This window comes from Bombus pascuorum, chromosome 11 (assembly GCF_905332965.1).
Source record: "Bombus pascuorum chromosome 11, iyBomPasc1.1, whole genome shotgun sequence".
Taxonomy (NCBI): Eukaryota; Metazoa; Arthropoda; class Insecta; order Hymenoptera; family Apidae; genus Bombus; species Bombus pascuorum.
In genome coordinates, this window is record NC_083498.1 from 5,150,436 (window position 1) to 5,374,706 (window position 224,271).

General features: G+C 45.0%; 2 protein-coding genes and 2 long non-coding RNA genes across 17 annotated transcripts; 1 reads left to right on the plus strand and 3 right to left on the minus strand.

Moving 5' to 3' along the window:
• Positions 1-67,121: 67,121 nt before the first annotated feature.
• LOC132911592 (uncharacterized) lies at positions 67,122-158,352 on the minus strand. Of its 6 annotated transcripts, none has more exons than XR_009659046.1 (2): positions 158,197-158,352; positions 67,122-68,896 (listed from the first exon to the last, which is right to left on the minus strand). It is a non-coding gene; the product is annotated as an uncharacterized LOC132911592 (long non-coding RNA). The 6 variants fall into 6 exon arrangements; XR_009659043.1 differs by lacking the exon at positions 158,197-158,352 and adding an exon at positions 149,610-149,875; XR_009659044.1 differs by lacking the exon at positions 158,197-158,352 and adding an exon at positions 138,379-138,679.
• Positions 92,897-99,367, minus strand: LOC132911972 (uncharacterized). Its single transcript, XR_009659130.1, has 2 exons — positions 99,126-99,367; positions 92,897-93,046 (listed from the first exon to the last, which is right to left on the minus strand). It is a non-coding gene; the product is annotated as an uncharacterized LOC132911972 (long non-coding RNA).
• On the plus strand, positions 114,184-222,603 carry LOC132911573 (mushroom body large-type Kenyon cell-specific protein 1). 9 transcript variants are annotated; one of them, XM_060968264.1, is made up of 12 exons: positions 114,184-114,195; positions 151,546-151,757; positions 181,859-182,981; positions 201,848-202,764; positions 202,866-203,180; positions 203,769-204,008; positions 204,206-204,285; positions 208,905-209,337; positions 210,564-210,608; positions 211,686-211,926; positions 212,785-213,673; positions 214,692-222,603. In XM_060968264.1, the coding sequence occupies exons 3-12, from the start codon at positions 182,888-182,890 to the stop codon at positions 216,016-216,018; spliced, it is 4,581 nt and encodes a 1,526-aa protein (XP_060824247.1). In that variant the 5' UTR covers positions 114,184-114,195; positions 151,546-151,757; positions 181,859-182,887; the 3' UTR covers positions 216,019-222,603. The 9 variants fall into 9 exon arrangements, with proteins under 9 accessions (XP_060824247.1, XP_060824248.1, XP_060824251.1 ...); XM_060968265.1 differs by lacking the exons at positions 114,184-114,195; positions 151,546-151,757 and adding an exon at positions 131,229-132,196; XM_060968268.1 differs by lacking the exon at positions 114,184-114,195 and having other exon boundaries at positions 149,875-151,757; positions 201,831-202,764.
• On the minus strand, positions 174,307-178,537 carry LOC132912059 (uncharacterized). The gene is made up of 2 exons (XM_060969168.1): positions 178,145-178,537; positions 174,307-174,357 (listed from the first exon to the last, which is right to left on the minus strand). Exons 1-2 carry the CDS (start codon positions 178,535-178,537, stop codon positions 174,307-174,309), a joined length of 444 nt encoding a protein of 147 aa, XP_060825151.1.
• Positions 222,604-224,271: the final 1,668 nt, after the last annotated feature.

A 224,271-nucleotide genomic window follows, 5' to 3' on the forward strand; every position in this document is an offset into this window, starting at 1 on the left:
TAATTTATCACGAACCTTTTACGATACTAATTTCCGTAATATTAAGTTTCACTTTTGAAAATTTCTGGATTAGTCTACAGTAACACAAAATTCTGATCGATTAATAGTCTCCGTAAATCAATTTGAACCGATTATCTCGTCTTATGGAAGAGCGCATGGCGTTCTAATATTTATGGACAGTGGTGCATGTCTTGTTATCTTTCGAAGGGAGGGTGCGGAAAGTACAATAATTGGAGGAGTTTGATAGTTCCTGAACCTAGGACGCCGGACAAAGATCGAGGTCATTTTGGTTTGGTAAAAGTCGAAGCTGCGGGCTCTAGCCGGGAACTAGAAAGGGAGAAAAGAGTAACGTCCCCCTCGCGTAATTAAGGACCAAGAGGGTTGGAGCGCGGCTCTCCGGTGGATGGGGCAGACATCGATCGGATTCGTCGCGTATAAACGCGCAGCCGGCCAGTATCTCGTGTAACGCACGTTCGAGCGTGAACACATGTACGGCTGAACACGCGCGCACGTGGCTAGCCTTCGCGGGATAACGAGAGGGCAATGACAGAGAGGGGGCAAGAGGGTGGGAGAGAGGTCTCGCCAACCGAGTGGTGAAGAAAAAATAAGCGAAGGGAGGAACGAAGAGAAAAAGGATGATACACGAAGGCGCGAAATGCGAGAACCGAGCAGTATAGCGAGCAGACAGCAAAAAGGTTTGGTCAGTTCCGAACCTGTCCTAAATCGAAGAAGTACGAGGACACACCCTGAAAGAAAATGGAAAGCAGTTGGTTCGGTGGACCGCTGGCTGGGTAACACGGGATGCCGCTATCCTCTCTCAGGTTCTCGGCCGGTTCTCTCTTACCCAGTCCCACGTCTCGTCGCCCACCGGTGGCTCTTCTTCCGACTGCCACCTACACCCTCCGATATCTTATTTCGTTGCCTCGGTGTCGGAGTAAGCGCGAAACCTATCCTTCGTGCGGAGAAAGTAAGAAAAGGAGAGAAAGAGGAAGAATAAATAACGCGAGGGTCTTTACGCACTTCCGCTGCCCGTGCACCCTTTTTTGATAGCCTTGCAGGGCCATCGATACGCTCATCGGTGTCGTTCGGCGAGGCAACGAGGGTCACCCTGCGACGAGGCAGGTGTGTTCGGGCCACAATGGAAGGCGCGCGCGATCCGGAGGCGGACGAGGAGCAGAACCGTGGAGAAAGAGAAAGGGCCCTGGTCTCGAGAGGGAACGCGCGCACGGCTGCTACGTGAACGGAGAAAGCCGGAAAGAGAGGAGGCGAGAGAACGCGAGAACCGAGGAAACGACCGATGGAAACGAAGAAAGAGAAAAGTGGAGAGAAGGAGAGAGCACGCGTGCCGAGACCACGGGGAAGACGAAGTTGGCTCGTGATAGAGAACTAGACGGAGAGAGGGTGTCGGAAGGGAGAAAGGTGGAAGATGGTGGCGAGAGAAGGAGAACGAACGAGACAGTGAGAGGCGGCAACGCCCATTTTTTGATAAGCTAGTTACCCGCCGGCAGGCTAGCTCTCTCGCGAAGGGCGGGAGGGTGGCTCGGCAGAAGGCGGTAAGAGGCGCGGTGGCAGGAGGTTGAGGCCGAGGAGATGGCGTAGGAGGAGGAGGAGGAGGAGGAGGTGGAGAAAGAAGGGTGGGTACGGCGGGTGTCGGGTTCTACGGAGATCAATAACTGCATAAAAATAAAGTGAGGCTCTGGCCCGCTACCTTTAACCCACCGCCCCTTCCGAGTTCTCCACCTTCACCTTTTCCTCCGCCGCGCGGCCCCGTCCCTCGACACCGCCTCCGCGCGCCACCGCTCAGGCCGTCGCCGCGACTGCTTCGCCCGCTCTCTTTCCTTCGCTGCCCCTTCCAACCCCCTCCCCTCCTACCGCTCTGCAACCCACCGCCGCCCTCTGCGCTCCCGCAACACTCCGATCTCCTACGCAGCAACTTCTTTGCCGTGCCTTGCTGCCACCCCCCGAACCATCATCCCCCAACCCCCTCCGACACCACCTACCTCCTTGTCCTACCGACACATCCACCTTTGCCTTCGACTCCGTGCACACGCCGCCCCCTTGCCTTCTCTCATCCCATCCCTTCTTTCCCTTCGCCACCCCCTTCCTCCTCCGTGCGCCACCGATGAGGATCCGGAGGTTATTGCCTGTATTTTCTTAAGGGATGAATTTTCCGCGAGGACTGCCACGGCTATGCTGCCCGTTGCCATCAGCGCCACCGACCACCCCCGTCTCTCATCCATTCTCCCTCTGCCGCGCCGCGCTACGACTCGTTTTCTTTTCCCTTTTTCTCCTTCATTTTTCCCTTTTCTTTTTCTCTCTCTTTTTTTACCTCTCTCGATTTCCCTTCCTTTTCTCTTCGTCGTACTGTTCTCTGGAGATGAGGAAACGAAGAGGATAGTAGCCAGGATAGTTCGCTTCCGGAATACGCAAAGTTTCCGGGATGTCCTCCGGGGAACGCCGAAGAGGGGTTGATCAATTTCGCGATGGAGATGCGTCTAGGTGGCTGGTGTTGTTCGTGGGCGAGCAAATGCCCCGGACACGGGAATCCCTGTACCACTGGACGCATGGAAGAAGGAGGACGAGCCGGACGAACTTGGCAAGAAAGAGACCGAGAGAACTCGGTTCGGTTGTTCGACAACTTTTTGCCGGCTGTCTTTGAAGTGTAACGCATACGCGCCTCGCCACAGAGGCTAACACGAAGATGCATCTGTGGAACCGAAACATTTTTCATAAAGCTTCCCCAAGTCCTGCTCCTTCCCTGTCGACTGTTGTTTCGCAACGCGACATCGAGCCTCCGAAATTCACCTTAAAGCACGACAAAGTTCAAACTGGCAATATCGATCGATCGGTTGATCGATCATCGAACGTTAAAAGATTTTGTGTATTATAGTTGTGGTCGGCTGCAGGCCACGTTTCGAGGACTGCGTTCCTGTCGGCGAGAGGGACAGAGGCAAAGACGAGAGAGGGAATTACGATTCCGTGTATTTCGAGAGCAACAAGTACTTACAGTCCCTTTGTGAAGCACGTTACGGTTGGAGAGACATCGAAGGGAGCGGAGAACAAAGTTGCAACGAGCGCGCCAGCAACTCGCGATTGCGTATTATATAATTCACGAGTGGCGGTCGTTTAGGCGCGGATCGGACTGCGAGTCGTTTTTTGCCATCCGACGATTCGAAAAACAAAAACACGCGTATATAACCTGGCGAGCTTTTCGAACAAACTTACGGGGTGCGGTGCTGCGACGAGCGTCGTTGTCGTAACCCATTCCCTGAAGCGAATTTTCGCTAATGAGTTTTGTTAAGGGACTTTTAATGAGGACCGACGTCCTCGCGCTGCTCAAAAATGTATCTTGGTTTACGAGCCGCCGGAAAAATTCGCTAATCCCAAGTAATTCCAGGCTGGGCGAGATTGTCCGTGGCGGCTGCTGCTCTCGCGGTTCGCGCACGAGCGCGCGAGCGAACGACCGGGGATAATTAAAGCGGCGAACGGGTTCCGCCCGACCCTCCGCGTTACTTCTAACGATGCAATCGCGGTTAATGCCGATAGTACGTGAATCTGCCGCTAAACGATCCAACGTCCACTCTCTGTTCGCTTATCCCTAGGATCTCGTTTTCCTTCAAGGATGCTGCTCTTCCTTTTAGGCTGTGAACGCCAACTGTCGTTGTGCGCCGTTTATACGTCAAAGCAATCAGACATGAACGACGTAAGCCGTTCACAAGACACACGAATCAACTGTATAAATAGCAAAATAAGGTAGCGATGATGATATTATTTATTATTTTTGTGAAGATTTTTCAGAACTTGCAATTGTTTACAGCGATCTTCTTGCGATGTATCTGTTGAGGTTATTAGATGTATGTGAACAAAGGAACGCGTGGATAAATTGTAAGGTTGAAAATATATTTTAAATACTGAAGTGTAAATACAAGTCGGAATATAATTGAGATGGTCCAGATACGCACGCTAGCAGTGTTACCCTATGACTGAAAACCCTGAAGCCATCGTCACCTGTCTACAGTTTATGGTCTGTCTTCGTCCCAGTCTTTTGTCTATACGCTGTCGATGGCTTCAATGTTTGAGAAAACTAAAAGACCAGATGTAGAGTTTTCTTAGAAGTGGTGACCACTTCAACAGTATCAAATGGCAGAAATAGTTATTTGTTTTTCGGAATTCGTTAATTGCACGTCAATCTCGTATATGGATAATGAAATTAAGATATCTATGAAGAATGGAATTGATCAGCTTGGCTTCTGAAGGACTCACATATGTGTAGATTGTGTTGTATGTATGTATTGCGGTTTCCAGATGTTCCACTATTTACGCCACCTTATTCTACTGTAACGGACGGAAAAATTCGACGGAAGCTCACGCGCAGGTGACTCGACAACATCTTTTCCGACATTGGCTTTTAAAAAAGCGGACGCGGCTTCGTAAGTTGGCGCACGATGTGTAACGAACGAGCAACGAGGTGTACGTACGTAGACGCATGCGACCTTCTTTTTCGGCTCTGTATCGACCGTAAGGGCCGGACCACGGTTTTCTTTCACCAACGAAAGCAATTTCGCTGACTGTCGCTGGTAATTTAACGAGAGGAGACGGCGGGACGAATCCATCAATTTAGATATATCGATAGCAAACCAAATAGATATCGAATCGAAAAAATCAACACAGATACGAAGGTATTTTTATCAACGTGTAAAACAGTGAAATAACGCGATCATTGAGTGGACGGCGGTATCGAGTTGTCCATACTCTCGCCTTGATTCGAATTTAGCGGCACGTACGTTTCGAATTGAATGCGGATGCGCGCGTTGCTGTCTGACTATGTTCTCGCTATATTCTCGCTTCTCTCGAGATCCAAAAGTGTGCACGCTTTAAGAAAAAAGCACTCGATCGCGGTGCACTTTTTCAGTTGCACATCAGGGTTGAACGTCTGGCCGGGAAGAGGGTCGGTGCACGAACCCGGTGCACCCCAAAGGGGGATTCGATTTAGTTGACGTTGAGAAGAGAGGACGTCGGGGGAATTGATTACCTGGGACAATTGTACGGCAGGGTATCGCGTGCGCTGCAAGTTGAAATTTCGAGTAGATCGATCGTTCCGGGGGGAGGGTGGGAATACGAGTCCTTCGAAAGATTCTCCTTTCCGGCGCGCAACCTCGAGCTCGAAGGATGCCTCCTCTCCCTCTGGAGGGGCCAGGAGCCGCTCGATAGATTTCGGGGCGAACGCAGCGCGCGCCCAAGGACTCGTAAAAGTAATTTAAATTGGCTACTTTAAAGCGGAAGCCGCGTTCTTAATTAACTTCCGCGGAATTAAGTGGACCTAGCGGGAAAGTTAAGAGGAGGATATTTTAGATCACCTGGGATTGCTACGGCAGTGTCGGTAATTATACCGAAACTCTCGGGGAAAGGGGCGCAGCCGAGACACGGTGCCGTTGCGATCTCGACGTCGCAGCCCGCGAGTTTGCACGCCACGCCTGCGAAATGAAATTAATAGATTTCGTCGCGACGAAATGGCCCATCTCGCGGTAACGTCGACCTTCTTTGCTTTTTTTAATGAAGCTATAGACGCGTGGTATGCACGTCTTAGTCAGATGTGATTAGCGGGAATGTGCGTTCATAAATATTAGAACACCTAGTATTACGATTATATGGCTAAATTAATATTTAATATATTATATATGCATATTTTTGTTACACGTATTTAGTTAATGTACATTGCATTGAAAGGTACAATGGCTATACAAATATTTGCGCACCATGGTATTTATTATACCATTTACATATTAATTAATTAGTGGTACTTTCATATGATTGCAAAAATTTCATATCTACTATGTAAACGAAATCTAGAATCTGATAAAAAAAAACTCTGCCTCATTGGAGTAACCACTGCAGCTTTACCTTTGATTACCATAAAAGTGATTAAAATGCATAGGTATTTGATATTACCATCATTGTATAGTCAATCCTGTCATCGAAACGACGTAAGTGCGAAATGACATAAATCGAGGGACAACTCGTATACATATGTATAGATTCTTATGAGAGCATGCATTTTGATCTTTCGATGTTTTATTCGTCACACGCATCCACTCTAACCATACCTTTATAAGTATGTACATACATGTTGTGTTTCATTGATCGAAGAATGCAACGATTTTGGTTTTTCGTTAGATACGTATATATCGTCCTTTGTTTACGATACGATATAAAGAAGCGTGCAAAAGGAAAAGGAAAAATTAAGAAATACTCGGGAAGCAGTTGAGACGAAGGAAGATTCGCAGCCAAAAAATATGTGTCGTCGCGGCTTGGCTATAATCGCGGGAGAAATTTTTCAACCCTCTCTCCGGCGGGACAAGTGGTTCTCGAAAGGGCTAAGAAGGAAAGAGGGGTCTCGACGCCCCTACGTCTACGTACACCGCTCGTACATAAATCACGTAGTAGGGGTAGGTCAGTGCGGGTTATCCTCGGAGGGTTGAAAGTTTCAGGGGAGAAGGAGGCGACCCGCACCGCTCGAGACACGCAAATTTAGGGTGGGTCGTCCCTTCGTAAACCGCGCACGTTTCGCGTGAATTTCTCTGGCTTGTACGCGCCTTTAAAACGCGTCCGGCAGTGGTACGTACGACAAAAAAGAAAAAAAAGCGGGGGAAAAAATCATTATACGTATATTTAGCTAGATAGTTCTTCGTCACTCGTTTGTTCGCTTCACTGGCATCAATTTTATTTGAAAGATGATTTTATCGGTTCTATCAGTGTCAACTTTCGATCTCGCAAAAGTTGAAACGCCGGCGAGTTTAGATATCCTCGATGCCATCTTAACCCTCGCGTTTGCTTGTTTTCCCGGGCGAAAGGGGCGGAAACTTGGATTTTCGAGATCGTAATCAATTTTTAACCACCGGTTAGACCGTCACGCAGAACGCTCCTGATTCACGCTGTCGATGAAAACGAGGGCCGCCGCGGAGGGTGCATTCGAAATCGAATAACTTCCTTCCTTCGAACAAAAGTGTTTCGCGCGGAGATCGACATAGATAGTAGTTCGGCGTGTTTTCAGATCCCGAACAATCGAGCAACGGAGAACGCGACGAGGATAGCAATTTTGGCGTCGGGTTTTGTCCTCCAACGATGCAACGAGAGTGTGGTGGCTGCATTTTTTTTTTTTTATTTTTCGACACGGCGAAACGAGCGCGCGCGCCCGCCGGCTACGACGATTACGATGACGGCATAGAAAAATATGCACCTGGCGTGTGCCACCTGCAATCTCGAAGAGCCGGCTCGCTCCGGATGAGTTCTTGATTGCCGACGAAGAAAAAGAACGTCCCCGCTGCGCGTCGATGCCGTGGAGAAAAAAAGGTGTACCGATACAGGTCGTTGAACAACACCCTGCAGAGCCCTAACCCGGAAGTAAAAGCGCGCGTACGCATCCGCACGGTTGGATAACAAATCGGCCATGGCTCTAGACAATAAAACTTTTCCTCGCAACTTTTCTAGTACGTCATTGATAATCCTCTCTCCGTGAGCCGACCGCAGCACGCTTTGTTCATCGCCACCGACGCCGCCACCCGCGCCACGCCGCGCCGCGCGTTCTCATCAACGTCCACGACGCCTCCTCTTTCAAACGATAGCGGGAAATTCGATCGAAGATCGCCCTCTCCGCTCGCTCTCGATCACCGCGGCAAACTTTTGGACGAAAGACGGTTAACGCGTTCCGACAACTGAAAGAACGCGACTCGGGCTGCTTGGAGACACGACTTTTACGTTTGGGATCGATAGCGCGGCTAACGGCCGATGTTTAACGTTAATTTCGCTGATAGAAACCAACGATTTGTCACACGCGACGCTTCCATGTATCTGCAAATTGACCACGCACACGGTCATTCGTGAGTAAGAGAGGGAAGAAGATAGAAGGGAATAAAATGAAATGGAAGGAAATGGATGGGAAGGAAAACAGAAGGGAAATGATGAAAAAAGCGAAGTCGAAAGAAGATTTGCGACTGAACGCGACACTTTCCCACGGCTGGAAAGATTTTCTTCGCTTCCTGGTTATCTGGACAAAGCTTGGATCCGCGGTTTTACGAGCCGTGGCATCGCGCAAGATTTTTACGGGGTGAACGTAAATTCTCATTTTTTAAGGTTTCGAATAATACCCTCTTTTTTTTCAATACGTGGCCCGATGGTCATTGAATCGCTAGGTTTCACTTTATTACGCGACGTAAATGCACGCGCATCGACGAGCAACATTTTTTTCTCCCTGCAGCGGCGCTTCGCTCGTGAATTTTCGTAACGGCGTCCTTTGATATCGTTCATTCAACTTTTTCCGATCTCCCCATAAAAAATCCCGGACGCAGCGGCGTTTGTAGCCGCCGACATAAACTGTTGCGTTAATGGAGACTAGCAGGCTCCACGACACCCCCATAGCGTTCTGCCTCAGCGATAAATACCCGTTATACAGATAGATCGAACAAAGATTCTTCGTTTGTAGATGGAAAGCGGCGACCGAACAGTCACGCGTATTTCTTAACTTTCCAACTTACTTAACTCCTAAACCCCTTTAACCCGACGTGATCTCCGTCTGTCGTTTTAATTAACCCCAACTCTTTTTCAGTCATTTTCAATTCAGTTGCACTTTTTTAGCGTTAACAAATATCTCAAGTTTGAACAAGGTATGAAAAACTTGTTGATGGTACGTTTGCTGTTTCAATATCGCGTTAGATATCTTGGTACACCATCGCAATTCCTCGTTGAATGTTAAAATTAATTCAAGATCGAAATATAAAAATTGATCGATTGCTCGTCTCTATAGATTTATCCTGGATCCAAGTGGTTTCCTTTCCGCCCCACTTTACCAGCCAGGGATCGAAAAATCGATAGATCGATAAAGTTGTTCGTTTCCTGTGACTGACAAGTAAGAATGCATCGATGAAGATTCGGGGTGGACCTTGTCGAAGAAAGACCGAAAACGAGACACGTGAAACGGAGCAACGAAGGAGGGAAAATCCTGGCGATTCCCGTCAGAGAAAGGAGGATGCATGCAGGGGTAGGAACGAGCGAGAAGGAGAAAAAGAGGAAGAGGCGGAAAGAAGAACGGAGAAGGGCAACGGCAGATTGCGAGGAGACAGAGGGACTTTCTGAAAGGGGGGTGCAATGCGAGTGCAATACTTTTCCGTGAGACGGCACCAGTGTCGTCGGCCCTGAGGGGTGGGTTCGGGCTGGACTGGGGGTGTGCGTGGGGTCAACGACCGCAGTTGGGGTGGCTTCCCCCTACCTGCCACCCTGTACACCTCCTCCTCCCTCCTCCTCGGGCCGTTCCTCTTCCTGCAAGCCCCTCTCTTCCACCTTCTACACTCTGCCCTACGCGCTGTACGCCAGGCCACGTTGCGGTAGGCGAAGGTTGGGGCAGGTTAGGCTTAGCTTAGGGTTCAATATCGGGGAAAACACGGGCTTTTATTTGATCGTTCGCTACGTTCTCTGCCCTTTCCGCGCCTTTACCGGACAAAGAAAGATACTCGGGACGAGCGGGTGCGAGCGGGTGCGAGCAAGCGAGTCACCGGTTACAGATGAAGCGAGATGTTTATCGCGAGAAAGAGAAAGAAACAGAAAAAAGCAAGAAGAGCAGCGAGGAGAGGAGTGAAGAGAGAGGGAAAGAGTGAAAGAGTGCGTGCGTGCGTGAGTGCGTGCATGCACGCATTGGTTCCGTACTTTTATGGTCCTCTGAATACACCCTGGCCAGAAGGGGCTGCTTTCACGTCGACTACCCTATGAGAAAAGGACCGACATAATTCATTGGAAAATTTCAAATTCGGTTTTATCGCCGAGCGATCGAGTTGTCTGTGAAACGCGCGGCCGGGCGCCCCTTACACTTGAGCCCTTTCCCTTCCACCTTTCGTTCCTCGAGGAGCGCGTGTTTTTCTTCTTGAAGAGGTAGCGTTTGTAGGGTAAATAAATTCAAACGGGAATCGCGATTATCCATCCTCCTTTAGTTCCTGCTCTGAAACGTCCTTTTTTTCCCCAGACCGAGATCGTTGCTACGCCGAGGCAAGGGTTCATGCCCTTACCGACGCGCGCGTATCGTTACATTTTCTTCCTATTCAAACTGAACGAGAGAGAAGGAAAGAAAGAAAGAAAGTGAGAAAGAGAGGAAGAGAGAGACTGAGAGAGAGAGAGGGAGAAAGAGGAAGAGAGAGAGAGCGTTCATCGTCAACGGGGCAGCCGGATAACATTCAATTTTCTAAAACGGTCTAGAGAGAAGGTCGCCGTCACCGCCATTGCCGCGATCGCGAAACAAACGATCGGCCTGTTTGTTCTTTTTACTTCGGTAAAAAAATGTAGCGCGCCTCGATGAGACGAGATTTTTACGGACTGCTGACCACTAGCAGCGTTAATTACTTCCTCGAAGCGATCGTCGCCGCTATTTCTTTCGAGTCGCCGTACTAAAACGGTTATGGTACCTCGTTTGCACCGGTCGATCGTTGTATCGGTTGCTCCGTAACGAACGTGTCGATCGATCCACGAGAGAATTATTTATTAAATTAGCGAGCTCGAGTGTTTGCCAATGGTCGGACTGGGAAACCGACTCGACGATCTTTGGCGAGGACGTTGCATCTACAGGTTGCCGGTTTCACGGCATCTACCGGGAACGCAGAGTCCGTAGGGCGGCCCTTTGCGCAGTTACCGTTATCTTTAATTGACAGCCGAATAACAAACGACGCGGCTCGCACAATGTATTCGTTTATCGAGAGAGGCTGACGTTCCTCCGAGACGCGGTGTTGGAACGATCGACCGATGCCCTGCAACCACTTTGGGCGCAAGATTTGACCGCGACGTCGAAAGAAGAGGAGCAGGATGCGCCTGCTTGGAAACGGAACGAATGAATCGATGTCGAACGATGGGATCGCTGGTTGGCCGGGAGTGCTGAACGAAAAAAAAAGAGAGAATGGGGAAAAGGAGACGATCGGAGAAGTAAAGGGTGTCTAAGAAGAACGGAGAGGTGAGAAAAAGGAGGAAGAAGAGAGAAAGTTGGCGTGAAAGAATACGGGAGGCGAAGGGGAAGACTGATAGACGAAAAAGAGGCAGACGGATTTGAGGAACAAAAGGGGTTAAAAGGGAATTGTAGTTAGGGGAGAAGAACGCTGAGCTGCCAATCAGTCATTAATTAGAAACTACTCGAAAGTTACGCACCCCATGGATAGAGAGAAAGAGGAACGGAGAAAGAGAAACGAATCTGGGGAGGGGCAATCGGTCGAAGGGCGGCGAGGCAACGTCACCGTCAATTTTGGAACGATTTCCCAGAAATTCGGTATAATTAGAGAAGGTATGCTCGAGAGACGTTGTGAATGAAAGAAGACGTGAACGAGGTCAACCAATTTTTCTGCGGATTATCGCTCTCGCATCGAAATCTTCCCCGAGCAACGGATGAAATTTGACGGCTAATCTGATTAACGACGATGGCGACGAACGACTGCTATTTATTAATCGATGTTCGTGTCCGTTCTTTATTCCAGTATTTCGTTGCTAGCTTGGTCTTTGCATCTAAAACGGCTTTCTCTCGTTTACCAGGAACATCGTCGCTATACACAGGGACGCGTTTCCGCGAAATTTCGCACCGACTGAATGCGAATCGTTTTCATAACCAGGTTACGTAATTTGTTCTACGGGCGGACAATGAGATTGCGTAACGTCGCTTCGTCGAACGTTATCGATTGTAAAACGTTAATAACGGATGTATTTTCTTTCTTTTTTTTTGTCTCCTATTTCGACTCTCGTTGTTGAAATTTATGGAACTTGCTTTCTATCACGAACATGGGCTTGCACGAAATCTTGGCACGAGAACGACGAAAGCAGCGTGTCACGGTCGTGACGCGAAAACGTATTCGTTTTGTACCAGACCTGCGGAGGATTTCGCGTCGTGTTCAAGCCTCCACGTCGGATACCGCAACAGTTATGATCCGTCTCCGTTTTAGTAACGAAAATCCGTCGACCGAAACTCTTTGCGCGTTGATATTCTTTTTCCACGGCATTATCCATTTAATGCTCTTGGATCTTTAATTGTTTACGAATCATACAGCCCCAGACAGTATAAGGCTGTGTTAGTGAATGAAAAGTAAGGCAACGAATAATATTAGAGTACGATTTACATATATGTGTTATGTCGTCGACTAAGTTCGCGTCATTTGTTGCTCTGCCACTTGGACTAATATTCGATATCTTTAAATGCTCTGAAAAAGTGTGATCACACCTGGTTTCGCATTATTTCTCAGTAATTATGCAGGAACTTTTTTTAGTTTTATCTACTTGACGGCAGTTTCTTTTCTAAGCATCATTTTATCACTAAAACAAGAAATTAGTCGGGTTTATTGTCAATATTATTGATTGTGTGCAGACTGCCTTAATAGTTTCTCATCGTCAGATCGCGAAGAAAGATGACGAAGCAACGTCACGACGCCGACGCAACGTCTGCGTCGTTGAGGCGTTTAAAGGACGAAAAGAGAGAGGTTCGTCCGCGATGGAGATGTTTTGCGATCGTTTCTCGCGAAACGGCGCGCTGCATCGAACGCTGATTGGCCGGGAAAATCGTTTGAAACGGAATGGTGTTCGTCGATCGTTTTGAGAGACGATAAACGTTAGCAATTAAGCGTCGTCGCTAAGGAAAGCAACGAGGGTGAAAAAGGGGCTGGAAATGTCCGGACAAACGGTTACAAGTATTTCATTGAAGAACGTCGTTGCATCCCCTGCTCGTAGGTATACCAATTATTGAGTCGATGTCGATGTACAACAGAGGGTGAAGAAGGAGAAAAGGATAGGTAGCCGGGATGGAATCGGTAGGGCGAAGCTGACATTTTAAACGGCAGCTAGCTGGCTCGTGTTCCTCTTTTTCCGAGCACTTGGCAATCGTGATCATCTCTAATGGATGTGGTTATCGATTTTACTAGAGAATTCGACACCTCGTTTCTTTCTGACGTTAGCCGTTTCGAACGACCGCTTCAGCCAGGGTCGATGGACAGTCGTTGTTGCTAACCGCTAAGAGATCGTGGTGCTGATGTTTAGAAAAATGGCGCTTTTTATATATTTCTTTCGTTGAGAATTTTCGCATTGAAATTGTATTGCTTAAATGTTTTTCAAATCTGTCATTTTAAAATGGACAAATTTTTGTTCATCTACACGTTTTCTTTGTACATGGTAACATCTTTCCAGTATTTCTTTAAAATACTTTTTCCCGAAATAGAGGAAAGAAAAGCAAACGATGGAACACGATATAATAACATAATAATAGCAGCAACAAGGAGAGTAAAAGGTTAGAATGAAAACTCCAAATTATTGATAAGAAGCCACTATAAGAAACGTCGACATATCGTCGAGGAAGGATGTTGGAGTGTGTTGCCTAAGAAAGATGCTTTTAAATGAAAAGAGAGACAATCAGTGTTAATGCAACACTCAATTATTTTCCTTTTTATTCTGTACGCAAATGATATACAACATACTAAACAATGTCACATACAGTACTTAACTATAATAAACGATTAAATCCAAAATATACATATACCCATCAGGCTTATAAATGCAGAATCAATATTGAAGATTCTCGACAAAATCAATATCAAAGTTTCTCGACAAAATCGGTATTAAAGTTTCCCGACAAAATCAATAAGAAAGTTTCTCCACTCGATCCAAGATCCCAAATTGGCTAAAACCGTAATGTTCGCGAACCAAGGGTTATCCGAATAGCGTTTTTCGTTACCATACAAAAGCGTATTATGCGATGGTAATATTCATTCATCGTGTCAGTCCGATGGATTTGGTGCAGCCATGCCAGTAATCAGCTGATTGACCTACGGTCGCGTGGATCGCTTCCGAAAAATTCATTGGTCGAAGGGGTGTATAATGGATGCGCTGCTCGATTAGAAACAACGTCGGTCGGTCACGCTTTCTCCGCTTTGTCGATTCTCGGGCGGAACGTTTTCAGGGAAATTCGCGTGCGCGATGAAATTGGGATCGAATAAGAAACGCGAGGGCGACGTGGATTTTTTTGTCGGTCGTGTGCTAACTCGTGTTTTCTTGCTCGTGTGGTCTCTCTCTTTCTCTGCTTTTCGAATCAGACCGAAACAACCAGCGCAATCGTCGGTTCAGCGCAACCTGAATCTCCTTGCACATAGAAGAGAGCGCTAAGGAAAAACGGACAAGCTTGAACTGTTAACCCATTAAGGACAGACATTGCATTGACTCTATTAAAGTCATGTTTTAATCATGAGAAGAAATTCTAAGATTTTGCTTACTATTTCTTATCCTGCAAGAAAGATTTTAATTATTTTCTCAACCGTTTTTACTATCCTTTCTTCAAGAAATTGAAACATTCTATAACACCATAATAAAGTTTTTGTTTCGAATTGTATAACATTTTTTTGTGCTCCCAATTTGTACGATGATATTTTGTAATGTATTTCTTATTCAAGTATAGTTCCTGTACCTTGTTAAAACAATAACGTTTATACTTCGTTTCAACGTTTCGTTCCTGGTGGTTTAAATCGAATAGGGGGATTATGGGGAAGGTGCCGTACTTTGAAAAATTGATACTATACTTTATAACAGAAAGATGATTCAAGAATAAATATACCGAGTAAAATATCACGTATCGTTGTTTTTATCGAAAATAAATTTATGTTTCGATATACGTGGTGTTGAAAAAATTTAAATAAAAAAATCAATTTCTACAAAAAAATTGGTAAAATAATATAACATCACATATTTATATTTTCTAATTGACAAATGTACAACGGCATTCGAGCGGTTTCTTGTCATTGTTTCTCGATTACCTATATTTTCCCAGTCACGTCGCGCGCATTTAAAATAAAGAGAAGTGTGGGAAAGAAAAGACGGCGGGGGAGGGGTGAAAGTAGGAAAAGTCTAATCGAGGCTGCTTTGAGCGTCGACACCTCGAGACGGAAGGTCAGAGGTGGGCGCGAAGAGGAGAACTGGAATCGGGGTTGCCACTCGAGAAACGGGGTGCCGTTGCCGGCAATTATTATCGCCGGCTGACAGGTAAGAGGCGACTTGGTGCGCCGCTTGGGGAAGCTAATTGCCGGCAGCACCGAGACACGGGGCGTACACTCTTACGAAAAGCCGGCAGTTGGATCCCGGCGAGCTTTGACGAGTCTAATCGCTCGTGTAACGAACTGGACCGTACGATCGCAAATTGCCCGTTTGCTCTCCGAAGCTTGTTTGCACGCCGATGAGACACTCTCGACTACTCCGGTATTTCCAATATCGTGGTGCCGCGCACTGGTAAGAGAGTCCACTTCTCTGCTTGAAATCGCGGAAATAAAATCTTCGTCTCTGTTATCGCGTTACTCGTAAATTTCATCGAGGTGAGGAGTCGTTCGTCCAATCGTTCGTTCGTTCGTTCGTTCGTTCGTTCGTTTGTTCAGAATTGTTCGTTCTAACGCTCGTCGACATTTTCGTGCTTCTCTCCTGCACCTCCGAATTATTCCCCCTGACGGATTTCTGGAGCGGCCCGCGGAAATCTGTCTCGTAAGAAACTCCGGCGTTATTCTATTTCCGGTTTCGAGTCGCTCCCACTCGAGGGTGGTTTTTTCCCTTCCTCTCTCTCTCTTCTTCACCACCTTGCGTATCTCTTTTACCCCCGACTCACTCTCTTTTTCTGTCTCTCGGCGAGGTCTCTCGCGGACGCAGCCTGCTGTGAAATTGAAAAATTTTCGCGCGTTTTGCGGGCCTCCTGCAGACGAGTCACCCGGTGTGCACGCAGACTGGCTGGATTACCGGCTAGGCTTTGAGACCCACCAAACAGACCGGAAAATATGCAGGCTGCATAATTCAGCACGCTCGGTAAATGCGTGTGCGTAGACGAGATACACGCACACCTACACGCACACGCGCACTCGCGCTGCGCTCTGCGACCAGCGCGAAAACTTTGTCCGGTATCGAGTTCGAACGATACAACTCTTTCTCTCTTTTCTGCTTTCTCCGCCTCCTTTGGCTCTCTCCTTTTTCTTTCCGTCGCGTCACGTAGTGTCACATAGCGTCGCGTCGCCCGCGTCCCATTTCCGATGACAGCCACGCGATTTCGTGTAAACCGCTCTGCCTTTTTAATACCTCGCGTTTCACGTTTCATTTGGAATATTCACGCGCTTGTCTCATCGTTGATCTCCTCTGTCGTTTGCTCGCGAATTTTTATTTGTTCGATGTATTCCAGAACTTGATTTATCTGTACTCATTGGGGAATAAACAGTTCGTGTAACTGTAGTTGATACAATACACTGGTTCCCAACCTGTGGGTCATTAAGACTCTTCTGAAGGGTCGCCGCGGTTATTTTTAGCTGAAAATTTTTAGCACTTCTTTATTTTAACACTGTTATTAATACTTTTTTTAATTTCTGCAGTGGCGGACCTTGATTCACCCCCTAAAAGTAAAATATAGCAAAGTTGTGCGATTCATCTGCATTATTTTGTACAGAATAGCTTGTTGTCTAGATGCAAGTACAGCCATCGCGTTAAATAAGATAATTCAATACATTGAATATATCATTGAAAAGAGGTAATTAAAATATTATTAAGTTAAAATTATATTCTGAAATATTTCTAATATTTTCTTTTCATCTTATTGGAAAACGTTTCTCCTTTATATATCTGGCTGGTGATTGCATGCAAATTACGTGGTTGTTATGAAAGGCAATCGCGAAACAAGAAAAGATTCGAAAACATTAATACAATACATACAATAGTTCACTAACTTTCTCCACCACTTGCGATTTTTCACTTATATGGAGTAGTTTACGTTGAAATAATTAGATTCAGTCGATCGAACACTAATTAAAATTTCGTTCCAATGAATGAAGTTCCGGATGAATGGAATCTTCATGTATATACAACATACTCGAAAGGAGATTTTCGCTACGAATCGCTTCGGCTCACGAGCCGAAGAATCTGCAAGGAAATCAGTCTAAACGATCGAAGGGGAACAAAAATAATGGGACAAAGCATCGCTAATGACGCTCGGTGCTGCCATTCGCGTTGTCACGCGAGGAAAGTTCGTTGCATCGACTGCGCGCACCCTTTTCGCCATTGCAAGCGGCAAACTTTATCGCGTACAGCTGGCAACGCGCGCTTACCGATTCGGTCGAGGGGAGAACGGCAAAAATTGCGTTTTGTTGTCCATCGAAAGGGTCAGACTTGGCCTTGACGCTGTTCGTTGCCATCGTCGAATCGAACGCATCCACCAGCGAAGAGAGCATCGAAAACGCGGTTTCGTTTCACCGAATCGGTCTTCACGCGACGCGAGATCGATCCGGAGCAACAAGTACTCCTCGGTTCCTTGGGGCTAAAACCAAGGAAACCCAGTCAGCTTGGTCAGAAGCCGAGTTCAACGGAGAATTGCTGTTTAGAGAAGCGACTTTCCACGAAATACGCCTTTTGACGTTTCCCTTGCAACTTTATCTCAAACACAACGCTTCGAACTTGCTTTTATCGTCTCTAATCAACGAATTAGGATCACGTAGAGAAGGTTTACTTGAAAAGTATATTAAATATCTTATACGTATGTTGTGCGTTAGATAATTGTAAATTGTTTTCGATTGTTACGAAGTCAATTCTCTTTCCTGGAAACTCTAGAAACACGGTTTATATCGAATTGTATAGTAACGAAGAAGTGGACAAAATTTATGCAGCAATCTAATATTTGCATATAGAGAGCTGAAGATCATAGCGGTGTGGTTCAGTCTACTGCTAGTTTTCATTATTATAAAAAGTCGATTATGTTTATTCAACTGGTAGAAACGTATCTGCCTGTTGGAAATCATGGCAAAAGATAGAGCTATAGCTTAATTAATTATGAAACTGAAGAAATTTAAGAAGTAAATTCACGTTAATATCATATTTACTGCGTCAATATATCAATAGCGAAAAGACTTGTCGCTCATAGAAGCTAAATAATAATATCAAGCTAACATGGAGATATCGCAGCAATTCTCGCGAAATCGTGATCGCACGATACAATGTATGACGGTTGGCGTTGAATTGGCTTCGTTAAGAGCTACGCCGAATTTCGTCGGCGACGCAAGAACTGGCTCGTTAGGAAGGGTCAGGGCCCGCGCCTACTTGCCAAGCCAGATATATTCAGCACGGGCAGTAGACGAACAAACGTTTGGTGCTGCCGGTCGTCGAGACGCGGTTACAGGTCACTCACCGAATATGAGTAAACCGCCTGTCGCGTCCTCTTCTCAGCCCGGCCGAGTGGCTCGATTTCGAATTCGCGCCGCGTACAAACGCGTTCACTTGCGAATACCTCACTTGCACCGCGTCGAAGCGCCTTGTGAACGGTATTTCTCGAAATTTCCAACGCGCCTTCCACAGGATATCGCCAGCCGCTGCTTCGTTTCAAAATTGCGACCGATAGAAATATAAAATATCGAAAAGGCGAGAAGCTGTACGGATTTTGGCGAAGAATCCGTGTGTCAAAGGAAGCAACGAAACGAAAAGCGGGATTCAACCGCGTGGCAAACCACTCATCGTCGACCATACTTAACGATAAAAGTGTACCGCGTCAATGACCTTGCGTACACATGCGTGCGGGCTAAAAGTGCAGCCGGCGAATAAAATGCGTTTCCATGGCGTGGAAAGCGTCGAATTTCAACCGGTCGTTCCTCCTTCGCGTCACGCCTGTCGAATTACAAATTCCTCTCGTCCCTTGCGAACTTACTCCCTCACACTTGCCGATTCTCAAGATGGCATCCGATTTTAACGATCGTTTTGCAAATTTATTACTTCGTTTCTTATTATTTACCTTTAGTTTCTCTTTCTTACTGAAATCCCTTGAATTGTATTGACTTCGGGTAAAAATGAACGCGCGTGACAAGTAAGAATTTTTTCGGGTGTACTTGTTTCGATTTGAGACAGGCACACGGTGCTGGTCTTTCGTCGGCCATTAATAAGCCACGAGGCTTCTCCGTTTACAGCTCCGGGTCAGGTTAATCGGATTTGCGACGAGGCCAGCGACGAGGCCAGCGACGAACGTCGAAAAGTAACGTCGCCGTACGATCGATCGGACCGCCGCGAATCGCCGAACGACCAGGCGAATGCCAATTCCACCGACCTATTATCTTACTGCTCAGGTCATCGAGGAACAGAGCTTAAGTTTGGCCGGGAATATAGCGGAGCCTACGTTAACCGGTGTTCAGTTACTCCTGGTCTTGATTAATCCAGGTCTTACTTAGAACGACTGCGAATTTTTATCTATTTATAGAAAATCTAAGAACGTAGAAATATACGAAATACAGAAAATTTGCGAAGATATACAAGTATCTGAAGTATATGAATGATCGTCTTGACATAGCACACATATAGTTATGAGGAAAACGGTTTTTTTTTTTATTATTTTATTCTGGTTATTTTACAATTTGTCCTTATGGACATTTGGTAAAGTGTTATATCTTTTTGGTGAAGAGAAAAGAATAAAAATAAAAAATAAATATAGCATATGGGCGGCTACCCCCAGCGGGGTGCCAGCTTCATTTTTTTTCTAAGTTATATCTTTTATGTTGAGGAAAACGGTGTCGGTGTAATTATTAAAAGGCAGAAGATGTACCATACTCTGATCGTAACATTTAATAGTTGAAACAAATCACAGTTTAGGTTCGATTTACAGTAATTTACATATCGTTTTGACAAGGTACAAGACATGTTTGTATTAGAACGATAGACACCTTACGGAAGCCGGAGTCAAAGACGTACAGGAAATTTTCATCGTACGGAGCAAAATAAATTTCATAAAATTGTAAGGTTTAAATTAGAAGAAGAAGTAATAATTGGAATTCTGATCTACGATCAGAAAGTTAGAAAAACAGAATTCAATCATGTAAATTGACTGAAAGAAGATTCTATAATAAATGAAATACTGCGTTAACGCAACGTTGGCACTTAATGGATCGAACAAGGTCCCACTGTGCAAGTAACAACGACACTACACTATCGTCGTTTCGGAAAGTGTAGAAAGAGGAAGCGAAGAAGAGCGAGCATCAGAGACGAAAAGCAAAAAACGTGCTACGAGGAAATGGTAAAAAAAGTTTTAGGCCCGACTGTACACGAAACGACGGGACATTTGTTTCGCCGCGTGGCGAACGCAACGAGTTCCCCCGTGCGGAAGGTTAGGGCCGGATGTCGGTCGGGAAAGTTTTGACCGAGCACGCACGAGCACTCGCCGGCTGCCGAAAGGCCTAACGGGCGATTTGGGGTAGGTCCTGGTCGAGCCACGCCGACGGTCCCGCGTGCAGCCAGTCCCGGCGAAAAGAGGGAGACAGTCGGATCGAAGGGAGCCACGAGATTTGCTTGGAAAGTTTTGTCGGCCGCCACGCGCTCGTCCCCTGATCCTCGTCTTGTCATAGGCTCTCTGCCGTGTGTACTTTGAAAAAAAGTTTCTCTTTTCTCCTCTCTTGCTAAAGAAACTGCCGCATTCCGCTCGCTCGTTGTCGAACGCTCGCCAATTTTCGTGTTAATTTTAATTACCACTTCGCTTCTTTCCCTTCCTCAACCACTTCCTTTTCATCTTCCTAGCTGAACGAAACGGTAAATAAAGCGGTGAAGCGTTGAGAATGATTTAAAAAAAAAAAAAAAAAAAAAAAAAACAGTTTCGCGTCGGAAGTTTTAGATTTTTCCGTAAACTGCGAAACGCCGGGGTTTTTGTTCTAGCGAGGAGCGTGCCTGCTGTGTCAAGGACGGAAAAGGGGCCAAAATCGGGGGAGTACCGATGGGGTTGCTGAAAAACGAGCTCGGCGAATCGACGCATGGGTATCGATTCTTATGGTTTGTGTAATTTACGTGAGTCACTCGCGCTCGCAGACCCATACGCGTCGAGCGAGTTTTGCTCAAACAACGGTGAACGAGTAGCTGTCCGATAGGGGTTTCCGTTCAACTTTTGTTCTCAAAAGATCGAACGGCGCGCGCGCCGGTAAAAGCAACGGGCAAAGCTATTAACAAAAATAACGGAAGCAACATCATGCTACGTCGCGGTAGAACATACGTATGTTGGAACGAGAGCATGTGGCAAACACGAGATGTGTCAAAAGGAATGGAAAAGAGCCGAATCCTACGGTCAATTCGGCGAAGTGGACGAAAAGGAAAGAAATGGCCGGGTCGATCGTCGTTCGCGACGAACGCGGACAATGGGCTCGTTCGTTTCCGGGTTGAAAGGCAACGCGCGAGAAAAAGAATTCCTTTCGTGACGGATCGATAACCTGTCCGAGTCGCGTAGCTGGCCGACCCTTCCGTTTCCACCGTCGTTCTGTAAACTACCGGAACCCAAGGAGAATAGTTTGCGAGTTTGGTGCCGCGAAACTTTCTCGTCGCGCACCTACTTCTCGCACTTTTAGCCTATAACCATCTGACCCGACTCATACCCGCGTCTAATCGCGGTGAGCTGTTTCTTCGATTCGATTTGGTTTGTTTCGAATCGGTGTCAGTTGATTCCGATATCGTTCGTTAATGTCGTTCCGATCGAATCAGTGTTCCAAATCTAACATTCACTCCCATTCATACGTATTATGATACCTTCTGCTGTCATATAATACGTCACAATTGCTGTAAGTTGTCAAAGAAACGATTAATCGATCATGGCCCTGTTCGATCTTGGTTCACGTAAGCTAACGATGCAAGAATTTGCAAGAATTATTTGTATCAGTTCAAGAGGAGGAACATATTACACGTATTTAGGAATCATAGTCTCATCGAAGACGTTTTGTTTTAGATAAATGTAAAACTCGAAGAAGCTTGCCCAAAATTTGAATTGAAATTTGGAATTAATTAAGTACAATTAATGAAGGATTATGATTATGATTAATTGATTAAAGTAACGATCAAAGAGCGTAAGTATTTTATATATAAACGAGAGAAAACTGAATGTTATGAATTCTTGATTTATGTTAAGATTCTATAGTCTGTAATTCCTTCTAACCTGACTTTTTGTAAATGTACTGACGTTTACGAACGTGTGTACATTCGTTTCGATTCGATCGACCGTCCTACGCTCGTTTTCCGCGAGGAAACGCATGGTCTGCGAAGTAGCGGTGGCGCGTTTGTAAGAATCGCGATTACCTCGACGAACGTTGATCGGCCGGTGACATTCGGCCGTGTGCTTACTGTTGCTTACACTTGAGCCACCGACAGACCAAACGGGTGTGTCCATGGGCACAATGAGCACACGCGTTTCCTCGTAAAATACAGCGGAGAGCAAGAGAAAGGGAGGGAGAGGGAGAGAGAGAGAGAGAGCGCGCATAGCGCACACACGTAAACGACGGTCGTTACACACGGCCGTAATGCACACGGTATCGATCGGTGTTTTTGCGCCGTATGACAACTCGTTACGGAACGCTGATCGAAGCGCAAGCACAAAGTACACAATTACGGTATGTTGGCGGTGAGCGTATCGTATTCTGAAAGGAAGAAAATTGGCGGAGTTTCGCCTTTTCGCGCTTAATTCCTCCGCCTCCTCACCGAGCCTTTCTTCTCTTGCCTCTTTCCTTTTCTTCTTCCTTTCCATCGTTCCCTATCGTTCTCTTATCCCCTTGCCATTATCCTGGCTCTCGTCCTTTTCCTCTGTATCTCCCTATCGAAAGAAGAGCAAAAGCGAGGACGAGTATCTCCGAGAGAAGAGTGTACCTCCTCGTCGTCTAAGGGTTCGCCGACGAGAGAAATATTAGCCTGACGTTTTCCTGCTGATTTGACTTTAATATCGGCTGCGGAACGACATCCATTCACCGAGCTAGCCGCAGGCAAAGAACGCAATGAAAATATTTCGTTATATTGTAGGACGATGATATTAGCGCGGAAAGAGCTCAGCTAAGGGGAATGGATACAGATAGAAAGAGAAAGAAATGAAGAACGATAAGTAGAGAGATGTATGGCGACGACGACGACGACGACAACGACGATAGTCTTTCTGTCTTTGAAGGGGAAAAACTCATGACGAGGAAAAACTCATGACGAGTATTTGCAGTGTATTGTGTTACGGGCGTAGAACCGTAGAAGAAACGAAAAAACGAAGCGGTTCGATATCGGAGGCGGTGATAATAGAGAAGATAATACACGAGATGGAAAGTCGGCGAGTTTTCGTTACACTCGTTGCGAGGATAATAGGCTTCGTAGCGTGAACATTGGCGAGTTGAGAAAGCCAGACCCAGACCACCCTTCTCGTATGAACCGCTGGAGGACGAGGTGTTTTTAATTGACCTCTCCGAACGATGGACTCGATCTTTTCGTAAGCGTATCGTCTCCCCGAGGGACAAAAGGGTTTTTACTCGAGAGGGACGTTAAACAAACGTAGGTAGCAACACTGGTTCTATTTTTCATTGGACTATATTTTTCAAGAGCCTTCTTAGAGATGGCGGAACACTGTAAATGTGGGAAAGATGTTGCATATTTTAAAAAATTCCATATAGTGTTTCAATTTGACGGTGGCAAATTTTTTCTTTAAATTAACTCTGCTCCGTTGTTCCGGCCATTCTTGATACAATTATATTTTTCTAACGTTAAAAGATATCCTAAGTTTGATCAGAGTACGAAGAATTTGTTATCGGTATGCATGATTTTTCGCATCAATTTTATGTGAAACATTTTCTCAAATATTACAAACCTGCTTTGCTCGCTAACACCGGAGTAAGATCGAAAATTTACAAATTCGAGGATCGCAGCAGGGTTAAAGTTTCGAATCGAGGTTTCTTAAGAAAAGAGATATCAATGGTAGAAGGTAGTAGCTACTCCAAACAATCTTTGAAAATACTGAAAAAGGTAAAAAAGGTCTCGACTCTCTCAACAACAAAGATCTCTATTCGATAAACACAAATAAATAAACCATACTAATAATAAATTATAATTAACATACTGCATTTCTCACACATATACTCTAGACTGAAAACAGGAGGCAACTCAGAGTATCGATGTCGACGATGAAGGGCCGAGCCTATATAATAAGTAAACCGAATAGAATTAGTGGGTCGTGGAGGACGAATGGCACGCGCGATATCGATTCAGTTTCCTTGTAGTAGGATGACAGGCCTAGGGTAACCCGGGCCGCTTAATCGGCATCGTGTTATGTAGGGATAGGTTCGTAGGGCAGGTTATGGTGAATTGGAATGCAGGATTAGTCACGAGCAAGCTTGCCTCTGGGTAACGACAGCTGCTACCACCATGCACCGTTGCCGTCATCAACGGCGACTATCGACGCCATTAACCGACGGATATACCGGCACCGATGGTTAGTGTCATCTACATTCTACACGGAGATTCGCCCAGGTAACGTCGACGGGCCGGTGAATACGGGGGCTTCCTCTTGCGCTCGAGAGTGCCAGAGCTCCGACGTTTGCGAGGTTTCCGACCCCTTCCAATGAATCTTCGAAGAATCGAGTGAATGGCGTTCGACGTTATCACATACGCGCGCCCTCGCGAGCTTTTACCCTCGCGAAATTCTTCCCGGGATTTATCGCCCGTAAAGGGGATTACGCGGGAAACGGGCCACGCCAGCGACCCTATCGCTTTTTTTTTGAATAACGAGCCACCGACTACCGTCCACGATTCCTTCTTCCATTTACCAGACAGACAAGCTACAAATTTTCCCTTCGTTGCGCTAACATTTCCTTATCCGTTTGGACAACTCTCATCAAAACTGATGACATTTATTTCAAACATCTTTTTATTCCGCGTGGTTAGACAGTTATGGCGAAAAATAGCTTTCTGAAGAATAATATCGGGGGATCGAAAGATAAAGAAACAAATATTGTCTGTAATTGAAATTAATTTCGTTAAGCGTTGAAAGGAAGACCCGAAGAGGGAGATAAAAGAGCTTCGGAGGACTTGTGAGTCGATATCTCTGAGAAAGTTGTTAAAAATATGAGTATCTCGGTGTATAGACTCTCGTGATTAGAAAAGATTCCATAACCTGGAAGAAAATATGAATTTTACTCATAGCGCAGAGGTATCTAGTTCCGACAGCGACCAATTTTCGTTTAAAAATAGCTGCAACGTGTGTGAGCGCGTTTGCAAGAAGCACCGGTTGCGTAAAAAGAGCTCTTGCCATTTTTTCCCCTACCGCATCTTCTGTTCTGCTCCTCACTCCTGCAAGTGGTGGAGCAATTCTCCTTCGGTTTCGAGACTGTGTAATTTAGAGCCGTTTGGACGTCGCGTAATGGAAGACGTAGAATAAAAGAGAGAGAAAGACGGGCCCGTAACATACTTGTAAATTACGATGGCATGGGTAGCGAGACAAGGGAGGAGCAGGACGAGGGGGATGCTACCAAATTAGAGCCGGCGAGTTATAGTTACTCAGGAAAGAGATAGACCAACGAATAGCGAAGGTTAATCGTTGGACAAGTCCTGGTGCCGACAACCCTCGAGGCGCGAGAAAAAACAACGATATCGTATTCCTTCGTTCAGCGGATATGAATATTTCAAAAATTCCTTTTATCGGTCCAGATAAAAGCAAAGACCACGAATAACGGAGTTTTTCGTTTGATTGGTTTTACGGGGTCGAAAATCAGCTTGGCTGGACTTTGTCGATGAAAAGCCTAGAGAGCAACGCAGCGCAAACGGGAAATCATAGGCGCGGGAATTTGAAGGAACGTATGCAAATTAATTCCAAACTCGCCGAGAACGGCTGAGCGGGAGCAAATCGAGTCGCGGAATTTCATTAAAAAAAAAAAAAAGAAAAAAGTAGAAGGAAAAAGAAAAGAGACGTTATGCAAACTCATGCACACAAACTGGTTGACCGATAATTGCATGGAAAAAGAAAGGAAGATGGTGCAAGTTCGAAGAGGTTCAGGGTACACGAACGAAACCGAAAGTTTGGACGACTCGACGAGTTTGCTAGAGAGAAAAATGGCTGAGAGGGAAGACTAGGGGAAAGGGACAACAGGAGGGGGCGCCAGGTGGATGATCCTCCGAAGACGGTTCGGAGGACGTTGCCGATCGGGAGGGCCGAAGAAAGGGTCGTCGAGAGAGGGACCAAACCGGACCAGACCGGACCGGCCCGGCCGCTGGTGCTAGAAGACCGAACAGAGATACGAGGAGCGAAACGGGGGCAAGGTGGCAGAGGGGCAGGTTGGCCCAAAAAGTCGAGCAAGAGTCTAAGAACTCCAGGACGGACCAAGGACCGGCGGCGGTTTTCTTGCCCCTCCCTAAACCACTCGTTGCCTCTTGGATCTACCCGTCCTTTTTCTACTTCGGTTGGCCCTTTCGTTCTACCCAGTCCCTGCCTCTGTCGGTGTTTCTTTCCTACTTTCGTTCGCTTCGTCCTCCTCGTCCTTCTCGCGAACCACTGCCCGGCTCGCGTCTCGGTCTGGCCAAATGCCCGCACCTGCGTGCGACGAAGAGGACACGCGATGGTCCCGGAGCGTACCAGAGAGGGAACGGGAGAGGAAGACGGCACTGACCTAAAGCAACATGGTTGGCAAAGTCAGATCCCAAAGCGACAAGGAAAGAAAGAATGCGTCGGGTTGAAAAGAGAGCAAAGCGAAACAAGGGGGCAGAGGGGGAGTAATGGCGACGAGAGCGCGGGATTGTTTCGTTTTGCGACGGTTCGTTGGAGATTTCGAGCGAACGCGCTGTTTTGCCGGCGATGCTTCGCGTTTCCTTGGTCGTCTGACCTCTTTAGCTATATACGTACGTTTTGTGGAAATTGTTATTGGGTCGCAGAGGTTGGACAACCTCGAGAAGAAGAATCATCGAACGATTTTTTCTTTTCTTTCTATAATATCCTTGGCACGCATTCACGATCCACGAGGACAATATCGGCGAAGATAACGACAATTAACGACGGTGACAACGACAAGGAAGACTAAGAAGACGACGAGAAAACGTGTCAAGGAGACGCGGGACGATACTAAAGGGTGAAGTTTCGTTCGAAGGAGAGACTGGTCCCCTGTGGGAACGGAAGAGGCGACGACGAGGACGCACTGTTCCGGCGTGGTAGATGGCGCCACCTGCGCGGGCACGGCACGCAAAGGGCCGCAGCAGCAGCGGCACATCGCCGGTGCAAATAGAATTTCAAGAGTTGCACATTAAACGCTTTATGTCGCTGACGCGCAACCTTTTACGACCTCGCGGACCGTCTCTGTGGTAATACGACGAGGACCTTTTGAACACTGCTGCAAAGTAACGCGCCCCGCTATCCTCACGAAGCTTTAGCCCCCGGATAAATAAAGAATGTTTACGGATTTTTTTACGCCCGGCAGAGAGAGGAGCGGTTGAGCTTAATAAAATCGCGTCCCTCGTGGCCTCCGATTCAAGGGTTCGTCGATGGGCTCGCGGGAACCACCCTGAATCGCGCGCATACAAATTTCTACCCTTTGCGGAAACGCGAATACCCTGCTCGTTTGTTTATTACGGGATAATCGCTCGCGCGTAAGAAATGGAACGGCTCGAGCGCGGATCTCGCAGATATCGTTCGTCGTAGCGAATGGAAAAGGTAGAATACAAAGGCAAATAAAGGTGAGACAATCCCGGAGTCGCAAGATTCGACATTTGAAATTTCATCGACCGTTTTTACAACTAAATTGGGTATTCAAGATAGTAATTTCGGAAATGATCGTTTCTCGAAGTACACGAATTTCCGCATAAGTACTCGGGTATAATACTCGAAGGAGTGCCGGCCTGTAAGCACGTCGAAAAGTGGCGGGCCGACCGGTGCTGATAATTACCGCACGAGAAAGCACGCGGCGCGTCAGGTGGTTGCGGTTGATCCTATCGCGAAACGCGATTAACTCGAACCAACGGGCACAGAGATCGAGGAGTTTTCGACGTTGGCAAAGTCACTCCCCTCGTCCTTGGTAGATCGACGATTAACCGAAGGAAGAAGAATTCTCGCCCCCCCCCCTCTCTAAAAACGAAACGAACGAATTCGATCTTTCTCTTTCTGCCGGTAGATGAGATCTTTGGAGGATGCGGCGTCGCGACACTTGTAACGATTGCTGCGAGCGTTTGACGACGCGTCGGGGTCCAGTTTTGCGAGGAATCGCGCGGAAACGAAGCAAGAAGACACGCGCGTGGTAAGAAACCCAATATCCCGCGTGCACACCGCGTCCAGAGTCGACCGATCTACATTCAACCGGGCAAACGCTTGCTGTTCGAAAAGAGAGAAGAGCGAGGCATCGCACGCGGCGAACCGAAAGAAGAAGCGGCGAGGAAGGCAGAGCGAGAGAGAATCGGCGTGATGTGTACACGAACGGCGAACTACTTTTTGCCGATCTTCTCCTCTGCGTACGCCTTGACTCGTCGGTCGGGCCATCCTTCGCGCACAACCTCTCCTCTCCTTCCTCTCTCGGTCTTCTCTGCGCGTCTCTTCTTCCTCGAGTCGTTGCACTTCCCCAGCTGGCAGAGCCTCTGCACCCGATCCTGCCCGCCGCCGCCTGGCTTTGGTCTCTACTCTTCTATTTCTCTAGATTTCAAAGCGCTCAAACAGGTTTCAAAATCCCGCCCGCGGAAAAATCGCGTCCCTTCCCTTCCTTCCCCTTCTATGTACCCTTCCCAGGGAGCTTCTTCTTCATCGGTTCTTTTCTTCGTCCTGCTCGTCGTTTTCGTTGTCGTCGTCATCGTCGTCGTTGTCGTTGTCGTCAACGTTGTCGTCGTTGAAGCGTACGATAAAATACAACTACCGAAGCAAAATTTACACATTTTCACTTTGAATGATCATGACGGATGATTGATTGGTAGTGAACGCGAAGAATGACAGCCGGAGTATTTATATCGCTTGAATGAAATATTCGCTAAATTTACTAAGTCGATGGATCTTGAAACAGAGTAATGATATTCATTCTCCTCTCTTAAAGAATATATTTTATTGCTTGCATTCTTCGATTATTAAAGTTCTTAATGGAAGACTGCTCGGAAAAGAGTAAGAGTCGGCCACATCCATATCCATTTCGTGGTATATGTGTCATAGAAACGTGAAATATAACCATACTTGTAACAACATACGCGTAAATTATAATTTATAAATTTATACTTGCCAGTGTAAATGAATCATTCATTCAATTCGTCAAAAGTAAAGATTGATTCCATTCGGCCTACTTTGGATGAAACGCGGACGAAAACAATACTTTTTGATAAATCATCCGTGATGATCGTTAAATGTGAAAAGGCGTAAATTTGGCTTAAGACGGCGATCGTAAATCGCCGATTCGTCGCATGGCGTAAACCAACTTTTCGTCGTCGGCATTCTCGACCCTTCTCATGCTATCTCTTACGCACTCTTCTACGCCTTTCTCCTTTGCTCGAACACCTTCTCCAGAGCTGTGCTCGCCGCTGTCCATCGAATCGTCAACGCCTTCCGCATTGTTTGCTGGGAACGATAGAATGGACGGCGGCATCCTGGGAAGTTAGTCGCGGGTTTATTCTTTGATCGCCGCGGCGTCGTAAAAATCAACCACTAAAAATTGAAAAGAGGGTGAGCTTGTGTTAGGTGGTGGGGCAGACAGGAAACAATGCCAATTTAAGCCACATGCATCGCTCTGGCTTCGTATTTAGGTGGATAATCGGCTTACCGAGACGGTCTGCCGGGCAGCCCACTTTCAACGCATCGTCTTCAGGATGCAGTTATTCACGCGTCGATTTCGATATTTTCGCGTAGAAACCATAACTACATGTTATAAAGACTCATAAAGACGGCCACTTAATAAAGAAATATATCTTTTCGAAGATTTTTCCAGTTGAGGTGTTGGCAGCAAAAATGAACTCACTTCAACGAATACGTCGATTTAGCGGAAATAAAATAGCAGACATTCTAAATCAAACGAAAAATGATACATACTTGATATTTTCGTATAAAATGAACAAACAATACGTTTTAATTATTTGTTTAAATTATTGTTTGAACCAATTACAATATAAGCTTAGAAACATTTTTCTTATCTAGTCTCTGTTTTAAATACTACACAAATAGTCTAAAGACAAACAGTTTTTCCGGAATAAAGTAAAATAGTCGACAATACGCAAGTTCAATAACGAGTGGAGAAGGTAAAGAAGATGGATTTTGTAGTTTCGACAAGATTTTTGTGAATATGAATCTGAAACGCATTGGTAAAACCAAAGGGAACATTTGAAACGTGGTTAAAAATATTCGCGATACTACACGTGCGCGATTAATTGCCTTAGGTTTAGCGATTAACATAGCTTGTTGGAATGAATTAGTGTTACAAACTCGTACTTGGAAATAATGTAACTGCGAGTCGTCTATTTTTCTTCTCAATGTCTCGATCGTAAGTCGACCATCAAAGAATGAAAATTCGGAAACCTACCGTTGAAATTACGTTTCAATGTCGTCGACCAGGAAAAGTCGCAGCCGAGGAGAAAGTATTACCGATCACTTAATGCGATTTCCAGGTTAAGCCGCAAATTTAACTGGTTTCAAAATTCGATTCTGGATGAGTTGCGATAAGCGAGCCGTTCCGCAAAGCTGTTACTCGAAGCCGGAACGACGAAAAAGCTGGTCGGGCGGTGTTTCGTTGGATGTAACGCAAATGCGACAATTAATTTCCTCGACAATGTAGATTCGTGGTAGTCGAGCACGATCGATGCGATTTACTCGCTTCTATTTACTCACCGTCTATTTGTTAGCGATACTATTACCATTATTATTAAACAATTAAGCGGCTTATTCGACGCATGTAATGGCAAACAGGTTACACGATCTGTTAAACTATCGCGATCGGATTAGAATTTATTACGCGCATCCGCGCGTGTACCAAGGAAATATCACGATCTTTTTAGATAAAACACATAAAAAAAGGAGAAAAAAGAAGAAGAGAAAGAAAGAAAATGAACAACCAAAATGTTACCGAACGCGTCGAAAAATATGTACGGCCACAGCTTCTTCTCGATACATTGACGGAGAATAAAGGTTGGAGAGACGATCGTATTGGAGAGAGACGATCGGAAAGAGGGCTCAAGTATCGAGGACGATTCTCGAATGCAAATATCGACGGGTATTTTTATGCGTCTTGCCATGCCGTTGCTCGCAGTTAAGCTTTTGAGCTCAGTGTTGACTTGCAGATCGCGGGCCGAATTTGAAATTTTAAAGCGTCCACCTTGCGCGCCACTTCCCGCGATACCACGCCGTCGAAAATTGGCCCTTATGTTAGAGAAGCGTCGTCGCGAGCATCTCCGAGGGATTGCCGCGGAACAGAAGCTCGTTTCAGTCGTCGCGATTCGAATACAAAGTTGGGTTAATTTCGCGAGCCTGTCGAGCACCATCGAAGACGACAATGTCGAGAGAGCTTGTTGCGATCTTCTGTTAGAAAATGGAAGAGGGAAAGAACGACGCCGCGACGAGCACGCGAAATTATTTTGCGACGCACCATGATCGGCGATTGGCCGATCGCTCCAATTAACGCGAGAGTATTTGCGCTAAAATTACGGCCGTCCGACGCCGGGGCGAAACCTCGCCCAACCGATGGGTAATCGATACAAAAGTCCACAAGGGTTGGGCCGCCTTAGTGGCCCCGCTCTTTCTCTCTCTTTCGCGTACTCTGCTTTTTTTCCCCTCTTTACTTAGCGCACAGAGAGGCACAACCAACCGTACTCCACTCCACTCCACCGCGGCTGCACCGTTTCTGGAACCGACTTGCGAGCGACGCGGGCAAAAAAAACTACGAAAACTAAATAATCGGATCGTCTTTTTTTCCACTCGACGGGACATCGTAGAAAGTTTAACCCTTTATCGCGACACGCACCATTTGTCTCGTAACGGCCGGCATCGGATTCTTTGCCTCGCCTCGTCAAAGAGCCACGTACGCTTCGAGGCTGATTTTAAATATCGACTACGCGTTTGCCTTCTCCTTTTTTCCTCTCTTTATTTATTTTTTTTTTTTTTTTTTTATGGTGATACGGTTTTTTGATAAAAAGGAGAGCGGATGATGAAGTCAATCGACGATTCGGGGCAACGATAGCCGAAAGCGTAGCCAGCGTGACACGCAACCGCGCTCATTAATAATATTTTTACGCGTATTGGTACGTGTTTCCGGCCAAGAGGCCTCTCTGCCAGTCTGCAATTGGGCGCACGAGCGGCAATACGTTCTCGGTGACGTGCGTGCGTGGACTCGTGCTTTCCGGTCGTATATCGGGTGTCTCGCTTTCGACCGAACGTAGGTTCAAAAATCGAGGACGCGCAAGATTCAGAGAAACGAATTTTTTTCTCGAAACAGAGCCTCGCGTACCGATTATCAGAACCAACGAGACTATGGGAGATTTACATTGGCCGGATTCGAGTTGCAACGACCGCGTAATAAATCGAATCGAATCGAAGCCACGCTGCCTTGGAAGCCGCGTTATGTAGACACGACGAGCGCCGAAGAAACGGAGCGAAAGCGTGCTCGGAAGAACGGCGAGGGCCGATGGAGGAAAGAAGAGGACGTCGGTTGGGGGAAACGCGGGCTGGGGGAAGCGTCGATCCCAGGGAATGGAAGAGCGGCGAAATAAAGGCATCCTTTTAATGGGCAATACTAATCAATGAAATACGAAGCTACGGGGAGTAGGAGATATGCGTGCGGAGAGAGAAGCGTGGAAAGAAGAGAGAAGAAAAAAGAAGAAGCGAGAGAGAGACGGTCGAACGTGGCCGTGCAAACAAAGGGGATATGCGGCCGCTGCTTCTCTCTTCTCCTCTCCTCTCCTCTTCTCTGCTCTCCTCTCCTAGGCACATCGGTCCGCTCGCTCGCTCGCGTTCTCCTCGTTGCTCTTCGTGGTTCGCCGGTCTCCGTCCCTTTCGTGCCGGAACCTTCGTCCCCTCTCCGTCCCTCTCTTTATATACCCCGTTCGGCGTTTCCCTCTTTTTCCCTTTCCGCGTGTACACGTACGCGCGTGCACGCGTGTAGCCGCGTCTTCGTCGATCGGCGGGCGCGCGACGCAGAGGGCAGGATATTTTTCAGGATGGGATATTTAACGCGTTGGCCAGGTCAGTAACCCCGGGGAGCCGGGGCCCCGCGATTGGCCGGTCTGCTCGGCGTTCTGCCACGAATTCCCGGCCCCTCATTGGCCGAGCCGGGCCCTGGACCTACACCAACACCCTGCGTGCCACGCACGTCCTACGTACCGGACCATAGTACCTAAGTACGTCCGTTCGTCGTTTCTACGTTCTCCTCTACGTTCCTACGTTCGAGTATATGAGCGCACGCACGAATGCACGCACGTACGTACGCGCGGGTACGCTCGCCGTTTTCTGCGTCTCTGAGACGAACGTCCGGCTTCCATGTACCTCGCGATCGAGCCCAACCACCGCCAACTTGGCCCACCATCGCTGTGCGATCTACCAAGGATTTCATCCAACCTTTTCACAGTAGATCCTCGAGTTCGATGCTCTCTCTCTCTCTCTCTCTCTCTCTCTCTCGGGGACTTTCGCCGTTTGATCGATGCGCTTGACTTTGGACTTTGCGTCGCAGCCAAGCGAAAAAGCGAGGCTGCGATGGAGGACACAAGATTTTATAAGGGGAACCGTGAACGTTACATGACTTTCGAATATTTTGTACCGTCGTCTCTGGAATTACATCGCGGCAGGATACCGTGTTGTTATGGATCCGTGCGTAATTCACGTGCCGCTGCATTACCGAAATTACAACGGATGATAATATTACGATGCATTTCAATCGCGAAATCCCCCTGACACTTTTGCAGCTGAAATCCCGCCAATATTAAATTCGCATCGGACCTGCGGCCGTCTGTGTTTGCGCATTGTCGTGCCTGTATTAAATTGCAAGGAACATTGGTTCGTTCGCCATTCGACCAACCGTTCGTTTTCCATGGTCCGAGCAGGTCAAGGCTCGACTCGATTCGCCAGCCCCAGCTTTTCTTCTCATCAAACGTATTTCTGCCCCTTTTTACGAAGCAAAGAGAAACGAACGGACGCACGTAAAAAATTAGAAATCTCGCATGATGGAACGTTTACGCGTAGAATTATACGTTGTATCGATTCGAACGTAACGAGAGGGATACCCGCTGCACGGGACTGTACCGTTCCCAGCGATGCTTGCATGAATAATTGAGCGCGCGACGCGATATAACTCGGTATATAAGCTGAAATCGGTTAACATTTATTACATCTTCTTGACTTCCTTTTTCTCAGCGATCGATCGACCATCAATTTGGCAGAGATTTCTTCACGGTGACTCTAACCGGTCTAGGATCTCTGGTGTAAAATCAGGAAAGTCGAGTGGAGAAGCGAAAGGTCCGCCGCGAGTTCGCGGCGCTTTATCGCGATCGTCCCGGTGACGTTTCATCGGCGCGGCTAGACGATACGGTCGAGAAACGATGGACGACCGTTTAACGAAACTCGTATCGCCGGTTGGAGGGTTAAGGAAGGCCAAGCTGTATGGTTAAGGGCCGTTAACGTCGGCGTAACGGACAGGGAGCGAGAGAGAAGTTGCGTTTACACGCGCGCCGCCAAGGCATCAGGACATCGAGAGAGGGAACGAGATAACCGCGTTTGGATGTAGGCTACCAGAGTCACGACCTTCTTCCTCTTCCTCGCGCGATCGCCGCTTCTTCCTCTCCTGCTTCCCCTACTGCACCTCCTCCTTCTCCATCTCCGCTGCTACTTCTTCTGCTGCTGTTATTACCGCTGCCCTGCTACTGCTGCTGTTTCTCTCCTCGTTCCTCCTTTTTTCCAACCGCCTGTATTTCCGTTTTCTTTTCAGTTTCTCCGTTGCCTTGCCGGAAGTTTGAAGGTGGGATTTATATTAGTGTTAGATATATGCGTCTGGAGGTTCTCGGTTAAATACGCTACTGTTCGCGCACAGACATTTACTATCGGCGTAACATGTTTGTATGTATCGCTATAACGATACGTCGGTGGCGCGTTCTTCTAAACGTTTTTTTTTTTTAAGTCTGTTGTAGAATTTTTCGTGTCGTTTTTCAACGAATTCCAACGTTAACAATTTTCTTAAGCTCGAGGGAGATATTGATACATGTGATTTCGTTAAAAGTCTTGGTCGAAACGAGTAGGCAGATATAAAAATTGGAGAACTGGAAAAGTAACTGAGTGTCGCGTTTGTGTTAGAGAAATCTTATCGATTCTGTAAGTAAGAGAAAAAAGAATTTATGGTAACAATAGGTCTATAAAGAAACATTTTTATTGAACTCTCAGATGTTAATTATCTCTTAGATGCTATCTTAATCACTCCTTCACACGCACGTACTCGCACACACATTTTATGAAACGCGCCTAGTAATTGTCTGACCACCTAAGTGCAGTATCTACTTAATTCGTCTCCTTAGCGGAATGGTCGCCGACAAAATATGTGTTCGTGAAATTGCACATTGGTTCCAAGAACAGACTTCTATATTTAAAAAGATAATGATCTATTATTTCGTAGATTCCTTGCATTTCTTTCATTCTTATCGTTATTCGTTCGTACAGTAAGATTCCACGTTCAAGTAACTAGATTCGCTCGCTATAAATTCGATCGGGCACGACCAAAAATTTCGTCTCGATGAACGAACGACGAATATGCGATAAAAGAATATGACGATAAATAAACTAGTTCTACCTAATACATTATTATGTACGGCCAAACCAACAGGATTTACACGCTTAGAAGCTCGTATCAGTAGCGAAGAAGGAACGTTGATCGCTCAACTTCTCCTCGTCTTCGTTTTTAAGTGATTCGTTAATGTATGTGTTCAGGTGAAGCACGTACAAGGTATCAAAGGTGTTCGCAAACCGGTACGCTCCCTCCGTTATCATTTATCTACGAAATAAACTTTCTCGCAAATCGACTTACGGAGATCTTAATTTTCATGGCTCGCCCCTTGATTCGATACCTTCAACGGCAACAACCTGATTTCCCCCTCTAGAACCTGCGAATCCACTTCCTTTCTTCTCCAATCGAACACTCCAGCTTCGTGGAACAAGTCCAAGTGCAGCGATCGCTGCGTGCCACTGTCCAACTTATCCGTCGAACGAATTCGTTCTCGGTCAAAACCGTCACTTTGCCCTTCCTCGTTCTCCTCCCGACTCACTGCTCTTGCTCGTCGCTTTTCTCACTTTCGGTTTCACCGGAGAAAGCAACAAGACGGAGACCGATCAAGGTGAATTCTCTCGCGAAAGCGTCGATGCGAGAAAATTTCGCGGTGCAACGAACTCGTAAACCGCTGGGAACAACGAGCGTTTCGAGGCAAAGAGAAGCGACCTTTTTTCGTCAAAGAGTCAGTCCTTTTCCGTTCCCTTTCTCTCTCACGCTCTCTCTTTTTCTCTGTGGGCCCGCCGCTGGTTAAACCCGGTCTTTTGGATGCTGAAACACAGCCGGGCCGCTATCTATAGCCCGGCTGTTCACGCTTTTCGTCCAGCCGCGGATAGGTACGGTGCGACGTGGCTCCGCACTCCGGCCTGCCTCTCCTCTGAAGTGGCACTCTGGCCGAAATTCAGTTTATTCGAGTACCGCCGCTTTAAGCTCGTCAGCTGTAATTACGCGCGAATCTGCCTCAAAGGGTCATTCGCTTACTTCGCATCCGCGGAGAATGGACCGGCCGCAATTACAGGATCCAGGTTGACCTATCGATGAGGCTAATTCGTGGCCGGCTCGAAAAGTAGCGCGACCGGAATTTTAACAATCCTCTTGAACCTTCAAAGGCCACAGCACAGTGCGCAAAGAACCGTTCGTTAATGATCGTTTAGAATCTCTTTTCCTTTTTGTCTTTCTTCGCGGAGACGTTTATTCGATAATTAATTGGAACGAGGGGGACGATAACATACGTAGTAGTTCCCGAGGGTTTCATACTGCAGAGAAAGATGGAGAGGGATAGTATTCGGGGGAGAGGATGAAATAAGCGGAGGTGTCGTCGACCGTTAAACGGTGACATATTCGAGCGAAGCTTCTCCGAGAGGCGGGGGATTTGTTGGCGATGTTTATCGTGACCTAAAATCCTCGTCCTAAATATCCTCGTCTAGATCTCGGCTTTAGTCTGACGCGCTTTAGTCTGTCGGCAGGCGATGGAAACAGGGCGCCGGCTCGCGCTCTGTACGGCCACGTACGGCCTGAATTCTTTCTCGTTGACGGGTGCGCGAGTGCGCACATTCTCCCGTCTCGAGAGGTCCTAGAACAGAGCCGGCGATAGCTAGGGAAGAAGGTAGCTCGGTGGCTTGTTATCGCACCTTCCCTTACCCAGAGGGAGGATTAAGCAGCAAGGGAGACGAAGACAGTGCTTGCAGACGGGTCGAGACGAAGCCCATTACGATACACTGCCGCATACGTAGCTCTCTCTCTCTCTCTCTCTCAGTTTCTCTCTTGCTCTTCAAGTTCCTCTGTGCGCGGCGCCTCCAAACCTCGACATCGATAACGAGACAATGGGCTCGTTTGACCGCGCGCGTATGCTAATAACGCATCTCTTGCCGCATTTCGAGAAGTCCGTCTTGACGGCATACCTGCGATATCCCTTGCGTGACACAGGTGCAAGCGGTGGTGAAACGCAGAGGAGGGAAACCATAGGAATTGCATCCTGATCATTGGACGAAGTGGAATCGTTAAAAAGTCCACGATAATCGCGGAGAATGCTAATCGCTGGTAATCAGCATATTCGACGTTAGTTAATGACCGCGCGAGCAGTGAAATTAAACGACCGGTGACGGAACGACATCCACTCGTTCGGAGAAGTTGAACGAAGTTCTTCGATTCGAAGCGACTCGTTCAACACCGATTTAAACTTTCGTTCGAGTTCCTTTATTAATCGATCATCGAAACTACGGATTAAGGATGTTACCTAAATGTTTCTTACGTGCAATTTGTTGGCTGCTTTGCTATTTTCTGTGTCTTCGTTGTTGAATTGCTAAATGATCATTGACTCGTTAAATATAACCGAGTCGTTATGTCCACATACTTGAATTAATCTTACCCTCGTTTTTCAAAGTTCTAAATCTAGAGAAAGTTTAGTCAAGGGTCAGGGTGCAAATGTCAAACTTCATCCATCCCATATCTTCTGTCAAAATAGCACAAGTTTCCTCATCCCTCCTGTTCGTAAGTGTTAGGGCACTTATGAAAAGTCAACTAAACCCTAAATATCGTTAGAAAATTAAAATAAATAATAAGTTTGCACGGTATAATTAACGTTAATGTTCTTAATTAGAGTCGTCAGGATTTAAACACACTTTTGCTTTCGTACTATTGGCTCGGATCTAGGGTCTGCCTGTTTTTCAGTATCGCGGAAACCATCGAAGTAATTTTTCCGTTCATGGCGCGACGAACAATCGTTGTTGACGGACTAGAGAGCACGTGGTGAACGTGGAGGAGGTAGTGTGTTACGCGTTCATGGCACACGTTTATGAAAACTCACGTAATCTCCTTGCAACGCGATATGCGTTTCAATAATTTTCGTCAGTCGTTAGATTTCAAGCACCGATCGTTCGTTATTTAAAATCGAACGAGGCGTGTTCCGATTTCGAAATTGCTTGAAATTGTTCGAAATTTCCTACCTGACGGTAGATCGAACATTTCATATAAAAATATCCTTTTCGTTGGTACTTGGAGTATATAAATAACCTCTTTATCTGACGTGATTATCTTGAGAGGGATGAAGCTCTTGCCTGTAGTCGTGTTTCAGCGTTCCATTTCTAAACATTAAGTACGTCAACTTGGAGCTTTTAACTCTCCTACGGTCTTGAGATTTTTATATCCGGATTTTACTCTCATTTTCATAATTGAGATATTGTAACTATACTTCTGAGATCTGATGTCCATAAGCTACAAGTATCTACGTTTATTCTAAGAGAATCATAACTGTGCCATTACTCGATGATCTATATTCAGATATATTAAAAGTTAAATTTTAGATTTCGAATTTTTACGGTGATTAGATTAGAAATTTCGAGAAGAGAAGAGGCAGAAATGGATCGTAATGTTGACGAAACATGGAAACAAAACGGAACGTACTACGATAAAAACAGAATGATTGAAACTCGAAGACTCACGAATACGTCAATGATCTGTGACTTTATATTTCTATTCAAGCTATATATAATTATATATAATATGAATAATTTCGACGTAGGAAAGTATTCAAAGAAATAGGTTATCAGGGGTTCTCGCTGAAACGCGAAAATTCTGCAGCCGCAACGAGTTTTGATCAATTTCCCCTCGGGTTGTATACACCGGTGGCTGAATCTTCGGAAGCCTTCTTTCCGCGTTGTTTCCAGCGATTCCCATGGTTGCTTGATCCGAAAACAATCGAGAGCGAAACGGGGACGAAGGAAATCTCGGGAAGGGTGCAACCAGCGAGGAAAAAGGGAACGAAAGGGCGAGAGCAAGACAGAGGGCACACGGCACGACGTTCACAGGAGGAAGAGAGGGTTCGGTCGAGGCTGTTCTGGTTTTACGACTCGAAACCCGAAGCTCGTTTTGATCTCTCCTTCCTTCTCTCTCTTATTCTTCGTCGCTCGAAACCGTGGCCACGAGAGCACGCATAACCCGAGTACAATAACTTGACGTGTTTTTTTTTTTGCGACTGGATACCGCGTACGCGAGCCTAAACAAACAATACCGAACGCGACGCGTCGCGACAAGACGCTGCCAAACCGATCCTCCACGGTCAACAAAGCTTTTCGTAAGCTTCCGGTCGTAATTCACGGTATCATCGTGGTCGTATTCGTATCTATATTCGTAATCACTGTCACTATAATCGCGTTAATTCCGATAAGTATGGCGAAATTTTCATCTGGTCACCGTGACAAGTATGCACGTACAATGGAAAGTATAACTGAAGCTGTAACGATAATTTTGTACAAACGATGCTTGCCCAACAAGAAATATTCATCGAATCAATTTTGTTTCATATCGTCCTTGCGAGATTGCATTGGACCATTGAATAGACGATAATAATACAACGAACTAAAATACAAGTAGAAAAATGTTTCGCAGAAAAGTTGATCAGATACAGATACACGTTATCTTTAATCTTAACTGAATGTACTTCTTGTAGATCGTAATTTAATCTAAGATTCTTAACGTATTTCAATCGAGGTGTAATTTGATCGATCGTCACAATCGTGGGACATTCGACCAGATCGTTTCCGGCAGACTCCTCTATCGATCCTTACCATCTTCCTACGGTAAATATCGTCATGACGAAAAGCTCCAGCGGCACGCGTTACCGCGAACGCGCGTTGGTGGTTTAAAAAGCGACTTCTAATATTACATGGCAAGCAAGTAGGCAGGCAGGCAGGCAGGCAGGCTGGCTGGCTGGAAAGCAAGCAGGCAAGCAGGCAGGCAGGCAGGCAGCCCGGCCGTGAAAAAATTCCGAGGATAAAGGGTCAATTTATCGGCGATCGGGGAAGCCGTCGCTCTAAAAGGAGGATCCTTTTTTGACGCAACGATGAAAAAGAACCAATAACGTTCTTAGATGACGGGCAAACCCAGGAGCGAAGCGAGGCGAGGCGTGTACACGTTGCTCATCTCCGGGAGCCTCGGTTCTCCCGGCTATTATTAGCTGTTTTATTTATTAGACCGGAAGGAAATGGGTTTAATTTCATGTAAACTAATAAAAATACTTGGCGTGCGCGAGAAAAAGTTACGGCAAGACCGATATTCACGCAAAGGCCTCGTATGACGGAGAGACCGGTTGCGGTCTAATCCTGAAGCGCTCTGTGTTACACGCCTTTATAAACGGAAGCAAATTACCGTTCCTTCGGCAAAAACTCGAGCGCGTTGCCTGTCCGTAGTGCGTCCCCGGGCAAAAAGCCCTGGCAATCGGGCACAAACCATCCAGGACAGGTTTTCTTTACGTTTCGTTCGTGAAATTCGACTCGTAACCCATCATTTTTCCGTTTCTCGATGATAGAAGGCGATCGATCCTCGCGATCGACCTTCCGCGAATAAATCGTGCAAGATGAATCTCGATGTTATTCGTGCGCGACGGGGGCGCTCCGGCAGCGCGTCCAACACATTACGATCCAGCGAGTCGCGCGACGAGTCAGGCTCGAGCGGCGTTTACGAGCTATAACCGAGCAACGAGTTCTTATCGTCGCGAGATTACGTAATACGCGCGCGTCACGCGTGCGAGCATACTCATCGATGATCACGAACATGGTTGTTTCTTTCTCGCTGGTTAGACAAGGACGACAGACGTTTCGAAGGGTGAAAATGGTATTTCGGAAGGAATTTTACAACGGTAAAATTATTACGCTCAAGTGGATATTATAATTTTTATTATTTATGCCAGTTAGACGACACTTTCGGACAGTGATTTATCGACAGGCGCAGTACACACTTGAACAAATTTTCTAAGAAGCAAGATTTTCTTTCACACAGATACTTATCTTAAGGTACGATAAAAATAATTCTGTATTCAAGGCCTGGTCTCGCATATCAATAAAGGGTATCGATACTTATCCGATATAATTCTATTTATTTATTTCTCCAATTATTTATCCATTGATTATTTATTTTTTATTCATAACTAGCTTCAGTTCTGTTTTTCGCTATACGCGAGTAAAGTAGTGGCTCCTATTGCTTCTAACTTGTGATTCTAACTTTGTTCGCGTTACTTCTAGAGTTCTCGCCTGCCGGATTAAAAAATTAAATTAAATGAAAACTGACAGGTGCCCTAAAATTTTCGAGAGCCAATGTAATTCAATGGACTAGTTAAACCCTCGCGCGGGTGAATCTCGTTCGTCTGCATTTAGGGGCCAAAATGATTGCAAGATCGATATTTAAAAATAGCGCGGAACTGATCGCCTTGCAAACGCAAGGCTGGTCGCGTTCGCTCGCTCGCTCGTCGATTGTCCCGGTGTCGTCGCGTGCGAGACGCGCACGCACCCACGCCCGACGGCATACGGAATCGATCCTGAGAATCGAACTTCCGCCGGTGAGTTCTTCCGGCACGATGCCTATTCGAGGGTAGTCGGCCGAGTCGACGAGACACACTGACTTCGTAATTCCTATACGCCGTTTCCCGGCGTTTTCCACGGTTACGTGCTCGCGCGACGATGATTACAGGACGCAGCGACGCAAACTTTCCATGGATGTCTCGTCGATGGGATCGGAAGTCGCGGCACACTGCGACGTCTGTCTTTTGAAACGTCGCGCGCGACCGCGCGCGCGCGCATCGCAGGGCTCCTATTCGCTGGAAACGAGCGCGCCTCGATCGATTTCGCGATCGCTCGATCGCACCACTGCTCTTTTTAACAGAAAATAAGGCGACGTGCTTGCAGAGACATTCTTTGTTTCTCCGATTAATTTTTCCAACTTTCTACGGACGAGTGATTCTCGAAAACGATGGAGCGTTGAATGTTTCATCATTTCTTTCTTCCAGAACTCACGCTTAGCGAATATTTCGAAAAGAAAATCATCGATGAAGAGAAGATCGATAAGAAAGCAACGACCTTTGGTCTTGGTGATCCCGTTCGTCCTCCGATGGACCGGCGTTGTTGGAAAATCGTTCGACCGGCCGGTTTCGCGGTTATTGTGCATCCTGAGGTAAACAGCTCGAGTGGAGAAGACTCGTTCGGGGCGAGAAAGATGGAGAGGGAAGACGAAAAGCACCGACGGTGAAGGATGAAGAGGACCGAGGAGAATTGGACAGGAACTGAGTGAGCCAAAAAGGACGAAGGACGATCCAGAGAGAAGATGAAGATAAACAAGAGGATAGAGAAGAGGAAGTGGAAAAGGAAGAAAAGAATGAGAAGAAAGAAAAGGCGAATCTTCCCGCGGGTTCGGTCCGTGGCTTTCTTCATCCTTCGTGCCCGAGCTTCGGCTGTTTTCATGGCCGTCATTTAGTAGGTTCGTTCACCCCTGGGCGCAGGGCCGCGCGAGGGGAACAGCGAGGCCAGGGGAGGGAGAAATCGGCGGCGGGAAGAAGAGGAAGAGGAAGAGGAGGAGGAGGAGGAGGTGGTGGATGCGGCGGCGATGGTAAGGGCGAGGGAGGAGGAAAGGAGAAAACGTGTGGCACAGAGGAAGAAGGAGAAAGAGCAGGAGAAAGAAGAGAAGCAGAAGGAGAAAGAGAAGGAGTAGGAGGTGGCGGGTGGTAGAGACGGGTGGAGGAGTACGGGGAAAAGGGGCCAGACGGCACGTACGGCTCAGCTCAGCTCGGCGTGCAAGCAACGACTGAGATGACGCGACGAGGGCGAGGGGATCCCGCGAAGAACCCAGAGTCTGAGAGAGGCAGAGCGAGAAGGAAGGTAGAGACAGCGAGTCAGTGAGGAAGACGTAGAAGGGGGACGAGCAGAGTGCGCGAAGGGTCGACAAGGTGGATGAGGAGAGAGAGAAAGGTGGTGGCGGCGGCGGCGGCGGCGGCGGCGGTGGTGGCGGTGGCGATAGCGGCGTTGGTGGGTGGTGGTGGTGGTGGCGGTGGTGATGGTGGTGGTGGCGATGGTAGTAGTGGCGGCGGTGACGACGGCGATGACGGTGGTGGAAGCAGGCAAGCAAGCAAGCAAGCAGGCAGCCAGCCAGGGGCAGGCATGCAGGCGAGCAGGCAGCTCGGCTGCGCGGCGAGAGCTGCGAGCGGAAAGGGAGGAGGGTAAAGAAGGGACCAAGGGAAAAAGAGTTCAGGCAGGTCTGGGATCGGACGAGGGTGAATGCGTGACGGTGTGTGTCGTAGATACTCTTTAGCCTGGGGAGCGATGTGCCTCTCCTGCTTACTTGCTTGCCTGCTGCCTACCTTGCAATGCCTTGCCTTGCGTTGTCTTGCGTTGCCTTGCCTTGCCTCGCCTTTCCTTGCCTCGTCTTGCCTTACCTTCCTTGTAAACCTGCCAGCCGATCGGACGGCCGGACAGCCGGCCACCACGCGTATCTGTCCGTCTCTCCTTTTTCCCTCTTCTTCTTCTCCCTCCTTTTCCCACCAACCCTCTATACAGCTCTTTCACCTCGGTCTTCCCTTTTACGCTGCTCGTATTCGTCGCTGTCGCTCCTTATTCCCCTTTGACGATCGGACGATCGGCCACGCGGTGATAAAAACACGACGGCAAGGAGGAAGAGGCGCGCGGGTAGTCGGTCGAAGCTTTCAAGCCTAAATTTAGGCGTCCGCCGGAAGTACGCGTAGCGGAGGAAGTTCCGTGCACCGGGCCCGATCGCGGGGAGAGATAGGGACGCGGAGACACGGACCTTGGTGGGGAGACTCTCTCCTTCTCCTTCGTTCGCGTTCCCTAGCTCTCTCGATCTCCGTCTTGCTCTTCTCTCGGCACGGCCGACTAGTCTGCCGTGAATGGTAGTGCATGTTCTTTCAACTCGGCTCAGTCGTGACATTGAGTTCCCTTATGTGGGTAGACGTTACGTAATTCTGGCAACTTTGCGCGCCACTTTCCTCGCGATGCCATGCTCCGCTAAAATTCCTCGTTTCTCTTGTTTCGCGCACGCTTCAACCCTCGCTGGAACCAACCATGCGGAAGATCCTAAGGAGACGGTAAAACGATTTAACCGAGTTTCGGTATAGCGATCGAAGAGACGAAGGGGATGGCAGATCTATGTGCAGCGAGTTTAGCTACTTGTTGAAGTCGGAGAAGAGGGGAACGAAGGCAAAAATTCTTCCCCGATAAATCGTGAACCGAGTTTTTACAACACTTCACCAACGTACAATTCCACGTTGCCTGGATTCGAACGATTAAAAGAAACGACTGAAGCATACGGGTCGAATAATTTATGCGTTTTATCGATCGGTCTGTCGGTTGCCCGGTCAAAAGTAAGTTCACCGCTATCGTTCGATTAGTTCGTAAAGCCGGAGCAACGTTTACACGATCTTCCCTTAACTCGAATCTTACGACCAGTTACCGACACCGGCCACTCGCATTACGCTAATAGTTGGACTCGAGTCTCTTCGGAGCTAACTCGAGTCCAGAGTTGTTCCTTTCCGGTGTATCGCGGTGGTCGAAGAAAGATCGAACTATCTTGCGTTAGTTGTCTCTGAAGCTAACGTTGGCTTGGCGTTCGCTCTCTTCGTTCGTCGGTCAGATTAGAGGACGGTCGACGAATGCAACGATACCTCTATTATATTATCGTAGTCAAATTCTATTCCTAGGTATTTTTGTAACAGCGCAGAGTCTTTTCAGGCCGAGCATCATCTGCACTTACCCTTGACGAACGTTTCTTTGCAAGAATACGCGAAAAGGTGAATATCGAGCAAAGGTACGCGCGTCTTAGCCCTCTAGCGTTATCGGCGTAACCTGTATGCATCGGACATAAAACTGAATAGAGGGAGCATTTCGCGTGGCAGCTGCCACTCAAACGCGCCACCTCATCCCATTTATGGAAAAATACACGGAGATGTAGCCAGAAAACTTTGCTCTTCCTTTCTCGTAAACGGCAGAAAGAAACGTCTTCGACATTCAATTATCCGGCTCTTCTCTCGAGTGCGCGCGCTAAGCGTTACGGTGCTGCTTTTTAACCCCTCTCGCTCGTAATTTTCCCTCGCGGCTCGTCGAGCTTCATACAGAAATTTCTCTACACCGGCTTCGAGACACTTCTTCGCGTGACCAAACAACGTCGTCGACGCTTCTCCTGCTCCGCGACGCATTATATTCGTTCCTCTCTTATTTCAACGCGGTTTCTTCTGGAAATTTTTCTGTCGCCTCGATGACCGACAAAATTGGTTATCGTTGGTGGAAATCGATCGTTGAAGGAAATCGTAAAGATGGGAGGTTTCCGTGGCGAGGGAAAAAAAAAAAGAGAAATCCAGCGAAAGACTCGAAAAAGAAGAGCGTCCGTTGTAACGGCGTGAGGATCCCGCGCTATGGTGGCGCAGGGGGTGAAAAGGGGCTGAGGGTAGGGGAATGTAAAGAGGAAGGAGAGAGGGAGGGAAGACGATAAGGCGGAATCAGGGATTCGTAAAACGACGTAGCCGAGCACCGGAATGGGTCGTAATGCGCGGCGAACACATAACCTTAAAAACAAGTAAGGGGCGAGAGACGGGGGGTGGTGTGCGAGGTTGGGCGCAGAGAGAATGCGGAGGAGGAAACGGGGCAAGTCTCTGCCCGGTTTCTCGGTTGGCTTGCACGAGTTTGCGAGGGGCCGCGAGGGGCTGTGAGAAGCCGCGGGGGTAAAAGGGGGCATATATCCCGCGCGCTTCGCGGAGGGGTGAGCGAACGTGGGCTGAGTCGGTGTGCTCCGGCGAAGAGAAGGTGGATGTGCCGCACCGTAAACGAAACGATGCCGTTGACGACATTTGGAACAGATAATGGCGCGAATGTGCCGCGGGGGTGAACGAACCGAGGGTCGGATTGGGTTCGGTTGGGTCGGCTCGTCGTTGGCTTGTGTCGGGTTGAGTTGGGTCGGCTTGGCTTGGCTTGGCTTGGCTTGGCTTGGCTTGGCTTGGCTTGGCCTGGCTTGGCTTGCTATCACATCAACTATCGATCTTATAACGCTCTGTGACTCTCTGGCCCCCGTTGTCTCTTCGTTTCTACCTTTTTTTCTTTCCTTATTTTCATTCTTTCTCTTCCTCTAACTCGGTTCACTTGCCTATTTAAGCTTGTTTAGCGCGACCTTCCCTCCGATTATGCCCTCCTTATCTCTCGATTTACCTTTCATCTACCGTCAAACACGACGAACACAAGATGATTCGAATTTTCCGTACATTCTATCGACACGATCTAACGAGAGCGATATTAATCCTCCTTTTTTCTTTTTTCGTTGAGAGATCGAAAGCTGAAGTTTCAAAGACTCGAGAGCACCCATCCTCCTGTTACACCTCGATTCTTCGTCCCCTTTACTTCACAGTCAGTTCCGACATTTGCCACTAGGTCTCTGCTTCCTGACTTGGTTCCTCCGTTAGCTTCCGTCCGCGTCCTGTTTCTTTGCGCTTCCATACACACGTTTGCGCACGGTTTCTCGTCTGGTCTTCTTCCGCCACCCTTCTTCTTCCCTCGAACGTTTTTTTTTCCTTGCTGTTCTAGCGGCGGAGCGGCTGCACCAGCACCGCTCACCGCGATCTAGCTCACCCCCTACTTATCTACCGGTTTCTCTTCATGCGTGCCGGCCGCGGGGATACGTGTATACACGCGTGTACGCGCGTTACGCGTGCACGAGCCTGGAGACGTTAATTTTCCGGGAAATTATTTCGCTGAGAAAAGCTGTCTCGGTGCTTCGACTGACTGCCGCTGCGGAGAACTTCCTCGAGTCGCGACAATTGGACGAAGCGAAAGAACTTGAAGCCAGCGAAACGGCATTCATGCTCGTGACCCACATGTATCGGTGCCAACAACTTTGGCCCGAGGTATCGTATCGAACGATATATAGACCGATCTGGTTGATAGCTTATTCGTACAAAGAAATACTCGTTTGCTGAGAATACATATTCATATCACTATTGTATATGTATGTGTATCTAAAAAAAAAAAAAAAAAAGAAATAAAATAAAGTATGCAAGCTCGGCACATTTGCAGCTACTTGTCTTAACGTGATATTGACACAACTGCTGTGTCTTTGAAATTACGCATTTTCATAGGAAGCGAAATAAAATAATAACGAGGTTGACACTGACGTTATTGGCTAAAGGATATCTCGGATAACGAAGTGGATGGAATAATCATATTTTAGTAGCGACGAGTGTATTAATTGACTCGTGCAACTACGTAATTATTTTCTTTAATCGATAAACCAAGATAGAAGCCAAACATATCGACGCGGTACTAAAAGAAACGATTACTCGGACTTTATTAACTCTGCAGTAGTAGCGATTGATCTGACAGATATATTTTAAACTGACACGTCGTAAATCTTGTCGACGAAGACTACCTATTACATGATATACTGTATCTTTCTATGCTCACCGTTAGAGTATCGCTTATATTTCTCTGAATGAGAGGAACTCCTCGTACATTTCGAAGGAGAAACAAGAAGTGGAATAACGAAAGCGAAGGAAGAAAGGCAGGAAAAAGGAAAGAAGGAAACGACGCATGGAAGTAAAATACAAATGTTTTCGACCAATCGTGGTCCATAGATAAGAAGAAAGAGAAAGAAGAGAATAAGAAAAGGAAAAGAAGGAAAGGGAACTTTCATATTATTTTTATTTCTGTTAATTTCAGAATTCAACCAAAAATTACCCGATGCTTGTCTAATGCACGATTTCTATATTCTTCTCGCAAACCTTTTCATTACCTTATCCTGAATTTATCTTGCCAAAAGTTAATCACGACTTTTAAATAGGCTGCACGTGGTCCGAGCTTTTTACAAATTTCTAACAGGGTTAAGCGAGCAGTAGCGTGAATCGAACAAGAAGCGAGAACAGTACGTTGGCGACATATAGCGAGAGAAAGAGAAAGAGAGAGAGAGAAAGGCTGATAAGTAGAGGAGGACGGAAGGAACACAGAGAAAGAGAATCATATCCGTGGATGAAGCAGCGTGGAAGCCGGAAGCCAGTTTCTCGGTAGACAGCTTTGGCTTCGTTTTAAACAAGAGTGGAGATTGGTGTGCACGGGAACCGGTGGAGACGTGCCGATCAGAGCTGTCAGGTTATTGTCTCGGGTTTTAATGGAACATCACGAGGCGCGAAATACCGCCGTGCTGAACTGAATTAAATGTCGGTGCGGCTTGTATTGAGGACCTCGGCATCATCGCCGTCGTCGTCGTCGTCGTTGTCGTCGTAGTCGCTGTCGTCGTCGTAGTCGTCGTCGTAGTCGCCGCCGCCGTCGTCGTCGTCGTCGTCGTAGTCGTCGTCGTCGTCGTCGTAGTCGTCGTCGTCGCCGTAGTCGTCATCGTCGTTTGGCGGTGGCGGCGGCGGTGGTGGCGTCGTCGAGGCCGATGCATAATGGAGGTAGGCCATTGGGTAGGTGGTACTTCAATTCCGGGAGAAGAGGAGTTGACAGAGAAAGAGAGAAACGGCGTGGCTGAGAGAAACGAGCTGAGACAGACCGAGTGGTCGAGGTGAAGGGAAAGGAAGAACGGAATCCGGTGGAAAACGAGAAACGGGGGCAAGAAAGACAGGAAAAGAGAGACGACATTCGTGGTAGGAGAAACGGCGCTGAATAATTGAGGAGCGAGCAATTTAGGGATGGTGAGTCTCCCTATTACCGTCAACCCTGCTGAACGGACTCGCGATCTTCCCTTTCCATCCCGTTGTGGCCTTGTCATCGAAAACAGCTGCGATTTTCGTGGCGAAGAAGTATGCCTGCAATAATTAAAACCCCCTTACACTGTTAATCGCGTTAAGGGAGCATTTCGCTTAATTAACTCGCGTCTTCTACACTGCGGCGTTCGTCTGGTATTGCGAGAAAGGAGGAAGGGTGCGTACCAGTCAGCCTGTTCGCGCTCAGTTTCGATTAAAACCGAGGGATGACGCGCGGACGTCGCTTCTCCGCCAAAGATCTTTCATTGTCAAAGCTCCGAAACGACGTCTCCCCCCGATTTCGTTCGATTCTCACGACGATTATAAAGCAGCACGCAGCAGGATTTCGTTCGTGCAGCGGAAATTACAGAGTAGTAGTGGAATCGAAACGCTCGGAGATGAGTTAGACGAATAAAGAGTAGCGGTCGTAAAAAGCCGCATGTAGGTTGAAGACCGGAAAATGCATCGCGCGGATGAACCACGACACCTCGCGTGCCGTTTTCGATCTCCTATGAGACAAGATGTAACGTAAAATGATGTTACGGCTTCCACATCCCATTGAAAAGGAAGCGCAAATTCCATTTGTCGGCAGCACCGCGAATAAAGACGTAGACGAACCTGGGGGATAGCTTGCTATCGATTCGTGGTTCTTCCGGAATATTTACGTTCGAACGAGCGAAGATTGACCCGCCGCTGGAATTTTGTTTAAGGTTCCACCGAGCAGACCCGTTTGGCATTTCGCCATGCCAGAATCAATTACGAGATAGCCGAAACCCACAGACGCTTCCACGTTGCCGAAAAACCATATAGTATGGAACAATCGTGGAATTCAGAAGGGAAATCAACCGAAACTATCGGACGAATCGATAAAAATCTGAAAGTAGACGGGGAAGCAGCGTGTTCGAATCCCAACGTGTCCTGTTTACCGCGTGGAGCGCAGCTAACTTGTCGTTTGTTGCCTATAAAAAGATCGCAAAACGGCCGATAGAGAGCTTGGTGGTCCAGCGCGGGAACACGTAAAGCAAAAGGGGAAAGAAGGACGGATGCAAAGAGAAAAATGCGAGGGGGAGAGAGAAGAAGAGAAGGAGAGCTGTATATCGGTGCAAGTAAGTACACAGGCGATCGTGTCAGCGCGAGAGGGATATTTTTTCGAGAAGTCGCTTGAGAGACGCATCTCGATCGTGAAAGCGTGCTGGTCGGCCACCGGAAGTTGTCGCGCGTTTCCCCAACGCGGTAGGGGGAGAAATATCGTCGGGGCGAGGATCGACGGGGCCTGGGTGTGCTGACGAGGAGGGAACAGAGGGATCGACCAAGAACGACCAAGTGACACACACCAGAGACGATGCGATAAAGAGGAAAGAGAGAAGAAAACAGAGACACGCGGAGAAACGAAGAGAAGAACGATAGAGACACGAACTGAAGAGAAGAGAAGAGAAGAGAAAACATGCGGCGCTTTTAAATATAGACGCGCGAGAGCGCGCGCATAACCATAGATGCAGGTAGGTTCCGCGAAGCGATCGTCCGCGACCCTCTCTTTCCGTCCCGTAGCGGTTACACGTGTGCTCACACAGAGAAACAGAGAGGACCGCGTGTATGCACGCAGAAGCGTGTTATCAAAGGATTGGAAGGCAGCCGAAGCGGCTCTGCATGAAATTTTGCGTGCATTATAAATGCGCGCAGCCTTGCGGGTGGGAGCGAGACCGGCACTGTTCCTCCGATAAAGACGAGAACAACGGAGATCGAGAGACAGGTGAGCGATGGGGAGAGGAACTGTTGGAGAGGAGAGGAGAAAAAGAGAAGAGTGATGAGGAGAAGGTGGAGGGCAGAGGAGAGGGAGAGACGCGTATGGAGCCCTGACCAGGCAGGGTTAGGTTGGGCCTGAAACGTTGGTTGGACGCGACTCTAACCTACCGTAACGCTATAAAAATAACGGCTACCCTCGTCCTTCTTTCACGCGACATGCCCACCATCTGGCCCTCTTTATTCTTCCTGCTGGATTATCCTGCTTCCTCGTCGCACGAGCGACGATCTTCTATTGGCGGCGTTACTCTGTTACGCACGGTGCAGCAGGGACGATGATCATCGAACACAGAACAGAGGGAGGGACGTGTGTGTGCGCTGCTGAGGGCGGAAGGGGTACGTAGTGCAGGAGGATAGAGAGAAAGAGTCCGTACGGTGTATGTGTGTTGTGTATGCGCGCATTTGCGAGCGTGTGTTTGTGCGCGCGCGATCGGAAAAGGACAGCGGAGGGATAAGAAAGAAGAGCCGTCCAGAGAAGAAGGTACTTACGCGTGTGCTTGCATGCGTACGGAGCATGTGTTACGTGAGAAGCCCGTTTACGTCGCGCAAAAATTACTCTCGTTGTGTATGATTGCCCCCGATTCGATGTCGATTCGATGTCGATTCGAATGCTCCCGCTCGTAGTAGCTTTTCGCGTAATCTGCCAGCAGGCGCTTTCGATTCGTTCCGCTCATTATTCCTGACCGAAGACTTTATTAGTCGAGGGCTGGAGAGACGAACCTTTGAATTTTTCACACGTTTTCAACTGGATTCACTGTGTCGAAATCGATCATCTATCTCTTGGAGTAATTTTGTCGTTTGTAGTCGACGTTCGATCCATTCGCTGCGAGAATAACGAACAGACGCGACTCGCGATCGAAGGAGCGAACAGCGGATTAAAATTTAATTAATCATTAGGTGATAAAAAATTGGCTTGTCCGTTTATTCGCCATTAACCAAACGCTCCTAAATCAGATTAACCACCCCTTGTTCCATGTTCTTTCCGAATTAATCCATTTTTAATTTCACTGTTAAGACTGTTTTTTATTCGAATTATTTACACGGTATTCGCAAATTTCCACGAACGTACTCTTCCGCCAAAAAAGGACACTTTCATCATAGGTAATTCCTCGGGATCTGCTCTAATCGCGTTTGGTCGTAGAAAACGAGGCAAAAATAAATATTCGAATAAGGAGGTGAATCTTAAGGGGTCACGATCGAAAAAGGCGTCGATTAAGATTCCAACGTTCGAAGCTCGATACACGAGGTAAGGAGGGATAAAGGGTTACTACGATGGCAGTCATATAAACGAGATGGACGTTTCTCGAACCGGTTGGCACCTGCTCCACGGTGTGTTTCAGTCGGCCACGGCCTTTCGTTTATAACGGAGAAGAACAAACCGATCGAGGAGTGCAACGTGCATCGTGGATCGGCCAGTGGACAACGTGGAGTGGCGAGGAGAAGTGAGAGGGCAGGAAACGCCGCGAAGAAAACGTGCAGCAAAACGGTCCGCTCGACACTTGCGGGCTATCCTGTGAAGGTCGATCTTCCGAACCAGAACAGTCGCGAGCTGTGAATGCGATCGTATCTTTCGGATTCACGCGTTCTGATAAATCGAACAGCGTCCGTTTAGTTTAATACCGATGCGCGAGCAATGATCGAGATATCGAAACGGAGAACGAGGACGATATGACGATGACGCATCGTTGCCAGATTGGGATGGAATGCAAACGATGCGCCAATCAGTAACCTCTTTGACTCTGCTGTCTGTCTTCCTCGTTCTTTTCTTTGTTCCCAGTTCTGATCTTTTATTGTTCGATTTCTTTGGATGTCGACACGATGCACGAAACTCGTAACAGTAAAAGTAAAAGTAAATACGTATCAGTAATCGTTAGAACTGTTATTGCTATGACCGAGCTTTGAATGATGCTACAAGAAATGATATTTGTATGTACAGCTGTCTTTTTAAATTAGGTACCATATTTCGCTTCTATAGTATCAACTTTTTGCAGTGATTTTAATGTATTACCAAATGAGACGAAATTTAATACACCTACTTTATATTTGGATCTAATTAAATAACAAATAGTATAATACGTATAACAGCGTATAAATTTCGTATAGTAGATTGTACGCGTAAATTTTTTATGGCTGACTTTAGCGAGAATAGCGAGAAAAAAGTGGATCTCGGCGACACAGAGCGACTACATTGTAGTAGTATGAAAAAAAAAAAGAAAAACAAATATATTTGTCGCTTGACAAGGATTACTTGAATAATGTACTCTATTATATCAACGTCTCAGAAATCAAATTGATCAACTCGATTTTCTATAAACCTGCAGTTGCATTATTCGAAATGATTAAGAACAACTTGGCAAAAAACAAATTACTTGCATCCATAAGATTACTCGTCAGAAAGAAACGACACAAATAATCGTAAATATCGAGGTAAATTGAAATAAACCATATCTGCAAAGTCACTACTTTTCTACTCTACTAATTTTTCGAGTTGATCAGTCGCCTTTTCGATACTTTTTACGTGCATGTATAAATTGGCAATATTGCAATCCATCGTACTCCACGTAGCAGTAATTGTGTACACCAATCAGAGGAATCGCTTAAATACTGCCAAGGGGGTGTGTTGGACGCCAGCGATGGTCAGTTAAAGGGAGAAGGAAATTTCGAGAAAGAAGGATCAGGATTCGCGGAGATCGCGTTTCGAAGATCGCGGACGTTCGTCCTCCCTCCCCGGTATTTGTCGAGGACGATGGCTTTTTCCACCCTCGGCATCGAAATGTTCCCCCCGCCCTGGCCCCTTAAGCAACGGAAGCGTGCAGCTCCCTCCATCCCGTGTTCATGAAAACGTGCACGTGCTCGGTGGCTAGCAGCCAGGACTGGCAAACCTGTTCGCAGCTAGGCCTGCCGCGGCAAGGGCACGTACACGCCCCCTACGCGTCGCCTGCATCTGGGGATGGCTGCCAGCCTAAAGGGTAGGTATACGCACTGGGAGTTACGTTGGGGTAGGCCTAGAGCCGGCTTGCGTGGGCGTGGGTGGCTCCACCCCGTCCAGGCTCATCCTTCTGGGGGATGAAAAAATAGAGAGAGCCAGGGGGAGAGAGCGAGAACGAGTAACCGGGTTAGAAACGGGGAGAGAGAAATCGAGGGAGAGGGAAAGAGAGGGGCAGAATGGCGAGCGAGATAGTCGCTCGGACCGTGGAAGCAGCCGACGGAGAAAGAAGAACACACGCGGAAGGATGGAGCGAGAAAGGTATATGTGAAGGGAGAGAGGGTGAATGCGCGCGAGAGTTAACCAGAGAAATAACCCTACCTATACTCTTGCCGATCGCCCGTACGTACGCATATGCGTACGGTTTACTTCTTCTCCCTTTTACCCTCGCTCGACGTAGCCGGCTAACGCACTTACACACACCGGTCCACCCTCGCGATCCGCCCCCCACGTTTTCTGGAATTTTTCCTTCGCAACGACGCCAGTCATCAACCCTGGCGCAGCGAGCTGCGGTCATCCACCTAACGTTGCCTCGAAACTCGAGACCCGCAGCCGCCGGCCTCGTTCTTTTAATGATGGCCTGCCAAGGGAAGGGCGAGGGGATCCTCCTCGTTGTTGGCAATTAACGGCGCAAAGAGTCTGCGAAGCCAGCTTCGCCGCCGGAACACCGGAAGCTAATTCAAACTGGCAGGTGGTGACGAAAAACCTGACGCGAAACTGGAACAACCATCAAAAACCCGTTCCTCTGCCGGACACCTTTTAACCGAATCATTCAGGTTCGAAGAAAGAGACAGCGAGCAGGAGTTCTTGATGTATCTTGGTGAATTTCCCAACACCATTGTTGTCATCGTCCCCACCGTGATCATCTGTCTTTCTCCGTTTCCAGAACTATCCTAGAGATTCTCCTAGCGCTCCGCGTCAGGGATTTGAATGCCCGAATAAATTGCGGATTTTTGTACGAAATTGGCATACAACGACGAGGAAATTCCGCTCGATATTATTATACCGTTCCTTGGATAAAGCTGCGGAGAATTGACAGATGTCCGATGCTGTATATTGTACCTTCGTTCTCAGTAATTCGTTCTGCGTCTCTTTGTACGGGTGCCTTGCACTTTCAATTTGACCAGTTTCACCTCGAAGCGACGTCCGCGCGGCGGACGATGATTTGGGATGAGTTGGCGGTTTGTCGGCTCCGGCATTGGCCTTCGTGACGCCCTTGTACATATTTCGGTCGGCATGATCGGCGCCGGTGACGAGCGCGCATTCATTTTTTCGTTGGAAGCCGAAGAGATTGCTCGAGAATCGGTAAAAAGAGAAACGAGGAAAGGAAAGTGGATGGACCGGTGGGGACGACGCAAAAGCCGTAGAAGAAGAAGAAGAAGAAGAAGAAGAGGACACCGAGGCGAAGCAGGCAAGGAGCGGAATAAAAAAGAGAAGGGCGGGCAGGAGCGAAAGCAAAGGAGCGAGTAAATGTACCGTGGCGTGGGCTGGGTCCTGTGTCGGCCTTGCTAGTACCCTTGGATTTCGGTCGGTGTCCTTGGCACTGATGGCGGCCACTCGGCCTGGTACCACTTTATTCTCTCCATCTCGTCCCGTGGGGCATTCTCCTCCTCCTCTTCTGTTATCCTTCTTCTGTCTCCTCCGCTTCGTCTTCTTCGTCCTCCTCCCGTTGGCCCTTTCTCTCGGCCTCCTCGTCTCTTGGCCGCGCTCCTCTGCGTCCCTCTTTCTCGGTGGCTCTTTTATTTATTTATTCTTTTGGGCCGGCGGCCGCTCTTTGTCCCTCGGCGCGCCGGCTGGTTGGCTGCTTGCTCGGTTGGACGTTGAACGTTGCTGCTTCGAATACTTCTGCCCAGGGTATACTGACCTACCACGACTGCAAGCAGAGTGTACCTGGCGAGTAGGTACACACCTCACTTCGGCGGGCCCGCAAACTTCGGGTACAGTCACCGCCAGCAGCCGAGTCGCTTGGAATTCGATCGAGCATTCCCACTATTCCCAGTCTCATCCAAACTCGATGTGGAACTCCAACCAATGAAATATTTCAACGTCGAAGGAAATTTCGAGCATCACGCGTCGATGCTTCTCGAGTTTATCTATCAATTAAAACCAGTCTCACGATTCACGAGCTGGAATAACGCGACGTTACAAGCGTAGAAATATCCTCCCTGCCAACAACTTCGATTTGAGACCAATTGAAGCGACATTAGAGACGATAAAGTATGTATCGTGAACCGATCTATGAAGCCGCTTGGATTTTCCAATGGCGGCATTATTACGTTGCTTATTTCAGCAGACTGATTCGTGTAAGAGGAAAATTAGTGCAGAAAAAAATGGATGAATGGGTAGACGAAAGTAAAGACAAAGAAGGTTTGAGAGAACTGTGCGGTGCGACGGTTGCTGGAGAAGCTGCAGCAACACAAGCAGGCGGCAGCTGCGTTCGCAGAGCCAATAACCTTGTTTCGAATCATCTTACTCACGTAACGCGATGGCTATAGCATGTAACGCTACAGGACGTTCCACAAGTTTTGTGGCTGCGCTCTTTAGTCGTTTCAAGGAATGTCGGCTTTTGAAACTTTGTACTACATAAAATCAAAACCAACTTTGTGAGACGTTAAACACAAAATGAACGACGATACCAAAATTGGATTAATGTCAAGGATTGCTGAAATATCATAGATTTAACTAGAAACGTAACACACAGAAAATGTCAAAAACCTATGCAAGCGGATGACGATATCACAAAAAAAAAAAAAAAAGAAAAAATACACGCTACAATCGAGTTACTAAAATCCTTCATATTTACTTAGAAGCATAACCTTCACACGAATTTACCTAGCACATTTTTTGACGAACTTTCGATGAACAAAAATGATCCTCATTTTATCTATTATATCTGCAATTCTAATGACTCCACTGTTGTGAAACTTTGAATAATTGTAAGAAACAAAGAAGACTTTATTATTCCTCGGCAGAGTAATTTGCTAAATTATGAACTATTTTTAATCTACATAAGAAAACAGGTTATATATTTGACTGTTAGGTGATAAACAGATGATAAACACATATCGCCCGTATTAGCAACTCAATGACCATTTTTTTAACGAGAATATTTAACTTCTATTTGTCAAAAACGAAGAAGATAGTTAAATGTTAATATTCTTAGTCTTCGTTAGCATCAAGATCGAATGTTAAAACGTTGAAGCTTAAGTGACGCGAACAATCCTACCCTGTCATAAGTTTTATAGAAGAGCCGCTACAATTCCTTTTTACTATTAAAGATCCGATTATTTTAGGTACAGACCTTGCGGAAAATTGGAAAATGCGAAGGTGGGGACAGATGAGGTCATAAATAGCAGAAGAATCTTATTACATCGACCGCGTGCGAATTCGACGCGCGAGATTCAACGCGTATTTGTTGCGGACACCGCGTAACGCGATCCCCAAACTATATCCGCAAACTCGCGGTCGGTGTTGACGCGCAAAATAATAGAAGACTGCCGGCTGGTCAGCCGGTTGCGTGCGTATGTGCATGCGTGCGTGCATGCGTGCGTGCATACAAGATCTGGCTGCGTGCGTATGCATCGTACGCACGTTAGCGACCAACAAAGCGTCGGTCGTTGCGTTAATTTCAACGCCGGTTATACCGGTAGCTACGGTAACGATTACTTACCGTACTTGTATCTATACGCGCGTATGTCACCCCCACGACACGGTCCGCAACTTGACCGCGTGGACCTCTCAATCCACGAAGCTCGCGATACGCGCGTCGAGTTGACCCTCGAGTCGAAGGAATGAAAGTGGCTGCTGCAATTAGGATACGACTCTACTTTTCATTAATTGGAGTAAACCAACTAAAATCAAAGCAAAATCCATTAAAAGCAAAATACTTTTTCAAACGTGCCAATGAATATTTATTAATGAACTTTTGCGTATGCACTTTACAGTGCTTTGCTTCTTCCTCTCGCAATAAATGTAAAGTAAATATTGGAACTATATTTAGAAATGAATTATTGTATATTTAACTTGTTGTTGGCGATATTTATACGTTAAGATACACGACGAAACATGTTGCGTACACTGACAGCTCTATAATTTGTTTATCTATTAGACGCAGTATGTAAATTTTAAGATCTTAGGATAATTATTATATTTTTTCAAAACTGCAAGCATTTAAATACTCGTAAAAACGTGTAATATACATAGACGTGTTATTTAACTTCATGGTTTATACGACGAAGGAAGTAACTAATGTGCAGAATGGTAACGCATTGAAATTTTTATCAAAACGTGCATGTAATTTAAACTTCGTAAATTATATCGAACAGGTATCAATTTTATTAAAAATGAGAGGTATCCCGTGGCTCTCGCGTGGCAGTGTACGTATAAGGCATATCATAATTAGAAAAGTGAAATATCTGCGTGTGCTCCTAATTCAATGACCAGGGAATGTATTAATTACGTCCTCTAACGAATGTGTAATCCACTATACGCTATACTGTAGCACTGCTCCGCTAGTAAGCTCCGCATAACATGATCCTGTTAATGCGCGTGGCAAAGAGCGCGTTACTCTTGATGGCGCTCCGGTTTACTCATGTGTAGGAACACTAAGAATCAAAAACGGAATTTCGTGCTGGACGCCGATTTCCCGAGGACTCTAACGCAAGTCCAGCCCTGATATCTGCGTGCGTCGTCGGTCGAAATGTTATTAAGGCGAAGCAGATAACAGGCAGGTGCGGATACGAAGCTCCGGGTGTAACAACCAAAACGCACGCGAAAGCTCTCGCGCGTGACGAGCCATCGCGGTCGGCTGTCGAACTGTGTTGAATTGAGAAGCGGAATGACTGAATTCAAGGTAAAACACGCATCTATTATTCGACCATGTGCCGCACGAAGGACCTAGATGCTTCTCTCCGCGGAAGAAGAGTCAGCCAGGTTTTCTAGCTTCATATCGGATGAGAGTAGTTTTCGAGCACGCCGATTTCGTACGTCACGAAGCGTCTCGATCTCTGTACCGTACTGATTCCACGTACCGTTCGGTACCGGTAAATCCAAAATACACGGGACGTATATTAAGATACTGGGTTATTTAAGTGAGTTATCTAAGCTTCAACATCTCATAATTAATTCAATTAAAATCTTGAACTTTGCACAGAATAAACAAACTTTTGTATATTACAAAACATCGTTAGTGTTTAATATAATGAAGAAAGAACGAGAAAGTATCGTGCTCAAGTATCATCTTCAGGACCGGCAAGAGAAAATATCAGAAACGAGGAGATTATTATTGCTAACCTCGCTAATAACGGATCAAACAGTCGGCTTTTAAATCTGGATCGCTTAAAAATTGTTCAAAATCGAATTTGGCGAATTACAAGGCGAATTACTTGGCGAGTTACTTGATTGCAATAATGAAATTCTTACAATCACGTTATCGTACGAGACTCGATAACAGGAGATTTTTCGAGAAATCTTAGAGGAAAATAACGAGAAGACAGGAAAAAAAGAAACGCTACGCGAAAGGCAGGAAAAATGACAGTTCCACGAAAGGTATTTTTAAACGCAGCGAACGTTTCGCCATCCCCCTGCAGGTAGTACGCGGTACAGCGTTTTCACCCGTCCCGTCGCATCGTCCCGGGCATGGGCCCTCGCGAATCGCATGGGGTACACGATGCGAGGAACCGAGAGAAGAAGGGAAGACGAAAGACGAGCTGAGAGAAAGAAGGAAAGAATCGGACGTGCAATCGCGGTTCGAGTTAGGACGGTTAGGGCAAGAGAGTAGAAGAGAAGGAAGCAGAAAAGGAAGGGCAGGAGGTGCGGTGGGTTCGTCGTCGAAGGATGGAGGAAACGAGGAGGTAGATGGGGAACCGGTGGGGAACGTGGCGTGGCATGGCGTGGCGCGGCATGGTGCGGTGCCCAGCGGTGGCGGTGGCGGTGTCGGCGGCTGAGACGGTGGCGGTGGCGCGGGTACGGGAGGGGCAACGCAAAACCGCGTGCGGCAGGTTCGGGTTCGGCAAGTTGGCTTTCGTTGGCAATCGCGCTCGTTCGGCGCGCGAAGGTCGGGATCAATGGCCGTAGGACCCTCTTGGCTACGGGGCCGTGCGGGGCCGGGGCCAGGGTCGCGGCGGGGGCCGAGGGGCGCAGGGAGGGCCCGGCATGCTCGATCCTCGGGCCCGAGCCTGTGTGCCTCGCTTAGTGGGGGAACCCCGCCACCCGGAGCCACAAGTTGGGTACCAAAAGAGGAGAAATTGAGTTGGCGCACCGGTGCACTCCTCCGTTCCTCTCTACGCCTCTCTACGCCCCTCTGCCCGGCGCAGCCTTCTTCCTCGGTGTCGTGTCGAGGGACCGAGCGAGAATCCGATGGAAATGCCCAACGTGGAACGCGTAGATTCGCTAACGCGATACCGTCGACTCGCATTGTTTGCGACCTGGACCTGGTCCCTCGGATGCATACAGCGAAAGTCGCCCAATGTTTCGGTGTAAACCTCGATTTAATCCTTGGAATAAGCCGTATGAACGGTGAATTTGAGGTGTAAGCTTTGGCCAATGGTGTTCAAGGCTGCGCCTATATTTTTGGAGGCGCCAGGAGCGATACGTTTGTAAGGCTTAATTAAGCTTTAAAGTCAAGGTTTTGAAATGTGACAGCATAAATAGCGGCATTGAATTACCTAGCGTCTAACGTGCCTTACGGTGAATGCTGCTGATGGACGTCGGATGTCATTGATGGCAGTTCGAGTTCTGCGTCCATAGAACGTTTTGATTCGTTCCTCTGACGCGGTTTTTTCCTTTTTCTTTTTTCTTTTTTTTTTTTTGCCCGGCTGTTTCCTGGCGTCTTCCAGATACGGAGGAACGGCCGACGGGCCACCGGAAAAGGGGCCACCGTGAGAAATCCGGGGGAAGAGAAACCAGTGCCCGAAGGTCTTCGACCGTCGGCTTCTTCTCGGTTCCGTGGTTCAACGGAAACGTCGTTGATAACGATTATGGTGTTTCGCGAAGCCGGTCGCGCCCGCTGAAAAGGAAACCATTCGCGGGGAATCCCGTTCGACGAATCCGGGCCGGTTCAATTTTTCAAATTGAAATCATTTCTCTCGGCCCCGATTGACCGTTGTTAATTATAGAAACGCCCTCCGATAAAATTTATTTTCCACTTGGTTCGTTGATATTCAATTTACTTGCGTCTGGCAGCAAACAAATTTTTATAAATTTGCGTGGCAGAGGTATAAAAATAATATCGTTAAATTCTGTAGTTCCTCCACGTACGCACACCGTTGCCCACCAAAGTGTACGTCCCGCCCTCGTTTCGGTTTTCGCTGATAACTGTTCGCATTTGGACGCGATAATTCCCGCCTCGTAATGCTCCAGACCCGTGACTGATGATATATGCATCGCGCACATATACGAATAATTTATCAAAAATGGAAAAAAGGTAAAAATATAACGCGAACGCATATTTGACGCACACTGTATAAGTACATATTTATTTAGAACTTGCCGTGAATTCTCGATACGGCTCTCATACAATAATGACTTTGCTCGCGTAAATTGATTTGGAACATCGACGTCTCTGTGTTTGCGATTGCTCGCAATTTTCAATGAAAAGATCTATCGTATAAAATAGCTACGAAGGGGTCAAAAAAATGTATACACATTTCGATAAAAGGAATTTCGTAATTCGATTCAATCTAAAAAAAAAGTTGATAGATGACGTCTATTGAAGCGTATATACAGTGTTATGATTCCCTTTGTAAATTAAACGTATATACGTGTTTCGATAGAGCGACGACATTTGAGAGAACGGGTGCCATTTCGAACGTAGGTTTCACGACTCTTATTCGTGTCAGAATGGTGATTAGATGGGTGGGTCTTTCGTAGGCTAGAGCTTAGTGGCCGTCCCAAAATGCCGGAGACCACGTTGCCACCATCTCGAACAGTTTGGGGCACTCCTCTCTCTACCTGCTTCCCTCCTAGCCATTTTATTCGGTATTCCGATACGCATTCCCTGGCTCCTCCTGCATCTTATATCGTTCTGGCATCGTTTCTATTTCTACTTCCATTACTGTCATTCTCCTGCTCGTAACCGAGCCATCTATATTTCATGGCCGGTTGGCCGTGCTTCCGTGGCGTTGAAAGAGCCGTTTAGATCAGGCGAACCAACCAAATCCTGTCTCCCTTTGTCCGACGATTCGGTACATCGAATCCGAAATTGCGTCCGTGATCGTGGTATTTTTATTTTTTACTCGCGTAAAAATGCTTACAACGGCTTAACCTTGCCGTTCACCTCGTCTCTTCTTCGCCTTTGTATCACTTCAAGTATCTTCTTCCGTTGGAACAAATATATATCTATGCTTTTTTCGTAAAAAGTGTGGAATACGCAAAAAACGTTTTTGTTGAGAGAGACACGAACGATTAGAAAGATCATTGACACTCCGCATAATCACCCTTCTTTATCCGACTAAATGTAATTTTTATCATACACATGTACACGAATATACGTATGAACTTAATGTATCTCTCTTACAGGTATATATAGTTAATATATTTGTAACAATTAATATTCGTTATCCATCGGTAAACGACGATCGATATACGTAGGTATATATTTTTTAATTAACCGGTTACTCGTTTATCCAGCTTGGAGTTCAATCTCTTTTTTATCAGAAGTCTACTACAGTAACAAATTATATTGAACATCGAAATCGACTATTTAAGAACCATCTATGTTTTAATATATTTATTGGAATGTAACAGCCAGTCTGAGGAGGACAACAGCGTCAAGTGAAATGTGAAAAAAATATTACGCTCTATGAGGAAGCCAAGAACAGGCGATGAAGACGACGGATAAACGTCTCAGGGCCGAACGAATTTAGGACGCGAGAGGCAGGCGTGTGTGGGCGGAGAAGACGCGAGACGAAGAAAGATGAAAAAGAGAGAGGCGAAGAAAACCTCGAACGGCGATTTAGGAAGAGCAGCCGATGAACGAGAACAGGATCTCGACCTACCCGAAATTCCAGCCGGTTCTCTCAGCTCCCAGTACGGTTCGTTCGCCCCACCTGAGATTTCGAGGGGCACCCTTTCGAGGTTACTCGCAGGCCCACTTCTGCTCCCGCGACGAGAGAGTTGGTTTATTCTGCGGAGCGTGCATTGTGTGCGCTCGGGCCCTTGCTTTTCCTGCTCCTCCTGCTCTTTCGTACGCGAAATCCTGCAGCCTCTCTTCCTGCCTGCCTGCCTTTCGTCTCTCTGTTCCGCTGACGTTTTTTCGTCATTCTTGCTCCCGCATGGGAGCCTGGCCGGTCGCCTCTTGTATTCCCTTTCTCTCTTTTCTCGATTCCCCTCGCGTGTTCGTGCAGTGCACCAGGTAGTCGCTGTACGCACCGCGACCAACGTACGCTCGGTTATTTCAGCGTCAGAAAAAGTGGTTTCGATTCGACGAGTACGCGCGCCAGCTTCGACCAGTTTCGCGAGGCGAATGCGCGGCGAAGTAAAGCCGGCTCGAACGTTACGCGCTCGACGAAAAATCATCGAAAGAATCTCGAACGTGAACGAACCATCAGAGCCAGGCAACGTAATAATTTCACCGGGGAGAGACGCGCGTCTCTCGTGTCCGTAAATAATCCCGTATCTGATTCCGATAATTAGGATACGCACACGTGAAATTAATTTCGCCGTTCAAATTCGTCGCTGGCCGTACAATTTTCCCGAACAAATAATCGAACGCATGAAAACTGGCGGACGAGAGTAAACGGGGGTCTCTCGCCTCTTGGATTTTGCACGCGCGTTCCGATGGAAGAACCGCGACCATGTAGAAAAGACGCGAATCCTTTGGGACCAGAAACGGGTGGTTGACGCGAAATGCGACTGAAACTCGCGGCTAGCCGAGATTCGAAGGGCAAAGGCTCCTGGGCAAAAAAAAAACGGGCGTCACGACGGAACGAACGACTGATTACCGGATCGTATTATTTTAATGCGAGCATTTTAATATCGACTGAAATATCGCGTTACTGGCGCGTGATTACAACGCGACGCAGCGATATTATTAATAACGCTTCATTTTGATAACGTAATATTCCTACGGAAAACGCGAAAACCTAGCGACGGATTTTGCGAATGGTCTTTAAATAAATATCATTAAATTTCACGTTCGATCGAGTTCGAAGGTTAATTACGGGTCTCGTTTTATCGGGAGGCGAACGAGTAACGGCGATGGCGCGCGACGACGCTACGCTGAAATCTATTCAAAAATGTCTCGACAATCGTTTTAATAATCGGTGTAGCGATTCGATAAATCCGCTTGCTCTATGAATTTTTCCGGCCGTGTTACAGTTTTTCGCCAGACCAACGCGACTGGCCTGTCACGATCGCGAGACGTCAGTCGAAAAATCCATTTCGCCGTATTACGCGCGCCCGTTGCCGACTGCATGCCGGCAGAAAATCACGAAAAAAAAGGGCGAATCGATCGTCCGAGGCGCGTCCATTACGCTTTATTATACGCCCGAGCCCTCTACGCGATCCTCTTCGTGGTTTCCCGTCGATTGGGAGCCTCTCTTTTTCTCGCTTTTTCTCCCTCTCTTGGCACGTTCGATCTCGCTCTCGCTCTCGCTCGGCCGCTCTCTGTGTGTCATTTCCATCCCGATGACAGAAGAGAAATGGAAAGCTACTGGATGAAACAGAGAGAAAAGGTGAAACCGGGCCGAGTGGAGCGAGGGGGAGCGAAAGGCTGGGACGGTGATCACGAAAAAAGGCAACGAATTATTTTCATCGATTCCACGGCCGAACACATGCACCTCGAATACGCCTTGGACGAGCATGTTCGCAAACACGCCCGTACACCCGGTGTCTGCTAAATGCTCGTCCATGATCGAGCACCATGATCTTTGTTAAGTGTCAAATTTTTTCATTCAAATATTCCACCTATCTTTAGAAACGAATGTCTCGCAATAGCTATATATATATATATATATGTATACATTATCCGCATACCCATATCGTAGACGACAGGATTCCTTTGGAAGTCACGGCCAATTATTTTCTATCGCGAAGACACCGAGAAAAGTTGAGGAAAGTGGACGATTAGGAATCGCGGACACGCGCTGTCGATAGGATCGCGCGGTTGGCACCGAGTCACCGTGTATAAGAGCGGTGCCGTGAACGCGTATGCGTGCACGTCTCTACTTTACCGCGTTTCACCGCGGCACCCCTAACCGTGGCTTATGGTCGTCAAAGGGATGCACGCGTGGCCTATGTGCATAATACCGTGCATCGATATAGAGCGCGCACGAGACTGTGCGAGTGGAGGCTCGCCTGTGCATATGCATGCACGGCGTGCGTATGTGCCGGTTGCCTTCGACGCTGCGTCGAGGACGGTGCAACGACCCGCGTCGCGGATCGAAATTGCGAGGTCGAAGCGATGATCGAGCCGGTCCTCCAACACATTGTATACCGCGAGCGACGCGACCGACGTTAAAATAGTTGCCTCGGCCGGACGTCGACGCCACTCGACGCCGCTCGAATAAAAATCCCGTGCCTTCCCGCTCTCTCTCTCTCTCTCTCTCTCTCTCTTTTTCTCTTCTACTACACGAGCCGCGTCCCGACGTTTCGGTTGATAAGCCCCGGGATCTTTTGTCGCGGCCGAACGCGGCCAACCGATTCACTCCGCCCGATCTTTGCGACGATTCTCGCGATGTCATGCGGTGCGCCGAGCTAAAGGCTCGAGCAGCAGTGTCCTGGACGTCGATCGCGTTTACCCGAGAGGACAGACTTTTCTCGTTTTCGTTATGCCCGTTTTCTACGCGGCGAATGGACGCGACCGGCTACGCTACCGGAAACGGAGGGAGGCACGAGGCCAGTATCGTTTCCACCATCAATTATCCCTTCTCTAATTTCATAAATAAAGAACTAGCGATGCACAACGCTCGTTTGCTTCTAAGCTTCCTAAAATTCTACCTTGCCATCTCGTTTCATTCTCGACTCTGTAATAGAAAGGGAATCCCTCTCATTTATTACGAATTACGATTCGCGATACGAATCCAATCTTTCATCGTTTAATGATGAAAAATTTAAAATGTTTGAAATAGACACAGCGTTTGAAAGATGAATTGGCGGTAGAAGGACGCTTTTCCTACCGCGAACGAAAGGTTTCGAATGGAAGAGGGTCGGTGACCATGACACCTTGGGACAGCTGTCCGGTTCCCTCGTTCGTCGAAGGGGAAGGCGTCTGGGGCATCCTCGAGCGGCGTCAGCGGTACACACCGTTATCACCACCGTCACCGTCACCGTCACCGTCACCGTCACCGACATCGGCACCGGCACTGACCGACCGCTCGACCGAACCAACGACCACCGCCTTCTGTTCTATAGCACCTCGACCGGTCGATAGCATCTTAAATGCAATTCGCTCGCTCCGTAACAGCTAATTTTAAGCAGCTTATTTATGCTGCTGTTTATTCATTCATGCCGATACCACGGCCCGGAGGGCTATAGCTGCTCGTTTCGTGCGGCTTTTCCATTCGTCCTTACGGCACGGCTGCCCTGTTTTTCGAAGCCACCCATAGAGGGTCTTTGCCAACCCTTTGCACGCACTCTGCGTGCTCGCGTGTACCTCGCTACTGCTGCTGCTGCGTTGACCGAAGAAAAGCCCCCTGGATGGGTACTCAAAGCTGGTGATTAAAAGATTCGTGGAACGAGTCGTCGACGACGAAGGAAAAAGGAAAAAAACTGTGAGTAATCGGGATTCGAGAGCGGAACTCGAACAGTTTCCATGTAGAATCGGGGTTGACGTCGTAGTAAAGTAGCTGGGATGTGATCGAGGCGTTGCGATCGCTGACGGAAGAGTCCGATAGCCGGGAAACGGTGGAGAAGTCGATGTTCGTCCTTAGCGAATGAACAACCTCGTAAACTGGCGATCGTTGCGCAATGCAGTTACGCGCTTACGAGCACCGTGTCGCCGTAGCGTCATTGTGCTCTGTAGCGCTACGAGAATGAGAACAGAGGAGAGGGAACAAAGGTGTTCGTGGATTCAGTTATAATCGGGAACCAAAGTCACCGAATAAACTCGACGGTTGGTTAACGGTTGCTTGCGAGGATCTGTAGGCACACGCGCCGTACACGAGAGTTACATTAGCCTGAGGCTGAGATACCGATACTGTGTAATGGCAAGAGACTCAGGAACGAGTCTCTATCGGCGAGCTTTCGGCTTTATTTTCCGGCCACGACCTTACGCGCACCTTGTTGGGAGATATTTGTCGTGAAATGGCTGGCTCCCGTGCAATCGATGTTTCTATTTTGCATTAAGTCTTTATCGTTGTGGTAGTTGCTTGGAATTATTTTTGCTCGCATAGCGAATAACATACACAGGGGATAAAATCGGAGAAAGAAGAGATTTCCGCTTTATTATCAATTTACCTACTATATTTAATCTTCCGGATTCTATCTTTATATCGTTTTATGTTTATTTTCACAACAGTTAACAAACACAGTTCCCAGCTTTATTATTTCATGTTCACTGTGACAACGTTCAACAAATACACGATTTATTTTACACGGTGAAATGTGATTTTGTACTGTTGTAGGAGAATACGCAAAGGAGACGTACCAGTAGATACCGCCGTGCGCGAAAGACAACAGGAGGCGACTATAAACGAACGACTATCCTTATGGCGTAACTATACGGCCCACTAAAACTTGCCCGTTGCATAATTCCAAAGTGGCGCATACCCACGCTTCGTATGCCAGCTCTTACTCTCGTCTCTTGTCCTTCTCGGCTTTCAGCATCCCTGCTTCGTCCCTTTTTTCTTCTGTTATTCTATCACCGTTCTCACTTTCTTTGTCTCTCTCTTACGCTTTCCGGCACGCATGTATTTCCTTGTGTCTCGGCGTAAAACGCGTTACTACGAAACTTGACAAAGAGAAACTAGAATTTCTGCGAATTCACCCGGAGACACGGATTTCTTAATATTTTATCTGCGATCGTTCCAATCGACCGAGATTTCAATAAGTCGCAGCGATGGTTGCATCGGTGAACATTTTTAAGGCCACATGAATTTTTAACTCTTCGTCTTGGTTTATACGAATTTCATTAATTGAACAAAACAGCAAAGTACTGTCAAAAAGTACGTTAAATGATAGTTTCGAAACATTGTGCTATTTTCGCGGTTCGAAACTCTCGACACCCAGTTGAAAAATATTATTTAATATTTGGTATAAATAAGTCACGAGAATTTATGATATAACTTTATTCTAATTTAATTAATACTAATTAAAATGAGTCGGCGTTTAAACCGTAAACTCTCCTTAATTGATACTATTTCACCGATTCGTTGCAAACAGTTTGTATCGTAAAGAAACAAAAGTAAACGTAATGAAAAAGATTTGTGGAGATTTTAATTGCTGACAAAACAGATATTCCTGGTATTGTATTGACAAACGTGTTAACAATTAATCGAAGAAACAGTTTCTTGATTCGTTTTAGTCAGCCGATAAACCATTGAAACTCAATCAATCGATGATGGGTCGATAGCTGGCGTTAATTAGCTGGAAGCTATTTAGTAGCATTTTACTGGTAGTCAGCGAGCATCGTAAGTTTGCATAGAGTTTTATCGCTCGTAATCCATAAACACTTCGAGCTTATCACAGTCGCAACTGAAATATCATTCTTCGGACGTTACCTCGATACAAGCGAACGTTCGACGATAGTTGATATTCGCTGTTACCTACACCTGTTTCGAGAAGAAGCTTGCTTCGAGCAGAGGACAACGATCCGCATAGTCTCGTACCAATGAGAACTGTCGGAGTTTCGTCGAGTTTCTTCTACCTCGTCATTCGTCTCGAGCGATGCGGTTAAAGACTAGGTCGGCTACCGTAACGATCTACATACGTAAGAAGAGAAGGAAGGAGACAAGGCTCGGCATTGTCCGACCAACGTCGGTTACCGGTAATGATCCGCCTAAAAGCCGCTCTCTTCTACTATGACGAGTCAATGTTCGCTGGATTTTAAAGCTGACCAATTTATTATCTTAGATTTCAAGCTTTCACGATGACATATTTATGGTTCTTCGAATTTCCATAGTGTTATCGGTACGCCGCGTTTTGTTCGGACGTTTCGTAAACATTCCAGTACATTTCATCGGAGTAAACCTGAAAAAACAAAGCTAATTTATTATTGCTATTATTATTATCCAAGGATGGGAATCCTTCGGTAGACGAAAGTAAACGAAACAAGATGATGCGAAGAGTAACAGAAGAAGAATAAAAATGAAATAATATGCGTAGCGAGTCACGCAAGGGTTCGTATCTCACGATTAGATATTGAATTCAAATGATTAATATTTCTTTGCAATATAATATATTCCGCAATTTATCAATAGGAAATTATAGCAATAATTAAGCTTTTAGGCGATGTATCGTATTTTATTGACGGCGGAGACGCGCATCAAATGGTCTAACGACGTTTTGTCTCAATCGTCTAAAAAAGCTTCCAAGAGTTAAAAAATGAAAGCGTACGACTTCCAAAATGGAAAGAAAGTAGACGGTAACGGAGGTGTCGCGAAGAGAAGTCGATCATCTTGCCGATCGCATTCCGCTGGTCGATCGGATTGACGCTGCGTGACGCGGCCACGGACGACTAATTGCGAGAGCAACGAATCCCGTGGACGGCATCGAAGCAGAATTAACGAGGCAAAGAATCCGCGCGATCATCGCCGCTGTCCTTAAACGCTGCACGCCCAATCCGTACGCGGCAAAAATACCTCTCTTCTCGTCTCTCTCGTCTCACGGTTTCTCGCGACGAAGCGGGGCGGTAGCGCGCGCGATGCGGCCGAAGAGGAAAGAGAGCCACCGTGACGAGAGGGATGGCGCGGAGCGGAAAGGGTCTCGCGGCTTTCGGCGGTTAGTGGAGTGTCTGAAAGGGAGAAAGAGAGAAGGAAAGAGAGACGAGAGGCTGTAAGAGGGACTACAGTCGGACGAAGATGGAAATGGAGACGGAGCAGGAGCGAGCGGAACGCGTCGAAAGAGAAAAGGAGCGCGGCCGAGCGAAGCGCGCGAGCATTTTCGCTGGCCTTGACGCAGCGACGGAGGGCGATGCACCTCTCCTGGCGAACACACTGCGAAACCGGGAGCGCGTCGCGAGCGGACGCACACGCGCGTCTCTTTACTTTCTCATGGACGACACACGCTCGTCTCTTTCGAGCGCGTACACTCGTTTCACGAGCCAACGTAACCCATCGTCACTTTCGGCAGAAACGCGTCTTTTCGGTGTCACGTTCCTTTTCTTCCTCCTTTTTGTCCCTTTTGTCGTTTTTGTCGAGAACGGAAAACGTATCGAACATACGCTTCACTATCGTATGGTAGGCGGCAGAGTAAAGAGGAAAGGGATTTACTTGATATCGGACATGGGCTATCGAAGCAACCTACTTCGTCCTCATGAATGAGAGAAGAAGGAACGAGAAATGGGAGTCCTCGAACGTGAACGAAAGCAGCCGAGGTCGATCGACATGCGATCGTCCGGCGGACGCGGGCGCTCGCAAATGAGCATACGTGCAGGCGTGCAACGGGTGCCAGGAGTGCCGGGGACGGCGAAGACCGGAGGGCCCGGTCCAACTTGCGAACGCCCGACACTGACCTCACCCAACGACCGCTGCCGTTGCCGCTGCACCTCGTCCCCTTCCCAGCGTCCCAACTCTTCCCCTTCAGCCCCTCGAACACCCTCCGTACACTGCCTGCCAAAAGTCGGCAAAGAATTCGACGCAGCTATAGTCCGTTCGCGTGTGCCGAACGAATGCCACAGGTGCGCGTCCTCCACTCGACTTTTTCGAGAATTTCGCGTCGCCATTCTCCGGCGCGGCTCGCTCAAAGATATTGCTTTCGACATTGCTCAAAGATAACTTCCTAGATCCTTTTCGGGATCGTTTACAGGATGAAAGTGGTCGTAACTCTAATAAGATGACACCGAGGAGACACCATGATACATAAGGGAAACGATGGCTGATACTCGTTAACGATCTCTCGTCTTCGAAACGGAATGGAACGTTATGCAGAAGCAAAAAGAGCATCGGAGGCGCAACAGAAACCGCAATTCTTTTCTTTCGCCTGCTTCCAGCTTCGTGGCCACGGTGCAATGCACCGTGAACGGGGCACATGGACTGGCGGGCATAACCGCGAACGAACCAACCCAGGCGAAACCCCGAACGACTCGACGAAATGACGAGGAGAAACGAGAGGCCTAAGAAGAGAGACTCAAAGACGAACCGAGAAGAGGAAAAAGAGGAGAGGCGGCGGATAAGAGTAAGAAAAGGAAACAGGAGAGTGGAGAAAGGAGAGAAAAAGGGAGGGGCTGCAGCCTCCTGGTACTGGATCCATGGGACTGGCTCCGCGTTTTCGGCCCGCGGGAATGCGAGCCACGGAGGATAGGTCGGGACTTGCTTTATGGACTTCGTGGTCCTCCCCTCCTTCGCTCTTCTCCTCTCCTCGTCATTTCTCATTCCCCTTTCCGGCCCGTTGGCCGGCGTTGCCCCTTCAATCCTTTCGTTTGCGATCGTTGGCCGAGCGCGCGTACGCGTCTTGTTATTAAGCCCGTATGGTGGCCATGGTCGTTTCATATAGCTCGCGTTTCCAAGCTGCCTTTCTTCATCTCTATGTCCCTGCCTCTTTCTCTCGGGCTCCTATCGATACGATCGAAGCAACGCGGAAATGTTGCGGCCCGAAATGTTTGCCAGGCAGGCCGCGAGCATCGCGAAAAATTTCACGACGGGGAAAAATAGGGACCTGGTCGTGGAGAGGCGGTTCGCGCGCGCGAGTCACGAACCAGTGACTCGCGAAACGAAGTCGATGAATAGGAGCGTTGATAATTACCGAGCATGGGCGTTCGCGTCGGGACAAAAGGCTCTTTTGTTCGGCCCGGGACAGGATACTTTTGCAAAGCAAATACAACGCCGTAGGTTCGGTCGGCGTCGATTTATCGACTTTCTGCCCGCTCGCTATCTGCGTCGATCGTTGGACGCATCCGAATCAACGTTAGGAAACCGAAGGCGTCAAGCAAAACGTCAGAAGATATTAATGTCAGAGTTATTTCTCGAGCTAAGTAATTTGTCTTGCAACTCGCCGAATTCGGTTATGATCAAATCTACATTCGACGATCTACATCTAGTTAAACGTTCTACATTTGAGTACGGAGTATGTGACTCGGTGTTAGGCGCGCGATAAACGGTGAAATATATCGCGCGTACTTACATTTAATAGCTTAGCGGCCGGCAGTTTTCTCGGAGTGTCATATAACAGTAACTCGTCAGAAGGAAAGAAGTTTGTTCAATGCTAATATACTCAGTTGTGATTATCGTAATTCAATAGTACATTATGTTACTTCTGGATGTTGTTTCGTTGCTTAGTTAGAAATAATTCTACCATGAGATTGTTCAAATCATTCTCTCTTATTCCTTCTCTTGTTGTTTCGTTATTGTATTAAAAGCTAATGGTATCTCATAATATACGACGAGTTCAATTGTTCTGTGCAAAGATTGAATTTTAGGACGTTGATTCAGATAATGCTACTTTACCATTGACGCGAATTTAAATGTTACATCTTGCATATAGGAATTTCTAATTGAAGACTAACTGAAGATATAATAAAAGACAATCAACAGACTAATGCACTGATATCACTCCGCCCTTTCTGATATATCGATACGGAATACAACGAAAAGAGTTTGTGCATTCGATAGATGAAACGCGTCGTTCAAAGTAGTTCGATATTCGATCGACCATCGTCGAACATTATTAGTCGATTTGAATATGAAACTGCGCTCGTAGTGCGAGATATAATCGACGAACGTCGAACGATCTAGTTTTAGAAGTTATTAAGCGTGGCCGTAATTCAATTTGAACGGTGCGACCTCGAAAAGCGAGGGGCCAACGGAAGACAAAGTTGCCTCTTTATCGGAAGCGGAGCAACGAAGGCGACATTCTCGGAATGGATTCATGGTCGGTGGCGGTGCCAATTTGCTCGACCTTGTGCCGAGTTGGCGGCCAGTTTGGACACCCGAAGAGACGACGGTGTCGACCAGAGAGAGTCGTGTGCGGCCTTGCGAGAAGGGTGCATCCGAGGAAGGATTCGCGACGGAAACCGATTTGGAAATCGATTCGGAAACGATTCGAGGTTGTTCGGGAACGAGTTGCATTCGCACGTAGGCGCCGGTTCGCGGAATGCCAACCGTAACTGGCGCAGGTAGGTAGGCAGCGATAAATAAATAATACCGATCGAACTCGTCCAGTCCTGCAATACCTGCATGCACAGATATATATATACGCCATCTTACAGTATCTTAAATATCCTAATACCTGTTTACTTTTTACAAGGTATATTTTGATTACAAAATTATGGATCGATTGAAGTTCGTAATATAGATATGTATGCTTGATAATATCATGAAAGTATTGAGAATACTTACAGATACCTTTCATAAATATACTTTACGTGCGTTTTATAGAACATTTTCAAATTTTGTTAGCGCCGTTACGAGACGAATGTGACGTTCAAAGTACATCTGAAACTACATATAGAAATTACGAGGTATTTAGTATAATTTTGCAAAAGTGTCTAAGCAGTTAATTATCCATTGTATCGATGTACTTCGATATTCAGTGGCATCGTGTTTACGTAACTATGCTTGAGATGGCTATTCACGATGTATACTAATTTTCCATTGAATAGGCGTTTGTAGTAAATATTCTGCAACTGCTCGTTTTAACTTTCCACTGAAGCTTTTCTTAAAACGTTCAAAGTCCTTCCTCCGATCGAAACGAATGATCGAGACGTAAAAACTTGGAAGAGCACAGCAAATTGGGTTAAGTCTGGTAGGTCTTAAGTAACTCGAGTATAGAAACACGAGGATTAATATTGGCCGTCACGTTCGCTTTTACCAGCGCCTCTTCTTTTCTCTTCTTCTTCCCCTCTATCTTTTCTTTCGTTCATATACTTACAAACCTACTTAATTTATCGATAGGATAAGTCAAAGCTGTAGTTGATATCTGGCGTTTCAACGCATCGCTTGAGCACGCATGAGTGCAGATGAGTTACGAACTAGAATCGCGATTTTATCTACGCAAGAAGCGTGCGTTGTACGAAGCATGGATCTAGGATGAAAGAAACGCGTAATCTTCGCACATCGAGATCCAGACGATCAATGATAAATTTCCATATATATATAGGACAATTTGATTTCGAAACAATGTCAAGTCAGATAACATGGACGTGGCTGCTCCGGCGAAATTCGGAGAAACGATCGCAACGCCTGATAACCGATCGCTGCTGGGTGGCGCAATTAATAGACGCGATACGCGTGCATCGCGCGGTAGAACCGTCCAAGGTGTTTATTTGCCGAGCGTCGATGAAAATGAATCGCGTTTCGCCCGTGACACGTGTACAACGGGGAAACGAAGCTTCGACTGAAGAGGGAAAGCGGGTTCGTTTCGCTCAGGAAATAAAAGTCTGATCTGCTGTCGACTAATCGGTTTGATTTTCGAACCGTACCAAAGGTTGTTCGAATCGACGTCGACATTGACCCTGTCGACATACTGCGAACAACTATGTGCTATACGTACAGCGAGAGTCACGGACAATCAAACTTGTAAGATACCGGTTACCATGTAGAGAATATGCAAATATTTCTACAATGGTGGTACAAACAGACAAACAACGATTCGTCGTGAAAAAAAGAAGTCTTTATTTATTAGGGTCAAGGGTTAGAAGTCTTTGTTATTTGGAGGGTTTCGCAAAATTTCTTCTTTCGAAGGTATCGATCTGATTTTATCCGAAATTCAATTAACGTGATATTAATTTTAAAGAAGTTCTGTGTCGGACACATCACTGTTACAAGCTATATTTTCCAAATACACGAATTAGCGAAGCTGTGATTTCATACGTATTTCGAGAGTGCCAAGGTTATTAACCAAGATACTAACTACCAAATTTCATTTGGAATGTGGAATGTGCCATTGGGAAAAGTATCCGAAGCAAAACTCAGTAATCACGTTCGCCGGATCGTCGATTAATTATTTTCACGTGGTGCGGCCTAATTCCCCGACTCTCTTCCGAACGAGTGACGCGCGCTCATCACCGCCTAGTAGCCGCGAGTAATTTAAACACCTATTAACTCGTGTGCCGGCCAAGCGATCCATTACAGCCGCGAAATGCGCTTTATCGAGTATCGAGTATCGTGCGTTACGAGCGTCCACGAGAACGCGACTTTACTTCAACTAAAATACGGTCGGCTCTATGCGAGCTACTTTCGTTTCCACGCGAAAGCTGTCCAACTGAATGGAATAAAAAGCAATAAGTAGGAACCGATCGGTTGGCGATCGGTTTTGCGAGTCGCGGGCTGATTTTGAATTCCTTTGCCGGAATCGCGACAGGAAAAACCGCGTTCGAAAGAAACAAAGGGAGCTCTTGGGAAGAATACTGCGAGCAAAGGACGAGAATGGAACGAGAGCGGAATAGGAGAGAGGAGAAGCGAAATCAGGGCGACGGCTATTGTTACTTAGTTAATTTCAAGCTGCACTTGGAAGAGGTAAAACTGTGCTCGCTTAATGCCCGTGTTGCCGAGTGCACACGCATTGTCTGAACCGATGCCCACCGGGGTCCGCTCATAAATCCACAGTGTACTCGCTTAATCCGCGCGCACACGCTCCTCGGCTTAGGGGATGTGTGCGTGCGTGCCGGTGAGCGGGCGCGCTCGCCCTGCTGCCCAAACAATGCGCGTTTCGCCGCGAATACGCGGGTTTATCGACGATACAGAGAGACAATGAGAGGGCCGGCTAGATAGGATAGCATCCGAGAGCATCCGTCTCGAATTCCCCGCGAAAACCTCTTAACTTTGGGCATTGTTTGCAGGGATAATGTCTCCTCTGACGATATCCGTTCCTCGGAATTACTGATTTCCACGACACGAACATGCGTATACGAGTTACGCGTCCGTACGAACATGCGTGCACCAGCTACCTACCCAAGAGGAGCACGAGGCTTAGATGGCGATTACGAGCGCGTACCTCGTTTCCAGATCGCGGCGCGCGTTACGCGAGTTGCGCCGCGCGTGTTCCGTTTAGCCGGCGGTTTTTGCGAAACTATGTTACGGGAGGCAACTACGGAAGCCCGGCACTCCAGCCACCACCAATCGACTGCCATGCCACCGCACTCTCCACGCTCCACTCGATCGATCCTCCGTTGGATAATTTCCAGTGTGACGATCAAGGAGCTGACGCGCACACCGTTATTTAAATGCCAACGCGTGAAGCGAGATGAACCGAGACGCTTCTGCGTGTAACGCGTAATTAAAAACGGCTATCGTCGCGTTAGCTCTCCAATCGCCGATATATAGACTATATTTTTCGATACGTCGCTCTCCCGCCGCTTTGCCGTCCTTAAACGCCATGGAAGATGTCTGCCTCCGGCAAGGAACAAACGCGAGGAACGACAGACGGGCGAAAAATACACGTCGAAGGTCCTCGATTCGCGGCAGAGTTCGAGGTCGGACCTTGTCTACCTACCGAATACTCAGCCGACTGGAGGTCCGCCCCCGACCTTCACCGCGGCTTCAGCTAACCACAGCCTCCATTCGTTTTATTAACATTTCGCTTTGGCAAACATTCGGCTCGGGGGATCCGACCTACCTCGAGGTTAAGGCTGCTGCGAGGTGAGGGCACGAACGGTGCACCCAGTCGTTTCGACAATAATGTTTCTTACAAATTCTTTTTTGCAAATGCACCTACGCTTTTCGAGATTGAGCTTCAATTTTTATTGCATACACGCCGTTGATTAATATTGGTAGAAGAATTCCTGGTCTCATATAAAATGTGGCGATTGATTTAAATCGTCAAGGAGATGGTCAATCGATTATCATCGTATTTAAGTATAAAATAGCAGTCGAAAAAAGTGAGAATTATGAAAGAAATTGCCAATCATACTCGTTGCTCCCAATTCATGAAAATTAAGTTATTTTAAATGAACTTTCGCCAAGGTTGCACTTGACTGTTTAATTAAGTCCTCCTCCTATGATATGATCGTACATACAATTGCGACGATCGTATAATGTGATGAATACCTTAATGAAAATAATTGAGATTAAAGATATTGGAGCATCCTTTGGTTTCCTTAGAGAGAAATAAACATGGACAAGGGTCATTTTTGTTACGAGCTGTTCAATTGCGCTGCTGCCTGATGAAACAAATGAACTCTGCATACCGTTCATTACCGCTGTTGACTTGATTGCCGATTTCGTCTCGAGTCCAACGTCAAATCAGTATCTCGGAGACTTTCCTCCGAGATTTTCGAAGAAGAATTTTCTCGAAGACGCTTGCGAAACAAAGATGACGGAACACGGAAGAAGCAGGAACGACACGAAGGAACAAGTTGATAGCGTGTTTCGTAATTAGCGTGTATACGGAGGAGTTCCCGCGGTGCAAACCCAGCGTACGCGTTTCAGATCCCCTTAAAATCTTCCCGAGTGCAACTTTCCTCGTAACAGTCGCGCCACCGGAGTGGAACAGTCGTAAAATCAAATGCTATTGCGCGTCGAGTTTAACGCGTGACTCCTCGTCGGATTACCGGCGTCATTAGCGGGCCAGTTCCCGCGACGTAAGAGACGTTACGCATTCGAGAATCTCGATTTTTCGTCAGTTGGAAGTTCTCGACGATGCTCTTCTACGTCTCGCGTACGACACGATTATTCAACATGTCGACTGCCACGTTGAATCTGGACAGCGACGGTTGGCCTTTCCTATATATTTTGAGCTCATTAAAATATCACACGGATACGACCGAGCAAAATATTTGAGCACTAGAACTAGCAGAGTGGTCGAAACGACCAATTCTTACTTTTTCATAGGAATTTTATAAACTTACGACGATGCATCTTTAGAGAGTCGAATGATTTTTCGCAAAGTATAGGAACGAAAGCTTTCGTTCCTTACTGCATTACAAATTCATTTTCTTTAATACAAGTTTCACATTTTTGCTGTCGTCGGTTCTACTGTTAAATATCGTAAATAACCGGATAAATTATTAAAATAAAAAATGTGCCATTCTACCATTAACAATATCTATTATTACATACCATCTTGGAAAAAGTAAAGATCAAGAGCGTGGAGACGAAAATTTCGAAATATTCGACGAACCTGATGGACGATAGCGATTATTCCACGAACGAATAAAGAACAATTTTTCGATTATTTCCGCGTAACTCGGAGCACATTGGACGTGTCACGCGCGAAATAAACATTTGGCCGATTACCAGGGTGGCACGTCATCGGCTGCAGTCGAATCACCGAGTGCGGTCATTGCACCGTCGGTAGCTCTGTCAATGAAGCGGGCCGAGTGCTCGCTCTAATTTCGATCAATTAATAAAAGACCGAGGCTGTCCCGCCAGGAAGGGCCGGGCTCCGTCTCCGTTCGCCTGGAATTAAGCATATTTGCGGGAGAAGCGTTGCGGGAAGCCCCTAACTCCGCTCGACCCCTCCGCCACGCAGTCACCATAAAACCGTAATATCAAGAACGATACGCGTTGCGTAATCGCCGCGAAAGAGTCGCGAACAAACGAGCCTTCTCGTGCTGCACTGGCTGCACTTCGATCTTCTATCGTACGAACGGTTAATCGTCGCAATGGCCTTCGAGCTTTCTCGAAGAGAGTCAATCAGACCGACTCAGAGACTGGAGATTTTCGTTTCTCTCGCGAAGCTCGAGAGAACACAGGAGGAAAAATAGCGCGCGCGCGCGCGCGTCAAGGTAGAAAAGAAAGGGAGGAAGTCGCGGCGATTCGTAGGAAACGCCGATAACTCCCGTTATCGATCGCCGCGCCGGATGCAGGTTTATAAGCCTTTCAGATTACGCGGTCCCCTCGACGCGGTGCATCGAATGCACCGGCTCTCTCTCTCTCTCCCTCTCTCTCTCTCTCTTTCTCTCTCGCTTCGTCCCTCTTGCCTTCGTCCCCTCGCCGCCTCTTTCCTACCTTCTCTGTCTCATGCCCCCGAACCCCGACCCCCATAGCCCGTTACGTTCCCTGCCACGAGACCCTTTTGCGCGATTTATCAACCTCGCCCTGCTCTCGCCCCTCGTACCCCCCTCTTTTGCTCGCCGTTGAACCGCTGCAGTTTTGCAATTTCAACCTCATTTTTGCGCATCGCTATCGCGTCGGGCAAACACGATAAAGCGAGCAACTTTATCAGGTACCGACGCTTATCGACGCGCTTTATTTTTTCAGGCCACTCAGGCATTTTCGCAAGAATCCACGTGCGCTACCTATCCACGTTTCGCGAAAAAAATAAAACCTGTGTCGCAACGAGATCTATTTGTCCGTTTCGATCGGATCGTGAACCGTCTGGAGGCGTTTTCGCGCCTTTCGAAATTCTCTTTCGAAATTTCTTACGAAGTGATTCTACGAAGAACTGCTGTTTGTTTCATCGGTTTCGGTTCTAAATCTCGTCAGATCAGTCGCAGCATTCATCATTACGTCGATATACCTTCCGAAGATAGATTTGTACGCGAAAGATTTTGAGTATTGATTTTAAGTTTTAGGTTGCACATACTACATAAAAAGCATATTTCTTGAATCGATTAACTATTTTGGGAAAGTTATTCTATCAGCTTCAAAATCGAAAACAAATTGTAAATGAATTATTATTACGTTGCGATAATTTATTGAACTACTTTATAGGACAACGAGTGGATAAACTAATAATATATTAACGATTTTGTCAAAAAATGTATACAATTTAGAATTCATAGTCTGCGTAAAATATTAAAATTAGGAAACGTTATAAGAATTTTGTGCGAGAGTATAATGCTTTCAGCTCTGAATAATCGTCGAATTAACTCGGCTAACTTTAAGTTCTACGTCAGTCGCATTCCATGTTTCCAGGCGACGCTTCGTGGAACGGTTTCTTAATAGTAATCGGCAGCGTACTCGTAGCGGAGATAGCGTGACGTTAATTCATTCATAAATAACGGGCGAGTACCGGTAGCCAAGCTAGTAGCGGCTAAACTATCAGAAAAATGTAATTCATTTCGACTCACGCCTATCTTCGAATCGCTTAAGAATTATTCAATCTTATATTGGATTCTCGCGTATCTTTTAACAATCTTTGTAAGTATTAAGACACTTACAGAAAGTATGGATGACCTCGATAATCACCAAGAAATTGATAGAGCCTTTAGTATTTTTATCTCGTTTAAAATCCACAATACAGAGAACTTACATATCGAATATTCAAAATTCTTTCGCATCTGTGGTATCCGTCCAGTCCCTCCATCCAATTTTGTCATTCGTATCAATAGTCATTACGTTTATCATTTTTCTATATCGATTACACGAACTTTGTAAATAATTGTATAAACGAAACTCAGATTTTGAGCAAACTTCTGAGATTCAAATTTCATCCCATCTAATTTGGCCACTATTTTCCAAATAAGTTTTGCGATAAAATGCTATGAATTAATTCGCGTTAACTCGTTATTTCTCTATAATTCCTGCAACCATTCTGTCAACTTTTATTGTATATTTTAGTTCGTCGTCTCGTGTAAATGTAAAATTTCAATTTTATAATATCCTTAGGTTAATTAAATTAGTCTAGATGAATCGATCAACGTATTTCGTGAGAGACCAGCAGATGTCTTAATAACTATGGTCAATAGCGTACGCGTGATATCGAATCGATCGGTTCTGAAATAGAATGGCAACCTGGAATAAGGAGAATAAAGAAAGACACGTTCGGTACATTTTTGGAAAAATCGGTTTTTAAGTTACGCTGTTCCACCATTTTCAACACACTTAACGCACTTCTTGTATCCACTATTGCGTCGTCTTCTGACGAAATAACTGCAACCTGCGTCTACTGAAATGATCGACAGGCACTGTAGAACCACGCTTTGCTGTTAATTCAACTTTGACGAAAATGTGCTATACACCCGTAAGACGCCACTCCCTCTACGATTGAATAGAAACCTCAAATAAGTGTCTGAAGCATATTTAGCATAATAGCGTAAGTTTCAAGCATCTAACGTGTTGTGCTTCGTGTCGAACGTTACGCGTCGCCTTCTGACGAAATGTCTGCAACTCGTGTCTACTAAAACGATCGACGATCGACCCGGAGAATCATATTTTGCTGTTGATTCAGCTTTGAGCAAAATGTGCCACAGACCCTCGTATTCGAAGTTTCCGTATAATTCCGCAAGAACTTGGTTTTTAATTCGTGGAATATCGAGTGGCTGCGCACAGAGTCCTATCGCGGCGACTCGAGATCAAGTCGAGGGACAAAGCCACGAGAGGGGTTCGTGCCGCGAGTTAATTAGAGCGAAGAACGATGCTGGTTGTGCGGAGAGGAATGTCGCGTCGCGGACCGGCGGCGTCGGTCGCGATTCAAAAGGTTCGTCGACGTTCGTCCGACGCCTCTTCCTTCCTCCTGCGAATCGTTGCGTCTCCGCGGATAGTAGCGGGCGGTCTCATGAAAACTTGGGCTTTACGTAACAAGATGGACGCGCCAGTTTCCGTGTGCCTTTCACGCGGCAAGGCCACAGAAGCATGCCGAGTCGCCGTGGGATCGTAAGGGCGCCTTTACACCCGTTCGATTCCGTGTGCCTCTCTATGCGCTGCAATATACGTGTATACATCGCGATGCAAAATGCTACACGTAGGTAGCTGCGCCAGTGTCTCCCAACCCATCTATCGACTTTCTAATCGATTTTCCCTCGCTCCTTCTATTATTCGCGAAAAATACCATCATCCAAGTTGTTTCGGAATGTTCGGAGAAGTCTAATGTTTGACGAATCGAAGGATAGGATGGATATAATAATTGAATTAATTTTATGATTAACAAGCTATATTAGTTAATATACTAATAGTTAAATAAACTTCGATATCCTAAAACCGAATGTTGTATTTCGCATCGAATAGACAAGCTTGTCGCGTATTATGAGTCACCGTTGGTATTTAATAGAATAACGAAAGAAGGAGAAAATATGGTGCAGCAGCAAGAGGAAATATTAAAAACGAAGAAACAGCTCGAATAATCTTAGGATAACGTTATCTGAGTCAGAGAAGAGGTATCATATAAGAAACAATAAAATAAACGGCTGGCGAGTTAAGCAGAAAAGAAACAATAGATCGTACTTGGAGATGGTCCCAATACAAATGCACGATAGTGTTACGTAGTTGAAATGTTGGTCGTTGTCGCAGAAATCGCGAGAAAAAGGCATTGGGAAATGCTGATCGCGCAGTTGCGCCGATCTCCGTCGACTTTGCGAGCCAAGACCATGAACCGATCGTGGGAGTCTGCAGTTGAGCGTTAGACGCACGAATCAAAGAAATATTCCACGGTGTTCCCCGCCCTTCCCCTTTCTTCTTCCTAGTCCCATTCATTTTCTCGGGTTTCCTTCCTCCCATCTTATCGGCTCACTCGCATTCGCATTTTCGGATCGATTACAATTAACATGCTGCACTAATTGACTACGGCTGACTGCTGCGATAATTACAAATATCTGGCTCGCTCTGGCCGGAACTGCTTTATCCTTGAATAACGATAAGGTTCTTTAACTGTTAGCGATTGTATTTTTTCACCGTTTCAAGAGTTTAAACGTGTCGAACTGTGCCTAATGTCGTCATTCGATTTTCCATCCTTGTTCATCCGTGTAATTAAGGACACAAGTATAAAAATAAATATAACGCAATCTACGCTCCTCGACTACTTCATAAATATTAGGACACGTTCTGGTTTCGCATAAAACGCGACAATTTTGATTGGGATTATCAAGGAAACGATTACTCGGCCGTGATCTCGTCGAAAAATGGTTGGTTCTCTAATGGAGCGTTAATTTAAGGTCCGGCAAGAAAAGGAGCGAGCGCATGGAACGGTTCGAATCGAGGCAACTTCCTCGGCCATTCTCGGGCTACCTTGAAAGATCTCTCCGCGACTGAGGAACGATCCTTTGACTTTTGGTTCGCGGAGCTGATTGCTTCGCGAGCGAATGAACGCCTCTTACTTTCGTACCGATCGCACGGCACGCTGTTTCCATTCACGTTTCCATTCACCGGCTGTCAGAAGTTACGACCGAGCGACTCTTTCAGTGTCGATTACATTATTCGCGTTTAAAAGCGCCGATTACGAATCGCCGCTCCTATCTGCCGGACGCCTCGAGTCCGCGCTTTTTATCGTCGTTCGCGTAACGAATCAGCGTTCCACCGCTCGTCATCGTGCAACGTAAGATCGCAGTGTTCGTAGAAAACGAAGGAAAGAGAAGAAGCGAAAGAACAAAGGAGAGATTTTTCGACGCGGCTAGGTTAGTTTGGCAGGTAGTTTCGGATTATCCCGCGATAGACACCTTTCTCCTCGACAACGACGAACCGTGCGCCAGTTAAGATTTAGCCTTCGACGGGAATTTTTACGGTCGATCTCGCGGAATGTCGGCTCGCCACTCGAAAGGGTCGATCGAGAACGATCGGTGGCCCACGCGCAACCCGAGCCCACGTTTCGACTTGGCAAACTTCGCGGAGGAAATGTGCGTTTACTAAACGCCGTTTAGGCCACATGCAAACGAGCGAGTTTCCTCTGGCGCGTTCAACGTTTCAGCGGTTTATTGGATTATACGAGGAAAAAGCGAGCGCGCTCGCGATGAATGGAAATTAACACCCGCTCGCGTCGCGTTTATGTATATATAGATTTCTGTATGTTATATTTAGACCGCGGATGTTTGTGCGTTTATAGGAAATTTAGAGACGCGAAAGTGTGCACAATGCATGCATTATGCAAATACATACGAATTATCCAAAGTAAGCTATTGATCGTAACGTTTACAGGCTAAAATAAACTACTATTTAGCTTTCATTTCTTTAGGTATATTGACAAAAAAATATGAATTCGCATAAACAACCACGATCCAGTTATAGTAATACGTATATGGAAGGCTTGAAAGCTATCCACTATAAACCAGTCATTCGTTAAAATTAGCCATTATAACGTAGTATCGTAAATTATAATACAATGGTTGATTTCAGATAACGATTTTAGAGTTTGGGTGTGACAGGGTAAATCCAAATAACTCGATCTCGATGTATGGCTCTGTCCATTGAACGTAGCCTCCTTTCTCTTCCACGTTTCTTATCAAACCGATCAGGTAGCGATAAACGACGCGTCCGAACGAACCTTCTCTAGGACGACGATCAAAAATCGTACGAATCGCAAGGGACTTTCGTAATCGGTATTGTTCGACTGGAAAGGAACCGAGGACACGCGAGATTCCCACGGCGCGGGAAGGGGCGAGGACGAGGGAACGAGACGGTCGGAAACCCGTGGATCGCCCGCGTGCTGAAAAGCAGTCGAATCGTCGTTGATTGTTCTCCACGCAATGCAGCTGGGTATGGCTGGTCGTGGTCGTGGACGTGGCTCGAGCGAACGGCACATGGAGCGACAGATGGCACGCACGCACCGACGATGCGTGTCACGCTACCGAAAAACTGCATTTACGTATCCGTTCCTTCGCAGAGGCACGAACACGCGCGCCGACCGTCGGCAAGAAACCGCTCGATTCCGAGATACTCGAACATCCTTCGTTCTACACCTTGAAATATCGAGCTAAAATAGAAATTTAGTCTCAGAGCTTGCGGCTCTTTGGCATCGAACGACGAATACGATGCCTGATAAAAATTCTAACGAAGGAGAATACTTAATTCCATTCAATCGTGATTTATTCGAATAATGCAAGACGAACGAAGATATTACAGAGTGTTATTCCTGCGGAAACACGACAGGTTTCTCGAACTGAAGCGTAGAGATCTACCACGTTAGGAGCGTTACGAAAAAGCGTATTTTTAAGTCTGCCACGTTCTCTCGTCGTTATAGACAGTTTCCATGGTCGTGTTCTTTTTACTCTTATTAATTTATTTATTCTTCACGCAGATTTGAGAAAATACGAAAAAATACGATAAGCATGATTTCTTCTTTCACTTTTATGTTAAACGTTCACGAAACTTTGCTAGATATTTAACGGTACGTAACCACGATCGGTCCTGAAAATTCAAAAGAGTGACGTTCGTCGATCGTCGCGAAAGCTTAAAATTCAAAATCCTTCATGAAACATTGCAAATTCTTTTGATTCGCGAAAATGACAGCAAGATCGAAATAGAAAAATTCGTGGGTCGTAGATAGGGTTGATACATTGGCAGCAAAAGTAGCGGAGCAACCTGCGAGCGACAGAGCCATCGGAGAGTAGGAAAGACAAAGACATCGAGGAAGATTGGCGGTGAGGAACGATCGGACGACGCCGTTATTTTTAGCAACCGTTCATTTCGATCGCCTCCTGATTTTTTCCTCGGAAGAACCGCGAGATAATGGCGTGGTCGTGTTGCACGTGACAAGACGGGTCAGCGGCCTCCAGCAGCGGTGTTCTCGTTATTTGCCGACCTCCCCTCCGCGCAACACGGATGCCTGGTCTCGTCTCGCAAAAAAAGGTGGTCCTCGGTTTGAATTATCATCGTCGCGACTCTCGGTAAGCGAATAAGTCGTCCCTCGAACGCGTTCGTCGCCGTTGCGTTCCGACACGTGTCCCAAACATGTCGTTACGGCGACAGAGCGACAGAGAGACGTCGCGTGAATCGTTCGATGCACCCGGTGCCCGCGTATCGGTTATCGGTGCATCATGCACGAGGTTCTGGCCGACTTCAAACAAATCGATGTTACGTACACGAACGAGAGATAGCGACTCGTCTTTGGAGATATCTTCGTTTGCCCCCGAACTCGCAACGTTCCGCGATTTATGCTCACCGTCCATCGAATTAGAATCACGCGCAGAAGTTGGACTCTTTTAAAACGAAACACTGGCATTCGAAAGTGTTCGATCGACATTGACAAGGTTTGAAGCAAATGTGGTACAAATGTGTGTAGAAATTGCAAGATATTTGGTACAAGTGTATCAAACAATAAATTATTCGTTCTATTAATAAAGTTAAGTATTTGACATCCTTTGTACGCCTGAAACAGCTGTAAATAGCTTTGGCCAAATATATGTTTGCGATAAATATCTTGTAATTTCTATACACGTCCTCGTGTTGGAAACGTTTGGTGTAACGTAAACTTCGTCGATTACTGTATACAGCTACTGTCTAATTTGTTTAATTTATTACTACATCATATCGAAAAGTATCATCGTATCGCCACGATCGTTCACCGGCAAATATCTAGAGCCGAGTTAAAGTAGCTACAAACTCATTATCGACCGCTACACGTTATTCGATTTGACGATAAAAAAGCCAATATACGTGTTGAGCGGTATAATGGGAACACAAAATGCGTGACAAGTAGCGCATATAAAGCAACTTGCAAAAATATATCAGCTGTGACGGGAGGCGAAAATAAAAAACATAGATTACCAACATGCACATGTACAAAACACTTTAGTAATCAATGAACTTTGCCAATAGAATTCGCCAATGTCTCTCAAGTTTATTAAAAGAAGAAACTCTGAATGGTCGTAACTCGATGACAGAGAACTATATTTTCTTTTCTCTTTATGTCGATGATCGAGACTTAGGCTTTTCAAGAATTCAAGAGGGAAACTGTTTGCAAGTAGGGAGGTCCGGTTTTCACCGGAGAACTGGTCTCGTTTCCGATAGGAAGGGAAGCTGCATGACAGAAACGCGAATCGCTGACTGTCGCGCGGGAACCCGCGCAATTTTTATCCCGTCGCAAAATGGAAACGCCATCGGGCATTTCGCGCACCCCGTATCAAGTACAAGGGAACCCCTGTATAGCTGGAACGAAGAGAAAGAGAGAGAGAGCGAGAGGGGGTGGTAGGTAAAGGGAAAAGCTGAAGCCCTTTCGTCGGTTCCGAGAATCGAGAATCGAGAATTCCAGCCAAGTGCACGTACGAAAATTTTCTTCTACTCGAGCACGTTATTCTTGGTTATTGAGGAACGAGTAGGTTGTTGGAGGATCGAGATCCAACACGAAATCTGTGGTAACCTTTGGACCAATGTTTAGGAAATATTGCGCATGAGATATTGAAACGTTTGAAATCTATTTCGATAAAAGAGTTTGACCTAGTAGCTAGACAGAGCGGCGTGTTGTGATCCGAAAGAGGAAAAAATGTGATTTTTGTGTTAAGTGAAGAGATAATTTCATAAATTGAACAAACAATTTTCAGTACAGTTCTATAGCGAGATAGTTGGAACGTAAAAATCAGGAATATTTTCGGGAAATATCTTTACGTATAAGCAAATTTTGATACTTGTAGAGGTATGCTCGGCTTATTAACGAATAATAGCTAAATTTTTTAAGAATGACAACAATTTACAATGCAAATGGATTCACAATGTACGTTTCATAAAGGACCGAGAATTTAGGTGCAGCTTGGAGAACAAGTAGAATAGATCATTCATAACGGAAACCCGTTTTTTGGTAGTACCATAGAGCGGTTTGAAATCCCTTGAAAAAAAAAGAATGTAAGGTTTCTTTTCTCGTTGAATATCGTTTCTGCTTACGGATGACGAGAGAAGTACAAAAACAATTGTTTCGTGTTTAGTAAAACTATATAAAAATAATTTTCTAGAAAACCATGCCTCACGCCAATCCCTAAATATATGTTTGTAATAAATATTTCGTAGCTTCTATATACATTTTCCGACTGATTTCTAATTTTATTAATCTAATCATGACATCGCTACAGTATAATGAAATGTCAAAATGTTTTATGCAACACGGTACAATATATACATAAAAGTTATATATGATAAGCGTCGAAATACTTGCGTATGAGATGACTTGTTGTCCGGTTAAAGTAGTAAAGATAGAAATCGCATTGTTTCGCGTGTCAACGAGGATCGTCATCGGAAAAGTTCGATTTGTGTTATTCTCTGTTGCGCAATTATTATTCGGCAAAGAACGTTCCCGAGAGAAGATTGATCTATTCGCACCCGAAACGCCATAATGCGTTTGTTCGCTAATTAAAGACGCAGATAAGAGAAAACTGCGCGTCACTGAACGATTTCGCGTATTTTTCTCGTTATCGGGAATTTTTCCCCGTTGAAAATGCCCCCTCCCTACCCCTCGCGATAAGAAACTTAGCTAGACGATTGTTCGACGCTGTCCATTTTTACTAATCATCGTATCGATACAGTCGATGGATTCAGACGAAGGACATCGTTTTCACTAAGTTATTTTTAAGGTTTTGCCGTGTGTTTCGATTGTTTAAAAACAACGGTATCACCGTGTTATCGCGCTCTTACGAAAAGCTGCGCCAATTTTTCACGATGATGTCTGTCCGCGTGACCGCAGTCCGCATTTGTAAAGCTCGATCGACGCTTGTCGTCTTCCGCAAAAAATAACCGGCGTGTCGACTGCACCGATAACGCGGCCCTCGCAAACAAACTCGTTCAAGGCCCCGGTTCGAGAGTGCTTCGAATATTTTTTGCGATTCGCGTAACCCTGAGCGCATCAAAAGTAAATCGACGAATCGAGTACGAGCGACCAAAGTCGATGATTTCGTTGTACACTGCGTCTCGTAGCTATCTAAAACCATCGAAAAGTTTTGATCGTCTGTATATTTCTGGCTAAAATTATATACATTTTGATATTGTCTTGATATTGCATTTTTGTATAAAATTATTGATTTTTATCTTTCTCTGGAAAAAACTGTTTTTATCAAGTTTCTACATCATGGTCTACTTGAATACAGTTCTGCTATGATATAATTGCCGATACTTGTGACAACTTGCAGCAATTACGTAATATGACGATTGTTTCGTTAAAAAATCCATTGGCCAAAGAAATGCTACGTCGTTCGTATATCGTTTCCGATCCAATCGTATTTCGATACCATCGATGAATTTTTAAAATTCCCCATTCGGTTTCCCAAAAAGAGACAAACACGCGCAATTGTCGTTTCAGGGAGAAAGACCTTCGATCGTAGCGTTACGAGTCATGATTTTCAGTATTTGACTCGAGTCACGTATCGCAATTCTCACAAGTACCATCCCTTTAGCGTTTTATATTTAATTAAATTGTAAATTGTAACTATGCCCTCTGCTCTCGTAATGCATTTCCACGATTTGAAAACAGATAATGAATTTCTTATAACAATAAACTCTATTACAGGTGGATAGAACAGATAGAACACTATTACATGTCAAATAGCGGTAAGCTATTTTTCAAGTTATTTAAAGGGAAGTTGACACGTCGATCGTCTGCACCTATTCAGGGATTTTCGCGAGAAGAGCAATGGACATTTTCAGATAAGGCAATTATTTCGATAAGGCTTATCATGAACGAACGAGCGGCCCTCCCGCGCCGTACAACACCGCAGCCAGATAAAGCTTGTTTTCAACAAGCTAAATTTTTTCCCCCTCGAATCACCGATGCTACGAACAAAAAAATACCTAATCTGTTCTACTCAAAGTACGTTTAGCGTCTGTGCGACTGCTTTCGCCAGGCGTCGATTATTTCGCACGGTTCTTTCCCAATCGCACGCGCGAGAAATTGAAATTCTACGGAGAAGCTGGCTAGCACGAAGAAGAGGAAGACGGCGAGTAATTCGTACGCGGGACTCATTGTACGACGAGCATTCTTAAGAACTCATCAGCGTTTTATTGTCGCGACACGAAGCGCGCACGGCGCAGTCCTCGCTGAATTTATCGCGGACGTTCGTTAATGCGACAAAGGAGAGACGGCCCTTTCGCGGAAATCGAAGCGAGGGAAACGTTGTTGCGCGCCGCTGTTACACTGAGGATTAACCCCGCTACTACTTCTCAGCCTTGAATTATTACATGCCGGACCAGCATGTAAATTTAATGGACTTGGGCTAGTTGAGATAATTGAAATAATAATATACGAAGATAACATATAAAAACGAGCGATTGAAATAACGTCGAGTTGCGATGCAAATTCGCCGCTTTGTATATCCCGTAACGCGTAGAATCTTCTACTTTCAATTTGTCAGAAACGTTCGTGAAATAACTATACATACATGAAATAGCTCTCACGTTTCTAATAGAATGAATTTTCCCTCTCTGCATTGTTCTATTCGAATGCTTGATCGCGACTAAGGATGAATCGTTCCTTTCCAATTAATCCTATAATTCAGTTGTTCGTTCTGCGGTTGTTAATTATTCTTGAAGAACAGCGTAAAAATCCGCTTCGCGCGAACGGTAACGCTACACGTGTAGTCCGGTTTCTGTTCCTTGCACCCAGTGCTTTGTATATACATATATAATCGATATAAAAAGTAAACTAGTAGTTTCAGGATTATTCTGTTGTAAATAATTTAAGTACAAGCAGTTTCGCGACAATTTGGTCGCATTACAGCGTTTAATGATATTCCTAAATGTTTTCTATAACGCGCGTAATTATACGCTGTCACACGCTTCGTATATAACACGTTCGTAGAATTATACATAAAGATTAAATTGTTAGATATAATCACCTGTACTATAATTAAAAATACAAATTACGTCATACGTGTAGTATTCACGAAAATCGTGGATGTTAAGTGAAAGTTTTGTCGAGCGCTTTAACGAGCCAGTACAGAAGGAAAACGGTTCTAATTCGGAGAATTTTTCAATCTACGAGTCTCGGCACTAACGTATCTTCGATGCAGGAGTTATTTTTAGCTGCACAAATAAAAGGCTGTGAAATTTCGACATTTAACGACGAACTGTTGCCCAACGTGGTGAAGAGGCAGCGAAATTGTACGCAATCGCTCGGCAGGTGCGAAAGGGAACGGCGCGTTATCCGGAAAGGTCGAGGAGGAAGCCTGCGAGGACACACGATATCGCGTGGCGTGTAGAACTCGATGAGTTTGCTTGGCGATTGCCCCGTTGTTGGCTTTTATTTTTCTCAATCTACGATCTCTCTGCCAGCACCATGGTGTAGTTTTCGCAAATTACTTCGATTACAATATAATTCCTATAGAAGACGGAAATGAGGGAAACTTTAACGGAATCGCTGTGCAGGAATAAAAGTGAGAAATGGCGGGGCGCGAGAATAAGCGAAGAAGGAACTGGTTGGCTCGTACAAAGCGCCAACGCATACGTAACTCGTAACTGGGAGCTCGGGTAACGTCTCATTTGCCGGCAGTTCAAGACTTTCTCATTGCGGGGTGCTTTTATTAGCGGGTTTCCGTCTCCTTTCTTCTTTCCGCGTTCCTGCTCCGCTTTGCGTTTCGTTTTCCCGGCTATGGCTCTCGTCCCCGACGATGCGAAAATCTTCCTTCTATCTGAGATCTGAACTTGGCCGAACGAAGGGTCCACGGACAATGCAAACTTAACGCGGTAATTACCACGCGGAACGTTAGTTTTAATCGGCATCTCTAACCCTTTAGATGCCGATTTTGTAACGGCTCAACCATTCATTTTCACCCCTAAATGCATAACTTCTCTGCATACGCTGAAGCATTTTTAGATTCTATCGTCACGCGTTATATAAAGTCGGAGAAAGAATCGTTTATTCAATGAATCGTTTTGTCATTATTTTCTATATTTCTTCGCTTTGAAAAGATGCTCCGTTGTAATTATAGATTTAGCTTATCTTGTAGCATAATATAGTATAGTGTGTTGTATGTTAAAGCAGTTAAGTGTAATAAATAATAGATCTTAATATCAAAGAAGGTAAAAGACAAACTACACTAGTAATTTATTTTTGGCTATTACGCCGATAGTATGGGTAATGAATAGGTATAGTGAATAACACTAATAACTCATTTGTGGTTGCTACATTACGTTGATAGCGCGAATATGTACATTGAAATATATGTAGAAACGAATAAGTATTCCTACGTATAATAAGCACTGATGAACCATTCAGAGATCAAACTGGTCAGCTTCATCGAGGTTAATCATTCCAGTTTTTGGAAAATATAAGATTGATCGTGCGTAGGCCGGCTATCAAAATTAAAAGAATCTTGTAGAAAATAGAGTCGATTAGTTCGTCTTCCAGCCTGACACCAATAGAAAACCGCTATTAAATAATGTTACCAAGTAGCAGTGCTTAGTTAGCTTGACAGTAGTAATAATCGAATCCGAAGTAATAAAATATAAGATATACGTCAACTTGAGAATTTCCAGATAACATTAAAGGCTATATCGCGTACGCGTATTCAAGTTGGTGCGCTAAGTCTCGTACAGTTGAAAGAAATTCCCGGCCGTTACTGACTATTCATTACGATTTACGTAATTCACGTAATTCGCGTTATTTATTTCGTGTACACGGCTCGAAGGGTAACGCGGAAAAATGCCATCGGAATTAATCCAATTAGCGAGCACGCCTCTGGAGATCCATCCACTCGTACAATCGCTGCTTTCTCGGCGAAACGCGACGAACGCGCGGCGACTGTACAATTTTCGCCAAGATCCGAGATCCGGTGCAACGTCGGCAAAACGTTGGTCCTCGCCGACCCACGCATCCGCCTTTAATTGAAACTTCAAAAACAATACTCCGACGAATTTCCGTACCCGGCGCAGCCTCTGCCAAACGTTCCTCCGCGAGGAACGACCCTCTGTCTTTCGGACCCCGATAATTTCGTCTATGCCACGGCGAGCCACCCTGTGGTGCGGGATTAACGCGAAAGTGGAAGTCGGAGAGGCGGAGACGCGGCGAGAGTTGAACGTTATTAAATTGTCAAAGACGATCCCTGCGTTGCGGCGACAACGAGGCAATGGGAAGAGGAACCAGCGACGTGGTCGACGAAGAATTGGAAGGGTGAAAGCATAACAGTGAGGGGAAAAAGGGAAATGAAATGGACAGAAGAGACTGGAGATGCGATGGAGATACATAGAATGCTTACAAAAGATTAATAATAAATTAATTAATAACAGTCTTCGTGTATAAGTAACCTGGTTAACATTTGTTAAAAATGCAAGAGAACGAAGAAACAGAAAATCAAATTAATTTAATCCCAAAATCAAATACGACAATAGTTGCGACGTACGATGGAGTTTGTTGACGAGATATCGAACTTTAAGATTGTTTCTCTATAAAAGAGAAACGTCACTTCTTACTTGTGATCGTCTCATGTTCATCGTAGCATTTCTATACTAATTAAGGGAGTGTCCTGAATTAGAATGTTCTAAAACAGCGTTTTTTTGTGATTTTTTTTAGAAGGGAAAGAAAGAAATGAAGTTATTGAATTTTGAGGTATGGTTTTATATATATTTAACAAATACAAGAAAATTGTTTTTAAAGTAAAAAAACAATTATAACAGAGTTCTAAGCCTATTTCATGGGCTGCAGTCTTCAATCGGCGGGAAAGATCCACCTCGTAATTCTTGACTGAAACAAGAAACCAAAAAAGAATTAAATTACTATGTATTTTTCTTCTGGGTGAACTAAACAACGGCAGAAAAAAATCTGAAATTAAAAATTTTGGCGAAATTAAAAATTTAAATTTTTTAAAAATTAAAAAATAAAAAAGAAATGTGTTCTTAAAAAAAAAAATTTAAGATGCTATAACAATTATATAAATAAACTTTTTTCTGACTTTGTTTAGTCCCGCTTTAATTAAGTCCACGCATGTATTAGTTTCATATGATTCGATAGATTTGGTGCATCTAATACGCGTAATATATTCATGAAAATTTTCTATAGTAGATATTCAAATACAAATACGTACGTGAAATTAAAATCGTAAGCACGGAAACAACTCTTTGCATATTATATTAATATTAATAGAGGAAGGTAACATTGGTAAAAATTCCCAATTTTTCCATGAGAGAGACGTGGTAACGTGTTCGAAAAATCGAGTGCTACGAGCGGACGAATATTCGCACGATTCTGTGTAGATAAACAGAGAAAGAGAGGAAATTCCGCGACTGTGACAGGAGGGCGGAAGCGTGCCCAGAGCGGTGCGTCTTCGGCGGCTAGTTCAATTTACCGGTATCCCCCGTCTCCTTCGGTCGGTCTTTGTCTTATCGGTTGGTTTGGAGGGCGAACCGTTCGTGCCACCGGAGGAGTTTCACGGGCGTAATAGGGAAGGGTGCCCAGGGGGGTTCTGTCCATCCTTTGTATCGTCGAGCAATCACGACCTACCCCACGAGTACGTATACGCGAACCGTAGGTATACGCGAATATATATCCTCCCTTATCCTCTCCCTTTCCGCTCTCCTGGTCTCCCTTCACGAACCGGGGCTGAACCGGGGCGAATCGGGACGAACGGGGGCGCGAGCACACCCCCGGCTGCGCTCCACTCCCGCTGCTTCCATCACCCTACCACCCACGTCATTTCGCGCTCTGTGGGGTTGCAAATGCATCCGCGATGACTGCCGTATACTCCCGGAATGACTGATGAACTGCAACAGCGTTCCTCCTGCGTTATAGGCGTGTACAGGACGTTTCAATTACGCGCCAGGCGACCCGACTCTCCTCTCTCTCTTTCTCTTCAACCTCTTCCCTTTTTCATATTTCGCGTCTTCCTCGGCGTTTCCTCCGTTTACGGCGACGAACGAGAGACGTCCAGATGCGCTGGCTGGCGAGCGACCGAGACGGAGACAAGAGTAGCCGATGACGAGGCCAAAGAGAAGAGACTCGGCTCTGTGAGTCGGAAGCCGCGAGCGGGGAAAAGCCGCCACTGGAATTTATTATGTCCTCCGGCCAACTGCCCCCTTGGTAGAATATGTTACAAGCACGGCAAATGAAAAAAAGAAGGGACGCGTAGAGACACGAGCGGATAATTAGATAAAGCGAGGGAGCGCTGGCGACGATGGCGCAAGGGTCGACGTAGCCGTTCGTTCGATAGATTTTTTCGTTCCTTAGCTCCGATAGTTACGTTGTGCGCTTCACTGTAGCGAAATGTAATCGATATGGCTAGTTTATCTGGCTAATTAACTAAACGGATAGACACTTACAGCAGAAATTCGCTTTTTTTATCTGAACTCTACCTATTTGGACCAAAGTTTAGTTAATGCTCGGTTAACACGTTTAATTCGAGACCACTTCCACGGTTCTTATTTTCTTCGAAGAAAATGTAAAAAGCTTGTTTTCCTTTGGATCGACTCTAATAAGGGCTAGAACGCACGTTAGATCGATTAGTGTTATTGCAAAAAATTGTGTCGCTACGTATATCGACAATACGTCAACGAAGAGTTGCTTCCTAAATACGCGCGTCCACTTCCCACCGAACGCGTTAACTCAACTTTCGCTGGTTTATTTCACTTGTGTGAAACCTCCTACCATGTAAACGAGAAATAATAGATGGCGAGGAAAATTAGCGAACTTTGATCGTATAAACTGTCATAGTTCCTTGATAAATTCAGAATTCTTCTGTGTTTCGTCTATGACGTTTAGGATATAACGTTCTAAGAGACGTTATCTGTTTCAGTGGCCATTGAAGGGGAGAGAGAAAAATTGGCGAAACACCGACAGGAAGGACGATCCGCGTAATTAACGACACCTATGCCAGTGAATTTTAAGGTGGCGTCTATCTAGATGAGCGTGGCAATAACGACCAACGAGCTCTCGTTTCCACCCTTATCCGGAATCTAGATTATTTTTCATTAAGTCGGGTCGCGGTGTATACCGGCGCATCGAACCGGCTCCTGCAAAATTCCAACCGATTCTCAGGCTTGCCAAGGATCGACTTAAACTGAAGGTTTGTTAAAAACTCTCCACGCAACGGTTTCGCACACCTGCCTTTAGCTCGACCTCGAACGAGGTGGAATTATCATCAAGTAGGTTTACCGATGGTTAATTCGACGAACATACTCACGCTCATAAGTGGCGTAACGATCTCACAATCCGTGGAATCTACAATTTTTTAAGAAGTTGGAAGAACTTGTCAGCGACGGTTGGAAAACTGGCGGAACTCGAATTCATGGGGCGTGATATAAAGCAACTATAAAGATGTAAAAAGATGTATCAGATTGTACGTGTCGGCGCGACATCGGAAAACGAGGCGCAAACAGTTTCATTTGGGTTAGGACTTTTCGAAGATCTGGAGAAGTCGAATTCACGGAGCGTGATCGGGATGAAGCAGAAATCTATCAAATACACGGTGCGACATCGGAAAACGAGGCGAAACCAGTTTGGTCGGTTCGAATGACCGGGTTGGTTCGACCAGAGCTGAACCACCGAGAGCGGCAGAAGCGGTAAGGGGATCACCGGAGGGAGAAAAAGAAAGGAGCGGCGTGGCGCGGCGTGAGGGCTTCGAATAGGCAGAAGGTACTGACCTACCGTCAAGCTCCATGCCATGCCATGCCTCGCTGTACTAATACCCTCCCCTGTAATTTGTTGCAGAGAGCATGCGTTTCGTTCTTTTCAGATAATTATTATAAATCTGTTCTTCTCGGAGGAACGGCAGACCCTGTTTCCCGTCCAGGAAGCAGGACGTCACAGCCTATCATTGGTCTGATCAGCTAGCAGCAGCTTCGATATAAAAGGAACGAGGAGATGCCTCGAATCGAGAACTGGCCGCGAGCACCACGATCGAAACTTTCCTCTTCGTCTTCGATCGACTATGTTACGAGTAAAGACACCAAAATTTCCGGTGACGCTGTTGCATGTTGTTTGCGAAGGAACGCGGTCTAAGACGGAGATGGGGACGCGTGTACGTGCGTGGAAACGGGTTTGGAATCATTGAGAACGGCGGCCGGTCGACGGCCGACAAAAAGTTGGAGCTCACGCACGGCTGCTGTTCGCGTCGCTCGTGATGAGAAGACAGCCGATGGAAATAAACGAGAAGAGGGCCGGCCCAAGGGGAACACGGATAGAATAAGGCGAATAGAGAAGATGCAAGGAGGAAAGAGAGAAAGCAGGAGAGCGACGATCTTACGCGACCGCGTGAAAAATTTTGTCCACGCGAGGCTCGCGACGTGCCGCGTGAGAACACCTATTTTCTACGTGCAGTCGCTTCTCACGCTAACGCGAATTTTTCGTACTTTGCTCCAATCCGAATAGCGTATTTTTCTTCTATATTTCTATCGAATTTCCTTCCAACCACGCTGAAGATCCACAAAAGATATTTTAACACGTTTCGCTAGAAACGTGGCTGTTTCAAGCATTAATATTTGTTTCAACACAGTAACACTGTAAAGGAGCTATTAATGATCCGCGTGACTTTTGTTCGCAGGGAGAGTTTGTTGCTGAATAGCTGAATGTATACGTAGAAGACAGAAAGAAATTGAAAAAAGCATCGCACAAGTCCCACAGTACGTTTTTTTTTTTTTTTTTTTTTTTTAAATAGTTTATTTAGCCAATATTTGATTTTTTGTACATTTTTGAGATTCACAATAAACAATGAATTTGAGTATAGTGTGTTTAGGCAAAAGTACCGATACGCGTCGGTACGACGTAGCCATGGTCTAATATGTGTCGTGAATTTTCGGTTTTTGCGTTTATTTTTTTGTTTTTTGGGTTTAAGTCGCATTGGAGCGTGATTTTTGTGTATTCTTGTGTGTGCTGTATTTTGTCCTGAAACTTGGCCGCAAAACAGGACTCTAAGTCTCACAGTACGTGTACGTTGCCAAGTGACGATGCGTTTAAAGCTCGGTTTTCCAGCCTGTGAGTCATAAATCCGACAGGGGTTGCAAAGTTTCCTGGAGAATCCCCATCGCAAGTTTAGTTGAATATCTTTGGTGCTTATTTATTTCAGTAATGCCGAATGGTCGCGTTATACTAAAACTATTTTTTTACCTAGACGAAGAGTCGCCAGACAAAGCGTTAATTTATACGTAAGAATTGCAAGTCTTTCACCTATCAACTATCGAATTGGTAGAGTCCTAGAAGCCGAAAAAAGAGTCCTGAGCTTCGACTCGACCGTTGGATCACGTAACTTTGCGTTATTCTACGCACAGTTTGACACTCGTGTTTTTTGTTTATAGAGAGGTTGCGGATTATTCGACCGCTTTAAAAAGGTTGCGATTCAAACAGAATTGAGAAATTCATCGGACCATCACATTCCTGCAATCTAAAAGGAAGAGCCGTAAGTCTCGATCGAATAATAGTCATCGAACGATACTTTTACTCCGATAATTTGCATTATTCTCCACGCAATTCGACAATCGTGATTTTTCTTCGCAAAGGGGTTGCAGATCGTTCGACTACTCCGAAAGGGGGCGGGGGGTTACGACTCGAAGATGCTCGGGACACGTGACTTTTGAGTATTAAAACCCTTGGAAAGATCGAATCGCTGGAATCGAAACGGACAAAAGGGCAGCGTAGCTTCGATCGACATCGTTGAATGATACTTTTACTCGCTTTCGTAGAGTGGTTGCGCGGCGACCCTGGCTTGTCGAGGTATGAATCGGCGCCGCGGCTACTCGATGCTTCGGTTTACGTTCTCCAGCGAGTGGCACGCGATCGTTGAAAAGTTTGGTGCGCTCGATCGGTGGAAAGGTGCTGGAGTCTGATTCATTTTGAGAAAAAGGACAAGAACGAAGGGGAAGAGAGAAACTTTAACTTTGTCCGTGTCGTGAGAAACACGACGACGTCCATTAATGGCGGTATTATAAACCGCTTCTCGCGTGCATCGGTAAAGAGGTTGAGAGCCAAGGAGGGGAACACGACACCACAAGAGAGGGGAGGCGGGTGCCCGATCAGCGGAGATGCATGCGAAAAAAGGTGAAATTACGTAAACATCTTGCAAACGACGATTACCACACGCCGGGACTAGCTCGGTGTTCACCTCTGTTCGAAGCGTCTGAAAGAAACCTCTATAGCCTTAACTGCATGTGTATACATTTGGTCATTCCATCAGGAACATTCGAAATTCGTCATATTTTTCACAATTTACTCGTAGTAGAATTTTGATCGTAAGATCGAGAGACGCGAGCGTATTGTAATAACAAAGATTATATTAATCATCCAACAATAAGACGAAGAGATGAGAAAGTTTGAAAGATAAACAGTAGAAAAAGCAGAAGAATTTTAGGAAAAAAGAAAGATTATAATGGATGAGGAGAAAAAGAAATATGAATTAATATAGCTAATATATGCCTATGTATGTATGGTATAATATACCTAATAAGTATGTACATGTTATGTAGTTGTTGTTAATGTAACGTAGTTATTATGCACAAGTATGAATTTTTAACTTTCTTCAGTCCGGCACTGTACACGGATATGTATATGAACCTCTAAGAAGCCAATCTAATCAACGCTACTTCTTGCAAGTCTCTCGATTATGTTATTTGGATGTGTGATTAGTATTGAATTCATGAAGGAAACAAGTTACTCTCATAAATTCCTTTATTCCGAGAAAATGCAATTAACGTAGATTCAAAGGAAATTTTTGAAAAATTATAACATTCAATGCACGTTACTTTTCACTTTATAGCTACAGTTAATCAACGGCTTCCAAGCTGACCTCGTATGCTAATGTGTTTAATTAATGTCTGTCCTTTTTGCTTTAACTACTTACAGTCATATTATTTGTAATACGCTCCGATGTGACGTTTCTTTCATTTCTCTACTCTTTCGTCCAAGATTAGCGTGATGTCGCTTTTGAAAATCGGCGGTCGACTCCGAAGACACGACGCTCCCAAAATTCGTCCGTTCGCTGACTCGATTTTCCTCGAGCATTCCGCTCGATTCTGCTTCGTTCGTAAATCCGCGCAGTTCCAAAGAGAATGGATCGAGACGATGGCAAAGACGGATCGGATACCGCGGAAATTGGACCAATCGTTGCGAAAACGACGCTGATACACCGAGGTCGGCAGAGTAGTTTGCATGCAATAAATATTAATGCTGCGTGCTCGGCTCGTAAATATTTGCGATCGACGAGCGCGTCGCGTTGGAACGACGATAATTGGTCTAATGAATGCATCGATCGATTCACTCGCTCGGCCATCGTTTCGTCGTGAAATTTAAGTCGAAGGAGGATCCAAGGGGCGGAACAAGAAGACACGAGAATCGTCTCACACTTTTCGTCATTCGTTGTCATTTGACTACGAGGTACGCATATTTATCAGCAAGGAAGTTACTCCGACCATGATTATTCGCTTTTCAAAACTGCATCGTAGTATCAACGTTGATCAAATATAAATAGATAGTCGTGTAGCGGCGTCGCTTCGAAATCACGTTGATCTCGTCAAGAATAAAATTGATTATCCAAATTCCACCAAATGTGGCGTCTACCGTCAATGTAGTACGATATTAAGGTTTTTCTTTTTTTAGTCGAACTTGAAACACGAATCGCTTATTAGCGACGCCGTTTGCACTTCTAAACACGGTAAATTAAATAAATTATTATTTTGCATTTTCCATTTTACGATTATTCCACTAGACGAATAATTATAGCTTTAGATTTATACGGCGCTTCTTTTCTACAAACATGTGTACTTGTTTGGATAAAGTTGGATATGAAAGTTTGTAAAAACATGTACAGTTTTTATAATTTGTATTTGTTTGTTTGATTGGTCACTTGACGTGTGTGTAGTATCGATGATAATATTCTGCTTATGTAACTTTGTTATCTTTTTGCGTTTGGAGGGAACGATTCATGAAAATGTACGTGTCACGCGTTAAGGGCTAGTTAATCGGAAAACGGCACTGTAATCTATGAATCGTTGAAGGCTGTCGTGTGGCCATTTTGAGTCGGCCATTCGGTTCGAATCCGAAATTCGTGCGGGTCTTTTTTGGACCATGGACGGTTTAGAAAGGGGGACTGGTGCTGGCTGTTGGCGATTGGTCGCCTAAATCTACGGCCATGTTTAGTCGCCCGGGCCCCTCCTGTTTAGAAGGGCCTGACGTCATCTACGCCAGCTATTCGAAGGCCAGGCGTCGCGAAGCGTCGTGAATGACGCGTCTCCTCGTAGATTGATTTTCACAGCAAAAACGTTAATTAATCCGTATCGTTCCCGTCGCTCGAGAAAAATACGCAACGATTGCGTAGCAATTGCTGTCTAGCTGCCACATTAAAAAAAAAAAAAAAAAAAAAAAAAAAAATTAGCAATTAGCGGGTAGTGTACACGAAGAAAGGATGTTTACCACGATAATGAAAATCTATTTTCTGGTAAAAATATCCTTCGTATGGTAGGAGACAAAGAAAAGCACAGAAGACTGTTTTTTGTAAAATACCAGCAGAAATCTATGAAAAATGCGATCTCGCTTCTTTTTACGAAGCATGATTTTCAAGGGCTGAAAACAATTAGGACATCGATCTCGATAAGCATTTAAACAGACAATTATCCATTATATTGATAAAATCAATATTTAATGGGACCATATTTAACACTTATTAACGCTTAACATGCTCGCCACCATAATGGAATAGAGCAAAATGTCTATCACCTTCAGTGTCTGTCGTGTTTTACTTCCTCTACTTTCCTGTAATTCTGTTATAGGCGGTAACAGTAGGGGATTTGTTTTTTTTCCTTTTTAAGCATGTTCCATATTCATTTGTTTTTTAATTTAAAATGCTTACTCATATCGTATACCGATTTTTTACTAGATATGTTTGCCATAAAATTTTTTGTAACCTCCACATATATTTTTAGATTGTTCTCAGACTAGATAAATACAGTGCTAATTTCAGAATGCTTCATGTAACGAATACTTTTATTGTAAATGATTCTATGGCAAGTTTTTTTTTTTATTTTATTTTGGTTATTTTACAATTTGTCCTTATGGACATTTGGTAAATTATTCATATCGTATACCGATTTTTTACTAGATATGTTTGCCATAAAATCTTTTGTAACCTCCACGTATATTTTTAGATTGTTCTCAGACTAGATAAATACAGTGCTAATTTCAGAATGCCTCATGTAACGAATACTTTTATTGTAAATGATTCTATGGCAAGTTTTTTTTTTTTTTTATTTTGGTTATTTTACAATTTGTCCTTATGGACATTTGGTAAATTATTCATATCGTATACCGATTTTTTACTAGATATGTTTGCCATAAAATTTTTTGTAACCTCCACATATATTTTTAGATTGTTCTCAGACTAGATAAATACAGTGCTAATTTCAGAATGCTTCATGTAACGAATACTTTTATTGTAAATGATTCTATGGCAAGTTTGTTTTTTATTTTATTTTGGTTATTTTACAATTTGTCCTTATGGACATTTGGTAAAGTGTTATATCTTATTGGTGAAGAAAAAAAATAAAATAAAAATAAATATAGCATGTGGGTGGCTACCTCCAGCGGGGTGCCAGCTTCGCTTTTTCTAAGTTATATCTTTCATGATTCTATGGCAAGTGTTTAAATACTTTGCCGAGCCATTATACAGTGGTGTGCGCAAGTTACCGGCCACATACATTTTCCCCTTTTTATTTACTACTTTACTATTTTTATTTTTTACCATTTGCCGTTTCTTAATGTTTTAAGTAACATTGTACAACTTTGCAATAGCGTTTCTCCACTGTACATTTTTTCTTTTGCTCGGCAAAATCTTCCGCCCGATATCACTCGATATCCTTCTGGACGTCGCCATTCGAATATAACTATAGCTAAAATATCATTCTGGCCGGAAAATTTCACACGCCACTGTACTGTCGCGTTTCCGCGTACGAATCCCGGAATCGTTAGAACGGCGACTAAACGCGTCTATCACGCCACAAGATCGCGATCGTTTACCGAACAAGAGGAATTCAGGGTCTTCTATCGGATAACAGAGATCGAGACGAGTTTCGAGACTTTGCTCCCGATAGCCCTGAAGTCTCGCGAACGGTTTTTCTTTTCTTCTCTTTTTTTACGCACCGCTACCGAGCCGGGAGTGGCTCTGCGAACGCGCCTTAAGGTCGTGCCATTCCACCACGTTCCGCGTGCCCAACCTGGACGCGGTGGAAGCCGTGGTTCGACGAAACGCGTAAATTCGCCAGATAATCCGTGGAATGGTTTTACGCGAGTGGTTGCGAGGGAAAGGCGTACTCACCGGTGAAGCTTGGGACGCGAGATCGGTACGAAACGCCGCGTGGTTTGGTAAGATTCGCTACCCAGAAACCTACTTTGTCCGTGCAACTGCCATCTACTCTGCTGTCGAACGACCTTCGACATGGCGGAAGTCCGTCTAATCGGCAGATCGTGTTTGCTCGTCGAGATGATCAGATACACATTGACGGACGAAAAAAACAAGAAGTTTAAATATAGGTCGTATCTAGAATAAATAAAATAAGATTGTACAAACTGGATGTTGTTTAAGGAGAAAAAAAGTATGGCAATATACACTGCGGTTGAAAAATCGTAGGACCAGTGATCTCTTATTTTCAATAAAAGTTCGATATTTGGTGCGGATGATGAATTTCAGATTTTAAATTACATGGTTTTTCACGACGCAGCTCATCCATAGTTTGTTGCAACGTGTTGAACGAAACGTAACGACCGCCGTAGGATTTCTGAACGAGCATGTACACCTACTGCAAAACAGGTGACTGTGAGCAACGTGGTGAAAAATATCTAGTAGAGAAATTACACAATGCGTATAGAGAAACAAAGCGCTTGCGAACTTTTAACTTTCTTTTGTCCGCTACCGTAATTATCGAATCTGGCTGTACGTTCCGTGTTCCGTATTTTTTCTATGTGTATCTAATCGCTATGCGATATGAACGCGATGTCATCATCGATTTGACGTTCGATAGCACGACGATTTCCGCGCTTCACGAAACTATTGTCCGGCGATCTTGGAAAATACGCGCCTTTATCGTTGTCGGATTGAAAAAATGAGACGGACGAGTAAATTAATAGAGCGGGCAGCGATCGATCGATGAAGCAAGCGAGAACGAGATTCGAACTTTGACCGTAATACATGCAAAGAGCAATTATTCCGAGTGGTGACTCGCCGGTGGGTAAGAAATTGTGCAGCTTACTTTCAAACGTGGCCGGTGGCTTCAAGGTTCTTAAAACCATTGGTAATGCATTCCAATCGGTTGCTCGAAAGATAGAGAGAGGTTCAGAGAGACGGATTTAGCATTAGAATCTACAAGGACAGCGCGCGGATAGTTGGTCGCCGCGCTGAATCCAGAGAAACGACGTACCGCCGAGAGAAATACCTTCGCGAGACAAATAAGATTTTATAAAAAGATACCACACGCTGCCTAGAAATACGTAGTACGTCTATGCGCGACCGTCTCGTTAGAATTCAACGCGAACGCTCCCGTAATACGATGAATAATTCCTGTACAGGCGGAAATTAATTTCGTCTGTTTTTTTTTCCTGCGTTTTCCTCCTCTTAAACTCGCAGCGGCAGTTCCAATTAGAAACGGTAACGCATAATCGATAGGTTTTTGTCGGTTCGTTGATGGTAGCGAGGGGGAAAGTATAGCGAGATCGTAAATTGAATGGAAACCTCTCGCGCAAGGTTCTGTATTTATGATCCAAGTTGAATTAACAACAAGGTATGCACGAGCTCGCCGATATTTCGTCAGAAAGCACGAACTGTTTGAAACTTGTGGAACGTGTAACTTAGAAACAGCTTTTCCCCAAAATGTGCTAAATACACTTTAATCCCTTAATTTTTCTTTTTTTCTTTTTACGACAAATCCACTAATTCTTCTCCTCTCTGTAACCACTGCTACAATATCCGTATCATTTGAGTTTGGAATTTTTCTTCGCCAGCAATCTCTAACTATCCTACGATAGGATGTGCACAGTGGCTACGAAACGTGTTGGCACGTACAATTATTTATTTTTCAATGCAGCCGTTTTGTCAGGTTTCATCGTATATTCCATTTTCACAACGTGAAATTTTTCTAGCTACATAAAGGTACAACTAAATGATTATACTTCTTCAATTGTTGTAGCATGTATTTGGATCTAATTAACCAGTACATAAACGCTGTACATAAGCATTCAATAACGCGCCGATACTTGTTACAACCACCGTGTATGCATACATCGTTGTTAAACGATGAAAAACTTGGAGTCGCAATTTAAGATCGATACGCGCGTTCGAACGAATGGAAAGAATAATCAAGCGACCGTGGACATTGTTGCGCGCGTTATTTTCCGCGTTTCTCTTGCAGTCGGTTTATTGTCCGGTTTCGCGAGTGTAGGGAACAAAAATACGATTAAAATACAATGATCCGCAGAGATGAAGGAAAGGCGGTGATTTGGTGGAGATTCGAGGCGAGACGGCAAACGTTTGTCCACGCGTATCGTAAATAGTTGGTAAATCGAACGCCTGGCAGGTGCAAAGACTACTCGCGTCCATATCCAGTTTGTATGCGTACGCCAGCGTGTAACGATCTACGACGTTGTACCGGTCGCATTATTCGAGGCTTGTTATTCGCGACGATCGTATTCTAAGCACAGACGATGCTCGCCTAATTCGTGCCGCAAAACAGTCGATCGCGATTACGATTCATTATCCGCGACCAGTATTGTCTGCCAGGGGACGTAATAGCAGACCTTTGTTCTTACTACTTATTGTGAAATTGTAACCAGCCATCGACGATGCACTGGGTAGAACAAAAAGGTGCAACGATCGAGGTTGTTCGAACGCGATGTCGTAGATTCGACGATGGCTCGTTTTGCTTTCTCGCTCTCGATCCTCGATGGCGCGCACGGTCGTCCAACGACCGTTTCGTATCGTCGATCTGAAACCGAAGGAGAATGTTTTCTCTTTGTCATTCTCTGTCTACCAGCGTTGAACGCGTGCACTACAACCAGCGGTGGGATCTCAAACGCGTCCAATCGCTTCGAATATGTATAGGTATATACATGTGATGAAAAATTTGAATCGAAATTTAAGTCTTAATCACAGACTTCCGTTGGCTCGGGGAAACATATCGAGTTAAGTTTCTTTTTCATTGGCACAATCTGGTGAGAAATTCGAACAGGTCTATTCTATTTTCTTTTCTAAAATAAGTAAAGAATTTTAACAAACGAGTACGTATCTGTGTTGAATTAATCTTTCGAATGATTTAACGAGTAAAGTACTATCGAGTAAACTGAGTTTTTGTAGTCGAGGGTTGAAACTCTGAAAGTCTTGACGAGTCACTAGAGCGTCGAGAGTCTTGATCATCGCGAAATAAACGTATTTACGATAACTTGCAATTTCCGAACTTTTTTAATATATTACATCAACGATACCGTTTGAACAGAAGTAATCAAAGAGCTCGTAATATATCGAATACTCTCGTCAAGCTTTCAAAACCTATCGAATCTCTCGAGAGTTTCAAGACGTTTTAGACTTTGAACGCGATCAAGACTTTTTAGACTTTAAAGAAGCAAGATCTATCAGGATTCACGACTTGCCAAGAATTTCGAAAGTTTGAATCTTCGAGTCATGTTGCAAGCGATTCGAACCTGTCGCCACCTATACACAACGCAGATTCCAAGTATTTCAGATGCCACCGATAGCTAACGACTCTTCTCTCGTGTCATCTTGTTTCCTCTCAGTTGATCTGGTCTCGGTGCGACGTTTCGCCCGATCGAATAAAATAAGCGAAAAACGAGGCCTTCGAACATGGAGCATGCGTGGCGGCGAACGCGATCCGTGTCTACCAGCTAGAGCTACCAGTGTCCGCTTGGAAGACGAGATCGTCCGCGTGGCTGCGGTTTTCGGCCATTTCTATCGGCCATTTTTATCGGCTATTTTTATCAAACGTTTTTACCGGTCAGCCAGAGACGCGGTGATCGATGAGCGCGATCGGTCTTCTTACGCCGCGAACCGATCGCTCGGCGAAACGTTACCAAAGTTATCGAGGCGAGAAAATGCTCGATCTCGTTAGCTCGAGACAATTAGCCCAGTCTTACCGACTCGATCTTGTGTGCTTATTCCACGCGCAATGTCGTATCGAGGTTTAGAAAAGAAACAAAAAAAGAAAAAAATAGAAAAAAACGGAAGATATCGGGCAGTGGGCTAGGAAATGCGTCGAACCGCTTTCGATTCGCGGAAAAAGAAACTCGTCCCATCGAAGCGGTGGAAGTGCGTCTGATCGAGGCTCGATCTTGAATCAGTAGTTGGCACACCTTTACGATTCTTGGACAACACGACTTCGCGTCGTAAAAAACCGTAGTCTTCACCGACCCGTTCCGCCTTCGCGTACTCTTCCTCTTACATAATCTTAGTATGCTTAATCTAATCTTTGGTATACTTGATTAATTAATTAAAAAGAAAAAAGAAAGAATAAACAGGTTACGTTTCATCGTAAGTGCATAGTTGTATACGTACATATATATATATATAGGGATGGATAATTGATTAAAGTCGGAGTAAGAAAGAAAGTCAAAGTCGCACGAGAACGAAAAGCCAGGTCGTATATATGTTGCATGGGATCTGGATTGGTCGGCACGCATCGAACGTCGATTCTCGAGAAGCGATCGTGATTGGTTTCTGGCAGTGGACAGCGATCGAACGGCAAGTAGTGCGGGAAGCGCAGTCGGTTTCTAAACCGGTCGTCGTAAAAACCTGGTCTGGCCTTCGGGGCGGCCATTTTAGAACGTTCTAACATTTGACGGTCGCGAAGGCCTCGTTGGGCCGCCCAATAAGCGGCCGTTAATCTATTATTCATTACGAACCGAGGAGAGATACCTCGAGCGACATGCAAATCGTGCGGCTGCCTCGAACCCGCGTTCACGTTAACTGCAACTCACATCGCGTCCGACACGCAACAGTCCGAGGTTCGATTTGCTTCGGGAAATCGGCACGGATGATACCGTCCATCAGAATTCCATCTTTTCGCCACTATTTTTCCTGTTTCTATCGAAGATTAAGAGCACTCTGCACTTTTCCTAAATTTCTATTTTATAACGTACTTTGTTCGTGTCGTTGCAGAACTATGAAATCGCAACGAATCGCGATCGTAACGTGCGAAACGTCTGTACAAGAGAGCAATTATTTGATGCTAAATTAACAATTTTTTGATGCTAAAATTTAGCATTCGTTATTGAAACGATGCGTGGAATACGATTACCGTAAAAGGATCAATAATTTATCGATCGTTCGTCTTTTAGATGTCTAAGTTTTTGTTTTTTTTTTTATTTTATTTTGGTTATTTTACAATTTGTCCTTGTGCACATTTGGTAAAGTGTTATATCCTGTTGGTGAAGAAAAAAAAATATAAATAAAAAATAAATATAGCATGTGGGCGGCTACCCCCAGCGGGGTGCCAGCTTCGTTTTTTCAAAGTTATATCTTTTATGAAGATGTCTAAGTGAGGCATAAACTTCATTTTATAGACCACAGCTACAGTTAAATTCATCGAACGTTGCTCCTTTTTTAGTAGATTAAAACACGGAAGTTTAATTTTCTCACCGAAGCTATTTTGTGACATTCTTTGTCTGCCAGTTCCCCTTTACTTTTCAATTATAAGATGGCGAATAGGTTTCTTTATCCTCTTTTCTTTTACTTTTTCCTGTTTTTCTTTACTCCGAGACTTTGTCGTATCGAGCAGAGAGAAATAGTTTGGATGCGGATCTCCATTTATTTTCTCGATAACCGCGTTTGGTAAAACTTGAATAACAACGATGCGAAGGATGTCGTCGTAACGAAGTGAACGGACGTCTCCGCGATATTCCATTTTCACCAACGACCACGCTAATCGAGTGCGAAACATAAAACGCCGTCATATAACAGACTTGTTGATAATTAAAACGAAAGGCTGCGGAGTACCTGGTGTTGCGCGTGTTTTTCTGCGAAATCGAACCGACGCGGCGTAAAAGAGCCGCACAAAGAACGTTCCGTATCAACGTTTTCATTCGAGACGGTATTGAAGAAGCACGCGGAAGCGAGCGAGCCGTCTTTCGAGTTGTCGCAATTGAATCAAACGACGCTCTCGAGGTACTCTCCAGTCGTACGAGGAGTATGCTTTGATACTTTAGGAACATGCGTAAACGGAACTTGACGCCTGGGCGAGATGAAAAAGGTCGATCGCGTCGTCCTAAAGGTATACGGGTCTTTTAAAGTCGGCGAACGTTTGCCCCGATGAATTCCGGGATTTTCATCGATGGTAGAATCTGCTTCTGATTTCGATATTTAAATTCCGATTGCCACGCTTAACCTTGGTCTTACAAGGCGACGCAAAAAGTGATGTATCATACTATAGAAAGCACTGTTAACCCGGCCTCTTTATATTTCTTCGGATATCTTCTTTTCTTGGAATAATTTATTCAGATAAAATAGGAAACACCCAAGAGATAGTAAACTTATATTCTATTATACTAACAATATCGAAAAGCTATGCAAGTTTTAATAATGTCTATTGCAATGCAACGTTCATTTCGAGTTAGATTCGAGGAGAGTAACAAGGTTAATTGACTGTGACCATGGAGATTCCGTGATTTTCAAGCAAATTTGATTACTAGAACTAGACTCTCTCTTTCTGAGATTATCAAATAAAAAAGACAATAAAACAAACCTTAGAATTTTTGAGTAATCGCGCCTGTGTCAAAACGAAAGAAGTGAATAATCGCTGTTTGAAGATGGACGTTCGAAGATATCTTGTAAATGCCTTTTTTAATAATTTTTCAACCCCAACAGCAGAGACTGGACTTTGGCTGGGTCGAACAGCAGATCGTGCGTTCTTAGGGGCTTAACGACTTCGAGGAATGACCCTGCTCGCGTCACTTGCAACGAAACGAACGGAAACAGTATTTCGCAATTACGTATACGACGTGCGTTTACCCTGCTCGTATCGTTGCGCGCCCTTATTCCTGCCAGTACGCCGTTTTTTAATCGAGATGCCACTTAACGAGCAAAAACCGAGTTTAACGCGCGATGATCGTCACGCATCGTCTTCCTTGCGTCTGGTGCGTTTCGAAAAATCTGTTGTTAGAAAAATTACCATCTAAGAAAGAGAGATAAGAGAAAGGAAGAAATAAAGGAAAGAGGAAGACTCGGACGGACGTTGGTTAGGCCACGATTATCCGCAGCTATCCGGAGATCCGAGTGCGTGTCGAACAAATCCGACGATGAGGGGTTCGATCGTTTAATTAGGGCTGTTCGGTGAGAGAACGGGGAAGAAATTAATTTAGACGAGTCGCTCTGGTGCGCTCTCGCCGCCGCGATCTAAGGATAGAGAACACAGGGATGATAATAACCGAGAGCATCGATTCATAGGCGAGTAGCAGCGTTTTAGCCTAATGGGCATCCTGGTCGGCGGATCGTTTCGACATACGAGTGATTTGCAACGGCGGGATAATAATATATACGAAACCGGTTTTGTTTTCGATTACGTCGCGCCGATATCGGGCGCAAGGATTCGAACGATCGATAAGTACACGGTGGCGGAAGGGAAGGATAAGAGAAGAGAAGAGACGAAGAAGGAGAGGAGGAAACAGGGTGGACCGCGGGAGAGGGGAAGAAGGGAGAAGGATCTACCGTGAAAAACGATCGACAGAAGGGGAAACCTTAGGGCCCGGTTTTTACTTCGACTAACCGGTCGTTGTTGGAAGGTTTTTCGTGGAATCGCGATAAACGGCACCGGCTGAAATATCCGATTTAATTGCATCTGAGATTGCAAGAGGAGACAAAGATCGGCACCGTCGCTCCCGTTTAATTGCCTTCACCGTATTCTTCGCGGCGGCCAACCCATTTCTACGCGCGGACAGCGAAAACGAGAGCAATCCGGCCGATACACTTGTGAACGATCCTGTCCGTGTCAGCACCCAACGTTTTCGCCTTCTCGTCACCTGCGCATCGTGACCAGATCGAACGATCTAAATTTAATAAACGACCATTTTCCAGGATTTTTTGGTATTATTTTAATGTTCTTCTATCGCAAATACAGGACGAGTCTCGTAACGGGAATAAATTGGAAATTATTTGCCATAGGAAAGACCGTTTGAAACAAAAGTTGCAGTTATTGTAATATGCGTGGGAAGCGATTTGAAGCGATTCCTAAACCACCAATATCTTTACCTTGCGCACGTGTATTCAGAAAATTAGCCATTGTACTGCGTTCAGCCGGTGTATCCAGCTGCGTATGCGATTTACATATTTACCGTACGCATTGAGGCAAGGACGTTCCGCAACGAGTCCCAGGCAAACCCAAATTCGATACTTCTCGAGAATGTTTCCGACCGACCCTGACTTACGCGCACATCCACACGTCGTGCAATGGAGTTTTCGATCTAAGGAGTTGACCAAAATTCAAATTTTGAAATTCATGCAGAAGAAAGAGAGCGTTTCTGTTTCTGGCAGTTACGTTTTATGCGATGTCGGATATCGCTTCAATCGACTACATATTCGATATATGGCCAAGATACTCATTTGTGATGTCGCGAAACGTATACCACAAGGAGACAGGAAATTTTCGCGAAGCAGGGGAGAGATGGCTTTCTTCTCAAATGTATTCCTTGAACGTAAAACGATCCTGACGAAAAGGAATCGCCACTGCAGATGCGAATCGCATGCATCGCAACACGGATCTGTAATAAACGGACGTGATCCTGGCCGATTCGAATCCTCCGGGAGGAATCCGAGGAGAAGGTCGTTGCAGAGAACCCGTTAAAATTTCACGAGCATCTCTCACGACAGAGAGTCGTAAAAAAAAATTGAAACCATCGATCTCGCAGCCATCGCGTTTTCTTCTTCGTCCTTCTTCTCGCCGCAACTCACGTTCGACGTTTCGTCGAAATTCTCGAATCGCTCGTCTTCCTCGCCTCGAACTAACATATACGTTCGAGTTTCCAGCTTTTCAGATAGCAATTCGCTAGAAAATTCGAGACGCTATCCACAATATTTTTCGGCCACCATATTTTAAGAATTTATTCGATAACATTCGTTGCTAGCCATACGTATCCTGACAGCCAAAAACATTTTGTCAATACGTTTGGTCAATCGGTGGTAACGATATATGAATTTTGCTAGAGCAGGTGCCATCGCGTGGAAAAATTATAAGAAATGCGTTAAACATGTTTCGAATGAAACTCCCAGATCTAAAATCGTCAGATACCGATATAAACGATAGTTGATAACAATTAATCCAACTAGAAGTGCAACGATTGTAGATTAATGAGATTTGACGCTGTAGACGCGATTTTTAATATCTCTGTGTAATGTTGAAACATCAAAACGATATTGAGTTGCGAAAAGGCAAAGATTGGAAGGTAGAGAATCGTTCTTTCGTTTGTAAGGTTGAAAATATAGTGAAAATATTAATCTGTCGATGGAGTTGTAGTCGAGTATCGAAATAAAGGAGACTGTATGCACTTCCGAGTGGATATTTCGATGTTGCACGACAGTGAGCGCGGAGACTAGCTATATAACAGCCAGTGATTCGAGCGTGCTGGAGACGTTGGCACCGTGGCCAAAGTAACGTAATAAGCAAGCAGTATCCTGACAGGAAGTCGACGAAGCGCAGCAAGCGATCCGAGACAAAGAGCAGAGGGCCAGCAGTACACGCGGCATCGAAGAGAAGTTGCACGAACAGCGCAGCGTATGCCGGCATGGCACGACCACCACCATCGTCGTCGTCCAGGTACGAACGAGCCAGTCAGTCGCAGTATTTGGGACAAGGTCAGAAGGTTCTGCGCTCCCCGGCTTCAAGACGCTGAGAGCCGCTTTGCGCAGAGAGCTGCACACTGCACTTTCACTTTGCCTCCGCTGCCGCGTGCATCGGCGAATTGCAACTTCGCGGACGATACTCTGCCTTTTCCGTTTCAACCTCGAACGTTCGCCGTTCGTATCGTCTTCCATGATTTCTATAGCTGTGTACGACTTTGCCATACTTTTCCCTATTTTCTTATTTCATCCTTTTTTTATTTCATGCTTTATTTGCCACAGTTACGATCGTTGTATTTTTTCGAGAAGCGGTAAAAATACATTAGGCTAGAAGCTATTACGGAGTATGTGAGAATGTGTAACAGGGAAGATGCCGATTTTGAAATGTTTCGGTCGGCCGAGATAGCGAGCACAAAAGTTTCGCCGGCAATTTGCAAAACGAGGCCGTTCACGGTTATTTGTAAACGACGGATAACGTAAGCGGTGGCATGCATTCGCATGTAAATTGCAGGCGACACACCGCAAAGGCCGGACAACGACACTTGGACGAAACGCGGGGACGCGTGGCTCGATGGGACTTTTTGTAACGAAAATTCGATACTACCACGCGCGTGTGTTGCCTACGACAAAATCAATTAACCGCGAGCGTAACAAACCGGGTATTCTGTCAGAAATATCAACCAGATAGGCTCTGCTAGCTTTCGATTTTCACTGTTCGGGATACAAAGACGCGGGTCCGATATAGTTGTCGAAAAAGCGCGTGCAGAAAATTCGATTACCGCAATGGCAGCGCCGATACACGACAAAATCAGCGGAACAAAAACGTAACGGTAACTCGATACGCTCGAACGGATGGAAAAATCTAACGGTGGCCAATCACGATGCTCGAATTTCCAGGCTATACGAATTTAAACGATCGTATGCCATTTATTAAACGCGGTTTCAACGGCGCAATTGCTTGTCACTGGGCTGCTGGTTTTTATGCAAATTCATATATTCAAGAATATGATTAAAAAGCTAGAACCTCGCTAGAAAATTGTTTGACCAATCAACTGTTAGACAAAACACTGTATCTCGGATACTTTATACAGCTACTTTTTCACATTTCGCGCATTATGCGCAAGTTTGCGCTGTCGAAGGAGGATGGTTAAAAAATGGCAAAGTACTTCATTAGGCTTAAGTCATCATTAGGCAGCATCCGTAAGTCCGGAAAGTATCATAAAGGTGGAATTATTTATGGGAAATTTGTAAAGGAAAATCGTAAAAGATGAAGAAAAAGCGTTCTGAAATACATTCGACGCGTTGCATTTTATTTTAAAAGTATGTTACATCATAGTATATGAAATTAGAAAGATATATGTCATGGGATATTTGCATTATAATATCTTATCTTAATTTGTCGCGTCTTATCGTTATTAGCTAACGATTTCAACAATATATTTTTGCATGCTGTATAAATATCGATTTTCGTTTACAAAGTAGCGTTTGAATTGTTGCATTTCATGCATTCGTTTCGGAATTATCATCGTTCGAACTGGAAAAGTTGGAATTTGCCTTTCAGATCACCGTCAACTTCATCTCCATTTTGTTACAACTTTCCCTTCGCATTTTTCCTAAACGATGCTAATCTTACGACACCTTAGGACTCGTACAACGATGCTGGATCAGAATTTTTCGTAGCCGCAGGTAGAAGTTTGACACTTTGTGACCATCCTCCTTTCCTACGAAATTTTTTTTTTTTTTATTTTATTTTGGTTATTTTACAATTTGTCCTTGCGGACATTTAGTAAAGTGTTATATCTTATTGGTGAAAAAAAAAAAAATAAAATAAAAATAAATATAGCATGTGGGTGGCTACCCCCAGCGGGGTGCCAGCTTCGTTTTTTCTAAGTTATATCTTTTATGAAGTCTATTGGGTGTTTCCTTTTTAGTCTTCTTGCGATGTTTGTTGTGTTGCACGTTTCAGCTGCCAGCTGGTTCGGGTGTGTTTCTATTCTTGTTCTGTATCTTGTTGCGAATTTCCTACGAAATGCATAAAAATTCCCAGTCGACTGGTCGCCGTAAATTAAAACGCGTCTTTCTTGCACAGACAGACGTAACCGATACGGACACGCTGTTTTACACTTGTTCGATGGTCGGAAGAAACGCCGGGAATATACAATGGATTTTTGCTGGCGACAACATCGTTTGGTTACTGCATAGCTTTCGTAATATCGCGACCTGTAAGTACGCGTTCATTTGCAACTTAACGGCTCGTTACAGCATATATCGCGTTCAATTCACCGAGATTTCATTCTGTCCGGTTTCAGCGGCGTGGCAAATTTGCCCAAGACCAACGCATCGGAGCTACATCGTTGCCGCGTTTTATATTTGCAATGCTAACAAACAGTTTCATTCGATTTGCATAAAGCGTACGCAAATCGGATACATTTCAGATACAAACGACGCACAAAGTCGATTAATACGAACAGGCTGAGGTATTAAGAAACACCCTTCGTTAACTTTTATTAGCTTCGCTGTACCGTTAATAGGAATGTTGCTCCACGGAATAAATCGATGGTGGGACGATTCGATTCGACGCGAATGTTGGTCGTGAACCGAGAAGAATTTGTTTCGCCGATATTGAAATTTCATTAGAATTGTAACGAGACGCCGTGTATCCTGATTTCACTGGCAAAATGTAGAATTTGTTTGAAAATGGGTGTAGAAGATTGTTCAGTGGGAAATTAATATTCCGTAACGCGACACGATTATCACGAAATATGTAAAAGTTACGCAATATTATTGCAAATGTGGTTTGTCAAAGTACGACAAAGTATACCAAATTCATGGATGGAATACGGAAGAGTATCGCGCGTGAAACATGTTGGAAAAAGATGTTGCGTTATCTGGACGAAAGAAGAAACAACAGTGGGAAATATCTCGACAAACTTGGAATTCCTTCTCGCAATCGCAATATGAATTTGTATAATAGATTTCAATAAAGCGAACTAACTCGAGAAGGAGTTAGAAAAATGTTAGAAACGTTACATCATACAATAGGAGGTTGGCCTTTCGTCGATTAGCCGAACCTCCTATTCGAGAATCCAAGCATCCGACAAACAATTCGTCAAGTAACAAAATCCACAGGATCTTGAAAACAATCGAATCGTTGGGTAACGTTCTGTTGTACGTAACGACGATGATTACGAAGAAATAAAAAAGAGTAAGGTGATTTTATTATGGAAAGACGTCTGGTCAAAAGTGTTCAAGTATCCAGCCACTTCGCAGCAGTAATTAAAGCGATAGCGAAGAAGCGTCACGTAAAAATGACTAAAAATTCAAAGTGACTGCAGCGAAGCTTTAAACTATGCAACGACGTCGGTGGTTAGAGAATCGAACGAAAAAGAGAGAAAGAGAGAGAAAGAGCAGAAGTCGAGGGAAACGAGCGAGGTGGCTACGAGAGGAGAGCGGAAGAAGGAGAGAAAAGGAGAGAGAGAAGGAGAACACGGTTGCTGGACAGCAACGGGCTCTGACACAATGGGCATTGAAAACAGAAAATAAGCGGCATTGTTCGGCGCTTTTCAGAATCGATATTTGCGAATACAGCATCGACGCGTGTCGCGAGTGCGCGGCTCGGTGATTTAAAGCAAAGATTAAAAATAAAGGGGACACGCGTCGAGTTTCCGTCGATCACCGGCATCGAGCAAGCCCGTGTCGAGCCTTTGTTACCGCGCCTCCGGCAGACGCTGTTACCGCCGCGGCTCCGAAAGTAGCCAGCCGCTATTTTCCCGATAGCCGGCCGCGTGAACCAACAACAATCGTGCTTGTCGATCGTTTCGTTATATCGAACGGCCGCAAACCACCACCGCGCGGCTCGCTTCTTCCGTTCCGTTTCGTTTCGTTTCGTTCCTCCTCCTCCGTGTGTCGCGTGCACACACCAACCACCTTCCCTCCGCCGTTTCGATTCGGATAGTTTAACGTCGACCTCGTTCCGCGGATCAGCCGCTTCGACCCCGAATTTCAACCTCCATTCGTCGCGTAAGCTACGTCGTCCATGGAGAAAGAATCACGTATTATACACGATACTTCACTAAGCTATGAAGACAATACTCTACGAGGAAAACTTAAACGGACTGACTGCAGACATCAGGTGGAGGTACAACATGGCCCTCCCCCAAAAAGACACTAAAGACAAACACAGAAAAAACACAAAAAAATATTGGTGGATTCCAAACCCATAAGAAAATATAAGTGAAAACTACCAATTCGACAAAAAACCATTCCTACCACCGTGTAACCTAGATGTAAGTACTGTAAATATGTAAATACTGTAATCATTGTAAATAATATAATTTAACACCCCCCTCCCCTTCCCTCTCATCCCCCGCCAAAATCCCACAACACATAAAAGTAATACACCGAGGAGTCCTGTTTTGCGGCCAAGTTTCAGGACAAAATACAACACACACAAGAATACACAAAAATCACGCTCCAATGCGACTTAAACCCAAAAAACAAAAAAATAAACGCAAAAACCGAAAATCCACGACACATATTAGACCATGGCTACGTCGTACCGACGCGTACCGGTACTTTTGCCTAAACACACTATACTCAAATTCATTGTTTATTGTGAATCTCAAAAATGTACAAAAAATCAAATATTGGCTAAATAAACTATTTAAAAAAAAAAAAATACTTCACTAAGCAGGATGAAAATGTTTTTACGCTTAGACGATGGCGCATGATCTCGAAACTTGAACAGTCGAGGCTGGTCACGGTGGCCTATACGCGAAATTTGCTAGCTCAATGATTTAGGAAAGACAATTATCTGTTAGTTTATGGACGACGTATCGCGACGTTGCGCTTTCGGTTTACTTCTGTCGGAGCAGGCCTGAAAACTCGGAAAATCCTGCAGTAAAGCTCGATAAATGTGCTAGTAATATGATGGAAACTGGAAGAATCATTCGGAGTATCGTATGTCATGTAATCATCGCGACAGTTTAAAATATAACGTTAGTTTGTAGATGCTAAAGTTAGGCGTATGTAGTAAAAATTGTTAGAGACATTGGAAAAGCTATAAATTTGTAAAATTCTGTAAAATCTGTGAAACTTGTTACTGCGAAAATTCTTGAATTATTTACGAATCCGATCCAATGAACATTTTGATGATAGATTCGATATCGATAAAAGAGCGGAACAATAACTGTTTAAGTAACTGCTCTATTGAGTTTTATATTCGAAGCTTTACCGGTGTATCGACTGACGACTCATTCGCACACTCATACCGTGTATTGTTTCTCTTACGTTGGAGTCTCGTTAGCCGAGGCTTGTTTCGCGATTTAAACCCAGTCCTTTACCGATAATCTACAAAGAAGATTTAAGAGTCACGCAAATAAAACACGATCGTCTTTAAATAACTCTTGATTTTTAGTAAATCTCTTTAGTAAGATTCTTCTGAACCCGATCAAATTAACCGTTCCCAATTTACTCGTCCGATGATGCAGGTATCGTTAAAGGATCAGTCGGTGGATGATCATCGCTCGCGTCGTAATTACTTAAAAGCAAAGCGTTTTTAAACGACTCGCTGCCATTTTTCCTATTCCGATCGACCGTCAAACCTGCTCGTTCTCCGATCAACTTAGATAGATGGTTCTCGCGTTCTGACAAGCAAATTAGAAAAGCCTGGATCGCGTCCCACAACGGTTACGCAGTGGGGTTTCAAAGATTCCGCGGCAGAGGAACAGGGAAAGGAGGAACTGTCGGCGAGCGAAGGAGAAAGAGGGAAAAGCGCAAAGTAGGAAGGCAGATAGATCGCGATGAAAAGAGAGAGACATCGTCTGGTTGGAGTTACCACAGCGATCCAGCGGCTTGATCGATCGGCACGATCGTCGTCCTTGAAGTGGTCGACGTCTCTCTCGGCGTACGCAGAGTCGGAGGAACGAACGAACGAACGAACGAACGAAAGGAAGAGACGACGTGAAAATAAGAAAGAACGAACGAACGAAACGAAACGAAGGAACGAATCGAGCGTAAGAGAACGAGAAGTATCGAGCGTAAGAGAAAGAAAGAGAGAGGCAGAGAGAGAGAGAGAGAGAGCGCGCGCGCGAGAGAGAGAGAGAAATAGACAGACAGACAGAGAGCGTGGATCGCAAACGGACGAGATGGAAAGCCCCTCTGCCCGACACCGGCAACCCACGACAACTCGAGTTAGAAGTTTCTTTGTCGCGTTAGCATGGCGGCATTCGGCAGTGCACATGCCGCGGTCTAAGCAAGATGGCCGTCTCTCCTGTCGAAAGGAGGGGTCGAGAGGAACCGGGGACACGGAGGCAGATGGGGAAAGGGGGACGAATTCAGGCTGTTGGAGGCCGCCCGGTTCCAACTCGCATTAGAGAACACTCGAAGATTATTACTCGCGCGGAGCCGGCCGCGTGATCCTCAGGCATCCGCACGATAAATCCGCCGACCGTCCCTCACCATCTATTTCTAACGATTCTCTATGCTTCTTTTATCCAAGCGACCACCGTTCGCCAATCTTCGTCGCGTTTCACCCAAATCAAATCCCACGAGTTTCCTGAACAAGGAATTCGAATTCACGCGCGCGCGCGCGCGCGCCTCTCTTTTATCGCCATGTAGCGTCCCACGATGATTTCCCTTGAAGGAATTCATCGTGTCGTCGCTCGTGATCGTTCTTTAAAATGCTTACGTATGTACACGTAGTGGTCGTAGTGGATAACGGAAAACGAAGCTTCTGCGACGCGTTCACGAATCTCTGCATCAGGGTGTGAAAAGATCGTTTTGGACGTGTCTGTTCTAGACGTGCTTTCCGCCGATTCACTCAGGCAAAGCCATCGATCTTCAACGACCGATCGAAGGTTAGTAGCTGCCGTCCCGAGCAACACGTCACTTCCGCCACTTTCTTCTGCTATACGACCTCGTAAACGATTGAAATTAATCCCTCGTTATGGTTCATCATTGAGAGTGTACTCCACGGTGACACGAAATTTCCGCTATTACCGTATATGTATGCGATAACCGATACAGTATCTTAAGGATTGAGTTTATGTATTATTAAACAGAGGAGGATGAGTTTGGACAAGTGGACCAGTGCGATGAGACATTTCAAGGTCCAGCACGGTACAATCTCATAAGTCAACGTATCCGACGTAAATTTAATTGAATTTAATTTCAACGAATTTCATTTAATGTAATTTAATTGAATTTGTCGAACAGGTTAGACGTATACGTTTTAACGCAGGAAATATCGCGCATAAAGTCGTAGAGATATGAGGAATAAATATCGAGATATACAATAATTTTCATGATCCAATTGTATCCGTTGTACCTGCTGTGAATTGACTTTGGCCCTGACGTGCATATACGACGTAACCGTTTGAAGAGTTAACAGTCTCTGCAAAATCCACTAGCTGCAATCAAGTTGCACAAATAGTAAAGCAACCTTGATCAGAGAGATAAAGTCAGGGTCGCGAAATAGATAAATAGAGCAGGCAGATAGGTTGCTTCTTCGAGATAGAGCGCGTCTAAGCCAGGCAAGATCGTGTGGTGCGTTGTAATGGACAGTTTGAAACGTAGGAAGAACGTGTGCGGTAAAATTTCACGGCAAAACAAGTTACGTAAAGTGTCCGCGAAGTTAAAATGCGTCGTAAAAGAGCGTTCCTAAAATTACCTATTACGCAAGGAGGACTATGTCTCCGATTGAAAACGACGCGTAATCGATTCGCGTTGTCGCGACTCGGAAAATTCATAGCCACCGGCGAGAATAATGAGCCGATGATTTGCATTTAATGCTAGACCTGGAAGTAGCGAGTTTCCGAAACGTTTCGGTTATACCGCGTACGAATGGTAAAGGGCGAAACAAGGAATACGCATTTTTCCCACCTTATAATGCATTTTGCGCGCGAGAACTGTGATTACAGAACTATCAAACGATTAGTATGTCGAAAACGGTTCCGCAAGATAGCATTAAGGATTGCAGCAATAGTATACATTTCGTTTTACGACCAATGCAGCCAAATTCGCACTTTAGTACCGAAACCTAATTTTCCGATCGAAGCTATTTCGTGACATTTCCTGTTTTCTTTCTTTTCTCTCTCTCTTCTTACGCTTCATACATGATCGTGATCGTGCACGTATTCGCAAAGAATTCGGGAGGACAGAGAGAAGACGAGGAAAAGAAAGAAGAAGATGGACGAATACGAGTTGCAGAAATATCGAAGAAGGACGAAATGGCAATGGTTTGTTGGTCGGTCGGTTCAAAGATCGGCGCATCCGTTTAAATTGTTCGTCGAATCGAAGACTAGGTCGAGAGGCGAGTCACGGTGTCACGAAGCGCCTCGAGAAATTGGACGTGCGGCCTGTGAAGGGCATTTCGTAACGCGATTGCCGAGAAGATTGGCATAGGTATAGAAGATCAGAAGACGATGGAAAATCTCGGTAGTTCCAAAGGTTATTTTCTGCGGCTTTACGACCGTCCCGATAGATACCTACTTTCGCGCCAGTGAGGAGAATAAGAAAAAAAAAGGGGTGGCGTAACGAGTTACGCGACCGCAGTTCCACGCCGTCTAATAACCAGATCCATTCGTGAATTCAACGTTGTAATTACACCAGCAACTTTGCTAATATTTTATTGTTAATTCTATCTTGGATCAACGGTCGTTGCATTCGTCGGGAAACTTTGTCCAATAATATTGAGAACTAGCATTGTAAATTATACACCCTTGCGTAGATATCTAACGTCTGGCCGAGAACGCACGGTGCACCGTGTACAGCGCATTGGAAATCGAATCGCCACCGATAGGCAGAGAAATATGCTGATTATTTTTACCGGTGCGCTGTGAAACGCGCGTTCAACCTGCGTGTTAGACAATAGGAGGAGGATACGGTGGTTCGCTAAAGCGTTCGAACACTCTTAGGAACTGTAACTTTTTACGTGTACGTTATAGGAAAAACAGGTTGAAATTTCATTGATAGTTGTAACGAGTAGACTGGACAGGATTTTTCAGCAAATTTATAATTCTTCGAGTGTAATTGAAAAATGTGATTGAGAAAGTAGAAGCTCGGTAGAAGAACGCGTTACCTATCTATCAATCGTATTATAGAGAACGTTATACTTTGAATGTTTTATATATCGTTTCATATGTTGTACGTGTTGCGTAATTTTCAACTTTAGAATTTCCTAGAAACACATAAAAATCCGTAATCTAATAACGAGGCACGATTGTTAATAAATCATCTTTGGCACTAATTGCATGTTCAAGATTATTATATATGCCGTGTACTAATTTTTCTCTATGCATTTCTTTTGTCTTTAACTTTGAAATATATATTTTCCGATCGGTACGAATTACTGCTATCATAACGACGACGATAATCGTGTCTCGTTACGACGCTAACGAAATTTCAAAAAGCTTTTTGGTAATATGAATTTTGTGGTAAGCGTTGGAATACTTTTTTCTGGCCGACTAGATGTCACGGTGACGATGAACACGATGACAGTTGCGCGGTTCGAACGTTAGGAAATCAAATTCGAGAAGGATTCCCTTTTCAACGAGGCGTAGACTGGCGCGAGTACGCCTCGATGATGGAAGGTAGGCGCGCGTGCGGGCTCGCGTCAGGAGTGGTTTGTGCCACTGACTGGCCAGTTCGTTTCTAGGACAGCTAGTTTTTCACGCGATTTTCGCGCGATACAACGCGCTCCGTGCCTAACCTATACCGAGGCCTGGCCTAACCTTCTTTCTTGCTCGCGATGAAATTGCGATCGGCGCTCGCGATAATACGTCGCGGCAACCTAGCGGCCGCCGGTTAGCCAGGCCTGTTTGCGACTTACGCGGCGACGAACGAGTGAACGACGACGATTTTTCTCGTTCGTCGAGCGTGTGCTCGCTCTCTCGTGCACCCTCCCCTTCGAATCCTATCGAACGTTTACGTAATTCAAGGCTTTTCGATCGAATGACGAACCGAGGAAAAATGCTCGCCGATACATCCGCTTCGATCTCTTTCTTCCAAAGATAGAACCTGCGGCGCAAGAAATTGACGCCGCGCGGACGCGCTTACATCGGGCGAGTTCCAATTTCGTGTCGAATCTCGCCGGAGAGGCAACGATCGATGGGAACGAGATTAATTTCCGTTCTCGTTTGAAAACCTATCTAAAACCTGTGAAAGGATAGGCCAGAAGGATGGAGAGTATAAAGGCAAGCTAGAAGCAGGCAGAGTAGATGGAAGGCGAGATGTCACCAAATTTTCAACAAGGTCGCCCAGGTTTCGCGTCTCTGTCGCAACAGCTTGAAACGCGATAGCTAGAGAGGCTAATCCGACGTCCGTCCGCGTGCTTCTCGAATCACGACGCGAATAGAGGATCTGGCGTTGCCATATACAGACACCAGCGCCGAAAGAAGAGAGGACAAACCGGCGCGGCGATGCGTTTCGGTGCGTAGCGCGCCTACCGATCCGCGTTCGGATTGCAGTCGATCGCCAGCATGGAAGTGGCTGCACATGTGTACATGTATTATACGTATTCACGTGCGTGCAATACGCGTTCGTACGCGTATACGCGCGTATCTGTTTGTATACGTATATATACGTGGTAGAGTGTAGGGGCGCTTGGCGCGACCGCGTGCTCTCGCTCGTCAATACTCACGATCATGAAGTAGTGTAAGTGCGTGTGGACGGGCACCAGGAGCACGGGTATGTGGCACAAGGCCGACATTAGCATCTCTACCGGTATACTCCCTACCATTTCGCGTCGTCGTCACGGCACAACTCTATCCGCAGAAACCTGTATTCCGGTTATCTTGCTTTTGCGAGAACGGAGAGACTGGCGGCGTCGCCATCGTAAGAAGGCAAAGGACCTCCTACCACCGTGTCGAACCCCACGGAAACCGTTTCGAATGGATATGATCCTTCGACCGGGGATTTTTCGACGGACCCTCGCCGCGATAACGGGGCTATCTCGCCAGTTATCTGCTCGCGACACGACCTAGGGGATGGAGAATGTATTCTTTGTTCTCCTTGCGCTTTTCGTGATTCGTTCGCGCAGGCACCTCTTATTATCGTTGAAACCGTAAAAGCCGAGGTTTTTCGTACGACCACGCGTTCTCGATACGCCGTTCTACACGTTTCCTCGTGAATTTCTTTTTTAAATGTCCAGAGTCGCTGCAGCTTCGTTCAGATGTTAATCGTTCGATCGATATCTCTGCTCCTACCGACAGAGATTGCTTCGAAGAATTATTTTTGACAAGATGCGCTTCAATTAGGAAAAAAAGGCGATCACAGCAATTTTATTTCTTACGATTATCTATCGAATCGTGTTCTTCTACGATTAACAAATTTCTTAAATCGAAGAAAAATACGGAACACCGAATAGGAGTATACATTATGTTTCTATTTTTATCGCGTAAAACGGTATATTTATTATTCTATCAGTTATGCGTCAAAGGACAGTTATGCCGCTATCGATCTAACCTTAGTTTTACAACAACACTGACTTAAAGTCTCTTTTCTAAAATTTACATTTTTTAAGTCGCGCCGTTATCAACGCGAAGCAGCGATACGCACGACTTCGCATTCCAACGTTGCATTAACGTCTTCCTTCAAGTAGTACGACTCCTTTTACGCATCGAAACAAGAGTGAGATCGAGTTACGAAAATCGGAGAACCGCAGCAGAGTTCAATCCGCGATAGCTTTCCAAAGCCAACATACAATGGTAAAATCGTTGTCCATAATTGTCGAACCATTTCGTTGCTTTGCCAGTTCTATCTCGAAATTCTTTAACCTCTCGCAGTCGAATGTCGCAGCATTTAAGATATTGTCTTCACAGTTGCAGCATCTAAAATTTGTCTTAGAAATTGTGAATATCCATTGCTTGGACTAGTTGTTAATGCGATCAGAAGAAAAAAAAAATACCGACTGCAGAGTGTTAATTTCTTAATAATTAAGACTTTTGTTTTCCTAACGATTAAGAAATTAAAATGTTAATTTGTCTATTCCTCTCTTTCAACAAGGGTTCATTTTTCTGAATTAAAAGTCAGATTATAAAACGGTTCGAGAGAGATGCGTGAGTAACTTTCGAAGAAATTTCGCTCGTCGATTTCCAGGTCGTCGTGTTGGCGAATCCGCCGATCCGCCGATCGAAACTCTCGAATAGAAGGAATCCACTTCGAGTCCGATAAGTAATGGGGCATCGAGTGACACCTTAACCTGGATGACCGGTATGTACGCGCTGAAAACTCGCACGACTCGCACGCTGGATTAGCCGGTGGATGCGAATTGGTGAGATTCTAGCGCGCGCCTCATCCTCGGTGAAACAGTAGCGACCGGATGTCTAATGAGCGGAGACTCTCGTTTACTCGTTTCTCATTCTATCTTGCCTCGTCTCTTTTCAAAGGTGCCGATCGTCTAGGTTCCCTCAATCTCTCGATGAGTCGAGAAATCGGACAACGATCCGCGCAAAAACTTGTCGGCTGACCTGTGACGAGAATCTTAACAATACCGTAATTTTTCTCTCGTTTTCACTGGCGAGACAGTCGCGATTAACTTGGACGCGGAGACATCCTTTCAACCTGTCCAACCGGATCCTTTTATCAGAAACTCTTGCAGAGAATCGAATCGATGGTTCGATGTACAATATTATCGACGAAATTTTACAAGTCACACGTTATAGTTTATCGAGAGAAAATTACTTTTGCGTAATAGCACCAAGCTTGGCAATAAGACGAACGATGGTGCTGCAAACAATTTTTGACAACGTTTTTCTATATAATACGCGCGTGTGATCCTCTTTCACGAATAACTAAGTGACCTACCATTTCATGCAATTTCATTTATTTCCAAGGAGAATATTTCATTTTTGGAGACTGAAGCCACGGTGCATCGCGGCGGAAATTTTAAAGGACATCGAACTTTTAATACATTTCCTTCCTTTCGTTCGTCGTTATTACGACATCGTAATATTTGCATATGTATTGAAATAAATAAAAATCAAAGAAACTTAACTGCAAATAACGGTGACCTCGCAGAAGACACTTCGTGACCTACTTATTGCGAACTAAATTTTTCCTTCATCCTCCATGTCCCGCTTTTAGTTTCGTTCAATTTTGTAGCGAGTTCGCCAGCAATATTCGATCGATTATCATCGTAGACGAAACATTCGAGTTTAGCATTTCGTTGATGATAGACAAAGGGTTTTGCCATCGTAAGGTGAAAAAAGGTGGGATTAGCCGCGACTGTGGACAGGGCGAATAGAATGTTTTTAAGGAACCGCGTGTGTCACTGCGAAACGAGCATAATATCGGGCTGCGTTATCGTCGGATGCACTTTGGGCTCGCAATTCGGTGCCCCACTCAACGGTACAAAGAGTTCGTTTACCCCGTTTAGACGTGTGAGCGAGGCCAGCTGCTATCGGTCGATTCATGCGCGACATTCGACGGGAACCGACCGAGACGACGAGAAACCGACGAAGCAAGAGAGAGGGAAAGCCGGGAGAGCGACGAGATAAAGCTGAATTTAAGGCGCGATCGGGGACCCTCTCGAGAACAAACAGAACTGCGACGTCTAGACGATCGTCGCAGATATACAGGGTGTTAATAAATATCGGGGGACATCTTAGCCAGATCGATTCTACGCGTCAAAACAATGAAAGAGATGCGCGACACCTATCGTGCTCGATGAGGCTTAAGAAGATTTTAGCTGTATCCTCTCTTTCATCCGAAACTCGGTGAAACACCTTACAATTACGGTTAACGATCGGCGATTCTCCAAATAGGATAATTGGGTAGAAATATTTGGGTCAGCTTCAACGTCTTGACCTTGTCCCGTTTCTTTTTTCTTTTTTTCCTTTTTAAGGTCATCAAATCGTAGCTTTCCAATGGAAGATCGCTTAATCCTTGGAGGCTGAAATTTCATCCCACGCGAATTTTCTTTCGATATTATTCAGCGCCGTCGTGTTACTTCGTTTTTATTTCACGTTATGCGGGCGAAGCTCGATGAAAATATGAAACTATCGGTATACTTGATGATTTCTCGTCTCTATATTGTGGCAAAGGTTTTCTGAAAATCTATCAAATTCTCGTCATCGATCGCAAGGAAAGCGATACTGCGATGTAAAATATTCGAGGCCCGCGGCAGGGTTAAAATTCAACCTTGAACTTTGCACAGAACAATCAAACTTGTTGCATGTTATGAGACACTATGAGTCTTTAACGCTGAAACTATCGATCTTTCGCTTAACAGTACGCCTGTACATAGCTAATTAGAATCAAAGCGGTATTCTTACTCGGGAGAATTCTTACGATCGATTAAAATTCAATGAATCGTCGTTGCTCGATTCAGACAATGTCCGTTTCCCTCTTTGTCGCGCAGAGTACAACTTGGCTTAACAAAAAAATGTCATAAGCTAGCCGACAACAGGTATCGCGAAAGGGCAAGCGTGAGGTTACGAGAGGAAGGTGTTATCTGTATTTTGCGATCGGCGGCGACGTTGCTCTATTTTCTCCGGCCACTCTGATTGATTTCGTAACGCATTCAGCAACACTAGCGGAAGAGCAACGTTTTTTCCCGACATTTGAAATTTTATCGTCCGATAACGTTGGTCGACCGGGCAAGTCCGGATATTTGACGGAAGACGATTTATTTTCGGATCGCGCAAAGTGAACGCGAAAGCGGTTCTCCGGTCGATGAAGTAACGGCAAGGAGGAAGACTGCGTGGGAGTCGATCCGTAAACCAGTTTCTTGTTTTAACGCGTACGTACGCTGAGCAAAGAGAAAAAAAAGGAACGGGGTTTCGAGTGCGACTTCTTGATGCTGTTGTCTCATTAGCATCCTCGGAACAGCTGATCGTCGGAGAATCGTCGATCGCTTTCGGATCGATTGTTTTCCACGGAAACTGTATGGTCACCGCGAAGGCGGATATCGGCGTGTAGGCGACACGTAGCTTCGGTACAACGCAATTCCACGGCCACGGATTCCCGTATTCCCGCATGCACGCCGAATGTAACAAGATCCGACGCAAATAAAAGTCCAACATGGCAGAGCTACCGCAACGCTCGAGTCACGCGAATGCAGTGATATATAAAGCCGAGTCTTGGAAGTTTTAACCCCTTCGAGTTGATTCCTGCATCAACGACGAATGCTGTTGGTTGAAATGGAAAGGAATGACCCTCGCTGAAAAAGGGCCTACAGCATGTTTAGTATATTTTGGGAAAAAGGCGATTTTTACCGTTGTTCAATGAGCTTCGATACAGTCAGCGTGCTTGTTGCGTTCAACGTTACATCGCCTTCTGACGAAATACATACGTATCTGCAACCTGTGTGTACTGAAACGATCGATAACGACGGTGCAACCATACCGTACCGATAATTACCAACTTGGACGAAAATTTACTACGGAGCTTTCGGTATGGCTAATCATTCCCAAGAAGAATGAAACGATATCTACGTAAAAAAAAAACGTATTTTTCTTCGACGCACACTACGTCAAAAAGATTGCCGACTCGAGTAACAAGTTAACTCGTTAACAGGTTAACGACACTAAGCGAACGTATATAGATCATACGATATAGTTGGAAAATTTCTTAAGCTTCGGACAAATACGAAAGAATCTTTGTTGGCACGGGTGATTCCTTATTTCACCGTTGTATCAAACTTTTTTCGCGATGATACTAAAAACCTGTTTACTTGTCAAAACAAAAGCCAAAAGATCGAGCCACGAACATGGAAGAACCGCGGCGGATTTAAAGCAAGATCGGTAAGAATTACGTAGCGAGAATGGACACGGTCGATGAATCTCCGGTCGAAGAAGACGAAAGCTAGCGGTTCGTCGAGTTTATCGCAACGGAATTGACTGCTGGTCGATGGTCGACGCAACGACACGGTAGACACGGCAGACACTGTGAGCTGGTGGACACGATGCGCGTCGAATGACGTTATCACCGCCGAAATAGCGTATCGATAAGGTCGTCTCTCGGACGCGTGGCCAATGACGCGCACGTCTGTTCTCGATAGAATTCCATTAATCTGGCTTACGACGATCGTTCGGCATGCGTCGGTTGCCGGGACGCGCCGGCGGGGGCGTCTTTATTCCCGGTGTAATTAATTCGAGCCCGGGCCTGACGAAATAATGCAATCTTATCGAGCCGGCGGACACGTGAGTACTTGTTAGTTGCTGTCAGATAACGTGTATTTTGGCGACTAGAGATAAGCGGCTCATTTCGGTTTCAGGAAAAACGACACGACGAAAACATGCACTCGAGAATCGTTTTTCGTCTGTTATCTCAGGATCGATATGTATTATTTATTATTGGACCGCGTGCATTTTCACAGGCACATTGATAGGTTTCTGCGTGTAGAGATGCACAGAATGCACGTCATATGTTTAATGAAAAAGATCCCAGTTTATATACCCAGGTGTCATAGGTTTTTTCACTTCTTAATTACAAGATTAAAGTCGCATGCATCCACCGAGGTAATTAATGACCAGAGTGAGAGTAGTCAGTGGGACAAACGCGTATCTACAATAGACGGTGAAAACTAGTATTGGTTTAGGAAAGGATACAGCGAGAAGAATATAAATTTGCAGAAATATTCGCAATCTGTTTATTAATTTCTTTATTTGTCTCAAGTAGGAGAATAAGTTAGCATCGGTGTGCGAATGGTTGTGGTGTAGTAAGATATTGTACACAACAAGATGCAACTTGGATAAAAAATAAAAGAGACGTGTTCCGTAAGTTTCACAAGATTTTCGATAAGATTCCTACAATTAGAAATGTCAATTTAGTTATCGCATATTTAACAATCGTATCGTAATATTTTCTACCAGGTATACGTGTTTATACCTAGCAACGATAAGGAACAAAGTAATCAATTATCAAAAATCAGACTTTTTCTTTCCCCCCGTAAACTTGCAATTAAATTACAGAGAGAAACAAGTATTCGGACGCTTTAACTTACTATAAATACGTTGCATATCAACGGAAGAATAGACAGTTTCAGAAAGATTATCGATAAGTCGAACTTTTTACTGATTCGAGAATGTCTTCCGTCCGTAATCTACGATCGCTATCGTTTCGTGCGAAAAAGAAATTGCTCGAAACGAGAGATAACGTAAGTTCGTAGCTAAATCGTATCTACGTGTTTTTTTAACGTGTCATTGACACGCGAAATGCATCGGCAGCAGGCAAATAAGTCGTCGTTATGCTGGCGCGTTGCATGCCGATTGTTCTCGCCAAAATAATAGCGTTATCGATAAACCGGGAGAAAACAAACAACGAAATCTACGGGCGTATCTACGTTGCACGCAGCACGGCAGAAAATGATAATGCAACGACGCGGCGCGTGCAGTCTGAAGAAAATCGACCAACGAAACGCCCTGTGCACGGTCCAGATAGATGGGATCTACGAATCGGCGCGATACAGCGACGATTAGCGAAATCGATGTTACAACATCGCACGATAACGTCCAGACCATACGTCCAGAACGCGACGTTCCATTAGATTGCGAATAAAGATTTTCAGGTTCTCAGTAGGTCGCGCAGTAGGAATTTTGTTGTTCTTTTTTTTATCAAAAAATATACGCACACGAAAAATATATTGCCTCTATTGACATTGTCGGCGATGTAATCGAAGCGTCGATGCGATTATGATGTACGTACCAGAGTTATCAAAATGGTTGTGCAAAACAAAAGAAAACAGAAGTCGCTACTGTAACGCACTGTGGTCTAAGTTCTATTAGGATCCTTACGGAATATATAATAAATTGAAAGAACAAAGTGCGAAGAATTTAGAAATTGCGTAAGTCCCGTCCGCAAGACTACTTTTACGCAACAATTTCTGCATGCGGACGTATTTGTATTTTCTAGACAAACAGTGCAACTGTATATAATTAAGCATAAACGAACCTTTTTAAGAACTATTGCAATTATCAATTGAAACGTAGGTAATATTAATAAACTAACAAGCTACCATCTATTCGCACAATCCAGCTTCATTTTATAAATTCTCGTTGCAGACAACTCGATTTATCATTTGTCCTCAACCTTTTCACAAATTCGTTCTACGTATTTTGAATCAATATGCTCTGCACATGTACAATTTTCATAAGATCTACAAGCGTCCTAATATTTATAAACAAGGATGCATTCACCCTTCTTCCGGACAACCGATCGATCGTTAATTTATTAATTTCCTGGAGCTGTCGAAAGTAACTTTTGCAAATTCTTTCTACATACGGTAAAGCTCCATTTATCCAAGACGCGGTGTCGGATAACTGGATCAGTCGGATAAAAGGAATCCCACTGTTTCTCTCCTCGTTGTTTGTTATTCGTATAGTTGCAGTTAATTTCCATGTAACAGGATTTTGCTAAGCCGAAATTTGTGAATGCTAAGGCGCGTAAACTTTTATTCGTATAAGCGGCACGTTGCGTGGCCTCGAGTCGGATAATAAGAGTTGAGGAACGTAAATGCGGTAAATTGGGTAAATGGATTTCTATCGTACGTCGATCCAATATCCTGCATGAGTAAGTTTCTTTATGAGATCAGCAAGTGTCCTAATATTCGCGAATTGCATCTATCGAACGCGGAACGAAACTTGGTCGTCTGAAAAGAAGCTCGCGAACACGATCCGACGACCTATATTTTTCTCTTTCAGAGGGAAACTAGCGAATTGGTGGCGCGTATGAAAGCGAGATCGAATCTCGCGAAAGGATGGATGGAGCGCCGATGTTGGAAGATCGCGGCACGCATGGAGCGCCGAAATGTAAGAGTGACGGGAAAGCAGTGGCGGAGGCGCAGCTCGCAGATTTTGGACCACCCTGTAGCGGAGAAGTGAGGTAGGTTAGTGAATCGACGGGTGTTATCTGGATGCACGGAACGTGCAGACGGCCAGTACGGAACAACATGTCCGAGTCAGCGAAACAGAGACACTTTAAGCAAAGCTGGCGAATCAGCTTGGCGGGCGGCACTTAAAGCGCACTTTCCACGCACGAGGTGCAGTTTCCTCCGGCGTGCACGCGATACCGAGTTCAACGACGGCGGCTCCTCGACGGCCCTAAACGGCCCATTTTCGTAGAAACTAGAGACGGTGAATCGTCGACCGGTTAAGCCACCGAATAAAAGTGTGTTGCAGCCGGGGCGCGTGTGTTAGAAACGTTAAGATCGCGAAACGGCTGAGCGCGTCTAGACGCTGACGATCCTCGAGCTGACTCGTAGGAAACGTTCCCTCCACGCGTATATTCGACTTCACGGATTTTCGACCACGCGCGCATCGCCTTTCTTTCTTATTCCCTTTTTTTTTCCTTTCTCTTCTTCTTTCCTTCCTTTATTCTCGGCTGGTTCGCCGTCCTTTTCTTATTTTAAGGCAACGTGATAACGATGGACGGTGCATCTTTGACGCGAACAACCGGCTCGATATCGAACTCGGTGAAAATTATCGGATGCCAGATAACCCTTTTTACCAGCTAGCTCTTATCGTTTATCGGATGGTACTTAAAGTGCGATAGCCATCCAAGTGCAGTTTTCGTAGTGTGCGCGGCGACCGGGAAATTTTGTCTCTGGCGGGCGAGTACCGATTAGTGAAATCGTTTCTTATATTTTAAGTACGTTGTTTTCACAGTCGAGCCGTTCGGGAGTGAATAACCTGTAACAATAGTTTCGGTGGACGCGCGTGCAAGCGAAGGAACGCGGCAAGTGGCGACCGATAAAGCCGTATCCGACGCATAAATCAACCTTTACATTGAAAACAATAAATTTCTGTGAATCGAGGCAACGAAAACAAGTCGCCGGCAGGAAGGAATCTGAGAAACCGTGGCGCGATGCGCTCGTCTTCGGTGTCCACTCGTTAAACGTACGGTAGCACGAGTATCGATCGATGGGGGATTATTTTTATCGCGATCCAGTGAATTCCACGAGTTTTCGTCGAGCGTGTGCGGACGTCGAGCGGAAAACGAAGACGTGTTCCGACAATACCTGCCTCAAGTCGTTGCAACCTATCAAGCGACAGGCCGTTGAATAACGTGAAAACGTGGAATTTTACGCGAACTGGGTCGGTTCTGTTTCGGCCTGCGATCAGCCAGAAGCTCGCAGCTGTGCATACAACTGGAATCAAGTGAGTACAACTTTGCTATTGCATCGAGCACGCGATATCCCGCGTTTACGACCAAGTTTCTGCGCGGCAAACGAGAACTACGGTTGAAAATGGTCAGCCTTGCGTATGTGAGAATCACTTTTCAAATTTATCGCACCTACGAAACAACGAAAGAAGTTTGTACTTATAGTATCGTCTGAAACTATAAGCACCGTATAATACCGTAAAATATTATAACACGTAATAGGTTTCGCGTGTTGTCGCGTTGTATGTCGTTAGGAACCATTGGAAGAGTAACCAAATGAACGACGTCTACATGCTTACCTTGGTTCGCAAGGTGGTCATTTCCAAGTCATCTTCTGTAAGGATAATCACATAGCGAATGTGAGAACACAATATTCGTTATATGTCACGGACAATAATCCATACGATGTATGTTTTGTACCATTCTCGTTGTACTCGCGTGTACGATCAATTTCTGAAACACGTACAAGTCCTACGTATTCCTTTTCCACGTAGTCCAATCGAATACATGGGATTCACTCGATATAAAAATTAAAAAAAAAGAGACCATTTTGTCCGTACAGCGATTACTTGTGATTCGATCGAATCAGAAGATCTTCGCAATTTTGTATCTTTATAAATATAGTTAATAAAACGAAATCTGAACAGAAGTTTTCTTTCTACCGGGTATTAGCGCTGTTCTTGACTGCAATGACATTTGTGAAATTGAATTTCCTTTTAAAAGGACATCGTTGTCGATATTTGAAGGATCAACTCCGAATCCAGAATGAAATTAGCAAATTCGATGCAGGCCTACTTGACGAAACGTTGCCTACTGGACGAAACGTTGCCAGTTTTGGGAATTGGGAATAACAAAGTGCGAGCTAACGTGTTGGTTAACGGAGTATTTATGGCCTTAGCCACTGTTTCTCCGAAATGGTGCTTCATGACTCGCGTTTAAAACTGCTGACGATTTCAGCGCGCCTGTTTCATAAGCTGCGCGTATTCGAATTTACAGAGGCGAGAAACATTCGAGACGAAGATAACGAAGCACGTTCCGATGCACGCTGAAAAAAGACGATAGCCAGATAAAGTTGCACCGACGCGTCGGCGAATTCGATTTTACGCGTCAAGATTCGTCGCGTGTAGTCGCGTTCGCTTATTATCGGCGAGTATTGACTCACCTGACTGTCGCGGCTGAGTCAGAGTTGCAGATTGTCATGCGATGCATCGTCGATCGCCGCTCGAAATCGCGTTGAATGAACGCGATCCTACGCTGTGTTGGTATATTTTTGTCGATATTCGCGCGTACATCGACGAATGGCCCGGTTCGAAACCATTCAGCCAAGCCCGATTCCGTTCGCGTCTGGCGTGTACGGTGCACACGCGTGCACGCGCGAGTTGCTACGCGTTGGGATAGGTCGTCGTGTTCGCTAGGACAGAGGGCGCTTTGTTCCAAGAGTGCCTCGAGCGCGTAATCACCACGCCGGTCCACTCTTCCACGTTCCTGCCATACGCACGTTTATGTCTTTCTCTGTACACGACCATTCGTCCCATCGTTCGCAAGACCAGACCTATCGGCAATTTTTCCTTCCACCACGAGACTCGTTCCGTGCCTCTTTCGGATCTTTGGATTTAGAGGAGCAGACAAGCGACTTTCACGCGAGTTTCAACAATCGATTAGATTACATAGGGAAATGTATGCACGTGCGTGCGGCGTACTCGCGATTAGATACAGTAACAGCTATAGACGTTAGAATATTTGTCGATACGTAGTACAAATTCAATGTTTCTCAATGACTTTATTTTCCACTTGTTTTACGAATATGTTACTTCATTCGGCTCGTTTGTGTCTTGTGATTCGATCGAATCGGAAGATCTTTGCAATTTTGTATCTTTATAAATATAGTTAATGAAACGAAATCTGAACAGAAGTTTTCTTTCTACCGGGTATTGGCGCTGTTCTTGACTACTATGACATTTGTGAAATCGAATTTCCTTTTAAAAGGACATTGTTGTCGATATTCGAAGGATCAACTCCGAATCCAGAATGAAATTAGCAAATTCGATGCAGGCCTACTTGATCGGAAAAGTGATTTAAATCGATCGGTAGCTTATGATATACGATACTCGATCAATCATTTATATTAAAGTTTCCCGACAAATGTAACGTATGGACGTTGTAGTATTTACGGCGATTGTTACGTCTGGTACATTTAAGCGTACTATACGATCATCGCACATCTGGTAACGAGTGCTATTTAGCCGTTATGCGCGCGTTGCTCTTTCTTCTGCAACGCAGTGTAATGACACTGGAGGGAAAAAATCCGCGTCTTATTCGAAACTTGTCACCATGTCCTTGCACAACGTCCGTCCGAATCGAAGAATCATTCGGCTTGCGATGGACGGTAGCGGCGATTGTTCGCTAAAACAGATTGTTCTTCTGACCCCGTATCCGAACACTAGTTGGCGCAAATAATCGAGAGGGTCGCGGTTCGTGAATCAGCCGGTAGCGCGCACAATATACGAATACAGAGAGTGCGGGCCATTGAAAGGCAGCGAGGCAAGCGAGAGAAGAAGAGGGTGAAACTAAAAAGGATAAAAAGAGGAGGAGGTGAAACGGGAGGATTGGGAGGGGAGAAGAGAGCGAAAGAGGAGGAAACGGGAACGTGAACGCGAACGAGAGTGAGAGCTCGGAGCAGCCGTATTTTCGGGTGACCGTGGCCCTGCCCTCGGCACTGCATCGTTTGTGTGCCACTCGGTGCATTCTACCGACACACAGCCAGGAACAAGCCCGCGTGCGTGCAAGTACGATGCACCACACCGTTGCATTTATATTTGGCTGGGAGGGCGTAGTGGGTTCGGTGGTTTGAAACGTGCGCTCGCGTTTATATCCGTGCGTGTCTGTCCGCGTCTGCGTGACCACGTTATACACACAGGCATACATACATGAACGTGCATACGCTGCTTTTTGCATGCGCGCACCAGAAGAAAGAGAAAGAGAGAGAGAGAGAGAGGGAGAGGGTCAGTGGTTTCGTCGGTTTTATTATTCGGCACTGTACGCCAACTTAACCTAGGTCAGTGTGGTAAAAAAGCTACACGTTCGGCGAGTTCGCAGTACGGGCGGAGTGCATCAAAGCGAGAAGGGGCAACGGGAGAAAAAGAAGGAAGCGACGCGACGTGTGTGCGTGCTTCGTACTGTTGCCAGCGTAAGCGCCCTCGTACTTATGCACGCTCGCGACAAATAATCGTGCGCGACACATCCGCTGCCGAACCGGCCTGTTCGATGCAACTGCAACGCTCGGTCGTACGTTTTTCGCTCTCCATTACATTTTTCGTAATCTAATCTCTTCATTTTAAGTCATAGATACGATTCTTGTAATCGTATCTGAAAGTGTTTTCACGTTCGCAATGAAATCGTTGTTCACTTCGCTGCGATGTAATTAAAAAAAAAAAAAAAAAAAAAGAAAAAAGGAAAAATGCAGAGGACATAGAAAATAACAAAGCACAAAAGGGAAAAAACAAATGATTCGCGAGATTCGCGATAGCGTGAGACAATGTGCTGTTCGATATCTTCCCTGCTTACGTACAAATGTGTAAAATACACGCTTATTACAAACATTACGTTACACGTAAATATTTCGCATCGGGAAAAATTTCTCGCGCTGCTCGTCAATTTCCATTCTACGACGATCTGCTACGCTAAGAGGAGAATTCAAGGAAAGCAGAGAGGTGGAGGTGGTGCGAAACGAAGGTTGAACGGTCGATCGAGAGTGGCAAAGTGCCGAAAGCGCAGAGTGGTAGTAGGAGGAAAAGCGTGAGAGGGAAAGAAAGCCGGGGGGGACGTGGAAAAAGGGTGAGAGAAGGACGGTAGAAAAGGGGTGGAAGCGGGAGTTGCAAGGACCACGAGCATAGATGGGGTCGGTAGTTTCGCCAGTTAGCCGGGTTTAAAACAGCTGCCAAATTTCCCTCTCGGCCGGGAGAGTGAGAGTGACCCATCGAGAGCGAGTGTGTTCCACATCGTGTTTCGCAGCGATACAAGCCGGCGCAGCCGGCTGCACATGCACATGCACATGCACCAGCATACGAACACGTAGCCACGAGCATGCACATGCACCGATGCAGGCGGTCGAGCTATTTGTGCGCATCCATGCGCGCGCTCCTACATAAGCGTCTATGTGTATGCACTGTACTATACCCAACTATGTAGGTGTATGAACGAACGCGTAGCACCCATCCGTGAGTACGTACGCCGTTGCACGTGTGCAACCTACATGTAACCGTGCAAATGGCGTACACACACGAAAAAGCACGTGGCAAGTTTCGAACGCGTTCACGGGAACATCGACTAAACGAACAAAGTATGAGTGAGTATCCGAACATTGGGTACGAGGGTGTGTAGGCGCGTCTGTGTTCGCTTCGTATGTCGCTGGTTACAACTCGAATACATGCGCACGGACGACGCGACGCTTCGCAGGCGTCTCGGTGTCTGCATGCATATCAGATGCATCCACTGCACGCCGATTCGAGACTAGACTACGCTTACCGAAAGACGTAACTCGTGAGGATTGTTAGAATTTTCCGTACAGCTTTTTCATGCATTCTCCGATCTGCGCTGAGATGTGCTTGGATCATAAGTCACTGTAGCTGGATCGTAAATAAATTTTGGAATTAGAAAACTAGTCAAACTGACGAGTTTCAGGATCGCTGGTTCTGTGATTAAGGAAACCGCGAACCTAGATGTATCTGAGATATTTGATGTTAATCTTTATAGGAATAGAACTACGATTATATGCGTATCTACCTATTTCGGGTGAATGGAAGGCGTGGAGCTCGGAAGAATGATTCATTGGCTACACCAGGGTCGTGTAAATATTCCTTTGTTGTGGAAACCTTTTCGAAACTGGCGAAATAATTCAAGCGTTATTAAACTATGGATGTTTGTACAAATTCATATTTTTATGAACACGAGTAAATAAAGATGGAATCTAAATTGAGTTTTCTCGCGCCCTTTAAACGTCATAACAAATACGCAACTTTGAATATTACGTATATCGTTAAATGTTATGCGCCTTGTGTATATTTTTCCATATTTACAGTTTCCATAAATACATAAAAATGCACACTCTACTGTCGCCGCTATATCGTAACAAGAAAACTGTGTTTCGTCGATCGTAGACATTTACAACGGAAGGATATCTGTACAACATCAGTCATTTTAGTAAAAAAAAAAAAAAACTGACTGACAGTGATTTACCTCTGAGCTCATCATATCGTTTTATTTATAATCCTCTATGTATAGTAGTATTTAGTAGACAGATACTACAGGTCGGTAGCTGTAATCTTAAAGCATCGAGAAACAGCGAAACACTGTTTGATCGAAGAAAGCTGAAGTCTTTAATGCATAGGATCAAGCAGACAGGCTGTAACAAGACGATGCGTGAGACTCCGCTATTTTATTCACTCGTATAATATTTCTTCTTTATTTCCCTTCATTGATCTAATTGTCCGTGACCGGTAGAACTCTCGTGTCATAATCGATCGACAAGATGAAGATAGCTTGCAAATTCTTCCGTCCGAAAAGTTCATTTTTCCTTAGTGAAACACTACCTTAATCCTGTCAATTGATCTTTAGCGGACAGCGTATCAAAATAACGTAGAATTTAATTGCAACGATTTGGAGTATAATTATTTCCTTGTCATTAAGATTTTTTGCTTTCTTGGTACCAGTTGCAAAGAATAAACACTTTGAATTTTTTCCAGGAAATAAATATTGACCATGGCGTTACATGTAATTACAGCTAAGATGAGAAATTTATACTACTATCGTATATATTATCTGTCTCGTGCTGTGTTCTCAGCGAGTTGAACAATAGAGGAAAGGTACCACGAAACATTCTCAATCGAAATTACATTCACGAGAAAGATACGTTTAACTGTACAGCCTATATTGAATGTTTATCGATGTTATACAACTAACAAATTTCCTCAATCTGCAGGAAGAATCGTTGTCGACGACGTACACGAATCTAGAATTTTTCTGAAAAACTAAAAAATCCCTTCACTTGTTAAACGAAGCGTGAAATCAAAGATCAGAATTCAAGCAGAATGTCGCAGATCGAAGCGGAATAAAGATACGTAATACGATATACGTCAACTATGTACCTAATATGTATAACTAGCTATAGGATAGTACGTACATGTAGCATCGATATCGGCCGTGTATGTAGTGAATGTCGTGAATAAGTGGCTCGATACTCCTTGTGTCGTGGCTGAAAGATTCGTCGGTTCCGTAAGTAGAGCGGAACGTCGTAGGCCACGCAATACTTTGGGCGCACCTGTCGAACGACATTCGGAAGCGTCGAGTTCACAGATGCAAAAGTTGAGAGTCGCTGGGGTTTACTATAACGTTCGACAGAAAGTAGAGAAGCCCGAAATGCACGGACACTGGCAGTTTCTGGGACTAGAGCAACAAGTAGTAACCGCGTTTATATCGGCGCCGTTGGCTACGTAGTGGATGCACAGTAGGTATTAGTATATATGTAGGTGCATATATAACGTAACCGAATATATAGGTCGACTGGAACGCGACGGCAGCTGACGCAGCAGCGGCGGAGCCGCAGCCAGTTTAAAGCGCAGTCAGTTACCCCCGAAAATTTTCCAAGTCGGACAAAGTGGGGGTGTAGTCCGTTGACTAGCGGCAAGCCACCTCCGAAATACATAGAATCTAGCATGTACTCGTGCCCGTTCTCTCTTATATACCTTACTCTATCTACATATGCTACTGTCGATCGCGTCCAATGTCGCGCAGCAACAGTTTGCCAGCGGCACGCGCAAAAATCCTGGCGAAAATTTTTACCGGTGGCGCTTTACGTTAGCCGTAGCCTGTGCATTCGATTCGCTCTCGCGTAGAAATTACACCGCCACCGGGACCTTCTATATAGCCGTTCAGTTTCTATTATACCGTTCAATTTGTTCCGTTTTGCGAGCGTACTCACCGCGCACGCTTGATTATCGATAAATCGATTAAACATCGACGTTCAACATCGACTCGCGTTATCGAAAATATTCAACAAAATTATCATTGGCTCGATTACCATAAAGGCGTGATTACAATAGAGACAGAGAGAATTACACGAGCGAACGTAACTAAAATCGGCAGGGGAATAAAATGCCTCGTTGCAAACTGGTCAAAGCTAAAATCAGGTTCATGTTGCATTGAATTTCCAGTGAATTAAGCGCGCCGAAGGCCGTCTCTCTTTCTCACTCTCTCTCTCACACACACACACCCACATAATCTCTCTCTCTCTCTCTCTCGATCTCTTTTTCTCTCTCTCCGCGCTCTTCGATAATTTTCGGGAAATTAGCCGTTAATAACGACGAAACGCGGTTAACCGAGTCTTTTCGCGAACAAGCCCGACGATTAAGCGCGTTATTCGATTAAACGTCAATTAAATACGTTCGCGTATCGGTGTTCGGGGGTATAGTGGATAAAACGACGCCGATCAAACCGTTGGAACTACCGTGTTTCATTACCGCGATACACGTATCATCGATACGCGGTTCACCCGGTTTCCAAGAAACGACGAAAATCATTGCGAGCGTCCGTCCGGTCGTTGACTTTATTTGTACCTGTGCCAAGCGGCGACCGACGTCGCCGGCACCTACTACTACGATATGTAGATGCCACGCTGTACATATGTACGCGCGGCTCGTACCTCGCGCAACAAGTAGGTATCGCCAAAATATGGCCAGACGACCGGTGGAAGAACCAACGCGAGAGACGAGAGAGGAAACGATGCTTCCCCGTTCTCGAGCTTTTCCTATTCCTCTCGCGATTCGGCAGATTCTGGATTTTCAACGGCGTGTAACGCTACATAGACTGCGCCAGACCTTTAACCTTAAACCCTAAAATTTCTGAAGGCTGGAACTATCGAGCAGTTTGTAGAAAATGGGGCAGGTTGAAATCTACGAGACGAATCTACGTAAATATGAAATAAAATTTATTTTACTTTTGAAACACAGTTGTCGTTTTCCGTCCTCCTTGAGATACAATGGCAAACGAAAGAAAGTTTATAGGATAAAAGGCATAAATTGTACGATAAATTAAATGGTAAATTAAATTTAACGACAAAGCGATAATTTTGCAAAACTGATTTATATTTAATAAGAGCAACGAGTAAATGTATTTTCTATACTATACTCTCCATCGTACGTCTGTCTTTAACCCGAAAAGAACACCAATCGTGGTGTTGCCAAGTGCTAGCAGAGTGGAAAATTAACTTAATTCCTAGACGTATGACCGGGTGCGCGCACGAGTATACCGAGAAAGTTTGCCGAGTTATCAGTGCATAGAATCGTTGGCGCCGCTCCAACTAATTACAAATTAGTTACAAAGCTTGCCGAGATTCGACTTTATCGATTCGTAATGACGCGTTTAACCTCATCGGTCCGATATATAGGGGATCGATCCGCGTCTTGCCTTTGCAGAGAGTAGATCTGCCTGTGTCTCTCTTGGCCGCTTTCTCTCGCTCTGTTTGCCCTTGCACCTACCGAGGAATTATGGCAAACCTTTCCACTCGCATTCCTCGCGAATCGCAGCTAGGATTCGACGATTTCCAGTCTCACGATCTTCTACACGATTTGAATGCAGCGAACGTTCCCGCCAACGTTTGCGTACCGAGACTGTTAAAATTACGTTTCAACAATTTCGATCTCGATCTCTAGCATTTCGATTTTGTTCGCCAGGGTTAAGGTTTCCTTCTAACTTCAACAAATGTCCCATGGAACGTTAAACGAACGTTTAAAACGGTCGCAAGCGAGGTTTGAGAGCGTTCCAGCGGCTCGCAGGAGAAAGGCGATGATTCGTTGGCTATCCATTGCTTATCCACGCAGGAGTAACACCGCGTGCAAGTACTACTTACGTAATACCAATTACAGAGGCTACGACACTTACGGATAAACATCGGTTCGTCACCGGCGTTTATGCATGCGTTACGGCGTCGGTGTCAGAGCAGAGCCGAGCTCGCATTTACCATCGTTTCGAGAACCCTTTGGCGCCCCTCGTTACTACGGATGTTTACGTAAATACATATCTTTATCGATACAATTAAAAAGACAGAGCAGCTAGCGTATAAAAGCTCGCTTTATCTGTTAAACGTAATAGAGACGATTATATTTTAAACATTTTACATAATTTGCATATTATGCGCGTTCTGAACAATTTTTCAAATGTAAGTACTGTGCGATAAAGTCGTAAATGCATAAAAAAGTGCGGTCTAGGGGTAACACGTGGCTGAAATAAGACCTATAAACGAAATTTAATAGCTGGACGATGTAAGGAAGATTTTTGTTCTATACCTACGTTCGAAGTTTTCTTTTTTTCTTCTTTTTATCAAAAGATATTCATGAGTATAGGTATACGTATCTGTAATTATACCATACAGGAACCGTGTCTAATTAGACCACGAAATTGTGAAACCTGGATAAAGGTTGCTTCCGTAGAACCGTTCATTTTTCATTCGAGGATGAATAAGAAAGAAGTAACTGGAAAGAAGAAGTGAGAGTCTCAGCTTGTAACTTATCAACTCGCTAACATCGTTTTAATTACTAAATTATAGTGGAAGAGGGATGTGCTCGTATCTAAGTTACAGTAACAACCGTGACGCCACTTTGCCCTGACGTCATACGATCGGCTTCGACGAAATTCGCGACTATCGCGTTTCCAAGTGCGTTACGAATCGCGAGGCGCACGTTTCGTTGCCTCGTTACGATAATACGTATCGCCGGCTAATGAAACGAATTACGTAATTTGCATAATCGATACAATTATCGCGAAATTAATTTAAGTAATTGCCGACGTGGAAATTTCTGCTCGCGAGCAAAGTTAATGGGCCAGCATCGGGATGCATCCTGCAAACGATTCCTGTTTTCGTTGCCGATGTAAACGCGAAAATCCAGCGTTTGTTCTAATTGAATTAATACATCGGTGCATTGTAAATTGTATGGAACTTCACAGTATTACGAAACGCGTGAAAAAACGCATCTTCGAACTCTACGCTTCTTCTCGGTGAACGTGTTGCACGAAGCTGGTAAAACAGAATTTACACCGAGGATACCGAAGATCGGCTTAGGTTAGGTACACGGTTGCAGCGTCAATGCAACCGGCTCGTTCGCGTCGCGCTGACGAATGCCGCAGTCGGCGTCGTCTCCGACGGGCCGGATAACTCTCGCGTCGTTGGCGTCGACAACGTGACGCATGACGTCGAGCGTAGAGCGCGAACGTGGCGATAAGCAGAGATACGGTCAAGGCCGGCTTGCATACCGGTCTGTCTGTCCGTTCTCTTTCCTGCACCGCACCGGCTCGACACCGGAATTAACGCGCGCGACCGTACACGCTCGATACAACGTCACGCTTCGATCTGGACGACGAGGACGATGAACACCACGAAGATTACAACGATCGTGTCAATGACGAGCAACAGACGATCGACGAGACGACGGACTAGGGGGAGTCTTGGACGCTGTAGAGTCGCCTAAGGCCATGGTTACAGCGGATGCGTATTCGGACCAATGAGAACTGCAATAACTGTATATTATAAACTGTACATACACATTACCGTGCGTACATATTTTTAGACGATTAATTTAACATTTTTCCAAAGATTGATGTTTTTGTAATAGTATTTTCAAAGTTACGACAGACGAACACTGGCTACAAAATCTATTTGCACACCGCTGTATTTGTTTATTTATTCGTTCGTGTAGCGTACCAATCAATCAAGCCCAAGTATTTGAGGTTTCGCATCATTTGGTATTTTCGTACGACCTTATAGATTTTATACCGTAAAGGTGAAATATGAAACTTGATAATAAAGAAAACGCGAAATAAAGGTATATGTACGAAATTAGCACCGAACCGCGATCAAATACTCCGATAAATTGCAACTGAAACATGTCCAAATTTTATATCTATCTATAACGAAGGACAAACACTTAGATGTACACTGGCTTTTACAATGTAACTAGAAAGATTTCTAACGTTCTAACATTCCAACATCGAACAGACCTGTTTAAAGTGTCGCTTTCTCGCGTATATCTGTTAATAAATTTTAACTACTGTTCGCATGGATATCGACCGAGTACAAATTGACAAAATAAAATCATCGGCGAAAATCAAATTGAAGAATATATTTTACATATCGCGAATAATTTACAAGCGTCCGAACATGTTATCAAGCATAGATACGTAGATACGTATTTGATTACATTGACGTATTGAATTCTTGGAAACGTCAATTCGTCCGAATAAGCATCCACTGTAACCATAGTCGAAGAAGGCCGGCCTCGAGAAAAAAAAAGACTCGTCTCGATTCGTTTCGCTTCCCCTCTCGAGCGTGCTTCGAATTCGGCGCGGCCTTCGTCAGAGGAGCAGCGCGATTGGTCCGACTGACCCACTGCCACTGACCTTGAGCCCATCCACACACCGACCGTACCAGCTCCCTCATCCAACGCACGGACTTTCGGCAACATGTCCGACCAAACACGATGTGGCCGATTCGAGGAAGCCAGCGAGAAGGAAGAGACTGTCTGTCTGGCGGATCGACTCCGTTTCCACGGAAATTCTCTCGCCATATGCAAAATCGATCAGCTGATATTCCAACGAAGGATAAGCGATGTCGAGTGAAAATTAGATATTTTTGATTCGTTGGCTATCCGGGAAAGAAACAAATTCGCAAGCTGAGATTCGTAGCAGGATATTCGTTTATACTTTGCTCCGTTATTTTTATTCTTTCTCTATTCTCCTTGCTAATTGCGATGTTCGGTTTAGATGCGATTTTAATTAGATGTAACCTGAGATAATGCTAGATATAGTCACTTGTTAATTGCGCTCTTACTTCGTTCAATGTTATTGCAAATATCAAAGTATTTTCACTGGGCGTAGCGACGAGTGGAATAATGAAATTTATGCAACAGCAGAATCGAAGACGCAAAAATCTGTAGAATGCGCGTAATATGCAGAGACGTATGAAACATTCAGTCTGCCTATAGATAGATAAAACGTTTTCTATCTGAGCTGTATCTTTTTAATTGTGCTCGTAAAAGATATAAATTCGCGATCTATGTACTAATTAAGTGTACAAAAGGTGCGCGTAAGATAAATTTCTTCTAAGCTTCGTTGCACACGGTCATTTGAACGAACGGCGAAATAAAAGAAACGCGCGAAGGAAACGCAAGGAATCGATCGATTGTAACCGACTTAACACGGAGAAAGAATTTCGAGAACGAAAGATTCCGTTCGACTTGATAACGCGTAGATAAGATCGTCATTGTCCCGTGCGTTCGCCTTCCTTTCCTTTCATTTTATTTGTGCCCGATAAATAATTCATGCTCCTTTTCGAGGGAACAGCGTGTACCTCGTAACCTTGTCGCGCTCCTTGATCCCGGCTCGAGTGAGACAACGCGGTCGCCGTCTCGATGATCGTTCGAGGGCGCGAAATTCGTGGCGAAGGTTCGCCGAGGGTCGATGTGGAACAGAAGGACTCGATACGAAATCGTTTCCCATGCACCAGGCCTTGCGCGTTGTCTCTCTCGCGTTTATTTTTCCTTTCCTCCTTCTTCTCTTTTTCTTTTCCCAGCCACCTAAGAACGTTATTGTTCGCGCCTTGAAAAATTTCGAAAGTACTGCGCTCCATCGATAACCACGCGTAACTTTCGCCGAGGAAGATCGCGTTGGAAAAATTGGTAAGAAACAAAGATGGATAAGAGGCAGACAGAAAGGGACACGTGTGACGAAAGTTGGGCACGTTCGGTGCGTTCCACTCGAATCTAAAACGTTGACGAAGATTTGGTGTGCGTGGCTCCGCCTCCTACTCCTATCCAACCCATTCTAAACAAATGAATCATGCTCCAAAATGGCCGACTGAATTTAGACGTCACGTGGCATCGACGTACGTGCCCGCACGCACACACACACACAAACACACACACATATACACACAGGCAAACAACCGTGTATCCGACCGGAGCAGTTCAAGCTGCGGCTGCGAAGAAGAACTCACGCATAAAATGCCGACCGTTATATCTTGTTCGAGAGCTTATGAATAACGCTCCTTTGCTCCCCGCCCTTTCGAGTCGTCGCAGATTGACTATCCTCAACTTTATCGATCGATCGCGCGATAAACGTGGCTCGTGAGACTTTCGATTCGCGAGTGCAATTGCTATAGGGAACTCGTTTAGTAAATCGGCTAACACCGCGGAACGGAAATTAGAGAAAATCGGTGAAATTATACGCGATAAGAACGGATAACGAAGCTCTGTCGCTAGAGTTAAAAACAGAAAATGTTTAAAACGGAATTAGCCACTAGACGGTACTAAAATTTCAAATGCTGTAATTAACCAATTTGGTGGTAAAATTTCCAAAAGTGGAATTACAACCGCTTTTGGTGATAAAATCTCGAAAGTTTCAAAAACGTCGAATTAACGTCTTCGACCTGTGATCAGTCATTACGTAGACAGCTCTGCTTTAGCCGGTCAAGTCTGACGAACGCGAGCAAACGACGCGTAAGAAGAAGAAGACACCCGTGTGTAGCCGTAAATCGTAAAGAAAAAAAAAAAAAAAAAAAAAAAAGATGAAGAAAAAGATCCATAGATGAACGTGGATCCAATTGTAAAAAGCATTTGTACGAAGTCGGACGCTACAGTAGGCGTAGATTTTTCGGAACGTGTAGCCAGACATTGGCTCGCAAAGAGAAAGGCAGCGGTAGGAGCTGGCTGCCCACATAACGACGCGCTAACTTGGAAGGCCGGTGGAAAATTTAATGTCAAGTATACATGGAATTGGTTTTGCGAGATTAAACGGCAATGTCGGTACGGTCAAATGGTGTGCCCTTACTTCTCGTTTCCGCGGCGACCAGCGCGCGTGCAAAAGCGCACTCGCCAGTGTTTGTGGGGAAAATACACCAATTTCGCGCGAATTGCATAACCGTTCGCTCGTCTTTGATCGTCGTCGTCGTTGTCGTCGGTTGTTCTCGTCGTTGGCTCCGACAGTCGGCACAGAAGGCGTCGACATGGGGCGTCCTATCTAATCAGCCACTTTCGACTGCCATCTTGAAACCCGAAGCACGCCGTGCCCCAAGATTATCTAACGAATTTCTAAACCGTCCGTCCGCCCGCCTCAAGGTCCGGCGTGATCGCCTCTTTTACCGTCGTGATCCCCTTCTCCGTCGTCTTCCTCCTTCCACCCTCTCCGCCCGCCGATCTCCAGCTATTCCGAGTGGTCTTGCGTAAAGTTTGAAACGATACGCGAAAAATATAGGCTTATCCGTGATAAGATAAGCCAATAAATGTAACAGATAGGACTTTCGACTTTCAGCCAACTATCCTAACCGAACATGGGATTCACAGGGACAAACATGGTCGGCCATAACTTGAGGCCACTGATAATAAATATTTGGTATCTATGCTTTTCGCTGATTTCATTTCCTACGTATGTTACTATGAATCTGTTATACGTGTCTTTTAATGCAAAGTAACAAGCGTAATCAAGTTGCTTGGAATTTTTCAATGGATGTATATATATATATATCATCCATATAATAATATATATATACATCCATTGAAAAATATATATCGTACCGATTGCGAATGTGTTCACGAAACACAGTTCTACACTGCAGCATCCGATAGATACGCATACTGTGTATTATAGTAGCTACGCGAAATATTTTTTTACCTCTCAAAGACTGTGAGCGTGTTACAAATCCATAACACAATTCCAACAGAAATTTCTTTCATTCGCTAAATGTCACGAACGTTATAGATATAAAGTCTATATATATATGCAATTAATTCTATCGAGAAGTTCACCGAAAATTACGACGAAATAGCCGGTGTAATTGTTAGAAATGGTCGTAGCGTACGGTGTAGTATAAAAACATATGTAAAACATCGAAAGTCTATAACGTTCGTGACATTTAGCGAATGAAAGAAATTTCTGTTGGAATTGTGTTATGGATTTGTAACACGCTCACAGTCTTTGAGAGGTAAAAAAATATTTCGCGTAGCTACTATAATACACAGTACGCGTATCTATCGGATGCTGCGATGTAGAGAACTGTGTTTCGTGAACACGTTCGCAATCGGTACGAATACGTGGAAGCGGATGACATACTATTCGCGAACAACAGCGAGGATGCCCCTTAAGACGGTGTCGCGAAACGAAACAATTTTTCTTCCGCTACACGCGAAGCGCACCGCTGTATATTGCGTGCATAAGTAAAGAAAGGAGAGAAAGAAAGAGAGCGAGTTCAATTACCGGAGGTAAGAAAGAAGCGGGTGGATTAAACGCGGCCAGATAAAAGTTATAATCGCGTTTATCGTAGATGCACCCATTAATGAGATGTTCACGGTCAATTTAACAAGATTTTATCGTGACTGTAACGCGGCCAAACGATGCGTATTTTCAGTTAATAAATTATAATAATTAATAGACGATACTGGAGGATGTAAATTTCAAAGGCCGCAGGTTCGAGCTGTATATCGCGTGGCGGTCGCTTGGAAAGACGTCGATCCGCGTGCAACTGTATGCTGCAGTTTTATTCGCCTCGTACGTGCCCGGATGTTGCACGCCACGTATTTATTGTCCATCGATCTCCAGAAAAACTAGCAAATGGTCGCGGTGGTACTGTGCGTCGTAGCGATTAGCTTTTAAATTTCAAATCGCAGCAGCAACTGCATCAAATTGTCTCCTATTAAAAGTGTCATGGCCACGGTGGCGTGCGGTGGAGCGGGGAGGATTGGATCAGGCGGGTTACCAAACGTCTGCGCGCGTGTTCTCTTGCGTGAATCGCCGCTGCTAGCCTCGCAGATGGAAATGTAAGCGGCCAGTGAAAAATCTTAGAAACGTTTGCGGTTTATCGTACCTATAAAAACGGCCAAATTTTTCCGTCATCCTTTTAGTCGGAAGATAGACTCGCAACACGATGATGCCGACATTACAATAGATGATTCATAAGTACGTTGATTTATTACCGATTGAATATTTAATCGGTTGTGTAAAAACACTCGTCCACAGCTTCTCGATTTGATTAGATGTGATTCCTTCGCGATATAATTTCAATCACGTATAGAGAAATTACGTAACTAACAGAGAAATGAAGATATTATACGTCGAAGAATTAAGGATGCTAGAATATTCTTTTGTTCTCTTTGAAATATGGCGAGTCTTTGTTACGAGACCCTCGATTCGCAAAGTAACGCCAAAAGTGAGAGCTATTCTTTTCACCGAAGCTGCTCGTTGCAGAAGTTTTCGTGGAAACGATCAATTTCCTATATGGCGCTCGAAATTTCAGCAAACGAAATTCGTTCGGCTGTCTGGAGAAGTGTAGCGAGGCGTTCTTAAACTGAATTCTAGAAGGATCGCGTTTTACGAGCGGAAGGCTGACAGGAGCGGGACTAGGAAATCGATAAAACTCGCATGTAAGAATGCATTAAACCGATCTATGACCGTAAGACAAAGCAATGCGACTGAAACAGGTTCCGGGGAGCCGAACGCGTCCCTATACGTATCGTGGCTTTACGAAATGAGCAAACGTTCGCTCTAAAGATAGTAGTTGATGTCTTGGAGTAACGCAACGCGTTAGACTTGCAGTCGCGCTAGCAAAATAAAGACGAAATTCACGAAACCTTTAATCGATTAAAAGAGAAATTTCTCTTCGTTGTTGTGAATCGAGCGATACGAAGAAACTTACGTCGATCAAAAGCTGTTTCTTCGTCGTTGTATTAGAATACTTTATCTACCGGCATGTCCAATATTTCCACTTATACATTTTTACAAAGCCACACACATTCCATTTTTATATCCTAGCGTCCTTTCTTATATATCGTCGTTGCAGAATGGCAGATGGCCGAGTTCTCGATCAAATTTTCAACGTTTATAACTCTCTGGAAAAATGACAAAGCCACACAGGAAACAAATAAATAATAAAAATCCGCCCGTGGATTCGTACCGAGTCGCAGACGAGACCTGGCGCTATTTCCAAAATGCATCGAATTCTTAATATTTAGAACGTTCGACGTTTGTAATTTTTTTAAAAGTAATCTCGTATCCATATTCGATACATATCCTCTGAAATAATCGAAATAATCTAAACAATAATAATAATAATAATATCTTTGTCTTCGCCATAAATAATAATAAATAAAAGCGTGCCACGGAGCGCGCTACGTTTGGGCGCGACTTTCAAAATGTGCGCGAAAATCTAAGCGAGATAACAGGTCTTGGTGATCCAGAAAACGATTACAACAACGAAGCGAAACGATCTCACAGAGAAACTGTAAATCGAATGATCGTACGGTGGCACAAGCTTCTCATTACAACGCCGTGTGATCGGTCGTAGAAAAAGAATAGCGGTTCGAAGCATGTACATACTACTCATAACTGGCGCTCGTCGTTGGTACACCGGAGTGACCGTGCGTGAGCGGTTGAACGTCGAGAACGATGGCAGTGACGAAGGTAATGGTGTAGTGGTCGTGGTCGTGGTCGTAGCGTCAACAACAACGACGACGACGACGACGACGACGACGACGACGACGACGACGACGACGACGACGACGACGGCGACGACGACGATGAAAATACTGGTAGAAAGACGAGGATGACTATGGTGACGGTGGCAACGGGCGAGAACGACAACGTCGACGACTATGACTACGCTAGGAGAACGACGACGGCGGCGACTACGACTACGACTACGAGAGGATCGACAATGAGAACGGCGAATAGGTGGTATATAGTGGTAGTGGTTAGGCGAGTAGAAGAAGGTCGCGTGTGTTGGTTACGTGGACGATACACATAATGGAAAAGGTGTAGTGGTGTTATAGTAGTGGTAGTGGCGCGAGTCGGTGGTGAGGAGGATAGCGGTGGTGTTGTCGGGCGGTGGTGGTGGGACGAAGATGGTGGGGTGGTTGGATGGCGGCGCTCCTAGCGCGCAAGCCGCACCGTCCGACGCGGATGCAGTTACGGGAGCGCAGCGCGACCCAATGCAACTCGACGAACGTCGCATATCCGGAGCCGGATCAAACGTCGAGGCCTGGGCAAGTGGTGCGTGTGCGTGTGTCGCTTCATCTCCCTCTCGCCTGTGCGCCCGTGAAACACGCGAGAGAGAAACCAAGGGGGAGTGACGGGGAAAAGACGGATGCGAGAAGTAAAGCCGAAAAGAAACGAAGGAAGAAAATGAGAAACGGTGTTTCCCTCGGCGGTGCGTAAGCGCGTCTTCGAGAAAAGAAAAAGAAAAGGGAAGACGAACGAGCAGGAAGAAAGAAAAAAAGAAAGAAAATAAAGGGAGAAGAAAACGGTGAGAGAAGAGCGACGGAGAGAGAGAAGAAACCTGGCGAAATAACCTTGTCGAACTCGTGCAACAAATACATTAAGGAATCTCGTTGTTGTTTCGCTCCTCCGATCGAGACGAACCGCAGTTGTCGTCGTCGTCGCTGCTGCTGCTACCGCTGCTGCTGCTGTTGCTGTTGTTGTTGTGCACGCGCGCCGTGATTCCGCGCTTCGTACTCACGCCCTCGCTGCATAAACTTCTCGTTTTCCGCTCCGTTCTTGCGGCCAAGGCGTACCGCTACGAGCAAGAAAACTACTCGGTTCCAAGAGAGGAACCACCATCGGCAAGTAGAATAATCGACGGATCGTCGTTATCGCGAACGATCGGAGAAATAAAAACGGAGCCGGTAGAGACGGAAAAGCAGTGGGAGAAAGAAATAGGAAGATAAAGGTGGAACGAGTGAGTAGTAAAGGAAGAACTAGCCGGTGTTAGAATCGTCGTTGGTGGCAGTGATCGTTGGAACGGTGGCAAAACGCAGATCCGTCGGTGAAATTCGCGCGCGCCTCCAATTTCCTGTCGCTCGGATTGCCGAATCGAATTCGTGGCGGAGGGAACGGAAGACGGAAGACGGGAAAGGAAAACGGTAAAAGAGCAAAGGGTAAAAGGAAAAACGAAGGAGAGGGAGAAAGAGGAGAGTACCAGCGACGCTGTCGAGGATCGGAAGGATCGAACGGAGGAGAGCAACAGGCTCCTAGCGTGGAAGGAAGACGGTGGAGGGGAGGCGGTACAACTGGAGAGTTCGGTGCAACCGTCGATTCCATTTCGTTAGTTCGCGCTCGGTCTCCTTTTTCGTACGCGTGTCAGTCTACGAGCGGAGCTACGTTTCTCGTTGGAGACCTTGTCGGTTCGCGGCCGTCGATCGTTTCGCGGTCGCGCCTGTGTTACGTTCTTTGTCTCGTTTCTGTTTCTCGGTGCGTGAAAGTATAAAACGACGCCGGAAAGAGAGGAAGAATCAGAGAGAGAGAGAGAGAGAGAGAGCAAGAGGGAAGAAGAAAAGGAAGGAGAAGAGGAAGAAGAAAAGGAAGATCGCGATTTAATTCGAAGGAAAATGTCAAGGAAGATGCGCGACGAGCGCGGCTACCGGCTCGACACGAGAGTGGCGAGCCGCTACCAACCATTCTGAGGACCGAGCGCATCGTCGATCGTCACGCGAGAAGGAAGTGCAACCCGTGATTCTTCCTGTCGTGAGAGTGAGTACCGGCGATGATTGTTTTTCTCGTCCCCTGTTTCGAGAAAACCTCGAACGAATCATCGTAGAACGAATCGCGCGAGTATAGCACGCGTGTACGCGTGCACACGTATACATACGCGCCAGTGTGAGGGTTTTCTGTCAACGTGTGTACAAACGGTCGCGTACACGCGTACGTGTCCGTGTGAGCGCGGTCGCGCTCGCGCGCACGAGACACACCGAGAGGGAAGAAAGGAAGGGGCCGCCAGAGGGGGAGGGCGTGCGAGTAAGACAGATTGAAAGCTAGGCAGAGGGGGAGAGGGATTAGAGAAAGAGCGCAGGGGCCGAAGAGGAGGAGGAAAAGAATAAGGGGATAAGATAGAGACGGAAAGAGGAGTGCCCTCGCGTGCGCCTGTGTGCATGCAACGAGCGTGTGCACGTGTCATCGTATGCGATTCTAGGTGCGTGAGAGAGCAAGAAAGACGAAGCTGTCGGGTTGCGGAGAGGAGAGGTCGAAGGGAGGGAGATCGACAGGCCACAAGACGCACTAGAGAGCTTCTTAGACACCAAAATGGCCGAAAAGACGGTGCGCTCTTGAACGAGCCACGCCACGTCTTTTTTTTTTCCCCTTTCTTCGCTTCTTTTTTTCGTCGTTTCACCCACGCGTTTACACCATGCATAGATTTTCCTCGTGCAGAAACCTTCATCCTCGTTCTACACGATGACAATTTCAACTTTAGACGGAAGTAGATAGTGTGTTCTTCGTTGGTGGTACGCTTTGCAAATGTTTGATGCGCGTTCGCCTCGCCGGTAGCCTCTTATCGGTGTTTCGTCTACGATCGTCTACCTTTCATTGCCGAGTCCTCCCTCTCGTATAACGAGTGACCTCATTACGTTCGCTCGAGCCGGTCTTACGTCGTGTCCGTTACGTTTCTCCCTCTGGGATTCTTCTGGTTTCGATGTCTGGCCGACGTTGGTTGCCAGGTGTCTGGCAGCAGTTCCGAAATGTCGCGCGACACCTCGACAAAACGAAAAACCATCCCTTTCACGGCGAACGATTAACGTCGATGGCACTTTGTGCAGCCAAGAGCAAATAGTTGCGCTATCGCACTCTAGTCTATCGTGTACTCCATGTTTTACCATGTTGCTCGAGTTTCGCGTAATAATCCAACAGGTCCGATCTGTCCTTTCGGAACGTTTGAAATTAAACGATTTCTCTCTAATTTGCAAGTGAAACAGTCGCGTATACTTGGTACAGGGGACGCACTCGCAAACGATTGCGAAAGTATACGCAATGCGTCACGTGTTTCGCAGGGGAACCTGTCGCTCTGGAACACGTAACGACCGGTACTTGTGCATTTTCAACATCCAAGGGCGACCGAAACGCGAAAGTCGCGTTCGCGTTCTAGCGAAAACCGACCACTCGCCAACTTTAACAAATTCTAATTGTTCACGCGCTATCGCCAAGCAACGTTCGAGTTATCCGAGTCCGAGTTATTTTTCCCGTGAATCGTTCGATTCTTTGCCTCTATCGGTTTCCATTGACCAACAACCAGGTTCCAACTGGAATCTTGGCGAATGTCGGAACGAAATTTCCTTTCGATAACGACACACCCTGTCGTTGCAGGCGAACAGATTCCCGACTGTTTACGTGTTAGCTATTGGTTACGTTATAGGCGATCGAGCGATGCACGCTTGGTTCGCGAGGCAATTAGAACACGGATGCTGGGAAAACGAGACTCACGCCGGCCGCGATTGTATCGTGCGGTGCAGCGTTTCCGGTAACCGTTGCTTTTTGTTCGCGATCCTCTCTTCAAATTTTCATAGACCGTTCACCGAATCGTATCTGCACGAAGGAATTTTTAGATAAAAGAAGAAACCGTGACATTCTCGAGGACAATAAAAATCGTGCGCAACTTAGGCGGGGACTGGTGGACGTTAACGCGCGTTCGGTTAGCGCGACGATTCATTCTTAACCTCGAATTCGCTACGATAAAGCTTGCCGGCTGGTTCTTGATAAATCGACGCGCGGCGTTCCTCCGGAAATAGCGAACGTCTGCATTTATGTCAGTCGAACGTTTCACGAGCCGTCGATGTAGACATTTATTGACGCGATAACTTAGTAAAATTAACACCGGTCGCGGGAAGGATAACACCGTGATTAGGAGCAAATAGAAGGTTCAAGTTCAGCCCAAGTATCGCCGCAAGTGAGAAAAACGAACGTCTTTTTATAGATTTTCTCGTCTGTTAATTTCCATTTATTTCTTCAACTCGAGAACTCTTGTTTACTGTTGTTGTCGTTCAAAGATCGCCGTATGCGACATTTCGTATTATTAGTGATTATTTAAATGGGTGCAATTAACGCGTCATCGATTTGATACAGCACGATCACTCTAATTCTTGAAAAGTATTGCGACAAAACACGAAGAAGCTGACGGTGTAATTATCAAAGAATATTTATACACGATATACAGAAACATATAAAATATTCGAAATTGTCCTTTTATTATTCGGTTTTGCGATTAAATATGTAGGTATTTTTCATTCCGTTAAACGTATTAAAAATAATTATTTATTCGATCTTACATAATTTCATGCATTTACCAACTATTTTTTACGATACATATCTCTGAAACTAACGAGTTGTTTTCTTTCTAACTACGTATATCAATCACCGAGTAACGTAAAAATCAAAAACCAAGGATCCTCCTTGTTTTCCCTCTATGCTTTTCGCTCAACCAATGAAACAACACCGTACTACTTACATTCCAACTTTTTAGCCGTGCTCGTAAAAATATGAATTTGCATAAGTATCCACGCTTTACCAATTATAAACGTTGTTCACGTTCTTTCGCTGTTATCTGTTTTTCGCATAATTTTCCCAAGCGACAAGATTCCGGCTGATATTTAATTCCAAGTTTGTTGGAAACTTCGCATCAGGTATTCGAGTATTATTAATTTCCTAGAATCCACGACGATTCCCAGAAAGCGATGGCGATTTTTCGAGCGCGTGTCACGGAACGTTCAACGACGATACGACAAAATTTTCGAATGAAAATCTCTCGTCTGAAAAAAAAAAAAAAAACACGCACGTAGGTATCGCGTGTCGCGATATCCAGAATTTTGTTTCTCTGTCTCCGTCAGTCGTGACTTCGTGGCGACGACACCTTTATCCGAACGCTTTTTGGACCGTTGTGCGCGATCGAGAAAGTTTCGAGCGTTTCATTGACAGACCGCTGTTTTCAATCACGCTGTCCATGTAAACTATCGGTGAATATCGTCCGTGGATGCCCGAAATTTCGCGTTACAACGGAATTTTCAATGTAATAGACGAGAAAAAAAAAAAAAAAAAAAAAAAAAAAAAAATAAGAAGAAAAAAGAAAGGGAAAAGCTGAAACACGGACGCATAACGCCTTTCATAGAAATTTCAACGACTCGAGAGACGAATGTTGCAATCTAGATTTAAACGGACGGTACATTCGATATAGATCGTCGAACACGTCCAATTCTAGAAGCGACGTTTCGCAACTAATGCGACGAAATGCCGCGCGAAAGAAGCGACCGATCGATATTAATTGTAAACAGCGCCCAATCCACCATGTCAAAAGTATACAAAGGATCGTGAGAAGCAACATGGAATCGGGCAAACGATTGTCGCAACTGTATCAAATAATAGCGGATTTACATATCGCGTTCGGCGTGCACGTGACAATTATTCATGTAATCCGTTGTCATCGTAGGCCTGCTATATTCGCATGATAATAACCAATATGAAATTCTCTTCGCGTGTTGACACTGGACTACATGGAACGGTCGGAGATCGTGTGCGGCATCTTTAAATTTCGAAATGAACCTATTTACATTGAAAGTACCTTCGGTGCCTTCGATTCGATACGATCCGAAAATTTCACGTTTGCTCTCAACCTCTTCCCTATCAGCGTCCACTGTAGCCCACAATCGTCGAAAACATGCCTACTGTTTTATCGCTCGATTATTTATGTCCTTGTGTTTTGATCGTTCCGAACACCTCGTTGCAAATAGTCCGTCACATCTCGTCGAATTTCTCATTTCCAGCGATTACCAGGCCGCGGATTTTTATGTATTTACGAGAAAATTTCAAGTGCAAAAATACACGGAACGTAGAAAATGTAGAAAAATATACAAATTATTCGAAGCATCGTATTTGTTCTAATATTTATCAAGCGAAACGATTATCTGTCCGACGAGGTTTCATTTTTTTAAACGATGTTCGTAAAACTATGAAATTGTTTACGTGAATGTTAATAACTATTATCGAATTTCGCTGAGTTTAAATAAAAAAGTATATTACGGTTGCCGTGAAACGACAAACGCTACGGCCAACGAACGCCATACCGAAGAAATTATACCCTCGTCGCGATTATTTCGTTCATCGTTCGATAGAAGCGTTCGAGAGGTTGGCCTCAAAAATCAATATCGAGCGTAATGTTTCAGCGTAAGTAGATGCGAGGTTCGCACGGTTCGCACGTAACTACAGCACGTATCTTTCCACCTAGGTCGTTTGGAAATCCCTCAAGTCACCGGGACTAATTTTGAGTCCCGTAGTTCACGGTGAAGTTACGATCAGCCGGCGTAGCGTCTTGTTTTAGAAAGCAGAAATTTGCCTTATTTAGTAGGTTAAACTAGAAAATTCGGTTTGACCTCGATTTAGAACGACAGGCATAGCGTGTCAAAGTCCTTAAGTAGCGGCGAGAGGTTTCCATCGAGCCTGCAGTCCGAGCTTCTCCCACCTCTGTTCCGTTCGAAAATGCCGAGTTCAATTTTCGCGAACTCGAACTCGGTAACCGGGGCCGTGGAAAAAAAAAAGATAGCCTGGTGGTTTCTAAAGTACGTTGTGCAATGTTTGCAAACGCACGATAAAAATATTTACAGTACACCGAATAAGGCGAAAGAAATGCAGAAGCGTCGGACGTGGTTTTGGGAAATCTATTGTACGGTTTTACGCGTCGGGAGTCGCGATCGATGTGGAAAACAGACGTGACATTCGCGCGTTGCGTGCAAATAAATAGTGACTAACGAAAAAAGAGAGAGAGAGAGAGAGAGAGAGGGAGGGGGGGAAAGGACAGAAGGAAACGCGGATCAAAGTACGATGGCGAAACGAGCGTCGATGTAATTCGTAATGCGCGTAAAACAGAAAAAATTGGTTTAATCGAGTCGGTATTGAATTACAAAAGTAAAATGCGATAAACTGTCGCGCATATAATTGGCGTGAAATGATAATTCGGTGTGAGGTTGACGGCGATTGAACGTCGTCGCGTGTTCACTTGGCCGATGCGAATTTGTGAGAAAAATGAAACAACGGATAGACCATCGGCGCGCGTTGGCCGCCTAGTCGCGTCTCGTTTCGTCTCGTCGGCCGTCAATTCATGGTTTTACGCGGACGAATAAAGATATTAAATGAAACAGAATTTTACGGGTGGCGTAAAATCCGAAGTCAGCATTTTTATGTAAAATAAACACACCGGTGGGCCCGTTTGAAATAACGATAATTAAATTCGAACGAATCGTAATGGACCTTTTTCATTTTAATGTTTCGTGAAAACAAAATGTACGCCTGAAGTGCCCTTTCGAATATTTGCATCCCGCGAAATTCCATGGAACAATACGCGGTCGTGAAAATGCACGTGAAAAATTAACACAACCAATTTGCCGCGCGCCACAGTTAATTCTGTTACGCTTCGTCACATAAATTCGCCAGAAAACCACGATACTACCAGCATTTAATTCCAACAATGGAATCGCGATATCCTGTAAAACGTGTAAGTATTCCTCGATACGACCGTAATTTTCGAGAAATCGTTTATAATTTTACCCCGGCCGCTCTGCTACACCAGCCGCCGGCACAGTACGAACGAAAAACAAGCGGAAAAGCTAAATTGCAACGGAGGAGGATAATTCGTTTCCGCGGCGACCGCTAGAAAAATGCGATTCTTTATTTCAAAAATATTACACGGCGCCGCAGAGGGGAACAGAGGAAGGGGCAAGGAGGGAGGGGGAGGGGGAAGAGGCTCGCGTATGACCGCGCGGATCGTTTGCACTTAGCAAAAACCTAGTTGGATGCGGTGTAAAAAAAGAGGCAAACGAAGTATGTCCGTTACGTTTAAGCGCAAACCTTTAGTTTCTAAGCCCGGTGAGCAACAGGTTGCGCCATTGTGACAACTTGAAAACTCCGCTTCCACGAATATTTTCAAAATTCTTTCTCTCTGCCGGTCCTTTTATGCGACCCCGCGTAGAATTATTCTTCATTGTTTCCCCCGAGTTGCGAATTCTCTCACTTGCCTGGCCTGTACTTGAGACGCTGACGAAAGAATTCGAATTGCGCAAAGCTTTTCAATTGGAAAGAACGCCCCGGAATAACCAGCGCGGAATAACCTTTCCCTGGCTACGCACGCTACTCAAGGACTTTAATGATTATTACTTACGCCTGGCCTGACGACCACAGCCAGAAACCGAATTCCTTTGTTGCCCGCGGGAAACCCGGTGTTTTCCGACCCGCTACCTTCTCCGGCTCGCTCTGTTCTTTCGCGTTGCGCCTCTCTTTCTACGCATCGGCCAACGATCAACCGGTTCGGTCCCTGGTCGAAAAAAAAAGTCCTACTTGGGCATTTATTATTGAAACAGAATAGAATTGACCTACTTTCCGACTTTGATCATTTAGTCTAGGATAAAAGGCCCTTCGGGTACGCGTATTGCGCTGCGAAATTAATAGGGTTCGGCTTAAATCGCAAATTCCACGTGACGTTTGACAGAATAATAGAACAAAAAGGAAGCGAGGCCAAGTAACAAGCGATGTCTGTTCGACCTCATGCTTACGACTGCAAATACGTTGGAACATTTCTTTAATCGTGTTCAAACATATCTACCAAGTTGTACGAACGTTCCCAATCTACTAATAAGAATTTGCTCACGCGTTGTTCGAACTCGACACGATTCGTAACCTTGAAAAAACATAATTGGGTCGAAGATGATCAAAATAGCGCAACAGGATTCCAGAACGTGGTCCTGTCGAATCGCGTGTTTCTCGAGAGAACCTTTAACATAAACTTGAAACAAGACCATCCCACAAGCCTGGCTGAGGATCATAACAGCATATCTTAGTCGACTACTATCCTCCCCATGGAATAGTATTCTACCTTTATTATTGTTAAGGTTATTCAGTGGGTGGAATTAAAGAAATGCGTGGGCAAACTGCAAGGTATTGAAAGTATATATATTGTGAATAATAAATTACAAAATATGTAGTACTATGTAAGATCCTCTCGCTAGCAACGTTACCCTGAGACTGAAACAACTGCTGAAACCAACGTCGGACGTGTACCGCTTATGGTCTTTCCTCCACGCATTCTTTTGTCTATGCGCTTTCGAAGACCTTAGGCGCTTGAGAAACCAAAGACCAGATGTAGAGTTTTCTCAGAAGTGACGATCACTTCAACAATTATTGTAAGAAATTCATTATATTTGCTCAAATCATGAAAACGTATTCCTGATTTGCCATCAAGCCAAAGGAACCGTACCCAAGTACGCGTTCTCCAAGTTTCGATTCTCATCGCCCTATGCATCAACAACAATTTTCCCTCGTTTCCTTCAAGCTTACGAGATTTTACAACGATAGAGAGATAAATTCATTGTGTAACGTTGGATTTTTAACGTCGTACGTTGTGAAAATTGGCCCGAAGGCGTCTCGGAGGCGCGTGGAAGAAGAACACGAACGCGCGTGTTCGTCCCGATCCAGAGACGTCGCGGCGCGGATCCGAATCCGCGCAAGCAAGCGCGAGAAGCGAGCGACTAGTGATGCGCGACTGCACGTGGATTCGCTGGTGGAAACGACGATGCGTCGGTTAACTGCGGTGACATTCAAAATGTTTAGCCCAGAGTGTGCGCTGGTTCGCGCAGTACAATAGGCAGAAAGCGGATGGATAGGCCGCGGCGAGCGAAGAGGGTGCCAGCCGACAGACGCGCAGGGCTCGCACACATCCACGCACGCACCAGTGCGTTTCTGCATACGTGCGGTCGCGCGATCCGCTCGCCAGCGCGCGCGTGTTAGCAAAATGGCCGGCAGATTTAGACTTACGTAACGCTTGCATGTGCCGAACGCGGCCCGGTGACTCGGTCCCAGCTATTTCGCTTCGATGACGGGCCGCCATGTGCAGACTATCCTGTCGAAAACCATCGCTGATTCGTTGTCGACATCGTCGACCTGCTCGTAAATAAGAAACTATAGTTAGCAATCGTATTGAATAAGTGACAAGTGGACTATGCATTTTTGTGCAAATTCATGTGAAACAAGGAAAGATGGAAATCGGATAAAAAATTGTTTTACCTACCAAATAGTGTAGCAACTGCTGTATATTTTATACATTTTTGTAAACTACGCGCTATTTCCTGGTTATTCAGATTTCTGCATAAAAGTTTGTACAGATTCGTATTTTTATTTTCACGCGACTGCGACACTTTAGCTCTAAGCAGGCTTTCGCTGAATCTTCCGCTTGCCGAATGTTGTAACAGATACGCTACTTTGGATATTTCGTCTTTGTATGTTGCTTACATAGATTTCGTGTATATTTGCACACTAAAGTTTCCCGCAAATGCACAAAAATCCGTAGTTTACCTACTCGCAAGTCTCGAATCGAGAATCCGCTCGTATTTGGGCTTTTCTCACGCAAAAGTGAAAAACCGCAAGGCTTGCACGATGAATTCATTTAGATCAACGAGCCGTTTCAAGGGTCAGCATATTAAGGCTTACGTAATGGCTTCACGTGTCGAAGACGATACGAAGTATCTTTCTTATCGTTGGCTAAAGTGGCGATTTTAATTCTATTCGTTCTTTGTCCCTCGTAGAGTTGCACATGTATCGAGCGCAAGTCGAGGGTTATTTCGATTCGTAGTTTAACCGCGGGACCTGTACATCGTGTTTACCGTATACGTAAGTTACTGTAACGTTGGTAGTTGGTGTAGCAGTTGGATACGACGCGAGTACACGATACTCCATGGCGAAAAATTTGCCAAGATCGACTCGAGCCGTAGCAATCGCTTAAAGGATTCATACGAAACTGGCGGTTATAGACTGACTCGTGAAACTTTGCATCAAGTCGTTCGAAAAAACCGCGGTTTATAACTCTCGCGATCGGAATTCGTTTCCACGTTTTCTTTGTACCACTCCTCTGACAAGACTTGTCTTTCCAGTAGGACAGCTCGGTGTGTGCCGCGATTAAACTTTCAGACGTTCCGCGTGCGGCGCCATACTATAAATTTGAGCCACGATATCGAATATCGTTCATAGCGAAACGCATACACAGGTATCCCCCTTATAACACGGTGATAGTTACACCCTCGCTGGAAAATCTTAGAACGATCATTACTAGACTACGGATATTCGCGTATTTTTGGATTTAACATTTCACAAGTTTAGAGGATCTACAAAATATGCTGAAATATATAGGATATTGAAAATAGAGCATTTATCGTGACACTTAGTAGATGAAACGAATTTCTATTTAGATTTCACTTGTTCAATTGTATTCATAAAAATGCGAAATTGCATAGAAAAGGTTATGGATGAATTATATTTGAACAACATTTAACATCTAACTTTATACCTTATGAAGTATAGAAGATGCAAACTGTTGAGACGTGGAGGACGCGTGCTACTAATATATTGACAATCTTAGAGAAAATTGCGTGCAGTTTAAAATCCATAATTTATATCAAATATGAAAAGTCCTATAAAAAATAGGAGACGCATCCTATGATTTTTTAACACGAGTATATTGCGAATCCCTGTTATACGAAACAAACAACCAGTACAAAGAGTAGGCTTATTGCAAAAATCAACGAGTTACCTTATTTTCTTTTCATAACCAAGAGAAAAGAGTCAGTAATTAATTGAGAGTACCTACTCTGTATTAATATCACATGTATATACGTCTTGTCCTTCATCGCCGCTTGACATCGTTAAACGAGAGGCGAAATATCTTCGTCTCCTGAGCTTCGTTAATTTACGTATGAATCCTATTTATGTCAGTCGTGAAAAACTGTCATCGATTTTTTATCAGCAAGCTTCGAGTTGCTACTTGTCTATAGCGAAAGAACTTTCGAGTGCGAAGGGTTAATACTAGGCGAACCAAAACCGACTTAAAAATTTCAATATTTCAAAATTCCGTGCGCGAATCTAGGATAGCGCGCACAATGAAAAATGTCAAACGACGATGCTGCGACTTAAAAATTCTCATAACCTACGTGCCGTTTCGTACGGAGATGCTCGAACCGTATAGCGAGACGTTGTTCGCGGGATACCTGTACGCGTGCATACACGTACGTATACTACATTTGCCGTCCAAAAGTATTTAAGCCAGAGCGGAATTAGAAAAATGATCGGTAGATTTAAGCTTGCGTAACTTCACGTGTCCCTCCTAGACAAGGTGTCCTCGACTGAAAGTCTTCTTTGAGTTATTTTTATCCGTGCTACGCACGTACGTGCAGGTCATATCGGGTATTCGAAATGTTAATTAGCCAGAGAATCGTATGGATTAGTTAGACGCGAAATGCAAAGCAGTTTGATCATCGAGCACCATCCGCCAGCACAGATCGCTCTACGTTCCACGCATACCTAGAAATCGGTTTTCCGTTCCGGCAGCGTCGTTCCTTTCTTATATATTCTGGCGACGTGGAAACGCCAGAACGAAGAGAAGGAAATAGATATTTTGCGGAGTCGAACGAAAGACGAGTAGGAGGAGCATGTGTCTGATAGCTGCGAACTAAATCAATCTCGATCGCGCGTCTATTTTCGTTTGTATTGTTCGCTGAAATGGCTACATTTATTAATCGCAAGAGTCGTAACATTTTGGATTCTTGCCTCCGTGTTCAAGAGAGCAAACACGTTAGCAATTCTCGTTCAACCTTTGCTGAATTTTTCCTTAACATCGATTTAATTCTTTTGAACGATATATTCGTCGTTACTCTCATACGATTGTAATTATATCGCAGAAAAACTGTATTTGATTGAATCACAATTTTGTGGGACCTGCGTCAACGATTTTTTGAGAACGACGATAGGAAGTCAAATTATGCGTGCCGCTTCTTGTTATTTCAATGGATTATTAGCTGAAAAGTAAAAATAAAAAAAAAAAAACATTCGTTGTTTTGTTCTTGTTATGAATGACTGCAGATGTGCATGGATTACCGCAACACATCTGCATGTCGCGTATATCTATACGCAATGAGAAACACCAACGCGATCACATATGTGTAACAACGTTCACACGGTTATCGTTATTGTTCATCATCGATAAGACATTTTCCCCAACGATAAACATAGATTGTTCGGTTTGTTCGAAAGTTGATGAAAATATTCATCCATCAGATTTCCGATCGCTATCGATACCAACTCCCTATATACACTACTTTCGATAAGGGAACATTACATGGTGTTCGAGCGAGTCATCCGCAATCCATTAACGCAGAAACAAGCTCGATCGACGTTCGTCCTCTATCTGGTCCAGGTTTAGAAACGATCGACCTCTTTCGTTTGCTAATTAATCGATGCAACTGAGAGAGAGAGAGGGAGAAAAAGAGAGAGAGAGAGAGAGAGAGGAACGTCGCGCCAAACGCGAAGAATATCGTTTAGAACAGTTGAAACGTTTATTTTTACATTTCCTTTCTGGACATGGCTCGATGAATAAATGCAGCATTCGAAGAGTAAAGCGACACGATCTGTATTCCCATCCAGATACGCATCCTGCCTTGTCTAATGGCACGATACTGCTTCCTATCGACTTTGTAGTACGTGTACTATGCAGAACTGAAAAGAGAACTAGCGAAATGGCACAGGACACTTTACTTGTTTCATGTGATACACTTGCGCTGCTCGTAACTAGATTGCAGATATTTATGCAAATTCGTATTTTTATCAGAGTTAAAAGAAAAAAAGAAACCTAAATATAGTTTTGTTTCACATAGTAAATATCGATTATAAACGTGTGCCGTTACTTCAGATAGTAATAGCTTACGTATTTTCTGTTATTACGCGTATCCTACGAAATTTTGCAGATTTATTCATAAATGCATAAAAATTCGCAGTCTATTCATCGCGGTTGTGTAAACTCTTTCAAACTTCGGGAAATGATAATTTAGACACGAACGGGGGAAATAGCGACGAAAAAGATATTCAGCAAATCCCCTTGACGTTTTCTTTCGTAAAGGCGAGATTAAAAAATACAATTCAACGATATAAATTAACTGAAAAGTAACTGTAAAACGAGGTGATCCGATAGCGCAACGTTTTCTTCGCGAGTGTGTTCGTAGCGTGGCATTCTTTCTCGCGTTTTCGATTTTCTAAAATCTTAATGCGACGAATTTTCCAAACTACGCCGCGATGATAAAAAGGAATAGAGCTGGACTTTGACGCACGACGACGACGACGTTGTATAGGTTACTGTCCAAGCCGCTCTTTAGACCAGCTAATGGACCAAGACTCTATTAATATTGATAATGGCGAAAATCAGGCCAATAAGCGGCCGTGGTACTGATCGCGTTCGAGGATACGGTGTCTACGTACAGATTAACTTGCACCACGGGCACAGGCGTCGGTTTGCAGAGTAAACGATCGACCGACGTTCTCGCGAGGACTCGTTCCGTCTCTTTCTAACTTGCCAACGGCAACCAAACTGTTAACTATTCCAACGGATACTCATAAATATGAGTTTGAAAAACGCATTTAAAATGCGCTTTTAATTTACCTAGTTAAAAGTATCTGTTACGTGTTCCAGTTCCGAATCTCCGTCGTTGATTTTATTGCTCTTTCTCGAACGGTGGAGAGAAGAGGAGAGGAGAGGAGAGGAGAGGGAAAGGGAAACGAGAAAAGAAAGTAAGAAATAAAGCGGAAAAGAGAGAGAGAAGGTGAAACGTTAAGAGGGGAAATAATAATTTTCTGTATTCGCCGGTTTCGTCTGCCGGTTCACGTTTGTTCGTAGTACTTATTAAGATCTTATCATCGGTGACGTAAGTGTTGGACTGAAACATAGCGCTGGAAGGCTAGGCTGTTCCACCAATTTTACTGGTTTTTTGCCTCTCTTGCGTCACCGTACAAGCCACGCAAAAAGATTTCAAGCAAGATCGACGTCGTCGAATTAATCGTTACAGCATTAAATTACACGCTTCTGCGCGCTAGTGTCGTTACCGGTGCCACGGACTCGCTCTCGTTCACGATCATCTGCAAGATTTAATCGATGTTTTTCTAACTTATTTGTAATCCGGCCGGCTGAGAAGCTAGCTTTTCCATTACAGATTATACGGAGCATGGTAACCGTTCCATAAGCTTCGAGTGCAACGGACGTTCGTCAACCGTAAAGCAGCGTTTACTAATTATCGTAGCTGCCATTGACACGCGCTTAATAATAGAACGCCGAAATGTTATTAATTGTAAGTAACTGGCCCGGGCAGATACGGAGCAACTGGTATCGCGATTTCTACATTTGAAAAATCTCGGACAGTGCTTGATGAAGGTCTGTTAAACTCGATCGTTATCTATCGACGTGTAACGTTCAAAGAATGCTATAATTAGACGCTTCGAAGAATTAACGCGATCGTGCAATTTATCCCGTTCTCGAGATATATCTCATAAGAGAAGCACGTTTCGAAACTTTGAAATAACATCGATCGGCGGCCATAAAACGCGTTGCCACACGACGTATTACTTCTATTGCGAGTTGTAACGGGCAACGTTCAAACTTGTTTCGTTGCCGAGCTGCTAAATTGACAATGAACGATCATGCAAATTAGCCTGTACACGAAATTACGGAGTTGAGAACGGCGGAAAGACAGAGGGGAGTGGGGTAAAGCAACATCAACGCTGATTCTTCTTTTTTCTCTTCTCTTTTTAAAACGAAACGTTAGTGCCAATAGCAATAATCGACGTTTTATTATCGCTCTCTATCGAACGAAGAGATGGAGTTACACGTTATATATATAGATATATAGCGTTATTTGTACCAGCCGGATAAAACGTTTGTCGTGAAAAAGGGAAATTTTTTTTATAACGGGACATTGTTACAACGCACGATTCGATTCATGGGACGCACTGTCGTTGCGTCACACGAAATTTCGTTATTTCTAAATTATCTGTGCAGTCGTAAAGTTATCTGGCAATTGGCGATTGCCGCGCACGCTGCAACGAGTGGAAAAATCTGGAGCGACGAAATTAACTTTCGCCAATCGTAAACGGACTCGATTATAGATTGCACTTCTTCAGGCCGAGGCTAAACAGTGCCGCCCTCGTATTTTCCTTCCTACGATCCCGCGCTCCACCGCTATACGAGCTCCACGTCGCAGCTGCATTTTTATCGATTCTTTGGAGGCCTAAGCCTTCCACCTTCGCGTTGCTTCAAAATTCTACGACCGACTCTATCACGTTTCACCGACGAATTAATCTTTACTTTTATCGCTGCTCCCTGGTGCGCGGAATTTCGAGCACATCTTTGCTTTTCCGGGGGAACGTTCTGGTGAAGGGAACCGTAACACAAATTTGTGAATCCATCAAATTCTCGTTGGATGTTTCGATGCGTATTTCCTTAATATCGCTTGCTTCGAATTGATAATTAAGTTTGCGCGATAACGCTTAGAGAACCACGTTCCTTTTACATTCACAAAACGAAAAGGAATTTCATACCGATTTAACCATTTCACATTTATAACGCGACCTATTTCAATTATCAAATACGTATTACAGTTGCGTATCAATCTAAAATACACTCAGCATTTTTATACGTATTTGTCGAAGATAAAATTACAAATTTCAAGATACGAAAGATATGCGAAAGCATATGAAATATCCCAAAATTCTTCGTAACATTTATTTAGTAAATAAATCTCTGTCTTGATCCTATTCTCTCAAGACTACCCATAAAAATTCTGAATTTGCATAAAAATCCGCACTCTATTTATAACGTTCTTCGAAATCCATACGCCTGTAAAACGAATTTATTGCTCGACCCAATAAATCGTCAGCCAGTGACCAATATTGTTACCCTGACCGTCGACACAGCCGCGTTGTATCGCGTTTCTGGAATGGTTTCCGCGCATCTCGCGACGATTCGCGGCTGAAACGCGCTAGTCGGCTCGTTCACGCTCGCTCGTCTGCATGCGTGCGTGCAGCTCGCGACGAGCGTGTAGAGTATCGCGAAAGATGGTGAAAAAGAGAAGGGGAGAAGGAGCTATGTTTTTGCGTCAGACAGTGCAGCACGCAAGTGCATTTCGTCGGACGAGTCGCGACGCCCGGAACGTCCCCATTCTAGTTCGACTATCTACATCGCTATAAGTTTACGTAACCGCACGAAACCTGTCAGCTGACATTTTGGTGCTAACCAATGGTGACTATTGTCTTTCTCCTTCTGCGCTACGTTCTCGTCTATCGCCGCTAACTGGTCGCCTCAATTTCTAACATTCCCAACCAACCGGATAGTATAGACGTCTGTCTTCTGCTAGATGCGCTCGATCTACGTACCTTGACTCGCCTGAATACTTTGAAACACATTTTTGCTTATCGAGAGATGGACGAAGGGGAGACACCGGTAGCTACAAAAAGTATTGCCACGCCATTGCATTTATTACATTTACATACTAATTGCATGTTAATTATCATCATCTACATACTAATTAGTTGGATGCAAGTATATTAAAGACCGAGCAATAGTTTGTCATAATGTTATTAAAATCGTGATTTCTTGAAATCTCGAGAAATTGTAAAGTCCAGATCGAAGAGACGGTGATAAGGAAGATACGTTCAACTTATCACTGGAATTCCTTTTTTCGTCGCCACAATGTTAGAAAATAGAATTTGGTAGCGCAATTTATCTGTTATGTTGACGGGGGAAATGTCATTGGTAATAGAAAAGGAGAAAGATACTCGAGTAATCGATAAATAATTATAATTACATAGCAGGAACTTAATAGCTAAGACATAGTTCTGGCTAATACATAATTAATAAAAATTATCCGATCACTTAAATATATAGAGACTTATAAATATCAAGAATTACTAGCCAATAAAGTAGTAAGAAGAAACGAAATGAAGGAAATCTAAAGCGACATAAGAGAGATCGTTGGAGTTTAAGTAAGCGAAATGGTCGTAGGAAAAAGATCAATGAATGTATGTGAACTATTAGGGATTTAGCATCGTACGATTGAAACAGCTAAAATAACCATACAACCTACGATTAATGTTCAACCGGTAATAGTTCTTTTGGATGGAACATTAAGTTGAAATTTCCGGAGATTAAATTGAAAAGAAAATGACAAACGGAATGTTGCGCTAACGCAATGTGGGTCTTCATCGGATTAAATTTCGTATCATCTAGCGATGCTCTCACAGGACTACACAAATTTTGTATATTCATATATACTGTGAGAATGAAAGTACGTAGAAGCTGATAAAGAGCGGTACATTGTAAAATAAGAAGGCGCCAATACTTTTGCAGCTTCTCACCGAGTTCCAAGAATTCCAAGATCAGATCGGATTATCTCGAAACAGATTAGAGCACGGAGAGTGCACTTCCAAAAATCGGATCGGAGGTAGTTGGCTAGAGGTTGGAGAAGTCTGAAGAACGTGGGATTTCCGGCATACATTTTCTTTCGTTCCTCTACCCTCGTTTCTTTTATCCAACCGTCTTTCTTCGTACGTAAATGACTTAAGCCTCTCAGAAGGCAAATCGATCAGCCAGCCTTTTCATAAAGTTATCAGTTTCGCGTTATCCAGATACATAATTGGAATTTGAAAGGGAAATATAATTTTCATAAATTTACTTTAAGTAAGGGAACATCATGGACACTTGTAAATTCGAAGGGAAATTTCGAAACATGGTATTTTTGATTGTCATTCTCTCGTACGTTTCAATTTTCGCAGCTGATCAGCGTGACTTGTGAGCGACTCGTATCACGAAGAGAAGCGGAGCGAGTCAAGGAATTGTTTGGTGAATGTCGGCTCTGTTCAGCGATACAGTGTTTACGAAAGCGTCGAAGGGAGATATTAAGTTATTATATTTCACGAGCAGTCTTTGTCTCCGTGAAATTCAACAATAAGCCTCTTATCAGCGAGCTACTTGGCGAAAAGAAACGCGTGTCGATGATCACGTTTAAAGAAAGCCGAGCGAAAACGTTTCCTGAAGATATATATTCCGGTAAAAGTTAGTATTTTCACGGTGTCGACAGAATTTTTAAAAAACGAGTTCTTGAAAGGTTGATCGTTCGATACGCATGGTAAAATTCACCTTCATCCAACAGTGTGACGTGTACGAACAGCGTGCCGGAGTCAACAAGTTGTTCAGCCGGACCACCCCTTCCCCCAACTAAATCCCACTTCCTATAATTAATAAACGTCATGTATCGTGGCAGTGCCGAGCAATTTAGATCAGAGTCGATGCGTCGCATCAAGACCTCTCGTCGGTCGGTTGATTTTCAAAGCGTATTTCAATTTTTGTTTCTCCCTTCGTTATTGATTCGCGTCTCGCGCCTTTTATTTACCAGTCAATTACATTCGCCAGGATTTTATTGGCCGTCTTGCACCTGACGTTTCATCGTGCGTTTTGTCGATTTTGTGTCCAGATCAACCGTCCCCACCTGCCCGCCCCCTCCCCCTTCAACCGTCCGCTCGTCGACTCGAACCAGACGGTGGCGCGCTATTTATTATATTTTTTGACGCTCGTTCGTAGAATAACTAAGGGGAAATCTGTCGGAAAATTGCAAATCGAAGGGAAAAGAAACGCGTCGCGCGACGAAACACACGTACATACATAGATAACGCGTAAACGTATCGGTAGTTCGTATAGGTATAAACGGCATTGTCATTTTGCGTGGTAGCTCCGTGCATCGGTCGCGTATAGCTTTGCAGCATTCCTATACCCCCAGCCCCTACAAGGGTCAACGTCCTTTTGCCTTTCGACGAAGCAATGGAGGAAATATTAATTTCAAGGTTTTTTGTCGAGCTTTCCCGGCCATGCTTCCTCCGATATTGGCAAAAGCGGAACCGAGGAAGAGTTCGCGGCAGGCCGGGACATTAATTTGCAAAGTCGTAAACAAGACGGCTGCTGTCGATACTTTTAATAAAATGCTAGTAATTAAATTGTGCGGGGGATCGGTAATGGTCGAACCGGTCCGGATCGAAGGACGTGCCCAGAGAACGTACGGAGCCGAGTGGTCGTCGGTTGAAAGGTAATATCGAACTCGTATTTTAGGTAGACGAGAGGTAGGTGGTGGTCGAGTCTAGGGAGTAAAAAAAAAAAGGGAAAGGAAAGGAGAGCAGAGGGGTCGTAGGGGAAAGAAACAAAAAAGGTCTGGTGAAAACAAAAAGGAATCCGCGTCTTTGGGAGTAGTGTGTTAGTTAACCCCCACTCATCTCACTCTCTCTCTCTTTCTCTCTCTCTTTCTCTCTTTCTCTCTCTCTCTCTCTCTCTCGAGGGTGTCCGCTCGCGACAACTCATCCCTGCCGCCCCACTTCGCTGCACTTCCCTCACCCGATTCCCCACACCGCCACCTTCTACCTTCCTTTCGCTCTCTCTCTGTTCCATCTTTCGTGTCCTTTCTCCTCCTCCGGCTTCCTATCTCCTCGTTTCTGAAATTTTTGAATATCCGATCAATAGGTAGCTGCTCGCAGAGAAAAAAGGAGCCGAGGTGGGGAGGTATCGGATGGGTACTGCTGGAACTCCACCACCACCCCTATCCTCGCGATTCGTCGCGCTCTTCGAGACCGAGACATATCCGTTTTTTCTCCGAGAACGTCCGACCGATCTCTCGCTCCCACGATTAATTGCCGAGGTACCACTCGTTCCGCGAGTACATACCACCCTCCGGTACGTCGTCCTATAGCTCAACTCTGTTTCTTTTCTACCACCGGCTGTATACGATCGCCGCGTTCTATCCTTAAGAGATATCGACTAGCTACCAATGGAAGGGTATAACGTCACAGCTTGGCCGTGGTCTCTTTAAAAATTTGCCATCCGTTTCGCGGTATAAGCGCCTCCGGACCGTCTACCCTCGAGCGTCTCATGAAAATATTATTTTTCAAAAGTTGCTGTCTCGATCGTGGCCGGTCTTAGCGTGGTCTTAGAAGCCACGCGAATACGAAATCAGCCACCTGCCACGCTTCCATGCTCTAGCTATTACAGTTATTCTTATATACCAAGTAGCGGACAGTGAAATTGGAATATAACCAATTCATACTTGAATCACCCGCCACGCGACCCGTCCGCCCTTTTTAAACTCCGATGCCATCTTTCGCGGTGTTGAACTAAACGCCCGATATTACCGCGTTCAGTTCGACACGCGATATCGCCCGGTGTTCCGCAGAGCGTCGAGGAAAGAGAAAAAGAAAAAGAGTGGTACACGGGGGTTGGGCTGGCTGAGGCTAGGCACTTTCAAACTTTGAACGCCGTCGTCGCGTAAGCCACGCATTTTCATTTACCAAAAACGCGAAGCATAATAAGGGGGAAGATAAAAGTAAGCGTCAAAGCGGTAGAAGCGAGCACGCGGAACCCTCGAGGGGTTCCCCCGGAAAACGAATCCGCGAAACACGAACGGCGGTCGGGCGATGCAGCGGCGCGGGTGCAACGACTCTGCTGCAACCGGCTGCAACGTTGTCGAACGGCGCGCTTTTCATACCACCAGCCATCCAGTCATCGTCTTTACGCAAGGCTTACAGCGGGGCAGGAGGAGGGCAGGGGGAGAGCGGGCCATGTTTCGAAGCGTTTTATAATTGAGATCGTGGTGGTAACCGGGGGAGGCACAGCACGCGGTCTCCCGCCACCGGGAGAGGACGGGGGATCGATAGCATTTTTTTTCGGGGTAGGAACCCAGACGTACGTAGACTACGTACGTGGAGCGAAGGTGGCCGACGAGAAGGGGCTCGAATCGTGTGACACATCCACGCACAGCGACTGATATACCGTGCTACGTCGCCAGTTATGTACGTACGAGGGAACAGCCGGTAGAAAGGGGGTAGGAGGTGTACGACTGCGGACCGCTGGCTGGCAGGGTAGGAAAGTGGGCAGGGAGGGAGAGAGAACGGGCCTGGAGGGTCGCTCCGGCAGGCTTGCTTTTCGACAAAGAGGCGACGACGCTTTTTTATAATTGCGTTTTTAATTTGATGGATTCTTTGATGCGTTTCGTCGTATACTCGAGCGTGCGCGGAAGAGCGACCGATGGAGAGAAAAAGAGAGAAACCAGGGAGACGAGAAGGAGAGAAGGACGCGGACGCGTATGGAAGTGTTGGCATACGTGTACCGTAGGGGTGAAGGGTAGGGAAGGGAAGAGAAGAGAAGGGAAGAGAAGAGAAAGAAAGTGGAAAAAAGAGGAAGGAAAAGGGACGGACCGAACGATAGAAGCGAAACAGAAAAAGAGAGGAACACGGCGGCGTCCACGAGAGTTTTTTTCTGGCCCAGCACGAAGCCCTCTTTTCCTTTAACCACTCTTTCGCAATCCGTATAACGCGCACACATCTTCGTCTTCGTCACACCAGCACGGCGAGAAACCGAGCTTTCCATATCGTACGTACATACGTAGATGTATGTTGTATATAACCACGTGCCTACTTCGTCTTTTCCCTCCTTCTTTAGTCCATTATACATGTCTGTCTCTTTTTCTAAATTTTCTCTTCTACTCGTCCAGTCGAAGGGTTGTCTCGCTAAATTAATTTCAATTCCGTTTGCCACGTGCACTTTCGTCCTGCTAGATTTTCCAACCTCCTGACAATTTTTCCCTCTGTCCTGGCGAACGCAACGTGTCTTTCTAAGATCATTGGTCGCATCAAGAGAGAAGCAAGATGGAGCGAAGTTGTCTTCTCCAGTATTGCACCGATGACATTCGTCGTGCATGTCGTAAAGTTTCGATTTCGACTCTATTGTATAATCATTTATCCACTAATATTAGTATACTATGACTATATTAGTGACTCGACAAGTTGTAAATCACAGCTTATAGACTTCTCCGTCCTCTTTTACGATTTTACATCAAATAGGATAATCGAATGACTCGTAATTCATTTGTGAACTTATATTCGTCTCATTATCACGTTTGTTATTCTTTTACAAATTTACCAATAACGATAATAGCTAGTAATCGAATTGATAAGAAGATACGAAATTGGTTTTGATAGATTTTTCAATTCCTTTCTGAACTTCCTTTCGTGAATCGAAGGATTTTCGAGAACGAGAGGAGAACTCGTTCGAGTAGTTAACGACATGGTAAACTAGCATAATGTGATCTGAATTTGCCGCAACGTGATACAGATTTAGACTTAAATCCAGTGTACCAACGCATTGACCTCATTCGACGACGTATAAGGATCAAGCGAACAAACAAAGCGAATTGAGCTGGTTCATCCGATGACGTATGGAGGTGGTAGAAAATTAGATCGCTATAGCTCATTAATGATCGCTCGGACGTGAAATAGCACCGTGATAATTTAATCGTTTTCTCGGGATTAATCGTTGACCGTTTTACTTGATGAATTTTTCAAAAGCGCGCGCACGCTCATAACTTTATGACGTTTCGATCGTGGTTTCGCCTCTAATGACATCAGCCTGCCTTTCGTTTTGAAACGACACGATTCGCAGCACGAGCTTTGAGCACGCGTATTTAACTCAGCAATGTGAGCAGTCACGCGTTTTCGAGTTTTTCGAACAGCGTTGGAGAGCACGCGGATGCAGCGGAACGATTTTTATTGCATTTCGCAGCGTGGAATCCCAGCTGGAAATTGCGTCCAGTGAAACGTTTTGTTTTACAACGTTCTCTATCCTCTCTCTCTCTCCCTCCCTCTCCCTCCCTCTCTCTCTCTCTCTCTCTCTCTCTCTCTCCTATGCTTGTATTCACTGAACAGATTTTTTACGCTTTTTCCCAGCAACTCGTTTTCACAGAGGACATCATCGCAATCATCGGGTTCAGATCGAGTCGAAAATTGAGATTATCCTATTCACGCGGCGAAACTTTTAATGCGTTCGATCGCATTTCATCCGTCTACCAAAGTGAGATTAAATCAATCGCCGTACTGTTGTCGCTCGGGTGGCGTTTCAGGCAAAGACAAGAGGAATTCTCTGCCCTCTTTAGTTCAAATGTTCTACCTACTGTTTGGAACCTCAAGGAAGCTCTTGTTTTTTCGCATACGTTTTTCATAATATCACCATCTAATAATCAATTAAAATTTGAAAGTGAAATATATACAAGCGGAGCATAATTTTTAAAATGGAATACGTAGTCTCATTTATCACGAAATCGTATATCAAACAGGTCTTGGTTACGTTAGAAAAATAATTAGTTTGGGGCGTATTTCATCCACTGATGATTAATCTGGAAAGAGTTAATGTATCGTAAGACCAGCATCTCACATTGATGGAAAAGCTGTGTATGTAAACTAATATGTGTTCAGCTAAAAGACATACACTACTCTCCTTGGTTAAATGGTTAAATCATTTACCATTTTGAGACTGAGGAAGACTTCAGTTCTATAATTTTCTTTGTACCGCCTTTCTTTCTCCTCGCTTAGTTTAAAATATTTAGTTATTGTTGTTTCGTAACGGTCTGTCTGGTTTAACTATATTTAAGAACTGAAAAGATACGAGGAATTAGAAATGTCTGAACTTATTTTAAAAAGTGGAGAAATGTTAGATAGAATACTTTAACAATGTCCTGAGAATTTGGATTTAGTCTCAAGCTTTAAAAGCATTGTCTCTGCACTTTCATAATTAATTAAGTTATAACTTTATTCTGTGGCGTGGTACGTTTTCATGCCTTGAGGAAATACAGTGAATTTTTTATAACAATAAATATGGAACATAATATTTTATAAAAAGCAGTAGTGGTCTGCTGAAAACGTCGTCCTTCTACATTTCCTTCAAAACTGGGAAAAATTACAGCATTCAAAAGCTTCAACACTTTTAGACACGTTTTACGAACAGATTATGTATGCTGTGAAAAACATTTTGAAATTTCGTTAATCCCGTTACGGGACTCGACTATCGCGATTACATGGGTCAAATTTGAAACAAATATGAAAGTATATACACGGAAATTACAAGATATCTAATACAAACATACTTTTCACAAAGATCGCGAAGGTATTTAAAGTTAATCTATCTATCATTTTTTCCAGTTTCCAGTTTTGAAGGAAATGTAGAAGGACGACGTTTTCAGCAGACCACTACTGCTTTTTATAAAATATTATGTTCCATATTTATCGTTATAAAATGTTCACCGTATATCTTTAACACTTATTATACGTAGGTATATATGATATGATTATTCGTACTGTTATTCGTAATGTCTTCGATAATAATAAATATCATGCAATTTCTATACACTATATAATATTTTCTGATTGCCTTCAAATATTACCAATACAATCGCGATATTCCTATCTGCCTACCAGTAAATGAAATTACAGACACATTCTGATAACACATCTTGCATAATACATGTATAAAAATTGCCTAGAGTAAACGTTGAAACACTTTCACCAGCCAATATAGTATGTCTGTACATGTTTGATTTGTTCAACGCACATGTTAAACGTCGACCGCATTGTATCGACGCGACGTGCAAATCCTTCGCGCAGCTGTAGCAAAGTCGAACGCGGTGCAAAGTTTCCATCGGCTATTTAACGATCGACGACATCTGCGACACTCGATGAATCCTCGGATCTTCCACGGTCAGTAGCCGACACAAAAAGTGCAGGGCAATAGAAAGTGTAATTAAAGACGGAGAAGTCAGCAGCGTGATCGTGGGTCGCAGATATTTATTGCGTTCTAGCCCTAAGAGATATGGGCTAAATCTCACGCCGTCGTTTTATACGGGGAAGAAAATGGCGTCTGAAGTGTTAGGGGTCGTATCCCTTTTACTCTGCGAGTCGGTATGAGCAGCAAGAGTCGGCGAAGGTGTCCAAAGTGTGTTCGTAACCGTAGAGCAGTAGAATAAGAAAAAGGTGTACAGAGGAGGAGAAAGTGGTGTGTGTGACTGTGTGTAAGCGAGCGAGCGAGCGAGCAAGAGAGAGAGAAAGGCGAGAGAAACGGGAGCCTAAATTTAGTAGACATCCAAAGTATAGTCATGGAAGCGTGCAAAGAGAAGGAGAGAGCGAGTTCGAGGAGAAACGACGAGGAGCATCACAGTGGCGAGAGGAGATTCACGGAGAGAACGGGGTGGGGTAACTCTGTGCTTTGGTGGCAACGGTTTAGGGTAGCAAAAGGAGGATACCAGAGGGTGGAAGCGGCGGCGGGCGGGAGGAGGGAGAGCGGAACGAACTGTTGCTTCCCCGAGAACCATGTCGTGCTGGTACTTCTAACACAGGATTCTCGAGAGCCTCCAAACAGGATTTAAGCGTTCTCACCGGCCACGAGGAGTATCTCTTCCAGTATTCCATACAATTTCCCTCAAAACGTTCCTCGATTCTGTACCTCCTCTTTGTTGTTGCCTCGCACGTTCTCGTTTCAGATCTACAAAATTAGTATATCTTGTGTGTTTTCAAAAGCGGTCCAACGGAGACCACTTTTCGCACAGACGCCGATTGCATGCGGGCCAAAGTATACATATGCACGGGTAAATCGGATTTTTTCAAATTCTTAATGGCAGAACACTCGATCGATGCTTAGTTTACATAATTTCATCAATTTTATGCACACTTTGTTTCGTCGAGTTAACCAATTTGCCAAATAAACGGCTTACGTAGTATGTAGAGAAATAAAAAAAAAAAAAAAGAATTATAGAGGAAATGAACGTGATTCCTACTCGGTGATCACTAGGTTGTTCGACGGATTGGTCTATATCTGTGGATAAGAAGAAAGTTGCAAACGAACGTGTCGGAACTCGAGGGAAGAAAAGACGTACCTATATAGCCTTCTGTGCATCCCTGTTACTTATTACTCCCTTTAACTTCGCGGCTGTATTTTCCACGCTCTCTGGGAGTTGCCTCGTGTCAGTAAATCAGACAACCGAGTCAGGCATCGGACTAAAGCCGCTCTCTCGAAATGCAGAATTTCGACGATCCAGGTTGAATATTTCGCAAAGAATTATGCAATTAATATATTAGATTTAAAGTACGAGACAACTAGTCGAGTCAACGACTCGATTCAATTACTTTGAAACCAATTTCTCAGATAGCTATCGTAGGTTAAAAAATGTCAGAGATGTAGGTATATGGTGATATAGTACATGTATAGGTATAGGTATACACGTAACGTGATAGGTGACCATCGTACAGATTCTGTGCCAGAATTTAAAAATCTTTGCAAACCCGAACACGATTTCGGGGGTGCAGCCAACCGTTCATCGTTCACAGATTCGATCAAAAGAGGTCGAGCGCGACGAGGGTTTCGTGGTCAATTGTGTCACCCTCTCTAAAACAACCGGACCAGAATCTCGCTCGCACATTAATGTTTCTTTTTCCGTAAAAAGTCAGTTGCTTCGTAAAAAGAATTTTTACGCTCTCGCGCATCGTCCTTCCACGGTGTTCGGTCAAATTGAAAGTCAACGGTATCCCGGTGGAAGAACCGTTCCGCGAGGCGATTCAAAGAGCACAGGTGGCCTTTAAATATGAGCGTCGTGGAACGTACGAAAAACTCAGGGTGCGAAAGCAAGGGAGGACCGGCGAAGTGCGTGTGTGGCCCGGAGGGTGGCGGCGTCAGCGGAGGTACGGGGCGAGGTGGATGGAGGACACTGGACCGGAGAGAAAAGAAGGAGACGTGACGAGGAAGAGAGCAAGAGAGTAAGAGGGGTGGTGTCGGTAAGGGAAAGAAGAAAAAGAGGCCGTGAACGAGTATGCGTGAGAGGATATACGCGTGGTCGTATGTGAGCCGAGGGGGAAGAAAAAGAGGGACGAAGACGAAGAGAAAAGAATAGAGGAGGAAGAAAGAGGAGGAGGCGAGGAAGGACGTAAAACAAAGTAACGACGAAATGCACTTCCCCCTTTACGCCGTCCCTGGCTCTCGCCCGGAGGGAAACGTCGAACGAAACGTTAAAAACTGGGAAGAGGAATGAGAGCGCGGGGGTGCTAGGTGGTGGCTCGTCGGTCGGGAGGGTCGGTGGGCCCCGTGGAGGCGCAAGGCGGAGGGTTGAGGGTGGGTTTGCTGTGGCAGCCGGGCCACCCTGGAAGGGTGCCGGGAGGTTATGACAGCCGAGGTATTGAGCGGATCCTTCGTTAAAAAAACGAGAAGCACCGTGCTGAGGCGCGTGGAACAGAGACGGATACGGAACAGAGGGAGAGAAAAAGTGCAAGAGAAGGCGAGATAGCGAGAAAGAGAAAACGAAAGCCGTGCGAGGGACCGAGAGTGAGCGGGGAAGAAAGACGAAAAAGGAGATAGAGAAAAGAGGAGCAGTCGAGGTAGATGGAGAAAGAGAGTGCACGACTGCCGCCGCCGCCGCTGCCGCCGCCGCCTCCGCCACCGCTGCCCCGCCGCCACCGTCGCCGCTGTTGCTGCTGCCGCTAGAACCGCCGGTGGAGGTGGTCCAAGGGGTGAGACCAAGTAACCGAATCCAACGCACCCTTGCCTCGCGCCCATTGCCTCCCCCAGCAGAGAAAAAACCGAGTGCACCATCTCCCCCACTTCTCTCCTCCACCTCATCCTCCACCTTTTCCATCTCCTCCTCTACCATCTCCATCTCCACCTCCTCATCCTCATCCTCGTCCTCATCCTCATCCTCATCCTCCTTCTCGACCGCCCCTGACTGCTCTTCCTGAAGCAGTTCTACACCCTGCCCTCCCCACCGCCACGCTTCTCTATCTTCCTCCCTCGTCATCGAGTTTCTTCCGCCACGAAAAAAATACTTCAACTTCGAATGACGTTACGAGCGACCTCCGATCGAACGCGACGAATCTTTGCGCGCTCCTCGACAGTCACGCGCCAACGACTTTGCGACTACTTATTAACTTTTACCATTCTGGCCGAGGGTACTCGTTACAACGATCGATATATTCTAATCACCAGTCTAATAAATTAGAAATCGATTGGAAGGAATTTCAGTCGAATCGATCCGATTCTTTCAATTACTCTTCGTCCAACGATTATCCGTAAAATTCCAATTTTATCTTCCGTATTTCGATTAACAACGATCTACAAAATTCCGATCTATCTTCTATGTTCCAAACCTTCTACCGAATAGCCTACTATTAACTATAAGATCTTATCGATCGTCCGAGAGCGGGTGGTTTTGGGAAACGACGTGCCCCATTTGCAACAATACTAACGATGATCTACGATCAGCCGATTTGTAAGCTCTGTACCTTTCTACGATTATCAGAAAGTACGTTGAAATCGCGATTACGTCGGTTTGAAATCGACAAGTTCGCATAGTGCAAGGCCATTGCAGAGATGTAGAAAAGAAAACATGGATAGTAGAAATGGCCGTGTGGATGTACTTAAAGAAGAGAGAAAGAGAAGGACGGTGAGATAGTGAGGGAAGATGGGACAGGGGAATCGAGACCGTTTGTTCGTCGACGGAAATGCAGGCTGGACACGGAACGACGGAAAACGAAGCGAGTGTGTGCGAAGCACTCCCCGGATTCGCGTAATGGGAAAATCGATTAGGAACCGAGCGAGTAAGGTGACCGTCCAAGATGTACAGATACACCAAGAAGAGTTGTTAGCTCTTCTACATCCGCAGAATTAGACGAGTCGCGAAAAAATAATTTTTCGAATTCGATCGGTTTGATCGAACGGCTACTACGAAAGGTTATTTAAAATCCCAAACGTATAACCATGATTAAAATACTTATTAGCTGAAAAATCTTAGGACGTTCACTGTGCTTCGTTCGCTATCGACGAATTGTATCGTAATAACCCATCTAACTTCGTATTTTGTAGAGAAAGCACCTGTACTGCAAACGTATTAACTATTTTACTTATAAAATTCGTGCAATGTGATATTCTTAAATCACATCAAACATCGAAATTTTATTAAAGAAGAAGTCCCAAGATATTCGAACGCAAGTGTATGTAATTAGAAATTGAAAAGAGGAAGAAACGAAAGGAAGATAAACGTCGAAATCGAAAGGTCGAACAAAGAAATACTTAATATGGCAAAACTCGAGCATCTTAGAACTCCGACCACTTCAAGGTACTCTGAGAGTCTAGTCACTTTTCCCTCGCCCAGCATGCCTGCGAAGGTTCAATGACATCGGTAGAAGCTCCCGTACACGTACACAGAGGCGCACCGAGCTGAAAGTGGAACGCGTAGCAAAAGCGTTCGCTTTTTTTTTCTAACGATTGGGGACGGTTGAGGGGAGATAGAGAGATTATGGGAAACTACCGGTGGAATTTCCCTAATTACTCGAGTACCACTACCAAAACGTCAACGAAATTTCAAGTTCTTTTTTTTTTTCTTTTTTCTTTTCTCTTTCGAGCAGCGGATGCTCGTGAAAGTTTAACGACGCCGACGAAAACTTGGATGCATCCTCACGCGACCCTCGGAAAATGTGGAACAAACGTGTAGAACTGCAGAACAGAAAGTGCCGTATGTTTCATCGATATTGTTCGTATAGGCTTACCTAGCACGAGTATCCAATCGATCTTCCAGCGTCAGTGATATCGCCGTACTAGCCCACGGCTAGCTTCTATTCATCGAACGGCGTCCATGCGCGAGTGGAATATCAACACAGAGAATCAAACGCTTTTAACGAATGCTGCCGCTCCGATTTTGATCACCTACACCGTATGTGTCATATCAACGAAATACTATCGATCTTCCGCCTCCTGACAAGTAGATGAAGATCGATCCCGACCCTGTCCGCTGGCAACCTCAAGTCTCGCTACCTCGTGTTTATTACAGAATTTACGATCAGATAGAACATTTACATAGAAAAAAAAAAAAAAAGAGAAAACATTGCTAGAATCTTTTCGTTAAAGTTTCTACAAAACGAGGGAGGCTAGGAACATCGTTTAATTGCCGTGCAATCTCGTCCACGTTGTTAAGATTAGCATAAGATGTGCATCACATATGTACTAGAAGTTACATTTCGAAGCCACCTAACTATTCTCTTTGTTCGTATATGTGAGCACGCGCTATTCCGCTCGTGTCGTCCGCTAGCACGTGTAGCCGAGAGTTACTCGAAAGTTTGTTGGTAGAAAAGCGAACGAAAAGAAAGGGAAAACCTTGTTGCGAGAGAGAGAGAGAGAGAGAGAGAGAGAGAGAGAGAGAGAGAGAAAATGGGCCCGCGTGGGAAAAGGTGGAAGGCGAAATAGAGAAACGCAAATTAGGTGATGTTTGATTTTCGGCGACGAAGAGGAAGTTAGGCGCGTGAGTAGGGCGGATATCTCGACAACAAAGGCGATGGAGCGAAGGAGTTTCGCGATGAACGTAAGAGAATCAAGGGGCTGGCAAGGTAGGACACGGGGGCGCAAAGGGGGGGGCCGAGGATAGAGGGAACCGAGAAGGAAGGAGGTGAACGGTGGTCGAGAGGGGAATAGGGCAAGTAGAAAGGACGAGGGTGTCCGCGGGGGCGGATGAAAGGACGCTTACCAGCTACTACCTATTGATCGCCAATTCTTTTTCTCTTGTTGCATATTAGGCGCACTCTGCCTCCTCTCTCTTTCTCTCGGCGGTACGCTCTCCCACCCCCTTGCAGGCGTAGAACGCGCGAATCCGCCCCTATAGCTACCCTCCGACCACCCTGCGCGCCTCTTCCTCTTCCCCTTTCTCCTGCCCCCTCGCCACCCTCCATCCTCCTACCCTTCCTGCCCATATCGCGTCACCGCGCGAGAGTGCGAGTCTCCCCTACTACCTTTCCTACCTACACCATCGGCCCTGACGTTCTTCTTACCGGCAATGTTTCATTTCGAGTAGCGGCACCCTTTCTGTTTCGGGGTGGGGCCAGCACCCATCGCTCCTTACACGCAGGTGTCGCGAGAACCTTTGTCTACGTCGAATGCTCGTCCGATTTCTCGAGCAACCGTGATCAGGATCGAACAGTGTCTCGATCGTTTCGGTCATTCGTCGATCGTAAAAGGAATCTAACCGATCGAGAGATCGAGAGATCGATCGATCGTGTCTATAGATAAAGCGATGTTATATTACCATGGTATCGGGGGAAGGATAACAAAGATTCCGAAATTTGTGTTACAGGTAACGTTCGATCGAGTAGCGGTTTCCTCGAAAGGAGGCCGGACGAGAGGATCGGAGGGGTGAGCGTGAACGGCGAAATCGGTTGAAGCGAAAGAAAGCCGAAAGAGGAAGTAAAAGGCAGGACTTGCCGGCGGCGACAGACTGCACTCTCGCACCGTTCAGGGCGCAAGCGTGCACGTATGTTGTGCGTTTCCGTGCCCTAACCCTGTCTCAACACGAGAGAGTAGTCGTTTCTCGGCGTTCTCATCCCTACTCCAGCAACATCGCCGCCGTTGCCGCCACCGTTATCGCCACCGCCACCGCCGCCGTTACCGCTACCGCTACCGCCACCGCCACCGTCACCGACGCTGCTATCGGCTCACCATCCCTCCAACGTTTGCAAAGAAGCACCGCCATAGCCGACGTAACGACGACGACGACGACGACGACGACGACAACGACGAACACCAACAACAACACGAGGACGACGACGACGACGACGACAACGACGACGGCGACAAAGAAGTATAGAAGGAGAAGGAAGACGAAGACAAAAACGTTGACGAAAATTGCGACCGCCAACACTAACTTGACCATCGGGCTTCCATCATCGGCCCTCGAACATTTTTCCCGGTCTTGGTGCACGTTACGCCACGCGTGACGTCGTATCCAGCGTGCACGTTAGAACGACAGTGTGCACTACCTTCTCCCCTCGTATCCTGCTCGCGCACGCCTTGAGTCGACGGCGCGCGTCCAACGACGAAGAAACATTGGACGAACTACGACGAACGAAATCAAAAGGAGCAGCGGATCGAGAAAGTCGATCGATCGAACGTTGAGACAGGAGCAAGGGAAACAGAAGGAAGAGCAGGAGGTGGAGGAGGACGAGGACGAGGACGGGAACGACAACGGCGACGACGACGACAACGACGACGAGGACGTGGACGGAGGACGGCCGGTGGCGTGGGGGGTGGACATCCACGCGGGAACTCGAGGCAGGCGCACCCGGCCGGCACGCACACACATTCATTCTAAGATGTGATTTCAAAAATGGCGGATTGCCCCTATGCCCGTTGCATACAGGAACGCAGACACATCCGACGGGAGCTGCTGCGATGGACAAAGAATATGGTCTTCGTAGTCGGTGAGTTAAATTGCGACCAACGGTTTCATCCCTCTCTAGGTCGCGAAACCTGCGATCGGAGAGCACGCATCGAATCTACTCCTTAACATTTTACTCTTTAATCTCGAACCATAATTTTTGAGTAGCTGATAATTATATAATTGATACGTTCTATGGCAGTCTATATACAGATGTTAGGGATAATTCGTAAGATCATGTTGACTCACGTTCCGAATCTCACATGCTGGTGACTCTCCGAATATGTCAAGGATATATAGATACAATAACAGAGTCAAGCATCTATGTGTGATGCAGGAGAGAGAGAGAGAGAGAGAGAGAGATGAGGCTGCGAAGGGTGGGGTGAGTCTGGGGTTTGAGTGGCGAGAGGATGAGGGTGGGAACGGGAGGCAGAGGGGTCAAAGAGGGGAAGAGGGAAAGATAGAAAGAGAGAGAATGAACGCCGGTGGTGAGACCTGTTGCGAACCCGAAACGCCGAATCCTGGTTGACTGTGAGCCAGGCGTGACTCCTACTCGTGTCCGTACGTTCAACAGGGTGGTTGCACGTTGTCGAGAAACAGAGCAATATTTCGCGCGTATATCTCTCTGAGGGTTGCTAAATTCTACAATATTTCACCTCTCTGTACAATTTTCATGAAATAACACCTCTCCCGGCATCGTGCCACAGATAAGGCTAAACTTCCCAGTTGCGAATTTTAATCTTTGCTCCATTTACGAGTTCGTCTTCGGACAACGAACGGACGAAAATGGGGATCTTGCACGCGTGAATGTGCAATTATCAGAAAACAGACTGTATTCTCAATTATGTTCGCAGATATTTTTTTTTTTTTTTTTCAAATCTAAAAATGCGTATTTTGAAAAGTTGGAAATTAGAAAATATTCCGCGGAAAATTGTCGATCTTGTTTTCGATTAGAGACGATCGTGAGACGGACGAAAAAGAAGTATAGAGTTGCTCTCGTGCGGCAGCCCCTCTCCGCGAAAGCTGCCTCGGGCAGCGCCGACACCATCGCACCCGCGACAGCTTCTACGTAAGAGAGTAAGGCGCGCAGAGAATACTGCACAAGCTGCGTGCCTTGACCACAGACAACCGAGCGATCCCGGCCGCCGCCCGAAACCTTCTTTTCTTCTTCTTACTACCTCCCTTCTTTCTCCTTCTCCCTTTTCCCTCTTCCCGATCCGCATCCCTCTATTGCCCGCTCGTCGCTTACGCCCCCACCATTATTCTCCTACTCCCCCTTCGCTCCCTCCTTCTTCCGCCTTTGGGTTAGTCCGTCAAGAGAAGAGTTCTGCTACTCGTAGAAGGCGCGTTTCCACGCGCGCCGCTGTTGCGTGCACTCGCCGTTACGCTTCTTCCTCCACTTTCGTAACCTCACCCTACGTCCCCCTTTTTCCTTCTCCTCCGCCACCTTGCGGCCCCCTCGCGACCCCTCCGTTACCTTTATTCCCCCATCAGACTAGCTTCGTTGTCCCTACTACCTCTTCTCTCGTTCGCGTCTCTCCTCATTTCGGAACGCAGCTGCCGCTGGTGGTCGAGAAATTTTCGCGAGTCCTTCCCAACCCCCTCGATCCTTCCACCTCGCCTGACCCTCCCCCGCCCTCTCCCAACTCCTACACCCGCCCTTCGATTTCTTCCCAAACCCCTGGTATTTCCACTTTTTTCTTCGCGATCGGTTCTCCTCCTCTCTCGGCCGCCGAAGATTCTAAAAAGCAAGGTGGTAGTGGCTCGTTGCCGAGAAAAGGAGAAAGAGAAAGCGGAAACGCGGGGTGTAGGAGAGCGCGAGGAAGAGCTCTGCGTATGTGCGCGTTAGACCTCTGCCGGCGTACTCCTCTCGAGACTTCCATGATCTTCGGAGATCAACCAGTAAGCGTTCGGGAAAGGGTGACGAAGGATAGCAGCAGGCTTTTGAAATCCATGAGTGCCTCTATTTCTCACATCCCGCACTAGTAGCGCTCTTTCTTTGGTGGTGCAACGTGGCCTGGTACAGAGAGAGAGTTGTCGAGTGTTCCGTAGGACCGTGAAAGAAATTCATGGTGTCAGTGTCGTCGTCGTCATCATCGTGGTTCAGTGTCGTCGATTATGCTCCGAGATATCAAGATGTTGCTCCACGCTCTTCCGACTTCGCTGTGAACCGACCGCGATCGTTCTGCCTCACGCGAGCAACCGCTATCGCGACCTGTTACGTTGCACGTGTTGCTTGAACGTGTACGCGCGGCGATCGATGCCGAGGGTTTTGAAAATTTTCGAGTACGGAAAGTGGTCGTAACTGGTAATCTACATCGAACGGATTAATCACGCGTGATTGTTACGTGCGTGTCAAACCGAAGGTAATGAAGCGATGCCATTTCCCATCGATTCGAATCTTCTGATCGATGCTGGACGTGACATCGGATCGCGAGATTTTTGCACGTCTCGATTAAGAACGGTAAGGATGCCGATTCGCCGTGGCTGTATTCTCGCGAGGACGTCGCACAACCACACGACACGGGAGATTACCAGGAACAAGAGGATCGACGTGTAGAGTACGTATATACAGAGTGAAAATATTTGCAGACAGATCTGCAGCTCTGACAGATAGGTACGCCACGTGTACTCGCTCGGAGAGCATTTGTTGACGCTCGTTGCTGATGCATTCAAACTAGAGAAGTATATGTACAACATACATATCGAATGAAAATCCCCGTTGTGATGTACACCGTCGAAAATTAAAATGGAGCGTTAAAAATTTTGTACGTAACACGATCGAGCCGGGGTAGGCCTATGAAAATTCGTGCTGATCGACGCGAGATACAACGAGAGAGAGAGAGAGCGAGAGAGAGAGAGAGAGAGATTTGTTTTTTCATCAAATTGAAAACAAAAAATTCGACGGCCGAAAGTTTATTTGCTCTCCCTATTGCTCGTTACATTGTGCAAGATAAACGAATACTTTGCAAAGGTACAATTTTCCGCTCGCCTATTCCGTTCTTTTTTTCCCATTGTACCATACCCATACCCGTACCACCGGTTTTCTCGAAAACGCTCGCCTCCAAGGCGCAAGGGAGGAAAGGACCGAGAATGGCGAAGAGGGATGAGGAGGTAGGAAAAGCAGGAGTGTTCGGGTGGGTGCAGTTACTGCTGATCGTTAAAAGGCGCATAAAAAAAAAAGGTCGTGAGAGGGGGAGGCGAGAGGAAGCAGCGCGAGAAGTAACAATAAAAATTCGTGGGCATTCGTGTTTCGTCGCCGAGATAGGAACGAGACGTTCAAGGGGGTGAAACGGCAAGGGAACGAGGAGAAGGAGGTGGTGGAGGAGGAGGAGGAGGAGAGAATGAAGGCGAAGGAGGAGAAGGAGGAGAAGGAAGGAGGAGGAGAAGAAGGAGTCGGTGGAGGAAAGGGAGGAGTAAGGGGCATGGAGGAGGGTCAGGGGTGATCAGGGCGAGGAAGATGGGAGGGTGCAGTGGCGACGGGTGTCGGTGCAGGCGCAGCGAGGGTGGCGGGTAGCGAGACTCCGAGGGTGGAAGTGGAGGATGGGTATGGCGGAGCAGGGTGCGTAATGAAACGATATTGAGTAGCCGTGGTAGGGAGGCTGGTGACGAAGGGTGGGGGTCGTCTTCAGCCCTCTCCGTCGATTGACCTCGCTTCGACGAGGCGAAGCAAGCCGCGCGCGGAGGGGTGAGACGAAGTGAGACGAGGCGAATACGAACGGTGGGGGTGAGTGGCCCACAGGGGCGGACGTGGCGAGAAGGGTGGTTCGGTGGGGGATGAAATGCCGAGCGATCCTACGTGGCCTACCAGGAAGGGAGACCCAAGTTAAATTGACGAAAATGACGCGGCACCTTCTTTTTGTCTTTATCTACTCTTCGCCGGGCGATGCAACGCCTTGGAACGCCTCCCGAAAAACTTCAAAGCGGCATTAGTGCTCGAAAGCACGACCTAACGAACCGCGCTCGAGAGAGAACCGGCAAAAGGACGACTTTGTGGTTACTGCGTGGAATGGCACTCTATCAAACGACCCGACGACTCGATATTCAATGTGAGTTTTACTCGTCCGTGTCGTTTGATATTATTCTTATTTGCTGTATCGACTGTACGCCGACGCGTTTTCTTCACACCGATTCGTGCGATGCCTACGTAGAGAAATTATTTTTCCAAGCATCCTTTTGGTCTCGCGAACGTAGCCGCGATCAAATTTCCCCTTGTTAATTTTTCATTCCAAGTGGGAATATTTTGTTACGGTAATATCGGGCGTAAAGCGCAAACTTTGCGCATATTAATATTTTATAAAATATTTTTCGCCATGTGTAAATGAGCCCAGGCATCGCGTGTAAACAATTTCGAAAATTACCAACGAACCGTGTCGAGCTGTTTTTTAAAACGTGGAAAATGAGTTAATACTCAGATGGAAGCGCATAATAATCCATTAAATGATCACATGCCCTGTCAGATAATTACGAAGCTTGACAGAAATTAATATCAATAAACGATATTAATGATCATTCTCCTTGTAAAATATAACGGACGTGTTGCAGCGAGTAGTCGATTTTAGTTGTAAAATTCATATTGTACACCGGTAATTTTGTCCCCTTTGTACTTGATAAATTATCTCTTTCGCGATACAATTTCTTTTTCGTTTTATCAGTTTTGTCTACCAGTTATCTGTCCCATGTATTATTTAAATCGCGCTGTGCAACAGCGCAAGTAGCTTCCATAGGATGGTCTATATGGTTCAGACATATTTTATTGCGATTGTCAAGATTTTTAAGTACCTACCGATTCAGTTATTTTCTATCTGAACTTTATATTTATCTTGTACGAAATAAATTAAACAATAAAGAACGTCCAACAAATTCGTAACGAAAGCGTGTATAGTACTTACAATTATGTGGATATTTGGCTCCATTGATTACACTTGTTAGCTGCATTCGTTGGTTGCATTCATAGGTTAGTTAAATTCTCATTTCTTTATAGGATCCGCTTTTACCCGTCACAAATCAGGAAAGTAGACCTTACAGGCAATTTTGACCGATTTATGAAAGTCTCGGTCGATAATCTACAATGTACTAAGTAACGAAACAACGATTATTTTCTTCTATTTCGTTCCTATTACTTTGCATTCTAGTTTTTAAGACGCGTAGTTTCCAGACACTAATTCACCCGCGATTACATTCGACACGACTGTAATTCGCGAAATTTAGCAATGATTTAAAAAACCAGCCGAAACCGAAGAAATCTTTCGTTTTACACGTTCTCGATAATCCATAAGCGGTTTTTAGAAAAACAAATTGCAAACACATAAAAAGGTCAATAGCACTACAAACGATGTACGTATAAATCGTGACGATTGAAATCCGAACGAATCGTCTACTAGTTTCCTAAAGTGTCCTCTATGAGTCAGCACTTTCGTGGTCTTAAGACATAACCGCCTAATCTGTCGGTAATTTAACGTATGGTCACATGGGTAACTGTGTTTAGTTTCGAAGCATAAGTAATCTTGGCTTAGGAGCTTAATTTAGTGTTAATTTAACCATCTAACAGTGTAATCAGATAAAGAAATATTTAGTACGGACAGTTTCACAGCTATGAAATTATTTCGTTATTTATATTTCGGCAAAATTCTATCACCAGTATCACGAGCTGATGATGTATGTATGAGTACATTGACAAGTTACAAGTCATAGGTTAGAAAATATTTTTTTATCGTTTCATAATTTTTCGTCAAACAAGATGATCAGATAATCTGCAGTTTCATTTGTTTTATTAGCCAACCTGTTCCTGTGTGTGCTACGCAAGACTGTTAATATTGGTAATTCGTAATTTGTAACTTGTAAACCAATTGTGGTAGCCGATCTATAGATGCAAAAATACATCCTTTTAACCTTTCTACGGCAACGAAGTCTAACAAGTTCGTTAATAGATTCGTCGGTGTAATAATATTTAAAATGTGAAATTTATAGTACCTATACTTTATAGTACATATTCGACAACTTGCTCGAGTCTCTCGCCTGTTACACTGTGAAAGTATGAAAGATCAATTGAATTCTAAAATATTTCCGATTTAGGAATTAGAACCAATGAAATACAGAATACACGTTATGGACTGCCTGTGAAATTATTAATAATATCGAATCAACCTGTCCAAGTGAAACGCGTGGATTGTCCTGAAAACGGGTCGCTTGCCTTTTTTCCGTCGGCGAGCAATAAATTTATAGATTTCCCGTTAAACGGCACAATTTGCGAAACGGCCCGTTAGATCTACTAGTAAAAAAACTGGGAACGTTAATCCGATAACGGATGGCGACGGTGATCTGTTGCATTTTAATCTGTCTTTTTGGATCGGCCATCGAATTTCATCCGCACAAAGCTCTGCTTTACCGCGACGTCAAAATGACGATATTAGTTGATACAAGTGTATGTCCACACCCATTGTCAACGTTATCGCGTGTGCATGTGTCTCTGCGCACGCCTGCACGTTGCGAACGTGCAACGAACGTGGTATCTCCCACTGTTTCTCCATCGTGCGTCCTCGCTATTCTTGCTTTTCAATTTCTATTCTTATCTTATTTTCACTTGCATTTTTATCCCCGGAACTCCTCCTTATCCGATTTATCTTCCTTTTTCTTTTATTTTCGGTTATTCTTCGTATCTCTTCATTCTCGTATTCGGTTATACAGTGGTTCACCTAAGCATTCTAGCGATACTAGAAACTTTATATATATATATATATATAAAAGGCAATTTTGACCGATTTATGAAAGTCTCGGTCGATAATCTACAATGTACTAAGTAACGAAACAACGATTATTCTCTTCTATTTCGTTCCTATTACTTTGCATTCTAGTTTTTAAGACGCGTAGTTTCCAGACACTAATTCACCCGCGATTACATTCGACACGACTGTAATTCGCGAAATTTAGCAATGATTTAAAAAACCAGCCGAAACCGAAGAAATCTTTCGTTTTACACGTTCTCGATAATAATTATATACAGTATATATATATACAGTACACAAAACACTTGAACAATCAATTATTCAATATATTAATAAGCCGCAATATGTATCGAGACCATCTGTTACACTAATTGTACGTCTAAGATTACTATTGATACTGTGTATTACTTTTCCATTAAGCGTATGTTTGCGGCAAGTACGTCTTGTAAATTATACATTTTCGGGTTGCTTTCTAATTTTACCATTATAATCACGATAGTCGTGTTTAACGTTAACGAAATTTCGAAAAGTTTCACATAATGCACAGAATATATTCATAAAAAGATTACTTGGTAAGTGTTTGAATACTTTCATGAGCCACTGCATATCGTTCTTCTTTTTTTAGCTCGTAATACTTCCTGTACGCTGACTATTGTCAATTCTGTCCTCACGTTTAGATCTCTCTCTCTATCTCTCTCTCTGTTGCCGTTCGTTCTTCTCTCTCTCTCTCTCTCTCTCTCTCTGTTTCATATGTCGCACCTTTCGTCGCTGGGATGCAACCCGTGTCTAAACACACATCATGATGATATTTCTTTCTAGCCCACATCGTTCGCTCGCTGTTCGTTTTCAGCGCCGAGTCGAAAACACTAGTAGTTATATTTACCTATTCTGATAGTAACAAAAATATTCGGATATAGAGACTTTTGAATAGAAAGTGGATTTTATATTTTTTACTCGCCTTTTTTCCCTTTGCTTCCCTATTTTTACATAACGGGTAGACTCGTTCGTAAGTGTAAGTGTGGCACTTGCTAACTTTAAGCATAAAATAGCTTTGTAATAAAATCCGCAACATATAGATATTATTTAATTTTCCTTGTGACACAGGCTGTTGATAAGCATCGTATTCGTTTTATAATTACAACTGCGTGTCGACACAGTACACTAAAATTGGGAAGTACAAGATAAACTGATCTCTACGTAACTGTCTTCTGGTTCGCTACAAAAGAATAATATAGTGAACTAAAATAGAGCTAAAGCCAAAGCAATTACCAATACCATTGTCTTAAATATTTCTATGAATTTTGCAGTAGGTATGTACGTTCTTTCGATTGAAATTAAAAACATCTGTATTATTCCATCGTTGATCGAATAGAGCGTTGCTTGCAAGTGTTGACTCATAGACGGCGTCGCATAATACATTTGGCGACAGATTTCGTTATCAAAATAATTAGGCATGGAAAAAGGATGTTAAGGCTTTGATATATGAACGCGACATAATGATGTCCTTCCCACTTCCGCCGTGCCGCGTTCCAACCGTTCTATTCCAATTCGTCAATGTCACTTCTTTATCGCCGCGTTAAAATCGTGAATTTCACGTAACCCACACGGCAATCTTGCAATGCAACTCTTCCCGCGGGTAACATTAGACAGCAGCGAACGATAAATGGGTCACAAGACGACTGTGCCGGTACGTCTGGTATCCGATTGCCGCTTGCATCGCTTAGCAAGCTAAAATATGACGAAAGTACGAGCCGATCCACGTTCCTTTTCACCATATCAACAGGATTTTCGTTTTTGTTATCACTTTTGCGAAGCGTCGAGGGCCGAGACACGAGGAAACGGACGATAAAGTTGTCTTCCCATTTAGAAGTTTGTTATACACTTCCGACCTTAACCAGCTCCATTCGAGTAACTTTGAACGTGAACACCGTGATCATCGTGTTCCAGGTTGGATAATACCTAGCGTACCGGCATAACGTTTGCCAAGTGGTATGGCGAGTTTCTTCGACACGAGTTTGAATGTCGGCTCCACGACCGAGACTTTACCGGTTTGTAGGAGTCGTGTATCGTTCTCGATTGATTAGAGACAGAAAAAAAAGAGATGCTATTCAAACAAAACAGGCGAGAGGAAAAAAAGGAGTGGGTGGGGGAGGCAGGCTAGTCTCTGTTTACTCTTTGTGTCTCGGTGCATATATCATCAAGTCGCGAATTGTAGAGGACTTGCATGTATGATGTTTGACCGTGAGGTTTATTAGATGTTATTGCTTCTTGTCGAAATCGTCGAATATATTCAAAATAATAAATAAATATACTATATTCGTTGAATCGCTCGTACAGTGTATAAACCGCAAAGTAAAATTGTTAATTAATACTCAATAAATGCTCGCTAGTTGATCGTCGATAACTCGGTAGATAATTTGTGATAACACTTAGATAGCTCGTGGATACTGGTAGATACTAAACTCTTTTCGGTTACGTCGGTTCATTTATACTGGTCGGGGGGGAGTCGGAAGATTGAAATTCGTCTTCTTTCGACGGTTGTGCATAGCGGCGACATTGTTTTACCCGAAGTTTATTTATTCTTATATTACTCGTATTCTAACGATCTTGATACTCCGAGGCAAAACAACAACATGATTTGAATTGTCCTGTACTCATGTGCCGCTACAGAATCTTGAAAATTCTGGTCTGGTCTCGGTAAATGCAGCGGCTGGAGCTGTAATTTCACATTGTTCCAGTATATTATTTCATTGCACGATATCGCTCCATTAGTTCGACCCGAGCAGTGATTCCCGAGGTCATTATACCAGTGGAGGATCGTCGAGGAAGAGTGAGTGGCAAGGAGAGAAGGCGAAAAGGTGGAGCGACAAGGAGAGCGGTACGGCAAGCGAAAGAGAGCGAGAGGAGGCAAGCGGAGGAGAGGGAAAGAACGTGAAAGAGTAAGAGAGAAGGAGGAACGAAGAAGAATGGTCCGCGAGGTCAGCCTACGTTCGTACATATTCTCACGTAGATCTGTGTACGTACCGACGCGTGCACACCTTGACGAACATTGTTGAAGAAAAAGAAGCAGTTGCTCGATAATACATGGACTGCGCCTAGCGTCTGGTACACGGGGTGACGGCTCGAACGAACGTTAAAGTCTAAAGGACAAAGAGAGTGAAAGACGAAAATTTTCGGGGGCAGCTGGTACTTTTCGTTAGTCAGTGAGAGGAGTTGAAGCATTGCTGAAAAGGCTGTGCCCTTCTTCGTACATTGTTCGTTACCATGCTTTTGTAACAGCCTTTGGCGGCTGGGATTTCCTGTTCCGTATAATTTGTCCAGATTTTTCTCTTCTACGAGAACAGTCGTGCAACAGCTCTCTCGATAAATCGCGTTGTTTACTCACTTTCGTTTACCTCGTTAGAATACATTAGCAAGACGTACGTTGAATCGTTTGAATAGCTCGAAGAATCCCGTCTCTGCGTGTAATGTTTCACCGATAATTCTTCAGGTGTTAATATCGCTGCGAGATTAACAAATAACCTTCGGAGACTCTATCTTTGGCAAGCATCGTTTCAAGATCTTAATGAGGCACGGCTGGGTTCCATGCCTTGTTGAGAGACAAGTAACGCTCCGTGGATTTCGACATCCATCTTGCTTTCTGTCCTTTGCTCGCCTCGAAAACTAGTAACCGATCTCTCGCCGGTGAATGGGAATCTCGTGATCGTGTAACAAAGCGACGCTGATAACTTTCGAGTAGGCGACCAAGAATATTTTTACGCCAGTGTTACGAACGATCCTTCGAACCGGCGAAAGACACTCGAATCGTTGCAATTAAAGTGATATTAAACCTAACCGTTCTTTATTACCACTACGAGCAATCGCGCGATCGTTTGTCCAGCTACTTACGGATTTTCGTCTATTCTCTCTGATACTTACCTCGTCCAATCATCGAATCGTCAAATCTCTACTAGAAGATCTTCGATTCTAAGCTTTCACGACGCTTGATCACTGACATGCTGAAACGATAAGCTTCGGTGCAGGTCTGTCACGAGGTGTACGAACTGTAACGTTCAAGACACGTCGACGCAAAGGTGTAAGAGGATCGTTTCGAAGAAATGAAAAGCAGGACATCCTGTAAGAAAAAGATGTTCGATTTCGTGTCAGGTCAATCTTCACCGAATATATAAATTCGGTAGATACGAGAAATGATATCTGGACCGGAAGCATAGATGTCCGGCACCGGGGTCGTTATCGTAATTATTTGGTTATTATCGTCCTGAAGGTTTAGCATCGGCGGCGAATCGCAAGCGAGTTTCGGACAAAGGATAGCCTTGTGCGCCGTGAGAGCCAGCTGCAGCCCCACCATGCCCGGTCACCCATTTCCTAACCTTCTACTCTCGTCTAAACCGGATTGCCATTGGTCGAAACGGGCCGGCGATTAGTGACGGGACCAAGGGAATAGCACCAAGACGCAGGACTGTGGGGGAAATATAGCGCGCGCGCTTGGATCTAAAATTACGGCTCCGCCATTGGTTGGATGGGGCCCGAGGCCATTCGATTTAGAATTGAAGAATGGTGCCGCTATATCCTCGGCTCACGGAGGACGCCCGTGGAAAGTAGATTCTCCTTCGTTCTCGAATCTTCCTCATTTTGATTCACCATTTATCAAGACAACGACCATAGCGATCGCTGGATCAGGGAAATACCGGAAATTCCTCTCCAACACGATTCCATTTGTTATTTTCCCGGAACATGCTCCGCTCTCTTTCAACCTCTACAAAGAGTTTTTCCAAAGAAATAGCAAAGCCTCGATACTTGGAAGAAATTCCATTTTAAATTCCTATTAAGTTATTTTGAAATATTCCGCCTCTATACAGATATCTATTCCAGCTACTTAATTTTTACAAGATATTCTCATAAAGGTCGTTGGAATTTTTCGAGTAATTTAAGATACTCGGCCCAACGTTGCACTCGGGTCGAGTTTCTGAAATTCTTTCGATGCGCGGCAACGTTTTATTGCAACGAAATGGCCGAGATGGTGGGGATAATCGTTTTATACACTGGAGAAGTTCCTGGTGCCAAGTCTACGTCATCATTGGCTTAATCCCGGGCGTGGTCATCTGCCCTACTTCTTCCTCTTCTTAAATGGCACGCGAGATAAGATTGGTTCGGCACCTCCTGCCTGGAATTTCATCCAAAGGCGCGCCGCCACCCGTCTAATTACTTCTAGAATCGATCAAGGACGGGAACTTTGCTCGCCGTGAATATCCAGCGAACAGCTAACGTTCTTTACGCCATTCTCTTCAAAAATATCGAGATTAGAAACGATCGAAGAGCAACGATACCGAACATCATCGGAATAATCGTATTTCTGTTTTACTCAATAATCTGTATATAACGTGTACGATTTATCGCGAGAAGCGTTTGATGCTTACATGGTATAATTTGAAGTTTTAAGGGGCTTTCAGTTTCTCGTCTTACCGATACCAGCAGTTTTCCACTGAGAGTTACGTAGTGTGCGTTTAATTATTATAGTTTATGGTTGGTGATACGAGTGCGTTAAGTTCTTGGGATGTTCTTCGTGTCGTCTCCGTATCCTAATAGTGTGTAGCGTTTGTACCACGTTACACAGTTGGTTAGAACGATCAGTCTGAAATAATCGTGGCGAACGATACAATTTACAGTTTAACTTGGAAGGGTCTGGCTCGAACGTTACGAACTGCGAGACGTAGATTGCGTTTTCGGTTGGGCGCAGTTTACGTCATTAGAAAATGTCTTGCAAAAGACGTTTCGTCCCCAGAGACGTTGTTCCTCTTTCCTCACTCCGTTGCCTATATCGTCGCATTCTGCTGGCTACGTTCATTCATTTGGAAATCCGGATCCCGTGTTTCGCCGCCCACTCGACGAAGAACTTGGTGAGAGGAAAAAGCGCGATTGCTACTTTCCTAGCAGATTATTCTCTCAGAACCCATTGATTATATGCAAGGTCGATGATGCTGCAACCAGTAGACGCGGATTGAGGTATATGTACACTCGGATACTCTTGCACGAGGTTGATCAGACCTTTTGAAGAAAAGGGGAATCTTAGCTGCCATTCGCCGTCGAAAGTACATCGATTGCATATGTAGCGTCATTAATCCCGAGACGATTGTTTTTAACGATCTTTTTAAATTAAATTAGAAATTGCCATGGTTGTCCAATTGTGTTAGGTTTTTATCTAGCGTGATTAACGTTTATCGTATTTACGTATCATACGTGTACGCTGTTGGTCATAGGTATAGCTGTGTACTTACTTATTAGGACCTACACCTACTCGTTATACATTTAATGAACAATTTTTACAAATTCTATCTCATTTAGTATTTTACATTCTGTATAATCTGCTAATGTTTATGCAGATTTCTATTTTTATGAACATGCTTATGCAAACGTGGCGTGTATTGTTTGTCATCCTTCAAATGTTGCAACGAATACTCAACTTTGTATATTTTTCCATGTTGTGCGTATTCTGTATATTTTTGCACATTCAAATTGTCCACAAATGCATAAACATCTATAGCCTAATTATAAATCCATGACGCCAGTTATAAAGACGTATGTAAGTGAAATTGACGTCTGTAGTTATTTTTTTCAAAATAACACTATTGTTGTTCTTGTTAAAATTTCATTATATTCTTTTCGTATCCTAAAAGCGAATCGCAATGAAGAATAAAGCTGCAAGTTCATTATTTATGAAGCTTCTATGATACCCGATAGCATCGAAATCTCGATTCGTAGCTTTTAAACCGCAAAAACGAAATAACAAATTTCCAACCAAATAATTGGAAGGTAAGAACAGTAAGAAACAATTTAATTGTAACATCACATTTTATCCAGTTCAAATATCAAATTCTCCTTAGACAAAGTATTAGGTTGTGCGAAAAGTGTCTTCCTTTTACAGACACGTCTTTTACAACGACGCATCTTTATACAAACATGTAAGTGAAATTGACGTCTGTAGTTATTTTTTTCAAAATAACACTATTGTTATTCTTGTTAAAATTTCATTATATTCTTTTCGTATCCTAAAAGCGAATCGCAATGAAGAATAAAGCTGCAAGTTCATTATTTATGAAGCTTCTATGATACCCGATAGCATCGAAATCTCGATTCGTAGCTTCTAAACCGCAAAAACGAAATAACAAATTTCCAACCAAATAATTGGAAGGTAAGAACAGTAAGAAACACACAATTTAATTGTAACATCGCATTTTATCCAGTTCAAATGTCAAATTCTCCTTAGACAAAGTATTAGGTCTTTCTTTTACAGACACGTCTTTTACAACGACGCATCTTTATACAAACATGAAACCTAATGTGTCGAACGTTGTAATCTTTATCTTGATAGGACAAAATGGATCATACGTATATTCGATAAAATAATGTAAAACGAAAAAAAAAAATTGTGCGTTCATTATTTCCTTATAAAACGAAAGGAACTTTTCGGACGACCTAATACTATCGTATCCAGCATATTTCGCAGATTTTTCAAGATAACGTTGAAACATTTGAAGCTTCCCTCGCTCTTTACTTCTTACGAAAACTGACTTTTGCGTTTTAAGAAATGTCCAAATACTTTCAAGAGCAGCAAAGATGACAGAAAATAGAGTGACAAACCTTCGTTTTCCACCGGTTCGGAAATACCCAAAAGGTAGCATATTTTAATTAAATTCGCAGGATAAACGTGCCGATATTCGTACGAGCAGCAGCGTGAATCGTTGACGAGCTAAATAATACAAAGAAATGTTTGCATCTCGACTATCTTCCTTGTTCTTGTACGCGCGTTAGAGCACAACGCGTTCCTTTTGTTCTTTCGCGGCAGTAGATGAGTTGGATTTGACGTCATCGCGGAACAAGGCTAAATTTAACGTAGAAAAAAAATTTCGTGTAACGATCGCCTTATTCTGGACAGATTTTCATGACTCACTTGTGCGGCCTTGGGGCCCGCACGTTCTCGCGAGATGATGATTCGTATAATTGTTGTGGTTGTCTCGATGCATGCTCAGTTCGATTACGAAGAAGTTCGAGGTTTTCTAAATACGCCGATTAGCGAATTATAGTGATTGCGTTAACTTGTGCAATTTGTGTTCCTCTTATCGATGCAGTATTAAAATCTACGAGCGGCTAAATGTTACCGTGAAATACGTTAGTCACGTTATTGACTCGCCTGAAAGAAACGAAGAATGGGCGTGTGACGATAGCAAGGAAGGGACGTCGAATTTGCAGAAAATATAGGAACGCCCACTACGTCTAGTCGTAAATCGGATGGCCGGTAATACACGAAGGTGATTTAGAAATTCGATTTTCGTGACCCAGGGACAATTACGAAATAAGCCGTAGCCGTTCAAAACTAACACATTTCGCTGGAGTTGCATTTAAAGTCCGCCTGTATAAACTCAGCCCTGACCGTAATGCTTGTCATACGTTTTTCTGACAGCAGCGCGTGCAAGCAGATATGTCGCAGCGGCGACGCTCGGCGCAGATCCAGTTCGCGTTTCCGCAAACTGGCATTATACCTGTATTTGATAAGCTGCGTGGAACTAGAGCGTTTAAATAATGGCCGTACAAACGACGATGGGCTACCACGATGGGGGCGTCGTCATTCGTTCGAAACGTTCGACAAACAATAATAATTTATTCAGATGTTTTTCATTGCGCGCACTCCTTTTGCAGCGAAACCTAGCGTTTAATATAACCTTATCGATCGATATTCACCCAACGTACTATGTTCTCTGATATTTTCTCTTTTCTTTTTTTTTTTTTTTTCTTTTTTAGCAACTCTCAAAATTTTGATTCCTATACTGCTTGCTTCTTATACTTTCGTACGCTACAATTTGAATCGGCATATGCGTGTTATATCGTTATAGGCGAAAGCGAGACACAGGAAGTGGAGGGTTTAAAGAAGCGGAAGCAAAAGGCGGGAATTTTAAGAGTACGCGCAGAATCACTCGCGTACGTTTGCGCGGTTCGGTATGAAAAGTTGGCGATGTCGGTCGATGTGGTAGAAATTCGCGGCAATGGAGTCGAAGTTTAATCGGCGCGACTATCCCGCGCTGGTTGGACGACAAAATCAATTCGGCGAGAAATAAAGGCGGCAGCCATGAAAAATCGCCACCACGCTCCATCTCCTTGCGCACGCGAATTCTACCTACACATGCAAATATATTTACGTACATTCATCGGCTGGCATGTGCTCGTGGCACACGCGACGACCAAATGACGTGACAGTTATGGTGCATTTGCGGGACGCGTGCCACCGTACCGGGTGTCTGTTTAGAATCAATTGACGCATTCAAAGTGGGTCTCTGCGAAGAGACGCGTTTGCGGCCCAATTCGAGCATGGTCGATGAATAGAGCGAGTACGAGTATCGAGAATTTTTATCGTGGTGTTTGTAGGAGATTACGTGGACTTTTTTCTTGGCTCACCGACTACATGCGTCGAGCATTTTTGTGTCGTCACGCATTTACTCCGTTGCTTCGAAATAGAATTGTCGACAGTTTCATCATGATATCGATCACGAAGGAAAAATAAACGTGCTTGAATTTACATTGGAACTCGATATTTCACGTTGGATATTTATTTTGAGAATTAATATCGGTCGCAAGCGATGCATTAAAAATTGTACAGGATGATATCGGTACGGATTTGGATTTTTCCGGAGCCTTTTGCCGTTACCAACGAGACACGGCACGTCGTTACGATAACGTTCCACTGTTTGACCTTTGGATAAGGAAATTAAAAAGTCCTGTTATCGTTGCATCTATCGATAGCGATTTTGAGCAGCGTCGCGAATTACTTGCACAAGAATTACGGCCCATAGTCATCGAATTAGAAATACCGCAATTCTTCGACGTTTCTCGGGTTTCATAAAATCGAGCGAATTTTGTACCTGGAGGATTGAGAATCACAGTGGTGTACAGTGACTTGTGAAAGCCTATTACACCGTAATGAGATACGACTGATTATATCGCGTGATTATATCGTTGAGATTTGAAACAAACCTGAAAATATATATAGAAGCTAGGAAATATTTATTGCAAACACATCTACTCTTCACGGAGATCACAAAATTATTTCGACGCTTATTGCACGTTGAAGATGGTCGATACTCGCATGCTGCAGGCGAATTTTTTTTGCTAATACGTCTTTGCAGTATATGTCTCGTAACTGTCGCACATTCGAATCGGTTTCCAATATTACCGATATACGTAATTACAATAATTCTATCTCATTAACCGGTGAATGGAATTCCAAAAAGTTTCACGTAACGCGCGTAATATATTCAGAAAAATGTCCTATAGCAAATGTTCAAATGCTTGCGTGAGTCGCTGTACAGCGACTCGAACGTACAGAAAAAGCTATAATAGCGAGTATCGTTTACGGAACGGGATTTCTAAATGGCAGCTCGAAGCGGGAGAATCGTTATGGCAATGGAGCTAAAGCAATCCGATAGAACGATTGGCGAAAAAAGAGAAGAGGAAACATTAGCAAATGCGTTCGCATTGCACCGCCACATTTGATGTGCCGCAATTTTCTTCGTTGCGACATTCTGTCAGATATACCGGGCCGTGCGTGTTACCGCCGTGTCCTTCAAAAAACCACCACGTCCGGTCGGTTTCTCGAGCATGCGATTTTGGTGATTCCGACATCGACGTGCATTACTAGTGAGCTATCGTGGTTAACGGATCTTTATATTCACGCGAGCAACTTGCGTTTTCCACGACCTCTGGCCCTCGCGTTTTCTCTGCCAATGATTTATCGCTGCCCTTTTAGCGACTTCGATGATGAACCCTTTAACAGTTCGGTAAATTTCGCGGAGTCCGCGTAAAAATAAATACCTAGTCGTTTCTTTCTTCGTAAATTGTTTGAACATCTTATCGATCAAGTATGTCAAATAAAATGCGGACGAGAATTTTTTGTAAAGGAAACTAAGTACAAATTACTTGTATTATATATATTGGCAATTTATTGCAATACGAAGTATCAATTACGATATAATTAACAACTTAATTGTTTTTTTTTTTAAATAGTTTATTTAGCCAATATTTGATTTTTTGTACATTTTTGAGATTCACAATAAACAATGAATTTGAGTATAGTGTGTTTAGGCAAAAGTACCGATACGCGTCGGTACGACGTAGCCATGGTCTAATATGTGTCGTGGATTTTCGGTTTTTGCGTTTATTTTTTTGTTTTTTGGGTTTAAGTCGCATTGGAGCGTGATTTTTGTGTATTCTTGTGTGTGTTGTATTTTGTCCTGAAACTTGGCCGCAAAACAGGACTCCTCGGTGTAATACTTTTATGCGTTGTGGGATTTTGGGGGGGGGGATGAGAGGGAAGGGGAGGGAACAACTTAATTGTATATGTCAGTATATGAGCATATTTCCAAACATAACAATAATCGAATACATAATCCCATTTTGCTTTTAGAATTCTCCTGCTGCAGGTACCTTAAAACTATCTGACAAGCACATGATCTATATGTTCTAACTACAACAGAAAACAAGTATGATAGAAGCGTGCAAAATATTTCACGTCATATAAGTATGAAAACCGCAGGGAAAAGATACGACAAGTTACATTCATCGTGTTTCGTGAAAGAGTAATTTTTAAAATTTCATATATTAATCAATTCTATATTACAAAACTTCTCTTTTTATTCGATTGGGGCACTGAAAATATACGGTATAGTTATTCTTTTAGATATTTCAAAACTATAGATTGCTATAACATTAGTCGTGTCTTCGGCTCTTTATAAAAACTCCCTAAATATAGATCACCTATTTTGAAAGTGCTTATGTCCGAATGTAACAAGTTGACAAATTACAACGAAAAAGAAAAATCAGTCTTCGTATGGCCATACCGAAATAAAAATACACGAGTCTGTAAGAACGAAGGGCTAGGCGGTATGCGTTCGCGAAGCTTGCTCGTGACAGTAACAGACACTGTTGATCTAATCTAATCGTTTCAATCGATACGAAAAATTCAATACGCGTCGAAAATTTGCAAGACGAATCTGCCATAATGTAAATAAGGGTAATAATAAAAAGGGAAATAAGGTCTCGTTTATACTCGGAGCGTATGGTTAGAAAAGTGGTTGCACAGGGGTTTGCGGGCAAGTGGCGCTCATCATTGTTTGATGCAGTTACGATGGTGTCGCAGGTCTGGAACGGGTAGCGGAGGAGTTGATGGGCCGTAGGAGATGGAAGCAATATCAGGACACCCTGTACAGCGGTACTCGCAGCAGCGAATCAGTGACGGCACAGCCCCACCACCGGCTCTACCCGGCGTTCTCGTCGTCCTGCGACCCGGTGGTGCCCGGGAATTTGGAACAAATTGGGTCGCGTCCGCTTCATCCTGCGTCCTCCTCGTTACCTACAACGATAACGACGACAACGACGGTGCCACCGGCGATAACGACGACGACAGCGGCAACGACGGCGACGACAACGGGCCCGATCAAGCAGGAGAGCCTGCAAAGGCATCACCTGCAGAACCACCATCACCTACAGCCGTCCGCCGTTCAAGATCACCACCGTCACTATCAGCAGCAACAACAGCAACAGCAGCAACGACAACAACGGCAACAAGAAGACCGTCGCCTAAGGCCAGACGAGATCAAAGTCGAGGTCGGCGAGGACGAGTTCGCGAACGGTGTCGCCCGAGAGGAATCGGCTACGAAGACCGCGGATACGTCGACGACGACCACGGTAACGACGGGCACGACGACCACGTCGACGACGACAACGGGAACGAGCATACTTGCTACCAGTACCGCGACCGGCACGATCGCGACGATCACCACGCCGAACACCACCGCTGTTATGACCACGGGAACCACGACGATCGCGACGAGGCGGCGACGCAAACGCCGGCAGAACGACGGAGAGGCCACCGACGACAGAGAGGACGACGAAGAGAACGAGGAAGAGGAGGATGGAAGGGGGCAGGCCGAAGCGGAAAAACGGTTGAAGCTCGACGAAGACGCCGACAGGCCCGTCAGTCCTCTGAGAAGGGAGAACGATCGAGGATCTCGGGATTATCCGACTGCCAACGCTACAGATACGGAAGGGACCAAGGTACGTTGTGGAATCCTTTCTTTTTCTTTTCTTTCGGGCGGGGGCAGGGTGAAATAATTGAAAAGAAAGCCAATAATAACGTGTAACGGTGTTTGTTGCAGGAACGAACGGAAGAAGTCGCGTTGGAGCGGACACCGGTGACGCAGGGTTCATTGAGAGTGAAAACGGAGGAGGAGTTGCAAGGAGTGCCGAGTTCTGGAGGCGGTCCAACGATATTGACGACACCGACGCCGGATTCGGATGCGATCAGGTCAGGGTTGCCGTGTCGGGAGGTTGAAGCAGCCGCTAGAAACGCGGTACCGCCGTTTCTTATTGGAAGCCGACGCACCAGCCCACCGCCAGAAGACTGGAAGCCGCTAGACAAATGTTACTTTTGCCTGGACGGCAAACTACCGCACGATGATCAACCACCTCTCGTAAGTACGATTCTCGTAACCATGGCTAAGCGGAACCTGTCTTGTTCGCATCATGGTGACGTTATCTAATACGAATCAATTCACGATCGATCGAAGAATAATTTAGCTGCAGGACTAATTTATTCGTCACCGGTTTGACTCGGAATGCTCTGTCACCATGATGCGATTCGTCGCGCATAAAACTGCATTAGCCAACGCGGAATTCTTCAAAGCGCATAATTAATCGCGCGGAAAGGACAACGCTTTACGTGATATATGACAGATATCGGTCCTCCGGCGCAGGACACTAGGAAACGTTCAATTCTTTATTATCACGCGCAAAAGAGTACGTCTCTTCGCATCCGTTGCTTTGATCGCTTTGACACGCCGCCCTTATAAAAGTTTCACGAAGGCGGACCCGTATTCCTGCGTGGCGAAAAGCGAATTTGATCAGGATTCGATTTGTCCTCCAACGTCGACGAGGATATGCTCCTTTTTCCATGATCGTTTCTTCCCTCCCACGCCGGTGGTAATCAGTTCCTTTCCGTGTGTTCCGCCGACCAATGACGAGCCGGACGAACATAACGTTCGATGTCGCGAATCCTGCAGAGTCCGCAGAGCGACAGTAGCAGCAGCTCGCGATCGGCCGAGTCACCGATGTCGGTCCAGGTGGACCCGATGGCGGCGTCCGTGGTCGCCGCGGCTCTCACCGGTACCTACCCTACCTTACTGCCTCAGTGGTGTCTGCCACCAAGGGAGGCGCCTCTCGTTGGGGTGCAGCCTCATCAGGACAGTGCAACGCCAGCCGACCAACCTCTCGACCTCTCGGCCAAACCGAAAAATTCTCAGGTACGTGCTCCTTCTGGCGTGGGTAGATTCGCTTTCCTTCTCCTTTGCGTCTAGAAACGCGAAACATAAGAGTCAACGCAATTATCGTCTTCTCACATTTACGTTTACGTTATCATTTATTTTTACGACGCTAGAGCGTTTTCTACCAAAAAAAAAGAAAATGCCGATGCGTGACACGATGACGCTTTCTGTCGCAGGATAACAACATATCTCTATTGGAACAACAGAAAATACCTCTGAGGATGACAGCAGGTATCGACCCCAAGAGTATCTTTAAGTAAGTAACCTTCTTCTTAACAAGAATATTTAAACGATTTCGCGTTTTCGCTATGCACCTATGAAAACTAGCTATTGGTCGTATTTTTCCAACGCTGTCTAAAAAAAAAAAAAAAAAAAAGAAAAAAAAGAAATCGTCTTGACGCTGTTGAAATTCGTCTGTGATGCTTAGTAACCAGAATGAGAAGCGCGTCGATTCCTGCCAGTGTTATCACGCGACTCGTTTTACACCTCGCAGCGAAACGAAGCCACCACTGATATAGGTATTTGCATTCCGCGCGAGCAAAAGAAAGTGTTGATCGCATTCCGTATGCCGCGTATTCCAAAGGATCGAGAATAGATTCGTGTTCGAACACGACGACTTAATGGACGACGCACTCTGTCAAGGCTGATTGTACTGTAGTATACAATCGTTCCGAAGCTGCCATACCGATCGTTCGGCGTACCTTGGATACTTTTATATCGTACAGAAGTTGTGTCATTAAATAGGATGCACGGTATACGATTCGAATCTATAGCGGCGGCGTACGAAACGGTAATTAAAAAGTTTCCACGGTTCGTTGTTTGCTTATTCGGAAAATTTTCCGCCGAGCATCCCATTGCTCGTCCGGCTACTCATTACGAAAATTTGCACGAAAGTCTGTTACAATTTTTTTGTCGGTTTGTTTAGAAAACACTCGTGTCGAAGCATACGCGTTATCCGCGCATTAATCTCTTCAATAGAATTCGCGTGCCGCGAAAATTATCGCGCTCGTACGGCCGTTTATCCGTTTGTCGAATGAAAATATACATATAATGGTAGTGGGTATTTTATTTCGTACGAAACCTGCCGGTTATCGGGTTCAACATCGCGTCCGTTCCAAAGGGTGACTCGAAAATTGCGAGGAGAAACTTCGCGCGCGCCCGAATCGGCCGTGAAAGTTAATCGAAGATGAACGGAAGAGAAATCGGAAGATCCTTGCTAAAAATTCTAAAAGCTAAAATCGACGCGCTCTCTTGAATAACGTTTCGCGATAAAACACGAACCGCCTGTCTTCCCAAGTTTTCACTTAAGCGTCGGCAAGTTCAATGTTTCTTAACCCTGTTACGTTCTTTCAATCATTTTCTAGCGAATCGTGTTATACCATTGTTGAAAAACTTGTTGAATTTATCATGAAAATAAGTCGTTATTATGCTAAATGTCTTCTGGAAACATTTATCTTTCGAATCTTTAATTTGTTTGACGATAAAAATCAACGTTAGGAATTAACGTTACAGATAGGAATCAAAGATGATTAAAGTAATTAATTTACTTTGTACGAAGTTCAGGTAGGATAACGGATTGCAATATATCACGTGAATACAATAAAAATCTCGTTACATTTATAATTCGTTCTATGTTTTTCACTCGGTGTTAAACTTCTACAAAAAAATTTGACTTATTTATTAAACCTTTGGTAATAAACTTTTTATTATTATTGAGACTTTTGGTGATTTTAGCGAAGTACGTAGTCTTTGTTCGCTTTTATCGAAAGTTCAGATAGCGTAACGCGTTACAACGTGTCTGACAAAAAAGTCCAAAGAGGAATGTATCTTTAATTCGTTAATGTGATTTTCGCGGATTGTTAGACTTACAGATGTTTGCTAATCTTCATGAACATTCGAAGCGAGCATTTAAAAATCTTGTTCTCGGTCGAGACGAAAACAAGGTCGAGACATGAAAAATTCAAGAATCTCAGCATGAGTAAGTCGAAATGGAAGAACGTTATAGATTCCAAATAATATAACGTTCCTTGAAGCGGACGTTATTCGTGGGGAAAAAAATGAATAAATGGCACGATGATCGAAGGAACGAAACGGCGGGAGGGAAAACAGGGAGAAGACGAATAACGCCGAGTCAAAGTCGCGAACCGTGTCCGTACGTTGCCCTCGTGTTTTCGCTGTTTTCCCCGCGGAACATTTTGCGCGTCAAATTTTTATCGTCGTCTATTATTAGTCCACCGTAATCTGCACCTCCTGACACATCGAAGGCACAAAGTACCTCGCGTGTGTCGTACGCCGCGCGAGAAAGATCGAAACGCGGAGAGGAACGCTGGAGAAAAGGAGACGGGGCCAGAGTCTCGGCTCGCGTCGGCGCATGCGCGCTACTGCAATTAACGATAAGATAGCCCGCCGTCGAAACCACGCGAGTAAAGTCGAAAAATTAGAAGCTCGAACGATCAACCGGACGAACAATCGTTCGAGTCGACGCTGTTGACAAAGTTTTCTTGTACCGCGTGGAAATTCCAGATAACAGACGTCACGTGACCACACGACATCGGATCTCTCTCGCAAGCGTTTATTGATCATTTTCGTCAGACCGCAATCGCCTCTTATCTTAATCGGTGCTACAGACAATGATGGATTAAAATAGGAGCAATTACGAGTTCAACGATGTAGCGCTAATTATTTATGTCTCTAAGGAATAGCATATAGATTAGACATTAAATAGCTGGAAGAGGATAACGCAGGGTCATGAGAAATTCATTTTGGTTGATCTTTTATTTTGACGTCATTCGATGATTAGTATAGTAAGGTCACAGGTAAAAAATACGATAAATCGCATTTTTTTCTTTTCTTTTTTTTCTTACGAAAGAATAATTTTATTCTCAGACAATCTCACATTGAAACTAACTGTTTTCTCATTTGTTTTTGAGATTAGACGCGATTTCCTTGAAGTTGAAAATTACTGACATTTATTTCTTACGAGAGTAAGTATCTTTAGTATTTAATACCAGAAACGAAAGAAATCCTGACTCTTTCCGAATTGCAGTTATCACATCATCGGGGGTTAATCTTTCGTCGAATGGTCAATTAGGATAACGTTGAAATTAGGATAATTAGAGGAAAGCTGAATTTATAGTGCAGCAGGTATCACGGCGAATAAAGAATAAAAGGCTGCAGAGATACGGTTGTTGCAAGCGGCACTCGAAGCGGTGGCGAAGCTTAGGAGGGGGCAGAACGGTCGAAATACACTTTTATCAGCTTACTTTGCTGTCCGAGAGAGAATAGGTCGACGAACTCATCATGGGGGGCCACGGTTCTTGCGAATCACCAACAAGCGGCGACTTCTTTTACGTGGAATTCTTCCTATCAATCTTATTGTTAAACAACGAGACAGACTGTAGCAGCCCAATTGCTACCTGTCGTCTTTGCGTCATTCGATTCTACGAACTGCCATTAGCGATACGAATTGAAATTTCTTAATTCGACGATAGAGAAAGCAAGCAAGAAAGAAAAAAGAAAGAATAAAAGGTATCGATGAATATGTATAGCATCAGCGGGAGAATAACAGGAGACTTACGACACGTAAGAAGCCGAATAAATCGGCTATGTACGATACGTATGCAGTCGTTCAGAAGCCAAACTGGACAATTCAACTTTTTATTAATTCCTTAATTTCATTACATAAACACGCGTTTAACGATCGATCCCCAAGAAACAAACGAGTTACTCCCATAATTTAACCCAATTCAGGATACGTGCGTTCGATGTGAAATTCTGGAAATAATTTTGAATCCCTCGGTATATTAATATAAATATCGCGGATGTTGTCGAAGAACGATCGTTTTCTTGATTTTCTCTGATTTTTCTACTTTGATCTTTCTCCGTGTTTCATACCGTGATCGTTCAAGTAGTCGTAACGTGATAACAAAGTTCAAGGTAAATTTAAAAAAACAGCGTTTGCAACGTTATCACTTCTCTGTATTTCTAAATTTATAAAGTTGTTCAACGTTGGCTTCTAAACGGCTCATATAAATCATATTCAAGGAACATTTTAATTGCGTAATAACTGACAGCTCTCTCGCCATTAGCCCGTCTAATTTCGCAGCTAGAATTCGTTCTAATACAGCCGGCTAGGTCAAAGATCAAAGCGTTAACGAGACACACTCTGTTGGATCGATTCGTTTCTCGTGTACAACACGTGCGCGTACCTCGCCGGCCACGTGGCTGGCAAACGTTGGTACAGCTTGGCCAATGAACCGCTTCTACACGTGAGTCTATGGTACGAAAACCACCCGATAACCCAGTAACTTCGTTACGAGGATATCGGTATGGCGTGTTATATAGCGTGATTGTGCAATTATCGGGTCTCATTAGATATCTGGAATCTCGATTCGTCGGTACGTCAACGTGCAAAGTAGATTGCAGATATTTATGGATTTTTGGAAAGTTGTAAATATCTGCGGAATACATTCAATAAGATATCAAAAGTAGAATAGATAGAGAGATATGCAATAGGGCGATAAGAAATAGCAAGATTAAACATTGACTTGTCTCTGACTTGTTCTTTCCACGATTTTCGTCCTAATTCTATCTTTCTAATAAAAAAAGAGTTTAAAAATAATCCCAAGCTCGAGTAAGATACGAAGACTTTATTATCGGTATATACGATGCGTAGTTTCAATTTTATGTTAAACACTTTTCCAAAATGACTCCCCGTTGGATTTCTGTCTAGGTTCCATTCCTTTAGTTTCATTCACAAAAATATAAAATTGCATGAACGTCTGCAGTCTAGCGACTAGACGACCGAATAAAGGAGAGGATAAATGGTACGGCGAATTGATAATACGATAAACGATACTATGTTGAATGTTTTAGTTCTTGTTATCGTGCAAAACCACGTATGACGGGGCCAGTGGCGGCCGTGGCGGCGGCAGCAGCAGCTGCGGCAGGCGTCGGTGGTGTCCCCGTGGTGGGTGCCGGGGGTGGCCGGAGGGCCTACACCGAGGAGGAACTGCAAGCCGCGCTTAGGGATATCCAGAGTGGCAAGCTCGGCACACGAAGGGCGGCCGTGATCTACGGGATACCGCGTAGCACCCTGCGCAACAAGGTCTACAAGCTTGCGATGGAACGCGAAAGGGACGCGTCCCTGTCTAGCACCCACTCACACCCTCACGAGCCCGGCGCCCCAGCCACCACCACCACCACCATCACCACCACCACCACCACTACTACTACTACTACAACTACAACACCACCAAATACGACCCAAAACGCCTCCGCGACCACTCCGCCCCCGCAAGTGGATGAGGTAGGTTTTGGGGACAGAACAAGAGAAAGAGAAACCGGAAAGCGAGAGAAGAAGTGAGAGGCAAACAGAGGGTGCGGGAACATGTAATAAAAGAGCGATGATACGATAAATCATGTTGTATCTGTACCTAACTTTCTATAGCAGAGGGAATTAAGTATCGAGAATTGATAATTGAGTAACTGAGAATTGAGAATTGGCAATTGATCGAAGATTGAGTAATTGTAATAGCAAATATACCGAACTGAGAGAGCGTCCAAACTGGAAAGTATCTTATAGGGTCGAGTGTGGATCGCTAGGACGTAGTTCGTTTTTCGAAACCACGCTTCTTCTGACACTGGTGGCACGAGTTTCCTTCTCGGTGACAGTCGTCGACCGAGTTATCGTTACGTCGAGAATGTCCGATAATCGTGTCAGTGACGGTAGGAGGAATCGCTCCAACATTTCCAATATTAAATCGAGAAATTATATTCATCTCCAAAAACAAAAAAGAAAAAAAAAAGAAAAGAAAAAAAAAAAGAAAAAGAACGAAAAGAAAAGAGGAAAGGGAAACGTTTCCTCTCGGACAAGTTTCTACGTAGAAGATTCGGTGGTGATTTTCCGTCTCTAAAGTATCTGCATGTGTTCGATTCGATTTCCAATTCTTCGTATACGTGTGATCGTTTAATTAAAAAGTCTACCGTGCAGTTCCTTTCAGGTTCGATACACGTTCCACCGTCATTAATCATAAGTTATCGGACGTTGCGAGGAAAGATTACGCTCGATAGAGGAGATGATGCCTTTGGACGCGATTTATCTTAAGCGAAAGATGACGCATCCAAGGACAAGGAGAGAATATGACGGAGAGGGAATGGGGAGGGGGGTTGCAGAGAGATATAAAAGACCAGTTGAATCTCGATAATTCGTTCGCGAAGGAAGACCGCCTATTTGTATCTAAGTGTGGTTTTGGTTAGGAAGAACGAATGGAGCTTCCCCAAAACATACCTCTGCCACGGTGATCGTAGAGTTCGCGTGAACCGATCAACTCGCGATGTATATACAGGTATAAGAGATTGCAACTGTCGTACGAGCATATTCGATCTTCTAATTTGATTATAAATAACAGAAAATGAAGCTAATTAATACGAAGATGCATCGGTTCACGCGGTTCGTTATCGGTTGCCGTGATGCTCAGTAGTGTCGAATGTTTTTGCATGGGCTGTTTAACTTTTTTATCTCACTATTTGTAGTTTAACACACGGCCGCTTGGTCTTGGCGAGGTTGCAAGACTCGAGGTAAGTCTTCGGGACGATCGTTTCGAGCCGAGAGGAGAGAGTTCTTCTTGGATGCGAGCTTTTGTTCGCGACGGGCTCTTAGGGCCCTCGAATTCGTTGTCACGAGTACATACGCTTTTTTTTCCGACCTCGACACCATGCATCCTCGATGTGTTTTGTACAGACGATCGTGCTTCAGTATCACTAGTACAGCTGTCGATTTTATGGTGCAAGGGAATGTCAGGAAGTAATCGTTTCTACGTGGCGTTGCAATAGCAAGGCATGCTGACAAGTGTCGTTGCTTATCCGGCAACATATATTCGAGAAACTGATACACGTTAGACGAAAATTAATTTTCCAAAAGCGTCCGTAATATCTTGACATTCAAACGATGCACGACGCTTGTTGGGAAATGGATCTTGAAATACGGAATAATTGATGATTCATTTTCCTTTTTAACGACGTTCTGCCTGGTGTCATTAGGAGAAGCGCAGGTAGTTTAGTCCTGGTAGATTTTTTTAGTTTGAATGCATGTTGTTTGAGTAATATTTACGAGGCAATGGCCGGTGTGTAGCACCGGGTCCTTTTTATTCGTCGGAGAGCGAGACACTTTCGAGCTGGTTTTCAATTTTCGACCTTGCCTTTCTCTTTCTTTTCGCGCGAAAAACGACCCCGATACAGGAAACTTTACATGAGAATAACATTTGGGCAAAGCGTTCCTTTCTGTTTCTATGTCCATTTTATTTTTGTATACGTCGTACATGCTTTTTGCGAACGATTCTATCTGGCAAATTCCTGCATGACGCTTGGTCATTCTGCATTCGACGAAGGAGAGTATATTTACATGGACAACCGACACTGTTACAACACAGACATACACGCAAATACAAACACAGAAGAACGCCTCTCGATGAAACGCCTGCTAGCGAAAAGAATGTCGCCAAGAAAGTGTTATACCGATTTTACGATAAAGATCGACGTAAGACGAGACTTTCCTCGAGAGGACCCATCGATGTTAACGATTCGTGTTTCGAATTATTCGTTTCCTTATCGCGGCTGGAATGTGTGGAATACGCTAGAAAGAAATATTCTTAACAGGTGGACGACAAAGAACTGTCCGGAGCGGAAGAGGAGAAAGAAGTGGAGAAAGCTCTGTTGAAGCCACTGTTGTCCTTGGAAGACCTTGTCAGGTTTTCCGCCCTCGAAGGAAGCGGAGGTGATTCCCTCAGAACGTTGCTACAACGAGGACACGAGACGGGAGCCGAGTGGCCAGGGCTCGAACACGCCAACATCGGCCCGTATATTCAAAAGATGCTTGCAGCAGCTGCGCCATTTAAAGGTGAGAAACACGCTTAACCCTTTTTCCAGTTAGGTTCTTTTCGTTCTCCTTTCGTTAAGAACATTGAACCAACAAATTTTTAAGCCCATCGTGTTCCCACGAAGACAAATATTGTCGAAACATTCTCAAACTACTGTCAGCGTATTATACATATACTTTTTACAATTATACATAGTACACGCAGCGATTACGAAAAGTATTTGCGCGTCGTTGTAGTTGTTATAACATTTGCGTATTATTAAATGCAAGTATATATTAAATTCCGTGTTACTTAGTATTATGAAGATTCATTCGTACTATGGAGATAGTATCGTAGTATCTGAGAAAAAAATTCTTCGCTTGGAGAAGCAGAGTATGTGCAGATACATTTTATAGCTGGCAGATCTATCGGTATGTGTGTAGCTGAGGTTAGAGGAAATGAAAAGAAAAGTAAAAACGAAAATCAGTATTTTCGCAAGTGGAAGATAAAATTCGTGATAGCAACCATAGTAGGAAAGTTAAGTGCATGGAATGGTGTACGTCCGTCGAAACACGAGATTTGGGTTATTTCCGATAGACGTTAGACCGTCTCATTCGCTGACCAGTGTATAGCAAGGGCCGAGACGAAAGTCGAAAAGTGTATTACGAGCGAGTAGGTCTTCGGAAATCGATAGAAGCCAGATGGTGGTCGACGGGTCGGCGACACTTTTTCCACTTTCTGAATGGAAGTTCGTTTAAGTGGCTTAAACAGTTCTCAGGGGCTAATCTGCGATTACAACAAATGTTCGTAGGCGTGAAGAACCAACGAAATCGTATTTCTTAACAAACACGTACGCTCCTTTTGATTGATAACTGAAACTATCTCTGTCGAATCGACAGGCATGGAGACGCAAGACTATCGCATTCCAGAGGTGATGAGAAGGCTGATGAGCGAAGACAAGAGGCTAAACAAAAGCGTAAACGGGGACCAGTCGCAGCCACCGCATCAGCAGCTCCATCACCATCAACCGCACTCGACGCACCCTCAAGCCCAGGCACAGTCGCAGACGCAGCAGCAGCAGCAACGTGGCCCGATGACGAACGACGACTTCAACCCAAACATCGAGGAAGAGGCGAGCGACAGTGCTCAAGGCAGAGCGATCCTCAAGATTCCGTCCTACAAGCCCGCGAGCACGCCTGGATGTTCGAGCAAAAACGGCGAGCCAACGTCGGCCGCATTCGCGCAAGGATTCGCAGCCGCGACAGCAGCCTCGAGTCCGGGTCTCCTGGAACGAGCGAGTCCTGCGTTCTCCGGCACCAGTAGCCCAACCAACTCGTTGGTGGGGAAAACGGTGGCCGTGAATTTCCGCGACGTGATCGCGAAAAGCATCAGCGTCAAATTCCAAGAGGGTCAAACGGTCGCGACAGCCGGAATGCCCGGATGTCAACCGGCCGCAGTGGTACAATCGCAGCAAGCGATAATGACGGATCCAAGTCCGTTCAAAAGAGGCAGATACACACCGCCTCAGCCGGCGTCGCAGCAAGCCCAGTCGCAGGCGAAACCGCAGGCCCAAGAAGCGAACAAACCGAAACCAGCTACCGGTGGCAAAGGAACCAGACCGAAACGCGGAAAGTACAGGAACTACGACAGGGATAGTCTGGTGGAGGCTGTGCGCGCGGTTCAGCGGGGTGAAATGAGCGTGCATCGTGCAGGCAGCTATTACGGAGTACCACACTCCACCCTCGAGTACAAAGTTAAGGAACGGCACCTGATGAGGCCAAGGAAGAGGTACGTTCATGTCTTAATTGTGGATCCTTGCTTATATTATATCGTTCGATAAGCATGTGAACGCTTTAGCCAATCTGTAGCAACGGCAGATCATCTACTGTTTACGTCTACGCGTCTGTCGTTGACGTCGTTTTTTTTTTTTTTTTTTTTCTTTTGTATCTTAACTATTCAAACGGTTTAGACCACTGCGTGTTCCGGAAAACTGAAAGGGACCGATGGAAGAAGAGCACGCAGGGGTATAAATCGACGAGCCGGTTTCGGTTAATCATCGGAATGTTTGAAAAATTCAGAAGTCTCCGTCTACGCGTAGTCGACCCCGTTTTAACAATCGACACCGTAAGTCGAGCACGACTGTCGCTATCTCGCGTCACGGTTAATCTGCGTCAGGTACGTGCTCATGCTTGACCCGATCTCATAGCCGCGCCCGGTTTATCTCAATCGTACGACTAGATTAAATTTCCTGTCGTGTATTGTCCCTTTTGTTGAGTTTTCGTTTACGTAAAGTTTAACATTGTTACAATAGATGTCGTGATTATTCTTATTCTTTAGCCTAAACTCTTGTCTTGGCGTATCGTTAATGCCTCGACGATATGCTTCGAATATTGTTGTTTCGATTGATCGAGACACAAGTTTTGGACGGTCTTGTTTATTTGATTCGTACGTGGATAGTTGGAACATAAATAATTTTCCTACAATTTTCTCCCACTCTTACAGACGAAATCATACTAGGTTGTCCGAAAAGTTTCTTTCGTTTCATAAGATGCTAATAGATGAACGACAGTTTCTGTTTTATATTATTTTATTGAATTAGGTATGATCCAGTTCGTTCTATTTCTATTATTGTGTTCGTGCATAATTCAATAAACTAATATAAAACAGAAAATATTGTGCGTTTATTATTTCCTTATAAAACGAAAGAGACATTTCGGACAACCTACTATTATTGCACGTCTATATTTTTCCTGCCAGGAGTAGCATTTCTACTTCTTTCTACTACCTTCTTTGTTATTATTTCCAGGGACCAGAAGCAGTCGGACGATAAAACGAAAGAAACCTCAGCCGTGGCAGCGGCGGCAGCAGCCGCGAACATACGACCAGGTACGGCGGACAAGAAACCACAATTAAAGCCACAGAAACCGTTCACGTCACCGGGCGGTATCCCAGGACCCAACGGGATCAAGATGCCGCCGTTCATAGAAGGCATGCCTCATTTGCCATTCACGCCGTTCAATTTCTGGAGTCCGCCGCCGTTCATGCCATCGCCGTTCATGGCAGGAGCGCCGAACGTTCCAACGATCCTACCTGAACAGTACTTTGCGACGAGTAGGATCCGCGGTCTTCAGGAACAACAAAGAAACGCGGCCATGGTGCAGCAACAACAACAACACCAACAACGAGACAGGGACGGGATAGGCGTCGCTGCTGGTACCGCTGAATCACCTGGAACCTCGAATTCTCGTAGTACGCCGATGAGCAAAGCACCACGGGAGGTATCCGAGAGCTTGTACGATGGTTCGGGAGCGAACGGCAGTTTCTTGGACAATTTGATCAGGTCGAGCCTCGAGACGGGAATTCCAAGGGACCAGAGGGCAATGACCGACGCGAGGAACCAGCAGCAGTCGTCCTCGCAACAACAACTCCCGGAATCGATGAGGGGCAAAACGTTGATCGATCAACTGTGCAGAAACTCGAGGAGAACGCCGGTGTCGAGGCTGGCTCAGGATAGCAGCGAGGACGAGAGCTACAGGGGACCATCGACAACCGGTAGGCCGATCCCGGAAAGACCGGAACGCGTGCCTACCGTCGACCTTAGCCCGTCACCGTCGGAACGTGGCCGGAACGACGACGGCAGCGATCGACTCACGTCGCCACCGACTCCTCTCTCGATCTCGAGGGCCGGAAGCAGAGACGAGGACAGTACCCGGGACTCGAGGATCGATCGTAGCAGCAGGGAACGAGAGGTTCACAACGGTGGACAGGAAGACCGCGATAGAAAGACTCTGACCATTCAGCAGCCGCAACAGCAGCAGCAGCTGAATCACTACCCGGACTTACACAATCTCTACGCCGTATCAACTGAGAAAAAAAGTGCCTGTGATAGTAAGCTTATAGTAGATCATTCGAGCCAGAAGACTCAACAGCAGCAGCAGCAGCAACCGCAGCAACAACAACAGCAGCAGCCACAACAGCAGCAAAAGGAATATGATGCGGTGAGCGGACTGGTTGTGCAACTGCAGCGGGGCTACAACATCGGGAACAACAGGTCCGGCGAGCAGACCAACAGCCAGCAATCGACGGAGCAACGTGGATCCGTTATCAGTATGGAAGACTCCGTTGAGCAGTAGGAAAAGAAAGTCGGTATCGTTGATCAGTAAAGTATACAAGTAACGAATAATATACGGTGAACGATCCGTGTAGACGGTAAGAGTCCACATTCCCGCCCAATGCACCGGCATTTTACACACCACGTTGCCACGGTCGGGGATCCTCGGCCTCCGCTTTCTCTCTCTCTCTTTCTCTCTCTTTCTCTGTCTCTCTCTTTCTCCCTCTGTTTCGGTTCAAGCATGTACACCAACGTGTACTCGATAATTGTCACTGTTGTGTCTCGCGATTGGCCTCGACACCATCGGCCAGAACCGACAAAGAACCGGAAATTCGTGCACGACTTCGTCGCGCGTCGACTATGAAAGCGAGCGCGCGACCGTTTCCGAGGAGAAGGGCGTGAAAGCCGAGCACCTCCTCCGTTGGTGTGTGTGTGTGCGTGTATAGGACGAGGGACGTTTCGAAGAAAACGCGAAACGTGGCACGAAACGGTAGCAATCCCGAGCCTGACCCTGCCCTTTCCACCCGGAAGCCCCTTGAACGTCGCGAGGCAATAGAGGAAACAGAAAAAAAAGACGGAAAAGCGAGTAACGAAAAAAAAAAAAAAAAGGAAAACACAGAAATGCGTAAATGCTACCCAACCACCCGTGAACCCACTGCGATTCCATCAGTTACATGTATCCGGCGCTCGATCTCCGTCCAGCTGACGGTAGGTCGTACCGGTACCTTTTTGACTATGGCGATATTTCGATTCGAGGAGAAGGCAAGAAACGGATACAAGACACGATGCAACGTTATTGTACCGAATGCATACACACGATACACACACATGGCCATCCACAGAGACACGCAGATAGACGTACTCATTCGCTCGGTGATACACTTATTTTCACACGTACATATGGACGCCTCTGACACCGTCGGGTAAGCAAGAATGCGCGTGTACGGTATTACCGTATGCCGATCTATGCAACGGCCCGGCGTTAAAATACAAAACGGGGAACAGACGAAGCAGCACGTGAAACAGTCCGCGCGTGCACGCGTCCGTAGAGAAGATACGCGTTGGGTAGGAGCGCGCGATGAAAATTCTGCAGGGTTGTCCGGTCGACAACGCGCGCGGATACGTTGGCCGATGATAGACATTTTGAACGCGCGAACGCGACGAGAAGACGAACAAAAAATGAAGAAATAAGAATAAATGCCGACGCAGCAACGTATTTTTTCCTCTATCGATGTAAAACTACCTAATGCAAGAAAAAAAAAACTTATTACATACTACTAACATTACTTAACTCGTAAGGAGCAACATAATTATATAAGGAATGATATATTATATATTATATATATATACATATATTTTTGGTCATTACGAACGTATGCGAAACGAGAACGAGCCAAGACTTTTGTTGGCGCGCGTATAGATGACGTTTTTTCATAAGGCGACAATATTTCTCTAATCTCGGTTATTTCGAGGCTGGCGTTCGGTAAAAACGCGTACCCCCTCTTAAACGGGTCGCATCGAACAAGGACGAAAGAGGGAAGCGGGAATAAGCTGCTTAGAAGAGTATGAAACGATTTTCATCGATGAGGGAACGATCGCTCTTATCGTTGATCGATGCACGAAAGGTAAATATTTCACGAACATGTGCTTTACGTTTCGAAAACGAAGAACATTGGGAATATCGTTTGGAAAAGCAATTCTTTGGGAAGAAAGATGAATTTAATTCGATTCTCTCATCGACGATGATCGTTTCGTTCCATGGAACTACGGCGAGGGGAGATGTACGAGGAAAACGTTAAAAAGAGAAAATGGAAACGCGTAGATGTATATAAAGCATTTGGAGAAAAAGGATTGCTATATGTATAGGCGTGCGCTTGTTCTCCACTCGGTTGTTCTTTACCGAAGTGCAAAAATTTTTCTTACGCGCGGCAACGCCACGCATTTTGATACGAATTGCAAATTTTCTATCGCGTAGAGGAAGAGAAGCAGCTGTAATGGCGGCGTTCGTAGAATTTCTTCACGAGGAAAACATCCCACTCGCTTCTGGGAGGAATCGGTTCCCTTTCTCTTCTGGATAGTCGATCCGCGTGGTCGACGATCGAAACGTACGATAAATCAGGCGAGTGTGACGACGTTTCGTACGATCGGACATTAGTTTCTTCCTGTCTGACTTTTTCTACGAACCACACGACTGTATCTCGATGGTGTTTTCCTTTTAGCGTCGAAGAAAAAATTGTAGCAAAATTAGATGAAATTCGAACGCGTCGAAAAGATCGGCCATCGTTATTTCTAATAAGGGAATTCAGAGATTTCCATTTCAAGAAACACGTTCCGATGTTCGTTGATACTCTTTCCAGACGTTAAACGACTTTTTGAAGCTTCTTATTGGTCATTAATAGAGGCAATGACGGTGACTATGATGACGGCAGCTAGCGTAACGAGTTCTAGAGAGTCTAATTTGCAAAGATCAGTCGCATCGTTGAGTATCAGAGAAAGAATTCCTCTTTCGCTTCTCTTCAACGATGCGACTGATCTTTAAAAATTAATCTCTGCAAAATTCATATAACGTTTTATTACCATCGTCATCGTTACGGACTTTATCTGCGTCTCTGACGTTAACACAGCCGATAGAAGCTTCAGAAAATCATGTAATTTCTGAGGAAGAGGCCAGCGAACGTCAAAACTTCTTGGAATCGAAATTTCGAAATTCTATCACGATCGTTTCGGTCGCGGTGAGCGACGATACAACACGAAGAACGCCAGTCCCTCCTCTTTTGACTAATTTTTTCGCAGGTTATCCATGAGCGTCGTGCGCGCGACTATCGAGGTATCTTCTCGTATTTCAAATTAGAATTCCGTTCGACAGGAGATCCTTGACTATATAGAATGAACACGTTAAAATAAATACAAAAAAAAAGAAAAAGAAGGGAAGAAGTGGTGATTTCGTCGTTTCGCTAGTTGTAGTAGCCGAGCAGGACGTTGGACCAAGACGAAATCGATGAAAGCAGGCGAATTCGAAAGCAGAATGACTCGTTTTAGCGAAACACGCGTAGAAAACGTTACCACGTTCGAGGAAAATAGTGAAGTTCGGCGCGTTAAAGTACACACCGCGGGCCACGATTTTTCCGTCTTTCTCGCGTGTCGAGGAGGATTTCACAAGTTCTGATTCTAAAAAAAAAAAAAAAAAGGACGAGGACAGAGGAAACGAAAGGATAATTCACGCACTCATCTCATGACTCTCTTTAAGTAAAGTAACGACTGAAAGACTCTAGGCTGTACATAAAGTATAAGGCATGTATGTTCGGTGTTTTAAAAAAAGCAAAAATTCCTTACTAACGCAAAAAAAATTATACCTTACGAAAAAAAAGTAAATCGTATAAGCAAGGCTACTCTCTCGGTGTTTTTTGGAACTAAACTTAAAATTTACCCACCCCTAAACTTAAAGCAAAAAAACCGTGAATTAAGGAGGAAAACTCTAAAAGGGAATGAAAAAAAAAAGACGGGTGAAGCGCACCCACGCAGAGAAGCGCGTCGGAAAACTATTAAAAAAAAAAAAATAACAAGTTATTGAGTGTAAACGTTAAGGTCTCCTTAGGGTTAAAGAATAAAAAAAAAAAAATTAATATCGAAGCTGAACAGCAGAAAAACACAAGTGAAAAGCAAAGCACTAATCATGATTGTGTGTAAACGTAAATTAAAACCTTCCTTCTAACCCTGTATCCACTAACACACCCCTTTTTAATCACTCACCAGCCGACTACCCGCTTCGCGTCAAAGTGTAAATTGTTCGGTGTGATCTTACCTACACGATACCTCGAAAGAAAAGAAAAACAAAAAGGAAAGGATACCTTTTTCTAAACATTCGCCAGGCACTACACCAAAAAAAAAAGAAAAAAAAAGGAAGGGAAGGATATTTCTTACACTCGTTCCAACTACCGCCTTCTTTTCCTGCTTCCTCTTCCCCTTCGCCCTTTACCCTAACTCCCATTCCTTCATCCCCCTTGCCTTTCTAACTTTACTCGTACCTCCTGAAACCCTCTAACCCCCTCCCCCGATTTAATCGAATCCTCTTCACCTTTCTACCTTGCAAAAATCCAGTTCACCGACACACCCGGGACAACAGAGACTCCCGATAATACCCTTTTACGAAAGATTTATCGTTAGATGTGAAAAATGGATATTTATCGTGCGGATGATTGTAAAACGTGCGTAAATTATGATTGTCGTTAATTCAATTACAGTTACAAAAAGTATACGTCGCGACGTTCTGCACGCGTTCTCTAACCAGGAGTCGATATCCGTCGTCGTCGATCCACGCGCTGTTCCACGGTAGCTTCCCGCGGCTTTTACAACCGAGGGAAACGAGAGGCGCGACGCTGCAATTAGACTTATGTCCGCGAGATCGACGACCTCATCGTCGCCGGAGACTTCCTCCACTCGTCCATTTCTCCAGCTTCGACGTTCGTTCAATGGTTCCGGCAAATGTCCTGTCAGGAAAAACGTTACGCGCGAGACGCTGTTCTCGTTCGTTCTTTTCAAACACATTAAAAGTAAAAAAAAAAAAAAAAAAAAGAAGAAGAGGAAGAAGAAGAAATGAAAGGAACAGACAGGATAGGGGATGGTAGCAGTGTGAAATTTTGTTGTTACTTTCGATTCGGTGATGCACAACGCACAAAATGACTTCTCGAGAATTCGTGTTGAGGTGATAATCAAAAATGGTAATCGCGGATTTGTCTCGTGGGATCGATCCGCGAGGTTTCCGGAAGGGAGAGGAGTGGTGGAAGAGGACATTTCTGGTTCGACGACGACAGCCTCGACTCCTGCGCGAATTAGACACGCGAGAGCTACGAGACTCGTCCGCGTTCGCTAAGAACGGGACGACTGAATCGCGACAATTGGGACGATCGGCGCTAACGGCGTAATTAACGAGGCTGCCGTGTAATGATTTCCCAGTGACACAGTCGCGTCAACGTGTCTGCCACAGCGATTTCGATCGACGAGACCGAGGGACGATTGGTTCTCGGCTCGGGGAATTCGAAACTTCTTCGTTCTGGTGTCCAAAACGATGGACATCGAGGAACCGATTGGTACGATTGATAAAACACACGTGAAAAGAGAGGAAAACAAATTTTCTAGAAAAATGAAAGAGATGCTTCTCTATTTTTGCGGGCAAATATTCACCTAAGAAGTATAAAATTGGACAGCATTCTGTGATTTTAAACATTATCGGCGTACGGACAGATTCTGTCCATTGGTTATCGTGTACAGCAGTTTTAGGAAAATTTTCCCTATCGAAATTCGTTCTTTGAAAGGAATAGCTAGAGAGGAGTGTTAGGGTGGATCTAACGAGGTCGCATAAGCTAGGGCAGATATCGTTGCCAACGCGACTGTAGAGAGAAGTGTCGATTTACGTTCTTTTTTTTTTTCCTTTTTTTTTTTCTTCGAGGGAGACGGCGGGACGAGAATAAGAAATCCAGTTAGCACGGAACTAAAGGATTGTATTAATACACACGACGTAGCGGCAGCGTCGTAGAATCGGCTTCTCGAAATCGCAGGCCAGATTTCATCGGATCAAACGCGGCTTTTCTTCAAAGGCATTTCAAAATTCGTTCTCGCGGGAGATACGTCGGGAGAGGAATGATTTCGCGTTCGTAGATTTTCCGGCCGTCTCCTTTTACGTCGCGGGCGATACGCTGAAACGATCCGGCGAGAGACGGATTGGTCGAAAACGGGGAGGAAAAGAAATCTTTAAGAATTAAAAGAAGATATATTATATTAAAATATCTGTGATGTAAAAAGTAACAAAATTTTGATGTATATTTTTCACAAATTATTGTAACCAGCTAGTGTATATGTGTAAGATTACGGATATAAAAGAAAAAAAACAAATACTATTGTAATTACGGTGTGTGGAGACAAAATGACGAGTAAGAGAGAGCGAATTGAAAGCCAACAAACAAACAAACAAAAAGAAACCAAAAGATGAAACAAATACGGGAGAAGCGAGATCGCGAGATTACGTTTATCCACACCGGTGGTCAGACGGGACCAAGATGGCGGGCATTGCTCGGAAAATCGGGCCCAAAGATTCTCGTTTTTTCGTCGCTTTTATATATTTTCGTTACGCGTTTTCCGTTTCACCGCGGGCAAACGAGAACATTCGAATACCAACAGCGATTTTCTTCTCGTTCCCGGAATTACGTCAGAGAATAAAAGTAAAAGCGAGAAGGAAGAGAATAAATGATTTTTTCGCTTGAAATTCTAAGTCTAGATTCTCGATCGTCAAAATTGATTCGTCTATCGTATAATTTGTTACTTTGTTCGTCAGCCTCGCAACATCGAGCAACGACGATCATTTCGGGTGGTTCGTGTTTCAAAAACTGGAAGATTTGGTCCGATTGGCCCTGAAACGGCTCAATGTCAGCTACCTCACAGAGTATCGTCACGTTTGGTATGGTTTGCGTAGGGGATGTTCGCGTGTTTCGGTTGCCGAAGTAAAATTGGATGGCCGTCCATTGAAAGCTCTTTCTATATTCGTTTCTTTCGTGCGCTATAATTTTCGAAGAAATTCGTTCGAATCAAAAGAAAAGAAAAAAGAAGAAGAAAAGGAGAAGAACAAAAAAGAAACAAGTCGAACCTCGTATCGATTATCGAACTAACTTAGAACTTAACTGGAGAAGACTGACGAAATACCGATTGAAAATTGGCCAATCAGTTTCTTCGAACGGTAGACGCGCGAACACCGTCGGGGTGGGGTCGTGTAGAAATGGTCTAAACAGTTCCAAATTGTGCCTAAGTTTCGACGTTACGTTTTTACGACTCGCAACAGAACGAACGACGAATGTAATACCGTAGCAGCAAACTGAAGTTTTAGTTCTATGGTGGGGTTGGTTTAAAGTCAGGAGGCAGTGAACGGGATAGAGGCAAAAGAACAAAAAGGAAAAGAGAAAAAAAAAAAATAGAGATGGGCGACCTTAAAGCTAAATTTTAAAAGTATATTACCTCCGTATACGTTCCAGGGCCGTCCGGCCGCCATCTTGCGTTCATTTTTACGTTCCGTTTTGTCGAATAAGTGCAATTAGGTACACTGACGCCACACACAAAGACAACACACTCTTGCTAACACACATACAAACACATACACACGCACACAAACCACGCACACGCACGCACGCATACACACATGCGCGAGAAACACTCTTCGACACTCATTTACACTCCCACACACGTACACGTCAAACAGACGTCGAAGAAAAAATGAAGAAAACGAACTGTTACGCGCTAGGTTACCGTGTTTTTAAATTCTATTTTCAATTCACGCATTCTCGAATGTTGGGATTTTCGTGATCAACGAAGAGCTGGCCTGTCGTTCACATAAGAATAACACGTACAACATACATATGATAAACAGACGAACACGCGTACATACACACATAGACACACGTTACCATATTACATAGAACACGTACACGTACTCGCATACACTGCAAGAAGCAGCCGACGTCGATTCGACGACAAAGTATGATACGCCGTTTTCTCTATCTTCGAACGTTCGCGTCTTTCTTCGACGGATGTTCAGTTCGATGTCTCGTGGACAATTGTACAAAGACGTTGCGAAATTTAATCGCTTAATTGAAAGCTAAGCTGTATTACCTGGATCAATTTTTGCCGGCACTTTTTCGGATGTCTTTCGATCGAATCAAAAATGGGGAAGGAGGAAAACGAAGAACGACGTGCATGGGCGAGGATCGAGAAGGGCCAAACAGAGTAGATAAATTACCGCCTGAACCAACGTAGAAACCGAGATGGTACGGTCCTTTAACGGTCGAAAACTTGGTACCTTTCTAATTGGCTTTAATAAGCTCGTAATTCGTAGGCTCTAGTCATGCAATGACTTTAAAAGGCGGGAAATCGTCCCTGAAGCGGTGGGTCGAATCTTCCGCGAATTCGTATACGCTAAACGGCGCGATGTGACGCGACGCTGGAACTTACCGATTTGTGTTCAAAATGGGCGAACAAAGTCGACAAGGCGTCGATTCGACGTCCGGCTCTCGACACCGAAATATAATTATGGAAACTTCTAACGCGTACGCCCGTGCGCTGTCCGCGTAATTTCACACGGACGGTACACGCGCAAAGGAAGGAATCTAAATAGATAGGTAGATAGATATACGACGAAAAAAAAAGAAAAAAAAGAATCGGAAGATTTGAGCGCGAGAATGGCAAAGACGGGGAAAGCCAGTGCTCGACCACGCCTCCGACATCAGCCCGAATC

Excerpts from the sequence above, each read along its gene's own strand:
- LOC132911573 (XM_060968264.1), top strand. The coding sequence starts at position 182,888 with ATGGCGGATTGCCCCTATGCCCGTTGCATACAGGAACGCAGACACATC. Across the intron at positions 204,286-208,904 it reads GACCCCAAGAGTATCTTTAA|TTCTTGTTATCGTGCAAAAC; the intron begins GTAAGTAACCTT and ends TGAATGTTTTAG. Across the intron at positions 210,609-211,685 it reads GCGAGGTTGCAAGACTCGAG|GTGGACGACAAAGAACTGTC; the intron begins GTAAGTCTTCGG and ends TATTCTTAACAG.
- LOC132912059 (XM_060969168.1), bottom strand. The coding sequence starts at position 178,537 with ATGACGAGGGAGGAAGATAGAGAAGCGTGGCGGTGGGGAGGGCAGGGT. Across the intron at positions 174,358-178,144 it reads CAGCGGCGGCGGCGGCAGTC|TTCTTAAATATAGTTAAACC; the intron begins GTGCACTCTCTT and ends GTATCTTTTCAG.